Source organism: Sabethes cyaneus, chromosome 3 (genome assembly GCF_943734655.1).
Source record: "Sabethes cyaneus chromosome 3, idSabCyanKW18_F2, whole genome shotgun sequence".
Taxonomy (NCBI): domain Eukaryota; kingdom Metazoa; phylum Arthropoda; class Insecta; order Diptera; family Culicidae; genus Sabethes; species Sabethes cyaneus.
In genome coordinates, this window is record NC_071355.1 from 232,999,912 (window position 1) to 233,243,704 (window position 243,793).

Sequence of the window (243,793 nt, forward strand, 5' to 3'; positions counted from 1 at the left end):
TCGCGAACTTTGAAACCCTGTTTAGGCTAAATAGTTGCTTATGTTATCTGCGTTCCATTCTAAGTTATGAATAAATATGTTATGTTCATCATCATTTTAAATTTAGGTCACTAGTTTCTATAGATATAATAAATTTTCACAAATAAACATTTTTGGTTTTTGGCACGATCTCACCCCCATGGCACAATGTCTCCCCGGATAGTGGTAGGGGAGAGACGTCTACAGTAAAACACTTTTTTTCCAAAAATTTTAAAAATTTTTTGGTGATAGTTACCAACGAGGTCTTCAATCCATTTGACAGGTATATCCTTCTAGTTGACTGAAAAAAAGTTTCAGCCCTTTTGGTTAAAAGATAAAATAGTTACAAACGCAAATGTGAAGGTGTCTTTTTGGCTCACTGTTCCCCAGTAGGTGGGAAGAGTGAGACAACGAGTATTGAATACTGAGACACATATTAAAATTAAACTTAAACCATATTTTTTGGTTACAAAGAATAGTTTAGAGGTCGTACTGTTTATTTTGGGCATAAAGGATACATTATTGTTGTGCATTATTGAAAATTCCGATTTTTCTCACATCTACATTTATATTCATATAAAGGTCAAATCCTGGTTATCTACCTTCAACTTACACTCATTTACAATCAATTTATATGGATTGATTTACAATTCAACACAAAACTTTTTTTTGAAAATTACCCACATCTGTTTGTCTCACTGTTCCCAATAGGAATGTTTTATAAGAAATAGTGAAATAGTGGTGTTAGCAAACAATTCGATGGTCTTATATTTTTTATTTTTATCTCTCATTCCTATGAGATGCCATGTAGTAAATTTAATTTGGATTAGTTATGCGATTTGCCGTTAAAAATCACCTGAAAATGATCGCAATAAAATTTACTTTGACCCCCCCAAAAACGACTTTTGTTGAAAAATATACTAAAAAATTAACAAATTTTTTTCAAACTGTATTATGTGATATAGATTCACAAACTTTACTTTGCAGGAAAATATCATGGATCTTGTATGTTTTATGTCGAAGCTATTCCCGATGTCTCACTGTTCCTGTTGTCTCACTGTTGACTACTCTCCCCTATACTAAAATGTTTAATTTTTGTATTAGCAATTTTGGCCGCTGATCCAGACATAAATTAAATTTGAACTTGAAAATGGTTTGGACTAAATTTGAAATTTTATTTGAACTGTATATGAAATTGTCGGTTAACATCGAAAAAAATTGGCTAAAATAATTTTCCTTTAGCTGTAGCTACAAGAAACAAAACGGGCGGGCTGTGAACAAACGTCAAACCGTTGGACTTCACATAAAAATAAATATCTTTCTTCTGATGAAGAAATACCGAATCAAGTCCAGCGAGTCATTCACTTTTATATAGATAAAATTGAAGCAAAATGCGATTCATTTGATCCAAACGTGAAGAAATAACCTCGAGCCGTAAACTAGCTCCTTGCAAACGGATTCATAAAAATAGCTTTCTTATGGCAAAAAAGAACAAATTTTATCCCGGCAGAATCATCAGATATCACCATTTACAACTCTTTATACCGAGAAATCTATGATAAAATAATCTTCATTTGGCCAAAAAGCTGGAAAAACGCGTGCCATTGGATTTCTAATAAAAAATACTTTCTTTTAACATCAAAATATTGAATGCAGATCTATATATATATATATATATATAATAGTGAACGTATGCTTGTATGTTCCTCCATAGCGCCAGAACGCCTTGACTGCTCTTCGCCAAACTTGACACAAGGGCATCAGCACTGAGGATACATGAAAAAAGGCTTTGTTTCTCCTCCGTTATAGGGATTTTTATTTTTGTTCCGCTATAACTCCGAAACGCATGGACGGTTCTTCGTCAAACTTGGGACACATGTTCACACAAAAGAATCAGCGTAGGGGGGTGGACCCTAAAAAGAGGATGAGGTCAAAATAAGTAAAACTGATTACATTTCTCCCGCATTTTTTTTTTTTTTCCATGTTGGGTATTTTTATCACTGCGACCATTTGTTTGATCTATTGTGATATATTCCCCGTTTTATTATAGCTATGTTGTCAAGATGACGCACCACTAGCAGAAGTGATTGTCATTGTTTGACTAATAGCATTTGTCCAGCCCGGTGATGCACTTCGGATGAAGTGCACTACGGCGCTGGGAGTTGTTCTCCAAATATCAGAGGGTTCTAACAGCCCTCTTTCGAAAAACCTTAATCTTTTATTGAGAATTGCCGGACATCGGCATAACAGGTGTTCCGAGTCTTCTTTTTCTATGCCGCAGAAGCGACATATATCATCATGAAGTTTTCCCATTAGCTTCAGATGATAGCGGCTCGGACAATGTCCTGTTATAAGACCAGTATAAATGCTTAGATCTTTCTTCGAAAGCTCCAGTATTTTGCGAGTAATTGAAACGTTTGGAGAGATGAAACGTTTCGACTGCCTAGCATTGAAAGTGTTATTCCAATTTGATTCCACTTTCGTACATTCCCATGCTTTTAGCTCCATTTTTAAAGCAGAAGCAGATAAGCAACAGAAGAGCTCAGGTCCTACAAATTGATGAGATGATCCGAGTCTTGCTAGTGCATCAGCTCTCTCATTTCCATCAATTCCACAGTGACCTGGGACCCAGTACAAGTTGACTTGGTTACGACGAGACAATTTTTGGAGTGATTGAATACATTCCCAGACAAGTTTTGATGTGCATGTCGCCGACTTTAGAGCGTTTAGAGCTGCTTGGCTGTCGGACATGATGCATATATTTGAATGTTTATAGTTCCTGCGCAAGCACACAGTCGTACATTCTAGAATTGCTTGTATTTCAGCTTGGAATACAGTTGGCCATCTGCCCATAGAAATTGACATGTCTATTCCTGGGCCAGTGACTCCTGCTCCCACTTGATTGTCTCCCGCATTTAGACTGATTGCAATTGTGCAAGGGACTAGGAGACAAGACAATACTATAGCGGGAGGTTTCGAGGGGGGTGTACCGAAGAGGGAAGTATGAAAAAAGATTTGTTACAATTCCGTTATCGGGATTTTCAGAGAGCAAACAGATGCATAAATGATTGGCTACGTGACAGGGCGAGCTGACTGGCAAGGAGCAAACAGGGGGGATGGGGATCGTGAGTTGACAAAAGGGAAAGACGGTCTCAAACAAAGGACAGGTCTCAAACAAACAGAGGATGGTTCAAATAGGTAAAGGGGTCAGTTTCTCTTACATTTGGAACGATAACAGTGGTACAAATATCTGGTGCGACAAGATGGGATTTCTGAAGGGGGGGAATTGAGTGGCCATTGCCAAAGGGGAGGCTTTATAGGGATTACAACAAGACAAATTTACAAGACAACGGGGATGGAGGGGTGGAGCTGACGAAGGGAGTAGACACATTCAAATGAAGAAAAAGAGTTTTGTTTCTTGCATTTTGAGAATTTACGTTACAATAACAGATGTGGATAGAGACAAAGGGTCCCCGAGTAAGATTGAGTAATCAGCGTAGTATTAAGAGTAGTATTAAGATTAAACTTGCTATCATATATAGTGTAGGACGGGGCATAATTGCGGTATTTAAAGTTGTCTGAAGTTTTTGGAGCGTCTTAGTAGCATACGAAACCTAAAAATAAAAAAGAAGAAAACTTATCCAATTTAATTATGTGTCTACACATAGTAGAATTAAATTGGATAAGTTTTCTTCTTTTTTATTTTTAGGTTTAAAGTTGTGTTTTAATCACCCCGGTGGCAACTATGACGTTTGCGAACAAAATAAGTGAAGCCAACATGGGCTGAATCACTGGATTACTTGTATGCAAGTATGCATGCAAAAGAACGAATCACACGGTATTTCTGCAGCACCAGCAGTAATCTTCGCAAGGTTATCATCTGAATTAGTGACATTTTCTCTTAGTTGAATATAAATAATACTTATCAATGAGCTGTTATTTAGCCTCTTAAAAAAATCTTCAATTCCATATCACATAATCGATATATACGTGGTTAAGTTTCGTTGGCTTGGTCACTTCAGTCGCGTCACTTCCACTGTTGTGTGAATGCTGCTTATTAAAAGCAAAACGTATGTAGCGCCACCTCAATATGTGGCGGTTTCACGAAACATTATAGATGCCCGGGGGTTGGTTTTAATATAGTGAAAAAATCTTAAGTTTTTACTACTTTATATTGTTAAAAAAAGAACTGACGAGGGGTTATTGGATGGAGGTTTGGTTTTTTGCGATCATTCTCCCCCCGTTGATTGCACCGGATCATCCGACAGAAGTAAGCAAATTTTCGCAGCAGCTCGTCGATACTCCCCAGCCGTTTTGACTGTCACAGCCCTCACTGTCATTTCCTGGATGTGTATCTAAAAATCATTCCATAAACCACTTTTGAGCTATCGTAAATTCGTAAGAACATTTGGTCCTAATCGATCCGCATTTATTCCGTTACTTATAGTTATGGAACTGGTTTAACATGGAATACGAAGTGAAAAAAGTGATTTTTTAACCGATTTTGCACGTTAAACCAGTTCCATAACTATAATTAACGGAATAAATCCGGTTCGAAGGACCAAATGTTCTTACGATAGCTCAGAAGTGGTTTATGGAATGATTTTTAGCGGATCGAATTGTAAAAACGCGTGTGTATAGACTATAGAACAAGGCGTATATTTAAAACTGAAAAATGGTTTGTTTCAAAGTGTTCCTTATCCCATATTCTAAAAAAAATGACGAGGGGTTATTGGATGGAGGTTTGGTTTTTTGAGATGAAAAGCTGTCATCAATTTTCACGAGATACAAAAAAAGCACAGCCATAAAATATATTTTATATTGATGCAATTACTCAATATCTTCACATTCAAATTCAACTATAAATCATCTGGAGTAACAGAGTTATGCAAAACAAATTCCTAATTTTTCTGATTCTGCCGAATCGCACTTTTACACTAGTGGGGTAAAAGTGTGAAGTTTGAATCCATGAAATTACAGTATTATCAAAAAAAAACATGTGCGTGTGTGTCCCACACACGTTTACAATTTAGCAATTCGAACCACCAGTTTTTCGTCGCTACCTCACCTCTGTATCCCTCGTTATTTGGCAAGCATATATTGTATTCAATTGCATTCAGTTCAAGATTTTCCTACCTTATTCTTAGACCTTTGTAAGGATTTTTTTAGATTTCCGAAGTTCCTTTTGAAACAGAAGTTATGGTCGAATGCCAAATAGCGGGCCAACCATGATGACATTCCACTAGGATTGTCTAATAATCAAAATAATGATTCTAACTCAAATTACAATGCTTTAAAGTTGAAAGATATTTCGGGTTTCTCAAACAAACAAGAAGTTTGCGGATTGAAATTGTTATCTTTTCATGTTCGTAGTGTATAATTTGCTATAATACATAACTCGGGATGTTAATTTATTGTGTGCTGCCTAAGAAGAAGAAGACCCCCCCCCCCCACTCTTCTAAACGTTATTTATCAAAAAAAATTGATGTGGAATTATACAAGTTTTTATTATTGCGGTAATTTTACTGTAAACAATCAAACTATAAAACTAATAAAATATCCTGTATGATACAGATTAAATTAAAAAATGGTAAAAACCTGAGATCAAGTTTAAAGAAACAAACAACAATTGACAAAAAAATATAAATTAGAAAATATAAAGTAGAAAGTCTGAACCTTTCGACTATACTGGACGTATTGACAAATTTAAAGCCAGTTTACATGCCAGTTCGATACCTAATAAATTTTATTACTAGTTAGCAAGTGTATCTGGTGATTTCACAGCTTGTAAAAACAAACGGTGTTATTGCAAAACATACGTCCCAGCGGAAATCCGAGATTTATCAAACCTCTCCATCTTATTTCGCCAACCGAGGGGTTGGCATTCTTCGTCGACCACTTTAACATCAATTATATAATCCCATTGTTCACATCCCCCGCGCGCTGGTGGAATCTTGTAATAATCCTTATATTCACCATCTAGATGAAAACAAACACGACAAAATAATACAATATGTCGAAGGGGAAGACACAATCTTCCCGGGGGAGACAATTGTTTTTGCTTCTGTTAATTACGGTGGTGGTTCTGCACTGAAGTGGTACGTGCTATTTCAAGGCTAATAATAGTCTTCCCGTAGGATGCAATTTTGTGTTTATGTCACGTTTCGGCAAAGGAATAGTGAATTTGCTAAACAATAAAAAATAGTAAAATGATTTAGGAAGCGAAAAGAAATGAACGAGAAGTAAAAATTTAGAAACAAGAATCAAGCAAGAATCTAGAAGCTAGAAAAAAGGTAAGAAACAAAAAGTAACAAGTAGAGTAGGGTATTAAAAATAGGCTTGATTTTATTAATAAGTTGAAGAATATTTGTTCAATATTTTATAAACTATCTAATATTATCAATAACTAGGTCACTAAGTAATAATTATTACAATATTGACCAAAGAATAAAGCTGACTCTGAACGCTCGATTCGCCCTGTTTTTTGTATCACCGGTTATAAAACGTTTCCTGCTTTCGCTGGTGATAATTGTCGTCAACACGCCGAAACACGTCGATCCGATTCGACAGGGGACCCTCATTTCAATTTCAGATGTACAATTACAAAAGGGAACTGCGTCGCCTCCCGTGGGTGTAAAACCATTCGGCACAAGGCAGAGCAAAGTAAATATCAAATCATGCCATCCCCGGGGGCATCCCACGGCCGCAATCTGTTTGTTGTGCCAAATTAAAACTAAACATGATCAAAATGTGACTTGCGGAGAGATACCTTTGCGCTGTCGAGGACGACGATAACGACGATGGTAATGATGAGGACGAAGATGATGATGATGAAAATCATTACGCTTGGGAGTGTGTCTCCTGTTATCCGATTACCTTAGACGTAGCAAATCTTCTCTGAATGTTTATTCCATTTACGGTACGGAGTAGAGCCAGTGGCATTCAGCTTTACCTGATGCATATCGGTTCCTAATCTACCGAGCCGATTGTCGCAAACAAGATCAAAATATTTTAAAATATTTGCCAGCTAAACCTCTCGTAGACTGGTTTAGTTATAAAACAATTTTTCCATTAGCTTTCATTAATTTCACTTAGACTCGGATTAGGCATCGGATCAGGAGCAGCTTGTCCTCCTCCAAAATTTAGATAGAATTCACAGAGGATTAAACTTCATCGGTCTCGCTCTTTATGTTGTACTCGTGCGTCTCTCAGGATTTGGTAAAATTTTACTGTATGTACCTACCTACAGTCGGCCTGGCCTAATAATAATCGGCATGAATGTCACACCCAGGATTTTCTTTTTAAAACGTGCACCGCAAACCGTTGCCATAGTAACGACTCTATATGACATTTCTTAAAAATAAACCAAATTAAAATTTAGTTGATCAAGCTAGCCTGAGTTTTTTCGTGTTTGCCTAAGTTTTTTATAGTGAATAAAATCAAAATGAAATTTCCTCAAAAGAAACTGTATCAACAACAGTTTATTAGCATTAATATCATTCGTGCGTTGTCAAAATATTTGTAAACATAATCCTTAATAATAAACCCACACTCAACAGAATTCGGTGGATTGTTTCTGGTTTTCCCTTCGTGTTTCAAACCCACCCGAAGCATATTTTCCTAGTCACTATTGTGCCGGACTGGTGAAGCGTGCTGAAAACACGACTCTTAATCATCGCTTCTAGCGGTCGGTCGGTCGAACCGACGAGCGGAGGAGGACAGGGCAATTTCGGCATAGAAGAAACACCCACGCTTGCTGTATTAACTGTGCCGACATTGTGTACGTACATTTGTACTGGCAGGTAGGAACATATAAATTCGGTGAAGTTTTTCTTTGTCGCCGATGCAGAACTGGAAGCCAAAGGTATTTTTTTTGAATCAGCTTCCGTGCTTTTAGTAGTGTGTCCGGTGCAGTGATGCGTGTGGCAGCTCAGGATCAAATCTGATCCATCATAATGATAATCCTTTAATGAGTGTTATTATTTAGTTCGTCTGAAGGATTGACGTGCTTGAACCTCGCGTCAGCTGATGAGGGTTTCATGTTCATCGTAAAAGGACGTTCATCTCACTAATGGTTCAATTCATACGAAATATGCATTTTTGTATTGTTGTGGCATTTAAGGAAATCCCAGCGCGACGATTAATGTTGAATCTCCAAACAAGAAGTGAAACAACAACAACGGTGCATTTCTGAAAAACCAACGAGCGATGACTAGAGCAACAGAAATGCATCGGCAACGGGAATCACAATTGCTTAGAATGCAATTGCTCGGCGTGAAATCGTCATCCCAAGAACAATAGAAGCGTGCATATAGGAGCATAAGAAAAACTCCCCGCGGCACTGCGCGGAACCGTCAAGTTCCCACTTATGCATATTTCCCCTTATCTGCTCGAGTGCAACACATTTGAGTGAAACACAAAAAATGCAAAAATATTGCTCATATGTTTAGCGGTTGCATTCGTATTGTTTTTATCCCCCGAGAGAGGGTTGAGTACGACAGATTCGTGCTCGACACGTACAATTTACAATGTCTTCTTCCAATTACTTCTTCGTTGGGTATTTTGGCAGATGTACAGGAATCACTTGCAAACATAAATGCATAGGTGAACTGTTGTTCAACTTCTTTTTTGAAGGTTTCACATATTCACGACAAATAGAGATTCTATTGAAAAATAATTCCTTATTTTCTTGTAATGTTCATGTCAAGGTAAGGTTTTATCATGGTTTTGAAATAAGTTAAAAAATAGTCATGATAAACTTAAAATAAAAATGGGGCTGGATTAAAATTGATAAAAAAAATTAATGAATTAAGCTTTTGACAAAATTTACAAACTTTTGTGAAATAAAAAGGAAAAAAACTAATTGTTTCATTGGTCAAAGCTTCAGCAACTTTGTTCCATTAATTCAACCATGAAAAACCAAATGTCAGTAACTCAGATCATTATTGACTGTTTGAATATAAACCCTACATGCCGCTGCTGGAACAGTAATTGTGGCGTGGAAGCTTAACCGACTTCAGTTTTCCACCGTGAACCCGTGGATGACCCGATTCCTCAGGCGGCTCGGCTTCTAAGACTCGAGTTCTAAGCACGCTTGCCGACCTCAATACCGGATTAAGAATGTTTTAGACAGATTAAACTGTTCCGCTTTGATCCTGGGCATCTAGCCGGTAGGCCGGAGGCTTCTTCAAATTTTCGTTATAATTATTTTCTTTTTGTTTTTTCTTCTCACCCGTAGTATTCGAACGTAAACGGATTACCACTTTCGGGCGAACTTCTCCGGCTATTCGCCGCAGCTGACCGGCGATGATGAGGGATATGCAAAATTTTACACACTTCACCGAAATCTGTGGGCTAGGAATAGGTCGCCCCTTTGCGGTGGGATGAATCTTGCCGTGTGGTAGATCTATCTCTTTCAAAAGCCGAAGGATGCTACCGGAGAGGGATGATCCTGTAAATGGATCGGATAATGGTGAAATGAGAAGATCATAATGATTGGATGCCTCAAGCCGACGGCCTAAGTGAGGTTAATGAAAGGTAATAGAAAAATTGCTTTATTATTTAACGACCGCAAAAGAAAGCAGTTTGCAAATATTGGTCCGTTTGTATGGGGTCAATATTTTCAAATATTGTGGTCCTGTTTGTTTGAACGGAACCCATGCGAATGCGTGTGGTTTGATGTGTGTACTTGCCGTGTAGTATAATAGCCGTGTAAGGTATTGCTTATAGTTTATAAGCCTAAGATTAGAAGCAAATAGTTTGTAAGCGTTGATTGCTATCAGCAGAGTATAAGGTTCAGGTCATTACAGTAAGCAATAGCTGGTTATCCATCGATCTCAAATGTTTCGGTATAAGTTGTATAATTATTATCATTCAAGCTTATTTATTACGCTCTTTTGTATTAATTTGTTTCTTCAGGTATCAGCATTTGTGGCTCGAGCAGCACGTTCTTCACAATCGTGTGGATCTTCCACGTGTGTGGAAGAACCTTTGTTTCTTACTGGACGATCAGCTAAATAATTAAAAAATTACACATAAATTTCAGCACAACAAAAAATTGAAATATGAAATGCTTTCACTTCACACTATTTTCAATTTTTTCTTAGGAATTTTCCAACACCGTGAAAAATTTTGTGGAACGTTTTTTAAAAATAAAAATGTTTGCTCGATTACATATACGATTAAATATACTAACACTAGCTGACCCGACAAACTTCGTATTGCCACAAATTAAATTGTATTGTACATAAGTCCTGAATATCGGATGACCTTTGTCACAATCTCGAGTTTTGCAAGTTTCTGAGTTCAACCTTAGGTGATTCATTTTGACAGTTACTTAACAGTGAAAGCATGGGTAGTTTATTATACAAATTTTATATTTTTCCTCACAATAAAGCAGAAAACAACTCCCCCCGTTGCTTAGCCAGATAAAATAAAGCGGATAACAATATTCGCCGTGATTGTATAACATGTCGCCGAATACCATTCCGCGAAAAACCTTACACGGAATGTACCATATCACGGAAAACCTTTTCGTGGAAAGTACCATTTCGCAGGGGTAGTCCTCTCTTCTCTCGCTGTCGCTCGTTCGAACCCAACTGAAGGAAAGTATTAGATGTCAGTAGACCTAGGAAAACAAATAAATCTAGACAGAGGTGATTTCTGTCCCCCAAAAAATTTTGGCTTTATTTGTATAAGAGTCCTTATCCCCCTACGACCTAAAAAAAACTCCCAAACATGCCAAATTTGGTTCCATTTGCTAAATTGGTTCTCGAGTTATAAGGAAATTTGTATTTCATTTGTATGGGAGCCCTCCTCCTAGAGAGAGGAAATGGATAAATGGAACCATGTTTGATTAATTCTCGACTTATGCAGAAATTTGTGTTGCATTTGTATGCGAGCCCCCCCCCCCCCCCACTCTTAGGGGGAGGGGTCTCTAACCATCATAAGAACAAATTTTCACGCTGATCGGTTCAGTAATTTTCGATTCTATAAGGAACACACGGACAGAAAGACAGAAATCCATTTTTATAGGTATAGATAGATTTTCTTCTATTTTTATTTTTGTTTGTATAAGTTTGTATAAGTAATTCCAATTTCAAATATTCATTACAAAAACTTTTTTGTAATAACTTTTCAAATATTCATCTAAAACAAAGGTAAAAATACAAAATGTTGTTACTAACGTGCGGGCAAATGTGTCTCTGCGTGTTTCTCTTGGTCGATGCTTGGTCATCTTTCTTGACGCTCAGTGTACTCAGCGGAATGCGCTTCTGCGTAAAGAAATCGGTCGGTTTCTCTTCTACTCGGTGGTCACTGGATTCGCCGCAAAAAAATATTTTTGTTATGTTTACTTTCCTCATACTTTTGATTTTTTGCAGTCTTTATTCACTGTAGGGCAGTGGGATATGTTATATTTCTTGTTTTTCCATCTGGCGCATAAACAAATAAGTTCTTCGGATTTCCTACGCGGGAGCAAGCGACATAGAGTTGTCCATGGGAAAAACATGGTCGTTCGAGATCCAATCCGCAAACTTCAAGTGACTGCCCCTGAGCCTTGTTTATCGTCATGGCAAAGGCCAGTCGTATCGGAAACTGCAGCCGCTTAAAATCAAATGGCAGGTCTGTTGGGATCATTGGAATGCGTGGTAGTAGAACATCCTCTCCTTTGTAGTTGCCATTTAAAATGGTTGCCTCAATGATGTTATCCATCATCCTTTTCACAGCGAGCCGAGTGCCGTTGCAAAGCCGCGGGGGATTTATGTTCCGTAAAAGTATGATTGGAACGCCAACTTTCAATTTCAGAACATGTGGCGGTAAACCGGGCAAATCAAGTGAGTGGAGGAATTCTGTCGGATAGTTCACAACTTCCTCCGTATTCGTTACTGTATCTATTGATTTATAGATTCTTTCACTTCCTTCTAACACATCCTGAATACCGTAATTGATTATGTTAACATCCTGGTTTTTTGGTGCCAGGATAGCTCGTACGCTCAGCCACTGGTGATTTTTGTGGTTATGCGCGATATTTGGAAACACCTTCGATATAAGCTGGTCTTTTGTGGCTACAATTTCACAGAAATCCGTCGGAAATGTAATACATTTGGTTGTTTCGTCGATGGGCATTTTTCCATTTCCGATGTCTAGAAGTTGTTTCGCAAATTTTCCAGCAGAAGCATCATTCATTAACTGTACTCGCATATTGGTTCTCAAGCTTAGTTTCTGAACATACGGCCATAGCACTGAAGACTTCAAGCAGGCGTGCAACTCATCCGCAGGCGTTGCTCGTGGGATCACTGGCAAAGTTTGACGGAAATCGCCAGACAACAAAATTAGAGCGCCACCGAAAAGCTCGTTGTTCCCTCGGAAGTCTTTAAGAGTCCTATTCAGCGCTTCTAGAGCTTTTCTGTGTGTCATGGTACATTCGTCCCATATGATGATCTTGCATGTACGTAGTATGTTTCCCATACCCGAGCTTTTACTTATGTTGCAAGTTGGTGCTTCGTTGATCTGCAGATTGAGCGGTAGTTTTAATGCAGAATGTGCAGTTCTGCCTCCAGCGAGTAGAGTTGCAGCAATGCCAGTCGAGGCGATCGCAAGCGCAATTTTGTGTTCTGCTCGCAACGTTGCCAGAATCAGTGAAATCAAGAAAGTCTTGCCGGTACCACCGGGCGCATCGAGAAAATAGAAACCTCCACTCCGCTCCGAAATTGCACTCATTATAGTGTCATATACAGCGCGCTGCTCTGCGTTCAAGTTACGAATATTTGTCTCAACAAATGATGCCAACTCCTCCGTATCATAAACTGTTTCCTGCCTCAGATCACGATCGAGAATGTTATTTGAATCTCGATCCGGTGCTGGCATACCGACCTGAGGCAGTAATTTGTTAGCGATATTCAAACATGCATCCTCAATCGCAATCAATGCCTCGTTGTAGATGTTTTGGTCAAATGGAATCTCTTGATTTTGATTTGCTGATCTTACACGATGCAAGATGTCATCACTCATGGCGTCTTTGTGATTTTCCCAGAGCTCCTCAGGATTGGACGGAGAGCAGGTCGTCAATATGATCGCGAACAACGTACGAATTTGCTGCGGTCGAGCTGTATTTGCGGCGTCAGAGAGTGCAATGTCCCAATGAGCATCGTTTTCTAGCAGATTCAATTTTTGACATGCTTCGCGAAAAGTCGCACATATTTGGCCGTTTACTGTTTTTAAATCGTTGAAGCTTGTCGGTCCTCGGACGTTTATTAATAACAGCCGTAGATAAAAACATTCCGAGTTTCCGGGGTGCACAGTATACACACGACCTAGTGCATCGGTTGCATATAAATTTGAATGCCCGTCTACTGCTTTGCCTTGCTTGCGACGCTGGAACTTTTTCATTGACGCATTCCACGTGTAATATCTTGGCACCTCCGAGTAAAGCAGTGTTTTCGCAAAAGTATCTTCCTGACATAATAAGAAGAAGGCAGTCAATGTTGTTGGAGGTGGGGATAACGCTCGTTCTCGGGCAGTATTTGCAGTAAAATACACACGTTGCCCATTCTCCAAGTGCACAGCTAAGTGGGTAACCGTAGGATGTCGTTCATGGATCGGGAAAGATAAAATGCGCCATACCGCTTCATTGCTGCTGATGTAGCGTCCCAGCTGGTATTGCTCGATTTCGTCAGAAGGTCCAGATGGATTCCTCACCTCAAATACAGCCATATCGCTCCCCTTGTTTACGTATTTCGTGATGTATTTTATGGATTTCACCGAATTGCAGAATTCAACATTAATATGAGCTCTGAACGTTTTTGAAAGCAACGGTGAGTAAGGCACGATCCAACGATTATCAATGTCAATTCTGTCCTTGACTGTGGCAGATCGGCCACCATCTTCCGGTGATCGACGACGATACAATGGATAACCGTCATTGCCACTGATTGTTTCCACAACGAAGGGTTTCGGGAATCTTTTTGTGCATCTTCCGTCTGCCATACATGGTGAATTCATGTTCAGTGTACCACACGGACCATGAACCATGTTATTAATAACAACATCAAACAGGTCTGGGTCAAGCTCTCTGTCTGGAATTTCTGCTGAGATAACTTGATCGATTTGATCTGGTGTAATTTTATCCATAAGCCAGATCAAGATGTGCGCGTGTGGCAATCCTCTTTTCTGCCACTCAACAGAATACATCCAGCAACGTGTTTCTCCGAACACGTGATGTTTAACGATGTAGTTCATGAGCATTTTGAGCTTCTGTCTGAATACACGCGCAGTGATGTCGTGACGATCTCTTGGTGACTGACCGGCGATTAAAAGTCCTTTTATCTCGATCCAACTTGGATTGCAAGTGAAGGTGACAAATAAATCAGGTCGACCATATGCACGGACATATGTCATGGCATCCTGCGCGTACTCATGCATATGCCGTGGACTTCCGGTGAAAGTTGCTGGTAGTATGAACGCCTTTCCCAACTGATTGGGGTCGATATTAGAATCATTGTTGATCGCATCACGTAAATGAATATATTCTTCCGAGCGCAGCTTGCTTTGGTTAAGTCTGATGTAGAGAAGCCTTTCAGATTCAATTTTTGCGTACATATCAACAACGTACTGATGTAACAGTGCACGGCATTTCAACAGGTGGTTATCAGTATTTTGGCGAATCATCAGTCGATACGCGTAATAATTCATGGCGCTGACTTTTTTGTTTGTTTCCTGGCCAGTAGTTGGATTTACCATTTTAATGTTGAAGTGGTAACCATCTTCACCCTGCCAGAACAGGATTGGATATTGTAATCCGTCGTAACATCGATGAGTCTCCGAGATGAACTGTATGTCTCCTCTTCTACGGTGTAAGACGATATCGCGCTTCTCAAATCCCTCCCCAACTACGACGATCGCAACTTCGTCGATTGTTGGTGCGTTGTATTGTCGTTCATGTTGTCCAACTGGTGTTTTGTCGGCTCTAATCACAACAACATAATCATCTGTTGGCATCTGATCGAGAGCAGTTTTGAACAGCTTTACCAATTCATTATGGCTTTGGAAAAAAATTCCTAGTTCGGCAACGATTTCTCTATCCGTAGTTGTAATGTAACGACATCGTAGGTTTGTTTGGTTCTCCATGTTTCCCATGAAATAAATTTGAAGAAACTTGTGCTCTGTATCCGGCATTGGTAATAGTGATCCTGCCTGGTGGTAAATTTGACCTTGTATTTTGAACGTTGGCATGAAATTTCCGCGCTCAATTTTGTCTGCCCCGAAGGAGGTCATTTGGAAACAGGAATTGTACTTGCGAATGTTTTGTAAGAAAAGTTTCGATTTTGTTGTAGTGCCTGATACTAACGATGATAGCGGATCGGGGGGTGGAGACAACTCCGGTAATTTCACTTTGCCACCTACGCAACACATTCCAGGTGACTCATTCGCAAATTTGAGGGCATTGCAGTACAGACACAATTTATCCATATTCCCAATAGCCACATTTGGATGAAGATGGTAATCACTTTCTGGATCGTAACGGAATGCTACATGCTTCAAGTCAGCGTGCGGAGTTCTTCTAGCATGGCACTCTCGGTCGGCTCCCCTCCTTACTGTTCGGTGTTCACTGGGCTCAGAGGAACGCGCCTCTGCATGGTGCTCTCGGTCGGCATGAAGTCTTGCTTCTCGATTCTCACTGGATTCAGCAGAACGTGCTGTAGTGTGACGCTCTCGGTCGGATTGTTGTCTTGTTGTTCGGTGTTCACTGGGCTCAGAGGAACGCGCCTCTGCGTGGTGCTCTCGGTCGGCATGAAGTCTTGCTTCTCGATTCTCGCTGGATTCAGCAGAACGTGATGTAGTGTGACGCTCTCGGTCGGATTGTTGTCTTGTTATTCGGTGTTCACTGGGCTCAGAGGAACGCGCCACTGCGTGGTGCTCTCGGTCGGCATGAAGTCTTGCTTCTCGATTCTCGCTGGATTCAGCAGAACGTGCTGTGGTGTGACGCTCTCGGTCGGATTGTTGTCTTGTTGTTCGGTGTTCACTGGGCTCAGAGGAACGCGCCTCTGCGTGGTGCTCTCGGTCGGCATGAAGTCTTGCTTCTCGATTCTCGCTGGATTCAGCAGAACGTGATGTAGTGTGACGCTCTCGGTCGGATTGTTGTCTTGTTATTCGGTGTTCACTGGGCTCAGAGGAACGCGCCTCTGCGTGGCGCTCTCGGTCGGCATGTAGCCTTGCTTCGCGATTCTCGCTGGATTCAGCAGAACGTGCTGTAGTGTGACGCTCTCGGTCGGATTGTTGTCTTTTTGTTCGGTGTTCACTGGGCTCAGAGGAACGCGCCTCTGCGTGGCGCTCTCGGTCGGCATGTAGCCTTGCTTCGCGATTCTCGCTGGATTCACCAGAACGTGCTGTAGTGTGACGCTCTCGATTGGACGCCAATCTTCCATCCCTGTCCTCAATCATGTCTGAGGCCCGTGCTAATTTCATCTCTTTAGCTTTAGGTGTAGACCTACCAATCGCTGTTCGTTTTTTAGGAGGCATGGTTTACCGGATAGTTTATTATAAGCATAAGACAGTGCCTGTATTTGAACTAAACTAAACCACTGAAGAGTAGCACTTTATATAGGTGGTATATACTTAAGATCAGGTAACCTATGTGGAGGTAATTTTTTATTAACAGTATAATAGGTAGATGACAGGTTGGTAGGTAGTTAATAAGTAGATTTTGATGTTATCGTTTTTGACTAATGTTTTATGGAAGCGTCACAAATTTCTCGAGATCGATTAGTTCTCGAGTTAAGAGGAAATTTGTATTTCATTTGTTTGGGAGTCCCCTTTTCTAAAGAGGCGAGGGGTCATAAAAAAATTCTTGCCTCCAAAACCCCTCAAATACCTAATTTATATCCATTTGCTTGATTAGTTCTCGAGATAAGGTAGTGTTACTATTGATAGTTTCTGGTGGTTCCATTTGCTTGATTAGTCCTCGAGTTATGATGAAATTTGTATTTCATTTGTATGGGAGCCCCCCCCCCCTCCTCAAAAGGTAAGGGGTCCTAATTCACCATAGAAAAAATTATTGTCTCCAAAAACACCCACATGTCAAATTTGGTTCCATTTGCTTGATTAGTTCTCGAGTTATGAGGAAATTTGTATTTGATTTGTATGGAAGCCCCCCTCCTAAAAAGGTAAGCAGTCCTAATTCATCATGTAAAAAATGGTTGCCTCCAAAAACACCCACATGCCAAATATGGTTCCATTTGCTTGATTAGTTCTCGAATTATGAGGAAATTTGTATTTCATTGGTGTAGAAGCCCCCTCTGTTAAAGTGTGGAAGGGTCCTAATTCACCATAGAAAATGTTTTTGCCTCCAAAAACCTCCACATGCCAAATTTGGTTCTATTTGCTTGATTAGTTCTCGAGTTATGAGGAAATTTGTATTTCATTTGTATAGGAGCCCCCCCTACTAAAGTGAGGAGAGGTCCTAATTCATCATAGAAAAAAATCTTGCCTCCAAAAACACCTACATGCCAAAGTTTGTTCCATTTGCTTGATTAGTTCTCGAGTTATGAGGAAATTTATATTTGGCTTATATAGGAGCTTCCCCCTCCTAAAGTGGGGAGGTGTCCCAATTCATCATAAAAAATATTCTTGTCTTCGAAAACCTCCACATGCCAAATTTGGTTCTATTTGCTTGATTAGTTCTCGAGTTATGAGGAAATTTGTATTTCGCTTGTATAGGAGCCCCCCCTCCTAAAGTAGGGAGGGGTCCCAATTCGTCATAGAAAAAATTTTGGTCTCCAAAAACACACACATGCCAAATTTGGTTCTCTTTGCTTGATTAGTTCTCGAGTTATGAGGAAATTGGTATTTCGTTTGTATAGGAGCCCCCCCTCCTAAAGTGGGGAGGGGTCCCAATTCGTCATAGAAAAAATTTTGGTCTTCAAAAACACACACATGCCAAATTTGGTTCCATTTGCTTGATTAGTTCTCGAGTTATGAGGAAATTTGTATTTCATTTGTACAGGAGCCCCCCCTCTTAAAGTGGGGAGGGGCCTAATTCATCATAGAAAATATTCTTGCCTTCGAAAACCTTCACATGCCAAATTTGGTTCCATTTGCTTGATTAGTTCTCGAGTTATGAGGAAATTTGTATTTCGCTTGTATATGAGCCCCCCCTCCTAAAGTAGGGAGGGGTCCCAATTCATCATAGAAAATATTCTTGCCTTCGAAAACCTTCACATGCCAAATTTGGTTCCATTTGCTTGATTAGTTCTCGAGTTATGAGGAAATTTGTATTTCGCTTGTATAGGAGCCCCCCCTCCTAAAGTGGGGAGGGGTCCCAATTCATCATAGAAAAAATTTTGGTCTCCAAAAACACACACATGCCAAATTTGGTTCCATTTGCTTGATTAGTTCTCGAGTTATGAGGAAATTTGTATGGAAGCCCCCCCTCTTAAAGGGGAGAGGAGTTATAATTCCCCTTATAAAGAGGGGAGGGGTCTCAAATTACCCTAGAATAAATTCTTGTCACCGAAAACACCCACATGCCAAATTTGGTTCTATTTGCTTGATTAGTTCTCGAGTTATGCAGAAATTTGTGTTTCATTTGTATGGGAGCCCCCCCTCTTAGTGGGGGGAGGGGTCTCTAACCATCACTAAAACCTTCCCTGGCCCCAAAAACCTCTACATGCAAATTTTCACGCCGATTGGTTCAGTAGTTTTCGATTCTATAAGGAACAAAATACAGACAGACAGACAGACAGACAGACAGACAGACAGACAGACAGACAGACAGACAGACAGACAGACAGACAGACAGAAATCCTTCTTTATAGGTATAGATAGGGGGATTAGGGGCATAATGAGCACCCTAACTTGTTGACTGATTTAAGCACCCAAAATGACAGAATTTTTAAAGTGTCGTCATTGCAAAACATACATTCACTATCGATAATTAAAGGCATACTGTTAACAAATTGAAAAATAATTGATATGATGACGAAAATTGCAATTTAAACTTATGTTTCAAAAACTAAAAATCGGTCAGTGTGTGGGGCACAATGAGCACCCCCTGGGGCATAATGAGCACCCTTATAAACACATGCTTGAAGGGTGTATATAAGAACAACAATCACACACACATACACACACACTCACACACATGCATATACACATACATAAACACATACATACACATATACACATACACATACACACCCATACATACACAAACATAAAACGTGTCAAAACGCCGATAAAACTATTGACCGCAAGCCGCTTAAAGGCAATTAATCCGCGGAGGTTGCCTCTGGAGCACACAAGGAAAGTTTCGGATGACGCTTAAGCTAGCTGTGTTTTAGTGTTGAAGACATATGCTTTTCCGTTTCCCTCTACTAGCTGGTATACGAGGGTTCTGATTTCACGGGTAGTAATACCGTAGCATTGAAACTCCATATACAAAATATGGACCACCAGCTCTTGTCCAGTAGCGGGAGCGGAAACAGTTTTGAAGGAATCAATTTGGTCCACCTCCTGCCCAGAGATTGCCCTTTCATTTGGCCTCACATACCGAGCTAACGTCTGCCGCAGAATGCTTGTTTTGTGAGTATTCCGTCTCGCCTTAGAGTGGTCAAGGCCACTTGCAAGGCCTTTTTTGATCAATTATGTCTTCCGGATTCTCTTGGCATATTCATACCATCACTGTACACAAGCATTGACGCGATAAACAAAGGAACTGACAGGTTAGTTAATGCGACGTAGTGCTCGTTTCACCTCACCTAAGGGTGCCCATTTCGCCCCCAGTCAAGTAGTGAAAGTAAAAATGGGTTTTTACACTATTTATAGTATAAAATCAAAACTTCAATGATGGTGAAATTTGAGATACAATGTATACATCATGTTGCAGTGTGCACTTTATAGTTTAAGATATTTAAATGATCGTAAAACCTTATTTGGTAGTGCACCAAAATTATAATTTTTTCAGCGTCTGAGAGCCTAGTTAAGTTTTTTAATATAACTCCGTGTTTTAAAAGTAGAGATCACTAATTTTTTGATAAATTGATGATGTAGTACCTACAGCAGTGTTTCGCAGCCCATATGATGTTACAAAATGCGTACTTTCGTAGAAAAGAGGGGTGCCCATTTCGCCCCGTGTGCTCATTATGCCCCTAATCCCCCTATTCATTAAAAATACTGCAAAAAAAGGATATTCAACCTTAAATGCCTACAGCCATGAGCAGACACAAAACGAACAACAAGCTTCCTTCAACAGTCACTTGACTTCCACCCACCGTTTTTTTGCATAGGCTGAAGAAAATTATTCATTCTTCATTTAATCGCCCATCGAAACCTTTTGCTTTACGTTGCAGTTCCCGCACCAAGTGCCGTTCCCACCGGCTGTCCCTACACCTGCACCAGGACGACGCCATTCGTCACGGATACGACCGGAGCAGATAAGTCACGCGATTGTCCTATTTTGGTTTTACCACGCGCCAGCCAGCGCTACAAGCGCGCGATGAAACCGGCGAAAATCACGCGCTCAATTATTCATCAAGGCTAATTTTTCACCACTAACCCGTGGGTACCTACTGTCTAAGCTATAAGCTGCCCACGTATCTTGGAACTTATCGCACACGAAGAATCGCGCAACGTGTCCCACCAGGAAAAAGACGTCATCGTCGGTCGGTGGTGACGCAAGGGTAACCGGCGATATGCTTATCTCGTCAGCGATGCATAATTATGTAGGTAAGTGCCGGTATCAAGGGTAGCACTCAAGTTCACCAAGAACTTCAACTGCTCCTGCTACACATCGTCGTCACTCGGACGATTTCTGGCATCTAATGTGGAAGCGTTGTCTATTTCGTTGCTTCTTTGCGATGGCAGATAATTTACATATTAGATTGAATCATACGATAAAGCACTTTCAGGCAATGAAACGGCTTCAATCGGTTTATTCGAAGAGACCAGGTCAAAGGCAGGATCCCTTTCGTGCAGATACCTCATACAAGCGAGGGCGTTGAAGCGTACCCACGCACCCTCCCCCCGCGCATTCTACGGGGTGAAGGAAAATTATAGACTTGTTCCCTAGCTCTGTGTACCGAGATGGCGCAGTGGAAAATCGTGACATTTTAATAGGATGATTGCGCGGTGATAAGAAGCGTATAATTTCTTAATAAATTGTTCTAATTTAGTGGTTTAATTTGGTCGGTGACAGATTGTGATTGCATGAGTAGGGATTTTTTTCTTGCTTGGCATCGCACCAAGTGTGCTCGTCCTGGTTGAAGGAAACTAAATGTTTTACGAATTTATTGAATAAAAATACCTGGAAAATGCTCACAAGCAAACATTTTGTCACAGATGGTCACAAAACTGTCTACACCTGGTGCGGAACACCTCCTGAAGTAGTTGATCTAGTTTTGTATTTTTTGCCTGCTTCTCGAAGTCATTCGAGTTTCAATAATAGCGAACACGTGCATACACCCTGACAGTGGAAATTAGTATCGCTACCGATTTGCATACCGCTATTTTGTGACATAGAGGTTGCTTCCTGTCTTTGACCGTCCTTCGGCATTCCGCTGTCAACGCAGGGACAAATATTCTACCTCCGAATGGAGGGTCCTTCTAACAAGTGTACAGCTCGAACGACCACTTTTTTGACGTAGCAGTCGCATATGTACTCAAATTTCAACGAGTTTCTTCCACCCGGTATGTAAGCTAAGCCTACCTACAAGATGCTCATCCTTCAGCGCAGCAAATCAAGATCAAATTATATTACCTTGGCAAGGAGCGAGAGACAGCCAGTAGGAACCTTGGCAAGGAATAGACCAATTTATTTCAGGTTGTGCATCTGCGCTCCAGATTGAGTTGGTGGCATGTACATACTTCGTGGTATATCACAATCATTCTGACTGACTGCTGCCGGCACGAGCCAACTGGTGAAATAATAATAATTAACCGGAAATCAAAACACGCGTCCTTTCTTAAGACCCGAGCAAGGGAAAAAATCCGCAGGCGTATAAGCATCAGGCACTTCCGCTCCGCGCCGTCGTCATCGTCGTCGAAAGGTGAGCAGTTCCAACAATAGAAATGTGTGTGCCATCAGGAACAGAACAAATAAGCGTACCGTTCGGATCTGAAGGGATAGGAATTTGTTCTGCCGATGGTCTTGTGAGCTATTATTAAAATATCAAATTCATTGTTGAGGTTTGAACACGAGGGTACTTGGCCCTTAAGCGGCGGTCAGTGCGTCTTGAAGGAGGCACGGTGCAGTTGGCAATGTTGCCTAATGGGATACTCTAAAATGACGCAAAATTCAAACCCTAATAAATCATCAAAAAATTTTACAAAACTACATTTTTAGTGAAAATTTATTTTAAAGCCAAATAATTTTTTTTTGTTCAAATTTACACTAGCCTATTTTTTCGTTGCTGTTTTCAAGCAACTAAAATTGATCTTGAAATCTTGATCTGACAGTTTTTCATTCTTTGCGAGGTAAAGCTAAAGCGTCACGTCGTTTTGCCCTTCCACCAGCCGGCGGTGGCGGCAGCGGCAGCGAGAATTGCAATCTGCTGCCTTGCATGTGCACATTGAGGGTATGGTGCAGGGTCGCTAAACGAAGCGGACGAACAGGAGGTTGGTTTTGGAGGGTGTGTCACTGTTCGTTCTTGAATTTCCGCTCCGCAACAACGGAACTGTGGAATGTTGAGCTGTAAGAAACCGCGTACAATCTGCTGCTGATTTGTGCTGTACGTTTACGCTGAATTCTTTTTTACATGGAAGATATTTAGTATGTGAAAAACTATATTATTTCCAATTTTACTATTCAAAGTTACTTAAAAACGCTTGCCTTACAAACACACCAGGGTTGCTGCTTTCAGAATCCAGGGGATTTGTGTTTCATAGTAAAGGCGATGCCTTAAATAAGTATTCCGGAGATTCCAATTTTGGAATCTCATACAAGAATCCTGGTTTTATAAGCAAGGCATTCTGTGCGAATCTTCTGCGGAATTCCTCCACACGGTTCCTTTGTGAGGAACCTCAAAGACTCTGTGAGATTTTTTTTTGGTCGTGCGGGTCGTGAAAAATGAACGTTTATAAGACAAATGTTGTAAAAAAGGCTAACTTTATAGTAAAATTTTGAGTGAATAATTTACAAGCGATGTATGTTGCATTTCATAGCATTGAAACCTGTGAGATCAGATTAAGAAGGCCTAATATTCCTGTTTGGACAACATTTTGAAAAGTAAAATAAAAACCATTTGGAATAATTTACCATCTTCAATGTAAGGGGAAGTCCTATAGGGCCGGGCAGACCTCTATGTCCGGACACTAGCGATTTCTCAAAAACAAAAAATGATAAAATTATTTGGAAAGAATAGGACAATAGTACCATAAAAGTACTATTGTTCCATTCTTTCCAAATATTTTTATCATTTTTTGTTTTTGAGAAATCGCCAGTGTCCGGGCATAGGGGCCAGTCCGGTCATACAGGACTCCCCCCTGCAACAAATTCAGTAACTACGCCTTCAAATAGATTAGAAACGGCACTGGCCGCGTCCTTGTGATCATAGGGGAAGGGAAGGATTGTTAGTTCAACATTCGCTGTTATGAGGCCGAGTTTGCCTCTGCACATCCACGAATGTCATGACAAGGACGATTGTGTTAGTATTCATCCATATGTCGAACTCAGAATAAGAAAAAAACGCAGATTAAGTACTAGTTTTTCCTTTAGAAGAAATTGAGTCAATTTAGTGCGAATTAACACAACCAATCATGAAGCCTGATGTTCTATTTTAATTAACCTATTAATATTGCTAATAGACTCATAATCAGAAATATTTCATTAAAAAAATGGTTTCTTACAGCTTTATTGCGTTCGCATGAAGAACGTGAAGTTAGTTTGCCCATGGCCGGTTCTTTGGTTTGTTTATACAAATTATTCTAAAATGCAAAATTAATTTCCTTCATGCACGCTTCAGATAGCATCAAGTACTTACTGTTTTCCGCTCTTACTACTTGCTTCTAGCAGCAAGCAGAATTCCTCTGCACTGTATTCGGTCCTAGGCAACACATCGCCAATTCGTTGAGCCCCTCGATACACGCAAATCGACTTCTACCTGTTGGATTCTATTTTTGCTTCCGTTGGGGTTCTTGTAGAGATCGGATTTCACTGCACAGTTGTCCGGCATCCTTGCGACGTGGCCAGCTCACCGTAGTCTCCCAACTATTCAACAGGTATGTGATGGGAATCTCCGCTATTCGTTTGTATTCCGCCAAAAATATTCTGCAACACCTTACGCTCAAATACGGCAAGTGCACGAATGTCTTCCGAAATCAAAGTTAGTAAGTCTCAAATCCGTTGAGGACTACCGGTCTGATAATCGTTTTGTATATCGTCAGCTTTGTGAAGGCGGCTTCTTAATCGAAGCGTCTTGCTGAGGGAAAAGTAGGCACGACTCCACCTTGAATGCGTCGTTGAATGTCCTTACTCGTATTATTGTCGGCAGTCACCCAAGATCCCAAATATATGAACTCATCAACGACTTCCAGTTCATAGCCGTCAATAGTCACTGTCCGTGGGAGCCAAGCGTTGTTTTCTCTGGAGCCTCTTCCTACCTTATATTTGGGTTTCGACGCATTGATTTGTAGCCCAATCCTCCTAGTTTCCGTTTTTAATCTGGCGCAAATTGCCTCCGCCGTTCCAAAGTTTCGATGATGTCGAGGCCGTCGGCAAACGCTAGGAGCTTGCTACTTGTGCTGAAGATCGTTCCTCTTATTACGACAGCCTCACACCGGATCACAATTCAATAGCGATGTTGAATATAAATATAACGTACAGGACAGTCCCCTTGCCGCAACCGTCTGCGCGATTAGAAGTATCTGGAGAGTACCTCTGAAACACGCACGTAGCACATCACTCGCTCCAAAGCAGCTTTGATCACCCGCGTCAGTTTGTCCGGAAAACCGTACTTATGCATTATCTACCACAGGTGTTCGCGTTCAACTGTATCGTATGCTGCTCTGAAATCCACGAAAATATGATGCGTGGGTACGTTGTACTCTCGATATTTCTGGAGGATTTGTCGGAGAGTAAAAATTTGATCCGTAGTAGCACGGGCCACCATAAAGCCCCCCTGATACTGCCCTACGAATTCTCTTGCTATTGGAGATAGACAACGCAACAAAATCTGGGAGAACACCTTGTGAGCGACGTTGAGCAACGCGATGTCGCGGTAATTACAGCAATCTAGCTGGTCGCCCTTTTCATAGTTGGGACAGACTTCACCTTCCATCCACTCTTTCGGTAGTTTCTCCTCCTCCCAAAACCTAGAGATTATCCAATGAAGTGCCGTTGCTAGCGGTTCTTGGCCATTTTTGTAGAGCTCTGCAGGGAGTCGGTCCTTTCCGGCGGCTCTATTATTCTTCAGCTGACGAATTTCTCGCCAGATCTCTTCGAGATCGGGAGCCGGCACGCTGTTATCGTTTGTAGGCACTCCGAAGTTAACTTCCGTTGCGTCTCCTTCTGCTACATCGTCGTTAAGGTGCTCATCGAAATACTGCTTCCACATCGACCCTGCACATATCAGGTTTAGTCCGGAATAGTTGTTACAGCTTCGCACGATCTCTGTCCTCCTCAGGATCGTGGTCAACTCATTCCGCGCTCGTCTATACTTGACCAAATTTTTTCTGGTGGGTATCCTTAGACAGTTTTTCCAAGCTCTTGTTTTCCTCTCTATCGCTTGTTGGCATTCTACGTCAAACCAACCATTCCGTGCACTCGAGGTTTCCACACCTAGCACCGCAGTTGCAACCTCGTTGACGGCCGAGCGTATCATACTCCATCCGTTTTTGAGGGTCTAGCTCCAAGCATCCGATGCATCTAGCTCCACAGAGGAAGGTAGAGCTTCATCAAGTACGCGTGCGTATGTACATGAATTATGCCCGTTTAAATTTTTTTATAAAATTCTGAGACCTTTCGGCCCAAACCAGTACAATAATATCATATATCCTTATTAGTCAAAGTTTGATAGTTTATCGAAATATTTAATTTGGTTGGGGCAGTTAGCAGTTAGAGGCAGTAAAAAGAGACAAGTTTAGAGAGGTTTGATAATGCCTAAATGTTGATTATTTAATAAATCAGTATTTAATAATAACCACTCTTGTTTTTGAGCACTCCGGGTCAAACATTTGTCGCTCCCTTCACAGATCATCTAAGCATCAAAGTTTTTTCAACGCAGATCCAACATGGAAGAATTTCCAGCTTCAAGGTGGTTTCGACACCCGATTCGGTATGCCTTCCCCTTTTCCATACCGTTTTCGAATCATGTGTCGGCTGTTGTTACTTTCGAGTGTATGTACACATTATAATTATTTTATCGACAATTATGCTGCCGATCTCGATATATTTTCGGTAACGATACCCGCCAGAGCCAGAGCAGCATATTGTCCGCCGGACGAGGGGTGAGGTTTAGACCCATAACGAAAAAAGGCGAACTGTGTTCAACTGTTTTATGATGTTTCGTCGTCTGCATGAGACTGTCGCTCGCTACCGGGGCAGAGCGGAAGAAGCTGGCTGGGTTCGTTCTAATTGTGTGCCGCGCATTGTATGCGAATACGTTGGGCGTTTATGCAAGTCTACACGGCAAAAAGTTGGTAGCAGCTGTCCTTTCACCGCACCGTATGTGGCGATGGTTTACTCCTTACATCTTGCGCCCTCTTGAGCGCTTCGAGACTTCCCGGGGCCGCACGTTCCCGTTGAAGCGGACGCCCAGCTGATCGGAATTGCCATCAATTCGAGACTGTTGGGCTTTGGGCTTTGTTTGCATCCGCATCCGTGCGCCGACGGTATGAACAACGCGCGCGCGAAAAGTGTTCATTTGATTTTTTTTCTGTTGTTTCGTTCGATGGCACTTTGAAACGGAATCCCGCCGGGTGTCTGCGGAAACCGTACGGTTCCGTGACCCGATGTGATTGTGATTTTGTGACGGTCTCACGCTGACGATCGTTTCCTGACGAGGTTGTGCATTTCGGGACATTTGAATTGAATGCTTGACAGTTGTTGAGCAGCAGAACAACGGTTTTTTCTTTGTGTTTATTTAATTGTGTGTGTTGAATTAGAGGTCAAATTCGACTATAATTCAATCAAAAAAATAAAAATGCTGAACAAAAATCAGATTTCTGTATAGTGATTGTTATCCGGGAATTGTTAAGAGGGTAAAGTATCATAATAAAATCATTTCCTGCAAGAATTTTTTAACAGTATCTGTTTTGTTAAAAATAATCTGCTGGGTTCTGTACGCACAAACACGACTTAAATATAAAAATGTGTATTTTAGTCGTGCGCACTATGTAACTACTCAGTTTTAATAGAAACAAAAATATCAAGCACATCAACAAAGCCGTGTACCTACACACGCATTTAAATAACAAATGGAAAGCAAAATGCGCTATCGATTCTAAATACCTAGTATTCATTAGTAGGGGGTTTCAGACACGTAATAATTTCGATATCATTGTTATTTTTCAATACATAGCATAGGAATAACTTTTCCGATAAAAGAAGGGAAATAAAGTTTAAAACCCCTCCACGAACTGTGGGGGTCAGCTTTGATTGAGCCATTTTATCGCAACTCGCTAGCGATAGACCACGGTGGTCAGTTTGGGTATAACTTTAATGACCAGCTACCGAACCCCGACAAAACTCACAGTGACGAACCTAATTTCCTGACGATAGGATTTCGTATTTTCACGCATCCTACCACTTGACACGTAATGTATGTCACCGCCAGACGGCCTTATTTGTGGCATGCTGCGATCCCACAATCCTTCCCACCCACGACGACGACGCTGACGACGATGACGATGGCGTGTGCGTGTGATTTTAAAGCTTGACAGTTTAAATAAAATTTCATCCCTTGCTTCTCGCTATACCCAACCGACTAGGCCAGATCGGGCGGCCTTTTGTCTGCGCGCCACTGACTGCTGCTTATGTTACCCGTCAAACATTTGCAGCCGTCACACCGCCGTGGCAGTGACAGGAGCCGCACAAAGCTCACGCTTCATGACCGGCGTCGTCGTTGAAGGATTTCTAATCCTTTTTAAATACGAATCAAATTAGAGCTCGGAAGCCACACTCTACTGGCATTGGGAAACAAAACAAACAGCCGTTTGGGTCGTTGGAGGTGGTGACAGTTTTCCGGGCGTGACAGCCGTTTCATTGTTGGCGGGCTTTCACGGGTTGGGGAAATGTTTTCCGAACCGTTTTGAGTTGTATGCCAAATAATAAACGGTGGTTTAAATCATTGAATTATCTGCTGGGAAACTGTTTTTAGGGAAAGTCTAATGAAAAGGGTGAAGAAATTTGCTAAGGGATTTTACTAGAGAAATCGTTTAAAGTTGGCGCTAGGAGAATAATAATTTAAAGTTAACAAATAAAATTTCTATTAAAATAAAACATCACGAGGCATCTAACAGAACGTCAACATCAGGCTAGATTTTGAGGTACAAAAACTGCGTAAAATATATATACGTAAAAGCTAAGTTTCTTCTGGACCGGTTTGGCGAGGACCGCCAAGTCGTCGTCATCGTAACAGACTAGAGCCGGGGTGGCTTGTGCTTCACCATTTGTCTTCATTCAACTCAATCTTCTCAAACTAACAAGTCGCAAATCAGTTTCAACCTGGTCGACCTACTTTGCACGTTGAGCCCCCCTGTTCCCTGTGTCGGTGCGGTTGTTTCGTCGCACTGTCGACGTGTCCGGCATGCCGTAGCCTACCGACTTTCGCCAGATGTACGATGGGAAGATGTTTATGATTCATAAATCTCAGCTTGTAGTTTGTACTCCGCCAAATATCGTCCGCAGTACCTTTCGCTCGAACACGGCAAGGGCGCTAGTCTAAAATTTCTCGAGTTCGATTAGTTTTTAAGTTACGCAAAAATTTCTGTTTTATTTGTATGAGAGTTCTTATCCTTATCCTTATGGTTTTAGGAGACTAAAACCATCATAAAAAAATTCCTGCCTCCAACACCCCCCACATGCCAAATTTGTATAGGAGCCCCCCTCCTAAAGTGGGGAGGGGTCCTAATTCACCATAGAAAAAATTCTTACCTCCAAAAACCTTCACATGCCGAATTTGGTTCCTTTTGCTTGATTAGTTTTCGAGTTATGAAGAAATTTGTATTTCATCCGTATGGGAGCCCCCTCCAAAAGGGGGGAGGGTTCATAATTCCCCTCCTAAAAATGGGAGGGGTCTCAATGCACCATGAAAAAAATTCTTGTCTCCTAAAACACCCACATGCTAAATTTTGTTCCGCTTACTTGATTAGTTCTCGAGTTATGCAGAAATTTGCATTTCATTTGTATGATAGCCCCCCCCCCCCCCCCTCCTCTTAGAGGGGGAGAGGTCTCTAACCATCATAAGAACCTTCCCCGGTCCCAAAAACCCCTACATGCAAATTTTCACGCCGATCGGTTCAGTAGTTTTCGGTTCTATAAGGAACATACGGACAGACAGATAGAAACTGAACAATTTATATGTCGTTGTATAGGTAAAATGACCAGCAATTCTATAGAGTGGGTTAGAAAGCAACCTTAAGGAGAACCTAAGAGGGATAGGGGGGGGGGCTCCTATACAAATGTAACTCAAATTTCCTCAAAACTCGAGAACTAATCAAGCAACTGGAACCAAATTTGGCATGTGGGGGTTTTTGGAGGCATGAATTTATTTTATAACGGTTTCGGACCCATCACCCCTGTAGTAGGAGGATAAGGACTCTCATACAAATAAAACAGAAATTTTTATGTGCCATATTTTCTGCTATGTAGCAAGCGGTGAGCTGTGAAAGTACACTAGAACAAGAGACATTGAATCGACGCCGCTAACTTACGTGCCTGGTACCATTCATGTCAAAAGAGAAGGACATTCGAATGGCACGTCATATTTGCGATGAACGTGCTTTGGTTTTAATGTTATTTGTAACCAATGGCCCTTTAAAAGCTAAAGTATGATTATTGAAACATTTCAAGCTACACATAATCATATTTAATACAATAATTTGTGGGCTGGTGATTCATTACTATTTCAATCTTCATGATGCACACAAGTGATTTTTAAAAGAAATTGCAGGTTGCAGGTATTGTACTTATGGCCCCCCTCCACGTATTTTCAAAGCCACCATTGCATTCAATAAAAAATTGAATCTGAATATTTCACTCTTCTCTTTTAAATATTCGCTTAAACAATCATTCTTATAAACATAGATATGCTATAAATGCAATTTACGTTAGTCTTTGATCTAATGATCTAATATAGTCCTACGTCACCCTTTCGTACAACTCTTAGGGCTGTATAGCTTGAAGTTTTTTGTTAGATTATAGTCACTTTAACAGCTTCGGTAATTCGGACCTCTCGCCGGAGGATGACGTCGCTAACTGTAATCTCAAATAACTTAAAGCCAGCAAGTTATGCCACGATAATTTCTAATGCTGTGCCGGTTCCAGATTTGAACACTGGAAACATAAAATACAGCCGGTGTAACAGGATCTGGGAGAATTCCTTGTAGGCGGCGTTCACCAGGGTTTAGCCACGATAGTTGCAGTACTCGAGCCGATCAGGGCCGCCATCTATCTGTGCTGTTTGCCAATAAAAAAAGCCTTTTTATTGAGCAGTCTTACAATCATCTAAGTGATCGGCAGTTGCATTCAGATCGAGGAAGTATTTCAAGGAGTCATCATGACTGGCTCAAGCTCTCTGCGCATTTCGGCAATAATGATAGAATGTCTTTTAGGCTTTTTGACGAAACTTCCAACTTCCTTCCAACTCACCGACCACCGGCACCACAAGAATCCGAGTTAGCGAAATCGCTGAATCAACTATTACCAAGGTAACAAAAGTGTTCAGAGAGTGTTTGTCGACAGTCAGCAATCCTGAATCGGGGAAAAATCGAAAGCCGGAAGCCGCAGCGACGATAAAAAGAAGCCAGATCTCTCAAGCGAAACCCCTACATCTCCGAGATGTCGCCAACAAGCTAGAAGCTGGAACAATAAATAAAACAAGACAGCCAAAACACGATTCCAGAAGTTGTACTCGGCAATTGGTGATAGGACGGCGAAACCTATATGTCAAGGCAGACTTCAAACAGCTTCTTGGGCCGTTCTTGACCGACCTAAGTCCGTACCGAACTCTTCAATCGGAGAAGCGAACTGTACAACTTAATGCCAACGTTAAAGGAGGCCGGTTTGTTGCGACAATGAAGCCGTGTAGTTGTTACGGAGTATACTAATTACGATGGATGGTATCGAAAAAAAACTCCCATCAAAAAACCGAGCATTGAGTCTTGTGACAGAAGACTACCATCGCCGCCGTTACCACGATTCGAATAATAAAACCGTTGTAAATTAAGTTCGGCAACATTACGCGATTGTGAGCACAATTTTCTGAAAGTTAAGTATCAAACATTTCAGATTTGCAAAGCCAATTTATTAATGGCTGCTCCTGTAATTCCTAATAACTTCTTTTGGGAAAATGTATGCATATTTTTATATTACCTAAGAGCCTGTTGTATACCTGTGGAGGTATTCGACGCAAATAAGCTTTTTCCAAGCATTTACGGCAAAATACTACAAGCTTTCGTGCAAAATAAACTTAAATGAAGGTGAATATCAATTTGCAATAAATAAAGAAATGCAATAATAATACCTTCATACCATTCGTCTTTCATTGTGCAGGTTCAATCGAAAGTAATAACTAATATGACTGATAGATACTTGAAACAACAATTTCGCACCAACATGCAAACATCCAATTCCCCTTCAATCAAAATAAATAGCCATATTTGAACTGGATTATAATCGTAATCGGTTTTCCTTCACGCGAACATCGGATAGTTATTATTAGGAAAATATATGTGTTTATTTGCCACCAACAACACTGCCTACCAACCGTTTACCTTGTCCGTCAACTGATTGCCCGGTGTCAAAACGACCGGCATCCGGCGGAAACCCAAGTCGGTGAGTCAATTGAGACATTCTATCGGAAGCGAATTTCATGTTAGCAGTTAATAATCCTATTTCCTCCCCCAATAATAACCTCTAGCAGTAGGTAGCCGGGGCGCGGGAAAATATGTTGCAAACGAATAGCGAATGCCAATTCCCTGATAGCACGTGATGAAGTCCGGAGTGGTTTATTGCGAACGACGTCCCGGCACGTGGCCGATTTCGATTCCAGCCGATAAGCTCATCTTTATTATCTGCACGCCCTCGAACGATTGCTTCGCTGTGTCTTTCTCCCCGATCGACCCGAGCATGTTTGGCTTCCGCATAACCGGTCGTGTTATTTGCAATTGATTTGTTTGTAATATTGTTTAAATGGTTTCCCGCATCACACACCCCTTCCGGGACGACGTCGTTATAGATTAAACCCGTCCTTCCGGTTTGCTAAATGATGGGTAGTGGAGCGTTGTAAGAAACAACAGGGCCGAGGTGAGAACGAACGATTGTTGACTTCTAATGAATGCTGTCAGAAATATGCGGCAGAAGTTTGATCGAATTACAAATTATTTTAGACTAAATATCAGAAAGCGCTTCACTTTACTAGCTTTAAACCTGGTTCAATTTGTTTTGCCTTAAGTCACACATTGCGCTGCTAGCAAAGATCAGCCCTCGTGTCACTAGCATCCAACAGACGAAATCTTTATTCCGCATCCATATGGCAAATGCACACTTCCAAACAACAATACGCTTCCGCTGACAAAAGGACCAAAGCAGCAATTTGCAGCGTATTTCCAAGGGGTGGGCGTTGAAAAAGGCGGACTTGCAGCCGCTGGCTGGCTGGATGATTGCAACCATCGAAAAAGCCGATGTTCATGTGCCGATCAATTGATTCTGGCGCGTTCCGGAAGTGGCGTTAACAACACTATACCGTATACATACCTATATGACATGCCGATGATTGCTTTGCACGGCCAGCATCTGTATGGAGAACCAAATAAATTGTGAACAACCGTTCTTTCGCTAAACTGTACGTCTGAAATTAGAAGCGTGTTCACAACGTGTAAGATACCCAATTATTCGTGGAAATCTCAGTCAACAGTTTTGTGGCTGACAGATTTAGGAATAGCGAGAGTAGCGGGCTAACGAATAAATGGAGGGCAACTTTAAACTTCGTTACAGAAGCGATGTGCAATTCTAGGGTGCAGGATCATAAATAAATGGTATGTGCGATCGTGAATTTCATTGTGCAATTGCTTTTCACCCATAGGTTACGGTAAATTGGGCAGGTGAGAAACGAGAGCATATAATTAATTTGAACAGGTTCTACTAGTACTACGTCTCCAGATAAACTTCTATAAGTTGTATGTGATTCTTTCATACAAAATGGTTTCAATAAAATTTCCAGTAAACAATATTATTATTTAAAAGTGCAAATTTAGTTAAAAGTTGTGAGGTTTGAAATCTTGACTCAATCCATTCCTGACAATAGACGGTATTTTTTAGCCAAAATACTAGCGAAAGTACCTAACGGAGAACTCTCATTTGCTCCTAGCTAACGTGTTTGTGGTAACTTTCTTCAATTTAAATGTCAGTCTGAGCTGTATACGTAGAAAAAAATCGATGAATATTGAACTGCGAAAGCAAACGTAGCAGAAAAAAATCGTCTCGCCAGGTAATGTGTACCATCCATCCATTCATGAAGGAACGGAAAATGTTTTCCATTTCATTTAAGCACAGCGTAGCACTGCAAATCCCGACGGTATGGCAGTAAGAGCGGTAGCCTGCAATTATAACCGATCTTGCAGCTTGCACCTTTACAGATTCACTGATGAAGAACTGTATAATGATACGCGAAAAAGAAGGAAGATATTATCTGTTGTTTGTCCCTTTTTAGTAACAGTGGAACGGTTACTAAAAGATAAAAACTAACCTTTTTACCTTTTAGAGAAGAAAAAAACTATTCGGAATGAAAGGTGGCAGTTATTAAAACATTATATTGTATTTTTACTATAAAATAAATAAAGACTGTACTCGAAAAAAGTAAGACATATTAGTTAGTTACATTTTGGCGTACGGGTAAAAACTGTTTAAATTTTAACTGAAACTAGCTGGCAGTGTAATCTTTATGTTGGCAGAATTTGATCACAATCTGTTAAGACGAAGGTTTTCAGCACAAACGATGATAACATAAACACATTGGCAACAGCTCGTCGAGATTTAGTAAGAGGCCTTCTCGTGCAAACTGTTGCACAATGCCGTCCTGTCCGACCTTATAAGGGTTACTGTTGATGATGTGAGACAGGGCTGCATTTTATCACAGTTACTGTTTCTCATCGTTATAGATGGGATATTAGGTAGTTGGAGCGATTGATAGTAGATCAAATTGAAGATTGCCTTGGAATCTTCTAACGATGGAGTAGCTAAATGATCTCGACCTAACTGACGATATTGCGTTGCTCGCACAATGCCGAAACAACATGCAGAGCAAGTTAGATGACCTCTTCGAGAGCTTCCAGGCAGCAGGTTTCAGAGTCAATGCAGCAAAAATTAAGTCTACAGTAGTGAACACTGCCAATCCCATCTACTGCACATTAGCGGGACTCAATATCTTGGTAGCCAGACTCGCCCGATGGTAGTACGGTAGTTTTGATTAACGGGTAGAACGTCGTAGGATAACTTCATCTTGATCGGATGGCTTTGGTGTTGGTGTGGATGAAGCTCCATCCTCCGCTTCTTCAATAATCGGAACAGGATTCGAGCCAGATGTACCTTCAGCTGGATCGACTCTTGCAGGTGCCATTGTAGATGCATGGTAGTTGGTTGGTTCGAGGATGCACTTGGTTGACATGCGACCTCACTAGCTTCGATCATCTTGCCGTGTCCAGCGCAACGATGTAGTTTACGGAATCCTTCCGTGCGATAACTCGGCCAGCAACGCAAGTCTTGGCATTTCCGTCGTGATGCTCAGCGTAGACCAGGTCGGGTTCTTTGCAGATGCGTTTCATAGTTCATGTCGACGATTGAACTGCTCCTCTTGTTTGCAATTTCTTTTAGCATGTGCTACGGGATCAGGTTTCCTTAGCAGGTCTAATGGATTGCGCACTGGTCTTCCAAGGAATGCTTCAACTGGAGATGTTGGTTCCGGGATATTTGGGTTTGAAGTAGAACGGTACATCGAAAGGAATGTGTGCAGATGTCAGATGATTGAAGACTTCGCTGCTTCAGCACAGGCTCTGCTGAACAAATTGCGCCACATCGTTGTCAACATTGGGCCAGTAGATGTAACTGCGCGCCAGAGACTTCATACGGTCCATCCCATCCATCATGAGCTGACGAACATTAGATGGTACGACGATTCGATCACCGAATATGTATAACGCATTCGTCGACAACTTGAAGATTCAACGTGACTGGAGGCGAACACGTAGTCTTCATCCGGTCGACGTTGGGAACCGTGCAACATGAATGTCAGGGCACTACGCTGCAAGCGGGTTGCTGTGTATACTAGAATACCCCTTTTTTATAGGAGCCCGAACCACTGCGACTATTAGTTAGATCTATTGTGGTGTACTCCGGTTTGCTGTTTACATGTATAATGCACAAGTTTGTTCCATCACTATGAGTCAGAGTATTGGTCACCCTATGAATTTGCATTTCCCCCCAAGAAGTTATGACTTCCTTAATGAATTTCAGTATCTTTTTTGTTTCAGCAGACCATATCTCGCTAGGCGTTAGAATGCCCTTTCCGAGAATACGCAGTCTTCGTTGAATTAGTGCGCTGCATTGACACAGTATATGTTTCGACGTCTCGACCTCAAAATTACAAAAGTGACATATATCATCTGTCAGCGGTGATGTCTGCTCGGACATTGACCGGTTAAAAGACCGGTCTGCGTACTCAGAATACCTTTCTTTGAGCCGAAAACCTTGTTCGTAGTTCATCTCCGTAGGCATCAGCGAGCGTGAGCGATTGCCCTTACCTCTCTGGTAGGGAAATGATACATGACGCCAGCGCCAAGACTATACATTGATGCATCTGCTGCGACAATGATCTCCTTTGACGGGTCGTAGTGAGTAACCAACAAATCGGATAGTGGGATGGACTTGAATTGATCGAATTACCTCTAGCAGTCTTTGGTCCAGCACCAACTAAAGTTCTTCTTAAGCAAATTGTCCAGTTGTTGTCCAGTGCCCTCAGTTACTTCATCCGCTTGACGAATCTACGATAATACTTGAGCACCCAGAAACAGCTCCGCTGCCTATAAATGAAAAATTGGCTAATATGCCATTTTTTCCAAAATTGAGATCATAATATCACATGATAGCATACACTCCAACCAATGTTCCCACGGAAGCCGATTGTAAAAAAATGTATTTTTGGAGGCACAGGACGTGAAACAATTTTGGCTAATATCCAAAATAAATGAGAAGTTGGCTAATATCCATAATGATTTCAAACCGCAAGCGCAGCAACCGATGTGTTCTTATTTCGCATTTTTCCATCACACATTAAAACTGATCATGTGCACTATGGGCCAGAAATTAAAATTTCGGGACAAATATATTTGCGGCTAAACGGCGTGTCTCAGCTCAATGTGGTCTTCGGCAACTTTTTGAATGAAAAAATGATGCATCTTTTAAAGGGGTCGTCCAATATTCACGTGTTACTTTAACAACAATTTAAGTAATAAATTATTGAGTAAATTTTTTTTTTACCTTTTTGGTTTCGAAATATTAAAGATAAACCAATTTCAAGTATTTTTTCTGAAGATATGAAACTTCTACCATTTACCCATTTTCAGCAATAGACCTTTGTTTACGACCACTCAAATCACATTTCTTCTTGTAACATGTTTATTTCAACAGACAGCTAAATATGATGTTCTAGACAACATTTTGCACATAAAAGAGGAATATTTTTGCTGAAGACTGTTTTGCTTTTTCTGCATTAATTAATAAGATATAACTGTTTTTAGGCTAAAACCGTTTGGTGAAAAATGTGTATTTTTTCAAGGGTGGTGTCTTCGGAGAAGTAAAATATTAAAATATAGCGCATCTTCATGCACTATTAGGGTGACCATGAATTCACCTATTAGGGTGATACAAACTTTTGTTTTCTTAAATAATTTAAAAAAAAGTTTTTTTCTCCAAAAGTTGCAGAAAATACTAAAATAAGCAACTTTGCTGAATAAAGTAACTATCTATCTCTTGCCGGTTACGAAATATAATGATGTGTTAAAAAAGAGCACTTAAAAATCAATTACACTCAATAACTTTGCACACGATTGTTTTATTTCTTTCAAATGTTCTACAAAGTTATTGAGTATGTTGAAATACATATTTTCTGTAAAGACTGTTTGATGCTAGGACGCATATTTATTAAGTTATAAAATGCATGAAAAAAAAATCCGCACTATTCCCAGGTATTTCCAGCCATGGTATTCCCAGGTATTCTCTGAAATACACATTTGGGCAGATAGCTTAAATAATTCCCAACAAATTAGTATGCAAACTAATTGCAGATACTTGCAGATGGCTAAGATATTCGGATTTTTCATCAGACGGTTTTTATCCTAAAATCAGTTATATCTTATTAATTAATGCATATAAAGCAAAACAGCCTTCAGCAAAAATATTCCTCTTTTATGTGCAAAATATTTTCTAGAACATCACTTTGAGCTGTCTGTTGAAATAAACGTGTTACAAGAAGAAATGTGATTTGAGGAGTCGTTTATAAACAAAGGTCTACGCTGAAAATGGGTAAAAGGTAGAAGTTTGGTATCTTCAGAAAAAATACTTGAAATTGGTTTATCTTTAATGTTTTGAAACCAAAAAGGTGAAAAAAATTAACTCAAAAAGTTATTACTTAAATTGTTGTTAGAGTAACACGTAAATGTTGGACGACCCCTTCAAAAGATCCATCATTTTTTCATTCAAAAAGTTGCCGAAGACCACATTGAGCTGAGACACGCCGTTTAACCGCAAATATTTTTGTCTCGAAATTTTAATTTCTGGCCCATAGTGATGTGGTGCGATGGTTTCAGACGTAAGGTTAGCAATCGCAAGGTTTTTGGATCGAATCTTGTTATTTTCTCACATTTTATCTTTTTTTTGCAATCCAGACGGCAGGATTCGCAGCTTCCATTAATGACGGCATGGAGTAGCTGCTTCTTCCTTCTGGCTTCGAGCGCTTGAAGCACACGCTTCGTTGGCAACTTGTCCGGGGTGCACGGATTACTTGTTTCGTCGTCCACTTCGTCTTCACTTGTGCTTCCGTACTGTTTTAGGTAGTTCAAAGCCATTTTGTAGACTCACTAACACGAGATAATTCAAAACGTATGGACGTTAGCCAAATTTGCTCCCGAATTGTAAACTCTACCTACTTGTGTTTATAAATGAAAAACTGGCTACTGCGTTAAAAACGTCCGGCGGAGGGAATTTGGCCACATCTATCGCTGTTTGAACTCAACAGTGTGGCTTCGGCATGTATGAGGGGTAATATGCATATTAAACAGGTTGTCATTACCGTGTAAAACATCTTTTACAGACAAAAGTAATAAAATTGCATTTTCTCAAGTTCATGTCGGTGGCATATTAGCCAATTTTTCATTTATGGGCAGCGGAGCTGCTTGACATCCTTCGGATGCTGCTTCTTGATAATAGCTTCAGTTTTCGAAGTGTCAAGTCGAATACCGTCCTTGTCCACGATGTGTCCCAGAAACTCGATCTGAGGGAGCGAAAAACGGCATTTTTCGAGGCATAAGTGGAAGCCGTACTCACCAGGGATGCCGGCTGCCGATAACATGGTACGATACGTTAAAATGCACCCGGTGCTGTCGTGACTCCAGAGGGTACTCGGTTGTATTGGAAGAGTCCACGATGCATGTTCGCGGTGAGTAACTTCAAACGGTACCCGCATTGATTGACTTTAACCACAAACATGGGCGTAGCGACGGGGGGTTTTTGAGGGATCAACCTCCCCCCCACAACAAAATTTGTTCTACACTTTTAAGCTTGAAATTTCACAACCAGCTGTTTAGAGCACAGGAAAATGTACGAGGCTGGTCGTACAATGCTCGTCGGCGTCGTCAGCAGCTTAGAACCGGGATGGTTCGTACTGTTTTAAGCTCCATTCAACTCGATCTTGGATTTTTCGTCGCCCATTTCCCAGCGTCTCTAGAGTCGCAGTTTTTTACTAAAAAAAATGTCGCTTCAGGCCTTTAAGCCATGTCGCACGTTGAGTCCCTCTGCGCCGATGCCGGTAGGGTTGTTGTTTAGAACCGTTTGCCTTACGACGTGTCCAGTTCACTAGTTTACCGACATTCGACAAATGTAATTGCCTCTTCGCTTTCAGCTGGTACTCCGTTAAATGTCGTCCGCAAAGGCGCGTAAGTCCTCCGTGAGCACGGTCTGTCGATCTAATTGAAAGTTTGTACATTGTCAGGTTCGCATGTTAATCGCAGCGTTTTGCGAAGGGTAAAGTACTCGGACGAACCAAAAAGATTCGCACAGATTATCTAGGATTTCTAGCGCTGGAATCGTGTGAAGGAATTGTGTAGAATATTCGCACTGAATGCCTCGCTTATAGAACCAGGATTCATATATGAGAATCCAGGAGTTGAATCCACGTGATTCCTATAGCTCGGTAAAGGAATCGCCTGCACTGTGAAATATGAATCCTCTATATTCTAAAAGCAGGATTCCTGGAGTGTTAGCAAGGGTAGGCTCGATGCACTGCTTGAATATGCCGCAGGATCTCCTGAATTGTGTTGTTGTCCGCGGCTGCCAGCGATCCCACATGCACGAACTCAACTACACTATACTTCTTGTTTTCACCGTCAAAGATTACCGTTCGCGTAAAAGGAACGTTCGTCTTATTAGAACCTCTATCATTCATGTATTTGGTCTTCAACACGTTTATTTCAATCCCAATCCTTCAAGCCTCCGGTTTCAATCTAGCGCAACTGGCCTCCACCGTGGCAAATTTTCTGTCTTCAATATCTAAGTCACCTGCGTAGCCAAGGAAGTTGCTACCTTTCCTGAAAATCAGGCCTCTCATTTCGATATCTGTTCGTCGGATCACCTTAAGAACGATGTTAAAAAACATGCAGGATAAGCTGTCTGTAGCACCCTCGTCGCGCCTCGAAAAGACTCTGGACTGTAACAGCCTCTTCCAGCCGAACATGGAATGTACCTGGGAGGCCAAAATTGTAACATTTGTCTACTATTATTTCAACTTAATTTTTTATCAGATGAAGAACACTCCATTTCAACCAAAATATCCTAACTAAACGGTTCGGCTATGTGAGATTTCTTCTTGTAAACCACCCCCCCCCCCCCCCCCCAAGAAACTTTTCTGGCTACGCCCGTGACCACAAATATTATCTTCTATTTTCCAATCTAAAACTATTTATGAAATAGTTGGGTACCGTATCTAAACTGTTGCCTGGTATAATATCAAGTATATTAGCTATGGTTATTCTTCAAGTAACCATAAAAACAATAGCTCGTTAAGTATGTTCACCAAACGAAAACGAGTGATCTTCTATACATATTTCTGAAGCGTAGGATACGAAGAACATAATGATAATGGTTGAACCATAATATAAAAGGTAGCGTCGTTGAAAAATTCTGCTTTTGGAATGTACTGTAACCTTTGATCTTACGGTGATTATAAAGATTATAGTAGTGGTATGGTTATGACCGTTTTCATAATTGTTTTCATTTATGTGGGTAGTTGGTTCGACCCGAGTATCAAAGAACAGATATGTAACATTTTGAGTTTTTGACGTAGCCTTTTCTTGTTCTTATTCTTATTCTCATTAATACCGTCACAGCCACAATTGGGGATTCCTGGAAATAATTTTAAATATTGCTAAGCATAGAAATATTTCAGATTATTTTCTTGTCTGTATTAACATTTGCATAATATTCTAGATATATTGCAAATGTTTAATCGGCCAGGCCAACTGTGAAGTATTGCCGCGAAGACGATTATACGAAATGAATCTAATGTGAAAAAGCTATTCACACATAGATAAATTTCAAAATCAACAGGGGAAGAAGAAACGGGGACGTCTCGTCCCAACCGTTCCTATATTTATAAGTGTAAATCGTAAACGTTGGAAGTATCATTGCTAATAAAAGTTAAGTGATACTCCCAACCCTCGGAGATGAACTTATGGCGTTAATCACAATCCAAGCTGTAATAGGCCAAGGATATAGCGCCTTTTTTCGCTCTCTGAAAATAGATATGACACCAGCTACCATGCTACTAAAGATATGTTAGTATAAGTTAATTACTTATTTAAGCATCAAAAATAAAAAAAATATTAAGGAAATTATTCTCTCTTTCATTTCTAAACTGCCAGATGACAGTAATATTCTTTGTTAAACTTTGTACAAGTAGAAAAAGAAACATAAAAAATGAAACTACTCGATAACAATAATTTTAATCACGATACTATTATGTATTGGTTTCTGTTTTATAGAATATTTATAAATAATCTCATAAGATTCATTCATTAAGTTTTGTGAAAATAAATGTTTTTGAGCGACTCAAACTGGAATTCGCCAATGGTTTGACAAAAAGTAATAAACAATAAATAACTTCAGCACAACATCATGACTGCCAACACCATGTAGTTGCTATGACCACGAGAGTCGACCTCTTCACAACTGGTCACTCAGGAACGCGCTTAGTAACCTAATAAAATAATGCAGAAATTTTTGCAAAACAACATTTGTCATGCCGTCCTACACAAATAGGGTAGTTGATCCAGTAGTTGTGGTAGTACCAATAGTTGCGCTACTATTCATTATTAATGCATATTTTCGTCACCGTAGCATTTTAGATAAAACAATTACATTCATTATATAAAACAGGTTTTTAGAAGTATTGGTAGTTAGACTACACCAGTTAAAATTAAAGCATTATTTGCTAAAATGCCAATTTTCCAAAATCTAACGCGCAGTTGGAGCGCACAACTATAGGCGCTCATCTATAGTTTTGCTACGATGTTTTTTCACTTAGCAACCTAGCAATGTATATGGAATAACACAATTAAAGGAACATCAAACTTAATTAAGGAAACATTAGCGCAACTGTTGGTACAATATAATTGAATCGGAAAATTCTTTTTTTCTTTATAAAGCTTCTCGTACAACGAAAGCAATTGTCTTGCCTTGTGACAAATACCTTGTATTTGACAATTTATATCCCAAAAGCATTAATTGAAGCATATACCTCAATAAACAAGCAAAATGAAGGTATATTGTGCTTAGTGGCGCAACTAATGGATTATCTACCCTACAAGCGCGCTAAACGTTGTTTTGATGTTTAGTTCGGACGCTGAAAAATTTTGATGGACGGATTTTAAAACGGTACATTCGTCGTAATATAAATAAAATAAAATAAATATAAATAAGAAATAAAGTCAGTTGCGTAATTTCAATTAAATGCTTTAATAATCGCTTTTTAGTGAATTCAAAGTGCACGGATCGGAAGGTAAGTGTGTTTGAATCAAATCAGTACAAGAACTTTTGGAGTATTCATTAAATCCATCCAAGATATGATGAAAATTAGAGTGGCTTTACTTACTACGACGGTATTAGAAATAAACTCTATCTGGTTTCATAAAATTTCTGAATGGATATGCATTATAGTTAACAGCTGATATGAATAAAATGAGTCCTATGCGTAAAATTACACTGAAATAATACATAGTTGAAGAAAATGATGAATATCAACAATATTTTTTGTTCAGTTAAATTATTTTGGAGCAATTTATTTTTTCCCAAATTTGTCTGCTTTCCAAAAATATCTACAAAAAATTTTCGGAGGGGTATATAAAATCGGTAAGCCACTGTATTATTTTGCCTGGGAACATTTTCTAACATTTTCATAAGAAAATGTTTGTTCTATAATAGTTATAATAAATAAACAAATAAATTATAAGTTTTCTTGGAAAACAGGAGATCTCGAATTTTTGAAATATGGTTTTCATTGATATGTCCATAAACTATATCCATCCATGTATAAGTAAATTTAATGAAATTCTGGATATTCGGCCCATTTATTGCGATTATTAATCGTGAAAGAGTAAGTTAGGATTTTGGTCTATTACGGTCTAAAATTGTTTGAAACTTCGCTTTAATTCGTGTGAAGAAAGAAAAGAGAATTTATTCGATTCAAGTGCTGCCGGCATAAGTTACAACGATTTAAATTTTCGCCTAAACAAAAAATTCTCGTCCGCCTAGAAATATTCCTAATAATTAAAGCTGAGTAAATACCATTTGTTCAAAATTCTGTCCAATAAAATATGCTGTCATACTTTCAGTTATAAAAAAAACGACTAACAAGAAATATTGGAAAAATTATAATGGAAATTAAATAGAGTAGCCATCAAATGTATAATTCTAAAACCAGTGACCTTAAAGATAAAAATTATAGACATTCTCCGTAGCCGGTCTAGGATGTTCCGACGGACACTGCCAATTTATCTGGAAAACTTATAAGTAATGAAGAGAAGTAATATTTTCTAGCAAAATAAAACTATTAACTACGTTATTATTTGCTTGCCCTCCACCAAGCTTATTGGTTCGTCAGATTTTAAATTAACGATCTTCCAATTAAACCTTAAAAAACGATAAATAAACCTTTATCCCCCTTGCAGTAGCTACTGCTTCCTGCTATGTGTAAACTATGCATAAGACCTCTCAGCTGTTTCTCTTTACCTTGGTTTCAGCAGGCTCGTGCACACTATACCGGCCTAACTAGTCAACAAATAGAGAGAAACTAGCTAAAAAAGATCAACTCTATATTTAAACATGATCTACCTCTCATCTCCCCATCATCGCAACGCAATACAGCAAACTGCCAGCAAAGCACACGTTTTACAACACCACTCGCTCCCACAAACCACCGACGAATTGCGCCGCGTCACAACCCGGCCAGCCTGCCAACCAACCAGCCAGAACAACATTACTGTGAAGTGAACCGGAGAAATGACGCGCACATGCCCTGCTCCGGATGCGTTCGTTATGTACCATTTCAGCGGAGGATTGAGAAACATCTGGCACCGATACCAACAAACGCGCCATCATAGCTGGGAAAAGCATAAATCATACACACTGCCAAATGCAAGAAGATTAAAAATGGAAACAGTGTAACATATTGTGCAGCTGCCAGGTGGAACTTGGCATGGCACTAGTGGGATGAGCGAGACAGCACACGGATTGCTTTCCCTGTCGGGAACCGTCCAACGGGAGGTTAGCCACGCCCATCCTTCGGATGGTAACTGCAGTGGTAGTAGTACTAGTTGTATTAGCCATAAGGAAAAATATCATCGCAGGGAAACGATACGGCTCCGCACGAAGGGCGATGTTTTCGGCACACATACACCTCGCACGCAGTGTAGCGGTTGCATAAAAATAATTGAACAATTTCGTTCAATTAGTGGTGCTTCAGCTGCTCTGCCAAGAGGTTTCAATAATGCGAAATACACTACACCGAACCGAGCAAAAAAAAAAGAATGCAAAGCGTTTTGGTTTCTTTTTTACGTGGGATTACGTTCCAGCAACGCGGAGAGATTTAGTACCTAGTATACTGACGATTTTAGTGGCGAAAATGTGTGGCGGTTTCCTAGTGGAACGTGTACCGTGTATCGGTTTTATATCGATCACGCTGCAGTAGTTTCACCGCATAACGTTTTTCACACGATTATTAGGTCATCATTGTGAATTTCTTCTATTGAAAATACCTTGATATGACTAATTCTATTTCATTTTTGTGTACTACTCTTACTGAGTTACGCAATGGTTGCCTAACTAAACTTGATATTTAATATGATAACTGCAGCTTAATGTTATACTATTTTGTCCTCAATTTTACCATCTGAAGTTATGACAATAATATGTCTAATTTATTCTCTCCAAATTTAGGTCCAATATCAGGTCTAATTTCATGTATGATTTCAAGTCCAATTTTTTGTTTAATTTCTTTACTATTTAAAAAAAATTAAATCCAATTTAAACTCAAACTTCTAGTTTGGTTTCAAGTCCAATTTAAAATCCAAATTGAACCACAATTTATGTTCATTTCAGGTCTATTTTCAAGTCCAATTTCATATTCAAACTTCAGATCCAATTTTAAGCCTAGTTTTAAATCCAATTCAAAGCCCATTCCAAGTTAAATTTTTATTTTTAGCCTTATTCTTAGATTAATTTAATTTCAATTTCAAGTAAAATTTTCAGTCGAATTGCCATTTCAGGCCCTATTTCAAATCCAATTTCAAGTCTAATTTATGGAAAGCTCAATTTCTATCCCAATTGCACGCCCAACTTCAAGTAAAATGTTAAGTCTAGTCTATTCGTCTTGCAGCCACTTTTTTCACATTACGTATGAGCGCGGATCAGCAGGGATCCCTCCCTGGTCGATCCACTAGGTCCTACCAATTTGTTGTCCCCTACTACGCACATCGTCGACAACATGTCTGCAACGACGACCTGGTAGCCGCTCAGTCACGTAATCGCAATCGCTAAACTCGAAAGGCTTGGGAACTCTCCTGCGATGGTTTCGTTCTTATCTAACTCATCGTCAGCTGATGGTTGCTATCGGTCAGATTGTAGATCCAATACATTCTGTGCCATCTCTGGTATTCCGCAGGGCAATAATCTCGGACCGCTCAGATTCCTGTTCTATTTCAACGACGTGAATCTCGTACTTGAAGAACCACGATAATCATATGCTGATGATCTAAAAATATTCTCCCGTATCCACTCAACTGAAGACTGCCTCGCACTCCACCGCCAGCTGATTGGTGTACCTTAAACAGAATGGTTGTAAATCCCTCAAAGTACACTGTAATAACCTTCTCACGTCAAAGAGATGGTGTTATTTTCAACTACACGCTGCTATCGAGCACTATCGAGCTGGTCGATCATATCAAAGACCTAAGTGTAATCTTCAGTACAAAGCTAACATTCAGACCGCATGTATCTTATATCGTCAACAAATCGTCTAAGACCCTGGGATTCATTTTTAGGATCGCCAAAAGTTTCACAGACGTGTAATGCTTAAACGCATTATATTGCTTCTTGATCAGATCGAATCTAGATAACTGTTCTGCAGTCTGGAACCTGAACTACCTGAACCTGAACAGTTCTGAAATTTTTTTAATATTTACACACTTGAACACTAGTTTTAAGAAGTTAAACCATCATTGGGACCATGTGACTCTGTTTATGCCCAACTTCTACTTTGATTTCAAGTCCAATAAGACGATTACGAAGCCAAAATTTATAGACCTGCTTCGCGATCAATTGATGATTAGATGCGTAAAAACAGTTCCAGCCTCAAATCAAATGTTAAGTCCAATTTCAAGTCCAACGCCAACAAAGAGTCAAGTTTAATTTGGTCTAAATTCACCTAGTAAATATTGTGTACTTATTCGGAATTGAAAGCCAAAAAACCTACTTTTACTATTTGTTTATGGTTAGAGTCTATCAACAAGAAAGAAAAAGCCAAACGAATGCGAAGAATGTGTCAAACTTTTATTTAAGTAAGCGTTCATCCAAACTATTTTATTTGAATCCAGTTTTTTACTGCTTAAAGTTGGTTCAATCTTCAGACAGATTTAGACTGATTTATTGGTCTGCTTTCGACTCCCAGATAATCCAGAAAGACTGAAAATTCTACTAATCCCAGCAACCGCTGCTGTGAAAAACCAAACATTTTGTTCTCATTCCACCAGTAGTGTCACTTCAGTTAATTTAACCAGCCCAAGATGGATCCAAACGATCCGGATCGGCACCTGCGTAAGGTTTACCAGGTCGTAGGAGTGTCCTCCGTAATCGACGGCGTTGCCCAGCTAGTGCGGCGAAGACGCGGCAGTCCTCCGAAAATCACGAAAGAGCAAGAGCTGCAGCAGCACCTGGAACGGGCTCGGGAAGCTCGTGCGGGTCGGTTGAATGCGATCGGTCCGAAGCATCGGTTTGTGCTGGAAACGGCCGCGCACATTTTAAATCTCGAACAAGAAGTACTGATCGATTGTACGGCCGACAAGAATGAGTACGTTGATCTACTGGAACGGATGTTCGAGTCCGATGGGAGTAAATCGGTGCTGATGTTCTACGGACAGTATGATGCTCCCGGCAAGGAATCAGGTCGGTATAACCCGAAACAGAAAAGACAGAAGTTGATGCAGTCGGTTGTAACCACCGGAAGTGATGAGAAGGTAACGGATGTTTGCGTTGGTGCCTACAGGCATAGCAACGCCAAAACGATTGATATAAAAAATTTGGGAGAGGTGAGAACTTCAAAATTAAAATTAAATTTTTGCTTTCGAATCATAACAACGTTGGTCTCTCTTAGGATGTATTTTTTATAACAATTTCAATCCCCGAAAGTTGCTCTATTATTTATACGTTGACTTCACTATCGGAAAATGTTATTAAACCGTCACTGGACAGCATCAAAGATTACGGCTTCTGCACGGATTTACAAAAAAGCTACTTTTACCATGGCGTAGAAACCTTCATAAAGTTTCTCAAAAGTACGTTAACAAGAAATTTTCATAACACGGCCGATAACTGTAATTTTGCTTCCCAGGTACGGAGCAGGACATTTCCGAACGAATCATGTTTGAGGTGGACCACAACCTGTACAAGGGTTTCCTCTTGACGCAGATTCAAATCAAGGAATCCTCTCGGGATCGCGACAAGGTGTACACAGCCGAACGTGCCTTCGCCCGTTGGATGCGCCAAGTCCAGTTTGCACTGACCCAGGGCGACCAGATACGACGTGATCCCTATGATGTGGGACCGCTGCACGAGTTGGAGTACTGGCGCAGTATGCTTACTAAGTACACGTCGATTGCGGAGTTCATCGAGTCTCGGCCTTTCTTGAATTATCAACTTTGCTTGAAATTGTCTCGTTCCAAGTTGTTAAAGAAATGGCATGTTATGGACAAGGAGGTAACCAGCAAGTTGAACGAATGTCGAGACAACGTAAAATATATAAGCGCGATTGAGCGATTCTGGGATCCACTCTATCGTTGTGATCCAGAAGAAGTCGCAATACACATTGCTAGCTTGTTGACCATCATAAGACAAGTGTACAAAACATCAAACTTTTATAATACGTCAGAACGGATTACCGGACTACTTTCCAAAGTCACGAACCAGATCATAATGAACTGTCAGCAGTACCTAACTTGTCGCCGGAAGAAGACAATCTATGAGCAAAAGAGGGAAGATGTTCTGGAGAAAATTCGAGTGTGTAAAGATCTGGACATGGTGTACAGGTTTCACTATTATAAAACTGTAAATGATATGGAGGAAAGTCCCGACGAAACCCCATGGGAATGCTCCGATATGTATATTTTCGGGAAAATGGACACATTCAACGTGCGGCTTGATAAGATACAGAACATTATGGAATTATTCATCAAGTATGAAGTCATTGATCGCGTAGGTATTTCCGGGACGGAAGTTTTCTCGAATCGCATCAAAAAAGCATACGATGTAATCGCAGCGAAAACCTACGACCCGCTGGTGCATCGACAGCATCAGTTCGACGATGATAATGAAATTTTCCTAAAAGAAGTCGAAGCAGCGGAACTTGGGCTGCAAAAATTTGCCAAAGAAATGCTGTCGGACATTCCAACCATCGAAAGTCGACTTTTGGTGCTGAATCGCTTCGAGAAACTTCAGTTGGATTGCTTGTGTTTGGACCGACGTTATCTCGATATTGCCGTTATGTTGGAAAAGCAAATATTTGAAACAAAAGATTATTACAACGAAAATCGCGCCCAGCCTCCGATTATTTGGTGCGTTCCGAACAGCGTTGGTCGCATCATGTGGGCCCGATTTTTATCTCGCAAAATGGATGACACAATCAAGGTAATCAAGACGCGAGGTTGCGTTATTCAGAACAAGAAAGCACAACTTTGCGTGAAATATTATAACTTTTTGTGTGAAGTGCTGCTGCACTACGAAATGCTTCACCATCGAGCCTGGTGGGACTATGTCGAACAAGCGAAAGAAAAGCTAGAGGCCCCAATTTACCGCAAAAATATCGAAACGAATTGGCTGGAGGTCAATTTCCATCCTTATCTGCGGCAGGTTATCAAAGAAACGGAAACGGTCCTAAAATGGGGCCTCGCGGCACCGGACCTCGGGGTGCTGCTGGTGCTACAAAAAGATAATTTGTTCAATGCATTCGAGCGAGTGAAAGATTTGTTGGCGCGCAACAATAAGTTGAGGTTGAGCATACCGCAGATATTCCTACCGCTTATGAGAACAATGCTAATCAAGCTGGAGGATGTGTTTCTTCCTGGGCTGACCGTAATAACTTGGATGTCTATGAATTTAAAGGAGTATTTAGATAAAGTTGAAAAGGTGACAATTTGCTTATTAGGTTTATCGTTTCAATAAAATTGGTATTACAGGTGATCAAACGAGTGGAAATTTTCGTCAAGGATGTCAATGATATACGAGATGCTAGAATTGAAGATATTTTGTATTCTTTTGCCAACACAGACCTCCTCGTTCTTCCTGTGGAACCGGTAACACCATCGAAGTTCACAGATATGAACATTAAATACAGGCAAACGATAGGTATTTTAGAAACGCAGCATAAACTGAATAAGTCAATTTTACTATTTTCAAATTCCTAATTAGAAAAATATCTAGCGAAAAAGTCACAAGCTATGGAGAAGGCTACGATTGAGCTGATCAATAAATTCGTAGAAAACATCGATGTTGCAGATTATGACGAAAAGGGAAATCGAAAGTTTCAACTTCCGCTGGAGAAGCACACGGGAGAAAACCGTCGTCGAGAGGAGGCTCTTCCCATCGACAAATACGATTGGGTCAGTTTCGATAAAATTTATAAAGCGCTCGCCTATCCATCACCGGAAGCCCACCGAAAAGCCTGTAAGTTCGACACGGTGGCTGTTACATACCCGATGAGCTTATCGGAATTCTTCTTTCAGTATTTCAAGACTATACCGGCTTGAACTACGACGTCACGCTGCTTCACATCGACAGTATGGAGCTTTTCGCATATTTCAACCATCGAATCATAGCTATATTCGTACGAATGGTTAAAGCATCTCTGGAAAAACTACGACAACGCATTAAATTAGTGAAGTAAGTTTTGCAAAATGTTATCCCTTTAGTGTAAAACAAATCCTTCAACCATTAATTTAGCCTTCAAATGAACAAAGCTGCTGCCATGCGGGAAATAAATCCACTGCTAATAACCGAGATGGTACTTGAGGAGGAGGCCTGCGCCATAGTGCCCTCCCTGGAAGGAATCCAAAGTAGCTTCCAGCGGGTGATTATGAATGTCGTGGAGACTTTCTATGCCGTGTCGACCTGGGGCCGGCAAGCGAAAACTGAAGCCCGTAAACTCCGACGCCCGGTACTGGACGAAGTTCGACACGAACGATCATGGTTTAAAGCCATATCTACTCACAAGGAAGTATCGCGATTTATTCATGAATTTGACGGGGGATTGTTGCTAGTGCAACCGGATATTGACCTACAGTTGACTGTTATGTACAATCATTACGAATATTTGTGGAAGAACGACCTGTTTGGAGTGTCTCTGGAACTAAAGCCAGCACTGTTTGAAAAGATTCAACTCGACCTGGACTCAATCGTGTTCGCTACCCAAGTGGGCCCAATCGTAATTCAGTTGAATCAAGTCATTAAAGCCGTTCTGATGAAGTTGCTAGACTTCTACAAAAAGAGAATTTCGGAAATTACCAACTTTATCACGGAACACGATTCGGTATTGAAGCGAACATTAAAAGATCTAGATGATATCAAAATGGCAATGGAGTGTCTGAAGTTGGTGCAGGATAATTTCACCTTCATCGATGTAGACCTGGGATTCATCGAGTCAACTTATAACCTACTGGCAGAGTTTGATTTGGGAATAACCAAAGAGGACATTGACCACGTGTACGGCTTACGGGACAGTTTCAAGGGAATGGGCAAAAAAGTTGAACAAGTGGAAAACGATATCATCGCACTTCAGGTACCGTTGCAGCGTGAACTTGCCGAAGGGGTGGCCGAATTTGTCGAAGAAATCACTGAGTTTGATAGTGAGTTCGAAACCAAAGGTCCCATGGAGGAGGGTATTTCCGCCAAAGAAGCTAGCGATAGAGTACTCATGTTCCAAGGACGGTTCGATGAGCTGTGGCGTAAGTTTGAGATGTACGCCAGCGGGGAAGCGTTTTTGGGTCTTAAGGTCAACGACTACCCAATTCTTCATAAGCGCAAGAAGGAGTTTAATCTGCTCAACAAATTGTATTCCCTGTATTTGCAAGTAATGCGCAGTATTGACGAGTATTATGACACCCCTTGGGCTGATGTGGATATCGAGAAGATTAATACGGAATTGACGGACTTCCAGAATCGCTGCAGAAAACTGCCGAAAGCAATGAAGGATTGGTTGGCTTACATCGATCTGAAGAAAAAGATCGACGATTTCAACGACAGCTGCCCTCTGCTGGAGTTGATGTGTAACAATGCTATGAAAGACCGCCATTGGGAGAAACTGGAGAAACTTTTGGGCTGCAAGCTAGAAGTAGAGTCGCCTGATTTCACGCTAGGTAACGTCATGGAAGCTCCACTACTTGAGAACAAGGACGATATCGAAGATATTTGCATAGGAGCCGTAAAAGAAAATGATATTGACATCAAGTTACGACAGGTAATAGCTGAGTGGTCAGTCGTAAGTTTGCAGTTTGCCAATTTCAAGAATCGTGGTGAACTGCTGATCAAACCTACGGAGACAATTGAAGTGATATCCCTACTGGAAGACAGCATAATGATCGTCAACTCGCTGGCTTCTAATCGGTTTAATGCGCACTTCAAGAAAGAAATTATGGTTTGGCTACATAAACTCGTCAATACGGGTGAGATCCTGGAGAAGTGGTTGCAAGTGCAAAACTTATGGATCTATCTGGAAGCTGTTTTTGTCGGTGGCGACATATCTAAGCAGCTTCCGCAGGATGCTAAGCGTTTCGCCGGTATTGACAAGACCTGGGTTCGCATAATGTACAGAGCCAGAGATAATCCAAATGCCGTGGAATGCTGCACTGGAGAAGACACCATGGCGTACACTTTGACCGCTTTACTACAACAGTTGGAGTCGTGTCAGAAATCGCTAACAGGTTACCTGGAATCCAAGCGGCTGTTGTTCCCGCGATTCTTCTTTATCTCAGATCCAGTGTTGCTGGAGATTCTAGGTCAAAGCTCGGATCCGACGTCGATACAGGCTCATCTGCTGAGTATTTTCGATGCTGTAGCAAAGGTGGAGTTCGAAGAGAAAACCTTTGGAAAGATCATATCTTTATTTTCGGATAACAGAGAAAAAGTTCCACTTAACCGACCGGTCTTCTGTACAGGTGGTGTCGAGTTGTGGCTCAATCGACTGCTGGTAGAAATGCAGGATACTATTCGGGACATCCTTGCAACCATGGCGCAGTGTCTTGCAAGTCCAGACTTTGATTTTATCAGTGGTTTTCAAGGGTTCTGCGGTCAAGCAGGGTTAGTGGGGGTTCAGCTTCTGTGGACGCGTGATGCTGAAATCGCTCTTCGCAAGTGTCGTACGGATAAAAACATAATGCGTAAAACGAATCAACGATTTTTGGATCTGCTCAATAGTTTGATCGAGTTAACGGTCAAAGATCTTACGAAATTAGAACGCATTCGTTTCGAGACCATGGTAACCATCCACGTGCATCAGCGGGATATTTTCGATGATTTGGTGAGGTTCAAGATTCGGACGCCATTGGACTTTGAATGGCAAAAACAGGCACGGTTCTATTACATCGAAGAGACGGATGATGTGATCGTAAAAATCACCGACGTTGATTTTATCTACCAAAACGAATATCTGGGAGTAACCGAACGTCTAGCGATCACACCGCTAACGGATCGGTGCTACATTACACTAGCGCAAGCAATCGGTATGTCCATGGGTGGTGCTCCAGCCGGTCCAGCGGGAACTGGAAAAACCGAAACCACAAAAGACATGGGACGCGCTCTCGGTAAGCTGGTAGTTGTGTTCAACTGTTCGGATCAGATGGATTTCCGAGGATTGGGCAGAATTTACAAAGGCTTAGCACAGTCCGGCTCGTGGGGATGCTTTGATGAGTTCAACCGAATTGAGCTGCCCGTGCTTTCGGTTGCTGCTCAGCAAATTTAGTAAGTAAAAGTGGGTTAGCAAATTGAAACAAGTTAATTTCAAAGTTTATTCTAGTATTGTTCTAACTGCTCGAAAAGAGAAGAGGAAAGAATTCATTTTTAGCGACGGAGATACGGTGTCTCTCAATCCAGAGTTTGGTCTTTTCATCACCATGAACCCCGGTTATGCAGGAAGACAGGAATTACCGGAGAACTTGAAAATTATGTTTCGGTAAATTACGGTAAATCACATTGAAACATAATACTAAAACTAATCCTTGAACTTCTTTTGCAGATCTGTTGCAATGATGGTTCCAGATCGACAGATCATCATGCGCGTCAAGCTGGCCAGCTGTGGTTTTAAGGACAACGTTATTCTTGCCCGAAAGTTCTTCACTTTGTACAAATTGTGCGAGGAGCAACTGTCCAAGCAGGTTCACTACGATTTTGGACTGCGTAACATCCTTTCAGTACTGCGAACCTTGGGTGCTCAAAAGCGTGCGAATCCGAATGACACAGAGGAAACAATCGTGATGCGAGTTCTGCGAGATATGAACGTATCCAAGCTGGTAGATGAAGACGAACCGTTGTTCATCTCTTTGATTGAGGATCTTTTCCCGGGAATCAAATTGAGCACTTCAAGCTACAAAGACCTGCAGAGAGCTATTGCTAACAGCGCCGAAGCGCTTGGATTAATCAATCACCCGGAATGGAATCTGAAAGTGATACAACTCTACGAAACATCTCTCGTTCGACATGGTTTAATGACCCTGGGACCAACCGGAGCCGGAAAAACGCGCTGTATTCATACCTTACTGAAAAGCTTCACCGAACTTGGACTACCTCATAAAGAAATTCGAATGAACCCGAAGGCAATCACAGCTCCGCAAATGTTTGGCCGGCTAGATGTGGCCACAAACGATTGGACCGATGGAATATTCTCTACATTGTGGAGACGAACATTAAAAATTAAAAAGACCGAGTTTGTTTGGCTCATCCTAGATGGACCAGTAGATGCGGTTTGGATTGAAAATCTCAACTCAGTGCTAGATGATAACAAGACACTAACCTTGGCCAATGGTGACCGGATAACAATGGCGGCGAACGCAAAGTTAGTCTTCGAGCCGGACAACGTGGATAATGCTTCCCCGGCCACTGTTAGTCGCATGGGAATGGTTTTCATGAGTGCCTCGGTACTGAAGTGGGAGCCAATTCTGAATGGATGGTTGAAAACGAAGCCAAGTGACATTGCGGATACGCTAAGGAAGTTCTTCCATAAGATTTACGACGATCTGCATAGTTTTGTACAGACGAAGTTGGCAGCAAAGATGAAAATTTTGGAGGCAATCTACATTCGACAGTGTTGCGATATTTTAGAAGGGTTAATAACCCCTAAAGAAGAAGGAGCTCCGATCGAGCTGTCTGACAAACACCTGGAGCGGTTGTTCCTATTTTCGTTGATGTGGTCTTTGGGAGCTGTTCTTGAACTAGAAGACCGAGAAAAGATGGGAGAGTTTATCGCCAAGCATCATTCTAAGATGAAATGGCCTAAGCTCCAACCCGGTGAGACAATATTCGAGTATCTTGTGACCCCTCAGGGAAGCTGGCAGCACTGGAATAATCAAGTCGAAGAGTACATTTATCCAAGTGACAGTGTTCCGGAGTACGCTAGTATTCTGGTTCCGAACGTAGACAATGTTCGAACGGCGTATTTGATCGACCTTATTGCCAAACAATCCAAAGCAGTGCTCTTGATAGGGGAACAAGGTACCGGTAAAACTGTAATGATCAAGGGCTACATGCTTAACTATGATCCGGAATTTCACTTGTCGAAGAGTTTTAATTTTTCTTCCGCTACCACTCCCAATATGTTCCAACGCATAATCGAGTCCTACGTTGAAAAGCGAGTAGGAACTACCTATGGACCGCCTCAACAGCGTCGTATGTCAATTTTCATCGACGACATCAACATGCCAGTGGTGAACGAATGGGGTGATCAGGTTACCAACGAAATTGTACGCCAGTTGATGGAGAACACCGGTTTCTACTCCCTGGACAAACCCGGAGATTTCATGACAATACTGGACATTCAGTTGCTAGCCGCTATGATTCATCCGGGAGGCGGACGAAACGATATTCCACCCCGGTTGAAGCGGCAATTCTGTGTGTTTAACTGCGCGATCCCTAGTGACAAGTCGATGGATAAAATTTTTGGTGTTCTCGGTGAAGGTTACTTTTGCGAATCCAGATTTATTGAACCGATCGTAAATTTTATTCCGAAGCTCATCCCACTTACGCGAAAGCTTTGGCAAGCCACTAAAGTGAAAATGTTACCGACGCCAGCTAAATTTCATTACGTATTTAACTTGAGAGATTTGTCCCGAATTTGGCAGGGTATGTTAACGATCAAATCGGAGGAATGTCAGACCGTCAAAACGGTGATCAATGTATGTACGCCCTACTGAAAGATATTATTAGTTTAATCAATTGATTTTTTAACAGCTTTGGCGTCATGAATGCATTCGGGTGATAGCTGATCGTTGTACCAACTTCCCGGATCGTACCTGGTTTGTGGGCAAAATGCGGGAACTTGCTGAAGAATTGTTGGATGAGGACGACATGGAGAATTACGAAGCGGAGGAAACCTTTTTCGTTGATTTTCTCCGTGATGCTCCGGACCCTACCGGCGAGGAAGGAGAAGATGTAAGCTTAGAGCCACCCAAGTTGTATGAGGAGATTCCAAGCTTCGAAGAAACTACCGCTCGCGTAAAAATGTATATGGAACAGTTTAACGAGCAGATTCGGGGTGCAGCCATGGATCTTGTGTTTTTCCGTGATGCTTTGATACACTTAATGATCATTTCTAGAATTATTAGAACTCCGCGAGGAAACGCTTTGCTGGTTGGCGTTGGAGGATCCGGAAAACAGAGCTTAACTAGACTTGCCTCGTTCATAGCCGGCTATAAAATCTACCATATAACTTTGACGAGAGCATACAATATAAACAACCTTCTGGATGACCTACGGTATCTCTATCGTGTTGCAGGGTTTGAAGGTCAAGGGATAACCTTTATTTTCACCGACAACGACATCAAAGACGAAGGTTTCCTAGAGTACATAAACAACGTACTCAGTTCAGGTGAAATAGCAAATCTCTTCCCGAAGGATGATCTAGGTAAGACATCACTTAAGCGACTAACATGCTTACGTGTTAAAGACCAATTTCATTTTAGATCAAATCACAAACGATCTTATACCGGTCATGAAAAAGATTGCCCCTAAACGAATCCCAACGCAAGACAATCTGTATGAGTTTTTCATATCTCGAGCCCGAGCAAATCTTCACATTGTTTTGTGCTTCTCACCAGTATGTTTTTCCGAATTTTTATCGAAAAAACAAGTTTATTATTCTCCATTTTCAGGTTGGTGAAAAGTTCCGCAATCGATCGCTCAAATTCCCGGGTTTGATATCCGGGTGCACCATCGATTGGTTCCAGCGGTGGCCGGAGGATGCACTGATAGCGGTTTCGAACCACTTCCTCAAGGACTACAGCATTGTTTGCAAGCCGGAGGTAAAGCGTGAACTGATCGAAATAATGGCATTCGTGCAGGACCGGGTAGCCGAGGTGTGCATGGAGTACTTCGAACGGTTCCGACGCCAAGCGCACGTTACTCCCAAGTCGTTCCTCTCCTTCCTCGAGGGCTACAAAGTGATCTACAAGGAAAAGCACGACAACATTGCGGTGCTCGCCAGCCGGATGCAAACGGGTCTAGTGAAACTGGTAGAAGCCGCCGCTTCGGTTGACGTTTTGAGAGTGGAGCTGGAAGAAAAGGAAAAGGACATCATTTTAGCCACACAAGCCGCAGAAATTGTACTTGCATCCGTCACGAAGTCGCAAAACGATGCTGAAATAGTTAAAGCAGAAGTTTTGGTCGTGAAAAACAAGGCGGACGTTCTGGTGGAACAGATTGCTGAGGAAACAGCAGTTGCAGAGGAAAAGTTGGAAGCTGCTCGTCCAGCGCTGGAGGCGGCTGAAGCTGCACTGAAAACTGTAACTCCAGCCGATATTGCTACCGTGCGAAAGCTTGGTAAGCCACCCTATTTGATTACACTGATTATGGACGTAGTGTTGGTTCTGTTCCGGAGACGAATGGCTCCTGTGAAGCCCGATCCCGAACGACAGTTTATGTTCGCTTCCTGGGATGCATCATTGAAGGTAATGGCGGATACCGGATTTCTCAACAAGATCGTTCGTTATCAGGCGGACTTAATCAATGCGGAAACCGTAGATTTGATGATACCTTACTTCAAGTATCCGCTGTATACGTTTGAGGCAGCTAAGGCAGCTTGCGGTAACGTTGCGGGTCTGCTGCAGTGGACCACGGCCATGGCAAAGTTCTACGACGTCAACAAAGACGTACTCCCGCTGAAGGCAAATCTTGCAAGACAGCAGAAGAAGCTTGACATAGCTACTGTACAACGCCAGGAAGCTGAACAACTGTTACTAGCCAAAGAGGCTGAACTGGAGCTTGTCCAGCAAGAGTTCAACGAAGCTATGTCCAAAAAGCAAGCTGTACTAGATGACGCTAAGGTCTGCCAGGATAAAATGGATGCTGCTTCGGCTTTGATCAACGGATTAGCCGATGAACGAGTTCGGTGGACCGAACAGCTGTCACAGTTTAAGAGCGAAACTGATCGTCTCGTGGGAGATGTGCTAATTTTAACCGGCTTTCTCTCATATACTGGCCCATTTAACCAGGAGTATCGGATGGTTCTTCAAAAGTCCTGGCAACATGAGCTGCAAAATCGGAAGATTCCGGTTTCGTTGAACATAAGCATAATGGAAAATCTTACGGATGATGCCACAGTTGGGGAGTGGAACTTGCAGGGGTTGCCAAACGATGAGCTTTCAGTTCAAAATGGTATCATTGTGACGAAGGCCGCTCGTTATCCACTTCTTATCGATCCACAGTCTCAGGGAAAAATATGGATCAAACATAAGGAGAAAGAATTTGGATTAATTGTCACTTCACTGGAGCACCGTTTCTTCCGAAACCACATCGAGGATTGTGTGTCACAGGGAGTTCCACTGTTGATTGAGGACGTTGGCGAGGAGCTGGATCCAATATTGGATAACATTTTGGAGAAGAATTTCATTAAGATGGGCAACACCTACAAGGTGAAGATTGGCGACAAAGAAGTCGATGTGCATTCGGATTTCCGGCTGTACATTACGACTAAGCTTCCAAATCCGGTGTATACTCCGGAAATTTCAGCCCGAACATCCATCATCGACTTTACGGTTACGATCAAAGGTTTGGAAGATCAACTTCTCGGACGAGTAATTTTGACTGAGAAAAAAGAACTTGAATCGGAACGAACAAACCTGATTAAAGATGTGACGGCGAATCGTAGAAAAATGCAAGAGCTGGAGGCTAATCTGTTGCATAAATTGTCCACAACGCAGGGTAGTTTGGTCGACGATGTCACGGTGATTGTTGTTCTGAACACCAGCAAAACCACCTCCATTGAAGTTCGTGAGAAGCTGAAAATTGCACGTGAAACTGAAATAAAAATCAACAAAGCCCGTGAGGAGTATCGTCCGGTTGCTACCAGAGGAAGCGTTCTGTACTTCCTAATTTGCAGTATGTCGATGGTAAACTGTATGTATCAGACTTCGTTGGTACAATTTTTGGAACGGTTCGACGTATCGATGGCTCGATCTGATAAGCACGTCGTAACTTCGCGGCGGATAAGCAACATTATAGAATACTTGACTTACGACATTTTCCAATATATCTGTAGAGGACTCTATGAAGTTCACAAATACCTGTTTGTGCTTCTGATGGCTTTGAATATCGATTTGGAGAAGAAAAAAATTACCCATCATGAGTTCCAGACGTTCATCAAGGGTGGTGCCGCACTGGACATAAACACGTGCCCAGAGAAGCCGCATAAATGGATCGTCGACACGGCATGGTTGAATCTGGTTCAGCTTTCCTCGCTGCATCAGTTCAACGAAATCGTCGAGCACGTACAAACAAACGAAAAAGGATGGAAAAGTTGGTTTTCGAAAGAAGCCCCCGAAGAAGAGGTTATCCCTGATGGTTACAACAGCATGGACGCTTTCCGGAAACTGCTACTAATTCGGGCATGGTGTCCTGATCGAACGCTGTCCCAGAGCAGAAAGTATCTGGCAATGTCGCTGGGACAACGATTTGCCGATCCGGTCATAATAAATTATGACCTTATGCTGGAAGAAAGCAGACCTTTAACCCCCTTGGTATGCTTCCTTTCGATGGGTTCAGATCCTACCCCGAGTATTGAAGCATTGGCAAAGAAAAATGCCATCAAGTGTCGCTCCATTTCAATGGGTCAAGGTCAGGAAGTACACGCTAGAAAACTAATTGCTACTTCGTTGGAGGAAGGTTCGTGGGTGTTGCTACAAAACTGTCATCTTGGGCTGGAGTATGTTACCGAATTGATGCTCCTAATTATGGAAATGGAAAAAACCGGAACGGGTTTCCACCCTGATTTCCGCGTGTGGGTTACCACTGAACCTCATCCACAGTTCCCAATTACGTTCCTTCAGATGTCGATCAAATTTACGAACGAACCTCCTTCGGGAGTGAAGGCTGGGCTGAAACGAACCTACGGTTCCATGACGATCGAAATGTTTGAATATAGCGAATCGCCATTCTATGTTCCGCTTATTTTCGCCATCTCATTCCTGCACACGGTTGTTCAAGAACGGCGGAAATTCGGTCCTCTAGGGTGGAACATTCCATACGAATTTAACTCGGCCGATTGGCTGGCAAGCTGCATGTTTGTTCAGAATCACCTGGACGACCTTGATCCGAAGAGAGGAATTAGTTGGAAGACGGTTCGTTACATGTTGGGGGAGGTTCAGTACGGCGGTCGCGTTACCGACGACTATGACAAACGCCTGCTAAACACGTTTGCCAAGGTTTGGTTCTCCGATATGATGTTCTTCGAGGAATTCCGATTCTTTCGGGAGTATAAAATCATGAAGTATAAGTCTCTGGAAGAGTACATGGAAGCGATCGAGCAGATGTCGCTGGTGGATCCACCGCAAGTGTACGGCCTACACGCCAATGCTGATATTACCTATCAAAGCAACACGACGACGGAAATTCTGGATACGATCGTGTCTATTCAGCCGAAAGGTGAAGTAACGATTTTATACTCTTTGGATAATTTATAATGGAGGTCTTTAATATTCAACAGAATCTGGCGGAGGAGGTGGGGAAACTCGAGAAGCAACGGTGGCCCGGTTGGTCAATGATATGCTGGCAAAGGTCCCGACACCGTACGACCAATATGCGGTTAAGGAACGACTGAAGATAATGGGTCATTTGAGCTCAATGAACATTTTCCTAAGGCAGGAAATTGATCGAATTCAAAAGGTCAGTAATAAAAAAATACTAATGGTGTTGTGAGTTATATTTTGATTTTTTACAGATAATTCTCCTGGTGCGGACAACATTGAAGGACCTTCTGTTGGCAATCGACGGCATCATCATAATGAACGAACAGCTTCGCGACGCTTTGGACAATATCTATGACGCACGAGTTCCGGAAATTTGGAAACGTGGCAGTTGGGCTTCTGCTTCGCTGGGATTTTGGTTTACCGAACTAATCGAACGGAACAATCAGTTCTATACGTGGTGTTTCAAGGGTCGTCCGGTCATGTTTTGGATGACCGGTTTCTTCAATCCTCAAGGTTTCCTAACAGCCATGCGACAGGAAGTGGCGAGAGCACACAAAGGATGGGCTCTGGACGTTGTGACGTTACATAACGACGTTACCAAACTGCTAACCGAAGAATGTAAACAAGCCCCCAATGAGGGAGTATATGTTTACGGTCTGTACCTGGACGGAGCCGGCTGGGATCGAAAGAATAATCGCCTTCAGGAGTCGATCAACAAGGTGTTGTACACCGCAATGCCGGTGATACATATCTACGCTATCAACTCGACGGCAGGGAAGGATCCCAAGTTGTACGAGGTGAGTGTTTCGAGTTGGCTCAGTTTTTGTGTCTCGTTAGCTGGTGTTTAACTTTTGATTTTTTTTTAAATAAAAAATAAGCAAAACTATACGCAAATGAATGAAAGTCGGAAAAAATTACTCTCCCATTTCAGTGTCCTGTATACAAAAAGGCCAACCGAACAGATCTCAATTACATTACCCCACTGTGGCTGCCAACCGTCAAGTCTCCGGATCACTGGATATTGCGCGGAGTAGCCCTGCTTTGTGATATCAAATGAAAACCGTACCGATCGGCGATGATTTTTTTTCTCTCGCAATTTATGTTATATTAATTCACAATAATAAATCCCGTTCATGCTTACTAGATTTGTTCCAGAGATTGTAAAAACGCGTAAACAGGAAAGATTTCACTGAACATTTACATTGCACGATACGTGATGTTCTAAACAGTGACAATGATTTGCATACATTACATTCCCGCAGTTGGATAGAACGTGTGCGTTGCGTTGCACAAAATATCTATTACCTTATTCTCGTCCGAGCACCTGACCGCGACCCCAGGAATTTCTTGAAAATAATCCATTACCTGGCTGCTGTTGTTGTTGCTGCTGCTGTACAGGATTTGCAGCTCGTTGGCCCACTGGAGCAACTCCAAATCCGTGCACTCCGCCCTGAACGTCCGGGAAGAATCGCTTGCTGCAGTGATAATTTATAAGTTACTCTTATTTCAATTTTTCTACGCATTGACTTACATAAAAGCAGGTGTTTCAAGCAACCTCGGTCCTCCTAGTTCTTGTGGGTAAATGAACTTCAGGAAGTAGTAGGCGTGACCCACAAGGATACCGACAATTGAAAAAATGCTTCTGAAAAATAATGAAAGTATGTTAGCCGAGACATTTAATAAAAGCCTTTGAACCAACTTACCCTGACGACAGAATTAGATTCATACCCAAAAGAACCCATGGTAGATACATCGCTTTGAAGCGAGTTCCAAACCAAAAGTTGACAATTACATCTTTGTTCAGCTTGCACCAGACGTACAGGACGGACAGTACCATTGGATCCATAAGTATCTAGAAAAAATGCATGAATACTCCATGTTACTTAGAGTTTAATAATCTTGACTTACCGGTAGGTCAACTAGCAATCCGATAATGACGCATAATATCCAATTAAAGCAGAGGAGAAAAAAATAATCCCCTGGCTTCTGCTTGAAGTGGTCCTGTTCTAAGCGTAGTGAATAGTTATACAGGAAAAAGCAATTCAGCATAAAGTGAAATCCGGTGGCTGGGTTAAGCGGATAGAAAAATACGGCTGTCATCGGGCGCCACAGCTGATGGACATAAAAACATTAAATACAGTACAATCCCAGTTGGGCGTTGTTCCAGTTACCTGAAATTGCCTAAAAAGTGGACCCTGCTGCAGAATTAGATACTGAGGCGGTAGAAGTCCAAAGCGGGCCAACAAACTGATGGCCACCGTTGCCGACAGCCATAGTCGTGTAAAAATAGGAACCTGTTTGTACCATGTTTGGATATCACTCATTTTGGCTAACCGATGTCGGCCGTCTGCTATACGATAAACGAACGGTATACGGCCTCCTGGCGGCACAGTATTTGACGGTTTTTTGTTTTAGCCAACAATTGGATTTACTAACACTGGTTTTACGCAAGAATAGTCAAAAATTTCACTCGATTTAAAAAGACTTGTTTAGATTGTGACTATAACAATACGATAACAATACGTGTACGACGATGATATGCGAAAGTGTCAGATCATTGACTGGTTGAATTTGAGATTTGACACTGCGCAAGTGGGAGACGACGAAGAAGACGTCACGTAAATAATATGCCCGCTGCCAAGACACAAACCGTATTCCGCTTTTTGCGCTCTCTGCATTTGAAATAAGAAAACAAACCAAAAGATTAAAATTTATTGTACATATTCGGATTTGATAGTAATTTTTGGTATCTTTTAACAGCAGAATTTATATCTTCTATGGAAAGGATATTCTTCTAACTCTGATTATAGTTTATAAGGCTCGAAAATAGCGGCTGAGTAAAAAAGCCGCGAAAATTAGGCTCTTCCTCCTGTGATTAAAATCAATTGGTTTGTGTATTGGCTGTTATCAAAGCAATTCATGAACATTATGTAAACAGTTTGAAAATGTAGATTTTTTCCCACCGTGCAAAGTGCAATACATAAGATAAAAAGCAGAAACTGTTTTGGTGCTAAAATGTTTCCAAATTTATTTAAAACCGTTACTTTCACCGGTCGACACGTGATAAGACGATCACTATCAAGTGGTCATCAAATAATTCCACTAGAACTGTCCTACAATGTGTACGATACAATCCAGAGTAGCACTGTTCATGGTTCCCCGGTGTTGATCCTCCATGGACTCTTCGGATCGAAATTCAACTGGAATAGTCTTTCGAAGGCATTTCATCAGAAAACTAAACCTACTAGAGCCGTAAGTAGCTTTTTGCTTGTTATGTTTTTATGTCCTTCAAATTCCTCTTTTCATTTGTTTTTAAGATTTATTCTATAGACGCCCGTAACCATGGTGAAAGCCCCCACTCGGATATCCACTCATACGATCATATGGTCGCTGATCTGGTAGAACTTTACAGCAAATTGAATATCAAAAAAGCATCCATAATTGGCCACAGTATGGGTGGTCGTGCCATGATGCTACTAGCTTTAAAATACGTAAGATTAAAATTATGATATTAAACCGGTGATTCTTGTTAAACGAAAATCACACCTTCGCAGCCACAACTCGTAGACCGGGCCGTAATAGTGGACATCTCTCCCACTACCGGTTTAGGGACAATCAACACCGATATTCCACTATTTCTACAATCGATGAAACTCATTCGTATCTCTGCCGACCAAACGATTCATCAGGCGCGCAAAACCGCCGATGAACAGCTAGCTAAGATTATCGATTCGAAGCCCTTGCGGGACTTCCTTATCACTAACCTAGTCAAAACGGAAGCCGATGGCACCTTTCGGTGGAGAATTAATCTGGACGCCTTGGAACGGAATTTTACGACCGGTGTGGCTCGGTTTCCCGATTGTAGCGGGATGCAGTATACCGGTCCGACCCTGTTCATCGCCGGTGGGCGGTCCGATTATATAAAGTATGCGTTCGAGACGTACCGAAAGGACAAACTTTTCGAAACTAAAATTATTGATCATTTCAGAGAGTCGGATACTCCGGTCATCAAGCAGCTATTTCCCAACTCCGAAATCAAGGTGGTAGAAGGTGCTGGTCACTGGGTGCACAGTGAAAAATCTGCCGAATTCGCCAAACTGGTCGTAGATTTTCTCAACGCGGATTCGTTGTAAAAATAAAAATAAAATAAAAAATTTTATTCCACCTGAAATTAGCAAATTAAAAATCGTTCTGAGACTGCTGACGCGCACTGTAATGATTGATTGTACTTGTAATAAAGGTTCTTTAACACATGTTGCTAAACACGTTAAGACTTGCATGTCCTCTGTTGTACATAGAAGTCATCACCAAACATCTATCTATCGGAATAGTACACGCTGTATCAATGCCTTGGTCAGTCCTGGGGCACTTGTATACAATTCTTTAAGCGTCTCGACACTCGCAGGTGAGCCTTGATATTTGATCGAGACATCTAGTCCGCTGACACACCTTCAAGCGCAATGTTGAATAGCAGGCAGGAAAGACCATCTGCTTGTCGAAGTCCCCTGCGAGATTCGAATGAGTTTGACAATCCACCCGAGATTCTCACACAGCACTGGACCCCATCCATCGTAGCCATGATAAGTCTAGTAAGCTTACCCGCAAAGCCGCTATCGTCCAAAATTTTCCATAGCTCTTGTCGGTTTACACTATCATATGCGGCTTTGAAATCAATGAACAGGTGATGACTCGGAATTCGCGGCACTTCTGGAGGGTCTGCCGCAGGGTCGGCAGTCAAGATACCTCCATCTTTATCTCTGCACATTTCGGCCCGCGGCACTAAGCCTTTGCGAGATTTGTTGAGTCTTCGATAGAACTTTCGTGTGTCGTGAAAGCGGTACAGCTGCTCGAGTTCTTCGCACTTCTTCTCATACTACCGGCATTTCTTCTCCCGGAGGGCACGAATGATTATCTTTGCTAGGGTTTCATGGCATAACCATGTTATGATTACTTTGTTGGTACCATGCTTCAATGTCATCTGCTTTTCTCGCAACTCCGCGGGGACGGCTTCTTAAAAACGGCTTTCTCGAAATGGAGTGTTATTAGGACATCATTACATCATGTATTTTGATCTTTTTTGATCACCGTGAATTTTCTTATTGAAATTGCCTCTTTTCGGTGAATAATTAAATGAATTTTGATATCGTTTACCTTTCCGCTTATTTATTCAGAACTGATACTTTAGAGAAGAAAGTACATTAAGTTCTCTCTTATTTTGATGTACAATGTCTAAGCCATCAGTTGAAAAATCAAACAGATGTCCCAGTTCCATCGTGTGCTATGTTAAGCCCAGTTACTGAGCTGGTGATACGGATGGAATTTTTTTTGCTGATATACTTTTCTCTTGCGTTTGCTCCTTGTTGTTGCATACGCCACATGGAATACTGTACCTATATAAGTACTTCGGCCACAAGTGGATAACCGAACGTCTTCCGTTTTGTTGTTAGAGTTGTTGTAAGCACACAAATGCGACCCTTTTGGACGAATCTTGTACCCACCAATATAACGGTAAACTCCCCAATTTGTTGCTCACAACCCGTTCAGATTTGAAATTTTAAGGCTGAGATTTTTCCGATGTGGACATCTTCCTGACGAGCTTTCGGTTTGTTTCCTTAATTCGCACCAGAAATCATAAATTATTTATCTACAAGTTTTACTCTGTATTTTTTTCCATTTTGACTTTGATTTAAATTATATTAAAAAACAAAAAAAAAAGATCCTTCGATTATGCATCTTCGAACATGTGTTTTTTTTTACTCTTTAAACTTGTGTTGTTTCGTTTTACCTTAACACCTAATTTTAAATTACAAATTCATCTGGATTTCAGTTTTTATTGTTTTTTTATTTCTTTTTTTATAAATAATTTATCTAAAAACACTTTAAATAAAGTCTCTGCCTTTTATTCTCATTTGCTCTGGATTATTATTTTTTCTTACCCGAAAACGAAAGTGTTGCCCTTTCGATTATTCCAATTTCTAAATTTCTCACACTGCCTTGACACGAAAATAGGGAAATGATTATTCTATATTTACAGAAATGTACAAACGCAAGCACACAATTAGCATCCTTCGTCATAGACTGTCGGAGGCTGACGTAAACTAATGATTTCTCGCTCATGTTCAATGAACTCCGTTCATTATTATACCGCAATTTTCCTGGTTATGGTTTTCATCTAAAACCTACGCCTTAAGATAAAACCGTTTATACATTGTGTGTTGGATGCGCTTTTTTTTGTTTATTTGCATCTCCTCTACTTGACGCTACATGGTTTATACAATTATTCGTAGTTCCATGAATGATACCGTATACTACGCCTACGCTCATCCGCTATGTTCATAATTATATTTTACCAATCCATGAAATACTCTCATCAAACCTTTTGTTCATTGCGGGTTTGCGTATTGGTCACTACTGCTGTGCTTATGTTTTTGTTTTACACTCAATTTGAATCGCATTATTTCGCACGTCTTATGGGGCGAGCTAATTAAATATATCTCGTGAAAATCTGTGTGTCTCCTCCCGCAAAGAACAGAAAACGGCGTTTCATTTTCAAAGCTAGGATTAGCGTTCTGCCTTCTGCGTTCGCTGCAAAACAGACAACTATGCAACGATTCGTGTAAGTCTTCTTTTTTTTCTCTTCCAAACGCACAAAACCCTTTCTACATATATTATAATATCTTTTTCTGTGTAATATTTCGATTGAATACGAACTCAGTCGTGTGTAAAAGTTGTCTCACATCGCCGTGCCCACATTTACATATTCTCACAGTTCTTTCCCATAGTGAATATTATATTAATGTTAAATATACTGGTATCGAAAAATGGTTTGTTCCAAAATGTATCCTATTATCTCATTTCTCTCTTGTTGTTTTTTTTGACTCTCAAAACTATAAACAAATTGCGTGGTTTGAATCCTCTACATCTAGTGGGGTAACTTGAGAAGTTTGATCAAACATCCTAACACAGTTCGTGTTGGTGGGGAAAATACTACAGGGGAGAACTACAGAAACATATTAACATAACTCGGGTCTCTCATGGTCCTCTAGTCAACTAACGGACCCGAAGCATATTAAATGTGCATTCACAGTGACTTTTTGTATCATATTTTACCGTTTGTTACTTTGCTGTAAATTGGCATCGAAAAACTGACTTGTGTGACTCGACCCAACTGTTTTCAAGAACATGCGACGGTTACCGGGCGTGCTTAATCGTAATCCATATCACTAGCATCACTTTCCTCCTCCTCGGAGGTGGACACTTTTCGTCGCTTTTTGCGCGCACTCCGCGATGGCAATACTTTGCGTGCGTTCGAGGAAGCATTCGTTGCACCTCCCGATCGTGCTGTAGGTTTTGGCGTTTTGTTCGTGACCGCCGGTGTGCTGCTACTGCTGGTGTTATGTACGTTATTGACAAGACCGCTCGGAGCGGCGTTGGTAGTATTCCCAGCGGTACTGTTATGATTGGTGGTACCTGCGGATGCATCGCCGCTAGCGCCGGCTTGTTTAACGGGACTGTTTGTGGCTGAATTGGGTTCGGAACCCTTCGCTGGAAGCCGATCGTCCTCGTCCAACAGTTCCGGATCATCCGGATCGAGCCGCAGCATCAATTGCTTGAACTGTGAATTATGTTCCAAGTGTTATCAAGGAGTTTTCGGAGGGCAACTCATAAAAATACTTACATCCAGGTACCGCTGCACCAACTGGATCCTATATTTCTCCTCCTGGACATCCTCCGTAGACCGTTTTTCGTTGAGTAAAGCAATGGTAGCCTTAGGATCGAATAACGAATTCGATCGCCGCTGCATTGTTTTGTCATAGATTTTACCCGCTTCCGAAGGTGAGTATCGGGATATTTTACTGAAAAATTAATCATCAATTAAAATGTATTGTTTCTAGATGCATGGTTAACATCAAACATACCAATCTGTGATACCGTAGATATCTTTTAAATGCTGCTTGAGTATTAGCAAAAGCATACATCCCTGTGCCGAGGTGATGCAGTTCTGCAACTCGGTCGTGTCTTCCGGTAACCGACTGAGAATCACGTCCTGATCATCATCGTCGTCATCCTCCAGAGGATTGGGGGCTGTGAAATTAAAGTACAAAAGTCAGCTCCGTTAGCTGGTGATTATACTGACACAATAACTTACGCTGTTCGGTACTATTTTCCGCTCCAGGCGGAGGTTTTAGTCCTTCTCGAAACGAGGCTAGCAAGTTGGTGCCAGTAACGGAAATCAGCACATCAATATGATGGATAATATACAGCGGTTCATCCTGCACTACGTAGGGAAAATATGCCAAATTGTCCGCCAGATACAGCATCTGTTTCAGCGAGATTTTGCCATCGTCAAATTGTTTCGTGATCGATTGGACTAGCGCTCGCCGTTGAGGTTTGGTGTTTCGCAGCAAAGTATATAAGAAACCGTTTAGCGCAGTCGGTGGCTCCTGAGGGTCTTTGATTCTATAAAAAAATGTTTTTCAACACATTCCTAATGTGATCCACAGTATTAATATAGAGCTGCCTTACCTAAAACCTCTAACTATACTATTGTGTTCATTCGTTTGCAGCAAAACTTGCAATTCATACGAATACTGCATACCGGCGTGAGATTTCATATTTACAAAGCCTGGATACTGCTTGTCAATCTCCTGGAGATGACGATCTGCACTATGTGCAACCTGTCAACGGTTGTTATTTGAAAAATAGATTCTTCGGAAATGTTAGACATTTACTAACCTCCTTCTCCGGGTCCGTACTTAGACATATTAAATAAGGAACTATTTGTACTGGATGAACCAGACCTTGCCGCAGCACAATTTCAACCACACGCATTGCCCACATCCGCACACCGGTATCGCGGTGCAGGAAACTCCGCAAAATTTCCTTCAGATATATCTGTATTACCCTGCTTGCCATGCCGGAAGAAACATCACCCATTTCCTTCAAGTCTTCGCTTTCCGCTTGCTTTGCCCCTATACAATTGAATATTAACATCACAATTATTATTATATAGGTAGTGTTCAATCGAAATTAACTTACATTCTTTATCATTCCGAACCATCTTATTTTCCTCTTCCGTCAGATACATCAGGATGTTTTTCAGTACGTTAATTTTCATCTCCGTCAGCACCGTTTCCTGCGTCAGCAGATAGTTATAGTAATCTCTAAGTTCTGGCTTGGTCAAATATTCGTAATTTTTCACGCAAAAATTGCCCATCGATAGTAGCGTTTCCTTGCAAATTTCACTGTGGCTACACGACAGAAAAAATGCCAGCGTATTGTAAACCTCATCGCAAATGGTAGCCGGTAGCGTACCTGCAAGAAATTAATAACATTAATCCCTGCTCCAACCCTTGGGCTCGGAAAAACATCATTTACCATGCGCGTCCTCTGCACCACCGTACACTTCCGGTTGCTTGAAATCGAAATACCGCATAATCAATCCAACCGTATAAATACTGCGCCGAAACTGAGGCCTGTACAATTGTTCTATGGGTATTGACGGATCGCTGATCAATTTGTCCTTACTGGATACTAAGCCCTTGTAGTAAAATCTACAAAACAAACGCTCACGTCATTAAAAATTCTGAGCATGCGTAACAACATAGTATAACATACTTGGAAAAACAGTCTCGTATCAGGGCGTAGTTCTTGGTAATCCTGTTTACAACCGCCGAAAGACAGGACACGCAACTCAGCACGACCGCTTGGCTTTGCGTCACAATCAGCATCATCAGATGTGACTCCAGATCTGCCAGGAAAATATCGCTAGGATGTTCCATAAGAGGAACCACCTGTTCAAATGAATAGAACTTGTATTACAACCGAACGGTGCATAAGCAATTTCCAATCGAACACCAACCTGCTCTAGAATCTCCGCTACACTGCTGATAAACTTATAGTTGATAGCGTTCTGGCAGCGTATGTTGAGATACGGTTCCAGTGTCATCGCGTGGTTTACCAGCAGCTGTGGTTGAATCTTCGAGAACAGATGCAACGCCGTGATGCAACCGACCAGCTTCTTGTTCTCCGAGCTTTCCAGTTTCATGGTAGCATCCACCAGTCCGTCTACGATCTGCTGGCAGGCTTTAATTAGCGTTTTGGGGATCTCTTTTTTGGCTTTTGCATCCTCCTTATTCTCTTTTGGTTCAAAAATCTGCCAAATCAAAAAAAGTATTAGTTTTCTACTTCGTTTTCTCCTGACTGAAGCTTCTGAATTACCGATTTCAGCAGTGCATCAAAACCTTGAGTTCCAGTCTCATGGGAAGAGCATACAACATCGATTATTTGCGTAATTTTTCTATCCATAGCTCCCTGTGAAAGAGTCAGTTTTGTTAACATTATAGATTTCTGTTAAATGTCATTTTGTCACTTACCTTATCATTAGCATTGCACGGCGTAAACCACATCGTCATAAAGACGTCCATCACTAGCTTTTGGATTCCCTCTTCGTCGTTAACTCGTCGAATCATCTTCACGCAAATGTCCGGAATCTTATCCTGCTCCGGATATTCGATGCAGATGTCACGAAGAATTTTGATTACCCGTTTTCTTACGGAGACACCCGTATCCTTTAGGAAGAGAAATAATGCTTAATTTTATCGATCATAACTTTACTACTTTTTCACTTACCAATATTCGCTGCGAAATCATCTCATAATACTGATCAATCAGATCCGGATCGGAGAGTATGTACTTCCCCACCAGATCGACAGCGGCTTCGCGCACCGAGATGGCAGTGTCGAGCAGCTTCTGATGGACCCCCATCTGCATGTCCTTTCGGGCGAGTACCATCTGGTCCACTTCGACGATGTTGCCGAGACATTTCATGGCTCGTGTTCGTATCGCAACAACGGGTTCACGCACGACGAGGATAATTTTCTGCAGGTATTTGTCGAAGCTTTGTGAAAACGAACGCTTGCTAGCCAGGTACTGGGCGATCAAGTTTGCGTTACTGTAATCGATATAGGTTTTAATTTCGCTTGCTGCGGCAGCGTTTGTTCCACTGCCTCCAAACGGACAGATCTGAAGCAAATAATTTGTCTTCCGAGTGTCCAGCATGCGGAAAATCTCACTATTCAGCTCCTGATCAATGCCTGGCTTGACTTCCTCGAGGTCTGAATCGTTTCCCCCATCGGAGTTGTCCGACTCACTGTGATATTTTTTACGCTTTTTCGCTTGCTTCTTGCGCGATGCGTAGCCTTTCTCCCCGTCAGCAATGCACTTTTTTCGCTGAATGATATCACGGTACCATTGGGTGATGTAGAAGTGCCGCGCATGGTTCCACACGATGTTTCCTTCCTGGGCGTTGGCAGCTAAAAAATCCAGCAGAATCTTCTGCAAAAACTCAGTCCTTTCCTCTTCCTCGTTCAGTTGAAATTTGGAATTCTTCTGATACTCATCACCCTCCTTCTCTTGTTCTATTTTAATGTACTTAATGAGTGAGTCCATCGTTCGCACTTTACACCGAGATTCAACGGTATCCTTCCGTAAGCGAGCCGCTACGATTCCAAGATATTCGAGAGAAACCACTCGAATAGATTGCTCCACACCTTTATCTGACATCTTTTTCACCAACATCGTCCCTAGTAAACTCAGCAGCAGTTCCGATGCCGGCCATTCCGGTTTGTTAACGGTTGTCAGCAGGTCGTGGATAAAATTTTCGAACAAAGGACGAAAGTCGGTTTCGCTCGACCTGCTTTTACACTTGTCCAGAAAGGTGGCCAAAAAATTACCTCCAATGCTCAGTGCCGTGTCATACTTCCCGATGATGAAAAGATCAGCCGACTTTGGATTGCTACTGTTAACCACGGCATCGTTATTTAGTTTCTTCGGGTTTCTATCACCCAGCGATTCGGGTAAAACCACTGCGCACTGAATAAGCTGCAGCACTAGTGCGGTCATCATTTGAATATTGCCCGCGTTGTTGACCAGTTTGTACGGACGGAGATTCCGTTTCGAGTGCGGAAGCCGGTCAATCGACGAAAGAATGTCCGCGACAATATTTCGCCGGTGGTGTGAATACTTTTCGTTCTGAAAGATCGATGTTACCAGATCGAGACAAACGAACTGAAGCGTTTCGATGTTATCCACGAAGAACGGTTCAACCCCGAGAGCCGAAGCGTGGATTACAATCGTATCCACGAAATGAAACTTCTCGAACATTGTCACCAGTAGCTTGCCTAATTCGACAATTTTTGTGTAGAGAATCGATAGGCCTTTCTGCTGATAGCTTGGTATCTTTTTCGCCTTTTTTCCGTCAACCTTTTTCTTCGTTTCGACCGAGTAAACCGGATCGTACGAAGGAAATACTGTTTCTCGCAGTTGAAACTGCACGAATTTGATTATTGCATCGATGTTGTCCTCCTGCAGAAACTTGGTACTTTTGCAAGTGTATATGGAGCAAATCAACAATGCCGCTTCCATGGCGTTCAGAATCTTCTCTATGCACTCGTCTCCGATTAAGTCATCCTGCAGTTCCGTACCGCTGAGATTCTTCGCCGATTGGATCGATCGCATGGCGTACGTTATTAGCAGCTGCAGTTTGTTCTCCGGTATCGCTTCGATTGCGTTTCGAGCTTTCAACTTCGCCGCTTCCGCGCCAATGTTACTAAGCATGCTAGTGGGGATGCAATCCAGTGGCTCATCTGCATCGTCCAAACTAGGTGCTTCCGTTTCGTCTAGCTGATCGAAGATTTTTCCCATAATCGACATAAATCTCTGGTAGGTGTTTGTGTTCATCAGTTCTTCCTTGGACATTTTCTTCACCACTGGAGCCACCGATCGTTCGACCCTCCTCAGCTTGGGTTTACTAAACATATTCTCTGGATCGGTGTTGTCGTTTTGCGCTCGTCTTTTCGCCAACAAGCCGCTGTACCTCCGTTCATCTTCCTTCATTTTGCTAAATATCATTTCATTACTCTTTTTAACAAGGCCCAGCCGCATCGCCAGTTTTGGTTCAGCGACGGAAAACTTTTTCAAGTCTTCCTGCATAAGCGCCAAGTGTTGCTCGTCGAGCCGATCCATACGGATCGAGCATTTTTTTAGGCTTATACTGCCCGCCTCAGTCATGGTCATCATTCGACAGAGTTTCTTTAGGTTTACTCTCTCCGGTTTCTTAACCGATGGAACTGGCGAGGGTGCAGGCTGCTGTTGCTGGGGTTGCACCTGAGAAAGTTGAGACAGTGCGGGTGTCGTAGGAGCGTTGGTAGTTGTTGGCGCCCTCATCAGCGCTCCAGACACACCGATCGATGTGATTGGTGCCTGGACCGGTTTTGGCGGAACGTTGGTGTTCCCCACACGATGCAGCACTCCGGCAACGGTAATCGGTCGCATGCCCGCGGTCGCTGGAATGGCAGGAGTCGCCGGAGCCCCTAGAGTGGCTGGTCGCGGCCTGTTTAAAACTGTTGTCTGTTGATTTGTTCGCTGCATCGAACCCATACCGGGAGTGACGGCTTGCGTTTGCTGGTTGTCCTGCGGTTTGTGCAAACTAGTTTGTGTTGGGTCGGTTTCCGGTGCCGTTGTGCCCTGCGCAGGGGAAGGCCGTCCCCGGGAGTCTAGATTTTTACTCTGCTGTTGCTGCAAATACTCGCTGTTTCGAGGTGCTGCTTCGGGCGTTTTGATAAGGTGATTTGGATGCTGCTGCTGCTGCTGCGGAGGCGGAGGCTGTCCTTGAGGATATTGATGGTTGTGTAAGGTACTGCTGCCATTTTTCAGTTGAGATTGCTCATTTCCAGCTAGATGAGATTGTTGTTTCGCTACCGTTGTTAGGTAATGCTGCTGCTGCTGCGGCTGCTGCGGCAGATTATTGGCCAAATGTTGCTGCGGATGGTGCTGATTGGGTGAGGCACTGTGTAAATTACTGTTTTTATGTATCACATTTTGTTGCGGCTGTTGCGGAACTATTAACTGATGTTGATTCGCAACCTAAAATGACAAAATGGTTCGATATAGAAGCTTTCATTTTAAGTTACGTATTTCTCATCACTTACCTGCTGTGGCAGCTGTTGCTGTTGGTTCTGTTGGTAGGGTACATGATTGGATATTTGTTGTTGCACCTGTTGTTGTTGCTGGATAGCCCCTTGCCTAGCAGACATAGCTCCTAGAAGCGCATTCGGGGGAGTGCTGTCTGCCAAAATGGGCTGTTGCGTCTGCTGAATGACTGTCCGATGTGAATCGACAGCAGCGGCACGTTGCTGTTGTGATGGAAGCTGAATATGGAGCTGTGGTTGTTGTTGATTTTGGATCACGGACTGGTGCGTCACAATAACGTTTTGATTCTGTTGTTGCTGCTGATGTATTTGTTGCTGTTGTTGCAATTGGAAGAGTTGCTGCTGCTGCTGTTGCTGTTGTTGAAGCTGATGATTTTCTGAAGGATTGGAGTAAGGAATATTTTGAACGTTAATAACTTGCTGCCGAATGATGACTTTTTGTGGGGATGGCAGTTGTTGCGGTGGTTGCTGTTGCTGCTGCTGCTGCTGTTGAAAGGAAAGATTGGTGGGAGCAGGTTGACTCAGATGTACTATTTGATGTTGCGGTTGTGACTGTTGCTGCAATTGCTGCTGTACTACTACTGGCGGATGGTTGGGATGATGGATTGTAATTGGAGACTGACTGTATACAATTTGCTGTTGCTGCTGCATAGACGGTTGTTGTTGCACTTGCAGAAGCTGGTTGCTATAAACCTGCTGTTGCTGCTGCAGCGGCTGATGGTGTGTTTGGATGGAAGAATAGTGTTCGCTTGGAAAATTATAAACTTGGGTTTGTGATGTAGATACTAGAAAAAGAAAAAAATATAGGAACCGGTAAAAGTTTTGCCGCGGAGAAATAATAAAAAAAATGAATTACCAGTTAATTGACAATTTTACATGAGCGAAATCAGTAGTGGCGACAATGAATATTAGTGCAGCGTAAGCATAGAATTTAGCAAAGAAGTAAGAAATTCGTTGATTCGTTGCATTCAATTAGTACTTCACAAACAGGTGGTAATTGCCTTTGTAAGCAACATTTCGATTATTTTTCTATTTTTTTAACATCAACAAACATCAACACATCAACATCAACAAATGAAACACCCTTTCAGACCAAGACGAGATTAAAACATTGTTTCACAAAAATGCACGCCTATTGAATCAAGTTGCTAAACAATAAACCTGCAGAAAAGAGCATTGTTATTTTTAATGAACTATCGACTTTTCGAAGTTTAGCAGCAAGCAACAGTGTTTTACATATTTCCTTCGATTGGGTACATGCAACTGAGCCTTCGAAATAATTTTTAATAGCAGGAAAAATGACAAATAATTTGAACAAAATTCAAAACACAAAACTGAAAACAGAAACCAATGGACACTGTGACTAAATCAAACAAAAACTAAAGCAACAGATAACAAACAAAAGTGTTATGGTTATGTGTAACGTCTTTTAGGATTAGTTAAATATTTCCTCGTTAGTTTCGTTAGAATTTTTTTTTTTGCACTTCCCGCCCTTCATCCAACTTACTTATTTTTTGCTGCTGTTGAGCCAACATCTGCTGCTGATGGGTCTGCGGCCTGCTGAACACATCCGGCCGGCAAGTGTGGATCGCCTGCAGCAACAGGGGACCGCCCTCGTGGTGCAACTGTTTACTGGGCGACTGCTGCGCATACTGGTCCTTCAGTTCGATGTGATCGGAATTGGTCTGTTCGATCGCATTCGCCAGCTGCCCGATGAGATTGTCGTCTCGCGTGGCCAGCAGATTGTTGGCTTCTTCGGCTACACGCGGATGAAACAACAGCGAACGGTTCAGCGAGGTTGAGCCGGTAGCAAGAGAATCCGATATAGGAAGTTCGCTAAGCACTACAAACCGAAGTGTTGGATGTCATTAATTATTAGACTACTTTATCTGATTATGCTACTTACGGTCCGATAGACTGGTGAGGCCAGCCAAGGTGGTAATTGGAACACTCGGAATATCTCGATCTCCCATTGCTCACCGTTGAAAGTAACTACGCTGCTACGATCGTACCAGCTAATCTATGGCCGCTTTTTTGTTGTGAATTTGTGCTGCGAAACGCAAGTGCAAAACACAATGTCTATATTTTCTATTCGTCAGTGCCGAGTTGGATGATTTATCTCTAGTTGCGTTTAGTCTGTCTGCTTTTGTTGCTGATGTTGTTGCTGATTTACTTGGCAAATCATGATTCTGTGAAAGAAAGACAACGGGAATCAATGAAAAATCAAGTGCTGAATCCGCATGAAAGCGAAAAACGCTCAGATATGACAAACACATACAAAAACCAAAATACAAAATTCGTTATGTCAATGGTAAACCGTTTACTAGCGCTCCTTTAATATGTGTAGACCCAACAAGAGCTTTGACCACCGAAAAATAAAGTTTATTGTCTTTTTAGTTGCTGTTTTTGCCTTCGGGCAGTATACAATACACAAGCTTTCTCTTCTTTGGCCACACCGCACCGCAGTAGTACATTCTCACTCTCCCACAAACACAGAATGATGTTCCTTTCTGAGTTCATAACAAAAGATTAAATGTAAACAGTCGACGAAACCGCGTACGTAACAGTGAATCAGCAAGATTTATAACAAACCCCAGATTTCTATTCGCCTTCGTAACGATATAAGAATTCGCCTTCGTAACGATATAAGAATAAGCGATATGATTCCTGATAGATACTCAAACATCCAGGAGTCACCTGGATCCTTAACTACCATTAATCTGCTGAGTGTTTCTCCATATATAAATAATATACCAGTGAATTGGATTCTTTCTGAGTACATTTTGAGCACACAAGTCATTCAGATGTCGCTGAAGTTCGATGTTATCAACTGTCGAACGCACAATAGGATGTAGCTTAGCAAAAAATAGCTGTGGTCTCAGATTACTCCCATGTGTTACGCCACAGTAGGTCGTGAAGCACTGTGATTCATGACGATCTACTTTTACGGATAAGGTGCAACCAAATCATACCTCAGATATTAGCCATCCAATTAGTGTAGTAGAATTAAAGAGATTTCCCAATGTTTTACTCGCTCTCATGCATTGAAATATGGCACTAAACGCTCGATTTTCGACAAATGTTTAATCTACTTCAGCTTCTTTTTTCATTGATGTAATAGAATGCGAAGCAGAATATGCTAAATATGATCTACCATGGAAAAATTCTCATTGATCCGTTTAGATGCATATTTTGGCGAACTAGGACTGAGTCCCACTCAGTAATTGAACTACGCAATATATTTTTGTCCCCACATCGAAGTTTCGCAATATCATCCAGTCTACGATTGTTTCTCACCAAACGCTCCTCGAATAATAATAATAAAAAAAATAATCGGGCTTAATTGTTCTACCCATTTCCCATATGTTGAAGAGAATTTGCTGAACCTTCGGATAAGGTACTTGAAATTTTAAGTTGTTATTCAAACTACTTCCACTTTTATTGACTGATTTAACTTTTATCGATTTAAGAAATACATGCATGGATTTTTATAAACGATTGCTCCATGACAGACAGAAGTTATTGAAGTTATTGTATGACGGACTCCCGCTGGTGCATAAAAAATTATTTCACTAAAAAATGTAAGTTCCAAAATACTTCATCTGCTTACATAGGTGTACAAGTACAGGCAAGTGTAGAATTCATCCTGTGCCAAAAAATATTGTAATTTCGGATACAGTTGTTTTAAAACTCGAAATAAAGTATGGATCGTGTTTAGCTATGATGCAGACTAAAGGTGGCAATTCAATTTGTGATTTGATATGCCTGATTTCATTCCGTTTTTCCTGGTCTATTTTTGGAAAATTCCAGGTTTTTGTGTGTATCTCATAATTAGCTACAAGAATAAAAATAGAAATTTTTTTGTGTTCAATATTATACTAAAAAGTTAGCCAGGTTATCTATTTCCTTTTTATTAAATATGGAAATATGGCTTGAAATCACCTGTTTCTTCTATAAGTTACCTTAATCTAGTACGATTAATTCATTAAAGCGAGATTTCGCACTTCCATTTAAAACATTAAACATAACTTTCTATTCAATTTTGTAAAGTTCAGAGTTGCGGTATGTGATCACAGATTATTTCACCAGATCCGTGCCCAGCAGGGCAAGTTGCCTCATTTGGCCAGTTGGCTCAATTGGCAAGAGAAGCTGATCTCCTGTAGCTTGATGAGATGGGAACGGATGAGCAACAAAAACGATCGTTGCATGGCCCAAACACAGCGAAAACTTGAGCATGCAGGAGCCAGGGCGACTAAGACTGCAACCACTCAACGATACGCCAAGCTGGGTTGTTAAGAAGTCTTGTAAATTGGACAAGAGAACCAGGGGCAACTATCTTTTTGAGAAGGGTAGAAGTGCCACTGCCAATAGACATATCCACTTATTGTAGAAATGATTGCCGTCTTAGCGGTGTTAGCACCAATGAAGGAAAGGGGTCCTATTTTCACAGTCACCCCACCTAAATTTTTTGGGTGAGAGCACAATTTGCAATTCTGAGAGTCACCTAGGTAACTCCGCTCACCTGAGTGACTGCAAATCAAATGGGGTATTTAAGGTGAAGTTAGGGTGAATGTGAGAATGGAGCACGTGAGAGAAGTGAGGTGGGGTAAGGTGACTGTGAGAATAGGGCCCAGAGCTGGCCAAATAGGGTAACCAACCTAATCTGGACTGGTCTTCCATTTGATTTTGCTGGAAGTGTCCAAATTATGCACAGCTGGGTCCAAAATACGTTGGTTACCCTACTGATCGACCGTACAGACACCGTTGAACTAAACATTTAAAAAACTCCTCCGAGTCTATCCTTATATTGCACACGTCATTGTTCTTTTTGCAGCATCACTATAATGTGAATGAACTGCTATTTATTTTTATTATCCGTGTCAAGTGTCGGTGTTTTCACCCCTTTTTAAGCTTTTGACGTAGGACTACGTCTTACGGCAAGTTTTGAGATAGGGTGTCATTCCAAAAAATCAAAAAATGCGAGCGTCACGAAAAATGAAAGGTTTTGAGCGCTAATAGCTCAGCGGTTTTCCGATCGATTTTCAATATTCTTACACCAATCGATCGAAAAATCTTCTAAGAATTGAAATGAAGAAAAGTATGGATTCTTGATGTTGAACTATTGAAAAATTGAAAATAATGAACCTATGTTTTACCAGAATTCTCGCTTCGTGATTGGTTGGAAGATTCTTTACGATGATATAAACCTATACCAATTTGATATCTGTGCTTGGGAAGTAAGCCAAAACAAGTGACGAAGTCTCCTCATTTCAACAAGATTTCTTAACACCGCGGTTCAACCTAAACCATTTTGATGTCCTTGCTTGGGAAGTACGCCAGAGAGAGTGACAAAGCCCCCTCGTGCCAATAGATTTCTTACGAACGCGATTGAACCTAGTCCAATCTGATGTCTGTGTTAGGGAAGTGTGCCAGAAAAAATGGCACAACTTCGTCGTCCCAACAGATCGCAAATTCTTTACTGCGTGACGATTAAACCTCGGCGAATTTGATATCTGTGTTGGAAAAATGTGCTACAGCTGCAGTGTTCGGTTATAATACGGCTCTGTATGAATACGCATGCTTGCCGTTTCATTAGAAGTGTAGTGAAAAGATGTGCTGTTGATTGAATTGGTAAAACCCTTTCAACGTGGGAAACCTTGGATAATAAAAACAATCTTTAATTTCAGTAAGGTAGCAGGAAAGTAATAGTTTGTGTTCTTGATTTTGTTAAATTGTTTTCAAATTCACAATCTTTTGAGAATTGAGCGTATGCAATGTTACTACTTTGATAAATTTTACATACAACGCATGTAGCATGTATATATGTTGCATATAGCATGTATACATGAAGAATCGAATGATTACAAGCATGAACACATGCTACTATCACTACAAAGAGACTTACGTAGTCCTGCGTCACCTATATATGCGGTCGTGTCTTGTACACAACCCCTCTGATTTTTTATTACCTTTAACGCCTCCCTGTTGGCTTCGAGGTATGACGCTGGCCTAAAACTTCTCGGTCGGTGGTTTCTACAGTAGGTCGAGGAAGAGGCACAATTTGTGTCTAAAAATAGCCCATCCCATGTCGCTATGGGTTTTAATCCAACGTGTTTTTACTTTCAGGACGACGACCCCCCTTCCTTTCCACTCTTTCCCCTTCATTCCCTAAATTCCCCTTCATTACTTTCCCTTACCGTCCCTTCATCAATTGTAGAATCATTGTTTCAAAAGAAGGTCAAGTTTCGATAACGGAATGTAGAACCTAGTCTTTGCTTTTACTATCTTTATCCCATCTCGTTCTGGTAGTGGAATAAGTTATAATTTGCTCTTGGATAAAAGGATTCATTTGCACCTCAAGCAAGTACCGTGGCCACTGCCAGAAGATCGTTCAGAGGCGAACAGTTGCTAAATGCAGAATTCAGTAGGAAGAAAATTTGTAGAGGGAGATGGGAATAAACAATGCTAAAGTCACTTCACATCGAATGGCATGATTCTACTAAGATTCGAACACACGATCACTCGACAATGGAGCAATCAAAATACCTTGATCCTTCCGACGACATTCACCCTTATTCTTCGAGTCACGTGACTCAATACGACAATTGTCACTCACCGTGGCTTTTCACGGCGAGTCGAGTCACGTAGGTGACATCCGTGTCACCTAGGTAACAAACCCCTGTCACCTTAGTGACAAACTGTGTCACCTAGGTGACTAAGCAAGTCATCTAGGTGACAATTGTCACCGTGTTTCGCGGCGACTCCAAAATATAGTCACTCGCCTCGCAGAATAAGGGTGATTTTCTTGTTCTCCCAATGGCAATATAATATACAGAGAAACCGTGATGATCTCTGCGACAACTTCAAGGCAGCAGCTCTCAAAGTCAACATCGCAAAAACCAAGTAAGTGGGAATGAAATTAACCATCCCTCCAATTTCGCAATAGATGTTGAGGAAATGGAATATTTTCAATATCTGGCTAGTCAGACAACCCCAGACGGTGGCACCAAGACTGATATAGACACACGAATCAGCATGGACAGCCTGACATATTTCATCATCAGTAATATATGTCATGTCGCATATCAAAACACATTAGCACTCGACAAAACAGCGATTGGCGACCATCTCATGGGTTTCAGAGGCCTTATGGCTAATTTCAGGTCCTGGACAAGTTTATTTAAAATCCGTTCCATGCTTGGATCAGACAAGAAACTTGTCCGACTTGACTGAAAATTTCAGCATCACGTCACATGCTGGAATATTTCGTCTACCACACTTTCGTACCAGATTTCAATTTCGAATAAATTCGTACAGTATATCGATCTGATCTGAAATGTGCTTACATGTGATTAGCTGATTCGTTCATTCTCGATAGGGCCTAATATTTATGCTTTTTTCAATAGTGACTTGATAAATTTTTATTAAATTATCTAAATCAATCTATGTATAGAAAAATTTCTTACCGATTTATGCGAATATCACCATTTTTCGTACTTCTGAAGTGCACCTCATCCAATATAATGAACAGAAATGTAGTTTTACATTAAAATAAAACAATCAAAACAAAAAATAAATAAAATTATTCTTTTTTTTGATCCTGAATTGTCATTCAAATCGAATAAACAGAATCCTCAATAATAAAGCAATTATTATTATTATTTTATATAAAAGACTCGAAGAAATAGTTTCGAATCCATATATGCTGCACATTTCATGCACCAATTTAACAGAAGTGTAAATCATCGCAACACAGTAAAAGTGAATTCAATAAACCGCTGTGTTGTGCGGTGCTGTGTCGTGTGTGCGTATTTCCCCCGCACGCGCACTAACAACGGTTGCATACCTCACTCACTCGTCTATCGAAGAAAAATGTTAGGGCTTTATTCCGAAGCAAAGCAGCACATAAAACAATCTCGCTTGCTACTGGCAGAGCGTTCGATTTGCTTTCATCTGAATTTGTATCCAGTTCTCCCTTAATTACAATGACAGTTCCACTAACACGAAGAAGTCGCAAAAGCAGGTGTTTGTGAATAATAATTAAATAAAAAGTAGGTTGTAAAAAATTTATGCTTTGTGGAAGTCTACAGGCAAATTTCCAGTAGAAATATTTTCAAAAGTAATAGCAGAAAACCTATAGGCGCCACTTTTCGCTCTGTTTACCGAGACGATTTCTATTTCTGTTTTCATCGCTGTATTCTAAACAGTTCTTGCTGGTAGTGTATCACTCCCTACATCTTACGATAGGCATACATGCGTGCTAGGCAAGAAACGGAAAGATTGAAACAAAGTAGGAAACCATGCCCCGTTCACATTTTCTATTGGAATTTTATTTCCTGTAAAATTCATTTGCGGTTTGTGTTTGACTGCTGCTACTATTTTCCGTTATTCCTACCGATGAGAAATTGAATTAAATGGTATAAGGTATATATTACTTGGACAAGCAGTGCTGCCATGTTAGAGAATGACAAAAACAAGGCGATATATATATTTTGTAATTGCTACTGTAAAAATAAATGCATTTAAGAGCACATTTTGCTGCGAGATGGTAAGAAATGGAAATATTTCTGGATCTAACATCTCGTGAAACATAGAATTTACATAAAACATCCCATGCAACTAAAAAAATTTAATTCGTTTATTTTTATTCACTAGTGAGTAATTCTCGCTGATACGGGGCCACTACTGATACGAGGTCTTCAAATATTGAAACTTTTGCACTTAATTGGTTGAAAATGGTTAAAAAAAAAAAGAATTAAACTTTTGATACCTCGAAATACTGCACCCCTCGTGTGCCAATGGGTCTAACTGGTTCAAAAAAAGTTGAATTTTGAGCAAACCTTGTGATCTACAGTCAACCAAAAAAATATTCGGACAGCAGCGCATAAAATTTTCTTTTAGAAATTTTGCACAGTATTTTTGCAAAGAATGGTATCACATATTTTTTAAAACAATGTTTAACTAAAGCATATTTATATGCACAACAAAAATTCGGGGAAAAGCTTTCCGTTTTGAAGATAGGGTACATACAGTTTGAATTCCTCAAAAATGCAGCCAAAAAAGTATTCGGACAGTTAACTATTAGTTGAAACAAATGTCCTTTCTCGCTCAACTACTACCTTGTAGGACCATTTACATTCTTGATGACCTGTTTTAATCTGTTTGGGATAAAATTAACAATTTTTCAAATATCCCTCTGTGAATTGCTGACCATTTTTTTACAAGAGCTCGGTTTAAGTCATTGTGATAAGAAATCGAATGATTTCTCATTTAGAAATGAGATTATCTAAAAAGATGTTCAAAAGGGTTCAAATCTAGACTGAATGCTGATGTTTCGATAGCTCTAGGACAATTATATGGTGCCTACCGCTTACAATTATCGACAGTATGTTTAGATTCAACATCCCGGTACAATATGTATGTACCACACAATTACAATTTTGCTTTAATTTCACCTAAAATTATTCAGATAGTTGAGTTTACATTTAGTTCTATCCAAAAATATATATCTTTGGTGCCTCGGAGCTGAAGTCCTGAAGTCCTAAGCAACACAGCTTCACTTCCCAGCGTTCTACCATTACTAGTCTGCTGTGTCTTACATCATACATAACGGAAGGTATGGCTATACGAGCTCAAACAGATGTTTTATATCACCGACCTGTCGGAAGCCCTTGACAGGAAAAATCACGCCATCACAATTGCAAAACTACATAGACTGGGTGTTAGCGATAACCTTTTGCAATGGTTTCACTCATATCTCATCGATCGATAGTTGATGGTTAGACTAATCTCAAGTTCTTGACCTTGAAATGCGGTCATACATATACATTAAAATTTTTTTTTTTTTTTGAAGCGATGGCTCTGCAATTGATGGGGGAACGATAGGGGAAAGTAATGAAAATTTTTTGGAGTGGAGGGGAAAGAGCGGGAAGGTGAGAATGGGCGGGGTTATTGGTAGCTACGCTTAACAAGTTGTCATTATGACTCCTACCTTTTGTCCAAGGCTGGAGGTGCGTGGGTCGAACCAAACTATAATCTAAGATTATAACCGGATTTGAACCCACAACACCCGCCAGGACATGTGGCTCGCTGGCACCCGTGTACCTTTGAACCGCAGAAGCGCTGGACAAAAGAAGACTGTAAAACCCCCCCTTATTAAGCTAGCGACGTATCTGGTTGGGTTATTTTTAGACACAAATTGTGCCTCTTCCTCCGTCTACTGTAGAAACTACCGACCGAGAAGTTTTAATCTAACTTGTTTTTACTGTCAGGACGACAACACTATGCAGGCCGTTACAACTTGCAAAGTACTGCGCGTGACGCTGTTTGTCTGTCAGCGTGTTAGCCACGATTCTCAAAGACTAAAAACACGAGTTTGGTCTAAAACAAAATCTTATGCCTAGACGCTTCGCACTAGTTTATCGCATTTTTCCGGTAGGGTTCTACAAGTGAATCTCAGATCAAAATTAGAGTTCCCATTCATAAATAAATCTGGTGTACCCAAATGCACTAATGTCTTGGGCTTGGCACTAATCGTAGACTGGCATATGCTGATCTTAAAATATACTAGAAGATTCATTGCATCGAGGATTTGGATACATTTGTGAATTAGTGCAAATTGAACTGCTTGATGATCAGTATTACCAAAAGGAAGGCTATTACATTCCATCGTATCAAATCGCCTATCGTATTTCACTACAGAATCGACGATCAGTTTTTGAAGAGGGTCACTCTTGATCCGAAACTGACGTTTGATCGTCATCATGCAATGGTAATTTCCGAAGTAACCCGTCAGATAGGCTCTATTGTCAAAATAGGACGTGATTTTAATGACTCGCATCGTCTCAAAGCACCTTACTGTGCAACAGTTCACCGCTTCTCTAAAACGCATGTCAAATCTGGACTCAACACTAGCTCTACTGGAATCTTCGGATCGAACGAATAGAGAAACGATTTATACGACTGCCATTGCGTAAATTCGCCAGCAAGCATCAGATATCGCCTTACAAACTCTTACAGGTAGTTTGAACCCGGCTCACAAAAGATTACCAAAAGCAAGCCAAAAACGAAAAATCAGATAGCGTTTTTGTTTTTGCTAAGGTCTAACTTAGGTTCGCTCTAGTTCCAATCGAACGGCAGTCAAAACGTTTGTTTTTTCACTCAGGTTGAACTTAGTTTCGCTCTGGATGGAACTTTTTAGACGACGGGTTCGCTCTGGGTATTTTTACAGTTTCAATCCCGCCATGAGCAATACACTGACAACCTGAAAACGTTCGTTTATTCTCCCGAAAATGTTTGGTTATTAAGTGGTTGGGTTGGAACTAACCCAGGTTGAAAAAAAACCCTGTTAAGTTCCCGACATTCTAAAACCCTACGAAGTGCCTCACGTGGGAATATTCTAATTTGTAAACGTTTTTGCGAACCATTTGCTTTTTTTCAAGTATTTTCAGCATATTATTCAAACTTAACTAATATTCGTGAAAGTTGGTGTTTTCAATCCATTTTCAGAGACCGAAATAAGGCTCTATTTTTGGAATAGTTGCAGCCTGGTTTCTAGTCTAAAGATCATTACTCGACCAAGATTTCAAAAGGTCCAATATGTAAATGATATGTTCTCTTTGCGTCTCCTCTCTTACGCTTATCATGGCGGCATAAATGCATTTCAACCTAATTTTTCTTAATGATTAGCTAGTCAATAACGCTAGCAACGGATTCAGTCGAAATAGACGCATTCAAGTGCATTTATGCCGTCGTGATAAGCGTAAGAGAGTAGACGCAAAGAGAATCTCTCATTTGCACATTGGACCTTATGAAATGTTGCTCGTCATTAGTTCATTACCGTTGGTTGGTCCGAAGTATTCCTTAACATCTATTAGCAAAGATACTCCCAATGAGCGTTTGGTACGGGAGGTCCACGCTCTCTTCCGTTCCCAAGATTTCAAAGAGATAAATGGAATTAGGTTTTAGTTATTTCTGGTTCCACCTGATTCCTTGGAATTTTCTTTGCGATACATACTGCCCAACGTCACACGCACCCAGTTTCAGTGCACTTCGCCGACTCTCGTACGAACAAATATGACTCCGCACATCGGTGCCAATTTTTTTTGTTAGGTTCGGTTTTATATGTGTTGAGTGGGCACGGAGCGGCACCGGGCGAAAACCGACAGCCGAGCGCCCCACTCATACTCTGCCTTTTTTCTTTCTTTCGTGCTATCTGCGCAGCGCACTTATCTACCTATCCGAAAACATTCTGTACATTTCGTAGCGAATAATATGGACATGAAAGTTAAAACGATTAAAGATTGAATTAACGAATTTTTAAACCATACTTTATTTGAATATTATATTCACATCTCTCAATTGAAAACCCGTTTTCGATTGAAATGCATAATTTAACCAAATCAAGATTTATAAAAGGAAGTAGGATAGCTTTTAACCCGCATGGGACATGCAGGTTCGCACATTAAATATTTCGGAACAAAACATAATCTGATGCTTTGTACAAAAATTACTTAGAAAAAACTGTCCTTAAATCGAAAAATTACCTTGTTTCGAAATGTTTTCCTATAGGTATCATAATAAGCATTACATCGAATCAAAATCATTCTTACTGAGCAGCAGCAGCGGCGGATATGGAACACCACACGGCGTTGTGGAAGGCACCCGCTACCGTTCATAAGTTTTTACCTTATCGCTCCAAGCAGTTATATAGGTTTTTAAATTTGCGAGCGAAACGGCGTGCCAGTACACCAGCCGGCACTTGCTAGAGCACGGCAAAAGCACGGCAAGAGAACGGTGCCCGAACGTCCTGCCAACTCAGTGACGTACACCGAATATGAACTAATGAGAAAGAAAGCAAAGAACGAAATCATGCAAGCCGTCATATGGCCCGTCGGTAGTACCGTGCTCGTTGGTGCCTAACCGAAAGCAAGGCACTTCGATCGGGTTTTCGTGTTGTCGGGGAGCGTGCTAGTATGTAGCAACGCCAGTGCGTTCTATTATCGAAAGCACCCAGTGCCGTGCGTATGTGGACGGGTGGCAACCGTGTCGCACCGGGCGGTGTTTATAACAAGTCTGCTGCCCAGTTGAGCCGGCCGTTGACAAGAAAAATGAGACTCATATAAACGTCATTTTCCAGGATGCTTTCAAGAATTGGCTGCGTTAATATGAGATTAGGTTTAGGTATCATCAAATTTTCACAATTCAGGCTATGAAATGGGGAAGGCAAATGAGGAGCGTCCAATATAGCTCTAGCTATCCCAAGCCCCTACCTAGCGCCTACACGTGGCCGTACCCGGCAATGCTCTATTGAGTAGCCAAGCTAGGAGGTGCGATACTGGGTGGTTCCCGGCTGCCTGATCTCCAAATCGAGGTTTTGGGCAGACGGCAGAGTTATTCGAACTTGTTAATAGGTAAGGTAATAGGTAATAGTTATTTTAATTATTTTTTTCGTTTTAGCTTATGAAGCACCTCCTGCTATATAAAACTTTGGCCAATACGAGTGTTAATACTGCACATGGATATTAGATACCAGAAGAAAAAATTAAATTAATTATTAGAAGCACTTATGGAAACTAAAATGACGCAACTCTATTCCATTCGAAGGACTGCTGGTGAGATTGTTCTATTTTTATCCATATATATACCACATTTCATAAATAAAATAGAATGGGGAAAAGGGAGGGGCCATCAGAGCACTTATTTGAAGCGGTGGGCCTAGGGAGAGTAAAACAGTCAACTTTCTAGGGTTAATCTTGGCCCAATTAACAACACATCGTGGATAATGACCGGGCTCTTCTCCCCACCTGCTGGAGTCATTCTGCATTAAGACAATAAACGATTGACTCAGCCGACTTAGCCCTTGGAAGGAGATTCTCTAAATCCCTAGTCCGTGTAAGTGATGTTACTTATCGACCAATTCCCTTTTGGCCCTTCATACAAGAGTTGGGAAGCATGACCAACCGTTGAATATATTCAACTCTTTTTGACATGATAGGTTCATTTCTATGAACGGATGATCTGCTAAGGCACGTGGTAGTACTATATCTTCATATTCATATATACATATTCATCAAATTTTCACAATTCAGAAAGGCGTAACTGCAGAATGGAAATGCAGCGAGTGCGGGTCTCTTTCTCTATGCTAGTTTAGTAGAAAATAACTCTCATTCGTTCAGATATTTGCAGTAACACAGTTTTGAAAAGTTGGTGCCGAATTATAATATCTGCACTTGAATGACTTGAATTCATAGTTATTTCAAACAATTTTAACATAACTTTACATAACGCAACGTATTAGAGGGGCCCTGTAGCCGCAAGGTTACCGAGTCTGGCTTGACAAGCGAGTGGTCATTCGATGTTAAGTGACTTTAACATGGGTTTATTCTCATGCGCCTCCACATCCTTCCTACTGAATTCTGCCTTTACTACCAATGAAGCCTCTTGCCAGGGCATGTTATAAGAGTGGTACTTGCTTTTGAGGTGCGAATGTGCTACACGCGCACGCTATATTGTCTGTAGATGGGTAAAATTACTGAAAAAATGGTTCTTATTCAAGATTTTTGCAAAATTTTATTTAATGTAGTCCAACACATCTATAATACAGCCCTGCTGATTTTCATGTAGTAGGGTATGTTGCTGCTTCGTCGTAATTGCCTATTCCCGTCCTATCCAACACAAATCATTAAAAATATCAACATTTTCATGACACACAATGTTAAACTAGTTATTCCCTAATATTTTAGTTTGTTGTCTATCATACGCGATCAATCAAGGTGAGCTGAAATCTATTTGAATGCTTTTTATCATTAAACAAACTCTACCAGCCAAATTTCCTACGTTTTTTCGTGCGACGAAGAAGAAAATGTCGACTAATAACAACAGAATAACATTTTTCATGCACAAATACATGCGCGTTAGCTTCGTAAACATTGTTGTGATTTTTAGTTCGGACGATGAAAAATTTTGATGGACGGATTTTAAAACAGTACGACGAATTTAATAAATAAAGTCAGTTGCATAATTTCAATAATATGCTTTAATAATCGCTTTTCAGTGATTTCAAAGTTCACGGATCGGAAGGTAAGTGTGTTTTAGTCAAATCAGAACAAGTACTTTTAGAGTATTCAATAAATCCATCCAACAAATGATGAAAATTAGAAATAAACCCTATAATTTAAATTGACACATTTAGCTTGTGTGTTGTATACATGATACAGAATATCAAGCATTCCATCATATTCAAAATATAGTTAATGTTTGGATTTAGTTCGAAGGAACCTAGCCAACTTTTACATTTTAAATATAATTTTAAAACGCCTAGGTTCTCTCTAGTTCAAATTTGTTTAGTATAGTCATTAAATAAAGAGCTAGTTATAGATAGCGCTAGTTTTACGCTTATCTACATCAGTGCCTTGCACAACTTACCTGTTTAAAGTAATATCCAACACATCAATTCATTAAATTAGGTTATTTGAACCAAGTTGATCAACAAGTGCAGCATTCGTATGAAAACAAAGGAATACTTCTTATTTCGACTGGCAACTTTGCCAAAACTCCCGTTGCATGAAAAATCATTATGCCTTCTGCTGCTGCTGATTGCTTCGATTGCTTTGATGGGTTAGTGTTTTGTATGCTTCGCCACCAGCTATTTCACTATCGAATCCACACTTTAACCACTTGGTGCATCAAAAAACAAATGCGTATTTATCAATCAATTAATGCACAAACATCGAATTTTCGTTTTTCCATCACATAATATAACTACGATACACTAATTACAATTGAAAGCCCTTTAGTTTTTTTCACGATAGATTGCACTTTTCTGACGCTAGTCTGCCCCCGCAGACAAGGAATTTTCTCAGCGTCCAGAATCACGTCGTGATAGTGAAGAATTGCATATAGAAACGCCAAAACGTATTTATTTCACTCATTCTTCTCCTTTACACTAATTTTCACGTAAAACCTGCTGCTGCTTTAGCTGCTCCCTTCTTTGCGAACGTTTGAAAAAGCCAGCCGTCGATGGGTGCCGAAAGTGGGGCGACCGAGCGCGACGTGACAGAAAGTAAAAAAAGGAAAAGAAACTAAAGGAGAAAAAGAGGTTGCTTGCTGCGATTCCGACGGAAAATTCCTAAATTCTATTGTCCTGGATTGCGGACTGATGCCGCGGCCGGAACATCACTACTGTACACAATTTCACTTGCCAGAGGAGGTCCCTAAACGGGACGTTTACTTCTGGACCGTTTTCACCAATTTTCAGCGGATAAATTAGCGATTTTCGGGGATGCACTCCGTCCACTGAGAGAGTTTCATTCGCGACGACGACGGCGAACAAGACGAATGCAGTGTGTGCGAGTTTAACAAAAATGGCGAACGTACTACAAACCACTACACACGAAAGTGGTAAGCTTCGGTACCAAACCGCAACGATGCCATTGCTTTTGGAAAGAAATCTAACATGCCATGAAATTGTTATACTTAAATTTACAGCTTTAAAACTTTACTAACGATTTAATAATTTTTTCAACTAAAGGGTGTTTTTCTATCAGAATTTATTAACTTAAATATGAAAATATCTGCTGCTCTCTAGAAGTCAAAAAACTGAAAATTTCAATTTTTGTCAAAAAGATGGCAAGATTGGCATCGCTGAACAAACGCAAACCGCTTGCACAAACTCTTCTGTGCTTTGACGTGTACGGATTCGTTGTGAAACGGGAACATGCAATAGTGTTCGTACGTCTATCCGGAGGATCGGCCGGCAGCTGGCAAAATGAAAATGGGTGCGGCTTTCAACTGGAGCTTTTCTCGTCATGCAAAAACCCAAACGTATGAAATATTTCAAGTGGCTTTCAAATGTTTCAAATGATGAAACTTTTCCGCACTATGGGCCCGAGCAGCTAATAAGCTAGATTATTATTTAAAGGAACTACACTCTTAAATGATTCTACCTGTAAATTGGTCGGATTTAGTTAAAGTTAGGTTGAAACTACTCATAATGCCCTTAAAGTGTACAAACTCAGATTTTGAGTAGTTTTTCAACCAAAAAATTGGTAGTAGGAACTTAAAATTGCGTTATTTCTCATAGAGAATAAATCAATTATCGATAGCAAGTAGCCAAAATTGGTTGAAATTTTTACCCAAAGTTTGAGTTTGTACACTTTAAGGGCATTTTGAGTAGTTTCAACCTAGCTTTAACTAAATCCGACCTATTTACAGGTAGAATAATTTAAGAGTGTAGATAATGCCATCAGTCTTTGATTTTCTCATACATGAAGTAATTTGCGGTTTCGTCACTAACGAGAATGACATTCCCAAGTAACAATTTCAGGCTGATCAAACGCTTTTATAGCTGATTTTATTCAACCTGTTACTGATCTATGGTTTAGGTTTAGAAATGAAAACCTTTTTTCAGCTCTTAAACATCTAAATCTGGTGATTTTATCAAGCTTCAGGCTAATTAATAGCTGCTTTCGAAGCTGCAATGAAGCTTAATAGATACTTTTTTGCACTTTTAAATAGCCAATTTCCGCAATGCTGTCAATTCTATTCTTAGTACGAGAAATAGTTTTCCAATCTACTTTTCCAGTCGCTTAATCAACGCTTCATCAACCTTTATGCAGCCAAAAAGAAATCTATTTTTAAATTTAAAAAAATGGAACGCGGCATTTTTATTTCGCCGTGTACGCGATATTTTTAGTTTCGAATAACTTTAACTCGTACAAGTAAGCTAGTTAATTAAAAATGCATGTCTTTTTCCGGAAATTGAACCCGCCATCATCTTTTGATCCATAAGCACTCACCGTATGATCCTCCCCATTTGCATCTGCAGAACAGACAGTGAGAATATCTTTACACCTGAAGCCTAGCCCGCCTAGCGTGAAGCAGTCGATAGTGTCGATAACTGACAAACTTTTGCTGTCAGCCGAATTGCGAAATTCTATGATCTGACAGTATGTGTGCTGTGAGCCGAAAGAAAACTTGGTAGAAGTTTGTAAAGCCACTTTAACACCCTTAAGCAGACTTAAAGTAGTTTGACAGCTGTGAGTCCAATGAAAGCTTCCACTCTACATTTTAACACCTTTAAGCAGCCGTAAAACGGTTTGACGTTTATGGCTGTTTAGAAGCAGATTGTTTAGTAGAAAAATCCGCTATTAAGCTTTTTTATCATCTTTTGGGAGAGAATTGGTTTAAAAAACTTAAAGTAGCTTACACATCGCTTATTTAAACACCATTTGAGCGCTTACTTTATGCCGCTTTGATCGCCTTAAACCAACCCGTAAACAGCCATTGCTCTTGCAATTCAGCTACCGTTGTTACTTGGGATGTACTGTGCAAATTAAAAATGGTTCAAATGTCATTCTCAACATGACGTCATTTACTTATGCAGACAATGCGCATAAACGCGATTTGTTTGTCCTGATCTAGCGTGTTTAATCTGTTTCATATTGCGTTTTCCCAACGATTATGATAAAAATCCGATCGGAGAATGAAATATTCGCTGCTTCCAACTTCCAACTGAATCAAACCACCAAAACAATAACAAAGAGTAGGGCGACCAGATCACACAAGTTCCAGCATATGTAGAGTTGCCAGTTGTTCAAATTAAAAACTAACCACGTTAGTTTGCATGAGGAATCGTTCAAACGAACGGGGGTCCACTGTATAGTCAAACGTGTGCCTAAAAATAAATTTTTTTATTGTTAAGATATTGCCAATTGCAAGGAAAATTGTCCAAGCAATAAGTGCGGAATCGCTCATAAAAGTGCTTTTTAGCTTAAATCGTTTCGGTCTCTTCGGCGCACTTATTGCTTGGAATATAACGAAAAAGTACGCCGAAGATACCGAAACGATTTATTGCCGCTTTTATGACTATTTAGACAACCGTGATAATCCTTAAATGAAGCATACCGCATCTTGTACTGTTAATTTGACACTAAGTAGAGTGGCTTTTAGTTTAATAAAGTTTAACTTCTTTTTCCTTCTTGCCCTTCTTTTTCACTTCATTTTCCTTGAGCGAATTCGTGTGCGAGATTCGACTGTGATAATTGTGTAAAACTGGGTAGTCTAACCCAGGTAACCAATAAGCATTAACATAAGCAGCAAATCAGCCGCTTATTGGCATATCTGGCGTTATATACAGCACGCTGTTGTATATTAGCTTTTCGAATGCGTAGCTGTTGCAAATTAGCATGCAAAATTCTATTTTAAACCTTCTTCTCGGTAATAAGCTGGTAACAAGCATTGTCACCATTATAAGTTAGCAGTAAATTAGCTGTATATTTTGCCAAAGTAGCATTTAAGTAGCAATTAAGGTGACTTAAATGCTTATTGGCTTGCATGTAAATAGCATTGGTAATGCTTCTTGGTTACCTGGGAAATAGGGGCAACTGTCGCAATAATGTAGAATAGCACTTTTATTAGCGATATCGCACTTTGGATAGTACAATTTTCCTTGCAATCTGCAATATTTAACAACCCGTCATTTTTATGGTAGAATCTCTCAAAACCATGAAAGTTATGGTGGACTACAATAAGTTTGATGGTTTGGTTATCGTTTCTGACGATAAGTTTTCTAGTTTCTACTGTGTTTTGTATTCTACTTACCATCAGCATTTTTATCTACGTGCTAGGGTTATTTTTTTCCGGGTGACTTATTTCAATTAAAAAGTTGAAACTTTGAAAATAGTTTTTATTGTGCTTTGCAGCTGTACCTGGATTAATCCAGATTATTTTCTCTAATGCCAATGTATATGACACAAGAAAACAGCAACATTGCAGTTGTCACTCTTTTTCTTGCTCACGCACAGCATTCGCATTGTCGCACTTTTTGTGCCAGTCGCACTTTTAGACTGCGGTGTCCAGTAGAGTGCAAAATGCGGGATATTCAGTTTTTTTGTGATTGTCGTGTGGATTGTGCAACTGCATCGGCAACCCTATTTGATTGTTGGTACAGTACAGAGCTGCCAGTATATAGATTTACGTTCAACACAGTAATTAAATACAACGTATCTCATAAATCTAAGAAGAATTTTGTCATGCAAGGGATAGTATTACTTATACAAATATTTGCAACTCAACAATTTCAGAAACTCTTTATCGGAAAAATATTTTGCATTCGTGAGCTGCGGAATTGTGAATATAGATTTTTGATTCCAAATACGCAAATGTCTTCTCACGTAATAAAGCAATCTGGCATCCTTGTTCCAGTGTCAGCTCAGTGAACGTCAAACAGTCTCCGTCGCACGTCTCGTCTGATCAATTTTCTTTCCTGTGTGCAGCAAACGAAACATCAGTCGTTGTGACGTGGTGAAAAATTTCGGCAAAAATTCCACTTACAGCCGCATAAATTTGTGCAATTTCCGTCGGAATCGGTGCTAGTTGCTGATCAGCTTGCCGGGGAACGTGTTATTTCCATCCGAAGGGCAGTGGTGAACAGTAAGGAGTAATTGCAAAGCATCGAAAATGAGCTCATTTAAACGCGACAAAAAAGAGGAGGAGGAAGGTAAGAAAATGATAACATCTACTATTGGAAAAATTACTCTTGGTCTCCGATGGCTATTTCCGGGTAATTTTGCTCCTTTCTATGTTTTTTAAGTTAATTTTTTATTTGCAGGAGGAAGTAATCCATTTACGAATCTTGAAAAAACTGCGGTGCTGCAAGAAACACGAATATTCAATGAAACGCCTGTCAATGCACGCAAATGCACTCACATTCTTACCAAGATCCTGTATCTAATTAATCAGGTATATATTGTAAATGTGCAGTTTTTTCCTATAATAATTTTTTTTCGTAATATTTAGGGTGAACAATTAGGTTCTCGTGAAGCTACTGAGTGTTTTTTCGCAATGACGAAACTGTTTCAATCGAAAGATGTGGTAATGCGTCGTATGGTTTATTTGGGTATCAAAGAACTTAGCCCAATTGCGGAAGATGTTATCATTGTGACTAGCTCGTTGACGAAGGACATGACTGGCAAGGAAGATTTATACCGTGCTCCGGCTATTCGTGCACTTTGCAGTATCACGGACAGTACGATGCTACAGGCGGTGGAGCGGTATATGAAGCAGTGTATTGTTGATCGTAACGCACCAGTATCGAGCGGAGCTCTGGTAAGCTCATTACATCTGGCCAACAGTGCCGGGGAAGTGGTAAAACGCTGGGCTAATGAGGCTCAGGAAGCCCTGAACAGTGACAACATTATGGTTCAGTATCACGGACTTGGACTGTTGTACCACATTAGAAAAGCTGACCGATTGGCTGTCACAAAGTTGGTGAATCGTTTGATTAATCAACATCTGAAAAGTCCTTATGCTGTTTGCTTCCTGATTCGTATCGCATGCACAATAATTGAGGAGGAAGATGCTGCTGGAAATTCTGGTGCTGAATCCCCATTGTTTGATTTTGTCGAATCCTGCTTGAGGAATAAGAGCGAAATGGTTGTTTATGAGGCTGCACATGCTTTTGTTAATCTCAAGCGAACTAAACCCCGGGAGCTGTCTACTGCTGTTGCAATCTTACAGCTTTTCTGTGGATCATCGAAGGCAACGCTAAGATTTGCCGCTGTTCGAACAATGAACAAAGTCGCTATGCTGCACCCGCCAGCCGTAAACGTGTGTAATCTCGACCTGGAAGGATTGATTGCAGATTCGAACCGCTCGGTTGCAACTTTGGCTATAACAACTTTGCTTAAAACGGGTGCTGAGAGCTCAGTAGAACGCCTGATGAAACAAATTGCTTCCTTTGTTGCTGAGATATCCGACGAGTTCAAAGTAGTCGTAGTTCAAGCTATTCGTGCTCTTTGTTCAAAGTTCCCTCGCAAACATGGTGTCATGATGAACTTCCTCAGTGGTATGCTGCGTGAAGAAGGTGGATTGGATTATAAAACTTCAATTGTTGACACAATTATTCTGATTATCGAGGAAAACCCAGAAGCTAAAGAATCGGGCCTTTCACATCTTTGCGAATTTATCGAGGATTGCGAGCATACCTCGCTGGCAGTAAGAATTCTGCATTTGCTTGGAAAAGAAGGACCATTCTCAAAGAGTCCCTCGCGTTATATTCGATTCATATACAACCGTGTAATTCTGGAAAATGCCACCGTTAGAGCTGCAGCAGTTACTGCCATTGCTCAGTTTGGTGCTGCCTGTCCGGATTTGTTGCCAAATGTACTGGTCCTGCTGAATCGTTGTCAGATGGACTCCGACGACGAAGTTCGTGACAGGGCAACGTACTACTATACTATCTTGAACACTTCTAATCCGGAGTTGTATAAATCCTACATCATTGACAGTGGAATCGTTTCATTACCACTATTGGAGAAATCACTGAAAGATCATTTGAATGGACCGCTTACAGAAAAGTTCGACATTTCCATCGTTCCAAAATCGCAGACCGTTCAACCGGAAGTCACCGATGAAGTTATGATCATGAACAACAGTACGTGAATGTTCTTAACAAGATGCCTTGTGTTAGTAATTAACTCTCTTTCATCCATTCCAGCAATTCCAAAAGCCCCACGTATCACTCGCGAAGAGGCCAATACTGAAAAATTACTGCAGATCCCAGGCATCCATCGACTTGGAGCTTTGCACAAATCATCGTCCCCGGTGCAGCTTACCGAAAGCGAAACCGAGTACACCGTATCTTGTATTAAACACTGCTTCGCTCATCACGTCGTTTTCCAGGTATCTATCGATTCTGATTCTGATCAAATCGAACCATAATTGATTACTCCTCGCATTGTTTCAGTTCGACTGCGTTAATACCCTATCCGATCAGCTGCTCGAGAATGTTCGCGTTGATTTGGTCCTACCGGAAGAATACGTTACCCGAGCGGTAATACCGTGCCCAAAACTCCCGTACGGCGAAAAAGAATCAACCTATGTTATCGTTGAGTTCCCACCAAGCCGAGCCAGTTCGATTGGTACGTACCAATTCAGTCAGCTCTAAAATGTTTCTTGTACAGACTTAATAAACGGTTTTATTTTATGTAGCTGCGTTCGGAGCCACTCTGCGGTTCATCGTGAAGGATTGTGACCCAAACACTGGTTTGCCAGATTCTGACGAAGGTTACGATGACGAATATATGCTGGAAGACATCGAAATAACCGTTGCTGACCAGATTCAGAAATCTAAGAAACAAAACTTTAATGCTGCTTGGGACAGCGCCGACACAGAAGGTCTGATGGACTATCTGTTAGTTATTTAATTCGCAGGTTGGAATAATATCTTCTTTTTTCCAGAATGGGTCGAAGCCGAGGAAACCTTTGTGTTGGCGACTGTTAGCAGTTTACAAGAAGCGGTTAATACCATTTTGAAATTCCTTGGTCTTGCCCCAGCCAATCTATCGGAGAGAGTTGCAGACGGTGCACATACCCATTTGCTGTTGTGCTCGGGTGGGTATTAATTTAAACTAAAACCAAGCTACAAATGTAGTTTAAAGTTAACTGACTTATATTTTTCCTTTTATTCAAAGGCGCATTCCGGGGTGGCTTCGAGATATTGGTCCGTTCAAAATTGGTAATTGCTGATAGTGTGACAATGCATTTGACGGTTCGATCGACGGATTCCGATGTGGCAGAACTAATAACATCCGCAGTAGGTTGAAGTAAGATGCAAAATCAAATATTCGCTCCTAAGCACCACGAACTACGGACATTATTGCATAAACACTCGTACTCTCAATTACCCCCTGATGTGCAAGAGAGTTCATTCTTTTTATGTTATAAACATGGAAGTATCTATTCAAGAGGTTAGTGTTAAGTTTTCGTCGGCATTCGTTAGTGACTATTAGAGCGTAGTGTGGATGATAGTAGAAAAATCATTAGCATGCAGAAATAACATCCCTAATTCGGCTCCTGCATAAACCACACAGAGCTAAAAGATAATAATGAAGTACGAATACAATAGTGAAAAGAACATGTGAATAATTGTATTAATACTTTTGCTGAACAATGAAAATAATATAAATCTTTTCTTTTAATCAACAAACGAAGCGATGACAAAGTTTCACAAAGTATATTTTAAATCTATTTATTGTGAAATACGTTCAGCCCCTTTTTCTGTTCTGCCTCCGAGTGCAACAGAAGCAAAATCGCGTTTTGTGTGCATAAAATATATACATTGTTTAACATTTATTATGTGCCTCGCAAAGCGATGGTCCCCACAGAATGATAATCGAGAGCAGCCAACTACTGCTTAACAGCGCAAACGTAAATTATACGCAAATGCATAAATTTGTGTCCTTTCACTTGCTCATTGCCGCCCTTCGCTAGCCGGTGTCGTAGTGTACGAAAATCGTATAAACCGCACGAATCACTGCCGGAGCATAAAAAGTAATAAACAACAATCATATTAAAATTCGCCAAACCGCAGCCAAATTGTTTAATGTAGCGAAATAAATTTCTTGCCCGGTGCCACGGTGATCCTGTTCAAGCATCAGGGGACGATATTTGCAAATGAACCTTCACTGAGCGTGTTGACTAGTGAACAGAACGAGGAAATATCGAGGTGTCTGTTCGCACTAGAGCAGCTCATTTCCGTTTCGCCCAGCATGCCGTACCTAGTTGCTAGAGCGGCATTATGTTCTCTTTCCAACAACGTGCAGATACGAAATCGAATGTCGGGCAGGTCGGTACCTACTCGCATTATAATACAATTTGCACACCGGTACGATGCTGCAGCGAAATTAAATCACACAGACAATTACCATAGATTAATTGTACAGCTTTTAGCGCACCGTATGCATTCGGTTGATCATAAACGTTCTAAATACTAACAGCAGCGGCATGAATTGTCATTCAAATTGTTCTATCAATAAAGACTCAACTTTGCATTGAACTGTTAAAAATAACACTTACGGAAACAGTTGAACCATCAAGTTCAAAGTGCTATTTAATGTTTTTGACAACCGCGTCCTGTATGACGAGAATGGAAGTTGTAGCCTCCATAGTTTTTCTTGAATTTCCCCATCTGCCTTTGTTCCAACTGAACTGGAGATCATAAATTGCACGAGAAAGTATCGTCAACTTGGGTAAATCGCCCGACGAATCACCAACTGCGCACATTCGGACGAACATGTAGTCAGCTGTTACAATGTAGTTTTTTCTGATCTGATCTCTGTATGTATAAAAAGGCGCTTCAGTGTTGTTTGAATGTAGCCTTAATTTTATTTAAGTCTTATTGCAAAATTGGTGTTCATTTTCTGGCTATGAAATGGGGAAGGCAATGAAGATGCGTCCAACATAGCTTAGGCATCCCAAGTTCTTATCTAGCACTTGCACGTGGTCATACCCGGTAATGCTCGATTCTTAAGATTGATTATTTAGCTAAACTAGGAGATGCAATGCCACGTGGTTCCCAGCTGCCTGATCACAAAATTGTAGTTCTGGGCAGACGGGTAAGCCCTATAACGTATATTATTTTAATTATTTGTTTCTTTCCAGTTCTTCAAACCTTAAACCTACTGTACAGTGGAAACATTGACCGTAATTTTTTTAATAATACACATGGATATTAGATGAAGGACTGATGGAAACTTAAATGACACAACTATATCTTATACAAAGGACTGCTGGTGAGTTCGTTCTATTTTTATTTTCCATTTTTATTTTGTTTCATTATATATCATGTGAAAAATTCCTTATGTGCATTATACGATAAATTAAAGGGAGGGTCAGAATCAGAATACAGAGGCATCATATGAGTGGAAGACAGAAGAATAGAGTGAGTAGCCAATCGGAATAACTAGAAGAAACTCCTGAAAGTCTGAAACAATATTTATGTTGCACGCTACAAACAAACAAACCTTCACGTGGGTTCAAGCTGATGGGGCGAAATTGATTATTACATGAAAGGATCCTAATGCTAGAATGCTCTTATATTCCCGAAATACGCCCCAAGTGTTCTGCTACAGCTTTAGTGTGAAATTCATTTCCATTTGACAATCAAATTTGGATTTACTGTAAGTCTACCCATATACACTGGCACTGGCATACCATACATACTAATCTTATCTAATATAACAGTAACTCAGTCAATTTTTGAAAGCATCCTAGAAAATGACGATTACTTGAATCAATATTTTTTCTTGTCAACGGTCAGACCAACTGCGCAGCATCTACCGCAGGCAGAATTTCAAGGAATTAAGTGGAATAAGAAATAATACCTAATTTCATTAACGGGAAGGAAGAAAGCGTGACCTTCCGTACCAAATACGATGGTGGTCTAACAAACCAGTCGTCATATGTTCGAATCTTGACTGGGCGGTGCAGCTACAGAGTTAATAGGATCTTTTTGGGAGTATCTTTGCTAATAAAGGTTAAGTGATACTCCGGATCCGGGGATGAACCAATGGCACTTAGACCAGAAACCAGGCTGCAACTGGCCAAGGATATAGCGCCTTATTTCGTTCTCTGAAAAAAGATTAGTCTACCAAAAATAATTAGTTAAAATAATATAATACTTGAAAATAAAGTCGTGTGGTATGATGGTTGCCTAAAACTACAGTTGTAAGATTAGGAACTGAAAACCACACGACCCGCACCTCCTAGCTTGGCTACTCAATTATACCAATTGAAGTATTACCAGGTATGGCCACGTGGAGGCGCTAGATAGGAGCTTGGAATGGCTAGAGCTATGTTGGACGCTTTTTCCTATATAACTTCCCCATTTCATACCCCTTCCCCACACATACCATACATGCATACATACAAAAATTGATGTATATTTCAGGCATGGTTCAATCACTCTAACTAAATTTTGATTCATTTACCAGTACCGTCTCAGCCGAGCAAAATTTGGATATCTTCTATACCTATAAAAATAAATTTCTATCTATCTATGTGTATGTTCCTTATAAACTACTGAATCGGCGTGAAAACTTGTATGCAAGGGATTTTGAGGCCGGGGAAGGTACTTATGATGGTTAAAGATCTCTCCCCAATCTTTATATTTGGCACGAGAGGGTTTTTGAAGACTGGATTTTTTGCTATGGTGGATGAGGACCCACCTCCCTCTTTAATTTTCTCATAACTCAAGAACTAATCAAGCAAATGGAACCAAATTTGACATGTGGGGGTTTTGGAGGCAGGAATTTGTTCTATGACGAGTTGAGACCCCTCCCCCTCTAAGAGGGAGGGCTCCCAAACAAATGAAACACAAATTTCCTCATAACTCGAGAACTAATCAGGCAAATGGAACAAAATTTAGCATGTGCGGGTTTTTGGAGGCAGGAATTTTTTCTATGGTGAATTCCTTCTTTAAGAGGGGGGGGGGATCCCATACAAATGAAATACAAATTTCCCTAAAACTCGAAAATTAATCAAGTAAATGGAATTAAACTTGGCATGTGAGGGTTTTTGGAGACAGGATTTTTTATGATGGCTTGAGACCCCTTCCTTCTCTGGAAGGGGTGCTTTCCCCTACTAACGTACTAACACATTCAAATTGCTGTAATTTTTGAACCATTGCGTAAAATTAATTGAAACTTTGCATGGAGAAAGCTCACAGTGCATTGTTTATACTGTGTGAGTCTTTTTATCAGGTGCTCAAAGATATAAAAAATGTAGGCGAATGAACAGTTCTAGAACAACTGAATCTGAGCAAGAGTTTCGTGCAGAAGGCCGAAACTCGAGCTGAGTTACGTACGTTCGAGGTTCAGAAGGTCGCGAAAAGCGGTGCCTATAAGTTATACGATCAAAAGCTGACGAAACCTCATTGCTGCGTTACGGACGACGACACCTACGTGAAAGCGGACTCCAACAAGTTTCCGATGAACCAGTATTTCACTGCAGAGGATAAGTTTAATGTTCCAGAGAACCTCTGAAAATAGAAGATGTCGAATTTTGCCAGCGGCCTTCCGGCAGTTAACCGGAACATGGACGTTCCATATGAGGTGATTGAAACAAATCGCTCAATGCGGAATAATGCAAGGCCCGATCTTCCATCTGGAACTATCTACTTTTTTACATTTGGTTCAAAAATGGGGGCCTGCACAGGCTCCGGAGTCTACGGACCCGGCATCAGGGAAACTATCTCATTAGGAAAGTGGCCCACCGTTTTTCAAGCAGAAGTATATGCAATATACATCTGTGCAACAATATGCTTGAAACGAAAGTACAGGCATGCGAAAATCGGTATCTTCACGGACAGCCAAGCAGCACTACTGGCACTCAAGTCCGCCAAATGCGTGTCAAAATTAGTCTCCCGACAAAACAAAGTTTTATTACTTTGGGTGCCCAGTCACTACGGAATCGAGGGCAATGAATTTGCTGACAACCTAGCAAGACAAGGATCAGCTCAGCAATTTATTGGTCCTGAACCGTTTTTGGGCACCTCCACATCCGCCGTGAAAGGTGAACTGATGACATGGGAAAAGCTATAAATAGTATCCCGTTAGAATTAAACACAGGGTTGTAGACAAGCTAAACAGTTTATCTACCCAAACCCTGCAGTGGCTAAAAATCTACTCCATTTAACTCGTAGTGAACTAGGCACAATCACGGGACTCCTAACAGGACACAGCCCCGCTCTTTATCATTTAAAGAATATTGGCAAGGTATCATCCGACTCCTGCCGTTTTTGTAACTCTGAACCTAAAAGAAAGCTATTGCGGAGCTCTTTCATTATCAAGGTACAACTTCTTAGGAAGTTTCCTTCTTACTCCTCTTCTCTTCCTTCTCCATATCAGGTATGGAGCCTAAATCCTAAAACGGTCATTGGCTTTATAAATCATGTAGTACCGAATTGGGGCACAGGATTACAACTATCCCGCTTAACTCCATCAATGGGTATGAGCGGTCTGTAAACTGTGTACAGCAATCGGGGCCTGCCACAAAAGACGATTATTAAAACTGTCGCAGTGGCCTTTTAACCCAATGCCCTTCTGGCATACAAAAAAAAAACGAGAACATTCGCCATGGCGGACAAAAACATGCGTGTAGGCATGATACTCGATTCGATATTCAGCCGCTCCATCTCCTCCAACGATCGCTTCGAGTAGTGGACCGACACCAGATCCAGCCAGAACACCGCGTTTTCGCCCTTATGATATTTCTTGATGAACAACACAACTTCCGGCAGGCACTTCGTACTATAAATTTTCCCGTTCACAGCCAGTCCGGAGCGAAAGAAGAGCGGTTTTGACATCCCCTTCTTGCTGATTGTCAGCCACAGCAGCACCTTCTTGGGGAACTTGGTATGTGAAATGAACTTCACCTCGGAGCTCACTTCCTTCGTGGGGGAAGTAAAAAACGAAGTGCCCTGCCAGTCGTTGCCATCCAGGGTGAGATAGGTCTCGTCGTCCATCTCCACCGCCATGTCGTGATTCGCCGGGAAATTTGTATTGACCATGTTATTCAGCCACTACCGCTGCGTAATCGTCTTCAGCTCCGTGACCAGTGGACGGGACTGCCGCTCTTTGACACGTATGTTCATGTTCGCCAGGTACTTTTTCACTGTTTGGCCGGTTGCACCGACATCCCGGCCAAACGAACGCAGCGCAGTAGCCACTTTTCCCTCGGTCTTCCTCTTCAGCATCCTTTTGAGCTTCTTGTCGCTTAGGGTTGTCGGCCGCCCTGAACCGGGCTTTCTTTCGATGCTCTGATTGTTGTCCAATAGTGTCAAGATGTTGTAGATGCCGGAACGGGCGTATCAGGCGTCCACAAAGTGCCGCACGATGTCCGTTTTGGACGCGGTGGGGTACCATTTTTTGAACGCGCACGCTTCTGAACGGAGTAGCTTCACTGTTTTCGCCATTACGGCTAGAGTTCGACTGATAGAGCTGTAGATTTTTTTTGCAAGTAAGCTAATATAATTATCTTCAATGGGAAATTTATCAAACTCAATTAGCTGTCTTAGGTTTTGTTCTATCACCATCTGAAAAAAATCCATGTTTTTAATGCATACACTAAATTAGTGTCTCCAAAAGCGCCTTTTTTCTCTTCTGAAGTCTTACAACTATCCTACGATCTTCTGGTAGAATTTGGCTTCATGCGATTACGTTCGTAAAGGCCATGCTGGAGTGGCATAAGACAAATAATTTCGATTTCGTGCCGGAAGATCATAACCCCTCAAATACATATATCGATGCTGAGGCCAATCGAAAAATACTGAGCTATTATGAAGCAGAATCTTCTGAAACATCCTAAAGTAATCAAAACAGTCGATGAAATGAATAAAGCATGGCTAAATATGCAAAAGATGCCAATCTTGAGGTTGTGCAAAATTTAATGGATAGGGCTAAGGCCAAAGTACAGGCATTGGGATGCGGAGGTGAAATTTAATAAAATAAAGACGCTAAAACTAAGTTTAATTGTTTCATTTGATAGAGTTCGAGCCGAGAGCTCGTTGGAGGTGGACGTGCTGTCTGCATCGTCGTGTTTAGATGTGTCGTTAGTCGCGAAGACGGGGAATTAAAGTGCCGCTGTGGTATGCCAAGTGTTCGCGAAAACGTAATCTAAAATTTCGCGCGTTAAAGTGTTTTCGTAACGCGCCCCAAAATAGAATCAGAATGTTCTGATTTCTATCAAACGAAAGCTACCGCCATCAGTGCGGGGCTTTTTATTGTGTTCTCAGTGTGCTCCATATTGCCGCTAAAGGCAAATTGTGTTGTGTTAGTGCCTCTCGCACATCTCTCAATCAAGTGATCTTATATGGTCAAAAGCACCAAAAGTGCCGATAAAGTGTATTCAAAGGGCAAATTATTGAATACTAATTTCAGGATACTAAAGCAAATACATTTTTGCAGTGTTTTTCTGGTGGTCGAAATTAAATCAAAAAGAGTAACAAATCTTGCGTGACGGAAATCGCAATGGTGTAGTATGGAACGGCGCGTCATAACAGTAGTAAGTAGATGGCATGTTGTTTTACTTACGCACCAGTGCGAATTGTCCGTTCACATAGAGATGGTTGCTCTGAATGGTAAGATTTCCTAAATAGGGGTAAGGATTATAAATTATCCCAGGATAGTAAGTATGTCTACCCCTCCAATTCACCAATTCAGGTAAATTATAACCTTTTCATATTCCGACGGGTACTCGTCATGAATAAAAATATGAATTGTAATTGCTCATTAGCATTGTTTTCTGAACACCCCCACTTGAGTCACACAAGCGCATGCGCACTCAGTCTCATTAGGGCTAGTAAAGAAAAACGGTTTCTTCGGCAACTCTACACCTACTACCGTGCCACTTCTTAGTAGTGTGGCACGCTGTACACACAAGATAAATGTGTGATTCTCCCGGGGCGACCTGTAGACTCAACTCTGCTGGAACCCCTCTGGATTAGTATGCATTTATCTATCGCTCTTTCTTGCTCCATCTGACAACGTGATCAGTCCAGCTGTGCGAACGACATCGGACGAATGCAAGCGAACGGTTCGCTTGTATCGGACGGTGTCTGACGAAGCGGCTCTTGCTGGCAGCTTTGTTAGTGAGGGGAAGTGCTTCAATTGTTACTACTGTCCCATTTCTCCACGGCGCGCGGCAGTGAAACAATACTGCGTTCGAACTGAACAGAGAACGAAGAACGTGCATGTTCTAGTTCCATACGGTTCAATTCGTCCGCAAATGAAAAATGCGTGAATATGGCATTTACCGTACAGGTAACTCCACTAGCAGTAGTGACAGTGCTCTTTCATCTTATCAGCTGATTGACTATATTAACAGACATCTTAGGGGTGTTCGCATAGCGCTTGCTGTGTTGCGTAAACGGTGTATTCCGTGTGTGCACTGCCGCTATTCGCATTACAGTCCCAGTTTCTATGGAGTTGGAGCTGTTATGCGAGTAGCGGCAGTATATACATGCATACGCAATGTAACTGGCGCTACGTGAATACCCCTATTCTGTTTGCTATGTCTTTCAGTGATTTTGGGGGAAGAAGTGTAAATGCTGCTCAGCGGTGCATATCAACCTTGTAACAAGGTGGCAAAATTTCTTTTGCAACACCTGAAGTTAAATTGCAGTGTACTTGTCAGATCACTGACGAGTCGCTGTATACTTAAGGTTCAAACATGCATAATTGATTTGTGGGATTTCGAGGGCGGTTCTCATGCTCGGAATATGGGGGGTGTTCGGGGAAAGTTATCATTTTGTTCTTTGCATCTGTCAGAACACCATGATAAATTTTCGTGAACATATCTTTGGTTTTTGAGCGCGGAAACTGCTTTTGAAATTTCCTGGAGTTCATGATGCGTGTTTGAACCTTAATTATCACACGGCTATGATTCAGCTTGCTGAATCTTTTATTGTGTTTTATGTGAATCCAGCTACGGTACACGTAGTTATATCACCGTATCACGTAATTTGCAACTGTCTTGCAGTAGTACAATTACGTCAGAAGATCTTCGGATCTTACATCTTAAATGAATCAAATTTCAGGAAACTGACATTGCGAGACATTTTGATGTTTCTTACCGAAACCGGTATTGAGCTAATGTGCTCTTATTTATCATGTGTATACCCCCCAGGGGGTGTACTATTGATAATATACCTACCAAGGATTACAGCACCCCCTCGGGGGTACAGTAATCGCTAGGTATCTATGTGTTTTTGTGTTTGTAAAATCCTCTATCCACCCCTTCCTATTCCTTCTGTTTTCCTTCCCGTCCTCATCAGGTAAATGATGACACGGGCAAGATGGGCAAGGTACAAATCTTCCACACGATTGTGAAGAACGTGCTGCTCGAGCCACAAATGCTGATACCTGATACCTTCATTTGATACCTTGAAAGTTTGATGGCAATCGGATAAAAACTCGAATTATGCGAATTAATTTTGTGTGTTGCAATTTTAACGTGCATACCCTGGGAATGAAATGGGGAAGGCAAATGAGAAAGCGACCAATATAGCTCTTCCAGCCCAAGCTCCTACCTAGCGCCTCCATGCGGCCATACCCGGTAATACTCTATTGAATAGCTAAGCTAGGGGGTGCGATGCTACGTGGTTCCCAGATGCCAGACCTCAAAACTGAGATTTTGCACAGACGGCTGAACGACCCGGCCTTGGTAGTAGGTAAGCCTACACGGAGAATAAAAATGTAGTTTCAACCATATTTATGGTTGTTTTACGCACAAACAAAAATTTCGTTTTGTTTCAAACTGAAATATATGATTGAAATGAAAATATTTATTGTTACATCAATGTCAACTTCAAATTTGAAAATACTTTACTTTTAATTCAAAACTGTTATTTAATTGATTCAAACAGAATCTCGTTTGGAAACAACAATATTTTCAGGTTGTTATAAAAATATTTTATTGAGGCTTAAAACAACAATCATTTTGTTTGAAACAAACTGGAGCTTTTTCGCTCCGTGTAGTATGTTATTTTAATTATTTGTTTCGTTTCAGCTCATCAAGCACCCCTTACTGTACAATTGAAACTTTGACCGTAACAAGTTTAAATAATATCAGATATCAGAAGAAAAAAATTAATTAATTATTGGATATTAGATGCACTGATGGAAATTCAAATGACGCAATTGTATTTCACGCGACGGATTGCTAGTGAGGTTGTTCTATTTTTGCCCATATATACTCAATATATACTATATACAGTTTATTCTTTGCCAATATTTACTATATACAGTTTATTGTTTGCCGTGCCCTACTAACACGATATGCTATGTTTTCCTGTAACATCTATGAAGGTAGTATGGGTTCCCTGCACTTTCAACTGGCTACACTTTCGGACGTAGCCAGGTATATAATTGGATTGTATAGCCACCTACGATGTGTGCAGCCTCATATGCTAATGCTAATGCAATTTTAACGTGGATACCCTTTACTTGTACAGATGCAATGGCACCCACGGCAACAGCAATGTTCGAACTAATTCCTTTTCCTGGACGGCCTCTTGGTCGTGAACGGTGTAGTTATTTATCAATTTTTAAAATATTGAGTCAGTATAAGTTGCCCAATCATCATGCTACTCCCAAGCACTATTTAATTGGTTCTTTGTGCAATCTTACTGGTTTGGTCAATCACGGAGTGCAACTACGGACCGTCTAGCTATGCCAAACTAAGCTGCAAGCCCTCTCATCATTGCACTTGGGACGAAAACAATATTTTTCGGAGCAATCATAATAATCAATACGATCCTTACAATCCTGTTGACTCCAACAGCCTGTCTTAGCTGAAATTAGAACATATGTCGACTGGCTTGTTAGGTTTGCGTCGCACTTGGAGGCCACCCAGACAAATACACGTATTTGCAAAATATTTGAGCATTTTTAAAAATAATCGAAATAAATCGGCCGAAATGTCTTCGAATTTCCTGAAATTTTGTATGTGTGCGTATGTTATGCTTATTAAACAAATCTATACAAAGCTACGTATTTGGAGTGATTCTATTTTCTGTGTAGTTTGAATAAGTTTTTGTACGCCATTAAAAGTCAATCATTTTGCGGTTAACCTGATACGCACACCTGTTCCTCACAACGTATCGTAATTATTCTCCCAAAACTTTCTTTTACTTGCAAATGTCCAAACAAAAAGCAGCGTACAAAACAATAAATAAATGTTATCGATGTTTTCGACAACTTTCCGGAAGCTTTTGGCAAAGTATCCTTGAAGTGAAGACTTTCCTCATAAAGTGCCTTTTGCCGAATCAATATTGATGGCTTACCTCGTCACCATTCCTGCGTATTCCACCAAGTTCTTTCCAGTGAGACTGAATCCCAATATGTTCGCCCAGCGAGAATTCATTTGTTCCACCTGTTCAAGTCTAACCCATCCCGCCCTAACATATTTTAACGAATTATGCCACCATTTCTCTTTACCAGCTTCGTGTGCTACATTGGTCTCTTTCTGGCCCCCGGCTTTCCTTTTCATTCGCTAGCTCCACCTCCAAAACCAGTATACTCGTGACTCGTGAGTGACCAAAACGAACCAGTTGGCCATCGGAAAATGGAGAGCACTCATCGACCGCGCGCATGGCGCATCGATGACAGAGGAAATTTCAACGAACCAAATTCGATCACAAATTTCATACCCTTGCGGGTTACCCGCGCGGCAGTCAACGGAATAAAGCGAACTTTTCGCTGATACGTCGCGGAGTGACACAAGCAAAAGTTTAATCGACTGGAACATATTGCGTGTGATGCTGGGTCCCGCTGGGTGAAGCTCGGAGAAAGCAAGCAATACATAAAATACACACCATCTCATTTCGTTCAATCTGCTCAGATTTGTTCAATAAATTTGCGGAATCTCGCCGTCAGGTTTTCGGTGATATTGGCGGCGGTTTATCTTTTCAAGGGTTTAATCTGAAAAGTGAACTCCTGTTATGGATTGGGTGGATAAACCATTGAGACCAATGTCTTAATTTTGGGTTCTTATTATGGTATTCACAAGCTAGTTCCATTTTCATAAAAAAAAATGAAACTAAAAACAAGCCTAATCTAACACCAAAAGTGAGTTTCACAACTTAACACTTCACAAAACTGAACCACATTCTGCCTGCACTTCTAAACAACTTGTTGTTGCAAATAGGTTGCATTAAGCTAAAACTTCGTTAAAACTTCTCAAAATGCCCGTAAAGTATACAAACTCAGATTCTGAATAATTTTCCAACCGAAATATTACTCATTTAAAAATAAATGAGTTATTCCTGATTGTGAGAAAAACAAAATCCATTGAAAGTAGACAATCGCTCATAAAAGAACTATTTTAGGTATAATCGTTTCGGTGTTTTCGGCACACTTTTTCGTTATATTCCAAGCAATAAGTGCGCCGAAGACAGCGAAACGCTCCACTCTAAAATAACATTTTTCTGAGCGATTGTGCACTTTTGATGGTGAAATTTTTCTTGCAATCAGCAATTCGACAAGCAGAACTAGTTAACGGGTGACAACTAAAATTTAGGAATTTTTTTCTTAAGCTGTCAAGAAAAGGTAAAGGTACATGAAGAAGATCTGATTTACCGAAATTAAAGATACATTATCCACTGTTGAAAAAAAAATAGTGTACATTCGAAAACCGTCCGTAATCGGCTGTTCGGCGAAGCTTCCGTTTGATGTCCGAACAGGAGTGTTGTACGGCCGTCATATCAACTTTGCGAATGCATCTCTTGATTCTACCAATCAACTGTTTGCAATTCGTGGCTATCCAGCTATTTTTGTACACCAAGGACCTCAAAATCCCGAAGAAATCTTCGATTAGGCGCACCGAGACAGATTTTTCGAGTCGTGATTTTTAGGTACAAATGGGTATTTAGGAACGATTGTATTTTTTTGGCGTAATGCGATGATGCTCTATCCGGCCAAAACACATATTGTCCATCTGCATGATGTTTTTGTAGAAACGGGATCAAAATTTTCTTCAAATCTTCGTCTGGCACATCTTAATTGATAGCCAAACCAGAGGGCTTGTTTTTGTTGTACCGTATACTTTTTGCCGAGATTTCTGTGGCAGTTCGTAGAAGTGTATAACGCGCTCTCGAAATGCGTCTTGTTTCGACGTCATTTTAAGCGAAACAAGGCAAGCATAAACAAAACAAAAAATAATGACAAAAAGAGGAGAGAGAGATCTAACACATACATACTCTCATTTCTCTCTGAGCTCGTTTGTTGTTGAGTACAGCCAACTTTCGTTCGTTGGGCTGTCTTTAGCTGGGCTACGTTTTAATCGGGCTCCCGTTAATTGGGCTATAGCCCATCTAAAACGAAGTCAAACGTCATTTCTGACAGCGTATTTTTTCTTCCGAGGGGCTCTTGAATATAGTTCATTCAAGTGCGGAAAATAATTTATATAGAAAATATTAAAATTAATTGCATGGAACACAATTGAATCATATCGCTTTCCGATCCCTAATGAACTTGAGCCTCCTATTTTTAGCATCACGGTGAAACAGTTAAAAATGCCAATATATATTAACATTGTAGCATGAAATTCAGCTATTTACTTGTTAAATAATCTAGAACTAAATTTCAACAATGAAAAGATTAGGTTCCACTTTGATTCTGTATTTAATATAAGTGTATATTTTTATAAAACTTTCTGCGACGATTTCGACAAAAACAATCGATATATCCCTCGGTTTTAACATCTCAGCCCAATTAACGAAAGTCTTTCACTAAACGGGCTAAGAGCTTAGTGCAATTAGCGAAAGTTGACTGTATAGGGGACTCAGAAAAATCCAAAATTTTAGTTGTCACCCGTTGCAATCAGTTCTTAATCAGTTTATTACAATTTTTACACAATGTGTTAAAAATATAATGGGTTATAAAACTGATGTACCTTTGTTATGATCGCCTACCCATGCAGGTCAACTCAGATAGAAATCAGCAAGGACACAAAACGCCTTACAACTGACGGTTCCGAATGGCTCATATCATTTAAAATTGCTCTTCGATTTTATCTCAGTTAAAATCAACAGACAACAGGTTCGACGGGTATTAAAATTATACTGTGCATTCGACATTGCCCAACAATCATTTTTGTTTTTTAACAGCGCTTGCTACCCGGTTTTTACAATGGTATTCAATGGTTGAATAAACTGCTATTCACCAAAAATGTTTGTTGGATGCGCTACCCTAAAAAAAAATTGACACAGCGTAACTCGCTGCTTTCGTTGCGGTAACCATCAGCATGAGTAGAATCAAATTTGGCATGCTATAAAACAATGCATATTATAGTCCTACGTTAATAATGGGTTTATGTCAGTTCTTTTATTTAGATTTTGTGCAAGCCTTCTTGAGAAATAGGAATATTTGGTTGTGGTGATTAAACAGGTTTCAAAATTTTAATATAGATAGGTGAGATTTTTTTTCATTTATTAGAAAACTATGATGTTGATGGAATTTATTATCCCTATACTGAATACTATGTGCTAATTCCTTACTTTCCGTAATCATCTTATTTTGAAGACCAGTGAAATCAAAATAAATTAAATGCATGAATGAAACCTGTGCGGACTCCACAATAATGCTCGAAACCACTTTTCACTTTTCCCACAATGCAATCTCAAATGGCAGAGTTTGTCGAAAAAAAGCAGTTCCAAAAACAACCTAAAAGCCAGCGAATTGATCTTTATGAACGATAAAATGACTACAAACCTAATCTGTACACTCATAAAACCAAAATAAAAGGTATCATATCTTCTCCATTATCCGGGTCAAACTATCAACACTGATTAAAACTGTATCAAACGGCAGAACATCGAAACTGAAACGGCTCCCAACAGGGGATCCACTCAACGAGAGGACCGCCGTACCAGACGACAGCGTTTAGTAGAATAGGCAGTACAACACCCATTACGGGAATCACTTTTCACACCCTAACGTACTCTTGTTGTTGTTGTTGCTCGGCTTTTATTGTCCATTGGATGGATGAGCCTGAGCGAAAGAAAGAGACCAACCGAGAGCAATAAAAAGAACATCTCTATCATCGTAACATCAACATAAAGTGGCCGAACAAGGATAACATCAGCGTGCCATCATCACCAACACCGACGCGTACGAGAAAAGCAGAGGAAAATTTCGAACGTACCACCCACCACCCACCACCTCATGCTGAAAGCAACCCGGCCGGAGCAAGCAAATCCTTTCCGTTCGTCACAGTTCATTTTCGTCCTCGATAGCTTCCGTTCCTTCCACTCGCAGAAGTGGTTAGACCGCTTACCATGAATATTGGATTTTGATTGGACGATGAAACAGTCCCTTTCACGTTGTCGATTTCATCGGTTTGTGCTTCGTCCGATACAAGAACGCACTTGATTAAACGTAGGCCGAGTCGTGCCAAAATTAGAAATCCCGTCGGAAGGTTTGTGCAAAAAATCTCCCGTAGCAGCTGAATTCCCTGGAGTGTGATCCAGGCCCGGGTGTGAAAACACTCGAAGAGGCAACGAAGCGGACGTGGAACCAGGTTCCGGTACATTTGTGGCATATTTCAAGTGTCCGTGTCGCGCGGGACCGAGTGCATGTGTTAGTGAGTTAACATCGATTGTACGACACTCAATTTGATTACTTTTTATTATGATAATCATTACACAAACAGTCAATTGAGTGAACGCATTAATGTTGACGATGGGGATGATGCTCCGGGCAGCGGTGTGGTTGGTTGAACGCTGAATGGATATTGTCAACCGTACGCGCGACTGTTGCAATCCTTGAGCGAATCATTATCGTTTGGTGTGCCGCACGGGTCGGATCAACCTCCGGGATTTGCTTCGAGTGCAGTGCAGTTGTGGTTTATGGTGAAATCAAGTTGCACTTGGTGTGCGATTCAAGTGCTATATAGTACAAAGTGGCAAAGTTTTTTGGCTCACGGTACCAGTAGTGGAACAGGTGTATGAAGTATAGGTGCATATGGCAGAAAGTTTTGCAGTGACTCGACGGATACGATTTATCTTCAAGTGCTGACAGTGCTCATATGGATATACTATTTATGATACGATGAAATCAACTCAAACGCTTAGTGCGAAATAATTTATCGTGTGAACTGGATCATTTGGAAAACCGAACGGTGTTCTTGTATGTTTTTTACGCTTGTGATTTCATAATTTCCAAAATCTTTGTGAAAATGTTTCTAATCCATTAACGAACACAATTGTATCATACATTAGTTATAAAGAAAGCCTTTGCTGGGTTTGCTCTACGAATGTAAAAGAAGTATCCTAAGTATTAACGGGAAACTAGCAGTCATTAACTTTTCGTCGGAGAGCCCAATTTCGGATGCAGTTTTTGGGCCCAAAAGTGAGGTTATGTTTATAGAAATGTATTCACTGATTCTCCTTGCCAATCTGAACACAGCGAATATATTTTCATCGACACAATTTTTGTTTCAAACAAAAAAAAACTGCTTTTGAAATTTGCAGAATCGTTGACGACTAATTTCACCTTAATTCAACTGAGTGAGTAGTTACAATCAACAAACGTTTGCCTATGAGAAACACTTTTTTAACACCGGCGGCGAATAACTCAGGAGTACTGTAAACGATCAAATTATTCAATATCATTTCTGTTTCACATCGGGTCTTAAAGTGAAGTATTCTTAAAGACAATTTGGTTCAGTCAAATTTAAGTATGAAATAAATCAGTACCTGCTCAGCTTCGGAAAATAAGACTCAAAATAATTGCAGGTCTTAGTATTTCACTTTGAGACAACTTATCTGACATTTTCCGTTAATTAAACAATAAATAGACTAAATTAATGTTGTTGCAATTGCCGAAATTGATTCTATTTATACTGCAACCATCAAAATCACGGATAGAGTAATATACATTAGAAAAAAACTTGTTGACATTTTGTTAGTATATAAATAATTTGATTTGAAAATTAGAAATTTAGTTCCTATTCTCTTTGAGAACAGAACCTTTTTGTGCAGAAAAACTCTTCTGTAGGGTAATTCCTACTCTTGAATTACCATTTCTGGAAAACAAGTATTTTTGCGATAGACTAATTTCCCGTCATGAGATTTGAAAACCAGTCGGACATTTAATATAGATTAGTGTCAAAAACAATCATGATTTGGTTCTCAAATTGTAAACTAAAGAACTACAATTCACTCTCAATCACCTTATTATGCCTTGACCCTGTCAAGAGTGTGATTTTTACCGAGATTTCCAAGTTTAACAATAACAACGACAAATTTCGATCGCCGTTTCACTGAGATATAAAATTTCGTAAGCAGTGCTTTCAGTGTAACTTAAAAATATTGCAAATTATGTTTCAAAACCGTTAGATCAAATGTTAATTTCACGGTTCTCACGTTGACATTCCACTATGGCTCAGAATTAGAATTCAGCCAAACAAAAGGCTTAGCGTCGCCTTCTATGCCGCAAGTAAACATTGTGATGATGTTACATAACTGTCACAATAACTGATTTATTTTTGAATATTAAGGCACATATTGTGCTATTCGGTATGCAGAGTCTTATCTGTAGTAACGTTGTCGAATTTATTTCTTTCTATCTATCTTCACAGCACATTTTCTATACTAACAAAGCTTTTGCTATAAATATGGTCGTAAGTTACGTAAAAACTGTAAGTAAGGTTTGGTAAGAAATAGATTTTTGTTATTTAATTTTTTGGAACACACAAATTCAAAAATATGGAATGGGTTTGAAATATGTTACTAGCATTTCTTTAAATAATCGCCTTGAAGTTAATCTACTCATACAACAAGCAAAAATACCGCTCCATTGAATCGCCTTTTGTCCGGACAGAGCTAATAAAAAAATTCTACCGCAGAGATTTTTACCTACTAATTTTATTCTGTTTCCGATTAGTGTTTGTATATATCGAGAAAAAGGCCGCCTACAATCTGTCTTCTTCGAAACAGTCATTAATGTAGCCTACAATAAGGCATATTACACGGGTACTCTTTTCCGCTTATCACTGCGATACCAATGCAATTTAGCACATCAGCTTTAATAGAATCGGTTGCCTACATCACTAGTTAGCTAAATGATAAAAAATTTTGATTTAGATACATTTACACAGGCATTCATTTTTTAGAAATATCACAAAAAATAGCAGGTATTCACACAAAGCTTAGCTTCGAATTAATTGTTGTAGCGTTTAAAATTTCATAAATTTGACGACAAGGTCCATTTATGGTAGTCAGTAGGGGAACTGTGGGTAAAATGAACAGGGGGGGTAAAATGAACAGGTAGCCAAATTGCCAGTAAACCGATTAAAATCTGTACCAGATCAATAGGTATCTTCTCCTAGAAGTTTTTCAAGCTGTTTGAGACAATATGTGGTGAGCATAAGCTTGCTAATGTGAAAAAAATTGGAAAAGTAAAAAATATTTGTTGAAATCTGACGCTGATGGTAATTTCCACTAATAGTATATAAGCTTTTTTGGCGAAACAAATTAAATTTCGACTATTGGTATCATTTAGTGTTGTTTGCTTATCACTGTCCTGCGGATCTGTCGAAAATTCCAAATATTTTTATCAACTGTTTGTTTATAATAAACACTAGAAAACAATTGGTGTTTTGGGGGCAAAATGAACACTTCACTATGGGGGCAAAATGAACTATGTGTACAATGATGTTTTATTTTCCATATATCAGCAGCCAGAACCTAATTACAATTCAATCAATAAAAATGATCGAGTCTCTCGAAAAATAACGGAAAATGACCGATGAAGCGAGTTGAAAGTCAAGCATTATATGAACGTGGCGAAGATACATTATGTTAACTTTGTGGAGTCCTATTTTAATTTTAGCAGCCTTGTTGAATATCTACAGCTTATGTAGAACAATGATAAGGTAAAATAATGTTTAATTTATCCAAACTGCATGTTAACTTTAGTTTTCTATGACATGTTCATTTTGCCCTCACTGCATGTTCATTTTACCCACACGAAAAAAATCAGGCACGAATGTGACACTTTCGAAAATAAGGAATTGTTCATGACAAATCGTCCTTCTTCAAACATCTTAATATCTTGCTACGTGGAATATGAATCCAGCTTTCAATTCATGTAGTGCGTTCAGCATTTGGTTGGTTCCTGGGGAAGCAAATGGCGACATTGCTAAGGGTGTTCATTTTCCCCCCAGTTCCCCTATGGCACCGAATATCACCCTTCCCTTCCCTTCTTCAGTGTACCAACATGCTCCCATAGACTCGGGAAACCATCACAAAAAAAATAAAATTACACTAAACATTGCGTTTCATAGGTTCTATTACTTTTTGGGGCATAAATTACACTAAATACTGAGATTTCTGGCCAATTAAACTTCATCACTATATTTTCACTTTTTCGCCGTCGACTTTTCATTAATTGTTTTTGGCCGTTCCAGTCGTCACATCACTCGTGAAACTTAACTTGAGACACAGAAAATTTTAATTTACCACTCAAACAGTTATTTGGTAAGATATTATAATGATTTTGCCCAAACTGTTCACTTGAATTGATTTAAAAAACTTTACTTCGTTTCGATTTCTATTCCGAATCCGCGACCGTCGTTGTTGTACATTACCAAGGAAACGGGTGTATATGTGGAGTGATGCCATATTTACGTTGATCATGAAATTGACCAATAATTTTCGCTATTACATTAACGGTCGTAGAGTGTCGTAAATATACTTAAAATTCATCCATTCATTCAAAATTGATAATAAAATTCACCGTAAACAGTATTTTATGTGATAGAATTACTGTTGGATCTCGTTCAATACATAACATAACAGAGTTCATAACAGATTATTACCTACTACTAGCAACTCTGTTCTCGTCGTGAAAGTACTGAAATCAGTAAAAAATGCAACTGGACTCTGACGACCTTCACCTTAAATAAAACAAATTTGACACAAAGCCTGTAGGTATACCTCGATAGTACAATAGTACGTACCCTCGTTAGTACGTACCTTCGATAATACGTACATTTTGCCTCACTGGTACGTACATTTTCCAGTAACACTTTACTTGCATTATTCCAAGCTTTACAAAGGGCAAAATCATTGATTTGAAAAAAAAAATGAAAAATAAACTGGTGCTAAAGTCAATACCACTAAAATATTTATTTATTAAATAGTGTATGCAGATTTCCAAATTTCATGTAATATTACGTTTAATACAACAATGCTTCAGAGCCTAAATTTGTGATTCAATATTACGTAAATTTCGATAATACATACGCTAAACCAAGCAAAGGTGTACGTACTATCGAGGTACATCCGTATTTATTTGTCCGCTCGAGGCCGTAGATTGTTGCGGTAAAGCCAAAATTTTACGATGAACTTTACTACTTATTTTTCCACCCGAGACCCGGGGGCGGGAGGAGGGGGGTTCCTCTTACAGTTTGAAGAATTCCTCTCCATTGTACTCGGTCCTGGGCTACTCGTCGCTAATTCGTTGAAGCTTTCGACACAAGCAAGTCGACTTTAACCTGGTCGAGCCATCTAGTACGTTGGGCCCCTCTATTGCTGGTGTCGGTGGGGTTCTTGAAGAGAACGGGTATCACTGCACAGTTGTTCGGCATCCTTGTGACGTGGCCGGCCCACCGTAATCTCCCAATTTTAACCAGATGTTCGATGGGAATCTCTCAAAGTAGTCCCTGCAACTGTTCATACGTCTATGCCCGCCACTCTCTGCTATTCGTTTGTACTCCGTCAAAAATAGTCCGCAAAATCGTAAGCAAAGTTACTGTCATAAGTACGTAGAGGACTACTGTCTGGTCTGATTCACGTTTTGTACATCGACAGCTTTGTGCGGCGGCGTATGCTCCTTGATCGAAGCGTCTTGCGAAGGGAAAAATAGGCGAAACTTTCAGCTTGAATGCATCGATGAATCTCCTTACTTGTGTTATCGCCGGCGGTGACCAGAGATCCCAAATATGCGAACTCAAAACTAATCGCTTTGAGTCGGATCTTATCGTATACAAAGACTTATCAAGTTGTATTGTTAACGTATATTTTGTAGTACGTATATGACCTCCAAATTGGTACGCATATGCTAGTTTTGTGCATCAGATACGATTATTCAGGGTATATATAGGTACAATAACTCATTTGTTACTATGATATGCAACAGAGATCATCTGCGTAGGCTAGCAGTTAGTTACTTTTGCTGAAGATCGTTCCTATGTCCTATCGTTTCGATGCCCGCTCGCCGGATCACACCTTCAATAGCGATGTTGAATAACACACAGAACAGCCCATCGTCTTGCCGCAACCCTCTGCACGATTTGAAAGAGCTCGAAAGTACCCACGAAACGCGCACGTAGCACATCACTCGCTCCAGGGTAACCACGTCAGTTTGTCCGGAAAACCGTAGGGGATTGTCCCCTGTTGTGAAACGGCCCAGGTTGTGAAACACTCATCGTTTTTGACGTGTTTATACACTAGCACTACCAAATTACTACCACCGGCTCGTCTTATTGTACTTTACCTTTTGAGCAAACAACAATCAAAATACAGCTTTTAGAATGTTATGTAGAAAATGTGTTCGAAAAACCTGCCCGAAAAAGTTTTTTGGAATATTTTGGGATTGATTTATTTGTCTATTAAATAAAATAGAAAAAGGCAGTAAAATACATATAACCTTAGTTTTGGACCTCTATTTCATTACACAGACAAATTTCAGGTGAAATAATTTACTCGAAAAATTTAACATAAATTTTTACAAACTCGTCGTTCGCCCCGGTTGTGAAACAGTGAAGTTCTCCGGTTATGAAAAATACAGAAAAACGATTATTCAATACTTTAATGGTCACAAACATTTTCAACACACTTTTCAGGCACATGAGAGCCAAATCCGCATATTTGAGATCTCGAATTTTCTGTTTTTACATACATTGATTACAATTTAGATTTAGATGATTAAATTAAGAAACTCAGTTGGCCAGCGTAATGCCGCGGTAATTACAGCTGTCTAACCAATCTTTTTGTAGATAGGACAAATCACAGCTTCCTTTCACTCCTCGGGTAGTCTCTTCTCCTTCCAAATTCTAGAAATTATCCAGTGAAGTGCTGTTGCTAGCGATTCTTAATATTTTTTTGAAACGATGATTCTACAATTGATGAAGGGACGGTAAGGGAAAGTAATGAAGAAGAATTTTTTTTCAGGGAATGAAGGGGAAGGGTGGAAAGGAAGGGGGGTAATAGGTAGCTATGCTTAACAAGTTGTCGTTGTGACTCCTATCTTTTGTCCAATGCTGGAAGGTGCATGGGTCGAACCAAGCTGTAATCAGAGATTATAACCGGATTTGAACCCACAACACCTGCCAGGGCGTGTCGCTCACTGGTACCCGTGTACCTTTGAATCACAGAGGCGCTGGACGGGTACCAGTAGTTCTCGGCAACTCGCGGGTTGTCTAATTGCCGAATGTTTAACCGAGGAGGGTGGCTTTGTCGCGAGGTATGAACCGTCGATAGTTTTGAGCGCTACTAGGTAATCCGTAGGGAGTGTACGTTGGTGTTGTTCGAGGAAAACCGGTCCTTGCTGGGAATGTGGTCGATTTGGTGCATTGATCAGGTGATCTCCAAGTGGCAATGCGGATATCTTTGTGGAGAAAAAAAGTGCTTCTAATCACTGAGCCTCAAGAAGCTGCAAAGTTGGTGCATCGCTGGCTAGAACGATAAGCTCGTGTCGGCGTGCCGGCTATGAGGCCCGATCACCGGTCTGTGCATTGCTTCCCAGCCGACCTGAGTGTTCACATACCCGATGACGATGTTGATGTTCCGTGGCGAATAGCTGTCGCACGTTGCCTCCAGCTGCCCTCTGCGCATAGAACAATTCCTTCTCGTCGTAGGGTCTACCTTCGTGCGGGCAATACACGTTTATGATGGTGTAGTTGAAAAAAAAACGGCCTTTTATCTTCAACCTGCACATACGCTCGTTGATCGCTTTCCAGGCCATTACGCGATGCTGCATTTTGCTTATCATTACGAAGCCCATTCCCAGTAAAATTGTACTTTGTCGCCATGGATTCTTCACACCTTCTCGCCTTTGCGACAAATCTTCTGCAGTGCCACGATGCCGAGCTTTCGGGGTTCTAACTGATCGCGCAGCACCCTGTCGCCTCCAATGAAATTTAGCGATCTGCAGTTCTAGGTACGAAGTCTCTATTCCATGTCCTTATTTTGTCTTCTTTGTCCATGCCCAATGTTCCAAGTGGAGTTTCCTTGATTGTTTCTAGTGTGTTGAATTTAGATGGGGCTGTCATCTTATAGTGTCACCCATAGATTTTTTTGCAGGTCTTAGAATTTACGAGTTATATTAAAAAAAGAGAAAATAAATTGAGCCCTTCTCAAAAAGTAGTATGGACCAATTTCGGAAAAATTAATAATGCCATGTTTCTTAATTAGACGTGTGCTCTGCACCCACCAAGTTTCATTTGATTCTGAAAGGGTCATGCCAAGCTGGTCGAGTTGGCGCTATATCTACCATTTGTCTATTACTAGTAGTGATGTCAATCAATTAGAATCTGATCGCTCTTGTCTTATGTTCTTGGTCGTTGGTTTTAGCAAATAATGATGCTAATAACACTTTTGAAAGATGTTTTTTTGTCCAGATAATATCGTGGGACTGATTAAATATTGTTATATAATCTAAGGTACAAGGTACTGTTTTCCTAAATTGTACCAGCCACGCCAATATTGAATATTAGTTGCCACTTTTAGTATTTTCTAGTATTTAGTGTTTGAATTATATTTACAGATAAGCAAAATATACAAGTTCTTTTGCTGTAAAGCTCGACAAAGCGAGAAAACCTAACCTAACCATGTGCAAGTGCTAAATTGAACACCAAAGACTGATCGTGAGTCACAATGGAACAGCTAGCGCATTTCGTAACCAAATCCTTCGAGTATAACAACAGTCGTGTGCTGGATATTCTCAACATGACTGCCGGCGGTCGGTTGGGCGAAGACTTTCTCAATCGCAGCAATGATCCGGATCTGATGTCGAACAATAGCAGTAGTGCAAGCAACTGTGAGAACGGAGATCTGGAAGAGGAAATCCAGGGTCACTCCGTGGATCAGCGGAATCATAGCGCTAGTGTTCGGCATTCTAACGACGAAGAGGACAATGATGATGAGGAATCCATCGATGTGGAAATTACGGACCTATCCTATAGTACGGGTTCCGGGCTGAATGGCAGCTACGAACAGAGTGATAAAATCAAAACATCAGCAATAACGCTGTCGATTGTGGAGAATAAGTTTAGTGCTGCGAACAATAACAATAATAATAACAACGACATAATAGTCAGTAATCGAAATGAAAATAGTGTAATTAAAAAGTATGACAATAAATTAATCGAGCGTGAAAAATCGGTTGATCTGGAATATGGAAGTCCTCCAACGAGAACACCAATTAGCAAGCGGCATGTGCCGAAGAATTGGTTAATTGCCGATTTGGTCGAGGAAGCAAACGGTAAGAAGCAGTGACTTACATTTTTGTGCGTCAGTCATAATGGATGTTTTTTAATATGAGTCATTAAACAATTACTTTTTTGTGTGTGTTACAGATAAGAGAGAAAAATCGAAACAAGATGTTGCCTTAAATCTGGTTCGTTCGGAGAGCGACCCCAACTACAAGTCAGCCGAACCCAACGCGCTGGTTCGACCGAAGCCTGCCTCCGAATTGCTTAAGCAAAGCGTAGACCTAATCAATGGCCACGGATATCCTCCGCTACCAGCAGCTTCCCTTCCGCCCGGCACGATTCACAACCAACCGGAAAGCAACGCCCATCACTCCCACAGCATCAACACCGACAACGATTCCGACACAGGTAGATTGCAACCAATTACATTTCCAGCGTCTTCAGTTAATTAAGATGAAAGCACAATTTATTTAATCAATTAGCACCCAGACGCAGGGTAAATTGCAAACGTTCAGCAGCTACGGTGTAAAGCCGGATTAGGGTTTGCGTAATTTACACTTATATATACTGGCTTTTGAAATTAATTTCACGAACGGATCCGTTAACTCATCAATTAGCTGTCAGTCAGATGGCAACGGGAATCTGGTGAAGGTGACACGACGGGGTTGTGTGAACGATAAAAAGAGTTTGAAACACCGCTTAATCCTGCTTCATTAGGCTAATAAATTGAAGTTTCTTCCTGGGGTAAATCAGTTGATGAGGTTCTTCGGCTTTCAATTTCAATTCAGAAGCCTGTCTTTTAAGAAAATCAACGACAAGTCAGTATTAGACTATTTCACATATATATAGCCGAAGCGAATAAGAACATATGTAAATATTCGTTTGAATCCAAAAAGTCATGTTGCTTAAAAAATATTTTTGCGACCAACATAAATTGAAAATAATTTCTTTCTGCTTTCTCGGTACTACCAATTTACATGCTGGCAATTTTCTATCCCTAGGTAACCCTAGGCAATAATTTCTAACAGTTATATTTTATTCAAATGAACATAAAAAACGTTGCTATCCGGATGCTTGGGTAGTAGAAAGGGATTTTGCTGGCGCTCTGCTTTCAACCTAATGAAATTGATTTCAGTCGAGTTCATAAAAGAACTCTTGCTTTCCCTTTCGGGGGAAGTTGATTGCTGCATTTCCGAATCGTTTTCCATAACCCTTCAATGATCGAGGGAAGCTTCGTACAATGTTGCTCGAAATTTCTAAATAATTTCAACACCACTTTATAATCGAATTCTAAGGTTTTGTCCGAATTAGCATCTTAACATTTTATTGCAAAAAATAAACGCAGGAAGTCAACCTTTGCAGGGTTGATCCTAACCTTCAGAAACATTGGTACCGGAGGACGGGTTTATTTGCCAATAAGAAGCGAACCGACAAGTGAGGAGCAAAAGAAACGAATTGTCGGTTCCTTCCAGCTAAAGGAAAAACGTTGTTTTCCGGCGACTGATTCTAGAGTTTAGCGAGCAATTAAAGTTAAACAAACTAGACGAATTTGTTCCGTATCGAAGCATTTTACGCAAGAAGTTGTACAGAACAACTTAATTATTTGACACCATTTCGAGACATAACTTAATTACGCAGTCTTTCAAAAGAGTTGAAATGACGAATCTTAGATTTGTTTGTTCCGACATTGTATGGAAATATGTATTATCAAAAATAATAAAAAGCTAGAAGTCCTCTGATTCTTTGAGTATATCTCCGAAGAAACCTTACTCTCTGGTAGATGTATTGGCAAGGTTTAATCAAGTTTTTCTACCATGTCATCTAACTAACTTCAAAACCCACAATAAAGAATTATGAGTAATTTAGTGATGTCTGTATATGTGCCTTTACAACTAAACAACATAACATCTAATCAGACCTTTTAACTTCGGCTCGGATATGCCTGCTCAGCCGCCAGATAAGCGTCTGACCCGTCCGGTGGAAAAACGGCTCGGCGGAAAATCGAGGGCGAAAATTAAATTTCCCCTAACACAACAGAGCCCGAATAACCCGGCATTCCAGAACCAGCAGCCAAACGAGCGTTCCGTAATACAAATCTTTTATTCATGATTATTTGTAATGCAATTTATATCAATTTAACACAATAATAGTCTAAAGTTTCCTGCTGCGTTTGCTTGCTTGCTGAAGAGGGTGCATTTTATATGTAATCGTCCGGTTGTTACACCCTCAAGCGGGTTTAATACACCTACAAGTGCGAATTCGCCATTTAATGAAGTGTAAGACTTACAGCACCTTCGCAACAACAAAAAAAATCAAGAGCAGCATCCCGCTGGCCTGATTCGCATGCAGAGTTATTAAAAATCGTTTTGGTTTGAATTTTATCGGAGTAAAACGAGCTTACAGCAATAATGTTCAAATGAACTAGACTAGAACTATAACTCGCCGCGAATCATAATACGGGTAGGCCCCTTTCTCTGTGTCGGGAACTTTACAGAGCAATATGGTAGCGGTTGAAATCCCCGTCTAAACTAGTGTTGTATCAATTACGTACCCTATCGAGCGGAAATCGGGGAAAATAAAAATAAAATCGTTGGGAAATGGTGTGAGCGATGTATTAGTCTTTTGTACGAAAATTATATATATAATTCACTTTTTATAATAATTTCTACCCTTTCATGATTCTGCTCTTGAGATTCTACTCATTTATATTATTGAAACTACAGTCATTGTGGAAGTTATTTGTAATCAAATTATTTCATATAATAAATGACTGCCACAATCTAGTCTGATTGAGCGGTTGTATTCGGTACGATTTTTCCACGACAATCACCGATTATCTTTCGGGGGAAAATTACCGTTCCATGCAGTGAAAACAATCATCAATCACTCGCTGTGTTGCAAACAACTCACTCAAAACAGTTTCCATTCATCTTTTTTCTCCACTGCCCTCATTCGAAATGCAGACAAGCTAGACCTGGCATCATCACCGGATGACCATCAGGATCAGGATTCGAACGAACCAACCAGCAACGGTGGTATTTCGGACGAGAAGCTCAAATCGTCACCCGCTCCGCCGGAGGCGCTACTCAGCGGGCATGGTTTGTCCAGTTTAGCCAACAACAAGCAGAGGCGATCCCGCACCAATTTTACGCTGGAACAATTGAACGAACTGGAACGGCTGTTCGAGGAAACTCACTATCCGGATGCGTTCATGCGGGAAGAACTCAGCCAGCGGCTGGGACTGAGCGAGGCGAGGGTGCAAGTGAGTATCGATTTCGAAAGTGAAGTATCTTAAAATTTTACAACATCGTCGATCGTCGCCCGGGGCAAAGGGGGTGGCAATTGGGATTTTATTGAGTGACTATAACAACATATCACACAAGGGTTGAAAGCCTCCGGTTTAGGGTGTCTGAAATGAGCCATTTTATGGACCACTTTAACAAATTAAATAGCAGACGATATTCTCAAGAGGATGACGACAATCTGTGTTGAATTACGTATGTGATTGAGAATGGGTTGGAGAGAGAAGTTGTAGAAAAAAATATTCGGTGCTTACTGACTTAACCGGTATGGATATTGATTTTATTATAATTTTTATTAATCCTTAAAAATAAAATGACACGAATATATTTATATCCAATATTGCTCATTGTTTACATCTACATCATTGTTCAGTAATTCCATGCAAAAGTCGTTATTATCGTTCAGCATAGAGATAGGGTGGATCATTCTGTTTCAAATTCCATTCGACGTAGATAAAAAAAGTGCAATCGAATTTTAAAAGTGCTTCGATTTTACACTAACCTAACGTACCTATTTGTTCCTATTCGATATAAAGTTATTGGACGTTGGGCTACGTTTTACCGCAGGGTGTCATTCCATAATTTAAATTTTAATTATCGTCACGAAAATATGAAAGATTTTAAACGCCAATAGCTCTACAAATTATGAATGGATTTTGATGGTTAAAATGCCGACCGACTCGCAATAGGTGTAGCACTTATGTGGTTTCTATTATAATTTTGTTTTTCAATCACGAATTTTAATGAAAGTTAACTAGAAGTTTCAAGGTCAAATGTCCTCATAAATTTCCTTCGTGATCGCCTTGCTTACATTAAATACATTACTGTCAGAAAAAGAAGTGTCAAAGTTTTCTCGTCCAAAAAGATCGAAAAAATTTTGTGATGATTAAATCTAGACTAATTTGATCTCTTTACTAGGGAAATACGCCAGAAAAAGCGACAAAGTCTCCTCGTCCCAACATGAATTCATATGACCGCGATTCAATCTAGACAAAATTGATGCCTGTGTAAGGGAAATACGCCAGAAAAACTTTCCCAACAGGTATAGCAGAAATAGTTTATGGAGTACTTTAAACTTTTAGAACATGAGTAGAATCAGAATTCACAGCAAGCAATAATTCATGAGACTCTAACATGTCTGCCCAAATATCAGGATCATCAGCATCTCTGACTATGCGTACGTTTGCCATTTCATTGTAAGAGTAGTGAAAACACATGTATTGTGTTTTGGCAAGGATGTGAAAAAAAGGGATCGAATTATAATGTCTTCAACGTGGGGGAAGGGTTGGTAATAAAAACAATCTTTGATTTCTGTAAGGTAACAGGACAACAGTAGTTTTGCTCTTGATTTTGTTAAATTGTTTCCAAATACACATTTTTGCCAGGACAATTGTGACGTTGTTGACGTATGATTCTAAAAACGTCCCTGATAATACCGGGCTGTAAACAGCGAATTTAGAAGACATAAATACCCAGTGATTGATATCTTTTCTCCTCCGAAGGGTTTTCAACAAAACGTTTATTTTCTGCTTTGTTGAAAGGCAGAAGGAGAAGCTAGTTCGTTTATTGTGCTTTGAATACCCGCAACTTCACCACATTGAAGAACTACTTCCAACCCGAAGCCTTTGCGGAAGCGATTCGACGAGAGTGCGATGAACGCATTATGCTCAACTCAAGCGCCGATGATTTAATAGCGGTACTTTCGCGTGCGTGTGACGCTACTATGCTTCCAGGATGACCCAGCCCATCCTGGAAATGGAAGGCAACCAGTTTATTGATGGACCAGAGGCGATAGCAAACCTCTGCAGGGAATGCCTCCGTGCACGACGTAGGGTGTGCACCCGATCGGACGAAGACAGAGCAGAGCGTCATGCTGCACTTGCCGCCGCAAGGGTGGCGCTCAAAAGTGAAATTAAAGACAGCAAACGAGCCTACTTCGAGAGATTGTGCACTAGTGCCAATGCGAGCCCGTGAGGTGACGCCTGTACGACCATGTTGGCCAAAAACCAAGGGTGTAATGGCGGCCACCGAGCAATCGCCAGATCGATTGTGGGGCGGATCATTGAGGGTCTCTTTCCGTGCCATTAGCCTAGAACTTGGTCTCCGGCCGCTGAACCACTCCACGTCCGACGTTCTATTATCTCAGACCATAGTGCAGGATGGTCGGTCAACGCGCCGTACATTCAAAATTATCAATTCAAGTGAAGGCGGCTCAGAGGCTGGGGAGGCGAGTGTCACGGATGAGGAACTCATTAAGATCGCTCAATCCCTAAAGGTGAGCAAGGCACCGGGACTGGAGGTCATCCCGAATATAGTCGTTAAAGTGGCTATCAAGGAGACTCCCGAGCTAGACGAAGGTATCTTCCCAGATAGATGGAAGCGACAGAGCTTGGTTTTTTTGCCAAAGGCGGGAAAGCCTCCGGGAGTCCCGTCATCATACAGGCCGATCTGTCTGCTAGATACCATCGGCAAGGTGCTTGAAAGGGTTATCCTCAACAGACTGGTGAAGCACACCGAGGCACAGTGGTTCAATCAGCGAAATACGTGATCGTGTGATATTGCGCCAAAACGTGAAGTTTTTCGCATATAGTGTCTTTAGGAACATTTCTTGGTATAACAAGCCCCTTCTTGTGAGAGAAATCTTTGGGTGATTAATTCCCTTAAAAGTGAGATAAAAAAATTATTTTCTCGTACATTCGAGATACAGGTTTGGTACTTTCGGCAAAGTTGTAGTAAATATTAATGCAAACAACTTTGTTAAAGACACCAAAGTTGTATCTCTTCATGGAAATTATCTATGAAGCGTTATTCGTGGACAAACCCTTCAAAACAGTTTTTAAACCCTGGCTTATTCTGGTTAACCTTTACGTGTTCATAGTGTTCTAGAAAGTTGTTTATTTTGCTAAAATCAACATTTTTGTAGAACATTATTATACGTGATTTTCTGCAGTTTCGGAGATTTTGAGCATTTTTGATGAAAAATAGTACTACTTTGAGCTTAAATATTTCCCAAGGTGGCAAATGGTGGCAGACCAAACAACTCGTACTTAAAAGTACAACAAAAAACCATTAAAATCAAATGTCAATTGACTGTATCTGTTTGTATCCTCAAAAGTTATAATAGTTTTAAAAATACTTCATAGCCATGTTTATCGAACAATTAAAATGCACTTCGGATGCAATAAACGCCATTTTGCCAATTTTTTCGCCTGTTTTCGAGTCGAAAATGAATGTAGACTCAAAATTATTTCACGCAATTTATAAGAAAATAGCTTCCAAATATTTACTTAAGTCTATTTTGTTCAATGCTTTCGATCGATGTTTTATCAAAAGATCCCACTCATAATGGGCTGGTACCAAATGGCCGAAACACAAATGGTCGAATCACGAATGACCGAAATCCAAATGACCGAATTTCAACAACAGTCACAAAAGACCGAATTTTCTCGGAATGAGTTTTTAGTCTATTTAATTAGAAAACACGAATTGACAAGCAGTTAACAATTAATTTGACTCAAACAAAAAATAAAATAAGCAACACATCTTTTTGTTGTACTTTCAAGTACGAGATGTTTGATCTGCCACCATTTGCCACCTTGGGAAATATTTAAGCTCAAAGTAGTACTATTTTTCATCAAAAATGCTCAATATCTCCGAAACTTCAGAAAATCACGTATAATAATGTTCTATAAAAACGTTGATTTTAGCCAGATAAACAACTTTCTAGAACACTATGAACACGTAAAAGTTGAACAGAATAACTCAGGGTTTAAAAACTGTTTTGAAGGGTTTGTCCATGAATAACGCTTAATAGACAATTTCCATGAAGAAATACAAGTATGGTGTCTTTGACAAAGTTGTTTGTATTGATATTTACTACAACTTTACCGAAAGTACTAAACCTGTATCTCGATTATACGAGAAAATAAATTTCGTATCTCACTTTTAAGGGAATTAATCACCCAAAGATTTCCCTCACAAGAAGGGGCTTGTTATACCAAGAAATGTTCCTAAAGACACTATATGCGAAAAACTTCACGTTTTGGCGCAATATCACACGATCACGTATTTCGCTGATTGGACCACTGTGCGAGGGTGCAAACGGCCTATCAAGTAACCAGTTCGAGTTCCGTAAAGGCAAGTTTACGTTGGATGCAATCTTGACTGTCACTAAGACAGCAGAGGACAAATTATAACTAGTCTCCGCACTTCCTGGCTCTAGAGCTAGATTGGTTGAAAAGTAGTAAGAAGCGTAGAAGGAAAAAAGGGGGAAAACACACCGATACTTTAAGCACGGATAATAAGCAGTTCGTTCACTCTATAGCGATACTGCAATAACAACGAAGTGCGGAACAACATCTGGATAAGATCACAATAGATCAAAATGCTGGTCGTAGTGATAATATCCACACACACAAAAAAAGACAGCAGAAGTAGCACTCCAACGTGAGAAGCTTGGTATACGCTATTGCCAAGTGGTCACTCTCGATGTCAGAAATGCGTTTAATAGCGCTAGTTGGGAGTTGGGACTCCATAGTCAGATCGCCCAGGAGCCTCCACGTACCGGTGTCGCTATACAAGATTCTGGAAAATTATTTCCAGAACCGAGTGTTATGCTACAACACAGAATAGGGTCAAAATTGCGTCAGAATAACCGCTGGGGTTCCACAAGGTTCCATCCTGGGCCCGGTGTTGTGGAACATTATGTATGACTAGGTGTTGAAGCTGAAGTTCCCTATATGGGTTGTGATTGTCGGCTTCGCAGACGACATCACCCTGGAAGTTTATGGCGAATCAATTAAATAGGTTGAGTTGACGGCTACACACTCTATCAGCATCGTCGAAGACTGGATGCGCTCCAGGAAACTGGAGTTAGCGCATCACAAGACAGAAGTTATTGTGGTAAACAATCGTCAGAGCAGCACGCAACGATCTGCGTCGGAGACTGTGCTATCCCGGTAATACGGCTTCTGGAACTCTTAGGGGTTATGGTCGATGATAAGCTCTCTTTCGGAGACACGTAGATTATGCTTGTAAGAGGGCTTCCACAGTTATTTCTGCACTATCTCGAATGATGTCCAGTTGCTTGGCAGTATGTGGCAGCAAACGCAAACTTCTTGCCAATGTGAACGTATTAATACTTAGATACGGTGGGCCGGCGTGGTCATCGGCGTTAAACGAAAACAGCTACCTACGCAAGCTGGAAAGTACCCATCGCCTCATGTGCCTGAGGGTCGCTAGTGCGTATCGCATCGTGTCGTATGACACAATATGCGCCTCATGCCTATTGACATCATCATCGAGGAGGACGTACAGTGCTTCGGTCTACGTGGCACGATAAGCATACGGAATACTATTAGACAAACTTCGACGATGGTTAAATAGCAGCGGGCATGGTCTAACTCCACGAAGGGCAGATGGACACCGCGACTAATTCCGGATGGGTCAATAGGCGTCACGGCAAGATCAGTTACCTGTCACAGATCCTGTAAGGTCATGGCTGCTTTAGGCAGTATCTGCATAAGTTCGGGCATGCGGAGACCCTCGAGTGTCCCGAATGCGTGAACGAAGTGGAGAACGCAGAACATGTCTTTTTCGCGTGTCCTCGTTTTGCTAACACGACAAGTGACAGGATGGCAGTGAGTGGGTAGGACGCTACTCCAGAAAACTTGGTTCAGAAAATGTGCTCAACCTCGACCGGAGAGCGGTTAGTGTAGCCGTCACAAAGATCGTCCTGGAACTGCAGCGACGGGCCAGGAGTAGCTAACTACTAAAGTCTCCAAGCTAAGCGGATGCATACGCACAATAGCCCCTTCCTGGAGTAAAACCGATAAGGTGGGGCCGGCGGGATTGAGTCTGGAGGTTTTTAGTGGGTCGGGGGCAACCCTATCATCACATGCCCTGAATATCTTCTCAAGGACCAGATAGCAGATTTTCCTTCTCGTTAAAAAAATATAACCAATGACGATTTTAATGTTCCGTGGTGAACAGCTGTCGTACATTGCCTCCAGCCGCACGTAGAACACTCCCTTTTCATCCTCGGGTCTACCTTCGTGCGGGCAGTGCACGTTGATGATGTCGTAGGTAATTGAAGGAACGACCCTTTATCCTCAATAAGTATATTCCCGCGTTGATTACCTTACAATCTATCACGCGATCCTGCCTGCGGCCCAACACAGTTTGTTGGTACTGTTACCACTCTGATAAACCTGAGCCTTTCCGCAGCGGATCTTAAAAACTGTCACTTCTTTGCGACAGATTTCCTGTGGAGCTGGAAACACTGCTGAGCTTGCGAAGTTCGAGCTGTTTCAGGAATACCCGCAAAATTCAGCCATTTGCAGTTCCAAGTACCGAATTCCCATTCATCTCTTAGGTCGATGCCGAATATTCCGACATCTATTTGTTTGAATGTTTGTAATAGTTTAGTTTAGATAGGTTATCGTACTAGGGCAACGCTACCGAGTCTCATGATGGAGCTGCCCTCTTAGCTTTAGTGCCATGACTCTCCACGTTTCTTAATTGAGCGGCTCACTCCGGACCAAACGCTGCTGTCGTAAGCCGCTCCCAACTTGGAGCCATCAAGAGCCGCCTCTGATATGGGAGCTCAACGCTGCCTATTCCTCGTTGCTACCACTCAGCGTTCGCACGAAAGCCTCCGTTCCAGTCGGTGTACGACTTTAGTTTCCAGTTCCACCGGGGTTGTTTATCTGATCTCCACTAATGTTGCGATTACTCCGCCTCGTACCGTTCTGATTCAGACTTCGAACACTTGAGCTATACTAAAACTTTCTTCAAACTAAAATGTTCGAAAACATCTTTAGTCTACCCCCATAAATGGTTTATAGCATGACAATTTTTTTATTTTCGTGGGAAAAATTTGAAAATGAGGATAAAATGTTTTTTTACATTGAAAAACACTAAAAAGTTACAGTTCGGTGTTGACTCAAACTGCGAACACTTTCATGGTCGACATTCAAAGCACGAATATTTCAGTCTCAGACATCGAATACTTGTATTACTTTGATAAGTATTAATGTTTTTAGTGTCAATGAACTTAAATGAGTGAAATTATATTGTTTTGCTAAACACTGTCTTTTTAAATCTACCAGCAATGTGATTTAAATTTTTCACACAATAATTAGTTTCAATCCATACTTCTGTAGTCACCTGGAAATTAAATAAAAAGAAAACTTATCCAATTTAATTCTACTATGTATATTATATTCTTGACAGATACGTATTTCAGTTCTGTAGTCAATTGCTAATATTTTCGAACTTCATGTACCACATCTAAGCGAGTTGATTTTGTTACGGGCATTCACATAATTTAACAGGGCCACCAGATTACGTACAACCTTTCAATCCTTACAAAATCCAACGTTCCATCCAACCATACCGTCTCTCTGGGCTTCAATAAAACATCCTCTAACCAAATCTCGTCCGTGTAAAAAGAGCCATTCAATTAAATTAATTTGCTCAACATTATGTAGTGAATTTGCCGTGTTACGTAAATCGGACATTAATTTTCCACTAATTGATTGGATTGCTATACTTCCAAGCGCTACAGCCAGCGCTCGCTACGGCGGCGGTCTACGGATATTTATCTTCCGAGTGAGATTTTTATATCTCGATTTTGTCGCCCACCCTCGCACGATAAGTGTTCACCCGCTTCGGTATAAGGAAAATCACGTCACAGCAAGCAACTGAATCTTTCTCCATTTACCGCCGAGGAAAACTTTTTGGCTGCTGGCAGAATGTGTGTGGGATTATTTATTGCTCCGCGATGAAATTGCCAGTTTTTCTTTTTCTACCCATGTGAAGAAGGACTCAAATATTTAGGGAAGGATTCTTTTCATTTACCGTTGTCTTTTGCGAGCAGAAACATTGAATTGTTGGATGTAACTTTTTGTGTTCTTCGATTAGCTGACGTGTACCGACCGATGCTGACCGCTTTCTCAGCTTTTCGGCTGCAAGAGCGGAAAAGCGCAACGGACGCAACGTGACGAACAAAGAATTCGCGATTTAAGCAATTTATATCAATTTTCCTCCGAGCTGTTAAATTAACTGTGAGTTATGGGCTAGCAAGGATCATAACTCGTCGCTACGAGATGCGCTGCGAGAAGTGACAGAGTAGGTACCTACATAGAATGCGCCAAACTGAAACCGGATTCTGAAGCTGACCACCACCGCCAGTCGCAGGGCGGCCCGAGAAAAAGGCGGAGGGGAACAAATTCAACTACGCCAAACCGGGATAACTTGGATTTATGTCCAATTTCGAGCTGCTAAGTGGTCAAGTTAAATGAGTTAATTCTCTGTTGCATTCAAGTAGCGTTAAAGTTCGGAAAAGGAAGAACAAAGATAAGGCAGGGAAAGTGCGAAGAAAGTTGAAATTGTGAACCACCTGTTTCTTTAAATAAGCTAAAAAATAAAATTCTTTAAAACTGATCGCATTTTTAAATTGTATTTTATTATAATTGCAGAAATTGCTGGCGTTTATTTGCCACTAATTGAAGCATATTTCATAATGCTTCAATAAAATTTCGTCTTCTATAGTTTATATTTGCGCAGAGAACAATAAATATCTGGTTATACCTACACTAAACGAATCGATTATTGGTAAACAATAAACAAATGGGCTATAAATTCAATACACGAACGAATACATCATAGCAGAATAATTATTCAAATAGAACAGCCGTATGTTTTCTGTACAAATAAACCAAATATATAGTATGAAATTAATAAACTTTTCGTCCGTTTCCAGGTTTGGTTCCAAAATCGACGTGCGAAATGTCGGAAGCACGAGAATCAACTACACAAAGGTAGGTCGAATTTGTACGCATAAAACGCACATATGCCGCTAAATTCCTAAATCAATTTTCCAAATCAGTTCATTAAGTATTTAAATAATCAATCTAATTGGATTTTCCATTGGTAATTTGCCTGTCGCGATTTGAAAAAACAATCTCGCCCCTCTCAGTACGACGTACAATCGAATTCATACGCACCCTTCTTCCGAACACTGTAGATATGTAAACATTCGTATCCAATAAATTTATTAGCACCAGGATTTATGTTTATTCGTGTGAGCACCACTTGATTTTTAACGGCAATTTTGCGCATTTTATCAGAGAATAGAAGTTTCAAGACTACATTCTTTTAGGTTGGTTTTTTCTTCGATCGATGCGCCAACCACAGGAGGTCTCGTTCAAAGCCCCAGGACAAAAACGATAAAATCGTATCCTTTTCCCCGGGGTTGTAGAAAGGGTTCTGCCGCCACCGAACTGATGCCGGCAACCGCAGAAAGATTGAATAAATAAAATTTCCAACACCCTGCCCCTTCCACAGGCCATGAACTTCGGCCTCTAGGATCTGCCATATAGGGGGGTTTCAATGTGCATATGCTTAATCCTTGTCCGACCCGCTGCTAGGATCGAACATTGCGCCATTTGCCGGTGCGTGTGTTTGCCCAAATATTTTCACATTGTTTATTCGATTTGGTTGTCATCAATTTTCAGCGTAATCTAATTTTGGCCCTTATGAAAATTTTATTGAATCCAGTTGGTTGTTTTTCATCGATGATTTATGCGCTGTAATGTGGCAGCCGATGGAGCAAAACATTGCGATTGGGTTAGGAAGGTTTGAATGTGATTTGTCAATACCTGTTGTGTTGGTCGACCGAGATGAAGTAATTTTGTTTTTTAACTGATGACACTTAAATTGACTTCGGTTAGTCGCAAGAGTGAACTTATCTGGAAATGTTCGACCCTAACCTCGAATAAGTTATTATTTATTAATTATTAACATTTTTAACACATACCTACAACTAGGTTGTTTTGTTGAAGAAAAATAGAACGCAACCTAAAATTAAACATCTATGATGTACTAAAACTGATGAACACCCCAAATAAACAAAACAAGTAAAGATGTTGTTAAATGCTGGCTTAAAATCAGTACATAAACATTCAATTATCACAGTAGAACATGGATGGGGTGATCACTTTGCAAAACTGGTGCTGTTAAAACCCTTGTTTTTTGTCATACGAGTTATTTAATCTGGGGTGGGTTACTGTGCTGTTATAAGGAGAAAATGACACAAGGGGAAACCCGGAACACCCTTCCCTTACACCGCTTTAATTGATTGTACACAAGCTGATTGTTTTTCACTACACCAGTAGCTATATTTCATTGCCTTCATTCTTAAAAACGATAACTGAAGAATCTATTTCCATGTTTTTGGAATTTTATTTCGCTGTCTAATTTACTTATTTCACAAATTAAATCTTATACTTGATAACATGTTCTTGACATCTTATTTTTACATACATATTATCAATAACAATTATTTTATTAATTTTTTTTAGTTATTCCAATGATAGAGCTGACTCTATATTCACTTTCCATATCATTATGAACTCTGAAAGATCACTTTTTCGGGAAGTTGTCTATAATCATATAAAAGAATCTAAAACGAATTGAAAGCATAGTTTTGGACATCAGCCTAAAAATTTTGTTGGGCTACTATCATCCAAATAAACTCGTCTCAATGAAGAATTTCAAGTTTCTGTTTTATTCTTGTGTTCTAGTGTTTTACTGATTTATTGAATCAGTGCAAGGTCAGGGTAAAATTTGTCTTCGCTAACTCGGTTGACTCGGTCGGTTGATTCCGGACGCTCGTCGAATACGTAACTACGCTCGCAGGAGATAAATTAAGAAATTAAGCACGTCTTGATGTTTCATTATTTGCGACAACAAAACCCACAACCAACTGAACTGGCAGAAGGAAAATGGCAGCCTCGCAGCTTCGGCTTCAGGCTCACCCGGAATCCTAGTGCTGGCTGCGTTTTCAGCCGGGGACGTGGAAAACCGTTGACTGTTTGTCAAACCAAATTGGCAGACAAATAAAATGTAAACAGTGCTGCAAATCCGAACATAATGTATGCAAATTAATGCCTCCTGCCATGTTTAATTTGCTGAGTTGTAACCGTGCGGTAGCGTGCAACGGCCTCGTGCATACTATGGGACAAACGTTCGTTTGGTAATTTGATAAATAATTGAATAAAATGCGTTCTACTGATAAAATATTCAATCAATCGTGAATTTGTTTACAAATCATGCTCGATAAAAAATCGATTCCTTTACGTACATATAAAAGTTTCGAACTTGATTGTGATAAATTACTATAAACCACTTTTAGAGAGACAAAAAAATAGATCGACAACAAATAGATATAGTACTATCTGCCTACTTTACAGTAGAATCCATCGTGTCCGACGATTTAAAACACTTCTGCCGACAAAATTTAATATTAGTCACTGACTCTTGACTTTTCGGTATCACTTTTGCAATAAACGGCTTAATTTTGAACTGTAAGTGGAAACTTTATGAAGTAAGGCAGCTATCTAGGAAACTTTCTTTTAATATTGCAATCATTAGAATAGGTTCAGTGGTTTGATACAAAAATAAAGTATTTTCGTAGTCATTTGCGTGCCCAGCCTTCACCTACCATTCCGATAAAATCTATACCTATAAAGAAGGATTTCTGTCTGTCTGTCTGTCTGTCTGTCCGTATGGTCCTTATAGAATCGAAAACTACTGAACCAATCGGCATGAAAATATGCATGTAGAGGTTTTTTGGGGCCAGGAAAGGTTTTAGTGATGGTTAGAAACCCCTCCCCCCACTAAGAGGGGTGGCTCCCATACAAGCGAAACACAAATTTCTGCATAACTCGACAACTAATCAAGCAAATAGAACAAAATTTGGCATGTGGGTGTTTTCGGTGACAAGAATTTATTCTGTGGTAAATTGAGACTCCTCCCCTCTTTATAAGGGGAATTATAACTCCTCTCCTCTTTAAAAGGGGGGGCTTCCATACAAATTTCCTCATAACTCGAGAACTAATCAAGCAAATGGAACCAAATTTGGCATGTGAAGGTTTGCGAGGGCAAGAATATTTTCTATAGTAAATTAGGACCCCTCCCAACTTTAAGAGGGGGGGCTCCTGTACCAGAGAAGAAACAATTTTCCGCATAACTCGAGAAGTAATTAAGCAAATGGAACCAAATTTGGCATGTGGGTGTTTTTGGAGACAAAAATTTTTTCTATGATGAATTGGGACCCCTCCCCGTTTTAGGAGGGGGGGATCCTATACACATGAAATACAAATTTCCTCATAACTGAAGAACCAATCAAGCAAATGGAACAAAATTTGGCATGTGAAAGTTTTCGAGGGCAAGAATATTTTCTATGGTAAATAAGGATCCCTCCCCACTTTAAGAGGGGGGGCTCCTATACAAACGAAATACAAATTTCCTCATAACTCGAGAGCTAATCATGCAAATGGAACAAAATTTGGCACGTGGGTGTTTTTGGAGACAAAATTTTTTTTCTATGATGAACTGGGACCCCTCCTCACTTTAGGAGGGGGCCTCCTATACAAATGAAATACAAATTTCCTCATAACTCGAGAGCTAATCAAGCAAATGGAACCAAATTTGGCATGTGAAAGTTTTCTAGGGCATGAATATTTTCTATGGTGAATTAGAATCCCTCCCCACTTTAAGAGGGGGGGCTCCTATACAAACGAAATACAAATTTGCTCATAACTCGAGAACTAATCAAGCAAATAGAACCAAATTTGACACGTGGGTGTTTTTGGAGACAAAATTTTTTTCTATGATGAACTGGGACCCCTCTTCACTTTAGGAGGGGGGGCTCCTATACAAATGAAATACAAATTTCCTCATAACTCGAGAGCTAATCAAGCAAATGGAACCAAATTTGGCATGTGGAGGTTTCTGGAGGCAAAAATATTTTCTATGGTGAATTAGGACCCCTCCCAACTTTAAGAGGGGGTGCTTCTACACAAATGAAATACAAATTTCCTCATAATTCGAGAACTAATCAAGCAAATGGAACCATATTTGGCATGTGGGTGTTTTTGGAGGCAACCATTTTTTCTATGATGAATTAGGACCCCTTACCTTTTTTAGAGGGGGGGCTCTCATACAAACGAAATACAAATTTCCTCATAACTCCTCAGAACTAATCAAGCAAATGGAACCAAATTTATCATGTGGGTGTTTATGTAGACAAGAATATTTTCTATGGTATATTTTCTATGGATTTCCCCACTTTAAGAGGGGGGGGCTCCTATACAAATGAAAAACAAATTTCCTCATAACTCGAGAACTAATCAAGCAAATGGAACCAAATTTGACATGTAAGTGGTTTTGGACACAAGATTTTTTTCTATGGTGAATTGAGACCCCTCTCTTCTTTAGAAAGCGAGTTATGGCATAGGCGTTATGGCGAGTTATGGTTTTAGATGGCAGAAATTTTTTCTATGGTGAATTACGACCCCTTTCCCTTTTAAGAGGGGAGCTACCATACAAATGAAATTCAAATTTCCTTATAACTTGAAAACTAATCAAGCAAATGGAACCAAATTTGGCATGTGGGAGATTTTGGAGTCTTGAATTTATTTTACGATAGTTAGAGACCTCTCACCCCTGTGGTAGAGGGATATGGACTCTCATACAAATAAAACAGAAATTTTTGCGAAACTCAAAAACTAATCGAACTCGAGAAATTTGAGACTCTTCCATAAAACATTAGTCAATACAAGAACCCAAAAACTATCTATAGTAACACTAGATCATTCAGGACGAGACGGTCGCGAGTGTTGCCGGTGACCCGCCGTCGGAAGCGGCTTGCAAAACTCGAGATTGTGACAAAGATCATCCGAGATTCATGATTTATGTACAACACAGGTTAATTTGTGGCAATACGAAGTTTGTCGGGTCAGCTAGTTTAATATAAAATAAAATAATGCGTGGTAACCGGAAATCCGCAGTTTTTAATTTGATCGGTCGTTACCTTTGCGATAATTTAATTAATGTAATAAAAATAGTTCCAATTTCAAATAAGATTTCAAGTGGAAATTCGAGTCCAAACTCGAGTTTCAAATTTAATGTCAAGTTTAGTTTCAAGTCCAATTTAAGCTTTGGTCATTGGATATTGGACGACGACTAGCGTGATACAGTCAATACGATCATGGCATTGGTTCCGTAATTGTCCTGTACGTTAACAGTTGGCTGCGAATTCTGTTAACCAAAAAACCAAAACGCCAAACTCCGTCGGAATGCAGCGCCAGGACTTTTTAACATCAAATTCAAGTTTAATTTCAAGCCCATTTTAAAGTAAAACTTTATGCCCAAATTATTCTAACATCAACTGTAATTTCATGTCCAATATCAAATCCAATTTAAGACCAATTTTAAATCCGATTTGAAGCAAAATTTCAATTCCAAGTTATTCAAAATGCAAGTTCAATTTAACAATCTGAAATATCTTGTCTAATTTTAAGTCCAATTTCTACATCAATTCAAGCCCACATTAGTGCAAATTGATGCCTTATTAACAGCCCAATTTCAAGTCCAATTTAATGTTCAATTTCAAGTACGTTTTCATGTTTAATTTTAGGCACAATTCAAGTGTAGTTTCAAGTCATATTTCAATTTTAGGTCCAATTACTATTTCAAGTTCAACTTCATGTCTAATTTAATGGCCATTGCCAAGTCTAATTTCAACTTTCATTTTAAGTTCAAGTATAGGTCTAGTATAGTGCAAGTGTAGTCCAAGTTCAAGTATAATTTCAAGTCCGATTTCAGAACCAATTTGGCTTACGTCACGAATACGCGTAGGGTAAGGAACGAGTTAAGCAGTGTTACCTATTTTAATTAGTTGAACATAAATGATCCGAAAATGCACTTTTTTATTCATATTTTCAAAATCTTTTGATAGGATCATCTTCACAAATCACTTAACCATACATTTGATTCACACAAACACAATTTACTGGGTTTCCGACAAGAAATATGATGAATTAAAAATTGTTGTCCAAAAACGTACATTTTTCAGCTGCTCTTCAGCAATCGCCACCTCGCTACTAACGAATTCATCAAATTTTCAGCACTGATTACAACCACTTTGAAAGTCAAGCACTCAATTGTCACATACCATATTATTCATTCTCTTTTTTTCTATTATCTAAGGCTTTGTCACTAGCCAAAAGTTTTATTATTTTCTAACAAAACTGAAAACAAATTCTGAATTGACGGAACCTGTTCACCACTAGCAGCAGCTGCAGCACAACTGATGAACTATCGTGTTGCCAAGACACTGTTTCGGTTCTGGAAATAAGAATTTTAAGTTTGAAATTAACTGAAACCTCCTATGGTGAAAACGTGGTTCAATACTTTCAAGAGAAATGTATGTTCATAATTAATTTTTCTTTATTAAAAACAACACAAAAGACAGCTTTTTCAATAATTTTCGAAGATTTTCTCAGTGATTTAATAAAGCAACGATGTGTTTCAATGTTATTTGCTTTGACAACACTGTTCTGAGTCGAATCGTTTGTACTGCTATATGTTTACCTCTTTTGTTCTCCCACCATCCTTATGAACAGCGAGTCAAACTCGCAGTTTCCCATAAGAACACCAGAGAATAAAAGAGACGACGAATACCGTTTGCCGAACGGTGCGGTGAGTGTATGCCCCGATAAACAATTTAGACAGATGGCATTTTACGCATCTATGCCGATACGCTATGCCGATTACGCGTCAGATGCGCATCAGATCAGAGAGAGAGAGAGAGAGAGAGAGAGAGAGAGAGCGAGAGAGAGAGAGAGAGAGAGAGAGAATAAAAACTGTCAATGAGGAAACTGCAGGAAAAGATGAAGAACGCAAGATGAAAGAAGAAAAATGAAAGAAATGAAAGCAAAACCGTAAAGAAAACGAAGAAACGAGAAAAAAATGAGGATAACCTCTAGGTTATCTGTCTACAGAAACGGAGAAAAAAACGAGATAAAAAGGAGAACAATGGGAACAGGAATTGTAGAAAATCGAGAACAGAAAAAGTAAATAAATGAGAAAGGAATAGAAGAAAAAGCAAAGAAAAGGAACGAGACAAAAGGGAATGGAACGGAACAGAAAAACAAAACGTGACAAAACAGGAGGAAGATCAGGACATAAGAACGGAAGAACGGAACAAATAAAATTATAAAGCGGGTTAGAAAAGGAGTTTTGAAAAGTGAAAAAAGGCAAAACCGTGTCCAACAAAATCGAACCGAGACAGAAAATAACAAAAAATGAGACAGTAAAAGTGGAAAACGAACCTGAAAAAAAGATAAAAAAAACCTGAAAGGAACCTTTGTAATACCATCTTATTTGTCATTTCATATGGACATTTCCAGCTCAAATAGCAAATCAGCTTGCTTCGATTATTTTTGATTGAAATGAAGTTTTGCTCATATGTTATATACCACGCATTGATTCATTTTCCAGTGAACATAATATTTTTTGTCAAGAGTAACTTTTCAAAAGGACGTTCCGTAAACGCACCTAATTCTGCGCATGGTTCCTAATTCTGCGCACCGCATATTTTCCTTAAGGGGACATAAACGACTAAATTTTTTGAAAAAGTAATAAATTTTTTATTTTAGATTTGAATTTTGCAGTCTTTTTTGCTTATTTTGATACTAATTTTGTAATGATCCGACCACGGGAAGTGGCCGAAAAACGATCGACACATAAGCATTCCAGTGCGGCGTGGAATAACCTCATCGGAATAAAACGCCGCTCCTGCAAAACCACGATTTTCATGCATTATGTGCCTTTTTCTCAGAAACTACACAACGTATCGGAACAAACTTTTTTGTATTGTTGGTAGAAGCTTGGCAAAGACTTTTATAACTTTTGAGCTTTGTAAACGAAACACAGCCAGAGAAAAAGAAAAAAGAAGACAAATTTTAATGTTTTCAACCATATTTTTTTCGTTACTAATGCATTTTGACACATCAGCTTTGCATGAATCGGTTGCCGGAATCACTAGCTAGCCAAATGTTTTGATTTTTTTTACGTCGAAATAAAAAAGTTCCCTAGAATTATTTTTAAATATTTTTTGACTGGTAAAACCCATTCTTATGAAACTTTGCAGATATAATCGCAGTATTAAAACCTAATACTAAAATAATTAAAACTTGTTAAATTATCTTGGTTAAAATCATTATAAATTATTGTTAATTTTGATGTGTTGTACACGATTGCTCATAACTTTCAAATTAAACGTCCAATCAAAAAACAAATCAATAGTGATATATCCGGCTATATTACCTTTCAAATGAGACTTATAACGCATAAATCGGTTTGGGCATCTCTAAGAAACAGGCGTTCATCTGTACCTAGTCAAAACAGGTTTTTAAAGGTAACTTTTAAACTGCTTGTTTGTTTTCAATAAAACTTGGTTAAAAGTTTAGTAATAGCAAGAGCTTTCATATGATACCAAGATCGTTGAAATCGATGGTGTGGTTTCGAAAAAAATCGTGTCACGTAATTTCCACATTTTTTTAATGAAAAAAAATCTTTTAAACGAAAAGTCGGACCATGAAACAGTTCAATAGTGATACTAGGCAATAATATCTATTAAACAAAAGTAAAAGTGATAGAATCGGTTCAGCCATCCCTAAGAAATAGGCGATAGAAAATCCAAGCATCACACACACACACACACACACACACACACACACACACACACACACACACACACACACACACACACACACACACACACACACACACACACACACACACACACACAAAACGGAAAAGACGAATCAAGACTCAATAAAAGTGTGAAAAACGGGAAGGAAAAAAAGAGAAAAAGAACAGCGAAAGAGGAAGCAACTGACAGAAAAAGGAAAAACGAGGCAAGAAAGATATTACGGAACAAAAAACAAGAGAAACCAAAAAGCAAAAGAAGAATAGTGTGAGAGCAAAAAGAAAAAAGGAAAGAAAAGAAAGGGATATTAAAGGAAAAAGATGTAACAAAAAACGGTAAAATGGGACGGAAAAAGAAGAAGAGAAAAACAGGAAAAACAGAATAGAAAGAGATAAAACTGAACTGAAAGGCCAGAGCTTCCAAGCTAATCGGCCGGTATTTTTTGATAAGTAACAATAGATTCGCCCTCCTACGGTTACTCCATTTTTCCAGGACAAAACATTCTTCTGAAAGATCGGGTGTCTCACCTTTTGTTTATGTCTGGACATGCTAGTGGAAATGAATGGAATGGAATGAAAATGAATTTCGAATAAATGCATCAGTATGAGTACAATTATGTTGTGTTTTATTTTTCTGTGACTGTTACGAAAGACAATAATTTAGAAAGCATAGGTACTTTGATCTCTTGCCAAAGACACCAATGGAAAGTACTGAAAAATCGGCATGAGCTAGTTATTTGCAAACTTTTCTGATTAATTGCGTCGAGTAATTACAACATTAATATCATAATAAGCAAACAGGCCTGTAGAATACATTTGAAATAAAAAATAGTGATTTTTTTTAATTATTAGCCGGGTATGACTTTTTGAAAGGATCAGGACAGGAATCAAATTCGATATCCGTTATCGTTAGAACTAGGTGACCGACTCCGCTAACTACAGAGCCACGCGTACTATAAACACGTGCAATCAATCTAGTTCTGCAATCAATCATGTTACCGTTAAGCTAGATTACGTTAAAAACGCCGTTCTTGTTTTGTTAAAAATCCATAACAATTGCATTATCCGATCCCATTGTCACTAGTGCCATTTCTGTCACGTTTCCACCAGTTATTCCACTTGGTTAGCTTTGCGGTACTGCAAATGGCCGGAGAATCTAGCTTCCAGCAGCATATGATATGCTGCTAAGATACAACTGCGACAGCGGTCTTCGAATACATAATTGAATTGGCCTAATGAGCTTGTGCAAAACTATCGCTCTTGGAATCCCAACTCGAAGACCCGATCACTGTCCAGGTGCGACAAATCGGAAGGAAGTCATTGCCGGCTCTGAAAATGCCACTACGCCCGTCCAGTGACAACTTAGCGAAAACCAACTGACTGGGATTGTGGGAGATGGAAAATGTTTGATTTTCAAATCAAACTGAGAGAGAAAACATAAAACAAGCTCGCAAGGCGGCGGTAATAAATAAAAGCGAAATGATAATTTAATAAACTCCCCCTCTCATCCAGACATGGCTGGAATGAGCAGATACATATACACCCACTTCCAGCACCAGGACGGCACGAAGGGACCGTGCTGGCCAGCAGGTTACCGCATACCTACTCGGCACGGTCTGTAGCAGACCTACTCAATCCCTGCGAGAAGTCTATCCGATTTATGGGATTACGTCAAATGTAATCACATAATTGAATTAGGTTATTTTTCGTCCGAAACTGACTCTGAAACTGGCAATTGGGAACGCACGTAAAAAACGATATGTAACGTGTTTATCAAAATGTTTTACTTTGATTAGATGGACGAAAAATATGTTGTAATGTGAACTTAACTTGAGTTTAAAAATACCTAGAATTCGACCATTTTAAAATTGTTATTTATCACGTTTGTGAACTGTTTTCAAATTTCAAAACACATAGCTTGAATGTAACTGTAAACTTTTTCATGCTGTCTTTAGAATTTTTCCCGCAGTTGAGGCACGAAGAAAAACGACGGTGAACTCTCCAGCTCATCAATTACAAACTCGCAGACATAAATTTCCTTTGCTGTCCTATCGTTCTCTCTCTTATTATGTGACATGTTTCCCATTTCCTATCTTCACGGCAGGTATCATCCTATCAAGCCACAGCCCACCGGTGACAACCCCACTGGAACCATGCCGGATAGCACCGTACGTGAATGTCCCCTCACTGCGAGGAAGCGTGACATCGGCGGCAGCCGGAGTCACGCCTCCGACCGGGGTCAACACTGCCAGCACACATCCTGGATTCCCCGGTGCAGCCTTCTCGGCTTTTGACACGGCATTTATTTCCGCAGCAGCACATCAGGTACAATTTTGTTAGAAAATAAAATTCACTTGACGATTGATCGTGATGCGAACCGCAATCAGAATTAAAATGATTTCAATTATTTTCTAATTGAATAATGTGAAATTAAATTTTTTTATAATAGTTTCATTACATAAACGGTTCGTCAAACGGAAAACTAACAATTTTCCCATTGTTCCAGTATGCGGCTGCGCTGTCCTCCGGAACGGTTCCAGCGGGTCTCTTCTCGCTATCGCAGTATCGGCCTGCGACGAGTGGTCTGGCAGCGGCGGCAGCAGCTGCTGCGGCCACCGCCTCTCTGCCTGGCTTCACCGTTGCGCACGACAAAAACTCCAGTATCGTTGATCTTCGGTTGAAGGCAGAAAAACATAAGGAAAATCAGAAGAAAATTGTGAATAATGTGTCGTAAAAGTATAGGTTTCATCACTCATCGTTGCGACGAACTTTTTTCGAGAGTGTAGAGCGCTTGTATGCAATATGTATGTAATTTATTTTTGTTTATTTCTCTGCTGGCCGGGTAATTATTTGTCTTTCGACATTTTCGCGAATTTTAATTAGGTATCACGGCATTCGGTTTGGTATATTAAATTTAAATACCGACGGACATGTAATACATCAATACAATACTGTAAATCGGGGTATCATTATTAGTTTAAGTATATTTATGCGAACATTTTTCATAAACCGTATGGTATTAACATCACTAATTATTTGTACGTAATGTCAATCATAAAATATCATTTCTTACGTTACGATGTAACAATGGTTTCCCTATAAGATACTATCAATGCAAGAGGTTCGTTCTAGTCAAATCATGTGTACATAGTTCATCAGATTCTACTTTTCATATTTTTTTAAAGATTCCTACCAAAGTAATAGTTGGAGAATTTTTCCATAATTCAGCACTAATGAATGACGTGACGTTTTAATTATGGCAGTTTAATTTGGATATATATAGATATATAACAAACAGTTTTTGCTGGTAATTTTTCACACCCCGATTTACAGAATAGTACGCATAAAAGCAAAAGAAGTATACAAGATACGAGTACACTAATGATTGTGCAATGGACAAATGCTATTACATATAAGAAATAAGAATAGATTGTAACAAATTTATAAAAGGAAATAAACTTTATTCTGAATTGAATAACAGTGCATGAATAATAAAAATTTTATATACGAAACAGAGTAGCATTCGTAGGAGCGCGCATTGCTCGAGAACGGGTCGTCCAATTTGAACTGCTTTTTTTGCTGTGTTCGTCTCCACCAAAAAATCATTTATTACAGCATGCAAAATTAAAAACTTTGGAAAAAAATATTTCGTATATGGCAATGGCCGCCGGATTAACTTCATTTCCGCTGAATTTCTACCATCTAACAACAACGAAATAGGTAGGTAGGATTTATTACGAATGTGTTCTTAAACATGATGTGAAAAAGAAGACAGAATTTTATTTTTCCAGCCATCTTTTCTTCTTCTTTTTCGTTTTTCTCAGGCTGTGTTTCGTTTACAAATTTCAAAAGTTATAAATGTCTTTGCCAAGCTACTATCAACAGAACAAAAAAAATTTGTTACAATACGTTGTGTAGTTTCTGAGGAAAAGTACATAAAGTTTGATAATCGTTGTTTTTCAGGAGCGGCGTTTTATTCCGTCGAGGTTGTTCCACACCGCACTGGAACGCTTATGTGTATGATTGTTTTTTGGCCACTTCCCGTGGTCGGATCATTACAAATTTAGTATCAAAACAAGCGGAAAAGACTGCAGAATCAAAATCTGAAATAAAAAAATAATGATTTTTTTAAAATTTTTGGTCGTTTATGTCCCCTTAATGAAGTTCCAGAGCATGATGATGATCGCATTCCAGCATTCAGTCGTAAATTATATGGTAAATTATATAATCCTGGCAAATTCAATAGATTGAGAAACTCCATCGAATATTGCTTGTGACAAATACCTTGTGTTTAATAAATTTATATCCCACAGCATTAATTGAAGCATATACCTCAATAAACAAGAAAAAAGAAGTTACAATGTGCTTAACTGCCCGACTAATGGAGCATCTACCATATATCAGTTTTATCCATTTCTTAGAGTTTGTAGTTACATTAAGACCAGGCCACGATCACTCTTCTTCTTTCACTTCACTTCTTTCTCACTGGTGATTGGCGACGATATCGCATTTTGAAAATTTTTGTGTGACTTGTAGCACTAGTCAAATTTAGGTAACTGACTTGAAACGAACGTTAACTGGTTTAAGGATCTTGCTCAATACCAGTGGTTGGAGAATTCGCGAAAAAGTGATCATTTGAATGGATGAACATCCCTCATGAACATACACTATTCGCCTGCCTCGCCGATAATGCACGCATCAGCTTTGAATTTTATCACGAACAGAACCTCAATGTGAACATCAGAATTCGTTCAAAAATTGAATATTGAACATTGAGTGTGTTCGATTTTTTGGATACAGAATGCCCGGGGACGTCGGAAATTATTCAAAATAATATTACCACGTACAGAGAATAGTTTAAAGTAGTGTTAGTGGCTTTACAAGCAGCAAAAAGCGTCCAATCGCACTTTTGCGTTGCTCACGATATTCGTATATTCAGCGATGCTACGAAGCGTGAGTGTATGTTGCTCATTGTTATAGGCGAATTGAACCACTCGCGTAGCTGTTTTATCATGATAAAAACCGTTTGCCGATGCTCGGCGTATCTATTCATTTTGCGAGTTTTCCAACCTCTGCTCAATACATAAAATATTTGGGTATGAAATGGGGAAGGCAAATGAGGCGCGTCCAATATAGCTCTAGCTATCCCAAGCCCCTACCTAGCGCCTCCACGTGGCCATACCCGGTAATGCTCTATTGAGTAGCCAAGCTAGGAGGTGCGATACTGTGTGGTTCCCGGCTGCCTGATCTCATAATCGAGGTTTTGGGCAGACGGTGGAGCCACACGATCTGGTAAGCATAATATAATATTATTTTAATTATTTTTTTCGTTATAGCTAATGAAGCATTTACTGCTTTATAGTGAAAACTTTGGCCAATACGAGTGTTAATACTGCACATGGATATTGGATACCAGAAGAAAAATTAAATTAATTATTAGAAGCATTTATGGAAACTAAAAGGACGCAACTCTATTCCATTCGAGTACTGGTGAGATTGTTCTATTTTTACCCATATATACCACATTTCATAAATAAACTAGAATCAGGAAGAGGGAGAGACCATCAGAGCACTTGTTTGAAGCGGTGGGCCTAGGGAGAGTGAAACAGTCAACTTTCTAGGGTTAATCTTGGCCCGATTAACAACACATCGTGGATAATGAGCGGGCTCTTCTCCCCACCTGCTGGAGCCATTCTGCATTAAGACGGCTTATTCAACGATTGACTCAGGTGCCTTAGCCCTTGGAAGGAGATTCTCTAAGACCCTGGAACGTGTAAGTAATGTTGCTTATCGACCAATTCCCTTTTGGCCCTTCATACAAGAGTTGGGAAGCATGACCAATCGTTGAATATGTTCAACTCTTTTTGACATGATAGGCTCATTGCTATGAACGGATGTTCTGCTAAGGCAGGTGGTAGTACCATATATTCATATTCATATTCTTGCTCAATACATAAAATATTTGTCATTGGACGAACAACTTATGGTTGAACGGAAAAAATAAATAAATATTCTGGGTTATCATTGATCACTGGTTCACTTTCATCAATTTCCCAACACACATTTTGGTTGAATAACAGCTTGTCAAACGCTTGTTACTTAGTAATTGGCTGTACAATGGTTGAACAAGCTTCTATTCAAAAAAATTGTTTGTTGGGTTCCTAGCCAATAGTTGATATATAGTACCATTTATTTTGACAGGTTGATTTGAAAAATAATTGCCATTTTAACGAGTTAAAATTATGACAGTTAAAATATCATTAATAGAATATCAATAAAGCAATGAATTTAAACGCTCAGAACCTATTTTCGGGTGAGCAGTGGTTGGAGAATTCGTGAAAAAAGTCATCATTTGAATCGATGAACATCCCTCATGAACACACACTATTCGCCTGCCTCGCCGATAATGCACGCATCAGCTTTGAATTTTATCACGAACAAAACCTCAATGTGAACATCAGAATTCGTTCAAAAATTGAATATTGAACATTGAGTGTGTTCGATTTATCGAATATAGAATGCCCGGGGACGCCGGAAAGTATTCAAAATAATATTACCACGAAAAGGGAATAGTTTAAAGTAGTGTTAGTGGCTTTATACCTAAGTAATAACACAAGTATAGCAGCTAATTTACAACGCAAAAAATAAGACCAATTTAATTTCATTTTTGTGTTTTCCTAAAGAACTACCAGCCGAAAACTTGCATGAGTTACCAATACTTTTCCATTTCTGACCAATAATAACGACTGGCTGCAGTTGACAGTCCGAACTGGCTGCATTTGACGTTGGATTTTTTCCTATCTGCGAATCTCTCTCAGGTGTAAATTAGAACTCGCGTCACTTTTCATTTCGTCCAATGTAACAAATGTAAACAAATCCGGTTTATCACAACAAATTATTGTTCTTTTTAAACTCTATGTTATACAAAAACACCTGCCCAAATAGAATTATTTTGAGGTTAAAAAATTAGCATTATCAAAATGTCCAATGTGCACATTCGAATTACGGATGACTGACTGTTACTTCGGTCGTTCTCATCTGATGTCCAAAGTGCAAAAAAAATCAAAACAAACCCAATCTGTACATTGGACGTTTAGAAAGTGAAAGTTTTTTTTCGCATTATTTATGCATTTTAAGTGAAACAAGCGGCCTAATATTGAAAAATAGCCTCGAAAATAGCGTAGCACGGCAACGCACGTATTTTACAGTGATCTCGATTAATTTATGTGCAATAGCCTGGAAAAATAAAAACGTCCAAAGTACAGCATGAGATGGTTAACAGTCCAATGTAACTTTTTCCATAATAAACCAAAACTGCTTAGTTTTAATTAGATTTTTAAAATCTCCGTTAAATATTGAATGTTATTATTCATCAACCACGTTGAGTGAATGACTGAAAATTATTTCATTTTGAAACAATTTAAAGTTCAATTCAGAGAACTCAATCTCGTTTTTCTCAATATGGTGGAATTGTTACATTGGACGAAATCAAAAGTGACGCGAGAAATACTCAGAGGTGAGAGAAACGCGGAAGCAGCCATCTTGGGAGCCAATGAAGTATTCCACCACGCACACATATAATGATTTTTTGACATTAGCTGAGGCCCTCGCTGAGGCTGTTTGCAGTAGGAATAATATCAAAAACATCAAATATCAAACTCCCGGATCCTCTCCTCCACTCTTCGCTCCCCTCTCACTCCTACATAACCGATCCTCAGCTAATGTCATTCTGGTTAGTGACGAAACCGCAAATTACTTCATCGAGCAGCGAGAATTGTCAAAAAGGAGCCAATCGAACACGCATACTGTTTGCTTAAATGTTTGATTGACAAGTATTGAAATAGTCACGATATCTACTTAACAGCGATAATTCATAAATTAACCTGGGTTCGTGCTAACTCGAACCCGAAATTTATGAACGATACGGGCAGTTTGACAGATCGACCCGTAAACCGTAATGCTAGACAGTTTTAACCTGCGCTTCAAACTGAATGCTGTCAGTTAAACCGAAATGCAATCTCGGTTAATTTATGAACGCTTTGACAGCACTTCGATTAAAACTGAGTGCTAACAGTGCTAATCGACCTGAGCCAGGTTAATTTATGAATTCGCTATAAGCTATTGTCACGCATCTTGAATATTATACTCAGGCACAGTGTGTATAAAGCTATTCAGTGCACTTTACTTTGATTAAGTTGAAAAATATATCACTCTATTGCGCAAAATTGATGTAAACAAAACAGAAACAGATCATGCCCAATAGAAAATTTTGACAGATGCTGTTTTACGCATCTACCGACGAAATAGGATGCCGAAGAAATCAACCAATTAATCAACCGACTTCGTCGGATCGCGTTGGGTGGTTGTCTCCGTCACCCGACGCATTGGTATATTTAATCTGTTACCGTCGGGTAACGATTAAATCAGATGATGATCGGTTTACTCTGTACAGAATGATCTTTTGACAGCTTAGTCTGATTGATTTTTGAACAAGGCAAGTTTACTTCTAATTTACTTGTTCTTTATTTGAATAGCTAGGTAAGTATCCTTTACATAAAAAGACAACTGCATTGAATTTGTAACTTATTATCGCTATTTAAGTTGGAATATCGCACTGAAAATTATCGTGCGACTATTTTTCCTATCGGATTGTGGAGCCGCCCAACGGAGATGGAGGTTAGGTCCAGTAATAAGCTGCTCTTGACTCGGTTAATATCTTCCTTAATGGAACTCTGTCCGGATCTGCGTCGCCGTCAATGAGGCATGGAATCTAAAAGGTTCTGCGACAAGTTCATCTCCTTTGTCACGATGCGAACGGATTGGTTCTGCGGAGGAAATTGATCGATTGGCTTCATGAAGAATAAGTAGGTTAGCGAAATGAAACTACAGGAGCCAATATAAGTGTTCGTGTATGTTCCGAAGGAGAGAGAAATTTCTTCAATGAACAGCTTTTTTTCGATTCCAATTAATTACCTTCTGATTGTTACAGGTTGTGATAGCGCCGACGTCGCTCGTGCTATTTCAAGCAGTCTTCTTCGTTCAACTCGGTTTTGGGCCACTGGTCGCCAATTTCTCAGAAGTCGCAAGTTGCTTTTGAACTGGTCGAGGGTTCCCGCACGGTGGGCATCTCTGTTCCTGAGGCAGGAGGAGTTGTTGAAGAGGGCCACTTTCAGGGCATTATTAGGAGCATTTTTATTAGAATTAGGTTTGGTTCTATAGACTGTTCAATATAATGCTCAAATTGATCCACCTATTTTGTCTGTATTGATAAATTTTATGTCCCAAATAATCAACCTATTTCGTCTGGTTTCGTAGGTTACAAAATTTTCTCCATCGATTAATCCACCTATTTCGTATGATTTACGTATTTTGTCATCTGAATCCTCCACCGATTTGATCGGCTTTGGTAGGCAAGTTAACTGCATACACCAATTAATCCATCTATTTCGTCGGTATATTGACAAATTTTATCTCCCGATTAATCAACCTATTTCGTTTGGTTCCATCAGGCACCTCTATTTCATCACCCGACTAAACAGCCAATTTAGTCGGTTTTAATCGATCGATTAAAGATACCGACGAATCGCTAGATCGCCCTGTTAAACTCCCATAAGCGTCGTTGCAACAATCGGCCGATTCGTCGGGTCCAAAATCGGGCGATTCAGCCGACGCGAACCTACTAAATCGGGGAAAAAGTAGGGGGGATTTTTTATCGGGTGTTGAAAACAATCAAGTCACACTGCTACAGCATTTTGCTCCGCAGTAAGTGCTGGCAGTTTTTGTACACTGATGCCAAACCATTGGTTTTTGTTTCTGCGTATCTCTTACTCTGAATATTTCTATAGTGTAAACCTAGAGTGACTATATACAGAGTGGCGACAAGTCATCCCAAATGTATGCAATGCGGTTTTTCCAAGGTTTTTCTTTCTCTTTCCTGCATACGCGTTGGATACCCAAGTAACAACGATAGCTGAATTGCAAGAGCAATGGCTGTTTACGGGTTGGTTTAAGGCGATCAAAGCTGCATAAAGTAAGCACTTAAATGGTGTTTAAATAAACGATGGTTAAGCTACTTTAAGTTTTTCAAACCAGTTCTCTCCCATAAGCTCATAAACAAGCTTAATAGCGGATTTTTCTGCTAAACAATCTGCTTCTCAACAGCCATAAACATCAAACCGTTTTACGGCTGCTTAAAGGTGTTAAAATGTAGAGTGGAAGCTTTCATTAGGCTCACAGCTTTCAAACTACTTTAAGGCTGCTTAAAGGTGTTAAAGTGGTTTTACAAACTACTATCAAGTTTTCATTCGGCTCACAGCACACATACTGTCAGATCATAGAATTTCGCAATTCGGCTGATAGCAAAAGTTTGTCAGTTATCGACATTATCGACTGCTTCACGCTAGACGACTAGGCTTCAGGTGTAAAGATATTCTCATTGTCTGTTCTGCAGATGCAAATGGGGCGGATCATACGGTGAGTGCTTATGGATCAAAAAATGGCGGGTTCAATTCCCGGAAAAAAAGGCATGCATTTTTAATTTAGCTAGCTTACTTATACGAATTAAAGTTATTCGAAATTAAAAATATCGTGCTCGACACAATGTTCACGGCAAAATAAAAATGACGCGTTCCATTTTTTTTAAATTTAAAAATAGATTTTTTTTGGCTGCATAAAGGTTGATGAGTCGTTGATTAAGCGGCTGGTAGAGCATATTGCAAAACTATTTCTCGTTCTAAAAATAGAATTGACAGCATTGCGCAAATTGGCTATTTAAAAGCGCGCAAAAACCTCTATAAAGCTTCATCGCAGCTTCAAAAGCAGCTTTTAACAAGTCTAAAGCTTGATAAAATCACCAGATTTAGATGTTTAAGAGCTGAAAAAAGGTTTTTATTTCTAAACCTAAACCATAGTTCAGCCACAGGTTGAATAAAATCAGCTATAAAAGCGTTTGATCAGCCTGAAATTGTTACTTGGGTAGGTCGTCTGCTCGATTGGAATGACACTGACAGATAATTATCATTCCAATTTTGACATTGTCGCCACTCTGTATACAGTCACTCTATGTAAACCCTGTAAACCATATTCCGTGATAAACGTAATCCGTGCATCTGGCAACATTGCTAACAACTGACAGCATATTTTGGTAAAGTAAAAATGTACAGATTCGTACAGCATTACTGTATACCGCAAAGCAGAAACAGAAAATCAGTTTGTTTTGACGTTTCCTTCAAATTAAGTCGATTCGATTGTCTTGTTCTGCTGGTGGAACTGCGGTTTTATAAATTTTGTCTGAAAAATGGCCCTTTACGATGATTTGGACACAAAGCAAGGCCCAGATAAAGTGGCTGGTTGGTCTTCAGGCATAAAATTGCTTCAAACTCAGCTACAGGTGAAGAAAGCAACGCAACCGATTATCCCCGTAAAGAACACAATACGTAAACCTGTAAGTAATTTTACAAATTTTTTCGGGCCAATGTTGATTTTTGTTTCAATTTAGGTCCTGACACCGGTGGTAAATTTAAAAGCCAAAAAAGAAACTGTTGATCTATTCGGACACCCATTACTTAGCCAGTCCTCTGGGGAAAATAAAAACAAACCTGTTACTATTACTACCAAGTCGGTTATTCCAAGCGCAAGTGGATCCGGTTCCTCCGATGCCTACAGTTGGGACGTAGTCGATGAGTATGATCCACTATGGCCAAACGAATACGAGAAGTTGGCGAAAGATCGGAAGCCCAAAGAGCAGGTCGTAAAGGCTCAGCAAAACAACTATGGCAGAAACCGTCGCGAGTATAAACGGGGTTTGAATTTAAACAAAATGAACTCCGGCGGGGGTGGTGGTGGCGGCAGCAGTGGTGGGGGTGGCGGACATGGTGGCGATGGTGGTCCAAGTGCTAAGAAAAGTGGCTTCGCTGGCCGACCGGTTTCGGATGACGAGGAAGAGTTCCAGCCATCCGGCCAACAAAGGGTCAGTGGTGCCGCTATTGCTCCACCAGCGTCGCTGCAGGAATCGATTGCTCAAATTCCGGATGGGTCTAAGTGAGTATCGCTGAAACAAACACGCGAAGAGTGCGTTTAATATTTTTGATTGACTTACAGGATGTCACAACTTACGGCCTATGGTGGTAGTTCGGTAGCCGCCAAGATTATGGCAAAATATGGCTTTAAAGACGGCCAAGGATTGGGCAAACAGGAGCAGGGCATGTCGATGGCTTTACAGGTTGAAAAAACTTCTAAGCGAGGAGGCCGTATAGTTCACGAGAAGGATATTCCAGCGTTTCCGCCGGAGACAGCTGCTACTCCACCGCATGCGGCCGTTGCGCCGGAGACGGCAACCAATTCGGTTGCCAATGAACCTACGATTACGGAGATTATGAAGTCGCCCAGTAAAGTGGTTTTGCTTAGAGTAGGATTTTTATACAATTTATTGGGTGTTTCAATGACTTTTATGATTATTTTCATCTGCAGAATATGGTCGGGCCTGGAGATGTTGATGACGAGTTGGAGCCGGAGGTAAAGGATGAATGTAACACCAAGTACGGTGATGTCGTAACGGTGGTTATTCACGAAGTTCCGAACGTTGTGCCCGAGGAAGCGGTGCGTATATTTGTCGAGTTCAAGCGATTGGAAAGTGCTATCAAGGCGGTGGTTGATCTTAATGGTCGTTTCTTTGGTGGACGCCAAGTGCGTGCTGGTTTCTACAATCAGGAAAAGTTCGACAACATGGAGCTACTGTAATTTGTCCGAGCATGGGTTTTCGGATATAAGTATTTAAGAGTGGTGTTTTATCGGAAAAAAATAAAAGTTTACAGACAGGCAGACAGAAAAAAGGCGGTAAGCATATATTATTATCTTCAAAAATGTCTTTTGCGTAGTGATTATTACTGACTAACCTGCAAATTAAATTTGATTTAATTAATTAAGAGGTAATGTGTCGAACACATTCAGTAACAGTCCTCTCACTCGTCATAGTGTTCCACAAGAAACGAACATTCATGATTTTATAAAACACTAAGAGATATGAGCAATATAAAGCGATAGTTTCACCATTTAATTTTTGTGAGCAAGGCATTTGACTAGAATTTTATGACGGTGCGTTAAATCACTGCTTCTTTGCAATAGAAATAAAGTGTAAAAATTTGACTAGATATTCTCGGTGCGGAATCCTCCACTTGGACCGTCACCTTCATCAATGGAGGCAATTTGATTGGATGAGCTGTTACTTGCAACTTGTGGCAGTGAGGAATCATTGATTGGAACATTGTTTTCGTAAATTACCATTCCATCCGAGCGGCTTACCTTGGCGATTGGTATTTTGCAGTAAAAGCAAAGCTTGTTATTCATCAGGTGTTGAATAATACAATTTCTGGAAACGATTTTTGAAATATTAGGATGTTAGGAAGTATCAATGAAACAACTTACTCGCAAGATTGATGTTGACAGGGTTCAAATAAAGCTGAATTTTGTTTAGCGTAGCATATGGGACACAATGAATCCTCAGACAGGACGGTGATCTCCGACAACAACGTTTGCCTAAGTTGAAGAATCTCAATTAGGCGTCGAACCTGATCCAACTCCTCCTGACTTACGTGGTTTGGATCTGCAAACAAAAATTATTAAATACTTCACAAAAAAACGGATAAAAATAGTTGTTACAATCTGCCATATTAAACTTGATGATTGGAGGATCTGGTACGATCTCTTTAACGCCGATAATTGCCCGAAATGGGGACGGCACTCGCACCTCATTTGTCAGTGGGTCAATGTGAGCTCTCATTTTTGGATCGAAATTGCCTCTCGGTGTGCTTTCGTGGCTTGTAGCGGCTATCGGTGTCTTAATTTCCCCCAAAGCAAACTCCAAACTAGTGATGTGAAAGCTGGTATCCGTCAACAGATGCTTGCTGACTCTTGGGATCTTTGTAACGCTGATATCTACAATGCTAGAACTGCTACAACATCCATCGCCACCATCACTCAGTTCGTTTTTCATCAATGCCAGCAAGATCCCGATTGCCGAACTGATAATGGCAAAATGAGTAACATTGCTCAAGTCCGGTAAGCAGAGGTCCATCACATGTTGAAAGCAACCGGGAGGAACAGTAACACGAGAAAGCACTTGGATGGCCAGCTAAAATAGCAACATTCAACAGTACAAACGTTAATCCTGTTAATCAGACTTACCTGACAAATGCGTCCTAAGATAATTTCACTGTTAGCTCTCGAGGCATCTTGTAGTAATCCGGGCGTAATTGTAACTATCATTTCTAGTGCTCGCATCAACGAAACAGTTAGTTCGAAGCACATAGAACATATCTTCAGCTGCTTAGTCTCAATGGCATTGTGCTCATCACGCTGAGCAACGTTTTGTATCTAAAAATCACAATCAAACCATCAATTTAAGTGATGCGTGTTAATTCCCTGCAATTAATTTACATCTTGTAGAATGTGTATAAACTCGGAAAACGCCCAATTCAACTGCGATAGGACAGAGTTTAGAAAGGTCATACAGTACGGTTCATCCTTGCAGAGCATGTCACTAATCATTTGTTGGAAATGTCTTGAGGGACAGGCTGGAGCAACCAGATGCAGCAATCCGGTGTGTGTTCCGTTCTTTGCTCTGCTGCGATAAAGCCCTAAGGAACGTCTTGGCTCATTACCTGCCTGCCACACACACGGTGGCCTGGATTCACGATACGCAAAGCCATCTCCTAACCAAAACCGGAGCAATAACCAGTTGCTCTGGCCCCAGGCACGATTCTCGTATGGACGCAGTAAGGCTCTGACAAATGCTTGCTGGCTCTTAGGTGAAGCCAGTTCTAGAGAGCGGATGCCGGCTTGGTGGCATGTCAGGGATCCGAGAGCTTGGATAAGAGCGTCCTTGCAAGACGCAAGGATCACCCGGGCATCAGCAAGGTGCGAAGCTAGAAATTCTGCTGCAGAGTTGATAAGCTGGCTGTCAGCCGACAGGTCATGCTGAAGAGCAGTATCATGAAAGCTGAAATCCAGAATCGTATCCAGCAAGACCGGAATAACGTTAACGTAGGTTTCCGGTAGGAACGAGAACAGAACATCCTCGTGGCTAAATCGCTGCAGTGTTTCGAAAATTATTCCCATCAACCAACAAAGCAAATTTCGACGGTGACTTCCAAGAGCCACCGAACGGTACCAGGCTTGCTTGCGCGCTAGCTCCATCGAGCGTTTCTGAAAATTTAAAACAAATCAACTATTTTATAAGGTTTAGCCGCAGTTCAATTCTCACCGCAAAAATGCTTTTTCTTTGGCCAAAACGTGTGTCCAGTTCATGAACAAGCTCCTCGTGAGTTTTACTGAATTTAGAATCACTCGACCGTTTCAACTCATCCAGATTGTGCACCACATCATCGCAGTTGGTCTTCGTTTCCAGTAATATATCCGAAAGGTGACTAATGTTATCCCTCAAATCAGCAATCATCACTACGTACTTATGGGCCACAGAATAATAGAAAATCACTGCACAATCTAACAAATCGCAGATAGACATCCGATCATCGAGATTTACATGACCGCCAGTTGATGCCCCTCCAGTGGTGGCTCCAGGTTGGTTCGGTCCCTGCGAAGGTTCCCTTTGAAGTTCCGAAGTGACACTAAAACAAAGTTAATTAGCAAATAGCTCAGTTGTTTAAAACAATCGTCCTAGTTACTTTGTTGCAGCTCTCGAAACAATCGAATATGTTGAATTTGGTCCACCGGCTACCAGAAAAATAGCGGAATCAAGAAAGGCATTGAAGGCCGCTATAAAGAAGAAGATAATGGCTAAAGCTTTCTATTCTAAAACCTAATTTGGACATACCGATTTCGTTACGCAGATCCGATTGCTGATCAACAGCCGCTAGGCTGGGATGATCTTCGCCCAACCGATCCACCAATTGCGTGCGGAAATGTCTCCGCAGGTAGGAAAGTACTCCACCAATACGATCGATATTCGTGTAACGAAAACTTCCATCATAAAAGTAGCGATAGTCGATAAACGGTGGAACGGTGCTATCTGAGCTTTTCGATGCCAACTCTTCAGTCCATAGAGTTCGTGCAACATCCAGTAAAGCACATAGGAACGATAGCCCAATTGCCGGTTGAGTAGAAGAAGAGAAAAGACCCTGCAAATTACTGGAAACCTAAGCACAAGATCATCGTAAAAAGCAACCGCTCAACTCACCCTCATTTCGGCATTGTTATCCATCACAAATTTGCGCAATTTGGTGACAAAAATTTGCCGACTAGAGGGGGAACCTGCATCTCGACCGTCGGAGTTGTTGAGCAAGATTAGGATCAGATTTTTCTGCAACGTGTACAGCACGCTTGTATGCGTTCGAAGTCGATCACAAGCGGCCAAATAGAGCTCCCGTGGACCACCCAGACCCTCCGTCCATATGGTGTCGTCTGGCAGAAGCTGCTCCAACGTTGACTCATCTGGTGGCTTAATATAGAGGAACAAGGGCAAGCAATTCTTTTTGAATAACTTACACTCCAGCAGATATTTGCGTGTTTGTGGGTGCTGGCATATGCAGGTTAGAATGACAATAATTTTCCTCTGCTTCTCGTACTCTAAATCGACGGGAGTCTCCTTATAGGTATTAGCTAGAAAGTTGAGCAACTTTTTGAGAAAAAGTTTTATCTCTTCCGGCTCCAAATAAGTCCAAAGCAGAGTGAGGAATGTTCCGAGGGTGCTTTCCGGCGAGCCCGGTTGGGTGGGAGGGTTATTTTTGGAATTACTACGTAAAACGCACATCCCTTTCATATACTTAAACACTTTGTCTTCAACTACGTAAGAATTTGCCAGCAACGGGGCAATGTTTTCAATCAACATTGAGGCAATTAACATGTACATGGATTCAAAGGATAGCGACGTTGTACGGGATGAAGATGCATCCAAATCTTTTTGAGAATGACGAGAAATGATTCCTGCAAGGTTTACCAGATACTGTAAGAGACAATCTGCTTGAAAAAGAAACACAGTCGGTGGTTCTTGAAGACATCGGTAGCCTTTCACGGGATGCTTTAGTGGTGAACCACCAAAATTGGCAGTGAGACTGTCATTGAATGCTAACGAAACTGCTGGATATAATGCTAATCCAGGACCTCTTTCGATATCTTTGAATGCCTCTCCTAGAGCTGCTCCATTTCGATAATATTCAATTTTTCCTTCGTCCATATCAACGCACACACCGAATATATCCCCGGAACGCCAAAAAGGGCCATACTTTTGCGTGTGAACATGCCATATTCGTTGTTTGCTACCGTCCAACCCGTAACTGTACCGAGTATCACCAACTCCCGTGTCTTGCGTGAACTTGCAGTGGGCGGAACACCACCCAATTTGCATCACACCTTTTGAGCGCAATTGAACCTAACAATGCAAATTAAAATTAATTGGTGGCTCCACCCTGACTAGACAACTCCCACTCCCCGTTTTACCTCATACATCCAACGACCGGAAAAGACGCAGCAATTGGCCTTAACAGTTGAAAAAGCATTCTGTGATTGCAACGTTAATTTGTCTTTCGATACTAATATTGTACTATCCTCGGTCACATCGAAGATAGCACGCTTCGGTCCAAGACGTCCTTCCGTCACTTCGTTCTCTTCCGTTAAGCTATGGCTCTGCAGCTTATTTTCCAACCATCTTTCAATTTCCACCAGGCAGCTAAGAAACGAAAATACTGAACGATTTCTTCTTTCTATATGTAACACCATTAAACTTACCCCGAAAGCAGCGACGAGCTGTCCTTGCTGGAACCCTGCGACACGGGACAACTCCCACCGAATATGTTGCTAACGATAGTGGCGAAGTCCATCTCGCAAACTGAGGCGGCCAGGAATTCCGAACAATTATTATTACATTTTAATCCACACTCGAGCATCAATTAATTCAATTTGTCAAAAAATCGCACACTACACACACAACACGCTCTGTCTTTCACTTCTCAAGGGTCATTGATGTTATGGTAATGAAACTAAAATTAAAAAGAGCAAAAAATGCTATGCGATTCTTATGTATTCTTCACTATTCACCAAGCGGCATTCACTGCTCAGCAATTTGTTTACGAATTGAGCAAAGCGAAAGTGAGAAAAAACTGCCAGCCGGTCGTAATGCTTATATGCGCGGTGCAGGGGGCGCATGGCAACTGACAGCAATTTTATTCTGATGAAGCGGGCGTAGGGTGTAGCATCGGTAGCATAGATGTTTCTATGGACGCTTGGCTTAGGAACCTACAACTTTTTAGACCTTAGAAATTTGACTTTTCTTGCATAGTTCCGAAGGGTTAACGTATTGAGAATAAATACATACAGGTATTTAGGGTATTTAGATGAATTCGATAAATTAAAATAGTTACAGCCAGGGGTAGCGCGCACAGTTGGATTTGATTTTGCTCTTTTGACTGTAGATTTTTTACATCACATTTCAAATTAGTCTAAAACAAAGATTTTAAATAATCTGTAGATTAATTATGACATTTTTGGAATGATTTTTCAGCTGGATAGCAGCTAAAACAACCTTTTTCTTTTAACACGCCGACATTTTGGTAAGTGTTAGAAGCAAAACATTGTAACTGCTACAAAGCCGAAAAATCATCTCAAAAAATGTCACAATTAATTGAAAGATTAATAAAAAAGTTCTTCGTCAAACTTGGCACGTATGTTCCTTGACGTTAGAGAATTAGCACTGGGAGTTTGACAAAAGGGGGAGCTCTAACAAGGGGAGGGGAGATGTAAAAGTAAAAGGAGTTGCGTTTCTCTTGCAACTTCTTTGAGAAAAGAGGGGGATTCCACCGAAGACGAAAAGGTGGTAAAAAAAAGTCTGTTTAGTTTCCATTATAGAGATTTTCATGGAGCAAACCGATGCATAATTAACTATGTAACAGAAGGGGGGACTTGCTGAGAAGGAACCGACAGGACGAGAAACGTGAGTGTGAATGTATGTTCCGACATTACTCCGGAACTTCTGGATTGTTCTTCATCAAACGTCGTTTGTCAAACACGTTTTTTGGCATGAAAGAATTAGCACAGGAGGGTTGACAAAAGAAAGAGATGATCTCTTACAAGGGAAAAGAAAGTTTCAAATGGTTAAACCGGTGCGTTTCTCTTGCATTTGGAACGATAGCAGTTGTACAAATGGCTGGTTTTCTGAAAGGGGGAATAGAATGGCCATTGGCAAGGGGGAGCTTCAAAAATGTGAAAAAGGTTTTGAGTCGAGTTATAGGGATTACCGACAGATTTCCACTTGTAAATGGGGGACAACATGAGGGAAACTGACAAAGCGAGTAGACATATTCAAATGAAAAAAAAGGGTTTTGTTTCTAGCGTTATGAAAATTTTCGTTACAGATGTACAAGTGACTGAGAGACAAAGGGGCTTCGAGTAAGATCGGGCAATCAGCTAGTATTACTATAATAACACTATAAATTATTTCATTTATTCAACAATAAAACCGTATAATATTTGATCCAAGTACCTTCGTCAGTCTCCCCACAATTGAGGGGCACAGCCATCACGAAGTCCTCTTCCCTCCTATGTTTATCGTAGAAACAGGGACAAACATATGTAGCAGTGCTTCGCCTCCTAGCGGCGCCACGTTGGACGGGCTTGACCGCTATTGGCGGCATTGGACAAACCATCTCCAATATTCTTGGCCGTCGTAGGCATTGTTTTTCCAGATTCCAACTAGCGTTCTCCAGGTGCACTCCTCGAAGGGTGAACCCTTCTGTGATTGAAATCTGAACCAATGGTTTCATTGTGTTGTAAGGAATCACATTCCACGTCAGATCAAGAACAGGAATGTTGTGCGTGACGGCATATAACTGAAATCCATATGCAAGATAAATTCATCGCTGAGGGGAAAATTGAGTGATTACTTACCTTTAGGACACTGTTGAGAAAACGTTTAGGTTTTATAAACCGTCCCAAGATAATATCAGTGGACAGTTGTCCGGTTTCAGACCATTTTCTAAAGTATTCAACTCTGTCCTTCAAATTCATCACCCAATCCGATAAATAGTTGTCTGTAGGATACGTGAGCCATTCCGTCGGTACTCTGTTCTTGTGAACATTAATAATCAAACGATAGTACACGTCGGTCATGGGATATTCCCCGGATAGCACAACCATTATTTGCTTGAGGTTTTGGTTAACCAATTCCACAGTTCGGTTGTAAGTTGAAATTTCACACAGCAAACAATCGCTCACCGGTGTTCTGTTTGCTCCAACTATTTTGGCTGCATTGTCGTAATCCAGATGAACGGGAAGTGTTGCCAGCAGTTCTGAGACTGCATGCTTCACCTGCCAACCGAAAATAAAACAAATTCTGATTAAAAGTTCTAAATTTTTCGTTACAAAATACATACGCTTTTATAATCTATTGCAACTTTTTGTTCGCTTTGACTACCACTTTCTGTTTCGGCTACTCCAATCTCAATTTTTGACAGGGTTTGCAGTAGGTACATCGATTGGGATTCCATGTATTTGATGGCTGCATTTTCGTTTTGTCCAAACACGTTCACTCCGTCGGTAGCGGGAATTTGTTTGTTGATGAAGTTCATGCACGCTTGATAGTTTCCGTCCCGTGGGTAACAGTACAATGAATCATTCGGCACCAATGTGCAATGTGAGCTTGTTGCTGCTATCTGTGGTCGAAAAATTTCCTCACAATAGACGTCATATATCCTGCGATCCCATTCGTTGCGAATGTGTGCTAAACAAATATAGAAAAAATTATGATAAAACAAAAAGTGACTGACTGAATTCTAGTTCGAAACAAGATATTTTCAAATATTTACCGCCGTATCCAACCTCAACAGATGCGGCCTTTATAAAATGCCATACAACGGAATTAACATATACACCGGTGCTGTCCTCAATATTAGGTTCCGCGCTGTTGGCAGTGCCCTTCACTGGCATCATTGAATCAATGCAAAAAAGAAGTATTTTTTTCGACATCTGAAAAAAGTTAAACGTTTAATTCTTCTTATGAAATACCGTGAATGGCATGGTTGGTATTCTGAACTACCTGAAAATCCAGAAGATTTGAATAATGATGGTTCAACCATCCTAAAGTTTGGAATTTTTTCCTTTCGACAAATATTGAATGAAAGAACGCCAAAGAAAATAACAGCTTGCGAAGTAGTTTATTGTGTTTGTTTTTTGCAATTTTCTTGAAAGTCTTTTCACCCACATGTTCGTAAACTGAATGTACATGTTGTTTTATTCCCTGAAACGGAAGGTTTTTCGTGAGAATTTTCATTTCATAGATTCATACAAAAGATCTGTACCTCCGGTTCATTAAATATGCATTTAACACTCAATTGTAATGTATTTATTGCAATATTGGTAAATTTCATATCGCAAAACATCCACAATCGAAAGCTTGATTGGCCGTCGTTGGTTTTTAAATATTTTACTATGTGAGTGAGCTGGAACATTATTGATTTCGATTTGTGGCAATCTTGTATAAACAACCATCGATTGCTTTCAACGCACATTTTCAAATCATTAATAATAGCAGCTATTGGCACGGTATTGGCATTCAGAAAGTGCACTTTTCCTTCATTTTCAATTTCAGCCAAAGCTTGCACTTCATTCCACAGATTCCTACTAGCAGATGACACTAGCAATATAGGTGTCACCACGGTTGACTGACTAAATATATCTTTCAAGCTGACATGAATGTATTCAGCAAATTTTACTCCAAGATTACGCCTTACAAAATTGCTCAAGCAGGCTTCCAATCGATCGGGTCTAAGACTGCGAACCAACAGATATTTTTGAAATTTGCTGAGATTCCGTTCCCACGAACCGGGCAGGTCTTCACACTCCGGATATACTTCCATGTACCAAGACTTCCATGCGTCGTTCGCTTCCTCCAACGATTGAATAATTCCCCGAAAGCCAGGAATTTTGTCAATTTCCGTTATATTGTCCCACTGTACCTGTGATATCCATTCGGGGCTAGGATTTTCCGCTTGCTCAAGACGATCGATTTTTTCAGCGCCATGCAGAAGAAAATTGTACTCTCGGACATTCAACTCTTCGTTCGCGTACAGCAGAGAAGCGCACAGAGAAAATGCAAAAATTCTTTGATCCGGTTGTTTCAGTGCGAAGCACACATTTCTACAAAATGTTAGATGATTATTCGTTAGTTAGTTAGTTAATTCGTTTGCGATATTTTTAGTTTAATAAAAAATCATTCACCTGAAAGCATTATACGTATGAAAATCGTTAATCCTTTTCTTACGTTCCTCTACGTTTTGAGATCTGGAACTTTTCTCTAGTGATTGTAGAAACAGCGTAAAGTACCAATCCAAAGAGAACCAATAGAACGAATTCACTCGCTTCATTCGGTCGATGACATCGAACAACAGTGACGCCCTCGTTGCACATGGGCTGTAGGCTTCTCGGGATGTTTCCAACTCTTGCCTAGTCCTCTCGGCGTTTTCCAATCCGGAATTGATTTCTTCGGAAGTTTTCCTTGAGAAATTCAATGTTTTATACAAATCTTCATTATCTAAAAGCGGCACGGTGCTATTATTCAAAATGTACAGAATGTTCTCCTCTAATTCGATCAAAGTTTTCTTATTGGTCGATATCGTGCGCATCAATTGTTCTTTTCGTTCCTCCAGGGTGGGCATTTCATGTTCCACAACTATAGCTGTTGGTAAGACATAGAAACATTAGTATATTTAAACATTTATTTTCTCAAACAATTCCACTTACCAAGTAACTTTTCTTCTAATCCACGTAATCCGACAATAAAGTTAACAACATTAACGACTTTAAGCAAAGAGTTGTCCGATATTACATTCTTATTACTGATTAAGTACATATTATGCTTCTTATCATCGTTCACGGAGTCGATAGTCTCATTTTCAATTTTTATGTTATCACATGTTTTCTCACTAGCTTGCGTGTAAACATCATGCAAATCATCTAGGTTAAACACATTATGCTGCTGAATATTGTAAATTAGAAGCGGATTGCCTTCGCATACTGTCGTTTCTATGAATCTCCTCGTGATATCCTCGTCAAAATCACATTGTACCATACCCCCAGTACAGTACATTTGATTGAACCATTGATGAATTTGACCCTGCGGATCGATTGCAAATGGCAGCCGAATGGTGCTGTTGAGTAAAATAGCAGCATTCTCCAGTGAAAGATCATCAATTGGAAAACCCTGATCTTGCCATGTTTCCAGTGTGTTCGAATCATATAGATGCTCAAACAGTACAAAATTTTCGGTAAATTGTATTTCAAGGGCTTCCACGTCAATTTTCCATTGCTTCAGGATGGAAGTTCGGATTGTGGGTGGCAAAGGTCCGAAATATGTGAGACATCCTACCGCTAGCAGCGTGTCTCCAATCGCGTTCGAATAAACTTTCCGTAAATTGTTCGCAGTATTTGTCCATCGTATCTTTTCACCAGCTAGTCCATTTATCAGTTCTTTAGCCCTTTCCAGTTTTAAAGCCATTTGTCTGGCGGCTTCTTCAAGCTCTTGCTTGCACTTCATTTTATACTCATATTCACTTCGTAGAAGTGCTAGTTTCTCTGCTAGTTCGGCCAGTTCTTGTTCTGCTTTTAACAGCGCATTTTGTTTTTCAAGCAGCGACGCTCTAGCGTCTTCCATTTTTCTGATTTTCGGTCCAACATACCTGAAATATAGATACGTTTTTCAATTTTTATTCCATTACTGATACTTACTTGTTACTTGTAAACTCTGCCATAGTTTTCGATCGCTTTCACCCATAGCATGAGCGATTTAGCTGCCTTCGACACAACTCCAACTTTGTTCGGTTCCAGATCAGGATTCCGGGCGTAGGTTCCAATTATTTTCAGCGTCTTTTCGCCGATATTGTTCCGGTCGAAGTTCCGCAAAGTGTCCAAAAACTTTTGCTCTCCCAGCTGCCGTTTTGATTCAGCCCACGTGGGCTCTTTTCCCAGCAGAATCATTACAGCATTAAGGACTTGCTCTACCTTCACCGGTGGCCGACTGTACGATTTTATCTCATTCATGTCCTTCTTGTTTAGCGAATCAAGAGCGGCTATGGCACTGTTTAGGGCTGGCATGGCCTTTTCCAAATCCGCTTCCGCTACGTCTGCCAACTGTTTGCAGACAATTTCTTCCGCACCGATTCGCTCGCGCTTAACTGCAACCTCCTGACGTTTTTCATCTGCTTCGATCGTTTGTTGTTCAATGTTTTTGATAAACTCTTCTAGCTCAGCTTGATATTCCGCTATGGTTTCTCGCTGTTTTTCTAGCTCCTGCTGCAGCAGTGTTACGTTTCGAGTGGCCTCTATTATTTCCTGAATTCCATTGTGGAATTTAGCGTATTCCAAACTTAAATTATTTCGTTTCCATTGAAGAACCCTAAACACAGAACGTTGATAGTGAAAACTTTTGAAAGCTGAAAATTCAATATACCACACACCTCTCAAATGCATGTAGCATCTCGAAATACCAACTGCAAAGTATATTCAATTTTGGGGAGTATTTCGGTACATCGGTCATTACTACCGAGTGAATTCGGGAAAGCGCGTCTGTCGTTGCCACCTGTAAGCGTTCTTCGGTGCTCTGGACTAAACTTTCTCGCTTTCGTTGCTGCGGGTCCAATTAAAGTAAAGTAATCTGTAATATTTTTGTATCATTTCTATCAAGTTGGGGCCACTTACCATCCGCTCTGGCTGAATTCCGTTGTCCTTTCTAAGCAGTATGGGACGGTCAAGCGTTATTCGTTTCAAGAATTTTTTCGATATTTCAGCTAGACTTTTTTCCGTTAAAGGATGCACACAGCTCATGGTGACACTCGCACATAACGAAGGAAATCGGTTTTTGAATATTCTGTAAAAAGTTATCGAGAAAATATTTAAAATGGATAAAAAAACTAATGATGACAATATTCCTATGCCTCCTTAACAGACCAAGGGAAAGACCGCATTAGGGATTTAATTATGGTAATGGTTAAAGCCGGATTTTCTTGTGTACTGTCAACGTTTAAATCCATAAACAATATTACATAAGAATTTGCTGTCGCTTTTTAGCTACACAGAAAGAACAAACTTGCGCAGAATTAACGACATGCACAAAAAAGTGCCAATATACTTATTAGTAATAGTTCTTGTCACCATGTATCTATTTTCTTTGTTGGATTTTTTTGACCTGATATAAAAGTTTCAAACTAACAGGCTACAGTAAGAAATAAACAAAAAAATTACTAATCACAAAGACTGTACTCGAAAACAACACTTTCTTTTGCATGTAACTTTTCATGGATGAAAGTTTGGATAAAACTAGTTTAGAGTGTAATGTTTACATGTGCACAATTTCGTCACAATCTGTCAAGTGGTTATCGAGATGGCTTCCAAGCAAGAAGTGCTTTAACACAAAATTAGGGGCGCGGCCTTAGAAAATCCAAGCCAGCCCCACAGATGGATCGCGAAACAGTTGGGAATTGATCATTCGACTGTGTCCCGTGTGGTAAAATCATTCAAGAAGTGTAACATAAGACTATTTCCCATAATAAATATAAATAAATTATTAAGAAAATTGTATTTGTGTTGCATGTAAGGAGCTAGGAAAAATAATTGTTAACTTTTAAGATAAAATTCCCTATGGAGAGGTAGTAGTAGTTCGATTAGTTAAGAAAAGGTGGAGATTGGAATTAGGCTGCTTCTTTATTATGCAAACTAATAATTTTTAGTATTGCTTCTTATTGTTCTAGGATTCAATTATCCACAGTGAAAACAGTGTTTTCGACGTTCGAATTCTACTAAGACATACAAAAAATAAACTTTGATGAAGCAATAATTGATAGAATTCTATGAAATTCAACAGTCTGGTAATATGACATTCAACATCTAAAAAAATGCTCGAACCCGGCCTGTATCTATACTGCCGCTACTCGCAAAACATTCACATTTATATAGGAAGCTCCATAGAAAATTGGACTGTTATGCGAGTAGCGGGTACTATTTTTTTCGAATGAATCAAATTGAGGTAAGTTTACTGTTAAATATTTACAGCATGTTTAGTCAAGCCACTTGCTATCAACTTTTAGGTTTTCGGTTTTTCACAGATGGATCGAAAGATAATTTTGCGATTTGACTGAAAATTAGCTCGATTCTGTGCCACTCAATATCCGAGTAAACTGAAATTTTACTTACAGAATTTTTACGAGCAGGCAAACATTTCCTACCGCTTCTTTTGATCCCATACAAACACCCATTGTCGCTGTCGCATTCACATTCACCATGCTTATAACTAACCCGAAAGATGCGAACGCCAAATGAGCTGTACTCTTAGGAACCATTTACAAATTACGTAACGTATCTCTAAAAGGAGGTGTATAATTTTACGTTACATTTCGCCAACCTACTATGCAAAATTATGATGCGTAGGGGAGCGATGCTGTTTACAATCATTCGAATTTACGTTACATAATTTATTAATATTAACATATCTCTGCTTGCGTACACATACAGGCAGAGACCGGTTTATTTTACTTTGCCGAGCTATTTATAGCCACACCACGAGTCGGCGCACTGAAGCGAACGACTGGAAAATATGCTGTAGCGCTACTTGTACCGACGCCTTTCGACTGGGAGCTTGGCATCTCCTGTAACGTGGCTACTCACGGGTCGGGTTACGGGCTGATTTGAGGTTGGGGTCCACTGTGTGCCGGGTAAGTCCATGTTGACGGGACGTCCGCACTAAGCTGACCGTCAATATGGGTGCAATGGGGGAGCCCGATGCATTCAGGTTGGCTAAAGAGAGATGAACCGGGCGAGGGGTGAAAACCAGCAGCTAAAAGTCTCCGCGGTAAGCAGTAGTGGGATCGCGTCCCGGAGTGGACTTCCGGTGCCAGCCTGACCAATAAAATCACACCGTAATCTTTTTGTCGCATGACTTTTTGCCATTTTGGTATAGTAAAAATTGTTTCAGTACAGATCCTTAATGCTTTCGACTTTACAGCTTTCATCAAGCTGAATGTTTAAATTATGTGACACAGCCCGTAGGATCACCAATCAAAGTGAAATACTTTTATTTATTGTACGACAAATGTGGAAACACTTACCGGAACTGCTCAATGCACACTGGGGCACAAACAACAAAGTGTAGATTGTCTCTGATTTTCGTCCAATCTTGATTTAAATTCGAGCAGGGATAGTAGCCATCGATAGTGCCATTTGTAGCAATACTATTTAAGATTTCCAGCATATGTTCGTTTGTCCTATCCTTTCGATCAGCCAGCACCAGACATAGTATTCGATTGTGTTTACAGCTATCGAAAAGATTTGTCAATCGTCTTTCTACCGTTTCCAAGTTGTCGGTACTTTTTATATTCAGGCGATATAACGAAAGCTTCAGCTCATCGGTGGACTTGGAGTTTTCAAGGTGATAGTTGAAAATCGATACTGCAATGTTGCAAATCACTGTGCGACCACTACCAGCTCCACCCAGCAAAATCATGTGTGCATTTCCATTTCGGAAAATTCGGAGTAATTTGGCAGCATGTTCTACTGCCGTTTGATGAACAATTACGTTGCAATGCTTTATTTCCATGCAAGTCTCGGTGAAGCGCCTGTAAAATTTAATAATTTTCACATTTGCAAGTTATATAAAATTACATTTTTGTATTACACAAATTGCTTAAGATCTTGCATGTTTTCGTAACTTCCTCCATCTTCAGATATAGCACAAAACGAAGGGCTCCTGTTGCCCGGGCATAGACCATGCAGCGTGGCTTCAAAATATTTCGATACAGTATCATTAAAAATCTCGTAAAACTTCTTGTGATCCGCCCTCTCCAATAAGTCCCACGTTTCGCGATAGCATTCGTGAATCCAAAGTCTAAGCAATGAACTCTTCTCGGTAACATCCCGCTCGGTACTCATCCTGCAAAATGAGTCCAAAATTCGTCCGATTGTTTTCAAGGAAAATTGATACCGCGGTTTGTAGGGAGTTGGCGGCATTCGGACCGACAAACTTTGGATCAATTCAACGGTTGCCGGTGCCAGGGATTTAAGCAACGGGCCTGAAACGTTAGTACGAGTCTGTATCGCTATTTTTCTGCTAAAAATGTAGGATAGAGCCTCTTCGCTGCATGTTGCGTAATAAATTATATGAAATCGGTTAAGGAGCCGGGCAATTGACGAGGTTGGTAGACCGGTAAAAAGTACCGTCCTCATAGCTGCAACTATACGAGTTTGCTTTAATCTTTGGATGCCCTGCTTGGCGTACCAAAATTGGTTATCGATAAGATTTCGTAGAAATTCTGTTGTTTGAACGTCGTTTTGGTCGAAAACTGAGTGGAAGTCGTCCAAGAACCAAATCAACTGTTTGCGTTCTCTTGGGTAAACCAAGCCTTTGGCAACGTTGATCGAATATCGCGACAGTATTCTTTGCATCCACTCCGCGCGGGTGTTTGAAGTTAAGTTACTTATGCAGTTTATTTGTTTCTCCGAGTCTTTGACTGCTATTACATTCTTAATCATCAGACTTTTTCCTACCGTGTTCTCACTAGTGATTAGAACTGGTTTTGAGTTAGGTAATAATTTTCCCACAATAAACTGGTAGGAGACATTCTCGAGTGTATTTATGAAGTGACTGAAATTTAAATAATTAATTTATGTTACGAAATTGTTATAATTGTATTACCCATCGTCAACTCCGTTATTTTCAATTTGTTCAACACTCCACAAAACCCACGTAGAAGAATTATTAGCAATTTGGATGAAATATTGGAACACATTACCCTTTAAAGGAAAAGGCGTTATGATGTCGGAGACTTGCTCCCGAACCAATATGTCGAACTTTTCACGGTCGGCTTCATTCATGGATGCTCCAACCGACCATAGGCAGCAGAAGAAAAATAATTTTCTGAAAGCCTCCATTCTGATACTTTCATCTGTGAGAAATTCCTCTACATTCCAGCTATCTGCGATTGAATCGTACAATTGACAAAATGTTTGGATCACGTTTATGTCCGAATATTTTGGAGAAATGTTACAGCCCGAGCGGAAGCTAAAGAAGTTTTCTAAACACTTGCAACCAAACTCTTCAAGCTCTGGCTTGCAATCGGCTGTCAAATAAGTGGTGTACGATAACCAGGAAAGAAATGGTTCCTTCCACGTCGTTAACCTGTGATCTATGTGAACAATCTCAAATTTCGTTACCAAAGATGGAGTCGCATTGGCAAGATTCTCTGTCTCAACAACGACTCTCAAGTCCGGCGTTCTATTAGTCAAAATGGTTAGCCCGTTTGTTACAAAACGGTCCTGAAGGGTGCTTATGCAATCCACCCAGCAGGGCTGCAAATCTACCGCATCAAATATTAAACACTTTCGGCCGTGCTTCTCCGAATCCATGATTCTGCCGATCATTTCGTCAAATTTCGATCGATTGAATGATTCACCATTATCAGCCGTAGCTTCCAGAATATGTGGATTGATGTGATATTGTTTGATGTTGTTATCACTATCACCTAATGCCTTTAAAGATAGGTTCAGTAGAAGGGACTTGCCGCAGAAGGATTCACCCGTTAAAAGCATTGGTCGGTGGCAAGACAACTTGCGCATAATTTCTTCCATTTTAGACAACTGATATTCAGTTGGCTGTAATAATTATGATTATCATTTTAGGTTGCTATTTTAAAGTAAAGTAACAGAAAAACCTACAATGATTTGATACTCTTCGAAAAGTGTATTAAAGTGATAGATGCTAGATCTCAATCCTTCTTCGTCGTTTTTGTTGAGGTCCATTTGAAAAACTAATGAAATGCACTTGTCGAATATCTCCTTTTCATGTTCGGACATGCCTGGTGAAAATTCCTCCTAGATAACATATGAAAATCATATATTTTAGTCAGTAATTCAATTTCTCATAAAAAAAAACATTGTTACCCGCAGGGCCATAATTACGATCTCACTTTCCGTTTGTACATGATCCGTTGAAATTCCTACAATACGCTTCAAAGCATTTCGGATGGTTTTGAAATTCCACAACTGCAGTTTGTCGTCAAAATTTAATTGAATATGTTTCAGAAACACTTTCAACGCACCGGTAATCGGTCGGTATGCTTTGAGCCCGCTAGAGCATAACATGTTTTGCAGCACTATCTCTTCATCGGGAAGGACTGCATAAACCGGTCGCAGAACTGTTCGATCGAGACTCGGCACTATGGCCGAGTATTCATCGGTAAGTGCAAACAATTGAAACTGAGTACCGATTTTAGCTTCTTTCAGATTCAAGGTACTTCGTTTGTCTCTTTTACCGAAGGAATTTTTAATAAATTCGTTTGTTATTGTGAGTATTTGGGATGGCATATTTTCCACCGCACTGAAACTTAGCCATGCTTGTAGTTTGAAAATTCCAGCTATATATCGGGAAATCGTTTTCATGCTCCAACCCTTATCACACCGAAGTGTAACATGAAATACTGCCAATTCGGTTGAAAGTTCTTCGAGTACGTGGGTTCCATCTTCATTGTTGCCAATTAGATACGGAATAAATTTATTCTTCATTGCACTCGTTATTGACATGATTAACCGACTCGTTTGAGGTGTAACAAACAACGGATTAGTCGAGGGTTTGCACTCGTATCCATAATTGAAGGAACAATCAATATGGCTGATTGAACATATTCCCGTTTGTTCGTTCCAGTTGGAACGAATTTGCGAAAGCCATTCGAAGTTGTTTAATCCAGCGACTTTGTCACGAATCAAAGAATCTATCACATCCCGATTGTTTATCTCGGTTACAATCAAATAATGTAATTTTGTTTTTAACAATGAGTTAGTTTGCTCGCTTTCTAGACTTTTCGTTGAATCTATCAGTTCTTTTAACAGCTAATTGGGATACATAGAATATCGTTATTAATAACTAAAAACTGAAATTTTCCAAAATCTTACCCTATTATGCATCGTACGTAGCATTCTTAGGGGTTTCGGTTTACCCAGCAGCTCGGCCTGTAGCAGAGCACTTCTAATGTGAAGCGTATTTTCAATTTGTGCACTCTTGATGCACATCTGCAGGATCCACTTCTGAAGCCAACCACTTTCAACTCGGCGAAAAAAGGCTCTCTTCAAGTGTAGCAAGCAATCGCGTAACAAGTTTTTCAATGCTTCGTGGATAGACTGTTCCACCTCGATCATTATGGAAGCACAAGTCGATGCTGGTCTCAGCATGATTGGTCTTACGAAATCTATCTTCTCAGTTATATTCAGGTGGACTCCTGTAATTTCAGTTTCCATGCTTCTATGAGGAATATCCAGCTGCCTTAGCAATAACATACTAATGTTCTCAAACATGTGATTCATTGCCTGATTTAGGAGTTCAAAATCCTTCGGATACGAGATCAGTTTGATCAGTAACTGGTCGGATATTAAATGGAACCGAGTGAACGTGTTCCTGTAGTTTTCCAATATAGTTTCCAACGTTCGGGTCAAAGACTCAAATCGTTTTCTTAGCATTTCCGCTTGTTCTAACATTGTACTACCTGTGTGACAAATTTCCTCACGTAAATTTGCCATGCGAATAAAATTCATCATAGAGGCCCAATCGTCATAGCATGACTCAAAACTTGCATTAAAATCAGCCAGCTCCGCTGAAAGTGACGTAATTTGATAAACGTTATTCAATGAACCGCATTCTTCCTCAATCAGCAGCAAACATTCGAGCAAATCCTTCATAAAATTCAACGTTTCTTCCCAATAATTAATTTTATCTTCAAATGGCAAGCGATGTTGTGATTGCTGCACACGGATTATTCTCATGATGTTATTTTCTATTTTAGAAAAACATCTATCCGGATCAACAATCCTGAAGGTTTCATCATTAGTGACGATGCTGTAGTGAATTCGGTTCGAGTCCTTCTCAATTGCTTCCAGTTCCAGCTCAATGTCGTACTCTTTGCGTGCAGCATAGCAAACCCTTTTCAGAGCTCGAACATGCCGAAACAAACAGTAACCGATAAGGTCGCTTAGGAGTAGCTCAGCTTCAGCAAGCAATTCTCTGCGAGTAAAAATATGTGATTTAATAGCAATTCTAAGTGAGATTTAGGGTTCTCATACATACCTAGTTAGAATGTCGGAAATTGCCATCCAGTGTCTTTCACGTAGCTGGGATGACTTCATATCTATGACTACTGAAATTGTTGTTTCAAATTCGCGTACTTCCAGCTGTGTGGTTATGTAGATGGGATAAGTAACATCCTCTACTAGTTTGGAATTTAAATCATTTAGTTTGCTGATCGTGAAAACAAAAATTGAATCAAAACTCAAATAGATATTATGCTGCGTCAAATGTACCTAACAATTGCTTCAGAACTATCGATTATATCAAATCTTTCGATTAGGTCCACATATTTTTGACAGAACATTATGTCTTTCGCTTTAATCCAGTCGTCCACAAATTGCCATATACGTTGCATGGTTTCCAGCTTATTGCGAATGGTAATAAGGACCTTCAAATCAAAGAAAAGTTACGTTTATAAGTGTCACAATACATCTTTTATGTCGGTAAAAACGGCTGGATGCCTTGTGCACTGGACATAGAATGACCTCTATAGTGGTTCATAATCTCTTATCTGGTCACCTCTGCCTCCTCGTGGTACTAGCCGGTATACGAGCAACCTTGGTGAAGATCTAAGGTGGTATGGCGACACGGAAGAAGGGCTCTTTCGAGCTACGTTGGGCCTTCTATAATACAGTAGCGATCCTTGCAAAATAGCACCACTAGAACAAGGAAGTAACGAACGATCATAATTAGTAATTCTGATCGGAACGAACGGAGGATAAGTCTCTAGCGACGAAAACAGACTAGCGATTGGAAATTCGAAACATAGAATTGTCGGTCTTTAATTTTCCTCGGAAATATCCTTTTTTTCCTTTTATTATCGAAATTTTCAGCCGTGGGCTGGTTCATCTCGTGTTTCTTACAGTTGAATCGTCATTAGAGACTATAAATAATGTTCGGGTTGGCCAGGAGAAGGAATTTAAACCCGTTATTTGACGGATCAGCGCACATCCGCAAACGATTGTAAATGGGCTAAGACTTGTAGACTTCGCCATCTCCAAGAATATGACCATACTTATACAGGTAGTACCTTTTCCAGTATAACCTCCACCATCGGTAAACTTGGAGATCCCCCAGACCTACTGGGGTGCCAACATTTATCCGAACCTCTGCCTAGTGACAGTTAAAATACATCAAAAACTGTCTGTTGTAGTCGGCAACCGTCACGGTATAATCTAACGCGATTGAAACAACCGAATGTCGCCGAAAGCTACGCGTTGTCCCTCGAAACTGCGTTGCCGGAAGAGGGTGAACTGCATGGAGCCCCTCTTGAGGACTGTTGGAGTACCGTTGTAGCAGCCCTTAGCAGCGAAGCGGAGCCTGCAGATAGTGGAAGAGAAGAACGCTGCGGGGTCACAAATGCTGCGGGGTCACAAATGCTGCGTGGAGCCACCTGTCAGAATGCGGAGCGACACAAACAAAGACGGAGACAGCAAATCCGACTCTTTCTGAAGAAGAAGCGCCACTAGGAAGAGGAGCAGATCCACCGTTTTTACGACTCGTGGAAGTTATATCAAAGACTTAACGAATCTCGTAAGTTTGACCGACGACCGTAGGTGATCGAAAGGAGCAAGTAGCACTACGTTGGACACCTCCTGAATGACGTGCAAGCGGAAGTCCGTGATTGTGAAGGAAGTGACTTCATCGGTGCAGAGATGGGTGGCACATCGATAAGCAAAGTTAAAGAGCCATCCACCCGCTGAGGAAGAATCTCAGTGCTCTGTGTGAATCTCAGGTGGATTGTCGGACACATTCGAATCTCGCAGTAGACTTCGATAAGAAGATGGTCTTTTCTGCCTGCTTTTTAACATCGCATTTGAAGGTGATGAGACAAGCGGCGGTCGACATGCTGGGCACGATTTTTAATAAATCCAGTCAACTTTTCTGCTTTGTCAACCACGTAAATGCAGTCAGCAGAGCATTTGAGGCGGTGGCACATTAGTACACCAGACTAAAACGCGAAGCGAAGAAGATTGGGCTGAAGATAAGTACGTCTAAAACGAAGTATTTGTGTGAAGGAGCACAAAAGGTAGCTTAGGCAGTACCATGGTAAACGACGACCTCTGTAGAAAGTGCACATTGTACAAAACGCTAATTAGACCGCTTGTTCTTTATGGCCATGAAGCGGAGACACTGCTAGAAGAGGACCTGCAAGCACTCGGAGTTTTCGGACGGCGGGTGCTAAAAACCATCTTTGGGGCTGTATGGAGATGAAGAATGAACCGCTAACTCGCGCGTCTCTACAGCGAACCTACAGTATTCAGAAAGTTGTTAAAGCTGGACGGATACGTTGGGCATGTCGTTAGAATGCTGAACACCTACTTATTGTGTAAAAATGGGTTTCGCGTCGGATCCGGAAGAAACAAAACGAAACCAGATGGCAAGACCAGGTGAAGCGAGGTCTGGTAAGTACTTAGTGCTCATAGAACCCCGGTCGGCTGCCATGGACCGAGTTAGATGAAGGAATTACGTTATGCAGGCCTTGTCATACGACGTGAGGCCAACTAAGAAAGTTAAGTAATGTTTGTAAACAAGTACGTTACTCTCATTAAAACATTAAAACATTAGAGTCCTCGATCTTGCTCGGGATTACTCCTAAATTTGGCTCCCAGCACATATATGTTCACCTTGTCAGCCTTACAACTTTTCTTAAACCGCATGGAAATGTAATCGGAATAGAAATAGGAATCATTATTTATGAGACTTGTAGCATGCGGCTGACCTCTAAATATGAATATGAGATGACGTTTCATGAAATATTTGTGCAGCAAAAAGTTTAACAATGCCATGACAGTAAAAGTTTAGGCAAAATAGAGGCCGCAGTATCTGTTTGCAAAATTTTGACGTTATTGGATTCATTCCGTAAGTCTAATCGGTAAAATCCTCCAACTTCTTTCAAACAAAGGTAAAAGTTAGAAAGTTTTTTCATCATGTATACCAAACCACAAGTTTGAACCATAAGTAACCTTACATCCAATGGGTGATATTCTATGCCGAGGAGTTCCATTTTTGCCTTAATGATACGTTCTTGAGCTTGTAGTTCTTCCAATTGACGGAACAATTCATCGAGCATGGGGAATGCTTCTTCAGGTCGCCTAATGATAGCCAGGTATAGGAAGGATATAAGGGTAAACTTTCACAAGAATAAGTTTCTCAATATTCTTACAGGTCGTCACTGATCGGCATGGTTACATCCAACAGTTTCAGCATCTCAATGGCATTCACTTTCAGAGCGGCAACCTCTTCCGCCATTGTCAGCTTGAATTGATTCTGGTAGTTTTCTATTTGCTCCTTCGTTTGATTTATGAAATCCATATAACGCTTCCATATTTGGTGTATATTTTTCCTCAAATTGGATGCTTCCGGTAGTAGATCAGATGCGTATTTTTCTGTTCATCAAAAAATGGTTTAGTAACAAAATCAACTAAATTGTTAAAGTCTCTACCTAATACGTCGAAATAATTTTCGATGGTTTTAATCTCAGTCCGCATGTCGGGAATGGAATCATAACAATTTTTGAACGTTGCTTCCAGTTGCTTGAGCTCTTCCACTTCTTTCGGTTCAAGACTCAGTGCTTCTATGTTAGCATTCAGCGTTTTATTGAACTCTAAAATATAATATGGTTTAAAAAAATAATCTGACAAATTATATTGTAATAATCATGTTTACCAATAATACGTCCATAGGATATACATTTCAAATACTCAATATATTTATTTTGCCAGTCATGAATGTGATTTGTTATGGCATACTTGAGCTTCAGCGCATCCACCTCGATGCACTTGCAAACGGTTATATCATTTTGTTTTGCAAGTTGGTTAAGAAGTTCCTCGAATTTTTCAATATTCTTTTGAAACGATTCCGCCGTCATACTGGATAGCTTGAACTTTTCGATGAAAGCAGTTCTATTCACACACCAAAATGGACGAAATACATGCCATTTTTCCTTGAATTCCTGTAGCGCTTCCACGGTTGTATCAATCGCTTGTCGAATGCTTCCGTCTAGTTTCAGATATGTAACGTCTTGCATAAATTCTTCGTACAAGTTTTGCTCCGAATCAATTTGAAATTTTTGACACATGCTGGGAATTATTTTTATGGTAGACGTCACTTCTGCGGGCAGTCGTTTGAGAGCGGTTTGGATCGATTCTATTGTTGGGTAGAAGGTAATACCGTTTTTTGCCAGCACTAGCTCAACTCTGAGAAATGCAAACGGGTTGCTTGTCAGAGCTTTTTCGACGTTCTCTAGTGTGATAAAAGCCGAATTGAATATTGCCGCTTTGAGCAACCGATCGATCTTCTGTACGTACTGAGCCCAACTAACTGTCATTCTGCGTATGTTAGAACCCAAATTCTCAAATATACAGAATATATTCTTACTAATCTCCGACAATACTCGGACAAGTTCCGAAATCGAACCTTTCTTTTGGTCGCTTATGTTTTTCTGTAGATCTTTCAGTGGCTGCGCCTGCGGTTTGTTTATGTCAAATAAATACAGCTGATAGATGGTTTCCATCCGACGGGCTATTTTAATATTCTCTTGCTTGTAAATTTGAATTACGTCCAGAAGTTCTTTCACGTTAATCACAAACGTATCGATAAATTCATTCAAGTCATCGTCCCACGTTAGTTTACTTCTCAGCGGCTCAAGTTTCCTTTCAGTTTGTTGAATCATGGGTTTGAAAAATAATCGTTCTTTTTCAGAAACTGATGAAACTACATCATTGAAATAGATAACAATCCGAAGAACGTTGTCAAATGTTTGCTTCACGACTTCATTTTTTTCCATGTCGATAATGCTTGGAATGGTAGCACCTGCTGCTTTGAAAAAATGTGCTTCATCAATGATCACCAGCAAGCGCCTTTCAATATGGCACTCTAACAATCCTGGACGTGTTTGACTTCGACTAACAAGATTTCTATTCAACCACGTTCCGTAGTCCGGATTAATGGATTTGACCCAGCTGTCAGTGAAACCCTTTAATGCAGTTTTAACCTGCTTTTCACACGACTCGAACAACGTTAGTGCTTCATCACTTTCAGCAAAATGAGGAAAGAATCTACATCGCTCCAGTAGATCCTTCAATCGACTAATCCGTTCAAATTTTATTTTCAACATAATATATTGCCCTGTGTGTTCCGACAGCAGCGAAGGGTACCAGCTTATGCCGGACGATACTTCTTTCGACAATATGATTAGCTCAGCGTGAAATATTTTCCACACTTCAACAATTTTCCTGGAAAAACTCTCCTTGATACTATCGCGCTTGTAGAAATTCAGCAGCGTTATAAGAACGTCTACCTTTTCCTCTAGGTTTTCGGTCATCAAAAATACGTTGGAGAGCAAGTTTTCTATTATGTCGTCCAGCTTCATGAGCATTTCTCGAAACGTTGCTATATGTTTGTACCACTCCTTGTTGTTAATATCCAGGATGATTCCCGCAACCGATTGAATAACTTCAATTCCATCGGCGAAGATCTTTTCAACCCGGTCGCACTTATCCTCATATTCCTTAGCATTGTTACAGGAAAAACGATAGTTTTTGTACGATTTACTATCGCTGTACCTAAACGAATGACAACCTTAGCCGAAAACAGGTTTCGTACTTCGATACTCGACACTAGATACTTACTTGCCAAAGATCAACATGGCATCACAGATTTCCAGTACATCATCCAGTCGTTGAATGAACGCGTTTATTTTATTGAAGATTGTTGCGTAATCCAGATTCCAAGCAAATTCCTTTTTGTAATGTTCCAGCATCTGTAAAATTCGTGTAGCAGTTTAGAATTGTACCCATTAAAATTTACTTTTGTACTCGACAAAAACTATGCAGAAGATGAATTCTTTGACGCTTGTACTTACCTCCTCGTAGATTATCTTGTACGATTCACAGCAATTGATTTTTGTGTTGCAAATTTCAATTCCGTACTGTGGAGATACAGTAAGAATTTTATTAATATCAATACTTTGCACACAGCAGGACACTATTTCATTGCTCAGATACAAAAACAGCTTGGTGATGCTTTCGTCCTCCCGTAGATAGGTCGAATTTGAACCGATGAAACGAATAATATGCATAACATATATCATCTGTGAGCAGAGATCGTCTTCTGTCTCCAGCGTACGAATCGCAAAGCATGGATCAACTAAAAGTTTCAGAAAGGGGATGTTGGATTCGGCTTTCAAAATTTCTTTTCCAAGATCGGAAAGCACTTCTCGCATTGGTTTAGTGTACAGAGATTGAGCCAATTCTAGTATTTTCATAATATGTTGTACATTCGGTTCCTGGAATTGCGTTTTGATAGCACAGAGAACTTCATCTGAAATGAACCATATTCAATTTTTTTGGTTTTTACACAGTAGATTCTCTTACATCGGTATTGCCAAAAATTATATTCGTCCTCCGGACATATTAGATCACCTGGCACAGTATGCTCGGTATCGCTCATAGTAGATCTGATTTGAGCGGTCCAATCAATTATAACGGCTTCAAGACGTTTTATCACCGATCGATTAAGGACAACTTCCTGAACTTCCATGTCGTTCCCTTCGCGTGGTATGTAAAGCAATGTCAAACCAGACAATTTGTAGTGCAACTCGGTCAAATTAGTTGCAAACGTATTGTAGCCGGATAAAATTTTTCCTTTTACATTTTCCGTCCATTGGGTGTTGGAAAGAAAGAGTGAACTATAGAACTGTTCCACCAATGCCAGCAGCGTCCCTTCGATATCACTCTGCAACATGCCAAACATTATGTCATCATGGAAACGCTCAACAACGTTAAAAATTTGTTCCGGTTTTCTCATAAAATACATCAAATCAATGAATGGGCACAGAGGGAACCCTAGGGAAGCCGAAAGAATATCTCCATCATAGAATATGAACAACATCGGATTACTAGCATCGACAAGCCATTGCCGGACAACCACTGTAACACTGTCACTGAAATCGTTCTCATCGTAGTCGAACAGAATAATCATGCTACGAATCGACTCCACCAGCATGTCCAAATCCTCATCTTTGTACAGCGGCTTTTCGCTTTCTTCAACTACTTCCTCTACGACAGCAACAACTTTTTTCGCTAAAATTTATTCATTACACGCAACGAGAACCAATAATAGATATAATGCAAGTACTTACGACCATCACTGGCGTCCGAAAAATCCGAAATATCGCTGATATTATCCACGTCCTGATTATCGGCCATCGTTAAAGAAAATTATCTTTTTAAAACAATGTGTTTTGAAAAAATAACAATCCTCGGATTGTCTTCCGTTGCTAAGGTGCACCGGTTGGCATAGAGAAAAAACTTGCTACCTGTTGCGGATAAGTGCAAAAACGTAAACCAGCATGGACAGATCGACATTCATATGTGTGTGGATTGTGTCATTTCTTCACATTATTCAAATCCTACTTGAAGTGATAAAGCTACTGCTGGAAGAAAATAGTAAACAACAATTTGCATATACGCAGCTGCTGGGTAGTGAATTTGCTACGGAAATAATAGTTTTTCTGTTTCAATTACTCACTTTACACAACATCCTGGTTCATTTGTTCGGGTTAATGCTGACGAAAAAACTTGCCATAGAACCTTACAACTTCAATTGCACTCTACTGGCTCGGTTGTGGCTGCTTTTGGCAACGGAAGCTATTTTGTTCAGTTTGGCCAAAGCCATTTTATGCTATGGTATGGAGGACCATGCAGAATCTGTTTTTCTACAAAACATGTCAGATGGCATAAAGCAGCATAGGCTTGATAAGAAGTGGAGTGCGTTTTGGAGTTTCTTGCAGAGATCTTTTATTTGTTGTGGGATCTACGGATATAAGGACTGGAAGAACATTGTTTGGATTAACGAATCTGAAAAACACATTATTCGAATGTGAGTTTACAACACAGGTTGTAAACCTACATGTCCTTATTTTTGTATATTTTTTATTACAGATTGAGTGAAACTAACAAAATGCTAATTCCTTCAAGCTGTTGCATTAGACAAGAAGGTTGTAAAACGTTAAATTTACACCAATTTGCTAATACTAGCTTTGTGGAAATTTCACATTTAACTACTTATACCATTCAACAACAAGGATGTTTGCCATCGTTAGTAAAATATGTGTGGCAAGAATTTCATAGAGCTTTCTTATTGAATCTATTAGTAGTTCCAATACAAGTAAGTACCATTAAAATCACGATAGTTTTTATTATAAAACCGAAATCCAAATCACAGATCATTCTGCTTGCATCAATGCGTTGGCTGTTTATGATGAATCGTCAGTATTAACGAACGGAACGGAACGAAACAAATTTCAATGGAACAGATCAAGCCCTGTTTGTCGTCGGCCTCAAACAACAATAAGATTTACGCAATGCTTTAGATAAGATAAGGCTACAAGTATGTGCTGTGCATGGGGCAAAGCAAATCATCTCAAACTATCGTCTATTTAGTTTAATTCAAACCGTCATAGAACATGCAGAACGTAATGGAGTCGCAGCCCTTCGAATACATTGAAATCACAGACCCGGTTCATGTGGAAACTCACACCGAAAGGGCCGAAGAAGATTACATTCTTGTGAAGGCGAAATCATGTGAAAATATTCCCATTAAAGACTGGAATCCACCGGCATACTGTTTCACGACTAGGTAAGAATGCTATTTGAAGCTTAAACGTAAATTATTAAATACGTTTCTAGATTCGAGAAGTATGCAGATCAATTGTTGAACTTTGCGGTTAAGCCTGATGATGTTTGGGTGGCTTCATATCCCAAAAGTGGTACTACATGGTGCCAGGAACTGGTGTGGCTTGTTTGTAATGATTTAAACTTTTCTGCTGCCAAGTCTGAATCTCTCCGTACACGATTCCCCTTTTTAGAGTAATAATTTTATCTATATATGTTTAAAAAACACCCGCTTATCATGATTATTGTTTCATTTAGTATTAGCCTGATACACGATACAATCGATGGAGTTAGCTCATTCGAAAAAACACGGAATAAGTCATCACCACGGTTCATCAAAACGCATTTACCGGTATCGATGCTACCGAAACAATACTGGGAAGTTCTTCCAAAGACGGTTTACATTAATCGAAATGTGAAATCAGTTGCAGTATCGTACTACCATCATTCGAAAAATTTCTTCTACCGTGGCACGAAAGAAGAATTTATTAAGTCCTTTATGAAAGATTTACAATTTTATTCGCCCATCCACACACATGTAATCGGTTATCATTCGCTGGAAAATTGTAGCAACGTTTTGTTTCTAAAGTACGAAGATATGAAATGCAATTTGCCAGAGACAGTCGAAAAGGTCTGTCGTTTTTTCGGACGATCCTACGAACAGGATGAGCTGAACTTACTGTACGAACACCTGTCATTTGATGCGATGAAAAATAATTTAGCGTGCAACTATGAAGATAGAAGCGAAGGTGATTGGCAGAACAAGGATCGTGATGCAAGATTTATACGTAGAGGGCAGATGGACAGTTGGAAGGAGGAGCTTTCCACGGATCAGACCGAAGAAATTGACCGCTGGACGTGTGAATCTATTAAGGACCACAATCTGCTTGATTTGTTTTTGTGAAACAATCTTTGCAGTATAATTACTAATTGTTATTATTGTTATTATCATTGTTTTATTATTTCAACCGTTTAATTCTTTTATATCCATGGTAATAATACATAAAAATCGTATCACTATTAACTGTTTCATTTAAATAGAACTACGATAACGAGAATAATAAAATAAACGCTGCTCCATCAGAACAACAGCAATAGTAAAAAAAATGGCAAAAAGGCCAACGACACGCGACGTTCCCAAGCGGTCACCCATCTAAGTACTAATCGCGCCCGATGTTGCTTAACTTCGGTGATCGGACGAGAACCGGTGTTTTCAACATGGTATGATCGTTGACAATGTCCACCCTCTTCGGTGGGTGTTTTATGCTGTGCTCGATGGGTGGTGCCATTGAATAAAAGCATAGCCAGCACTTATCTGCCTTCAGACAAACTAAAAAAAAATTTTCACCATTTAAAAGGTATATAAAAGCATGGCTGCTCCATCAGAACAACAGGAAGGGTATAAAAACTGGCAAAAAGGCCAACGACACGCGACGTTCCCAAGCGGTCACCCATCTAAGTACTAATCGCGCCCGATGTTGCTTAACTTCGGTGATCGGACGAGAACCGGTGTTTTCAACATGGTATGATCGTTGACAATGTCCACCCTCTTCGGTGGGTGTTTTATGCTGTGCTCGATGGGTGGTGCCATTGAGTAAAAGCATAGCCAGCATTTATCTGCCTTCAGTCAAGAGCTAAAATTTTTTTTCACCATATAAAAGGAATATAAAAGCATGGCTGCTCCATCAGAACAACAGGAAGAGTATAAAAAATGGCAAAAAGGCCAACGACACGCGACGTTCCCAAGCGGTCACCCATCTAAGTACTACTAATCGCGCCCGATGTTGCTTAACTTCGGTGATCGGACGAGAACCGGTGTTTTCAACATGGTATGATCGTTGACAATGTCCACCCTCTTCGGTGGGTGTTTTATGCTGTGCTCGATGGGTGGTGCCATTGAGTAAAAGCATAGCCAGCATTTATCTGCCTTCAGTCAAGAGCTAAAATTTTTTTTCACCAAATAGAAGGAATATAAAAGCATGGCTGCTCCATCAGAACAACAGGAAGAGTATAAAAAATGGCAAAAAGGCCAACGACACGCGACGTTCCCAAGCGGTCACCCATCTAAGTACTAATCGCGCCCGATGTTGCTTAACTTCGGTGATCGGACGAGAACCGGTGTTTTCAACATGGTATGATCGTTGACAATGTCCACCCTCTTCGGTGGGTGTTTTATGCTGTGCTCGATGGGTGGTGCCATTGAGTAAAAGCATAGCCAGCGCTTATCTGCCTTCAGTCAAGTGCGAAAATTTTTTTCACCATATAAAAGGAATATAAAAGCATGGCTGCTCCATCAGAACAACAGGAAGAGTATAAAATATGGCAAAAAGGCCAACGACACGCGACGTTCCCAAGCGGTCACCCATCTAAGTACTAATCGCGCCCGATGTTGCTTAACTTCGGTGATCGGACGAGAACCGGTGTTTTCAACATGGTATGATCGTTGACAATGTCCACCCTCTTCGGTGGGTGTTTTATGCTGTGCTCGATGGGTGGTGCCATTGAGTAAAAGCATAGCCAGCACTTATCTGCCTTCAGTCAAGTGCGAAAAATTTTTTCACCATATAAAAGGAATATAAAAGCATGGCTGCTCCATCAGAACAACAGGAAGAGTATAAAAAATGGCAAAAAGGCCAACGACACGCGACGTTCCCAAGCGGTCACCCATCTAAGTACTAATCGCGCCCGATGTTGCTTAACTTCGGTGATCGGACGAGAACCGGTGTTTTCAACATGGTATGATCGTTGACAATGTCCACCCTCTTCGGTGGGTGTTTTATGCTGTGCTCGATGGGTGGTGCCATTGAGTAAAAGCATAGCCAGCATTTATCTGCCTTCAGTCAAGAGCTAAAATTTTTTTTCACCATATAAAAGGAATATAAAAGCATGGCTGCTCCATCAGAACAACAGGAAGAGTATAAAAAATGGCAAAAAGGCCAACGACACGCGACGTTCCCAAGCGGTCACCCATCTAAGTACTAATCGCGCCCGATGTTGCTTAACTTCGGTGATCGGACGAGAACCGGTGTTTTCAACATGGTATGATCGTTGACAATGTCCACCCTCTTCGGTGGGTGTTTTATGCTGTGCTCGATGGGTGGTGCCATTGAGTAAAAGCATAGCCAGCGCTTATCTGCCTTCAGTCAAGTGCGAAAATTTTTTTCACCATATAAAAGGAATATAAAAGCATGGCTGCTCCATCAGAACAACAGAAAGAGTATAAAAAATGGCAAAAAGGCCAACGACACGCGACGTTCCCAAGCGGTCACCCATCTAAGTACTAATCGCGCCCGATGTTGCTTAACTTCGGTGATCGGACGAGAACCGGTGTTTTCAACATGGTATGATCGTTGACAATGTCCACCCTCTTCGGTGGGTGTTTTATGCTGTGCTCGATGGGTGGTGCCATTGAGTAAAAGCATAGCCAGCACTTATCTGCCTTCAGTCAAGTGCGAAAAATTTTTTCACCATATAAAAGGAATATAAAAGCATGGCTGCTCCATCAGAACAACAGGAAGAGTATAAAAAATGGCAAAAAGGCCAACGACACGCGACGTTCCCAAGCGGTCACCCATCTAAGTACTAATCGCGCCCGATGTTGCTTAACTTCGGTGATCGGACGAGAACCGGTGTTTTCAACATGGTATGATCGTTGACAATGTCCACCCTCTTCGGTGGGTGTTTTATGCTGTGCTCGATGGGTGGTGCCATTGAGTAAAAGCATAGCCAGCACTTATCTGCCTTCAGTCAAGTGCGAAAATTTTTTTCACCATATAAAAGGAATATAAAAGCATGGCTGCTCCATCAGAACAACAGAAAGAGTATAAAAAATGGCAAAAAGGCCAACGACACGCGACGTTCCCAAGCGGTCACCCATCTAAGTACTAATCGCGCCCGATGTTGCTTAACTTCGGTGATCGGACGAGAACCGGTGTTTTCAACATGGTATGATCGTTGACAATGTCCACCCTCTTCGGTGGGTGTTTTATGCTGTGCTCGATGGGTGGTGCCATTGAATAAAAGCATAGCCAGCACTTATCTGCCTTCAGACAAACTAAAAAAAATTTTTCACCATTTAAAAGGTATATAAAAGCATGGCTGCTCCATCAGAACAACAGGAAGGGTATAAAAACTGGCAAAAAGGCCAACGACACGCGACGTTCCCAAGCGGTCACCCATCTAAGTACTAATCGCGCCCGATGTTGCTTAACTTCGGTGATCGGACGAGAACCGGTGTTTTCAACATGGTATGATCGTTGACAATGTCCACCCTCTTCGGTGGGTGTTTTATGCTGTGCTCGATGGGTGGTGCCATTGAGTAAAAGCATAGCCAGCATTTATCTGCCTTCAGTCAAGAGCTAAAATTTTTTTTCACCATATAAAAGGAATATAAAAGCATGGCTGCTCCATCAGAACAACAGGAAGAGTATAAAAAATGGCAAAAAGGCCAACGACACGCGACGTTCCCAAGCGGTCACCCATCTAAGTACTACTAATCGCGCCCGATGTTGCTTAACTTCGGTGATCGGACGAGAACCGGTGTTTTCAACATGGTATGATCGTTGACAATGTCCACCCTCTTCGGTGGGTGTTTTATGCTGTGCTCGATGGGTGGTGCCATTGAATAAAAGCATAGCCAGCACTTATCTGCCTTCAGACAAACTAAAAAAAATTTTTCACCATTTAAAAGGTATATAAAAGCATGGCTGCTCCATCAGAACAACAGGAAGGGTATAAAAACTGGCAAAAAGGCCAACGACACGCGACGTTCCCAAGCGGTCACCCATCTAAGTACTAATCGCGCCCGATGTTGCTTAACTTCGGTGATCGGACGAGAACCGGTGTTTTCAACATGGTATGATCGTTGACAATGTCCACCCTCTTCGGTGGGTGTTTTATGCTGTGCTCGATGGGTGGTGCCATTGAGTAAAAGCATAGCCAGCATTTATCTGCCTTCAGTCAAGAGCTAAAATTTTTTTTCACCATATAAAAGGAATATAAAAGCATGGCTGCTCCATCAGAACAACAGGAAGAGTATAAAAAATGGCAAAAAGGCCAACGACACGCGACGTTCCCAAGCGGTCACCCATCTAAGTACTACTAATCGCGCCCGATGTTGCTTAACTTCGGTGATCGGACGAGAACCGGTGTTTTCAACATGGTATGATCGTTGACAATGTCCACCCTCTTCGGTGGGTGTTTTATGCTGTGCTCGATGGGTGGTGCCATTGAGTAAAAGCATAGCCAGCATTTATCTGCCTTCAGTCAAGAGCTAAAATTTTTTTTCACCATATAGAAGGAATATAAAAGCATGGCTGCTCCATCAGAACAACAGGAAGAGTATAAAAAATGGCAAAAAGGCCAACGACACGCGACGTTCCCAAGCGGTCACCCATCTAAGTACTAATCGCGCCCGATGTTGCTTAACTTCGGTGATCGGACGAGAACCGGTGTTTTCAACATGGTATGATCGTTGACAATGTCCACCCTCTTCGGTGGGTGTTTTATGCTGTGCTCGATGGGTGGTGCCATTGAGTAAAAGCATAGCCAGCGCTTATCTGCCTTCAGTCAAGTGCGAAAATTTTTTTCACCATATAAAAGGAATATAAAAGCATGGCTGCTCCATCAGAACAACAGGAAGAGTATAAAATATGGCAAAAAGGCCAACGACACGCGACGTTCCCAAGCGGTCACCCATCTAAGTACTAATCGCGCCCGATGTTGCTTAACTTCGGTGATCGGACGAGAACCGGTGTTTTCAACATGGTATGATCGTTGACAATGTCCACCCTCTTCGGTGGGTGTTTTATGCTGTGCTCGATGGGTGGTGCCATTGAGTAAAAGCATAGCCAGCACTTATCTGCCTTCAGTCAAGTGCGAAAAATTTTTTCACCATATAAAAGGAATATAAAAGCATGGCTGCTCCATCAGAACAACAGGAAGAGTATAAAAAATGGCAAAAAGGCCAACGACACGCGACGTTCCCAAGCGGTCACCCATCTAAGTACTAATCGCGCCCGATGTTGCTTAACTTCGGTGATCGGACGAGAACCGGTGTTTTCAACATGGTATGATCGTTGACAATGTCCACCCTCTTCGGTGGGTGTTTTATGCTGTGCTCGATGGGTGGTGCCATTGAGTAAAAGCATAGCCAGCATTTATCTGCCTTCAGTCAAGAGCTAAAATTTTTTTTCACCATATAAAAGGAATATAAAAGCATGGCTGCTCCATCAGAACAACAGGAAGAGTATAAAAAATGGCAAAAAGGCCAACGACACGCGACGTTCCCAAGCGGTCACCCATCTAAGTACTAATCGCGCCCGATGTTGCTTAACTTCGGTGATCGGACGAGAACCGGTGTTTTCAACATGGTATGATCGTTGACAATGTCCACCCTCTTCGGTGGGTGTTTTATGCTGTGCTCGATGGGTGGTGCCATTGAGTAAAAGCATAGCCAGCGCTTATCTGCCTTCAGTCAAGTGCGAAAATTTTTTTCACCATATAAAAGGAATATAAAAGCATGGCTGCTCCATCAGAACAACAGAAAGAGTATAAAAAATGGCAAAAAGGCCAACGACACGCGACGTTCCCAAGCGGTCACCCATCTAAGTACTAATCGCGCCCGATGTTGCTTAACTTCGGTGATCGGACGAGAACCGGTGTTTTCAACATGGTATGATCGTTGACAATGTCCACCCTCTTCGGTGGGTGTTTTATGCTGTGCTCGATGGGTGGTGCCATTGAGTAAAAGCATAGCCAGCACTTATCTGCCTTCAGTCAAGTGCGAAAATTTTTTTCACCATATAAAAGGAATATAAAAGCATGGCTGCTCCATCAGAACAACAGGAAGAGTATAAAAAATGGCAAAAAGGCCAACGACACGCGACGTTCCCAAGCGGTCACCCATCTAAGTACTAATCGCGCCCGATGTTGCTTAACTTCGGTGATCGGACGAGAACCGGTGTTTTCAACATGGTATGATCGTTGACAATGTCCACCCTCTTCGGTGGGTGTTTTATGCTGTGCTCGATGGGTGGTGCCATTGAGTAAAAGCATAGCCAGCACTTATCTGCCTTCAGTCAAGTGCGAAAAATTTTTTCACCATATAAAAGGAATATAAAAGCATGGCTGCTCCATCAGAACAACAGGAAGAGTATAAAAAATGGCAAAAAGGCCAACGACACGCGACGTTCCCAAGCGGTCACCCATCTAAGTACTAATCGCGCCCGATGTTGCTTAACTTCGGTGATCGGACGAGAACCGGTGTTTTCAACATGGTATGATCGTTGACAATGTCCACCCTCTTCGGTGGGTGTTTTATGCTGTGCTCGATGGGTGGTGCCATTGAGTAAAAGCATAGCCAGCACTTATCTGCCTTCAGTCAAGTGCGAAAATTTTTTTCACCATATAAAAGGAATATAAAAGCATGGCTGCTCCATCAGAACAACAGGAAGAGTATAAAAAATGGCAAAAAGGCCAACGACACGCGACGTTCCCAAGCGGTCACCCATCTAAGTACTAATCGCGCCCGATGTTGCTTAACTTCGGTGATCGGACGAGAACCGGTGTTTTCAACATGGTATGATCGTTGACAATGTCCACCCTCTTCGGTGGGTGTTTTATGCTGTGCTCGATGGGTGGTGCCATTGAGTAAAAGCATAGCCAGCGCTTATCTGCCTTCAGTCAAGTGCGAAAATTTTTTTCACCATATAAAAGGAATATAAAAGCATGGCTGCTCCATCAGAACAACAGGAAGAGTATAAAAAATGGCAAAAAGGCCAACGACACGCGACGTTCCCAAGCGGTCACCCATCTAAGTACTAATCGCGCCCGATGTTGCTTAACTTCGGTGATCGGACGAGAACCGGTGTTTTCAACATGGTATGATCGTTGACAATGTCCACCCTCTTCGGTGGGTGTTTTATGCTGTGCTCGATGGGTGGTGCCATTGAGTAAAAGCATAGCCAGCACTTATCTGCCTTCAGTCAAGTGCGAAAATTTTTTTCACCATATAAAAGGAATATAAAAGCATGGCTGCTCCATCAGAACAACAGGAAGAGTATAAAAAATGGCAAAAAGGCCAACGACACGCGACGTTCCCAAGCGGTCACCCATCTAAGTACTAATCGCGCCCGATTTTGCTTAACTTCGGTGATCGGACGAGAACCGGTGTTTTCAACATGGTATGATCGTTGACAATGTCCACCCTCTTCGGTGGGTGTTTTATGCTGTGCTCGATGGGTGGTGCCATTGAGTAAAAGCATAGCCAGCACTTATCTGCCTTCAGTCAAGTGCTAAAATTTTTTTCACCATATAAAAGGAATATAAAAGCATGGCTGCTCCATCAGAACAACAGGAAGAGTATAAAAAATGGCAAAAAGGCCAACGACACGCGACGTTCCCAAGCGGTCACCCATCTAAGTACTAATCGCGCCCGATGTTGCTTAACTTCGGTGATCGGACGAGAACCGGTGTTTTCAACATGGTATGATCGTTGACAATGTCCACCCTCTTCGGTGGGTGTTTTATGCTGTGCTCGATGGGTGGTGCCATTGAGTAAAAGCATAGCCAGCGCTTATCTGCCTTCAGTCAAGTGCGAAAATTTTTTTCACCATATAAAAGGAATATAAAAGCATGGCTGCTCCATCAGAACAACAGGAAGAGTATAAAAAATGGCAAAAAGGCCAACGACACGCGACGTTCCCAAGCGGTCACCCATCTAAGTACTAATCGCGCCCGATGTTGCTTAACTTCGGTGATCGGACGAGAACCGGTGTTTTCAACATGGTATGATCGTTGACAATGTCCACCCTCTTCGGTGGGTGTTTTATGCTGTGCTCGATGGGTGGTGCCATTGAGTAAAAGCATAGCCAGCACTTATCTGCCTTCAGTCAAGTGCGAAAATTTTTTTCACCATATAAAAGGAATATAAAAGCATGGCTGCTCCATCAGAACAACAGGAAGAGTATAAAAAATGGCAAAAAGGCCAACGACACGCGACGTTCCCAAGCGGTCACCCATCTAAGTACTAATCGCGCCCGATTTTGCTTAACTTCGGTGATCGGACGAGAACCGGTGTTTTCAACATGGTATGATCGTTGACAATGTCCACCCTCTTCGGTGGGTGTTTTATGCTGTGCTCGATGGGTGGTGCCATTGAGTAAAAGCATAGCCAGCACTTATCTGCCTTCAGTCAAGTGCTAAAATTTTTTTCACCATATAAAAGGAATATAAAAGCATGGCTGCTCCATCAGAACAACAGGAAGAGTATAAAAAATGGCAAAAAGGCCAACGACACGCGACGTTCCCAAGCGGTCACCCATCTAAGTACTAATCGCGCCCGATGTTGCTTAACTTCGGTGATCGGACGAGAACCGGTGTTTTCAACATGGTATGATCGTTGACAATGTCCACCCTCTTCGGTGGGTGTTTTATGCTGTGCTCGATGGGTGGTGCCATTGAGTAAAAGCATAGCCAGCACTTATCTGCCTTCAGTCAAGTGCGAAAATTTTTTTCACCATATAAAAGGAATATAAAAGCATGGCTGCTCCATCAGAACAACAGGAAGAGTATAAAAAATGGCAAAAAGGCCAACGACACGCGACGTTCCCAAGCGGTCACCCATCTAAGTACTAATCGCGCCCGATGTTGCTTAACTTCGGTGATCGGACGAGAACCGGTGTTTTCAACATGGTATGATCGTTGACAATGTCCACCCTCTTCGGTGGGTGTTTTATGCTGTGCTCGATGGGTGGTGCCATTGAGTAAAAGCATAGCCAGCGCTTATCTGCCTTCAGTCAAGTGCGAAAATTTTTTTCACCATATAAAAGGAATATAAAAGCATGGCTGCTCCATCAGAACAACAGAAAGAGTATAAAAAATGGCAAAAAGGCCAACGACACGCGACGTTCCCAAGCGGTCACCCATCTAAGTACTAATCGCGCCCGATGTTGCTTAACTTCGGTGATCGGACGAGAACCGGTGTTTTCAACATGGTATGATCGTTGACAATGTCCACCCTCTTCGGTGGGTGTTTTATGCTGTGCTCGATGGGTGGTGCCATTGAGTAAAAGCATAGCCAGCGCTTATCTGCCTTCAGTCAAGTGCGAAAATTTTTTTCACCATATAAAAGGAATATAAAAGCATGGCTGCTCCATCAGAACAACAGGAAGAGTATAAAAAATGGCAAAAAGGCCAACGACACGCGACGTTCCCAAGCGGTCACCCATCTAAGTACTAATCGCGCCCGATGTTGCTTAACTTCGGTGATCGGACGAGAACCGGTGTTTTCAACATGGTATGATCGTTGACAATGTCCACCCTCTTCGGTGGGTGTTTTATGCTGTGCTCGATGGGTGGTGCCATTGAGTAAAAGCATAGCCAGCACTTATCTGCCTTCAGTCAAGTGCGAAAATTTTTTTCACCATATAAAAGGAATATAAAAGCATGGCTGCTCCATCAGAACAACAGGAAGAGTATAAAAAATGGCAAAAAGGCCAACGACACGCGACGTTCCCAAGCGGTCACCCATCTAAGTACTAATCGCGCCCGATTTTGCTTAACTTCGGTGATCGGACGAGAACCGGTGTTTTCAACATGGTATGATCGTTGACAATGTCCACCCTCTTCGGTGGGTGTTTTATGCTGTGCTCGATGGGTGGTGCCATTGAGTAAAAGCATAGCCAGCATTTATCTGCCTTCAGTCAAGAGCTAAAATTTTTTTTCACCATATAAAAGGAATATAAAAGCATGGCTGCTCCATCAGAACAACAGGAAGAGTATAAAAAATGGCAAAAAGGCCAACGACACGCGACGTTCCCAAGCGGTCACCCATCTAAGTACTAATCGCGCCCGATTTTGCTTAACTTCGGTGATCGGACGAGAACCGGTGTTTTCAACATGGTATGATCGTTGACAATGTCCACCCTCTTCGGTGGGTGTTTTATGCTGTGCTCGATGGGTGGTGCCATTGAGTAAAAGCATAGCCAGCATTTATCTGCCTTCAGTCAAGAGCTAAAATTTTTTTTCACCATATAAAAGGAATATAAAAGCATGGCTGCTCCATCAGAACAACAGGAAGAGTATAAAAAATGGCAAAAAGGCCAACGACACGCGACGTTCCCAAGCGGTCACCCATCTAAGAACTAATCGCGCCCGATTTTGCTTAACTTCGGTGATCGGACGAGAACCGGTGTTTTCAACATGGTATGATCGTTGACAATGTCCACCCTCTTCGGTGGGTGTTTTATGCTGTGCTCGATGGGTGGTGCCATTGAGTAAAAGCATAGCCAGCACTTATCTGCCTTCAGTCAAGTGCTAAAATTTTTTTCACCATATAAAAGGAATATAAAAGCATGGCTGCTCCATCAGAACAACAGGAAGAGTATAAAAAATGGCAAAAAGGCCAACGACACGCGACGTTCCCAAGCGGTCACCCATCTAAGTACTAATCGCGCCCGATGTTGCTTAACTTCGGTGATCGGACGAGAACCGGTGTTTTCAACATGGTATGATCGTTGACAATGTCCACCCTCTTCGGTGGGTGTTTTATGCTGTGCTCGATGGGTGGTGCCATTGAGTAAAAGCATAGCCAGCATTTATCTGCCTTCAGTCAAGAGCTAAAATTTTTTTTCACCATATAAAAGGAATATAAAAGCATGGCTGCTCCATCAGAACAACAGGAAGAGTATAAAAAATGGCAAAAAGGCCAACGACACGCGACGTTCCCAAGCGGTCACCCATCTAAGTACTAATCGCGCCCGATGTTGCTTAACTTCGGTGATCGGACGAGAACCGGTGTTTTCAACATGGTATGATCGTTGACAATGTCCACCCTCTTCGGTGGGTGTTTTATGCTGTGCTCGATGGGTGGTGCCATTGAGTAAAAGCATAGCCAGCATTTATCTGCCTTCAGTCAAGAGCTAAAATTTTTTTTCACCATATAAAAGGAATATAAAAGCATGGCTGCTCCATCAGAACAACAGGAAGAGTATAAAAAATGGCAAAAAGGCCAACGACACGCGACGTTCCCAAGCGGTCACCCATCTAAGTACTAATCGCGCCCGATTTTGCTTAACTTCGGTGATCGGACGAGAACCGGTGTTTTCAACATGGTATGATCGTTGACAATGTCCACCCTCTTCGGTGGGTGTTTTATGCTGTGCTCGATGGGTGGTGCCATTGAGTAAAAGCATAGCCAGCATTTATCTGCCTTCAGTCAAGAGCTAAAATTTTTTTTCACCATATAAAAGGAATATAAAAGCATGGCTGCTCCATCAGAACAACAGGAAGAGTATAAAAAATGGCAAAAAGGCCAACGACACGCGACGTTCCCAAGCGGTCACCCATCTAAGTACTAATCGCGCCCGATGTTGCTTAACTTCGGTGATCGGACGAGAACCGGTGTTTTCAACATGGTATGATCGTTGACAATGTCCACCCTCTTCGGTGGGTGTTTTATGCTGTGCTCGATGGGTGGTGCCATTGAGTAAAAGCATAACCAGCATTTATCTGCCTTCAGTCAAGAGCTAAAATTTTTTTTCACCATATAAAAGGAATATAAAAGCATGGCTGCTCCATCAGAACAACAGGAAGAGTATAAAAAATGGCAAAAAGGCCAACGACACGCGACGTTCCCAAGCGGTCACCCATCTAAGTACTAATCGCGCCCGATGTTGCTTAACTTCGGTGATCGGACGAGAACCGGTGTTTTCAACATGGTATGATCGTTGACAATGTCCACCCTCTTCGGTGGGTGTTTTATGCTGTGCTCGATGGGTGGTGCCATTGAGTAAAAGCATAGCCAGCACTTATCTGCCTTCAGTCAAGTGCGAAAATTTTTTCACCATATAAAAGGAATATAAAAGCATGGCTGCTCCATCAGAACAACAGGAAGAGTATAAAAATGTCACTTGACCCTCCATCAGAACAACAGGAAGAGTATAAAAAATGGCAAAAAGGCCAACGACACGCGACGTTCCCAAGCGGTCACCCATCTCCATCAGAACAACAGGAAGAGTATAAAAAATGGCAAAAAGGCCAACGACACGCGACGTTCCCAAGCGGTCACCCATCTAAGTACTAATCGCGCCCGATGTTGCTTAACTTCGGTGATCGGACGAGAACCGGTGTTTTCAACATGGTATGATCGTTGACAATGTCCACCCTCTTCGGTGGGTGTTTTATGCTGTGCTCGATGGGTGGTGCCATTGAGTAAAAGCATAGCCAGCACTTATCTGCCTTCAGTCAAGTGCGAAAATTTTTTTCACCATATAAAAGGAATATAAAAGCATGGCTGCTCCATCAGAACAACAGGAAGAGTATAAAAAATGGCAAAAAGGCCAACGACACGCGACGTTCCCAAGCGGTCACCCATCTAAGTACTAATCGCGCCCGATGTTGCTTAACTTCGGTGATCGGACGAGAACCGGTGTTTTCAACATGGTATGATCGTTGACAATGTCCACCCTCTTCGGTGGGTGTTTTATGCTGTGCTCGATGGGTGGTGCCATTGAGTAAAAGCATAGCCAGCGCTTATCTGCCTTCAGTCAAGTGCTAAAATTTTTTTCACCATATAAAAGGAATATAAAAGCATGGCTGCTCCATCAGAACAACAGGAAGAGTATAAAAAATGGCAAAAAGGCCAACGACACGCGACGTTCCCAAGCGGTCACCCATCTAAGTACTAATCGCGCCCGATGTTGCTTAACTTCGGTGATCGGACGAGAACCGGTGTTTTCAACATGGTATGATCGTTGACAATGTCCACCCTCTTCGGTGGGTGTTTTATGCTGTGCTCGATGGGTGGTGCCATTGAGTAAAAGCATAGCCAGCACTTATCTGCCTTCAGTCAAGTGCGAAAATTTTTTTCACCATATAAAAGGAATATAAAAGCATGGCTGCTCCATCAGAACAACAGGAAGAGTATAAAAAATGGCAAAAAGGCCAACGACACGCGACGTTCCCAAGCGGTCACCCATCTAAGTACTAATCGCGCCCGATGTTGCTTAACTTCGGTGATCGGACGAGAACCGGTGTTTTCAACATGGTATGATCGTTGACAATGTCCACCCTCTTCGGTGGGTGTTTTATGCTGTGCTCGATGGGTGGTGCCATTGAGTAAAAGCATAGCCAGCGCTTATCTGCCTTCAGTCAAGTGCTAAAATTTTTTTCACCATATAAAAGGAATATAAAAGCATGGCTGCTCCATCAGAACAACAGGAAGAGTATAAAAAATGGCAAAAAGGCCAACGACACGCGACGTTCCCAAGCGGTCACCCATCTAAGTACTAATCGCGCCCGATGTTGCTTAACTTCGGTGATCGGACGAGAACCGGTGTTTTCAACATGGTATGATCGTTGACAATGTCCACCCTCTTCGGTGGGTGTTTTATGCTGTGCTCGATGGGTGGTGCCATTGAGTAAAAGCATAGCCAGCACTTATCTGCCTTCAGTCAAGTGCGAAAATTTTTTTCACCATATAAAAGGAATATAAAAGCATGGCTGCTCCATCAGAACAACAGGAAGAGTATAAAAAATGGCAAAAAAAGGCCAACGACACGCGACGTTCCCAAGCGGTCACCCATCTAAGTACTAATCGCGCCCGATGTTGCTTAACTTCGGTGATCGGACGAGAACCGGTGTTTTCAACATGGTATGATCGTTGACAATGTCCACCCTCTTCGGTGGGTGTTTTATGCTGTGCTCGATGGGTGGTGCCATTGAGTAAAAGCATAGCCAGCACTTATCTGCCTTCAGTCAAGTGCGAAAATTTTTTTCACCATATAAAAGGAATGTAAAAGCATGGCTGCTCCATCAGAACAACAGGAAGAGTATAAAAAATGGCAAAAAGGCCAACGACACGCGACGTTCCCAAGCGGTCACCCATCTAAGTACTAATCGCGCCCGATGTTGCTTAACTTCGGTGATCGGACGAGAACCGGTGTTTTCAACATGGTATGATCGTTGACAATGTCCACCCTCTTCGGTGGGTGTTTTATGCTGTGCTCGATGGGTGGTGCCATTGAGTAAAAGCATAGCCAGCACTTATCTGCCTTCAGTCAAGTGCTAAAATTTTTTTCACCATATAAAAGGAATATAAAAGCATGGCTGCTCCATCAGAACAACAGGAAGAGTATAAAAAATGGCAAAAAGGCCAACGACACGCGACGTTCCCAAGCGGTCACCCATCTAAGTACTAATCGCGCCCGATGTTGCTTAACTTCGGTGATCGGACGAGAACCGGTGTTTTCAACATGGTATGATCGTTGACAATGTCCACCCTCTTCGGTGGGTGTTTTATGCTGTACTCGATGGGTGGTGCCATTGAGTAAAAGCATAGCCAGCACTTATCTGCCTTCAGTCAAGTGCGAAAATTTTTTTCACCATATAAAAGGAATATAAAAGCATGGCTGCTCCATCAGAACAACAGGAAGAGTATAAAAAATGGCAAAAAGGCCAACGACACGCGACGTTCCCAAGCGGTCACCCATCTAAGTACTAATCGCGCCCGATGTTGCTTAACTTCGGTGATCGGACGAGAACCGGTGTTTTCAACATGGTATGATCGTTGACAATGTCCACCCTCTTCGGTGGGTGTTTTATGCTGTGCTCGATGGGTGGTGCCATTGAGTAAAAGCATAGCCAGCGCTTATCTGCCTTCAGTCAAGTGCGAAAATTTTTTTCACCATATAAAAGGAATATAAAAGCATGGCTGCTCCATCAGAACAACAGAAAGAGTATAAAAAATGGCAAAAAGGCCAACGACACGCGACGTTCCCAAGCGGTCACCCATCTAAGTACTAATCGCGCCCGATGTTGCTTAACTTCGGTGATCGGACGAGAACCGGTGTTTTCAACATGGTATGATCGTTGACAATGTCCACCCTCTTCGGTGGGTGTTTTATGCTGTGCTCGATGGGTGGTGCCATTGAGTAAAAGCATAGCCAGCGCTTATCTGCCTTCAGTCAAGTGCGAAAATTTTTTTCACCATATAAAAGGAATATAAAAGCATGGCTGCTCCATCAGAACAACAGGAAGAGTATAAAAAATGGCAAAAAGGCCAACGACACGCGACGTTCCCAAGCGGTCACCCATCTAAGTACTAATCGCGCCCGATGTTGCTTAACTTCGGTGATCGGACGAGAACCGGTGTTTTCAACATGGTATGATCGTTGACAATGTCCACCCTCTTCGGTGGGTGTTTTATGCTGTGCTCGATGGGTGGTGCCATTGAGTAAAAGCATAGCCAGCGCTTATCTGCCTTCAGTCAAGTGCGAAAATTTTTTTCACCATATAAAAGGAATATAAAAGCATGGCTGCTCCATCAGAACAACAGAAAGAGTATAAAAAATGGCAAAAAGGCCAACGACACGCGACGTTCCCAAGCGGTCACCCATCTAAGTACTAATCGCGCCCGATTTTGCTTAACTTCGGTGATCGGACGAGAACCGGTGTTTTCAACATGGTATGATCGTTGACAATGTCCACCCTCTTCGGTGGGTGTTTTATGCTGTGCTCGATGGGTGGTGTCATTGAGTAAAAGCATAGCCAGCACTTATCTGCCTTCAGTCAAGTGCTAAAATTTTTTTCACCATATAAAAGGAATATAAAAGCATGGCTGCTCCATCAGAACAACAGGAAGAGTATAAAAAATGGCAAAAAGGCCAACGACACGCGACGTTCCCAAGCGGTCACCCATCTAAGTACTAATCGCGCCCGATTTTGCTTAACTTCGGTGATCGGACGAGAACCGGTGTTTTCAACATGGTATGATCGTTGACAATGTCCACCCTCTTCGGTGGGTGTTTTATGCTGTGCTCGATGGGTGGTGTCATTGAGTAAAAGCATAGCCAGCACTTATCTGCCTTCAGTCAAGTGCTAAAATTTTTTTCACCATATAAAAGGAATATAAAAGCATGGCTGCTCCATCAGAACAACAGGAAGAGTATAAAAAATGGCAAAAAGGCCAACGACACGCGACGTTCCCAAGCGGTCACCCATCTAAGTACTAATCGCGCCCGATGTTGCTTAACTTCGGTGATCGGACGAGAACCGGTGTTTTCAACATGGTATGATCGTTGACAATGTCCACCCTCTTCGGTGGGTGTTTTATGCTGTACTCGATGGGTGGTGCCATTGAGTAAAAGCATAGCCAGCACTTATCTGCCTTCAGTCAAGTGCGAAAATTTTTTTCACCATATAAAAGGAATATAAAAGCATGGCTGCTCCATCAGAACAACAGGAAGAGTATAAAAAATGGCAAAAAGGCCAACGACACGCGACGTTCCCAAGCGGTCACCCATCTAAGTACTAATCGCGCCCGATGTTGCTTAACTTCGGTGATCGGACGAGAACCGGTGTTTTCAACATGGTATGATCGTTGACAATGTCCACCCTCTTCTGTGGGTGTTTTATGCTGTGCTCGATGGGTGGTGCCATTGAGTAAAAGCATAGCCAGCGCTTATCTGCCTTCAGTCAAGTGCGAAAATTTTTTTCACCATATAAAAGGAATATAAAAGCATGGCTGCTCCATCAGAACAACAGGAAGAGTATAAAAAATGGCAAAAAGGCCAACGACACGCGACGTTCCCAAGCGGTCACCCATCTAAGTACTAATCGCGCCCGATTTTGCTTAACTTCGGTGATCGGACGAGAACCGGTGTTTTCAACATGGTATGATCGTTGACAATGTCCACCCTCTTCGGTGGGTGTTTTATGCTGTGCTCGATGGGTGGTGTCATTGAGTAAAAGCATAGCCAGCACTTATCTGCCTTCAGTCAAGTGCTAAAATTTTTTTCACCATATAAAAGGAATATAAAAGCATGGCTGCTCCATCAGAACAACAGGAAGAGTATAAAAAATGGCAAAAAGGCCAACGACACGCGACGTTCCCAAGCGGTCACCCATCTAAGTACTAATCGCGCCCGATGTTGCTTAACTTCGGTGATCGGACGAGAACCGGTGTTTTCAACATGGTATGATCGTTGACAATGTCCACCCTCTTCGGTGGGTGTTTTATGCTGTACTCGATGGGTGGTGCCATTGAGTAAAAGCATAGCCAGCACTTATCTGCCTTCAGTCAAGTGCGAAAATTTTTTTCACCATATAAAAGGAATATAAAAGCATGGCTGCTCCATCAGAACAACAGGAAGAGTATAAAAAATGGCAAAAAGGCCAACGACACGCGACGTTCCCAAGCGGTCACCCATCTAAGTACTAATCGCGCCCGATGTTGCTTAACTTCGGTGATCGGACGAGAACCGGTGTTTTCAACATGGTATGATCGTTGACAATGTCCACCCTCTTCTGTGGGTGTTTTATGCTGTGCTCGATGGGTGGTGCCATTGAGTAAAAGCATAGCCAGCGCTTATCTGCCTTCAGTCAAGTGCGAAAATTTTTTTCACCATATAAAAGGAATATAAAAGCATGGCTGCTCCATCAGAACAACAGAAAGAGTATAAAAAATGGCAAAAAGGCCAACGTCACGCGACGTTCCCAAGCGGTCACCCATCTAAGTACTAATCGCGCCCGATGTTGCTTAACTTCGGTGATCGGACGAGAACCGGTGTTTTCAACATGGTATGATCGTTGACAATGTCCACCCTCTTCGGTGGGTGTTTTATGCTGTGCTCGATGGGTGGTGCCATTGAGTAAAAGCATAGCCAGCATTTATCTGCCTTTAGTCAAGAGCTAAAATTTTTTTTCACCATATAAAAGGAATATAAAAGCATGGCTGCTCCATCAGAACAACAGGAAGAGTATAAAAAATGGCAAAAAGGCCAACGACACGCGACGTTCCCAAGCGGTCACCCATCTAAGTACTAATCGCGCCCGATGTTGCTTAACTTCGGTGATCGGACGAGAACCGGTGTTTTCAACATGGTATGATCGTTGACAATGTCCACCCTCTTCGGTGGGTGTTTTATGCTGTGCTCGATGGGTGGTGCCATTGAGTAAAAGCATAGCCAGCGCTTATCTGCCTTCAGTCAAGTGCGAAAATTTTTTTCACCATATAAAAGGAATATAAAAGCATGGCTGCTCCATCAGAACAACAGAAAGAGTATAAAAAATGGCAAAAAGGCCAACGACACGCGACGTTCCCAAGCGGTCACCCATCTAAGTACTAATCGCGCCCGATTTTGCTTAACTTCGGTGATCGGACGAGAACCGGTGTTTTCAACATGGTATGATCGTTGACAATGTCCACCCTCTTCGGTGGGTGTTTTATGCTGTGCTCGATGGGTGGTGCCATTGAGTAAAAGCATAGCCAGCATTTATCTGCCTTTAGTCAAGAGCTAAAATTTTTTTTCACCATATAAAAGGAATATAAAAGCATGGCTGCTCCATCAGAACAACAGGAAGAGTATAAAAAATGGCAAAAAGGCCAACGACACGCGACGTTCCCAAGCGGTCACCCATCTAAGTACTAATCGCGCCCGATTTTGCTTAACTTCGGTGATCGGACGAGAACCGGTGTTTTCAACATGGTATGATCGTTGACAATGTCCACCCTCTTCGGTGGGTGTTTTATGCTGTGCTCGATGGGTGGTGCCATTGAGTAAAAGCATAGCCAGCACTTATCTGCCTTCAGTCAAGTGCGAAAATTTTTTTCACCATATAAAAGGAAAATAAAAGCATGGCTGCTCCATCAGAACAACAGGAAGAGTATAAAAAATGGCAAAAAGGCCAACGACACGCGACGTTCCCAAGCGGTCACCCATCTAAGTACTAATCGCGCCCGATGTTGCTTAACTTCGGTGATCGGACGAGAACCGGTGTTTTCAACATGGTATGATCGTTGACAATGTCCACCCTCTTCGGTGGGTGTTTTATGCTGTGCTCGATGGGTGGTGCCATTGAGTAAAAGCATAGCCAGCACTTATCTGCCTTCAGTCAAGTGCTAAAATTTTTTTCACCATATAAAAGGAATATAAAAGCATGGCTGCTCCATCAGAACAACAGGAAGAGTATAAAAAATGGCAAAAAGGCCAACGACACGCGACGTTCCCAAGCGGTCACCCATCTAAGTACTAATCGCGCCCGATGTTGCTTAACTTCGGTGATCGGACGAGAACCGGTGTTTTCAACATGGTATGATCGTTGACAATGTCCACCCTCTTCGGTGGGTGTTTTATGCTGTGCTCGATGGGTGGTGCCATTGAGTAAAAGCATAGCCAGCGCTTATCTGCCTTCAGTCAAGTGCGAAAATTTTTTTCACCATATAAAAGGAATATAAAAGCATGGCTGCTCCATCAGAACAACAGAAAGAGTATAAAAAATGGCAAAAAGGCCAACGACACGCGACGTTCCCAAGCGGTCACCCATCTAAGTACTAATCGCGCCCGATTTTGCTTAACTTCGGTGATCGGACGAGAACCGGTGTTTTCAACATGGTATGATCGTTGACAATGTCCACCCTCTTCGGTGGGTGTTTTATGCTGTGCTCGATGGGTGGTGCCATTGAGTAAAAGCATAGCCAGCATTTATCTGCCTTTAGTCAAGAGCTAAAATTTTTTTTCACCATATAAAAGGAATATAAAAGCATGGCTGCTCCATCAGAACAACAGGAAGAGTATAAAAAATGGCAAAAAGGCCAACGACACGCGACGTTCCCAAGCGGTCACCCATCTAAGTACTAATCGCGCCCGATTTTGCTTAACTTCGGTGATCGGACGAGAACCGGTGTTTTCAACATGGTATGATCGTTGACAATGTCCACCCTCTTCGGTGGGTGTTTTATGCTGTGCTCGATGGGTGGTGCCATTGAGTAAAAGCATAGCCAGCACTTATCTGCCTTCAGTCAAGTGCGAAAATTTTTTTCACCATATAAAAGGAAAATAAAAGCATGGCTGCTCCATCAGAACAACAGGAAGAGTATAAAAAATGGCAAAAAGGCCAACGACACGCGACGTTCCCAAGCGGTCACCCATCTAAGTACTAATCGCGCCCGATGTTGCTTAACTTCGGTGATCGGACGAGAACCGGTGTTTTCAACATGGTATGATCGTTGACAATGTCCACCCTCTTCGGTGGGTGTTTTATGCTGTGCTCGATGGGTGGTGCCATTGAGTAAAAGCATAGCCAGCACTTATCTGCCTTCAGTCAAGTGCTAAAATTTTTTTCACCATATAAAAGGAATATAAAAGCATGGCTGCTCCATCAGAACAACAGGAAGAGTATAAAAAATGGCAAAAAGGCCAACGACACGCGACGTTCCCAAGCGGTCACCCATCTAAGTACTAATCGCGCCCGATGTTGCTTAACTTCGGTGATCGGACGAGAACCGGTGTTTTCAACATGGTATGATCGTTGACAATGTCCACCCTCTTCGGTGGGTGTTTTATGCTGTGCTCGATGGGTGGTGCCATTGAGTAAAAGCATAGCCAGCACTTATCTGCCTTCAGTCAAGTGCTAAAATTTTTTTCACCATATAAAAGGAATATAAAAGCATGGCTGCTCCATCAGAACAACAGGAAGAGTATAAAAAATGGCAAAAAGGCCAACGACACGCGACGTTCCCAAGCGGTCACCCATCTAAGTACTAATCGCGCCCGATGTTGCTTAACTTCGGTGATCGGACGAGAACCGGTGTTTTCAACATGGTATGATCGTTGACAATGTCCACCCTCTTCGGTGGGTGTTTTATGCTGTGCTCGATGGGTGGTGCCATTGAGTAAAAGCATAGCCAGCGCTTATCTGCCTTCAGTCAAGTGCGAAAATTTTTTTCACCATATAAAAGGAATATAAAAGCATGGCTGCTCCATCAGAACAACAGGAAGAGTATAAAAAATGGCAAAAAGGCCAACGACACGCGACGTTCCCAAGCGGTCACCCATCTAAGTACTAATCGCGCCCGATGTTGCTTAACTTCGGTGATCGGACGAGAACCGGTGTTTTCAACATGGTATGATCGTTGACAATGTCCACCCTCTTCGGTGGGTGTTTTATGCTGTGCTCGATGGGTGGTGCCATTGAGTAAAAGCATAGCCAGCGCTTATCTGCCTTCAGTCAAGTGCGAAAATTTTTTTCACCATATAAAAGGAATATAAAAGCATGGCTGCTCCATCAGAACAACAGAAAGAGTATAAAAAATGGCAAAAAGGCCAACGACACGCGACGTTCCCAAGCGGTCACCCATCTAAGTACTAATCGCGCCCGATTTTGCTTAACTTCGGTGATCGGACGAGAACCGGTGTTTTCAACATGGTATGATCGTTGACAATGTCCACCCTCTTCGGTGGGTGTTTTATGCTGTGCTCGATGGGTGGTGCCATTGAGTAAAAGCATAGCCAGCACTTATCTGCCTTCAGTCAAGTGCTAAAATTTTTTTCACCATATAAAAGGAATATAAAAGCATGGCTGCTCCATCAGAACAACAGGAAGAGTATAAAAAATGGCAAAAAGGCCAACGACACGCGACGTTCCCAAGCGGTCACCCATCTAAGTACTAATCGCGCCCGATGTTGCTTAACTTCGGTGATCGGACGAGAACCGGTGTTTTCAACATGGTATGATCGTTGACAATGTCCACCCTCTTCGGTGGGTGTTTTATGCTGTACTCGATGGGTGGTGCCATTGAGTAAAAGCATAGCCAGCACTTATCTGCCTTCAGTCAAGTGCGAAAATTTTTTTCACCATATAAAAGGAATATAAAAGCATGGCTGCTCCATCAGAACAACAGGAAGAGTATAAAAAATGGCAAAAAGGCCAACGACACGCGACGTTCCCAAGCGGTCACCCATCTAAGTACTAATCGCGCCCGATGTTGCTTAACTTCGGTGATCGGACGAGAACCGGTGTTTTCAACATGGTATGATCGTTGACAATGTCCACCCTCTTCGGTGGGTGTTTTATGCTGTGCTCGATGGGTGGTGCCATTGAGTAAAAGCATAGCCAGCGCTTATCTGCCTTCAGTCAAGTGCGAAAATTTTTTTCACCATATAAAAGGAATATAAAAGCATGGCTGCTCCATCAGAACAACAGAAAGAGTATAAAAAATGGCAAAAAGGCCAACGACACGCGACGTTCCCAAGCGGTCACCCATCTAAGTACTAATCGCGCCCGATGTTGCTTAACTTCGGTGATCGGACGAGAACCGGTGTTTTCAACATGGTATGATCGTTGACAATGTCCACCCTCTTCGGTGGGTGTTTTATGCTGTGCTCGATGGGTGGTGCCATTGAGTAAAAGCATAGCCAGCATTTATCTGCCTTTAGTCAAGAGCTAAAATTTTTTTTCACCATATAAAAGGAATATAAAAGCATGGCTGCTCCATCAGAACAACAGGAAGAGTATAAAAAATGGCAAAAAGGCCAACGACACGCGACGTTCCCAAGCGGTCACCCATCTAAGTACTAATCGCGCCCGATGTTGCTTAACTTCGGTGATCGGACGAGAACCGGTGTTTTCAACATGGTATGATCGTTGACAATGTCCACCCTCTTCGGTGGGTGTTTTATGCTGTGCTCGATGGGTGGTGCCATTGAGTAAAAGCATAGCCAGCGCTTATCTGCCTTCAGTCAAGTGCGAAAATTTTTTTCACCATATAAAAGGAATATAAAAGCATGGCTGCTCCATCAGAACAACAGAAAGAGTATAAAAAATGGCAAAAAGGCCAACGACACGCGACGTTCCCAAGCGGTCACCCATCTAAGTACTAATCGCGCCCGATTTTGCTTAACTTCGGTGATCGGACGAGAACCGGTGTTTTCAACATGGTATGATCGTTGACAATGTCCACCCTCTTCGGTGGGTGTTTTATGCTGTGCTCGATGGGTGGTGCCATTGAGTAAAAGCATAGCCAGCATTTATCTGCCTTTAGTCAAGAGCTAAAATTTTTTTTCACCATATAAAAGGAATATAAAAGCATGGCTGCTCCATCAGAACAACAGGAAGAGTATAAAAAATGGCAAAAAGGCCAACGACACGCGACGTTCCCAAGCGGTCACCCATCTAAGTACTAATCGCGCCCGATTTTGCTTAACTTCGGTGATCGGACGAGAACCGGTGTTTTCAACATGGTATGATCGTTGACAATGTCCACCCTCTTCGGTGGGTGTTTTATGCTGTGCTCGATGGGTGGTGCCATTGAGTAAAAGCATAGCCAGCACTTATCTGCCTTCAGTCAAGTGCGAAAATTTTTTTCACCATATAAAAGGAATATAAAAGCATGGCTGCTCCATCAGAACAACAGAAAGAGTATAAAAAATGGCAAAAAGGCCAACGACACGCGACGTTCCCAAGCGGTCACCCATCTAAGTACTAATCGCGCCCGATGTTGCTTAACTTCGGTGATCGGACGAGAACCGGTGTTTTCAACATGGTATGATCGTTGACAATGTCCACCCTCTTCGGTGGGTGTTTTATGCTGTGCTCGATGGGTGGTGCCATTGAGTAAAAGCATAGCCAGCACTTATCTGCCTTCAGTCAAGTGCGAAAATTTTTTTCACCATATAAAAGGAAAATAAAAGCATGGCTGCTCCATCAGAACAACAGGAAGAGTATAAAAAATGGCAAAAAGGCCAACGACACGCGACGTTCCCAAGCGGTCACCCATCTAAGTACTAATCGCGCCCGATGTTGCTTAACTTCGGTGATCGGACGAGAACCGGTGTTTTCAACATGGTATGATCGTTGACAATGTCCACCCTCTTCGGTGGGTGTTTTATGCTGTGCTCGATGGGTGGTGCCATTGAGTAAAAGCATAGCCAGCACTTATCTGCCTTCAGTCAAGTGCTAAAATTTTTTTCACCATATAAAAGGAATATAAAAGCATGGCTGCTCCATCAGAACAACAGGAAGAGTATAAAAAATGGCAAAAAGGCCAACGACACGCGACGTTCCCAAGCGGTCACCCATCTAAGTACTAATCGCGCCCGATGTTGCTTAACTTCGGTGATCGGACGAGAACCGGTGTTTTCAACATGGTATGATCGTTGACAATGTCCACCCTCTTCGGTGGGTGTTTTATGCTGTGCTCGATGGGTGGTGCCATTGAGTAAAAGCATAGCCAGCACTTATCTGCCTTCAGTCAAGTGCGAAAATTTTTTTCACCATATAAAAGGAATATAAAAGCATGGCTGCTCCATCAGAACAACAGGAAGAGTATAAAAAATGGCAAAAAGGCCAACGACACGCGACGTTCCCAAGCGGTCACCCATCTAAGTACTAATCGCGCCCGATGTTGCTTAACTTCGGTGATCGGACGAGAACCGGTGTTTTCAACATGGTATGATCGTTGACAATGTCCACCCTCTTCGGTGGGTGTTTTATGCTGTGCTCGATGGGTGGTGCCATTGAGTAAAAGCATAGCCAGCACTTATCTGCCTTCAGTCAAGTGCGAAAATTTTTTTCACCATATAAAAGGAATATAAAAGCATGGCTGCTCCATCAGAACAACAGGAAGAGTATAAAAAATGGCAAAAAGGCCAACGACACGCGACGTTCCCAAGCGGTCACCCATCTAAGTACTAATCGCGCCCGATGTTGCTTAACTTCGGTGATCGGACGAGAACCGGTGTTTTCAACATGGTATGATCGTTGACAATGTCCACCCTCTTCGGTGGGTGTTTTATGCTGTGCTCGATGGGTGGTGCCATTGAGTAAAAGCATAGCCAGCACTTATCTGCCTTCAGTCAAGTGCGAAAAATTTTTTCACCATATAAAAGGAATATAAAAGCATGGCTGCTCCATCAGAACAACAGGAAGAGTATAAAAAATGGCAAAAAGGCCAACGACACGCGACGTTCCCAAGCGGTCACCCATCTAAGTACTAATCGCGCCCGATGTTGCTTAACTTCGGTGATCGGACGAGAACCGGTGTTTTCAACATGGTATGATCGTTGACAATGTCCACCCTCTTCGGTGGGTGTTTTATGCTGTGCTCGATGGGTGGTGCCATTGAGTAAAAGCATAGCCAGCACTTATCTGCCTTCAGTCAAGTGCGAAAATTTTTTTCACCATATAAAAGGAATATAAAAGCATGGCTGCTCCATCAGAACAACAGGAAGAGTATAAAAAATGGCAAAAAGGCCAACGACACGCGACGTTCCCAAGCGGTCACCCATCTAAGTACTAATCGCGCCCGATGTTGCTTAACTTCGGTGATCGGACGAGAACCGGTGTTTTCAACATGGTATGATCGTTGACAATGTCCACCCTCTTCGGTGGGTGTTTTATGCTGTGCTCGATGGGTGGTGCCATTGAGTAAAAGCATAGCCAGCACTTATCTGCCTTCAGTCAAGTGCTAAAATTTTTTTCACCATATAAAAGGAATATAAAAGCATGGCTGCTCCATCAGAACAACAGGAAGAGTATAAAAAATGGCAAAAAGGCCAACGACACGCGACGTTCCCAAGCGGTCACCCATCTAAGTACTAATCGCGCCCGATGTTGCTTAACTTCGGTGATCGGACGAGAACCGGTGTTTTCAACATGGTATGATCGTTGACAATGTCCACCCTCTTCGGTGGGTGTTTTATGCTGTGCTCGATGGGTGGTGCCATTGAGTAAAAGCATAGCCAGCACTTATCTGCCTTCAGTCAAGTGCGAAAATTTTTTTCACCATATAAAAGGAATATAAAAGCATGGCTGCTCCATCAGAACAACAGGAAGAGTATAAAAAATGGCAAAAAAAGGCCAACGACACGCGACGTTCCCAAGCGGTCACCCATCTAAGTACTAATCGCGCCCGATGTTGCTTAACTTCGGTGATCGGACGAGAACCGGTGTTTTCAACATGGTATGATCGTTGACAATGTCCACCCTCTTCGGTGGGTGTTTTATGCTGTGCTCGATGGGTGGTGCCATTGAGTAAAAGCATAGCCAGCACTTATCTGCCTTCAGTCAAGTGCGAAAATTTTTTTCACCATATAAAAGGAATATAAAAGCATGGCTGCTCCATCAGAACAACAGGAAGAGTATAAAAAATGGCAAAAAGGCCAACGACACGCGACGTTCCCAAGCGGTCACCCATCTAAGTACTAATCGCGCCCGATGTTGCTTAACTTCGGTGATCGGACGAGAACCGGTGTTTTCAACATGATATGATCGTTGACAATGTCCACCCTCTTCGGTGGGTGTTTTATGCTGTGCTCGATGGGTGGTGCCATTGAGTAAAAGCATAGCCAGCACTTATCTGCCTTCAGTCAAGAGCTAAAAAAAATTTTTCACCATATAAAAGGAATATAAAAGCATGGCTGCTCCATCAGAATAACAAGAAGAGTATAAAAAATGGCAAAAAGACCAACGACACGTGTTGTTTCCAAGCGGTCATCGATTTAAGTTCACGACAACAGTCCGTGAGCGGCACGGGCTATTTAAAAGGGTTGATTGTGGGCCCCGGACCGCAGTTCGGCCATTACTGTTAATCGATGGGTGGTGCCACTAAACGCAATATTGACTGTTTGATCGACCGGAAGAAGTAGGGTAATTGATCTTGAATGGACCTATTTAGCGCTTTTTAACACCACCACTCGCACTCCTGGTCAATTTACTCGTCATTTATAAATAATATGTGGTGATGTTACTATTTGTTGGAAAGTACTACCTTTTTTCTACATTATCAGTACTTTAAAAATGTATAATTGATGAAACTTTTATTAAATATATCGTTTTTTGCCAAAGCCTTTTTTTGATCTTGAATGGACCCAACATGATCTTGAATTGGACCTATTTTTGATTTTGAAATGGACCTAAATTAGGATTGTCATAGTTTCTTCCATGTAAATGAACAAAATAATAACAAAGAATTTTTTTTAATAGTACAACTATACTACTGTTATTTATTAATAGGACACAAGGTTGAACAGCTTTTACCTTTCTTATACTCTGTTAGAAAGGTATGAAAGTCGGTTGAAAAATTTGAAATCAGTCACAGTCGCCGAGGGTCTTGTTTTTATGTCAGCCCAACAATTGAACAATGTTTCAGTGACATGATATGCGTTATGTATGTATCTGTGTGTGACATTTGTATATTGGGAATTTATTATTACCTGTATTTCAAATATGGTTGAAACGATTTCTACGTCATAAAAAAATTATGTCGCCTATTAGTTTCAAAAATTTAAACCATTCATTACAAATATGTAATATAACTTGTTTTAAACGTAGTTTATCAAGTACAGTGGGGTTCGAGTTTTTATTTAGTGACTACATATTTCGAAAGGTCAGACTTTTACTGACGTAGGACTACGTCTTACTGCAAAGCATCTAAAGGTTTGCGACAGCCCCTGTCGAACATTTTGAATATAAAACCGTTGCAATCGTGAAAAATTCGTTAATTAGTGGTAATTATTCAATTTTTGACACATTTATATGCAATTTTTTCAGTTGAAAAATGGTCTAGATTTTGCCACGGTTTCGATTTTGGCAACATAGGCGACACACATTTGTTGTCAAATTCGAAATCATACTGTAAATGGTGCTTGAAAAAATTAGACTTGGTAATTCTACTAGATTTAAAGGTAAGCTTAGATACTAGGTTTTAATTTTAAATGATAGTCGATGAAGAACTGTAACAGATAGAAAATAGGAAGTTTCAAAAATGAATACTTTAGATCTCAGAGTCACTCAATTTCGGTGGACAAGGAGGTATTAATTTTATCACAAGTCAGAGGGGAGAGATGCTTAAAGAAAACTTTACATCCCCCAAGAAAAAAATCAGAGGGGTTGTGTATAAGATGCGACCACGGATGACGTAGTACAACGTTAGTCGGGTTGCATGATTTTGAATATTTTACTAAACTGATTTTTAATCTATCTGTCAATCGACCAAAAGGTGATGTGAAGTCAACCTGCTTACTTATCGGCGGAATATAAGGCCTTTGCAAAATATTTGTTAAATTTTTGTCACCCCCCTTTGGAAATTGGCTTGAAAAATCGGGGGGCTAAAAAAATTTGGAGGATATGAGTATAAAATCAATTGTCCGTGGGCTCTACAGCCTGAAAAACTCGAAAAATGACTGTACTTAAAAATTCTAGCACGAAACAGAAATGGAAATTCGAATTCGGAGTTTCCGAAAATCGTCCAAAAAAAATTCTCTCGTTTTTGTCTTCTTTTCGTACATTTTTGCATGGAAAATAATAACGTATATATTAAAAGCAAGAACAGATTTGGTTTTCACAATTTTACTTTATTCTGAGCCTCATAATTATTTTAACTAAACTAGAAAATTATCAAATACAATATTATTTTTTTAGGCATATCCAGTTCGAAAATGGTCCAGATATTGATCCAAATTTTATATTTTATGCACCATATCATTATCCAGGCCTTTACCTAATTTCTAAATCCTCCATTGACGCACAGATGATTTTATTGCCAAACCGGGTAATTTTGTAGGGCGGTTGGGCATCACAAAGTTTCACGAGGGTGAGGAAGTTGGCGTTCTTAACCATCAGAAGTGGCTGCTTCTTTTTACTCAGACGAGTCTGATTTTGTGACTACAGGATCCGGTTGAATTTTATTGGCCTTAGGGTTTTCGATCAACGCGCTAAAGGTGTTTTGAAGCTTGGTATATGCTTGATTAACGTGTTTAAACTATTTCTAATCTGAGTTTTGTCAAAACTTAAACTTGCAGCAAAACTTTTTGCTGTATTTATATGGAAAATACAGGACGTTATTTGTCCATGAAAAAAAATTTTGATTCCAACCATTTTTACGATGTTGCCCGTAGATAGTTAAGCAGGGATAACCACTTTAAATAGAGTTTGGAATATTAGCTTCGTAACTCAATTCGAAGTTCCAATATTAGAGTTTCCTATACAATAAAGCTATATATAAATCTTCAGAATTGTATTCTCAAATAACTTGTTTCATTCGAATTCGAACACATAACAAAATGGCGGACATTGAAACATAAAAGTATGGTTTTCTAAGCGAAAAAATTGACTTTAAACATTTCTAAAAAATTCAAAAATTACAATATCAAGAAAAGGATGGGTCAAACACTAGATAATTTTGTTGGCTTTCAAACAAAAAAAGAATCATAAGAATTGCTTGAGCCGTTCTTGAGATATTTATGGTACCGACTTTCAAAACCTGGTTTCGAGAAAAACGACGTTGAAGTTTTTACTCGTTGTTTAATCGCTCCAGACATGCGCGGTACAAATAGCTGTAACTTTGTCAATATTTGGAATTCATGCAAACGACTTCAAATCCCTCTTATCTTTTGATCCATCTTATCTTTTAATCAATGATGGTTAAAATTTTTGTACAATACTGAGAATAAATTAAGTTTATATTGTTTTAAGCATAAAATGACATATGTTAGCTAACTAATTAGGAAGACTTTTTAGTTTCAAAACTAGAGGCTACAATGTACAAACACTATGAAGCAACTACGAAAAAGGATGAGTGATAGTTCGTTTTATCAATATAATTAAGTTTTTATTTAGGCTATAAATCAAGCCTACTTTCAATATCCCGTGCTTATAGATTAATTATAAACGGAGATACTATAGTGACAACAAACAGTTTTATATGATTTGGTTTTAATCACCGTGCACTTATGTGAATGTATTCAAATTTTCACCGATCGTGATCAATTTGAATACATTCACAAACAGTTTTATGGAATATACAACGGCGTGTTCGTTAGTGGTAGGCAATGATAGCTACCGCCAGTGATGTCTCGGAGCGCAAAACTAGGTCCATTCTAAAATCAATACTAGGTCCATTCAAGATCAAAAAAGGGGGTTAACATTTTTAAGGAATTTGAAGATTTTACTGGTTTTACTGAACTTTTAAATACCTAAATTGAAATTACACATATTTTAGCATCATTTTAAGAGTATTGTTTTATTTCAAACCAGAAGGGTTCCGGGTAGTAACAGTTTGAAAATGCTCTATGGTGACTGCCAAAACGCTGAAAAACAGCTACTTTTAAATAAGCGGCAATAAAGTGGTTTTGGCTATAATTTTAATTTAATTTTAGTATATTTACGTTCAGAAATGATTAAAGATAAACATAAAAGCTAAATACAGTACAAAGACTTGATAATTATATCCTAAAATTCTTATTTAAAAATAGGTCCATTCAAGATCAGAATTCGACTAGGTCCATTTCAAAATCATTTACCCTATTCAATTCACAACACCGTCACAATTTGAGAAAATAGTAAACAAAATTTTGTTTATTTTTGTGACTTTGACGCACTCTTTCTTGAATTGCTTGAACTATGTTTAGATTTTTTTAGAACTTCAAAAGTCCTGAAAGGTAAACATACCATTAACTCCGAAGTCTTTTTGAAACGTTTTCAAACGGTTTCACTGTGTTATATTCATTTAAAACCAAAAAATTCAATGCCAACTTTTTGTTCTGTTAATTAGTTCATTTGAAATTACAGTTTCTCAAAAGTAACACATTTAATTGCTCTGTACCATAAACGCGAATGATTCGATTATCCTCTAAATGGACATGAACGTTTAAAATAGTCGTACCATCGTGAAAATCTTAATTGTAACGCATGTGAATCAGTTGGTTCGAAATTATGGAGTCAGTTCTGGAATTTTTTGACTGCCAGTAGTAAATTGTATATTATTTGAATAAGTTATTAACCTTTCGATGAAAGCCTTTTAACTAACACATCTTTATTTTAGAACACATTTTTGATGTAGTAGAGCATAAATTATTGTTATAAATTTGTAGCATCGCCTTGAATGTATAGGTTCCATGGTGTAACGGTTAGCACTCAGGACTTTGAATCCTGCGATCCGAGTTCAAATCTCGGTGGAACCTCTCTTTTTGCTGCATGAAATGAACTAATAACTAAACTATTATAGTAAAAAACTTGTATGAATGATAACAAACTACTATTTATTTTATATTTATTATCACTTTACGTTTTATAATTCATAAATTAACTTGACGTGATGAAATGTTAGATGATTTTTGCTAAATGTTCTTTTTAGTGTTCGCTTAGACTAAGTTTTACTTCAAAAAGTTAGCTTATTTTAAAGAACATCTATGTTGTTTATGTTTAAAAATCACGTATGTATATAATTCCCTCATAAAGGTCACAGTCTTGTGAATTTTTAATTAAAACAAAAATAGGATCTATCATTCAATAAATTTTGAATACATAACAGTTTTTTAAACTTTTTAATAAAACGACATTTATTATGCTATTCACAATAACACCTATGTTACACTTATGGAGTGCGTGCTGTTATTTTAATCAGCATTAAAGGTTAATTAACCGTAAATCGCTCATTACCCGCTGTTTTTCAGATAATTAATCATTAAACGTCATTAACTGTTGTTTTACGGGTTCCATTACTAGGTACAAGTACGTAAATTAATAAAGAAAGCATTTGATTTTTAAATATATTACATAACGCATTCAAAAATGGATTCTAGAACCCGATTAGTATGGGGGGTATAGCTCAGTGGTAGAGCATTCGACTGCAGATCGAGAGGTCCCCGGTTCAAACCCGGGTGCCCCCTCGTGTTGACTCTTTTTGCTGCTACATGTTCTCAGGATGGATAAAAATTAATGCGTTGGGTGTGGATGGGGTGTGTGGGGTGGGGGTGGAGGATGGAGTAGTTGAGTGGGGGTTTTCTAAGGTTTTGTGGGGAGAGTTGTATTGAAAGTATGGGGAGAGGAGCTCTTCTTCTTCTTTGGCGTAATCGGTGTTGTGGTTGCAAATTATACACTAAATAATTGTGTTGAAGAATTTGTTGTATTTCTTCAACGATTTGTTAAAAAAAATTTTGATCTCCAAAATAACCATTTTGGCACTTTTTCAATTGTAAACTTAATTGTACTTAAATGAATAACAAGAAAATGTGAAAATGAGAAAATGTTGCATTTAAAGTGTGTTATGCTCGAGGATAACCAGTTTTAGTATAACCACTATATTTAGCCCTGTCATAAACAAGAAATGCACATAATGAGTTTATTTTTTCTTGTGTTTCCATGTTTTATGATGGGTTCTAACATTAAACAAATCAACCAACCTGTTTTGTTTCATTTTATTCTATGGGTTAGAATGTAATTAATTATTAATTTCTCTATTAAGTGTTACTTTATGCGTCAATAATAAACAAGTATGCGTATCTTTTCCTGTGGGAAAAGCTGCTAATGCTTTAAGTTACGAATCGGCGATAAGCAAATTATGACGGAAAATTTCAGACGGTTTCAATGGTTGGATAGTATCGATTATAATGCTAATTCCAGAATAAATCCATTACTAAATCCTATGAAGGTTTACAAGTACAAGCTAGTCACTTTGTTTAGCTGTAGTTGATTTTCAGTAACAACATCACGCAAAAGTATGAAAAATAAATCTGACTTAGTTGTTGCAAATCATTGGCGCAATGACTCCCTACAACAACATTTCATCAACGACGTTCATTCATGATAATAAGGGAATTGATAGCTTGATTCACATTGATAATAGGATATCACTGTTTATTAATGTTAAAAAATACATTAAAAAAAGAGGTTCCACCGAGATTTGAACTCGGATCGCAGGATTCAAAGTCCTGAGTGCTAACCGTTACACCATGGAACCGTCGAATGATCGCTTGCTTATAGTTCAACACACAATGATGACCGTCGGTTTGTCAGTTTTGCTATAATTCATGAATATTATAGTAACTATCAGGACTGTCCACAGTTACCGTCACATGATAGTTGAAGCAAAAATTCAGAAAAGAGTTTTGTAGCGCGTAGAAGGGATTTAGCTTTGCAATGGCATTTGCTTATTGCAGCTAGAAATAAAACCACAGCAGCGTCGGGTCAAAAATTTTCTTCGCTACGATCCCATTGTAACCACGGTTCCATGGTGTAACGGTTAGCACTCAGGACTTTGAATCCTGCGATCCGAGTTCAAATCTCGGTGGAACCTCTTTTTTTTGCTTGAATTAAAATTGTCGGACAGACTAGTAGAACATCGAAAGGGGAGCCTTAAAAAATGGAATCGATGGATACAAAAATACCGGACGAGGGGGCACCCGGGTTTGAACCGGGGACCTCTCGATCTGCAGTCGAATGCTCTACCACTGAGCTATACCCCCGTGACGATGATTCGTTTCTAATAAGAATATATAAGCAATCTGTTATTTTCTTTGTTCGTTGGAATGGAATTATTTAAACTTAAATGTGTGTTGGTGTTATGCTCATGCGCATTGGAAAGCATGAATGCCATTAAAAGAACATATTATATGAGTTCGGCGTGGCCACATTTAAATGGGCGTGGTTAGATTTATACATAATCAATTCGTGCATTTCTCGCGTCACTTTTCATTTCGTCCAATGTAACAATTGTAAACAAATCCGGTTTATCACAACAAATTATTGCTCTTTTTAAACTCTATGTTATACAAAAACACCTGCCCAAATAGAATTATTTTGAGGTGAAAAAATTAGCATTATCAAAATGTCCAATGTGCACATTCGAATTACGAATGACTGACTGTTACTTCGGTCGTTCTCATCTGATGTCCAAAGTGCAAAAAAAATCAAAACAAACCCAATCTGTACATTGGACGTTTAGCAAGTGAAAGTTTTTTTTCGCATTATTTATGCATTTTAAGTGAAACAAGCGGTCTAATATTGAAAAATAACCTCGAAAATAGCGTAGCACGGCAACGCACGTATTTTACGGTGATCTCGCTTAATTTATGTGCAAGAGCCTGGAAAAATAAAACCGTCCAAAGTACAGCATGAGATGGTAAACAGTCCAATGTAACTTTTTCCATAATAAACCAAAACTGCTTAGTTTTAATTAGATTTTTAAAATCTCCGTTAAATATTGAATGTTATTATTCATCAACCACGTTGAGTGAATGACTGAAAATTATTTCATTTTGAAACAATTTAAAGTTCAATTCGAAGAACTTCGATCTCGTTTTTCTCAATATGGTGGAATTGTTACATTGGACGAAATCAAAAGTGACGCGAGATTTCTTCTCGAGTGGAGCGTAGTGATGAGCAGGTAAGAATAGCTCAGGTGCGAAGGATTGGACTGAAGAAATGTGGCACGGGATTGGAAATTACATGATTAAAGTAGCTATTCACTCTCGTAATGGGACACTACGTTTTGGTTTCGCTTATGGTATCGATGAACGACCGTTGATTGCCTCTTTCCCCCACCCCAATACACCCGAGCAGTAGCAATTCTGGAGCTGTCTATTTGTGCAGTTGTACATTTTAATTGATATTCGACTCAATATCGGTCTGACTGGATTGATTCGATTGGAATATGTGGACTGGAGAGAGGAAGGTAGGCATTGTTTTATGCAGTCGGGAATATGGATTTTTGTTGTTCAAGTGTATATTCAATTGTATCTTGGACAAAGCATATTTGACGATATTGAAAATTGACTTTAACTCTTGAATTGGTTATCTAAGATCGTGTAGTTTCAAACGAAAGTATTTACTGTAGTTTCCATGTGCAAGATTTTGGAAATAACACTATTTGGTGACATTCTAGAAACATTACCCCTGAAATTTTTATTTTGGTAATATTTTTACGGAAATTTGACAAAAGTTCAACGAATGATACTTTGGAAATACTTTCTTACACACTGGAGCAGTTAAGCTATGAGTTGCGAGCTTGAGCGCCTGTTACCCAGGTAAGGGGCGGCTCTAACAGCGTCTGTCTCGAAGCGAGCGGCTGAATATCTAATGTTGTATCCCGGAATTCATCCGTCCTGTCATTGGAAGACATAACCTTCATCTTTCGACCAATGATAGCGGTCTGAGGCTGCTAAATTTATCCGCGGCCAGAGCAATGGCCATCTGTAGTACGTACTTTCCACGAAACGGAAACACACCTAGAGGCTTCCAAATGGGAACCCGATGAAGGCTCGCACTGAGAGGACGCTGCGTGTCAATGGCTGACGTCTGACAGGGACGGCTGATCAACGAATCGCCGAATAGCAGGAAGATATAGGTGGGCTTTGCAGGAACCTCCATTGTGCCATTGAACCAACTACGGGAGAGCTGGCAGGCACAAAATGAAAGACAGCGTAATATCTGGTTTGATGCCGAATGCCAGAGCGTGACAGATGAGGAGCACGTGCTTGTCGGCGCAGAGAAGAGATTTGCTAGTAACGACACACGAAGTTTCTACAAAACGCCGAGGTGCAGGAGTTTTGCCATGCCTGTGCTGTGCAATGATAGTGCTGTCAAACTGCTTATTGGTAAAACGGCGGTAGCAGCCAGGTGGAAGGAGCACAGACGTTGTTGAATGGAGAGGTACACATGCAGATGGCCGTGCTGTGGAGCCACCAACACAAGAGGAGGCAATCAGTGAGTTGAAAAACGCTAAGGCTGTTGGAAAGGTCGGTATCCCTGCCAGCTACACTTCTAAAAGCAGGGAGCGAGCGGCTGTACGTACCAATCCATTGTCATTGTCAGGATCTGGGAGAAAGAATAAATGTCGGAGGATTGGTTAGATGGCCTCATTCGCCCTTTTTTCAAAACAGGACATCGATACGAGTGTAAAAACTGTCGAGGCTTAATAATGCTCAAAATCTACCTAAAGTACTCTCCCGTACCCTGTTGCCTGTTCTGTAGACTGAGACTAGCATATTCATAATCTATTTGGGTACTTTCAGGCGGCGTACGATTCAGTCGAACGAAAGGAACTGATGATGAGGCAGAGAATACTAGAACATAGTTTATCGTGACGCTAATTACGCTGATTCGTGCGACGCTTGATGTGTTAAAATCATGCGCCAGAATAGCGGAAGAGACCACAGCCGCTTTCGGGACGATTGACGGACTGAGGCAAGGTATGCACTCTTTAACCTGCTATTCAATATTACTTTGGGAGGTGCAATACGCAGAGCAAACATGGAAAGCAATGAGACTATCATCATGAAATTCAACTTGCTTCTTGATTTTGCGGATGACGTCGATATCATCGGAATGAACCGTAAAGCAGTGTAAGAGGAATTAGGAATTTTAAAGGAGAAGTAGTGAGATTGGAACTTATCATTAATTCTGCCAAATCAAAATACATGGTCGCTGGGTGCTGGCAGGGAACCTGGAAGTCCAAATGATATGGGTAACGAGGCGGAGCTGGATGGCGAACGATATGAACTAGTGGAGGACTTTACATACCTTGGTACGCTCGTTACACGTGACGACGATGTAAGCAAATCTGCATAAAACTGGTACTCTACAGAACACTAATGCATCCAGTGACCCTCCACGGACTTGAATCATGGATGCTAAAGAAAGTTGATCATAGAGTTCTTGCGGTTTTTGAGCGTAAAATTGTGGCGTAAAATGTGATGTAACCACATGAACTACGAGCTATATAGCAAATACACAAATATGCTGATATAGTGAAGGTACTACAATGTGGCAGGCTGTCGTGGCCAGAATGCCCGAAAACCCAAAAAAAAAAAAATACATTCAAGTGTCACTTATTTGGTAATGTCGGCGTTAAGGGCCAAACAGAATGCTGCGCCAACGCATCCGTCACCGTCAATTTGACAGTTAAGCCATGGGAAAATTGTCAGAATAATGCTGACGGACGCGTTGACGCAGCATTCTGTTTGGCCCTTAAAGCCGACATTACCAAATAAGTGACACGTGAAAGTATTTTTTTTCGGGTTTCATAATGTCATGTTTCTTTAGAAATCGTAGTTCCGATAACAATTAGTTAAACGAAAAATGTAATTGGCATGATTGAACGTCAATCGATTTCATACATACCAATTGAAATATTTACACATTGTTTTAAGAAAAAAAAAAGAACTACGTCACTCAACCGCATCACACGGACGCCGCCGCAACCTATTGCGCGAAAATTTTCAGCACAGCAAGCACCATAGCATAGCATAGCAGCAAAAAAAGCTGCTCATTAAAATTTTAATGAGCCATAATTAATCGAATTACAGAAAGCAGCTTCATTTTCAGCATTACACAACCATAATCACGGCTGTAATCTCCCTTGCCGAAACAATTATTGTTGCCATCGAATAGCAGCTGCCGGCCGCTGCGCTCAGCGGCAGTCCGCCATGTTTGCCATGTTTCCCTGGCTGCATGCCTAGCCTACTGGGGTTGCTCCACAATCCGTTGGTATGCTGTGTATGTATTTTCCGATTGCATACATATTGGGCGTAAATGTTGCCGTTTGCCGTGGCTTACACTCCCTGACTCGGCCATGTATCCAGTTGGGATCCGCCGCTGGACATGGAGGTGGTTGGAAAATTCACCCACTAATTGAGCGAAGCGGCAGGAGCAGCATCATGACATCGTTTAACAACGTTCGGATGTGGATTTCTGTGGAAGAAGTAATATTCCGACATATCACATAGCCTAATGACGATGCTTTGTTGATGTGTCGTAAATAGGATATGGTGGACGTGGGTTGTTAGCTTATGTACCAATTACGTTCTAACTTTTGGCTTCTTTTCCTCCCTAAGGAAATCTGTCTCGAATGCGCATGTTTGTTCAGTGTTGCTATCATTGCCAACATAGCGGAGTTTGCATAATAGACTGAAGAAATAGGAAATATAAAATAAACTAGAAACATGGAACAGCTTAATAGCTGGAACAAGGAACAATAAGCAAGGAACAAGATTTCAACAGTGTGACAAGCAGCAGAAAAAATTGAAAAAAGTTGACTAATATTTGTCATACCTAGTTCCTAGTAGAATTTGTAAACTGAAAAAGATTCAACTTTTCCATATTTCCTTCCTACTACTGTTTATTAAATCAATCATAACATTAGAATTGAAACAAAAAAGTTTCATCTTCTGTAATGAAAAACTGATTTCTTTCCGCTTTCCCACAAATCGAACAACACTGCCCGTGCCTGACTGAGAACAGTGCAGTGTGACGAATGTAAAACACGACAAAAGCTTAATTTAGCCGCAATTTAGCAGACAACTTATGCGCTTACGGGGCACAATTCATTACGGAAATATGTACCTAGTCCCGCACGTCTTCTGCACTGACTGAGAGTACACTTGTTTGCTCTCCGTTCGTTCCGTTTCCTCCCGTTGATGGATGTCCTGATGTGCATGAGCGTGTGCGTAATCATCGTAGGTGTAAGTGCTAGCTAGCTGTGACGTCCTTTCGTGCAAAAAAGCAACAGACGCTGCAACATTTATACATACATATCCTTAGCGAGCGAGTGGGGTGATTTGCTTGCGAAGGGAGGCGTGTGTTTGGTATATTCCTCGTGAGCGGACAAGGGACGCGTGGGGTGCTACGGTGGGCTATACATACAAGATCGTTAGGTGCTTCTAGGAGCCTCGCAATGTGATAATAAGCGGAAAGGTTTTCCGCTTGTGCAGAACCGCAAAGTGTTCTTGCTGCAGTGTATTGGTGCTGTATGTACCTACGTAGTACTTCCCCGTATATCCTGAGTTATGAGGCGGGAATAGGAAGTGCAGGGGTTGGTAGTTCTTGCTTTCATATATGCATCGTTAGGAATTTGTGATATGATGCGCTTGCCACATTAAAATCTCAGGGCTTCATAAATCTTTTAAACGTCCATCGGAAAGCATCGATTAGGTCGGTTATCGGTTTGGAGACGTCGTTCAGTGCGTGAATGTCCTCCGGTCTGTTAGCATCCTGTTTTGCTCGTCCAGGAAGGGATAGGATCTGGTGCTAATTGGTTAGTGGGTACCCATGAAAGTACAGGGTTGTGACTCAGTGGTTATCCCAACGAACCTGTGCAATTCCAATTTAAAGGCATTAAAATGTCCCTGCATACGGTTGCTTATAAGGAACCACACAAATCGCCGTTGTCAATCAGTGGAAACACTGCCAACGGTACGATTCCAGCAAAAACACCATTTTCTATCGAGGATATCCTGTTTCAAAATGGAAACGGTAATAATAACAATAGCAGTAATACCAACTTTAACGTGAAACCCGTCGGCGAAACGAAGCTGCACGGTTCATCACCCGGTTCGCAAGTGATCGATAGTGGTGGCAGCAATAGCAGTAGTAGTGTGTCGCTGGATTCCTGCGGCGGAACCCGAAAGGTTCCACAATTTGTGAATAATAACAGAAACGTGGACGGTTACAATAATAGCGGTAATTTAGGTGCTAATAAAGTGATAAGCGGTGGTGGAACGAGCAATAGTGGAAACAATAGAGAGGTGAACGGCACCGGTAACGGTGACGAGGATTATCGGAAAGCATTCCATGCAGAAAGGTGAGTCTAGTTTTATATACGATACGATTTTTCTGAAGTCGTTCTGATGACCGTGTTAGTAGAATCTGCAAATAAACAAAGAAAGAAAAAGCCTTTTTCTAGGTAAATTCTTGTAACTTTTTGTTATACAAGCCGTAGGTAAAAGATGTTTCTGTCAATATATTATAATAACGAATTAATGCAAAAAGATCACGTGACGCTAATCGTAGATGAAAACAACCAACCGATTCTGGAATTGGAAATTGTACTCCGTTGTCGTTTTTCAGTTTGAAATTTCGAAAATTCCGATTTTTTTGTGTGCGTTAAGGGGACATGAACGACTAAAAATTTCGAAAAAATCTTTATTTTTGTATTTCAGATTTTGATTCTGCAGTCTTTTCGCTTATTTTGATACTAAATTTGTAATGATCCTACCACGAGAAGTGGCCGAAAAACGATCATACATATAAGCATTCCAGTGCGGCGTGAAACAACTTCGGCGGTATAAAACGCCGCTCCTGGAAAATCACGATTTTCAAATTTTATGTACCTTTTTCTCAGAAACTACACAACATATTGGAACAAACTTTTTTTGTTTTGTTGGTAGTAGCTTGGCAAAGACTTTTATAACTGTTGAGGTCTGTAAACGAAACTCAGCCAGAGAAAAAAGAAAAAGAAGACAAAATTTTATTTTTTCTGGCATCTTTCCTTCCTTTTTTTTCGTTTTTCTCAAGCTGTGTTTTGTTTACGAAACTCAAAAGTTATAAAAGTCTTTGCCAAGCTACTACCAACAAAACAAAAAAAAAGTTTGTTCCAATACGTTGTGTAGTTTCTGAGAAAGAGGTACATAAAGTTTGAAAATCGTGGTTTTCCAGGAGCGGCGTTTTATTCCGCCGAAGTTGTTTCACGCCGCACTGGAATGCTTATATGTATGATCGTTTTTCGGCCACTTCTCGTGCTGGATCATTACAAATTTAGTATCAAAATAAGCGGAAAAGACTGCAAAATCAAAATATGAAATAAAAAATCAGAGGGGTTGTGCACAAGACACGACCGCATAGGTGACGTAGGACTACGTAAGTCTCTTTGTGGCGATAGCAGGATGGATCCAAGTATCCAATACGATTCTTCGTGTATACAAGCTACAAACGTAACGTTTATCAAAGTAGTAACATTGTATACATTCAATCCTAAACCGATTTTGGGGTTATATCCATGAATTGATTGAATCTATTTTATTTAAACGAAACCAAGTCACACTAAACCAAACAGTAAACTTTTATGAACTGTTTCTATGTTGAATAGTGCTTTTGCTCTAGTAATCGGTAGACGGTACGCGCGAGTTTTCAAATAGTTGAAAATTTTGCTCAACTTTTCTGCGACTTACACTGATAATAAAACATTTACAACCTGCAGACGTTTCGGAAGTCGCAGAAAATGTCGCGCGTGACCAGAAAACTTATTTCCGTCATTTGTTGGTCGTCCGCAATGACGGAAAATTCAACTTTTCCTTTGTTGCCTGTGTTATTTGGTAGTAACTGGGCAAGAAAATATAATAAACTCTTCAATCGTTCTGTGGTCCTTAAAAGGACCTGTTGTTTGATTATCATAACTCCTGCTTGCAATAAACTTGCACTAACGCACTTAACGTAATTCTCTGTTCGGTAAATTGGAGTACCGATAACCGCTAACCAGGCACGGCTTATTGCAACGGACCAACCGGAAAGCCTCAGCAGCTATGCGATCGACGAAGCCGTTCGTGTATGGTCCTGAGTCACGATGAAATACCACTCCAAGTGGCCAGCTGCAAGTGGCGTGGGATGATTCTGGTCGTTTTGTTGTCGCAAGCAGCATATTTCCTGCCAATTCCAGAACTTCAGCAGCAGATATTCCCTCACGGCAGCGAAACGAGTGCTCCAGCTCCAACATACGCTCAGCATACTTTCCTTTCCTCAGCAGCCGATGAACACGATCGACCGGGAACTGCAAACGTGCACGAGTCGAGCGTGACTTTCGTTTGCCATGCCAAATGATGTTGGCAGTAGCTCAGCTAGCGTTTAGCGTTTGAATAATGCTGTTCGCCGGCTTATCTCGTGTTATGTAGCAGAGCAAGCGACAAGAATCGGCCACGCCTATTTTTCATGGTCCTTCATTCTATCATGTGCGTTAAATAAAATAGAGCATTGTAATTTCAGTCTGAACAAAAGAGCAAAGTTACCAGTGAGCCGTTCGCCATTTTCTGCCAAAGAAAAATTACGCTACGTATTATTACTGTAGCATTGGTAATGGATAAATTTGTGTTGCTAAAGAAAACCGAGTGAAAAGCCTTAAGTTTCATCAATTACCGAAAATCGTTCTTTGAAGAACGAACAAATTTTTATATGAAGATGCAAAAGATGTTACTAAAACTATTTCATTTTATTAAATACATGGTTTTATGCATTTTGATGCTTGACCGAAAACATTTACTTGGAGCTGGTAAATTTGTTGGCTGCTTTGGTACCTTCCGAGACGGTCAACTCAACCAGCAGCAACAAGCGAACAGAAGCGCGACAGGTGATCGGTTAAAATTATTTGATAAGAAGCGAACAATGAGAATCAATCGAATCAAAATCAGTGAGCGAAAATTCCTCAAATCTTCATGAACATTATGTTCATTTAGGCTGGCAAATGAGTGAACATGTGCAAATATATCACCTCTGTTTTCTAACTCCTATCTCTACCTCCACGAGGTGCCGGCTGGGGTACGGTAGCCAAAGTTGCGCACCTGGTGGTACGCAACTTTGGTTGTCGTATGCAGACAGAGAAGGTGGAACACTCGCCGTGTGGTTTCCGGCTACCTAATCGTGCAGTTCGGCGCAGGATTTTCGGAGGGCGCGGCTGCGGGGTGTGAGCACACCGGGAGAGAGTTATTTTCTCAGCTGGCTTAGCACAGAGAGAGAGAGAGAGACTCTTAATCGGTCTGTTTTACACAATCTGCACTTACGCCCTTTGGCGGTTGGTGCCGAATTGTACGTTTGGGCAAAAATTGAGCCACGGGACCTGATCCTGCCGGGAGTCGGCAAATCAGGTGCCCCTAAGTCAAGGTCTATCTCCGTGCCGATGACTGAATGGCTGGAGGGGTGAAAACATGCCAGTCGCGAACGGAGTGCTTTGGGCATCTTGCCCCTACTGTGCCATGCGGGGCTCTGGTACGGTCGATCTTTGTTGTCCCTTGCGTTTCGTGGGAACAGCATAGTAGTCCTGCCCAATTTCCCTTATGGGTTTTACGCCAAGTGCGTTCTGGCCAACTTAATTGGCTTCGCTTACAATTTGCTGTCTGATCTGTGTTGGAGATTGTTTGTGCATATACTCCGCTAGTCAAATAGTTAGAGTCGCACAAATAAATCTTCAACACAAACGGGCAGCAAATTTGTATTTATGCGAAAAACTTTTTAATGGCTCTGTCACCATCGCATTGGTCCAGGAGCCATATTTTCGCAAGGGGTACTTTCATTCGACAGATATTGGAAACCAGAACTTTGCTGTTTTCAGCAAAACTGGTATGACAAATCCTCGTTTGATGCCCAGGGCATGCATATTGTTGCATAGGTCAATTAGTGCATGCCTTATCTCTGAGTTGACTACTCGAGATATTTGTGCAGTCACAGTAGAACTCGTCGTGGATGATGTCCATAGGCGCTATGTCTACTGTTCTGCATACTTACCACACGATGAACCGTCTCCCAGCGACGATTTCAGAAATGTGGTGAGATACTGCCAATCTAGTGGGCTTCCGCTCATTGTAGGCAGTGATGCCAATGCCCATCACATCATTTGGGGCAGCTCGGATATCAATCTGAGAGGCTCTGATTTGATGGAATATTTGAGTGGTACCAACCTTGGAATACTCAACATTGGCAATTGTCCAACTTTCATACGAGCTGGTAGAGAGGAAGTGTTAGATATAACACTCTGCTCTAACAGGATCAGTCATGAGTTGGCACAATGGCATGTTTCAAATGAGACACCAATATCTGATCATTGCTTTATATATTTTGATCATTTGGGTGTCTCCTTGAACGCTGCAACATTTCGCAATCCGAGATTTTCTGACTGGGAACTCTTTGAGGAGGAACTGGCGACGAAATTTCAAGGATTCGAACCGACGATTGAGTCATCGATCGACTTGGATGTGGCTGTAGATGTCACAACATCTTTTATTGCGGAAGCTTTTGAAGTAGCTTGCCCACTAAAAACTATTAAAACGACTAGAGGAACACCATGGTGGAACTCTCATCTCGCGGAACTAAAGAAACGATGCAGGAGAGCCTGGAATAGACGTCGGAGGGATGGCGTGGAGCCTTTCAAGCAGGCCCGGAAAGCCTATGCAAAGGCTTTACGATCTTCAGCACGCACGAGCTGGCACAGGTTCTGTAGCAACGTTTCCAGTTTCGGCGAGGCAAGTCGACTTAATAAAATACTGTCAAAATCGAAAGATTATCAGGTTAATAACATTCGAAGTTCGAACGGTGAATACTGTTCGAATGACAATGAAATCCTGGAATGTCTCTTTTATAGTCACTTTCCGGGCTGTGTGGAACCTGAAGTTCGAAACGATCCAGAAATCGTTTTAGGTGGCTTAGACTCATGGGCTTTTGCTCGGAGACTTGTCACAACTGAAGCGATTGAGTGGGCCGTGAACAGCTTCTCTCCATACAAATCTCCTGGAACAGATGGAATATACCCTATTCTACTGCAAAAAGGATTCAAGTACTTCAAACACATTCTGAGAAGGATGTTTGTGTGTAGTATTGCTATTGGGTACATCCCAACTCAATGGCGTGAAATAACCATTAAGTTTATTCCTAAAGGTGGACGCGCGACATACGAGCAAGCCAAAAGTTTTAGACCAATCAGTCTAACGTCTTTCTTGCTTAAATCACTTGAGCGGATTGTTGATCACCACATCCGCGAAACAAGCTTAGTAGAAGTTCCTCTTCATTCAGCACAACATGCTTATCAAAGTGGCAAATCTACAACCACTTTATTACATGATGTGGTGGATAAAATTGAGGTTGCTTTTTCACAAAAGGAATCTTGCTTAGGAACTTTTTTGGATATTGAAGGCGCGTTTGATAACGTATCTTTCGCTTCCATTTTGGAGGCTGCTCGTTATCATAATGTGCCTTCAATAATCATAAAGTGGATAGAACAAATGCTTAGTAACCGATTGCTTTTTTCGTCCTTACGGCAAGCAAGCATTTGGAAGCAAAGTGTTTGTGGATGTCCACAAGGTGGCGTTCTCTCGCCTCTTTTATGGAACCTTGTGGCGGACGGCCTATTGAGGAAACTCAATGGTCTAGGCTATCCGTCATATGGTTTTGCGGATGACTATCTCATCCTAGTAGTTGGAAAGTGCATAAGCACATTATTTGACTTAATGCAGCAGGCACTACGTGTCGTAGAAACGTGGTGCCGAGAAACTGCACTTTCGGTAAATCCGAGCAAAACATCTATCGTCTTATTTTCAAGACGTAGAAATACCTATGGAGCTCGCGCTCTGCGCTTTTACGATTCGGATGTTGATGTTGTGAACGAAGTGAAGTACGTGGGGTTGATTCTCAACTCCAAGCTTGACTGGTCCACAAATATTGATTTCCGAATTAAAAAAGCGTGCATGGCCTTTGGGCAATGTAGACGAGCAATTGGCAACTCTTGGATGAATATGAATATATGGTACTACCACCTGCCTTAGCAGAACATCCGTTCATAGCAATGAGCCTATCATGTCAAAAAGAGTTGAACATATTCAACGATTGGTCATGCTTCCCAACTCTTGTATGACGAGCAATTGGCAACTCTTGGGGGCTTAAACCCAAATACATACACTGGTTATACACGGTCGTTGTCAGACCAATACTGGCGTATGGTTGTCTTGTATGGTGGCAGAGAGGGGAAGTTGTGACTGTCCAGACAAAGCTAAACCATCTTCAAAGGATGTGTTTAATGGCAATGTCTGGTGCATTTACTACAACTCCTACTGCCGCCCTAGAAGCTATTTTCAATATTAAACCTCTACACTTCCACCTGAAGCAAGAGGCACTAATATGTGCTTATCGACTACACGCGATTAGCCTTTGGCAGTCTGTGGACGGTTCCACTGGTCATACTCGACTGTGGTCGCAAATTGTTGCTGAGGACAAGTTTGCCCTTGCTCCTAGCGATGTAACGCTCATGCGTACTTTCCCGTATAGGACTTTCTCAAGTGACTTTCCTCCTAGAGAGGATTGGATGTCAGGCTACATGGAAAGGAAAATTTCCGACTATGTGGTCTGTTATACCGATGGTTCCTTGTACGAAGGTCGCGCGGGTGCTGGTGTTTACTGCCGTGAGCTGGAATTGGAGGAATCCTATTCGTTGGGTAGTTACTGCACCGTTTTTCAAGCTGAAATCTTTGCAATTATGTGCGGAGCTCAGTTTGCACTTCAGAAAGAACTGATAGGCAAGATTATCTACTTCTGTTCTGACAGTCAAGCCGCTATAAAAGCCCTTTGTGCGGCTAATTCTAAATCTAAAACAGTCATCGCCTGCCACACCCAATTAGAAGAACTAAGCATTCTAAATGCCGTTCATCTGGTTTGGGTTCCTGGCCATTCTGGTATAACCGGAAATGAATGGGCTGATGAACTAGCAAGATCTGGAGCAGAAAAGTCGGTTTTCGGACCGGAACCTGCTTTACCAATTGCGGCATGTTGGATAAAACAAAAGATTCGATCTTGGTTTTCATCTGAACATGTACGTTATTGGGAAAATCTTGAAACTTGTCGTCAAACGAAAAGTTTCATTGTTAAGCCTTGTGAGAAGGTTGCGAAATTTCTTTTGCAACACTCAAAGGTAAATTGCAGTATTCTTGTCAGATCACTGACTGGTCACTGCAGACTAAATTATCATATGGCTACGATTCAGCGAACTGAATCGTTTCATTGTAATTTATGTGAATCCGACTACGGTACACCATATCACGTAATTTGCAACTGTCCTGCAGTAGCACAATTGCGTCATAGGATCTTTGGATCCTACGTCTTAAATGAATCGGATTTTAGGAAACTAAAATTACGAGACATTTTGATGTTCCTTACCGAAAGCGGTATTGAGCTATAAGCTCTTATTTATCATGAGTATACCCCCCAGGGGGTGTACTTTTGATAAGTTAACTACCAAGGATTGCAGTATCCCCTCGGGGGTACAAAAATCTCTCGGTATATATATGTTTGTGTTTGTCCAAATTCCTCATCCACCCCTTCCTATTCCTCCTGTTTTCCTTCCCGTCCTCATCAGGTAAATGATGACACGGGCAAGATGGGCAAGGCACAAATCTTCCACATGATTGTGAGGAACGTGCTGCTCGAGCCAAAGATGCTGATACCTGATACCTGATAATGGATAAATTTGTGTTGCTAAAGAAAACCGAGTGAAAAGCCTTAAGTTTCATCAATTACCGAAAATCGTTCTTTGAAGAACGAACAAATTTTTATATGAAGATGCAAAAGATGTTACTAAAACTATTTCATTTTATTAAATACATGGTTTTATGCATTTTGATGCTTGACCGAAAACATTTACTTGGAGCTGGTAAATTTGTTGGCTGCTTTGGTACCTTCCGAGACGGTCAACTCAACCAGCAGCAACAAGCGAACAGAAGCGCGACAGGTGATCGGTTAAAATTATTTGATAAGAAGCGAACAATGAGAATCAATCGAATCAAAATCAGTGAGCGAAAATTCCTCAAATCTTCATGAACATTATGTTTCGTCCTTAAAAGAACATTTTGTCGACATGATATGTTGGAAATTTAAGCCTTCTTTTCCATCTTCTTGGGCAGCAACAAAACAGCTTGCATGTTGGGAAAAACACTTCCCTGAGCAGTGGTGACACCGGACAGCAATTTGTTCAACTTTTCGTTGTTGCGGATGGCCAACTGCAATTGACGTTAATTCTGGTCGTTTCGTTGTCGCGAGCAGCATATTTCCTGCCAATTCCAGAACTTCAGCAGCCAGATATTCCTTCACGGCAGCGAAACGAGTGCTCCAGCTCCAACACATGCTCAGCATACTTTCCTTTCCTCAGCAGCCGATGAATACGACCGACCGGGAACTGCAGACGTGCACGACTGCATCACCGACTCACCGCTCGTGTTGCCATTGGTGGTATCTCAATAGGCAATTTTCAAGCCAATTAGCAATCAACGAGAAAGGGTAGGATTTCATTTAATTCTTTTTTATCTTTGTTACAGTAGAATTAAATGGAACTTTCCATCAACTTTCTCAGTGCATCCTGAATTGCACCAAGACTTGTTCGATGATAATTGGAAATTATTCCAACCAATCACAAAGCGACAATTTTTAGTACGACCGAGTTAGAGTTATTTTCAATGACGCGCATTGAAAATCAATAGTTTTCTATATTTTCCAAATCGATTTTCCGATCAATTGGTGTAATTATCTTGGATATCTATTGAAAAATGACTGAATTATAAGCCGAAGCGTGAAAACGCGTTTCTACTTTGTTGGCATCATTTCCAACAACCAATCACGAAGCGATAGAATTCTGGTAAAACATAGGTTCATTATTTTCAATTTTTCAATAGTTCAACATCAAGAATCCATACTTTTCTTCATTTGGATAAATTCTCAGAAGATTTTCAGATCGATTGGTGTAAGAATATTGAAAATCGATCGGAAAACCACTGAGCTATTAGCACTCAAAACCTATCATTTTTCGTGATGCTCACATTTTTCGATTTTTTGGAATGACACCCTATCTCAAAACTTGCGGTAAGACGTAGTCCTACGTCAAAAAATTATGTTTTTTTGAATTTTTGGTCGTTCATGTCCCCTTAATCCCTTAATGGTATTTCGCAAAAATCCAGCATACCATGATCGCATATAATTGCGATCAGCTCCTAATTTGCCGATTTTTCGAAGATTTAATCCGTAGTCATTGAGTATACTCAAGTGTCGTCCTATGGATCATCCCACGCGAAGTGTCCGAGACCCGTGTAATCGACATTCACGCATTTGAACCAAATTTTGCCAGATTGTTCGTTTTCGGTTAGGAAGTAAAAATCCAAAATTTGGTGCCGATTGGACATTCCCTCGATTAATGGGAGCACTTCGATTTTTAGGGAAAATACCCGTTTTTGTCAAAACCTCTTATTTTCTTTTGCTAGAATGCAGTATGGCCCATGCTATTATTTGTTTAAAAACGCGGAAACTATTTTGTAAAATTATGAATGCGCATTTTATTTTGGTGTAAAACAAGCTAGCTCATAATTGTGTAGCTTGAAGCATCAAACATAGCCACATCCAATCCATCCAATCAAACGATTATCCGCGATCTCATTTCACATGTAAGAAATCACGGTTTTCTCTTAAGCTTTTACCACTAGTCGGTATGCAAATTTCATAATAAATAATAAATACAGTCTATCTAATTGATATACTGTCATACTCGATGCTTCATCACAAAAACGGCATTAACTTTACGTCCCCGACATAAAAAATGATGGTACAATCAACCCCCGCTAATATGAAAAACAGCTCGTTCAGATTGGGCGAGTTCATTTTTAGTCTGAATATTTGGTAACTCTATTTATTTTCACATACGCGCAAGACGCGAACCCTATGAACTTGTTGTTTTGATTTGACGAAAACAAACGTTTTGAACACATTTCAAACATGCGCGAATTCTAAACGTTCGGTTTGTAGAAGACGAAATTGGCTCGGCAGTTTCGACTAAAATGGTCTATTTTGAGTGCTGGAGAGAGGTAAGTTGCATATGAGCTATATAGCCAAAGCTCTTGAGCAAGAGGAAGCGCATTAAGATTTTTTGCTTTTTTTTAATTTACCGGTCAACTTTAACGTCAATTGTGTGTGACGCTTGATCGGTTTTTAATGTGAACGCATTCATACCACCGGGGTACAGATTAAAAATGTTCAGATTAAAGAAGGTCATACCAACGGGGGTACACGGTACTTGCAGTTGGCATTTTTGGAGATAGCTCCACTTATTTTCATTTGATTTTTATGCAATTAGTCTTAAAAGAACCACAATAGATTGGCCTTTAATGAAAAAATAAGGTAATAAATTTTGGTTTCATTTTCTCGGAAATATTCCAGATCACACTGGGGTTTTTTGACTTCATAAGTAGCATATGAAATAATACTATAAATCTGCTTAACAGAGTGCGCAAAAGTTATCCATTTCATTTGTGGTCAATAAGAATGAATCTTACATTATCCTGTAGAGCGCAAGTTCATGTCCCACACTCCGGAACATCCGGTATCGGTTCTACCGGAACTGAAAATTGGTCGTTTTGAATTCTCTACAGTAATATGGCAAATGAGATATCAAATCAAAGGATTTTTCAACGCGAGTCCAGGCCATTCAAACAGGCCAATTTTGAGTTCCGGTTCCGGTTGAGTTCCGACAACGGATATTCCGGAATATCTAGATCGAGTCCAAATACATCCAAAAGTCCACGCAAGAACTCGCGTTGAAAAATTCTTTGATTTGATTAGTCATTTGATTAGTGTCATTCCATGTCAAGTGTCCGAGTGCCATGTAATCGACCTTCTCGGATATGAACCAAATTTTGTCAGATTGTTCGTTTCAGGTCAGCAAGACAAAATCCTAAGTTTGGGACACGGACACGTTTTCGTCAAATCCTCTTATATTCTTTTGCTCTTAACTCTGGAAATACTAGGTTTAGAAAAGACTATTTTATCATGTTTCCAAAGGAAATTGTCCAAGGAATCCGAAAAAAATATTAGTTTTTGGCGGCAGTGCTGCCAAATATTTTTAAATTCGATTCAAAAACTAAATTTGCATTTTTCTATCAATGAGTACAATTTGACTTGAAAAATTCCAATTCTATCATATTTTTCAGATTTTTTTACATAAAAATCGCTCAAAACTACGAGGTGTTCTTTGCCGATCCAGAGTTACAGCGATTTGAACAAAGAAACCAGCGATTTTTCATAAATAATCAATGGTAAAATTACATTTTCTTGAAACACTGACTCTCTTAGCAATGCAAAAATACTTTGTGTTATTATGAAAGTATATATACCGTAGGTAATAAAGTTTTTTCTCAACCGTGTTGCCAACTTTTTAGTTTTTCGTATAATTTATAACGCTAGTTATGGGAATATAAGTTTAAAATGGCGTAAAATATTCTAGCTAGTTGTCCGTAACATTGTAAAATGTTTTTCAGCTCGCTGATAGCCTCTAGATTTTACCTCCTTTGTTTGTTGCTGCTATGATACTAATATTGATTTAATTAGTGTGGGTAATACTGAGAAAAACGGAAAATTTGGCAACACTGTTACGAAAAAACTTTTTGTATACTGTATACATGCTTCCACGGTACCGCACAGTGTTTTTGCAATGCATAGAGACTCACTGCTTCAATGAAATATAATTTTACTCTTGATTATTTATGAAAAATCGGGGGTTGGTAGCTTAAAATCGCTGTAACTCTGGATCGGCAAAGAACATCTCGTAGTTTTGATCGATTCCTATGTAAAAAACCTGATTTAATCCACCTATTGGTGAAAGGAACCTTTGTTATACGGTCTTACTTGCTATTTGAGATAGAAATCGACACGTCTTCGGAACATAATTCATCTATTAGTTAACGTTGCATTGTGCGTTGGTTTACATAAAAATTTTGGAAATTGAATAAGCTTACAAAATTTGAACAAAATAGTAGCACTTACAAATTTTGATAGTTCTTTTTCTCATGAAATTGCTGAGTAAGTTGTTACTAATGTGGGTAAGTGCAAGTAAAAGTAAGTTGTAAGAAGAAATATTATTCTTTAACATATACATTGCGTAGTAAAGGTCTAGTTTATAGGTTTTTGAACTATGCATAACTATGCATCAATAAGGTTTTCTTGAAAAAATTTCATCAATTTTTATTAACCTTCGGTTACTCACGCTATTGTATACTGAATAACATGTGTAGGTTTTTGAATGCCATATTTACCAATCGGAGTTTAACTAACGTATATTCTTCAAAAAAATGTTCAGCAAAATGTCTGAATTATTCAATGCAATAATACTTTAAATTGTTAGGAAACTAGATCAGCATAAACCGAGAGCACAGAAACGAAGCAAGCAGCATGTGAGGTGTACCCAAGGTTGCCACCTGGTTTTCCCAAAAATCTGGCCAACACGAATAAAAGTGTCTGGCAAAAATCTGGTGGTAAATTAGTCTGACGGCGTTTCCTGAAAAAATCTTGCTCGTTTTGCTCACCGTAGATGCAAAATTTTGTCCAAAATTAGAAGTGATGACCTTTTTGCAAGACGGATAATCGAAAATCTGGCACAGTGCCAAATATCTGGAAGGTTTTAAGCTTTGTCTGTTGGTCTGGCGCGCAATCAAAAATCTGGCAAAATCCAGATTTATCTGGCATACTGGCAACCGTGGGTGTACCGCTATTGGCCCCAAACTGGAATTTTTTCACGTTACTTCATATGGAAAAATGATGTCTGTATGTAGCAAAACTATCAGCAAATGTAAAATGTTTAAAATGTATCCGTCAGTTGGTAGTCGAGTAATTCGGGGTTAAAATCAGGGTATTTTTATAATCAAAGTTCTACAGTTCCTAAACAAGCAAACATAGAGGTATACTATTTTCAGCAAAGTTGTGTATTTTTACTATTTGTATAACTTTGTAACACATGAAAAAGTCATACAACAATTACAAAAAGAGCTAAAATAGAAAAACTGATTTTACAAATACAGAAACAATAAATAAGATTTCTCTGTCTTCGCTTCTATCTCAGGTTACAGTCTTCAGCAAAATTTCTTGTAATAATAGGCTCTAAAACTTTGCAGAACATATCAATGTGTTATATTGAAACTGAAAAAAATTTTTTTTTCACTTTTAGGGGGATTAATCCAAATTTAAATTGCACCAGATGATAGAGCATTCAATTTCAAGAAACTCTTCCAAAGGTTCGATAAACTTAAAAACAAGTTTTGCTAGTCAAAACTCTAGTGCGCACGTTTTCTTTGGTTTTGGGTTATTGTGCGCGCGAGTAACTGTGTTGCAAAAGTTGGCGCGAGCGTTCGAGGATTGATATCTTTTGACCGGTAAAACCAATTCTTCTGAAATTTTGCATATATATTCGTAGTGTCAAAACCTCTCGTTTGATATTAAAATAATTGAAATTAGGTAAATTATCTTGGTTAAAATCATTGTAAATTATTGTTAATTTTGGTGTGGTGTATACGATTGCTCATAACTTTCAAATTAAACGTCCAATCCAAAAACCATTCAATAGTGATCTATCCGGCTATATTACCTGCCAAATAAAACTAATAGCGCATAAATCGGCTTGGCCATCTCTGAGAAACAGGTGATCATTTGAACCTTATCAAAAATGGTTTTTTAAGGCTAACTTTTAAACTGCTTGTCCGTTTTCAATAAAACTTGGTAAAAAGTTTAGTAACAGCAAGAGCTTTCGTTTGGTACTAAGATCGTTAAAATTGGTTGCGTAGTTCAGGAGAAACGCGTGTCACGTAGTTTTCACATTTTTGCTTATAACTTTTAAACGAAACGTCGGACCGCAAAGCAATTCAATAGTGATATACTAGACAATAATACCTTTCAAACAAAAGTAAAAGCGATCAAATCGGTTCAGCCATCTTCGAGAAACAGGCGATAGAAAATGAGCTGCACACACACATACACACATACACACATACACACACACACACAGACATTGCTCAGTTCGTCGAGCTCTATCGATTGGTATATGTGATTCGGCCCTACAGGCCTCGGATCAATTTCGTGTTTTTCGACCAATTTCTAAACCTTTGTTATATAGTATAACAAAGGTAAAAATCTGAGGAATACGACGAAATTGAAAATTTTGAAATCAAATTGTACTCATTGAGAGAAAAACGCAAACTTAGTTTTTGAATCGAATTTAAAAATATTTGGCAGCACTGCCGCCAAAAACTAATATTTTTTCGGATTTCTTGGACAATTTCCTTTGGAAACATGATAAAATAGTCTTTCTAAACCTAGTATTTCCAGAGTTACAAGCGAAAGAAAATAAGAGGATTTGACGAAAACGTGTCTTTTCGTTAAAATTGAAGGTACTCCCATTAATCGAGGGAACGCCCAATTGGCACCAAACTTAGGATTTTTTCTTGCTGGCCTGAAACGAACAATCTGACAAAATTTGGTTCAATGCCGAGAAGATCGATTACAAGTTTGTACGTTTTCTCGGTCACTTGACGTGGAATGACCCATAACCATTTGCAATATTTCCAAAGAAACTTAAAAATGGCCAATTTCGAGTTTCCGTTGAACCGACAACGGATATTCCGGAACGTCCAGATCGGGTCAAAATACTTCCAAAAGTCCACCCAAGAACTCGCATTCAAAAATCCTTTGATTTGATATACCCCATTTGCCATATTTCTGATGAAAAGTCAAAATGGTCAATTTTAATTTCCAGTAGAACCGATACCGGATGTTCCGGAGTGTGGGACATGAACTTGCGCTCTACAGGATAGTGTAAGATTCATTCTTATTCACCACAAATGAAATGGATAACTTTTGCGTACTCTGTTAAGCAGATTTCAGAGTTTTATTTCTCATGCTGCTCATGACGTCAAAAAAAATCCCACTGCGATCTGGAATATCTTCGGGAAAAGGAAACCATAATTTATCAACTTATTTTTTCATTAAAGGCCAATCTAATGTGGTTCTTTTAAGACTAATTGCATAAAAATCGAATGAAAATAAGTGTAGATAGAGCCAAAAGTGTAACTGCAAGTACCATCATTTTTAATGTCGGGGACGTAAAGGCTAAAAAGAATAGAAACAGTCATAGTCCCAAGATGCTTCCCTGAGATACACCGAAATTGTTACTAAAACTGCAAAAGCTGATGTACCCCAGCTGGTTATTCAGTATGTGGTCTACCAGGTACCATTGACAGTGTATATTGTGTCTATTTAGTGTCCGCTTACAATAGGCTGCAGATAGGATAGGATACTCAACCGGATGGCCGTATGATGTTTAGTAATGTCACGCTGCCTTTTTTTGACTCCTTTTTCATGGCTGAGAAAAAGTATGGATTCTTTCCATCCCTCAGAAAATTTCCGTCTTGATAATAACACATTGAAAAGCGGAATTCAACATAATCAGCGCATTACTTCAGTACCATCGATAGAATATCGTCAGTTCAAAGTGCTTCACATCCGCCGTGAAAGGCGAACTGATGACATGGGAAAAGCTAGAAATAGCATTCCGTTGGAATCAAACACAGGGTTATAGACAAGCCAAACAGTTTATCTACCCAAACCCTGCATTAGCTAAAAAACTACTCCATTTAACTCGTAGTGAACTACGCACAATCACGGGACTCCTAACAGGACAGAGCCCCGCTCTTTATCATTTAAAGAATATCGGCAAGGTATCATCCGACACCTGCCGCTTTTGTAACTCTGAACCTGAAAGTTCAGCGCATCTGCTCTGCTATTTTGCTATTGCGGAGCTCTTGCATTATCAAGGCACAACTTCTTAGGAAGTTTCCCTCTTACTCCATATCAGGTATGGAGCCTAAATCCCAAAACGGTCATTGGCTTTATAAACCATGTAATGCCGAATTGGGGCACAGGATTATAACTATCCCGCTCAACTCCATCAATGGGTATGAGGGGTCCGTAAACTGTGTACAGCAATCGGGGCCTGCCACAAAAGACGATCATTAAGACTGTCGCAGTGGCTTTTTAACCCAATGCCCTTCTGGCATACAAAAAAAAGTGCTATGGAAGATTTCCATTTTCGAATGGCAGATAGAACATCTTTTACAGCCAACCTAATGGCTCTTAAATGAACAGTGCTGCTGAGCACAGATCTCATTGCCATGTTTATAGATGGCTCATTTTAAGCCCAACCTGTAACGTAAAATCGTCCATGTGGTCGAACAACACAATCGTAATTGTTGAGAACGATGATCGATCAATATTTCACCGTTCACGGTGACTAACTCCAACAATATGCATATTTTATTTGATGGAAATGTGATTGTTAATTTTCATTAAGGTGAAATTAGTCGTCATCGATTGGCCCGAAAACTGTAATTGGGCTCTCCGACGAATAGTTAATGATTGCTAGTTTTACGTTAAATATTTGATATTTTCTATACCATTTAGCTCGAATCAAATGCAAATATTTTTTTCGTACTTCGAACGAAACGCGGAGGAGATTAGTCTATTTTTGCATGCAATTATTCGTTTAAGAAATCGTATCTAAACAATCTATTTACTGCCACAGGTACAACAAAATACCCCACCCTCCGAATGGTCCACCCAACGGCAGCTCCACCGGACCACATGGACCACACTTCGGCAGCCCGAATCCAAGCGTCATCTACTCCGGCAATCCGTATGGCGACCCGGGATACCTGCAAATGGCGCTGGGTGCTTACCTCGCTCCATCCGCTAGTGGGTACAAGACGGTGGACCCGTACTTCCTTTCGCAGGGTAGGTTAATTGTTTGGCAATGCCACATCAGTGATCAAATTAGGAAACAGTTTTCCGCTTCCACACTGCATGTTAGACTACAACACGTGATGGAAGAGCAGTTGATGTGTGCGAAAGTGTTTTGTGTTGATTCAATTACTATCGAAATTGATTTTTGGTCTTTCTGGTCCTATTTAGCAGGTTTGTTCGCCGGTTCTCCGCTCTTCCCTGGTGGCGGCTGCCCTGACATAGCTCTAGGTCTGGGCATGGGTATGAGTGCTTTGCGGCACTGTCGGCGACGGAAAGCCCGAACAGTATTCAGTGACCCACAGCTGACCGGTCTCGAAAAACGTTTCGAAGCTCAGAGGTGAGTTTTTTCTCTGCTTCAGTGCTGATAATGTGTTTGAAAATTTTATTTAATTACCAAATAACAGTTTGACTAAGTTTCGTAGTAACAAAATTGTATTGGTTGTTTTTCTGGACAGGTACCTTTCGACTCCGGAACGAGTTGAGCTGGCTTCTGCGTTGGGTCTGAGTGAGACCCAGGTTAAGACGTGGTTCCAAAATCGCCGAATGAAACACAAAAAGCAACTGCGTCGAAGGGAAGTCAACAATACTGGTAAGATGCCTCAGACTATCGAGTGAAAATTAATTAAATTGGAGCGTCTTTAAAGTTTAATTTGTCGGCCTACGTACTTTGAGGGGCCAGGGGCGGGAGCCTTCAGGGAAAAGTTTGTCTTTGTCTAATGTGCTGTTCTTTTGGGTGCGTTCAAAGAAAGGCCAAATTAGTATGATTCAATTATGATGCTTTTACTTACTTCATGAAAGCGTTGTCCACTCGATCAATAGCTAATGAAAGTGTATTACTAGTAAGATGCTGGAAGAAAAGTTCTTTTGTCAAAATTTAGGCCAGTTTGTTGCATGTTAGATTCCTAATTTTGCCAAAACAGAGAGAGGTTTGATGTTTAAGCCCGAAAAACCATATTGTTGCCGTAGTTTCTAGTCCTATGAACTTCATTTTTGAATGAAAATTTTTGTGCGGTTTAAGATTAATAGATTAATAATAAAACACTTTTCTCTTGCAGAACCTGTTGACTTTTCCCGTAACGAATCCGGCTCTATATCAGGTCCTGTTACCAGCGGAGGCGCATCATCAGTGCAGGCGGGCGCTTCCGGTGCCGGTAATGGAGCCAGTCGACTTAGTGCCGTCGGTAGCGGTTCGGCTGGGAACAAAAATGGCTTCGCAATGTACGGAAGCAGTAACAACAGTGGCGGACAGAAGCAATCCGGCAAAGCGTTGGCTATCGGTACACCGATAGGCGGAATTCTCAAGGAACTGCATCATAGTTCTACAAATTCGCCGTTTAGTCTAGTTCGACGAACGATGTTAAACCGAAGCGGGGACGGTCTCAGTGATGACGACGATGACTTTGTTAACGATTCAGATGAGGATTGTAGTGATGTAGACATCGTAGGAGACGAAAAGGGTTACATGACCTAGATGTTGTGTCAATTTTCCCGTTAATGGTAGAACCGTGTTAGGAAGTGTTAGAAGTTAGAATGCTAGTCATTAGGTTGTACTGCTTGAATGCGTTAAAGTGAGCACAGTTTTCTTAATCTACAATGCAGTGGTATTTCATCATGTACAAAACCAAATGCACCAACGCGGAATACAATTACTCAACATCAATTTACCGCATAAACCACCTGTACATAAATTGGATTGCAAATTCTAAAATAAACCTTCAACTAGAGCCAATGAACGCTAATTATAGTCGGTAGCGTAGTAATTACCAACCACAAAAGCGGATAAATTGGTCAATTCATTAACTGTAACTAGAAACTGCAATATCTAGTTATCACACAAACACACGCTGGGCCACAGCAAGCGATGATGATGACATGTCACCATGGAGAAGCCTCACTTTCCACCGAGTCCTCAGCTCCATACAGTTCGCTGGTTTACCGATCCTAGAGAAATCTATTAAATCAACCTGACAATCCGGCACCCTATGCACCGAGAGGCGGAGCTAAAGTTCTATACATGTGTGCGACGGGTAAGTTTTCCCTTATGTGCAACTTTTCCATGGCGCTGTTGTACCATTCCAACACACGCACCAACACAGCCGTACATACCTCTCAACCTATGTATACAGCGGGAAAAAGAGCGAACAAAAACATAGGAGAAAAAAAACCTAAAGGAGCTCAACACAATACACAACTGCCGCATACCTCCCTAGGGAGACAGCAGGCAGGATACCGGGAGGAAAATCAGCACACGACCGTTTACCGAGCAATCAGTGTCGTCAAGTCATGTTTTTCCTCCATCCTGTTTCCTTCCGTTTTTCGTTGGCTGACGACGGCTGGGCTGGCATGATGTTGCTCATTAGAGCCAATTACGGGTGATGAAGATACGACAGACTGATGGCTATACCTACAGGCTATACGGTTTTGGGTCGATTTGCAGACGTCGTAGCGAACTTTCGCGAATTGTTGAAATATCAATCTAGATCTGTGTAACGATTGAGCAAAGCAAACTTTAACAACACGACATTTCTAAATTTCATTTTCGATAATCAATAACTTTTTTATTTTTATTGACCGAAAGTACGACAAGCTTTTAGAACTTTGTTTCGTTTTCTTCAATTAATTCTTCAGAATTTTTCTCTGATTTTGATGTCAAGATAGGCTACATCGGAATAAACATCCAGACCAGAATATTTGCAATAGATTTTAGACTTTTTTTTTTGATTTTTGAAAATCTATTTGCAATAGATATTCACAGTTTATCGTAGAAAGAATCTGCTTGGCTCTATGTAAGTTAAAAGTATATATTTCTAGCACGTAAGCTATTGATTTACTTGACAAAATAAACGATATTTGCCCCCGCGACGATTCTGGCATGGTTTCGCCCGCGCCGCCGGTTATAATTCATCGCGTACGAAAGGGTGGGAAATTAGCAATACATCAACTTACTTAGGTCTTTTTGAAAATGTAGGTTTTTTATACGGCGGACTTTGCAGCTACAGTAAAGGACTATTGCGGTGCTTCTTAGTGCAGTCCTTATTTACATATCATACGTCAAGATTACCTGGATGGATTCAAAATGTCAGCGCACAAATCGATAGGAAATCTTTCCAGCAATTTTCCTATTTCTTCTTCTTCTTCTTCAGCATAGAGCCGGGGTGGCTCGTGCTGTGTCAAGCACTCGTTTCCATTCAACTCGGCCTTGGGCCACTCGTCGCCAATTTTCTAGTCGTCTCAGACGTCGCAAATCGCTTTCTACCTGGTCGAGCCATCGTGCACGTTGGGCCCCCC

At 40.7% G+C, this 243,793-nt stretch overlaps 12 protein-coding genes and 91 non-coding genes across 103 annotated transcripts; 10 read left to right on the forward strand and 93 right to left on the reverse strand.

The window, feature by feature from the left end:
• Positions 1 to 11,406: 11,406 nt before the first annotated feature.
• LOC128740876 (uncharacterized) lies at positions 11,407 to 15,486 on the reverse strand. The gene has a single exon (XM_053836449.1). It carries the CDS (start codon positions 15,484 to 15,486, stop codon positions 11,407 to 11,409), a length of 4,080 nt encoding a protein of 1,359 aa, XP_053692424.1.
• A 31,284-nt stretch (positions 15,487 to 46,770) lies between these two features.
• On the forward strand, positions 46,771 to 61,477 carry LOC128741634 (dynein axonemal heavy chain 8). The gene is made up of 15 exons (XM_053837590.1): positions 46,771 to 47,292; positions 47,358 to 47,538; positions 47,595 to 49,384; positions 49,435 to 49,603; positions 49,667 to 49,921; positions 49,981 to 50,137; positions 50,198 to 53,209; positions 53,265 to 53,420; positions 53,484 to 55,635; positions 55,691 to 56,363; positions 56,422 to 56,555; positions 56,611 to 60,376; positions 60,438 to 60,616; positions 60,672 to 61,217; positions 61,352 to 61,477. The coding sequence occupies exons 1-15, from the start codon at positions 46,771 to 46,773 to the stop codon at positions 61,475 to 61,477; spliced, it is 13,818 nt and encodes a 4,605-aa protein (XP_053693565.1).
• Positions 61,478 to 61,508: 31 nt separating this feature from the next.
• On the reverse strand, positions 61,509 to 62,953 carry LOC128742614 (derlin-1). Its single transcript, XM_053839028.1, has 5 exons — positions 62,592 to 62,953; positions 62,329 to 62,532; positions 62,124 to 62,272; positions 61,952 to 62,062; positions 61,509 to 61,895 (listed from the first exon to the last, which is right to left on the reverse strand). Exons 1-5 carry the CDS (start codon positions 62,742 to 62,744, stop codon positions 61,727 to 61,729), a joined length of 786 nt encoding a protein of 261 aa, XP_053695003.1. The 5' UTR covers positions 62,745 to 62,953; the 3' UTR covers positions 61,509 to 61,726.
• Positions 62,954 to 63,412: 459 nt separating this feature from the next.
• LOC128743231 (protein ABHD11-like) lies at positions 63,413 to 64,619 on the forward strand. Its single transcript, XM_053839772.1, has 4 exons — positions 63,413 to 63,672; positions 63,738 to 63,911; positions 63,975 to 64,345; positions 64,409 to 64,619. The coding sequence occupies exons 1-4, from the start codon at positions 63,436 to 63,438 to the stop codon at positions 64,551 to 64,553; spliced, it is 927 nt and encodes a 308-aa protein (XP_053695747.1). The 5' UTR covers positions 63,413 to 63,435; the 3' UTR covers positions 64,554 to 64,619.
• A 1,475-nt stretch (positions 64,620 to 66,094) lies between these two features.
• Positions 66,095 to 90,699, reverse strand: LOC128741017 (nipped-B protein). Its single transcript, XM_053836591.1, has 17 exons — positions 89,838 to 90,699; positions 76,318 to 76,600; positions 75,919 to 76,254; positions 74,412 to 75,196; positions 71,053 to 74,346; positions 70,797 to 70,991; positions 70,642 to 70,734; positions 70,283 to 70,576; positions 70,039 to 70,214; positions 69,799 to 69,974; positions 69,460 to 69,735; positions 69,157 to 69,392; positions 68,947 to 69,098; positions 68,570 to 68,880; positions 68,340 to 68,505; positions 68,099 to 68,276; positions 66,095 to 68,035 (listed from the first exon to the last, which is right to left on the reverse strand). Exons 2-17 carry the CDS (start codon positions 76,382 to 76,384, stop codon positions 67,625 to 67,627), a joined length of 7,146 nt encoding a protein of 2,381 aa, XP_053692566.1. The 5' UTR covers positions 76,385 to 76,600; positions 89,838 to 90,699; the 3' UTR covers positions 66,095 to 67,624.
• A 3,954-nt stretch (positions 90,700 to 94,653) lies between these two features.
• LOC128739204 (coatomer subunit gamma) lies at positions 94,654 to 98,406 on the forward strand. Its single transcript, XM_053834639.1, has 8 exons — positions 94,654 to 94,911; positions 95,023 to 95,153; positions 95,211 to 96,846; positions 96,910 to 97,094; positions 97,159 to 97,333; positions 97,404 to 97,589; positions 97,653 to 97,805; positions 97,886 to 98,406. Exons 1-8 carry the CDS (start codon positions 94,872 to 94,874, stop codon positions 98,014 to 98,016), a joined length of 2,637 nt encoding a protein of 878 aa, XP_053690614.1. The 5' UTR covers positions 94,654 to 94,871; the 3' UTR covers positions 98,017 to 98,406.
• A 23,226-nt stretch (positions 98,407 to 121,632) lies between these two features.
• On the forward strand, positions 121,633 to 145,787 carry LOC128740877 (homeobox protein aristaless-like 4). Its single transcript, XM_053836450.1, has 6 exons — positions 121,633 to 122,249; positions 122,341 to 122,597; positions 125,153 to 125,451; positions 134,256 to 134,313; positions 145,158 to 145,378; positions 145,560 to 145,787. Exons 1-6 carry the CDS (start codon positions 121,633 to 121,635, stop codon positions 145,785 to 145,787), a joined length of 1,680 nt encoding a protein of 559 aa, XP_053692425.1.
• Positions 145,788 to 154,313: 8,526 nt separating this feature from the next.
• Positions 154,314 to 156,044, forward strand: LOC128741155 (splicing factor 45). The gene is made up of 4 exons (XM_053836759.1): positions 154,314 to 154,496; positions 154,551 to 155,092; positions 155,153 to 155,459; positions 155,522 to 156,044. The coding sequence occupies exons 1-4, from the start codon at positions 154,350 to 154,352 to the stop codon at positions 155,789 to 155,791; spliced, it is 1,266 nt and encodes a 421-aa protein (XP_053692734.1). The 5' UTR covers positions 154,314 to 154,349; the 3' UTR covers positions 155,792 to 156,044.
• On the reverse strand, positions 155,912 to 160,944 carry LOC128741154 (E3 ubiquitin-protein ligase RNF123). Its single transcript, XM_053836758.1, has 11 exons — positions 160,793 to 160,944; positions 160,505 to 160,733; positions 159,246 to 160,436; positions 158,883 to 159,186; positions 158,734 to 158,824; positions 158,313 to 158,676; positions 157,487 to 158,254; positions 157,235 to 157,423; positions 156,710 to 157,181; positions 156,476 to 156,653; positions 155,912 to 156,419 (listed from the first exon to the last, which is right to left on the reverse strand). Exons 1-11 carry the CDS (start codon positions 160,882 to 160,884, stop codon positions 156,197 to 156,199), a joined length of 4,101 nt encoding a protein of 1,366 aa, XP_053692733.1. The 5' UTR covers positions 160,885 to 160,944; the 3' UTR covers positions 155,912 to 156,196.
• A 1,554-nt stretch (positions 160,945 to 162,498) lies between these two features.
• Positions 162,499 to 182,362, reverse strand: LOC128740878 (dynein axonemal heavy chain 2-like). The gene is made up of 28 exons (XM_053836451.1): positions 182,296 to 182,362; positions 181,529 to 182,236; positions 181,018 to 181,475; positions 180,785 to 180,915; positions 178,821 to 180,718; positions 178,597 to 178,758; positions 178,318 to 178,540; positions 178,123 to 178,246; positions 175,385 to 175,539; positions 175,152 to 175,322; positions 173,987 to 175,088; positions 172,979 to 173,923; positions 172,754 to 172,909; positions 171,735 to 172,690; positions 171,318 to 171,683; positions 170,718 to 171,176; positions 170,152 to 170,658; positions 167,750 to 167,918; positions 167,509 to 167,669; positions 166,788 to 167,447; positions 165,797 to 166,731; positions 165,275 to 165,731; positions 164,485 to 165,193; positions 164,094 to 164,294; positions 163,864 to 164,023; positions 163,432 to 163,778; positions 162,947 to 163,366; positions 162,499 to 162,888 (listed from the first exon to the last, which is right to left on the reverse strand). Exons 1-28 carry the CDS (start codon positions 182,360 to 182,362, stop codon positions 162,499 to 162,501), a joined length of 13,197 nt encoding a protein of 4,398 aa, XP_053692426.1.
• A 1,259-nt stretch (positions 182,363 to 183,621) lies between these two features.
• On the forward strand, positions 183,622 to 184,733 carry LOC128740879 (sulfotransferase 1B1-like). Its single transcript, XM_053836452.1, has 3 exons — positions 183,622 to 183,794; positions 183,845 to 184,024; positions 184,088 to 184,733. The coding sequence occupies exons 1-3, from the start codon at positions 183,622 to 183,624 to the stop codon at positions 184,731 to 184,733; spliced, it is 999 nt and encodes a 332-aa protein (XP_053692427.1).
• A 212-nt stretch (positions 184,734 to 184,945) lies between these two features.
• Positions 184,946 to 185,064, reverse strand: LOC128744780 (5S ribosomal RNA). The gene has a single exon (XR_008412407.1). It is a non-coding gene; the product is annotated as a 5S ribosomal RNA (ribosomal RNA).
• Positions 185,065 to 185,247: 183 nt separating this feature from the next.
• LOC128744874 (5S ribosomal RNA) lies at positions 185,248 to 185,366 on the reverse strand. The gene has a single exon (XR_008412488.1). It is a non-coding gene; the product is annotated as a 5S ribosomal RNA (ribosomal RNA).
• Positions 185,367 to 185,550: 184 nt separating this feature from the next.
• On the reverse strand, positions 185,551 to 185,672 carry LOC128744818 (5S ribosomal RNA). Its single transcript, XR_008412443.1, has one exon. It is a non-coding gene; the product is annotated as a 5S ribosomal RNA (ribosomal RNA).
• A 184-nt stretch (positions 185,673 to 185,856) lies between these two features.
• Positions 185,857 to 185,975, reverse strand: LOC128744886 (5S ribosomal RNA). The gene has a single exon (XR_008412499.1). It is a non-coding gene; the product is annotated as a 5S ribosomal RNA (ribosomal RNA).
• A 183-nt stretch (positions 185,976 to 186,158) lies between these two features.
• LOC128744898 (5S ribosomal RNA) lies at positions 186,159 to 186,277 on the reverse strand. Its single transcript, XR_008412510.1, has one exon. It is a non-coding gene; the product is annotated as a 5S ribosomal RNA (ribosomal RNA).
• A 183-nt stretch (positions 186,278 to 186,460) lies between these two features.
• Positions 186,461 to 186,579, reverse strand: LOC128744909 (5S ribosomal RNA). The gene has a single exon (XR_008412521.1). It is a non-coding gene; the product is annotated as a 5S ribosomal RNA (ribosomal RNA).
• Positions 186,580 to 186,763: 184 nt separating this feature from the next.
• On the reverse strand, positions 186,764 to 186,882 carry LOC128744786 (5S ribosomal RNA). Its single transcript, XR_008412413.1, has one exon. It is a non-coding gene; the product is annotated as a 5S ribosomal RNA (ribosomal RNA).
• Positions 186,883 to 187,065: 183 nt separating this feature from the next.
• LOC128744798 (5S ribosomal RNA) lies at positions 187,066 to 187,184 on the reverse strand. Its single transcript, XR_008412424.1, has one exon. It is a non-coding gene; the product is annotated as a 5S ribosomal RNA (ribosomal RNA).
• Positions 187,185 to 187,367: 183 nt separating this feature from the next.
• Positions 187,368 to 187,486, reverse strand: LOC128744810 (5S ribosomal RNA). Its single transcript, XR_008412435.1, has one exon. It is a non-coding gene; the product is annotated as a 5S ribosomal RNA (ribosomal RNA).
• Positions 187,487 to 187,669: 183 nt separating this feature from the next.
• On the reverse strand, positions 187,670 to 187,788 carry LOC128744822 (5S ribosomal RNA). The gene has a single exon (XR_008412446.1). It is a non-coding gene; the product is annotated as a 5S ribosomal RNA (ribosomal RNA).
• Positions 187,789 to 187,971: 183 nt separating this feature from the next.
• On the reverse strand, positions 187,972 to 188,090 carry LOC128744831 (5S ribosomal RNA). The gene has a single exon (XR_008412454.1). It is a non-coding gene; the product is annotated as a 5S ribosomal RNA (ribosomal RNA).
• A 184-nt stretch (positions 188,091 to 188,274) lies between these two features.
• LOC128744819 (5S ribosomal RNA) lies at positions 188,275 to 188,396 on the reverse strand. Its single transcript, XR_008412444.1, has one exon. It is a non-coding gene; the product is annotated as a 5S ribosomal RNA (ribosomal RNA).
• Positions 188,397 to 188,579: 183 nt separating this feature from the next.
• Positions 188,580 to 188,698, reverse strand: LOC128744843 (5S ribosomal RNA). Its single transcript, XR_008412465.1, has one exon. It is a non-coding gene; the product is annotated as a 5S ribosomal RNA (ribosomal RNA).
• A 184-nt stretch (positions 188,699 to 188,882) lies between these two features.
• LOC128744820 (5S ribosomal RNA) lies at positions 188,883 to 189,004 on the reverse strand. The gene has a single exon (XR_008412445.1). It is a non-coding gene; the product is annotated as a 5S ribosomal RNA (ribosomal RNA).
• Positions 189,005 to 189,188: 184 nt separating this feature from the next.
• On the reverse strand, positions 189,189 to 189,307 carry LOC128744855 (5S ribosomal RNA). Its single transcript, XR_008412473.1, has one exon. It is a non-coding gene; the product is annotated as a 5S ribosomal RNA (ribosomal RNA).
• A 183-nt stretch (positions 189,308 to 189,490) lies between these two features.
• On the reverse strand, positions 189,491 to 189,609 carry LOC128744866 (5S ribosomal RNA). The gene has a single exon (XR_008412481.1). It is a non-coding gene; the product is annotated as a 5S ribosomal RNA (ribosomal RNA).
• A 183-nt stretch (positions 189,610 to 189,792) lies between these two features.
• On the reverse strand, positions 189,793 to 189,911 carry LOC128744871 (5S ribosomal RNA). The gene has a single exon (XR_008412485.1). It is a non-coding gene; the product is annotated as a 5S ribosomal RNA (ribosomal RNA).
• Positions 189,912 to 190,095: 184 nt separating this feature from the next.
• Positions 190,096 to 190,214, reverse strand: LOC128744873 (5S ribosomal RNA). The gene has a single exon (XR_008412486.1). It is a non-coding gene; the product is annotated as a 5S ribosomal RNA (ribosomal RNA).
• Positions 190,215 to 190,397: 183 nt separating this feature from the next.
• Positions 190,398 to 190,516, reverse strand: LOC128744875 (5S ribosomal RNA). Its single transcript, XR_008412489.1, has one exon. It is a non-coding gene; the product is annotated as a 5S ribosomal RNA (ribosomal RNA).
• Positions 190,517 to 190,699: 183 nt separating this feature from the next.
• On the reverse strand, positions 190,700 to 190,818 carry LOC128744876 (5S ribosomal RNA). The gene has a single exon (XR_008412490.1). It is a non-coding gene; the product is annotated as a 5S ribosomal RNA (ribosomal RNA).
• A 183-nt stretch (positions 190,819 to 191,001) lies between these two features.
• On the reverse strand, positions 191,002 to 191,120 carry LOC128744877 (5S ribosomal RNA). Its single transcript, XR_008412491.1, has one exon. It is a non-coding gene; the product is annotated as a 5S ribosomal RNA (ribosomal RNA).
• Positions 191,121 to 191,303: 183 nt separating this feature from the next.
• LOC128744878 (5S ribosomal RNA) lies at positions 191,304 to 191,422 on the reverse strand. Its single transcript, XR_008412492.1, has one exon. It is a non-coding gene; the product is annotated as a 5S ribosomal RNA (ribosomal RNA).
• Positions 191,423 to 191,605: 183 nt separating this feature from the next.
• On the reverse strand, positions 191,606 to 191,724 carry LOC128744879 (5S ribosomal RNA). The gene has a single exon (XR_008412493.1). It is a non-coding gene; the product is annotated as a 5S ribosomal RNA (ribosomal RNA).
• Positions 191,725 to 191,907: 183 nt separating this feature from the next.
• On the reverse strand, positions 191,908 to 192,026 carry LOC128744800 (5S ribosomal RNA). Its single transcript, XR_008412426.1, has one exon. It is a non-coding gene; the product is annotated as a 5S ribosomal RNA (ribosomal RNA).
• Positions 192,027 to 192,209: 183 nt separating this feature from the next.
• Positions 192,210 to 192,328, reverse strand: LOC128744881 (5S ribosomal RNA). The gene has a single exon (XR_008412494.1). It is a non-coding gene; the product is annotated as a 5S ribosomal RNA (ribosomal RNA).
• A 183-nt stretch (positions 192,329 to 192,511) lies between these two features.
• Positions 192,512 to 192,630, reverse strand: LOC128744882 (5S ribosomal RNA). Its single transcript, XR_008412495.1, has one exon. It is a non-coding gene; the product is annotated as a 5S ribosomal RNA (ribosomal RNA).
• A 183-nt stretch (positions 192,631 to 192,813) lies between these two features.
• LOC128744801 (5S ribosomal RNA) lies at positions 192,814 to 192,932 on the reverse strand. The gene has a single exon (XR_008412427.1). It is a non-coding gene; the product is annotated as a 5S ribosomal RNA (ribosomal RNA).
• A 183-nt stretch (positions 192,933 to 193,115) lies between these two features.
• On the reverse strand, positions 193,116 to 193,234 carry LOC128744883 (5S ribosomal RNA). The gene has a single exon (XR_008412496.1). It is a non-coding gene; the product is annotated as a 5S ribosomal RNA (ribosomal RNA).
• Positions 193,235 to 193,417: 183 nt separating this feature from the next.
• On the reverse strand, positions 193,418 to 193,536 carry LOC128744884 (5S ribosomal RNA). The gene has a single exon (XR_008412497.1). It is a non-coding gene; the product is annotated as a 5S ribosomal RNA (ribosomal RNA).
• A 183-nt stretch (positions 193,537 to 193,719) lies between these two features.
• Positions 193,720 to 193,838, reverse strand: LOC128744885 (5S ribosomal RNA). Its single transcript, XR_008412498.1, has one exon. It is a non-coding gene; the product is annotated as a 5S ribosomal RNA (ribosomal RNA).
• A 183-nt stretch (positions 193,839 to 194,021) lies between these two features.
• LOC128744887 (5S ribosomal RNA) lies at positions 194,022 to 194,140 on the reverse strand. Its single transcript, XR_008412500.1, has one exon. It is a non-coding gene; the product is annotated as a 5S ribosomal RNA (ribosomal RNA).
• A 183-nt stretch (positions 194,141 to 194,323) lies between these two features.
• On the reverse strand, positions 194,324 to 194,442 carry LOC128744802 (5S ribosomal RNA). Its single transcript, XR_008412428.1, has one exon. It is a non-coding gene; the product is annotated as a 5S ribosomal RNA (ribosomal RNA).
• A 184-nt stretch (positions 194,443 to 194,626) lies between these two features.
• On the reverse strand, positions 194,627 to 194,745 carry LOC128744803 (5S ribosomal RNA). The gene has a single exon (XR_008412429.1). It is a non-coding gene; the product is annotated as a 5S ribosomal RNA (ribosomal RNA).
• A 184-nt stretch (positions 194,746 to 194,929) lies between these two features.
• LOC128744823 (5S ribosomal RNA) lies at positions 194,930 to 195,048 on the reverse strand. The gene has a single exon (XR_008412447.1). It is a non-coding gene; the product is annotated as a 5S ribosomal RNA (ribosomal RNA).
• Positions 195,049 to 195,231: 183 nt separating this feature from the next.
• On the reverse strand, positions 195,232 to 195,350 carry LOC128744888 (5S ribosomal RNA). The gene has a single exon (XR_008412501.1). It is a non-coding gene; the product is annotated as a 5S ribosomal RNA (ribosomal RNA).
• A 184-nt stretch (positions 195,351 to 195,534) lies between these two features.
• On the reverse strand, positions 195,535 to 195,653 carry LOC128744889 (5S ribosomal RNA). Its single transcript, XR_008412502.1, has one exon. It is a non-coding gene; the product is annotated as a 5S ribosomal RNA (ribosomal RNA).
• A 184-nt stretch (positions 195,654 to 195,837) lies between these two features.
• On the reverse strand, positions 195,838 to 195,956 carry LOC128744804 (5S ribosomal RNA). The gene has a single exon (XR_008412430.1). It is a non-coding gene; the product is annotated as a 5S ribosomal RNA (ribosomal RNA).
• A 184-nt stretch (positions 195,957 to 196,140) lies between these two features.
• Positions 196,141 to 196,259, reverse strand: LOC128744890 (5S ribosomal RNA). Its single transcript, XR_008412503.1, has one exon. It is a non-coding gene; the product is annotated as a 5S ribosomal RNA (ribosomal RNA).
• Positions 196,260 to 196,443: 184 nt separating this feature from the next.
• Positions 196,444 to 196,562, reverse strand: LOC128744891 (5S ribosomal RNA). Its single transcript, XR_008412504.1, has one exon. It is a non-coding gene; the product is annotated as a 5S ribosomal RNA (ribosomal RNA).
• A 303-nt stretch (positions 196,563 to 196,865) lies between these two features.
• On the reverse strand, positions 196,866 to 196,984 carry LOC128744892 (5S ribosomal RNA). Its single transcript, XR_008412505.1, has one exon. It is a non-coding gene; the product is annotated as a 5S ribosomal RNA (ribosomal RNA).
• Positions 196,985 to 197,167: 183 nt separating this feature from the next.
• On the reverse strand, positions 197,168 to 197,286 carry LOC128744893 (5S ribosomal RNA). The gene has a single exon (XR_008412506.1). It is a non-coding gene; the product is annotated as a 5S ribosomal RNA (ribosomal RNA).
• A 183-nt stretch (positions 197,287 to 197,469) lies between these two features.
• LOC128744894 (5S ribosomal RNA) lies at positions 197,470 to 197,588 on the reverse strand. Its single transcript, XR_008412507.1, has one exon. It is a non-coding gene; the product is annotated as a 5S ribosomal RNA (ribosomal RNA).
• Positions 197,589 to 197,771: 183 nt separating this feature from the next.
• LOC128744895 (5S ribosomal RNA) lies at positions 197,772 to 197,890 on the reverse strand. The gene has a single exon (XR_008412508.1). It is a non-coding gene; the product is annotated as a 5S ribosomal RNA (ribosomal RNA).
• A 183-nt stretch (positions 197,891 to 198,073) lies between these two features.
• Positions 198,074 to 198,192, reverse strand: LOC128744897 (5S ribosomal RNA). The gene has a single exon (XR_008412509.1). It is a non-coding gene; the product is annotated as a 5S ribosomal RNA (ribosomal RNA).
• Positions 198,193 to 198,377: 185 nt separating this feature from the next.
• Positions 198,378 to 198,496, reverse strand: LOC128744899 (5S ribosomal RNA). The gene has a single exon (XR_008412511.1). It is a non-coding gene; the product is annotated as a 5S ribosomal RNA (ribosomal RNA).
• A 183-nt stretch (positions 198,497 to 198,679) lies between these two features.
• On the reverse strand, positions 198,680 to 198,798 carry LOC128744900 (5S ribosomal RNA). Its single transcript, XR_008412512.1, has one exon. It is a non-coding gene; the product is annotated as a 5S ribosomal RNA (ribosomal RNA).
• A 183-nt stretch (positions 198,799 to 198,981) lies between these two features.
• On the reverse strand, positions 198,982 to 199,100 carry LOC128744901 (5S ribosomal RNA). Its single transcript, XR_008412513.1, has one exon. It is a non-coding gene; the product is annotated as a 5S ribosomal RNA (ribosomal RNA).
• A 183-nt stretch (positions 199,101 to 199,283) lies between these two features.
• Positions 199,284 to 199,402, reverse strand: LOC128744902 (5S ribosomal RNA). The gene has a single exon (XR_008412514.1). It is a non-coding gene; the product is annotated as a 5S ribosomal RNA (ribosomal RNA).
• Positions 199,403 to 199,585: 183 nt separating this feature from the next.
• LOC128744903 (5S ribosomal RNA) lies at positions 199,586 to 199,704 on the reverse strand. Its single transcript, XR_008412515.1, has one exon. It is a non-coding gene; the product is annotated as a 5S ribosomal RNA (ribosomal RNA).
• Positions 199,705 to 199,887: 183 nt separating this feature from the next.
• Positions 199,888 to 200,006, reverse strand: LOC128744904 (5S ribosomal RNA). Its single transcript, XR_008412516.1, has one exon. It is a non-coding gene; the product is annotated as a 5S ribosomal RNA (ribosomal RNA).
• Positions 200,007 to 200,189: 183 nt separating this feature from the next.
• LOC128744806 (5S ribosomal RNA) lies at positions 200,190 to 200,308 on the reverse strand. The gene has a single exon (XR_008412431.1). It is a non-coding gene; the product is annotated as a 5S ribosomal RNA (ribosomal RNA).
• Positions 200,309 to 200,491: 183 nt separating this feature from the next.
• On the reverse strand, positions 200,492 to 200,610 carry LOC128744807 (5S ribosomal RNA). Its single transcript, XR_008412432.1, has one exon. It is a non-coding gene; the product is annotated as a 5S ribosomal RNA (ribosomal RNA).
• Positions 200,611 to 200,793: 183 nt separating this feature from the next.
• Positions 200,794 to 200,912, reverse strand: LOC128744905 (5S ribosomal RNA). Its single transcript, XR_008412517.1, has one exon. It is a non-coding gene; the product is annotated as a 5S ribosomal RNA (ribosomal RNA).
• A 183-nt stretch (positions 200,913 to 201,095) lies between these two features.
• LOC128744906 (5S ribosomal RNA) lies at positions 201,096 to 201,214 on the reverse strand. Its single transcript, XR_008412518.1, has one exon. It is a non-coding gene; the product is annotated as a 5S ribosomal RNA (ribosomal RNA).
• Positions 201,215 to 201,397: 183 nt separating this feature from the next.
• Positions 201,398 to 201,516, reverse strand: LOC128744808 (5S ribosomal RNA). Its single transcript, XR_008412433.1, has one exon. It is a non-coding gene; the product is annotated as a 5S ribosomal RNA (ribosomal RNA).
• A 183-nt stretch (positions 201,517 to 201,699) lies between these two features.
• On the reverse strand, positions 201,700 to 201,818 carry LOC128744907 (5S ribosomal RNA). Its single transcript, XR_008412519.1, has one exon. It is a non-coding gene; the product is annotated as a 5S ribosomal RNA (ribosomal RNA).
• A 183-nt stretch (positions 201,819 to 202,001) lies between these two features.
• On the reverse strand, positions 202,002 to 202,120 carry LOC128744908 (5S ribosomal RNA). The gene has a single exon (XR_008412520.1). It is a non-coding gene; the product is annotated as a 5S ribosomal RNA (ribosomal RNA).
• A 183-nt stretch (positions 202,121 to 202,303) lies between these two features.
• On the reverse strand, positions 202,304 to 202,422 carry LOC128744817 (5S ribosomal RNA). The gene has a single exon (XR_008412442.1). It is a non-coding gene; the product is annotated as a 5S ribosomal RNA (ribosomal RNA).
• A 184-nt stretch (positions 202,423 to 202,606) lies between these two features.
• Positions 202,607 to 202,725, reverse strand: LOC128744910 (5S ribosomal RNA). The gene has a single exon (XR_008412522.1). It is a non-coding gene; the product is annotated as a 5S ribosomal RNA (ribosomal RNA).
• Positions 202,726 to 202,908: 183 nt separating this feature from the next.
• On the reverse strand, positions 202,909 to 203,027 carry LOC128744809 (5S ribosomal RNA). Its single transcript, XR_008412434.1, has one exon. It is a non-coding gene; the product is annotated as a 5S ribosomal RNA (ribosomal RNA).
• A 184-nt stretch (positions 203,028 to 203,211) lies between these two features.
• LOC128744811 (5S ribosomal RNA) lies at positions 203,212 to 203,330 on the reverse strand. Its single transcript, XR_008412436.1, has one exon. It is a non-coding gene; the product is annotated as a 5S ribosomal RNA (ribosomal RNA).
• A 183-nt stretch (positions 203,331 to 203,513) lies between these two features.
• Positions 203,514 to 203,632, reverse strand: LOC128744911 (5S ribosomal RNA). The gene has a single exon (XR_008412523.1). It is a non-coding gene; the product is annotated as a 5S ribosomal RNA (ribosomal RNA).
• Positions 203,633 to 203,815: 183 nt separating this feature from the next.
• Positions 203,816 to 203,934, reverse strand: LOC128744913 (5S ribosomal RNA). Its single transcript, XR_008412524.1, has one exon. It is a non-coding gene; the product is annotated as a 5S ribosomal RNA (ribosomal RNA).
• A 183-nt stretch (positions 203,935 to 204,117) lies between these two features.
• Positions 204,118 to 204,236, reverse strand: LOC128744812 (5S ribosomal RNA). The gene has a single exon (XR_008412437.1). It is a non-coding gene; the product is annotated as a 5S ribosomal RNA (ribosomal RNA).
• Positions 204,237 to 204,420: 184 nt separating this feature from the next.
• Positions 204,421 to 204,539, reverse strand: LOC128744813 (5S ribosomal RNA). Its single transcript, XR_008412438.1, has one exon. It is a non-coding gene; the product is annotated as a 5S ribosomal RNA (ribosomal RNA).
• A 183-nt stretch (positions 204,540 to 204,722) lies between these two features.
• On the reverse strand, positions 204,723 to 204,841 carry LOC128744914 (5S ribosomal RNA). Its single transcript, XR_008412525.1, has one exon. It is a non-coding gene; the product is annotated as a 5S ribosomal RNA (ribosomal RNA).
• Positions 204,842 to 205,024: 183 nt separating this feature from the next.
• LOC128744915 (5S ribosomal RNA) lies at positions 205,025 to 205,143 on the reverse strand. Its single transcript, XR_008412526.1, has one exon. It is a non-coding gene; the product is annotated as a 5S ribosomal RNA (ribosomal RNA).
• A 183-nt stretch (positions 205,144 to 205,326) lies between these two features.
• Positions 205,327 to 205,445, reverse strand: LOC128744781 (5S ribosomal RNA). Its single transcript, XR_008412408.1, has one exon. It is a non-coding gene; the product is annotated as a 5S ribosomal RNA (ribosomal RNA).
• A 183-nt stretch (positions 205,446 to 205,628) lies between these two features.
• LOC128744782 (5S ribosomal RNA) lies at positions 205,629 to 205,747 on the reverse strand. The gene has a single exon (XR_008412409.1). It is a non-coding gene; the product is annotated as a 5S ribosomal RNA (ribosomal RNA).
• A 183-nt stretch (positions 205,748 to 205,930) lies between these two features.
• LOC128744814 (5S ribosomal RNA) lies at positions 205,931 to 206,049 on the reverse strand. Its single transcript, XR_008412439.1, has one exon. It is a non-coding gene; the product is annotated as a 5S ribosomal RNA (ribosomal RNA).
• A 183-nt stretch (positions 206,050 to 206,232) lies between these two features.
• Positions 206,233 to 206,351, reverse strand: LOC128744783 (5S ribosomal RNA). The gene has a single exon (XR_008412410.1). It is a non-coding gene; the product is annotated as a 5S ribosomal RNA (ribosomal RNA).
• A 183-nt stretch (positions 206,352 to 206,534) lies between these two features.
• On the reverse strand, positions 206,535 to 206,653 carry LOC128744784 (5S ribosomal RNA). The gene has a single exon (XR_008412411.1). It is a non-coding gene; the product is annotated as a 5S ribosomal RNA (ribosomal RNA).
• A 183-nt stretch (positions 206,654 to 206,836) lies between these two features.
• LOC128744785 (5S ribosomal RNA) lies at positions 206,837 to 206,955 on the reverse strand. Its single transcript, XR_008412412.1, has one exon. It is a non-coding gene; the product is annotated as a 5S ribosomal RNA (ribosomal RNA).
• A 184-nt stretch (positions 206,956 to 207,139) lies between these two features.
• LOC128744787 (5S ribosomal RNA) lies at positions 207,140 to 207,258 on the reverse strand. The gene has a single exon (XR_008412414.1). It is a non-coding gene; the product is annotated as a 5S ribosomal RNA (ribosomal RNA).
• A 183-nt stretch (positions 207,259 to 207,441) lies between these two features.
• On the reverse strand, positions 207,442 to 207,560 carry LOC128744815 (5S ribosomal RNA). The gene has a single exon (XR_008412440.1). It is a non-coding gene; the product is annotated as a 5S ribosomal RNA (ribosomal RNA).
• A 184-nt stretch (positions 207,561 to 207,744) lies between these two features.
• LOC128744816 (5S ribosomal RNA) lies at positions 207,745 to 207,863 on the reverse strand. The gene has a single exon (XR_008412441.1). It is a non-coding gene; the product is annotated as a 5S ribosomal RNA (ribosomal RNA).
• Positions 207,864 to 208,046: 183 nt separating this feature from the next.
• Positions 208,047 to 208,165, reverse strand: LOC128744788 (5S ribosomal RNA). The gene has a single exon (XR_008412415.1). It is a non-coding gene; the product is annotated as a 5S ribosomal RNA (ribosomal RNA).
• A 183-nt stretch (positions 208,166 to 208,348) lies between these two features.
• On the reverse strand, positions 208,349 to 208,467 carry LOC128744790 (5S ribosomal RNA). The gene has a single exon (XR_008412416.1). It is a non-coding gene; the product is annotated as a 5S ribosomal RNA (ribosomal RNA).
• A 183-nt stretch (positions 208,468 to 208,650) lies between these two features.
• LOC128744791 (5S ribosomal RNA) lies at positions 208,651 to 208,769 on the reverse strand. Its single transcript, XR_008412417.1, has one exon. It is a non-coding gene; the product is annotated as a 5S ribosomal RNA (ribosomal RNA).
• Positions 208,770 to 208,952: 183 nt separating this feature from the next.
• On the reverse strand, positions 208,953 to 209,071 carry LOC128744792 (5S ribosomal RNA). The gene has a single exon (XR_008412418.1). It is a non-coding gene; the product is annotated as a 5S ribosomal RNA (ribosomal RNA).
• Positions 209,072 to 209,254: 183 nt separating this feature from the next.
• LOC128744793 (5S ribosomal RNA) lies at positions 209,255 to 209,373 on the reverse strand. Its single transcript, XR_008412419.1, has one exon. It is a non-coding gene; the product is annotated as a 5S ribosomal RNA (ribosomal RNA).
• A 183-nt stretch (positions 209,374 to 209,556) lies between these two features.
• On the reverse strand, positions 209,557 to 209,675 carry LOC128744794 (5S ribosomal RNA). Its single transcript, XR_008412420.1, has one exon. It is a non-coding gene; the product is annotated as a 5S ribosomal RNA (ribosomal RNA).
• Positions 209,676 to 209,858: 183 nt separating this feature from the next.
• LOC128744795 (5S ribosomal RNA) lies at positions 209,859 to 209,977 on the reverse strand. The gene has a single exon (XR_008412421.1). It is a non-coding gene; the product is annotated as a 5S ribosomal RNA (ribosomal RNA).
• A 183-nt stretch (positions 209,978 to 210,160) lies between these two features.
• On the reverse strand, positions 210,161 to 210,279 carry LOC128744796 (5S ribosomal RNA). Its single transcript, XR_008412422.1, has one exon. It is a non-coding gene; the product is annotated as a 5S ribosomal RNA (ribosomal RNA).
• A 185-nt stretch (positions 210,280 to 210,464) lies between these two features.
• Positions 210,465 to 210,583, reverse strand: LOC128744797 (5S ribosomal RNA). The gene has a single exon (XR_008412423.1). It is a non-coding gene; the product is annotated as a 5S ribosomal RNA (ribosomal RNA).
• A 183-nt stretch (positions 210,584 to 210,766) lies between these two features.
• LOC128744799 (5S ribosomal RNA) lies at positions 210,767 to 210,885 on the reverse strand. Its single transcript, XR_008412425.1, has one exon. It is a non-coding gene; the product is annotated as a 5S ribosomal RNA (ribosomal RNA).
• A 4,611-nt stretch (positions 210,886 to 215,496) lies between these two features.
• Positions 215,497 to 215,568, forward strand: Trnaq-uug (transfer RNA glutamine (anticodon UUG)). Its single transcript has one exon. It is a non-coding gene; the product is annotated as a tRNA-Gln (tRNA).
• A 636-nt stretch (positions 215,569 to 216,204) lies between these two features.
• Positions 216,205 to 216,276, forward strand: Trnac-gca (transfer RNA cysteine (anticodon GCA)). The gene has a single exon. It is a non-coding gene; the product is annotated as a tRNA-Cys (tRNA).
• Positions 216,277 to 217,274: 998 nt separating this feature from the next.
• Positions 217,275 to 217,346, reverse strand: Trnaq-uug (transfer RNA glutamine (anticodon UUG)). The gene has a single exon. It is a non-coding gene; the product is annotated as a tRNA-Gln (tRNA).
• A 264-nt stretch (positions 217,347 to 217,610) lies between these two features.
• On the forward strand, positions 217,611 to 217,682 carry Trnaq-uug (transfer RNA glutamine (anticodon UUG)). Its single transcript has one exon. It is a non-coding gene; the product is annotated as a tRNA-Gln (tRNA).
• Positions 217,683 to 217,779: 97 nt separating this feature from the next.
• Trnac-gca (transfer RNA cysteine (anticodon GCA)) lies at positions 217,780 to 217,851 on the reverse strand. Its single transcript has one exon. It is a non-coding gene; the product is annotated as a tRNA-Cys (tRNA).
• A 5,652-nt stretch (positions 217,852 to 223,503) lies between these two features.
• On the forward strand, positions 223,504 to 241,976 carry LOC128740880 (brain-specific homeobox protein). The gene is made up of 5 exons (XM_053836453.1): positions 223,504 to 223,964; positions 240,288 to 240,496; positions 240,674 to 240,842; positions 240,961 to 241,094; positions 241,561 to 241,976. Exons 1-5 carry the CDS (start codon positions 223,504 to 223,506, stop codon positions 241,974 to 241,976), a joined length of 1,389 nt encoding a protein of 462 aa, XP_053692428.1.
• The last annotated feature ends 1,817 nt before the right edge of the window (positions 241,977 to 243,793 follow it).

Coding starts and splice junctions, on each gene's coding strand:
- LOC128740876 (XM_053836449.1), bottom strand. CDS start 15,486: ATGGATAAATTGTGTCTGTACTGCAATGCCCTCAAATTTGCGAATGAG.
- LOC128741634 (XM_053837590.1), top strand. CDS start 46,771: ATGGATCCAAACGATCCGGATCGGCACCTGCGTAAGGTTTACCAGGTC. Junction 53,421..53,483: donor AACTTGAAAATTATGTTTCG/GTAAATTACGGT, acceptor CTTCTTTTGCAG/ATCTGTTGCAATGATGGTTC. Junction 56,364..56,421: donor CTTCCCGAAGGATGATCTAG/GTAAGACATCAC, acceptor ATTTCATTTTAG/ATCAAATCACAAACGATCTT.
- LOC128742614 (XM_053839028.1), bottom strand. CDS start 62,744: ATGAGTGATATCCAAACATGGTACAAACAGGTTCCTATTTTTACACGA. Junction 62,533..62,591: donor CACTTTTTAGGCAATTTCAG/GTAACTGGAACA, acceptor TATGTCCATCAG/CTGTGGCGCCCGATGACAGC. Junction 62,273..62,328: donor GATTGCTAGTTGACCTACCG/GTAAGTCAAGAT, acceptor CATTTTTTCTAG/ATACTTATGGATCCAATGGT.
- LOC128743231 (XM_053839772.1), top strand. CDS start 63,436: ATGTTTCCAAATTTATTTAAAACCGTTACTTTCACCGGTCGACACGTG. Junction 63,912..63,974: donor TGCTACTAGCTTTAAAATAC/GTAAGATTAAAA, acceptor ACACCTTCGCAG/CCACAACTCGTAGACCGGGC. Junction 64,346..64,408: donor GGGCGGTCCGATTATATAAA/GTATGCGTTCGA, acceptor TGATCATTTCAG/AGAGTCGGATACTCCGGTCA.
- LOC128741017 (XM_053836591.1), bottom strand. CDS start 76,384: ATGGGAGATCGAGATATTCCGAGTGTTCCAATTACCACCTTGGCTGGC. Junction 76,255..76,317: donor CCTCACCAGTCTATCGGACC/GTAAGTAGCATA, acceptor TTCGGTTTGTAG/TGCTTAGCGAACTTCCTATA. Junction 69,736..69,798: donor TGGTGCAGAGGACGCGCATG/GTAAATGATGTT, acceptor AATTTCTTGCAG/GTACGCTACCGGCTACCATT.
- LOC128739204 (XM_053834639.1), top strand. CDS start 94,872: ATGAGCTCATTTAAACGCGACAAAAAAGAGGAGGAGGAAG. Junction 96,847..96,909: donor AGTTATGATCATGAACAACA/GTACGTGAATGT, acceptor CATCCATTCCAG/CAATTCCAAAAGCCCCACGT. Junction 97,806..97,885: donor CCATTTGCTGTTGTGCTCGG/GTGGGTATTAAT, acceptor TTTTATTCAAAG/GCGCATTCCGGGGTGGCTTC.
- LOC128740877 (XM_053836450.1), top strand. CDS start 121,633: ATGGAACAGCTAGCGCATTTCGTAACCAAATCCTTCGAGTATAACAAC. Junction 122,250..122,340: donor GAAGCAAACGGTAAGAAGCA/GTGACTTACATT, acceptor TACAGATAAGAG/AGAAAAATCGAAACAAGATG. Junction 125,452..134,255: donor TGAGCGAGGCGAGGGTGCAA/GTGAGTATCGAT, acceptor GTCCGTTTCCAG/GTTTGGTTCCAAAATCGACG.
- LOC128741155 (XM_053836759.1), top strand. CDS start 154,350: ATGGCCCTTTACGATGATTTGGACACAAAGCAAGGCCCAGATAAAGTG. Junction 154,497..154,550: donor AGAACACAATACGTAAACCT/GTAAGTAATTTT, acceptor GTTTCAATTTAG/GTCCTGACACCGGTGGTAAA. Junction 155,460..155,521: donor GTAAAGTGGTTTTGCTTAGA/GTAGGATTTTTA, acceptor TTTCATCTGCAG/AATATGGTCGGGCCTGGAGA.
- LOC128741154 (XM_053836758.1), bottom strand. CDS start 160,884: ATGGACTTCGCCACTATCGTTAGCAACATATTCGGTGGGAGTTGTCCC. Junction 158,255..158,312: donor AAAGAAAAAGCATTTTTGCG/GTGAGAATTGAA, acceptor TTAAATTTTCAG/AAACGCTCGATGGAGCTAGC. Junction 157,182..157,234: donor TCTTAGGACGCATTTGTCAG/GTAAGTCTGATT, acceptor TTGCTATTTTAG/CTGGCCATCCAAGTGCTTTC.
- LOC128740878 (XM_053836451.1), bottom strand. CDS start 182,362: ATGGCCGATAATCAGGACGTGGATAATATCAGCGATATTTCGGATTTT. Junction 180,916..181,017: donor ACAAGATAATCTACGAGGAG/GTAAGTACAAGC, acceptor CGAATTTTACAG/ATGCTGGAACATTACAAAAA. Junction 175,323..175,384: donor AGTTCTGAAGCAATTGTTAG/GTACATTTGACG, acceptor TTTCACGATCAG/CAAACTAAATGATTTAAATT.
- LOC128740879 (XM_053836452.1), top strand. CDS start 183,622: ATGCAGAACGTAATGGAGTCGCAGCCCTTCGAATACATTGAAATCACA. Junction 183,795..183,844: donor GCATACTGTTTCACGACTAG/GTAAGAATGCTA, acceptor ATACGTTTCTAG/ATTCGAGAAGTATGCAGATC. Junction 184,025..184,087: donor ACACGATTCCCCTTTTTAGA/GTAATAATTTTA, acceptor TGTTTCATTTAG/TATTAGCCTGATACACGATA.
- LOC128740880 (XM_053836453.1), top strand. CDS start 223,504: ATGTCCCTGCATACGGTTGCTTATAAGGAACCACACAAATCGCCGTTG. Junction 223,965..240,287: donor AAAGCATTCCATGCAGAAAG/GTGAGTCTAGTT, acceptor TTACTGCCACAG/GTACAACAAAATACCCCACC. Junction 240,497..240,673: donor CCCGTACTTCCTTTCGCAGG/GTAGGTTAATTG, acceptor GGTCCTATTTAG/CAGGTTTGTTCGCCGGTTCT.